General features: G+C 40.3%; 2 pseudogenes; both read left to right on the top strand.

The window, feature by feature from the left end:
• The first annotated feature begins 47142 nt into the window (after positions 1-47142).
• LOC136142069 (ferritin heavy chain pseudogene) lies at positions 47143-47943 on the top strand (annotated as a pseudogene).
• A 43590-nt stretch (positions 47944-91533) lies between these two features.
• Positions 91534-92078, top strand: LOC136142068 (ferritin heavy chain pseudogene; annotated as a pseudogene).
• The last annotated feature ends 196280 nt before the right edge of the window (positions 92079-288358 follow it).

Below are 288358 nucleotides of genomic sequence, written 5' to 3'. Positions count from 1 at the left end.
AGTGAAAACAACTGCACACATGCACACATTGAGTAAAAAACACTGCTGCCGTCCCCTAGTAAGACAGTAACGGGAATGACGTGACACTAAAATGACTTACAGATTCATTCCACATACGATATATTTCCTCTACACTGACCTTCCCTTTTTTGAAGACGGGAGGTTGTAATCATTGAGTTTTACGTACCTGCAGGTCCAACGTGCAGTGTTTATGCATTAGCTGAACACAACATGCCTCTGAATGTGAGCTATTCAGCCTTTGCCTGTTCTCTGTTCCCTTACTAACCTATCCTTTCACACTCAGTTGTATGTGTTCACTGCCAGGAATCAGACTAACCGTTGAACAGCTCCAAGTACAGAGGGTCTTCCCTACCATTCTGGCATCAGGAGACAGTAGTAGTTTACCTCAAGTAGTGAAAAGGACACATGGAACTGGAATAAAGAAGACATGAGTTCGAATCTCAGCTACACTCTGAAATAGCTGTATAAACATAGACAGGTTACTCAAATTCTCTGAGCTTCAGTTTTCACATCCGTAAATCAGGAATAATGATATTTGCCTCCCTGAACATTGAACAGAATGCTGTATATTAAATACCTCTCTATGCACCTAGTACTCGAAAAGAGCTGATTTACTTTCCCATCTTCTTTATGGTTAGATGATGTGACAGCAATCATTTTAATCACATGAAGTTGTATTTCAAGAGCATGACTTCACCAAAAATATATAGATTAAACTGCCATGTTATGTTGCTGTTTTAATGAATGGCACATTGAACATAAGAAGCAAATCACATCTTATAAATGGACAAAAGTTCAAATTATTTCTTGGATAACAAAAAGCTTCACCACCAAATACACAAATATTTTTCTTATGATCACTGTCATGTTTTTGTTCAGTTCTGAATACCCAGTTTCTCTGCAAGAAATTTACAAGTTGTCGTATTAATTGTTTAAAGAAGGGACATAATGCAATTGCTGATCAGAATACATAAGAATTGAAGATAAATTAATTGGGAAACTTGGGATCACTGTGAAAATGAACTTGTGTGGTAATGTCTTTCTGACTTTTAAGCAGGAAACTTTTGTCACGGATACTTTTTACTTATGGGCTAGTATTTGCTCTGGAAACAAAGTACTTGCCTGTAAAAAGAAACTACTTAATGACACAGAATTGTGTATGAAAATATCAGATTTAACAGACATGTGCTAGTTATCATGTTAGGGTTTTTTGGCAACATATGATATCTTATTTCTCATTTATCCTCACAAAAGTGAATGAAGCAAAAATTATTCCTATTTTACAAAAGAAGAGGCTGAATTCAGAGAAGCTAAGCTATTTGCTCACAGACGTTTAGTGAGTTTCTGGTAGTGCCAGAGTTTAACCCCAGAGATTCAAACCTCAAGCACAGCATCCTTTACATTCTACGACTACTGCTATGAAAATCAGAAATGCTGTACTGGGTCAGATCAGTGATTTATTCAGCTCTCAATGCCGGTGCTGCGAGTTACAGTATAACATGGAGGCCAGGGTAAAAAGCTGGAACTCCAGGACAGAGATCAGTCCCGGGATCAAAAGTCAGAAGGCATACCCGATTGAGCATTTGAGAAAAGTTAGTGAATTAAACCAGGCAAGCACACACATGTCTGAAAACACACAGGACAAAGCATGACAGGCCAGACCAAGCAAAGATATGGGAACTAGAAAGGCCTAAATCCTAGTGACTAAAGCAAATATGCAGGCATCTGGAAATTCACAGAAACCAAAGGGCCAGGCTCAGTATTTAGGAGAACAGATAGATGGTACCAATAAGAAGGCAGGTTCAAAACCAATGCAGCCCATTTCCTGGCTAGGTAACTTCTTATACACTTTAACCAGGACAATAGATAGCTCTTGAAAGAGCCTCTCTCTCTAATACTGATCTCAGAGAACAGTTTGAAAGTTTTAAAGCGTATTCTATCTTTCATATCTAATACCAATCAAACTCTTTTTTTTAATCTAAAAAACATAGGGTGAAAAAAAACAATCAAACATTTAGACTTCTATTGGTTGCATAAACACCACTTGAGGAAAGAATTAAAAAGCGCACATTTATAGGAAATTCTGAAGCAGTTTTGAAAAATCACAAAGCTTGCATTTATGCTCAGAGATGATTAGGCAAAAGGCATTTCAGGATGCTGGGAAAAATCGGCCCTTAACAAAAGGTACTTGTCTCTAAAGGGATAACAGCTAAAACGCCTTCAGCTCATTGTACTGAGAGCACAGACAATGACATCATAGAAACAGCATAAATCACAAAGCACTTACTGCTTAATGTCATCATATGGAAGCACGTTTTGCTGAGGTACATATAACGGATGGGAACACTTTCTCCTTAATTACATGTGTTACAGGGACAACACGCGCTATGAGAGATGCTGATCAGTGACTCTCAATGGAGCTCAATCTGCCCATTTCTCAGAGCCACGTCTTTGAAGTATACTTGATAAAATAAAAGTACCTTGTCTTTTGTCCATGTCATAATCAGAGATGCCTCGTACCCTCCCCTGATATAAAATATATGGCTAGGTTAGGTGGGGCAACCTAGCCAAATGCATTTATATCTCACAATTCACACTTCTTGGGTCTTTGTTTAGAATAGCACACCCTCAATGCCAACTCCTTACCCAGGCTTTCCTTCCACTAAGGCTTGGGCTCTGAGCATACTCACACTGCCTCTTCCACGTCCAAGTCAGCGTGGCTCTTGAGCTTACAACAAAAACAACAAGCGTAACAGCTACTAATTACTGAGCAGTTACTATATGTCAAGCATCGTGCTATGCGCTTTATCTCATAGAAATAAAGGCAGTGTTCTTGCTGCTGTCAGAGGCCAACCCCTCCATTTATGCTCTGGATTCTATCTCCTCCAGTTTTCTCTTCCTTGATCTCTCCTTCTCTAACAGATCACCTCTGCTGACAAATGAACATGTGCTAGAATTTTCGATATTTTAAAAAAGAGATCCTTCCTTGATGACACATCCAGCTATCATCCTCATTAGTCTATGCTTCTTCATAACCAAACTTCTCAAAAGGGTCAAATTCAATGGATATTTCTGCCCTCATTTTATACAGTTGACAATGCCCTCTTTCTTGAAACCTCCTTAAAAGGTAGGTTTCCTTCTTTTATTTTTGCCATACCTCTTCATCTCCTTTACTGGTTCTTCATTATCCATACCCCCAGAGACTGATCCTGGACCCCCTCATTCCTTCTCTTTCTAAATTCTCTCTCTTGGTTATGTCATCCAGTGTCATAATCTTAAAAATACAGTATATTGACTACTCTCAAAAGTATATCCCTGGTCCATAATTCTGTGAACCCCAGACTTGTAGAAAAACTGCTTAATTTGAAACTTTTATATTGATATTCCACAGGCACCTCCATTTACATCAAAAACTAAACTTTGCCATTCCCCAAACTTATGCCCAAGTCTACTCCTCTCCCGGTTTTCTCCATCTCAATAAATGGTACCACCACAGAACCAGTTGCTGAAGCTAGAGACCAAGGTATCATCCTTTATCTCAATCTCTACATCTATCATCTTTACTTATTTGTTTATTAGTACTAGTGTTAACAACACTTGTATCAATAATAAGAGGAGACAGCCCTTCTTGAACACCTAGTATGTGCCAGGCACTGTGCTAAGTGTTATAGCTGTATTAATTCATTTACTCCTCACACCAAGCTTTTGAGGTACGTACTATCATTATTCCCACTTTATAAATGAGAAGACTGGAGCCACGAGATGAAATAAGTTGCCTGAAGCCACACATCTGTTAAATGATAAAGCCTGGATTTGAATCCGAGGCATCCGGCTCCAGAATCCATCCTTTTAGCCACTACACTAGGCTGCCCTATTTCAGTTTGATGTACAATGTGCCTCTGTATTTATTAGATGTTTTGGATGGGCAGCTGCCCACTTGCTTAGGGAAAACAGCCATCAATGACAATCTCCCTGTGATTCAGTTAACCTTCGAAGATATACATTACTACGTATGTAGAAAGTTAAGCTCAAAAAGGTAAAGTAACTTGTTTAACAACATAAAGCTAGTAAGTGTTGGAGTCAGAACTTAATCCAACTCTTCATGAGTCCAGAGACCAAACATTTAACCACCAGGCTATACTCCACCTTGTTGAGTTTGCCACATGGACAGATGTAAACAGCCATCATCCATTTCCTCATCACCACATCACCGACAATCAAATCACAGCCAAGCTCTTATGGTACAAAGACAACTTTGCCTTAGGATCATAATGTCATTAGCAGCTATGGTCAGTTTTAAAGCCATATTTCTTTGTTAGCCATTCTGAGAGACATGACATCCTGGGAAAGAAGGAGTAGTAGAGAATAAGATGAAAAATGAAAACACTCTTTGTCTACAGGGCTGGCTGTGAGGCTTCCTTCATGTTCAAAGATGAGAGTATTGACCCACCATCAGTAGGGCAGAAACTCAGGAATTCTTTCTCTAATAGCAGACATGGAAAGCTAGTATACATCTAGTCACTTTTTTGGGGGTTCCTCTGAACAACTTCTGTAAAATAACCTCCAGGATAAAGAGCACTGACTGGAATAATGAACTAGAGTTACACTACAGTCCATGGGAAAATCAAATCCATAGCTCTGGCCAAAGTATGTTAGAGAAAAGTCATACAAGTTATATAATATCCTCAAAAAAACCTATTTTTTTCCAAGCTGGTCACATGTCAAAGCACAGAAAGAGTAAAAACATAGAGGGGCTCTAGGAGATTGGCTACAGGGAACCATTAAAATTTTATCTATAAACATGAAATCTGACTAGCATGGGATTAAATTCGAAGGGGTTTCCCAAAACAGAAATTCTGCCTCCAAAATGTATACATGCTGGACTTGACTCTATTTATTCTATTAATTGCTCAGGTAAAAACTTATATGATGTCAGTAGAAGGACAAAATGAAAAGCACAGGAACCAAAAACAATAGGGAAAATAGGAAAGGGGGAGGGAGGGAGGGAGGGAGGGAAGTGGCCCAGAATGAAACAGAAGGACATGAAGCAGAGGACAGAGGAGATATTAAACAATTAGCTTTGGCATTAGAAAGCTAAATGTAAAAACATTTACAAAATTGCTTACACGGACTTTATCTTATACTACATCTTAAGTCACAAAACTCTAGTGCAAACACACTGCATGTGCAAAGCAAGATGTATTCATATGCACTATAAATCATAATGAAATTCTTTTAAATAGCATGACTAGGCTCTTAACCTATCTGTTTCTGATAATATTTACATAACAGTTTTTACATCTTTAGAAGGGCATTGGCTCTCGTTCAGTGTTTCCTGGCCCATGTCTCCTATGTCATCTACAGACTTAGCACCCAAGTTTGTCCACATATGGTTCCTCGGTGCTTTGTAGATGGAAGGGCACCACAAGCCGAGGAATGCAGACCAGCCTCAAGAAGCTGGAAAAAGCAAAGACATAGATTTTCTCCTAGTGCCTCCAGAAAGGAATGCAGACCTATACACACCTTGTTTTATCCCAGTGAGACTCATTTTGGACTTCTGGCTTCAAGAACTGTAAGATAATAAATGGGTGTTTTTCTAAGCCACCACGTTTGTTGTAATTTATTACAACAGCCAAAGGAAACAAATACATTTCCTTTCCCATTTCTTTGATTTCTAAGCCCTTTCTCTTTCTCCATTACTAATCTCATGCAATTTTTTCAATGGGAATATCAGCACCTCAATCTCTTATCTTGGTTTACCAAGCACAGGCTGCCAAAACCAAGGAATGTCTTCATCTTCACACACAGCTCCTCTCTCAGCTCTTGCCATTTAGTTACAACAATCCAAAGACCTGATGGATTAATTTATAGCCTCAAATGACATCTGTCCCCTTCAGTTATACCATATTCCAACTTTCTCATGTTATTGTCCTCCTACATTATTGTCCTCTCTTCCTCCTGGGCTGCTTCAGAGGGTAAAAGAACAAAAAAGGGATACAACCACTCATGTTGGTTACGTGGCTTTCACTTGCCCTGATGTAGAGACAAAGCAAAGGCATACTTGTATAATGGAAACTGCCACACAAAGGGACAGAATTTGACATGAAGAAATGGATGTTTCATCTAAATCTATGCCTCCTTACTGGTGCACAAAGAGAAAGACAAATGAGGGAGGGTGACGATGGAAGAATTATTATCAAAACTTCTATTACCCTCTAACAATCAAAGAATGGCAGGTAGGAATCCAAAGGTGTTCCTCTATGTACAATAATATGACAGGTCTTACTAATTCAATCAAGTGCCATTGAATGGCTAAACTGTATGCCTGCTATTTTGCTCAGTTCTAAGGGTGACAGAAATTAAGTAGGATCATAGGCCCTTCCCTGTGGGAGTTTACAGTCCTATCCTGTTAGGGTAACAAAATCATCATCTATTAAAGAATTACAAACTATCCCAATGCAATATATTATCAAGAACTAAATCTTATGATTCTTATTCAGTGAAGTATACACTACAGAAAAAGGTGAGATCAATGAAGGCCAGAGTATGTGGAGAAAGCTTCTTAAATTGGTGTCCAGATGAGAAAGCCACCTTTTTGCCACTGACTTAATTTCTTCAGCATAAGCGCTCTTTGTGAATGAGGATGAAGATGAAGATATCTGTAAAGGTTCATTCCTAGGTCAGGGCTAGCCCATATGAGTCACTCTGCTTTCCCTGCTACTGAGAGCAGAGTCTTTACTCGTGGTACTCATTCTCAGAGAGACAGCTAGGATAATGGATTAAAAGATGGAAAAAAATGGAAAGAGGCAGTAGGTGAAAAAAAACCAGAGTCTCAATAAAGCAAAGCTAGAAAGACAGAGAAAGAAAAAAGTGGCATCCATCAGTCTTCAAAATGACAATTATAGGCTCCTCGTCAAAGCTCATAGCACTGAGGATAAGAGAGTCGTGAGAACTAAGCCTAACATCTCCCCAAATGCTGCTTCAGTGGCACAAAGACACAGCTCTAGTTGTTTTCCCGCTCTTGCTCTTGCCCACCAGGAGCTTAAGGACACCCTTGGAAGATGTATTCCAGATTGCTGGCAGCAGAACTCACTGACATTGGGCCCTGTTCTCCAAACCGTCAATACTATACCCAAGATAATAATAATGAAAGGAAGCTAAATCTGACTCTATCGTGACAGGACTGACAAAGTGACCATATTGTAAGTGGCAGCCTGTAATTCACAAAAGTCTGGGAAGTATACAACTCTGGCCCAAAGAACATGGCATACAGTAGACACTCAATATATGCTTGTCGAATGAATGCTCAAACGAGTGACTGTACAGTACAACATAAGCTCGAGAATATGGAGGCTTTCTAGTATAATACCGCTAGTAATATGAACTTGCTTTCAGTGAACGTGCATGGGACTCAGGACGCTGTGTCCCACAAAGGATATTCTTAGGCTTCCAGTTCTTGCCTATCTCTTCAGTCTCCACTGATACCATCCTCCCACTCGCTCACCAGGCTCCACTGACCTTCTTTCAAATCCCCAGATGTCTGCTGCTTTCTGCCATCTCAGGGCAGTTGCATATGCTTTTTTCTCTGTCCAGAATACAACCTCTTCTCCTCACCCCACCATCACTGACTAGCTCCTACTCATCCTTGAGGTCCGTGGATTTTTCAATCTCCTATTTGAACCAGTATATAGTTTATAATATTCATGTAATTAAGAAAAACAGTTGATGTCAGGAAAGGTCTGTAATAGCATGTCCTTAGTGTCACTGTCATAGCTGGAAGAATAAGCTGATCAGACTATGAGTCTTGCCCATTGTAATTAATTCTTAAATTTTGTGCCTGGTGTAGCCTAGTGACAAAGAAAGATACAACAAAGGTAAATTAAACAGAGTTGACAACGACTCATTCTCTTTGATTTTTATTCTACAGCCCAAGAATCAGTCCCATTCCTCCCTGCACATTCCCTCCTGCAGCACATTTCCCACCACCACACTATCAATCCCCTCTCTATATTCTGACCCCATTCAAAACTCAGAAAATGAACCTGCTGAAGTAATGGAAAAGTAACTGAAACCCCAGAAGAATGGGGCAATGAGTGTCATTTTCTTTCTATGCTCCAGTCTCTTCCAAGGCAAATGGACCTATGGGCCACCTACTATCAGAATCTATCCCAAGTACCCGCCCCGTCAACGTGCCTTCACAAAACAGAGTTTACCAGCTATAGCAGCATAAATGCTGACGCTTTTGTTAGGGCAGGAAAAAAACCCACTATCCTATTTGCTTTCATTCTCCACTAAGACTCCACTAGAAATTCGTTCCTTGGCAATACTCTCATTGTGGTTGTCGTGGGAAAGACAGCATGGCCTCCACGAACACCATGATGCACAGTGGTTTCTCTCTCTTTGCTGTGTGACAGGAAAGATCTATAGGTCAGCTGTTGTTTTTTGGTCCAAACCCAAGCATGATAATGAGGTGCTAATGTAGCATAAGTAAATCCCTATTTTATGTCATTAATAGAAATATAGACACTGACATATTGTAAACAGTAATAGTATAAGGGCCCGGTATGCAGACCACTAAGAAGGTCTCCTGGGGGTCTAGGAGCACAGGCTGAAAATTACTGAGTTTAGCATATTTTGTCATTCTATGTTCCTTCTTCAGAGGGTGCTATTTGAGGAGTGGTACGGTTGCCTCTTGAAATGAAGTTCAAAGCCCTTAGTTGCATTTCAAGTTTCTCAGTTGCCATTTGCATTGCCCTTCCTGCCATCATAATAAACTGTATTTTTTTCCTTCTCAAACTCATTAACCTATGTGAGATAAGAGACATTTCTTATTAGTGCAATTGCAGAACTGACAGAAAAGGGGGCCAGAAAGGCACCAAGATTCTATCTGGGCACATGGCTCGGGTTCCTGCCGCAAATGGCTTTCAGTCTCTCAGTTATCAGATCCTTCACTGCCTGTCTGCTCCTCCTTCAAGACTGTAACCAGAGAGAAGAGACCTTCTCTGAACTACTAGACGAGGTCATCATTCTTGCATTACCCCACCCCCACCATGGGACCCAGATACTGCTTTCTCCTGAGTTACTACTGATGATTCACTAGGACCCCATATTGCACACTAACAGACTTAGATGAAGGTCTATTAGCCTTTATTTCCAAAACTAACTGCTTCACCCATGCTCTCCATCCATTACTCTTAGCCACCTCCCAAACTCTGTTCCCTCAATAACCTGGTTCCTTTTTACTGGCTCTTCTGCCAATGCTTTTCAAACATGTGTCGCCCCTTGCCCTTGTCCCCCAAAACAAGAAGTGGGGAAAAAACACATTTGGTTTGATTCCTCTGCCATTTTAGAAATCAATTATTTTTCTCCTTCCATTCAATACCAAACTTGTGAAAATTTTTATCTCAACACCTCCATTTCCTCAGCAGCCCTCTGCTCCTTAATCTCCTATCTTCTGTCTTCCATGATCATCAAAACATGGCAATTATTCTCTCAAAGGTCATATATGACCGGCTCTTATCACTGTCTTTATTGTTGAACTCTGTAGTTTTCCCTGAGGTTGACCATCCTCACTTCTTGACTCGTCTCTTCCTTGTGTTTTGTTTGTTTTGCTAACTGTCCAATTCTGGTTTTCTTCTTCCTTTTCTAACCAGTTATTAAATCTCTCCCCACTGATTCTTTATCTCATCCATGCAGGTGGGTATTAACTAAAGTTCTGTCTTCAGTCCTCTGTTCTTTCTGCCTCTAGCATTTTCTTGCTGAGGGGTAGGAAAATCTGATATAAAGCCAGAGTGGCAAATTCAAGTGCTTACAAGGGCCAGACAGGTAACGTAGATAACTGAAGAAAAAGATGGATGGGTGTAAGATACAAATAGGGAGTATAGGATGCTGGGGGTAAACTATAGCATTAGCTTCTATTTCTAAGGGATAGATGCTATACAGCCCCAGCCAATGTGTGCCGGGTTGGCCAAATGTGTCACCCCTGCCAATTTTTCATCAGAAATCTGAAGTCTGGATCTTTCTGCTAATTCTCAAAATTTCCAAATGTTAGTCACTGATTCATTTTTGTTTAATGATGTAGATTGTAGCAGTTAGGATTGACTAGGTTATACTGTATTTACACATGACCCCAGATTCTCAGCTTACAGCAAAAGGCTGTTCCTTACCCACATTATAATCCCATCACAGGACAGTTGTATATCTGCTGCACATCGCGTTTAGTCTAGGACTCGGGCTGACACAGCTACTTCTATATTCTACTTCTATCTAGAAGATGTTTAGACAGTTTTCTATTTACTACTTACTTGGCTATCTCTCTCTCTCATTTTAATACCGATCAGAATTCATGGCGAGTGTCCATCCCACCATGTACGTACAACTTAGATTCTACATCTGTTCATTTAACACCTAATGCTTATAAATATTTCTCAGTGACCTCCTGCTTGGGTTCATCAATATTATATAAATTTTATCAATTATGAAATCAATATTCACATATACTCTTCTCACATTTTATAATGTGAATACTACATTGTTGTATCAATTATTTGTAAAAATAAGACCATTAAAAAAAGAATTACTTTTTAAAAGTATGATCTAGTTAGGTCAGCTACAAAATGGGATAAATTTCAAAATAACTGTGCTGAGAAAAAGGAGTCAGAGAGTTCTACTTGTATTAAAATTTTAATGAATTAATTATGACATTTACTTTCTTAAGCAAAACTTGAAATCGGTAGCCCAAATAATGTTTAGCCCCATTTAATAATGAAAGGGTTATCCCCCTTATTAGCATCGCATCAAGCCCCCAAAACAGACTGAAAACTATTTACCAAAATTATAGGTGAAACTTTAGTTATGCTCTTCCGTCATGCTTCCCAACTGAACATACTTAAAATTTTTACCATATTCATAAAAATTCACTGTGAAAGAGTCTTTACGTATCATATAACACAGGTGCAGAATAGCAGGGAGCTTCAAGTTCTTGGCAAATCTAGTGAGCAGAATAGGTCTGCGCGAGCAAAACTACACAGCACCATCAAATCCCCACACCTATCTATTCAAGCAAGATTAATCTTTGCATTTCATGAATAGCGATTTAAAACGCACTCATACATGTAAAATAAGAAATCAAGCAACTTCTTTACATTTCCAAAAGAACAGGAAAAATTCTCTGGGACAGGAAATTTGTAGCTAGAAAGATTTGCAGCACAGATTTGCAGCACACTTCTGTTTCCAGTAATGGAGGAATTTATCTGTAAATGGAAGCATGTGTATATACTTCACCCTCGTGAGAAGGGAACACAGCCATCAGGTTGTAGTATTCACCAACATCCTCACTGCAATCCACTACTCCCTTTTCACTCACTTCCGCACTTTCACTGAGGTTACTTAGTGTCTGAATTCCTGACTTGCTCCCTGTGACTACTCTCATCCACGTCCTTGATTTAAATATTCACAAAGACTATCCATTCAAATCCTGGCACTAGCTCCATTCGTCTGGTCCTCATCTCACTAGAGACACCAATCCCTACAGTCAGACTCTAGACTTTGTTCTGGGCAATAATTACACCAACTTCAAATCTCAATTTCAATTATTCCACCTTCCGATCCCTGCTTTTTACCTAGTTGATCACCCCTTTTCACATTCCCAAACCTCCAATCCTTCAATTCCAACACGTTTCCAATCCAGTGACCCTTACCACTCTTTCAGCATTAATCGTGCCTTGCTTTCAGTTCCTTACTTTCCCAGCTTAGACTCCACCGTCCTCTCCTTCCCTTCTTTGAGTCTACTTTTAATTAACTCCTTTGCCTCTCTCTCCCGCTCTTATATTCTTCTGAGAAAACCCCAGTCCTGGTTAAATCTTAATCTGTACTTGCATCCAAACAGTTAAATATGGCTAGAGAAAAACACATACCACACTGACTGCTTACGTATGGCATGAATCCTAAATGAGCCTTCAACACTAGCTGACAGTTCTGCCCCATTTCCCTCATCAATATATTTTCCCATTTTCCAATGATCACCTTATTTCTGTCATCAATTGTCCGACACCCTGTTTCCACTTCTCCTTCTCAAAGCATTGCTTTGTACTTAACGGATAAAATTAAAAAATTTAGAAGAGAACCGTCTTTTCCTCCCATCACCACATCTACCAGGCCAGTGACATCTGTACCCATATCCTCTATCCCCTCGGAGATAAAGGATGAACTCTTTCTTCTACTGAGGCAAAGCCTTTCCTTTGTGCACTGGATCCCAACACTTTGCCAAATTAAATATTTGTGAACACAGCCTGAAGTGGTTAGTGCACCACGGCTAGCAGGGAGGGAGTCCAGGAGAAGTCTGGAGCTGCTGAAGAGGCAAGAGACTTTTTCTTGCCTCTTTGTTTCCTGGTGCGCTAGGAGAGGGGATTAAGAGCGCTGCTTAAAAGAGCTCCAGAGACAGGCGCAATCCGCGGCTAAAAGCACGGACCCCAGAGACAGGCATGAGACGCTAAGGCTGCTGCTACCGCCACCAAGAAGCCTGTGTGCGAGCACAGGTCACTATCCACACCCCCTTTCCGGGGAGCCTGTGCAGCCCGCCACTGCCAGGGTCCCGGGATCCAGGGACAACTTACCCGGGAGAACGCACGGTGTGCCTCAGGCTGGTGCAACGTCACGCCAGCCTCTGCTGCCGCAGGCTCGCCCCGCATCCGTGCCCCTCCCTCCCCCCCGATCCCCCGAGTGAGCCAGAGCCCCTGAATCAGCGGCTCCTTTAACCCCGTCCTGCCTGAGTGAAGAACAGATGGCCTCAGGCGACCTACACGCAGAGGCAGGGCCAAATCCAAAGCTGAGCCCCTGGGAGCTGAGCAAACAAAGAAGAGAAAGGGAAATCTCTCACAGCAGCCTCAGAAGCAGAGGATTAAAGCTCCACAATCAGCTTGCTGTACCCTGCACCTGTGGAATACATGAATAGACAACGAATCATCCCAAATTGAGGAGGTGGACTTTGAGAGCAAGATTTATTATTTTTTCCCCTTCTCCACTTTTTCTGAGTGTGTATGTGTATGCGTCTGTGTGACATTTTGTCTGCATAGCTTTGCTTTCACCATTTGTCCTAGGGTGACAGTCAGTTTTGTTTTTTTTCAATTAAAAAAAAATATTTTTCTTAATAATTATTTTTTATTTTAATAACTTTACTTTATTTTATTTTATCCTTTCTTTCCTTCTTTCTTCCTCCTTCCTTTCTTCTTTCCTTTCTTCCTCCCTCCCTCCCTCCCTCCCTCCCTCCCTCTCTCTCTCTCTCTCTCTCTCTCTCTCTCTTCCTTTCTTTCTTCTTTTTCTCCCTTTTATTCTGAGCCGTGTAGATGAAAGGCTCTTGGTGTTGCAGCCAGGTGTCAGTGCTGTGCCTCTGAGGTGAGAGAGCCAACTTCAGAACGCTGGTCCACAAGAGACCTCCCAGCTCCACATAATATCAAACAGCGAAAATCTCCCAGAGATCTCCATCTCAACACCAGTACCCACCTGCATTCAATGACCAGCAAGCTACAGTGCTGGACACCCCATGCCAAACAACTAGCAAGAAAGGAACATAACCCCACCCATTAGCAGAGAGGCTGCCTAAAATCATAATAAGGCCACAGACACCCCAAAACACACCACCAGACGTGGACCTGCCCACCAGAAAGATCCAGCTTCATCCACCAGAACACAGGCACTAGTCCCCTCCACCAGGAAGCCTACACAACCCACTGAACCAACTTTAGCCACTGGGGACAGACACCAAAAACAACGGGAACTACGAACCTGCAGCCTGCAAAAAGGAGACCCCAAACACAGTAAGATAAGCAAAATGAGAAGACAGCAAAGCACATAGCAGATGAAGGAGCAAGATAAAAACCCACCAGACCTAACAAATGAAGAGGAAATAGGCAGTCTACCTGAAAAAGAATTCAGAATAATGAGAGTAAAGATGATCCAAAATCTTGGAAATAGAGAAAATACAAGAAACATTTAACAGGGACCTAGAAGAAGTAAAGATGAAACAAACAACGATGAACAACAGAATAAATGAACTTAAAAATACTCTAGAAGGGATCAATAGCAGAATAACTGAGGCAGAGAACGGATAAGTGACCTGGAAGATAAAATACTGGAAATAACTACTGCAGAGCAGAATAAAGAAAAAAAATGAAAAGAACTGAGGACAGTCTCAGAGACCTCTGTGACAACATTAAATGCACCAACATTCGAATTATAGGGGTTCCAGAAGAAGAGAAAATGAAAGGGACTGAGAAAATATTTGAACAGTTTATACTTGAAAACTTCTCTAATATGGGAATGTAAATAGTTAAGTCCAGGAAGCACAGAAAGTCCCATACAGGATAAATCCAAGGACAAACACGCAAAGACACATAGTAATCAAACTGTCAAAAATTAAATACAAAGAAAACATATTAAAAGCAGCAAGGGAAAAACAACAAATAACACACAAGGGAATCCCCATAAGGTTAACAGCTAATCTTTCAGCAAAAACTCTGCAAGCCAGAAGGGACTGGCAGGACATATTTAAAGTGATGAAGGAGAAAAACCTACAACCAAGATTACTCTACCCAGCAAGGATCTCATTCAGATTTGATGGAGAAATTAAAACATTTACAGACAAGCAAAAGCTGAGAGAGTTCAGCACCACCAAACCAGCTTTACAACAAATGCTAAAGGAACTTCTCTAGACAAGAAACACAAGACAAGGAAAAGACCTACAATAACAAACCCAAAATAATTAAGAAAATGGGAATAGGAACATACATATCGAGAATTACCTTAAATGTAAATGGATTAAATGCTCCAACCAAAAGACACAGACTGGTTGAATGGATACAAAATCATGACCCATATATATGCTCTCTACAAGAGCCCCACTTCAGACCTAGAGACACATACAGACTGAAAGTAAGGGGATGGAAAAAGATATTCCATGCAAATGGAAACCAAAAGAAAGCTGGAGTAGCAATTCTCATATCAGACCAAACAGACTTTAAAATAAAGACTATTAGAAGAGACAAAGAAGGACACTACATAATGATCAAGGCACCGATCCAAGAAGATATAACAATTGTAAATATTTATGCACCCAACATAGGAGCACCTCAATACATCAGGCAAATACTAACAGCCATAAAAGGGGACATCGATAGTAACACATTCATAGTAGGGGGCTTTAACACCCCACTTTCACCAATGGACAGATCATCCAAAATGAAAATAAATAAGGAAACACAAGCTTTAAATGATACATTAAACAAGATGGACTTATTTGATATTAATAGGACATTCCATCCAAAAACAACAGAATACATATTTTTCTCAAGTGCTCATGGAATATTCTCCAGAATAGATCATATCCTGGATCACAAATCAAGCCTTGGTAAGTTTAAGAAAACTGAAATTCTATAAAGTATCTTCTCCGACCACAACGCTATGAGACTAGATATCAATTACAGGAAAATATCTGTAAAAAACTTCAAACACATGCAGGCTAAACAATACACTACTTAATAACAAAGTGATCACTGAAGAAATCAAAGAGGAAATCAAAAACTACCTAGAAACAAATGACAATGGAGACACGACGACCCAAAACCTATGGGATGCAGCAAAAGCAGTTCTAAGAGAGAAGTTTATAGCAATGCAATCCTACCTTAAGAAACTGGAAACATCTTGAATAAACAACCTAAACTTGCACCTAAAGCAATCATAGAAAGAAGAACAAAAAAACCCCAATGTTAGCAGAAGGAAAGAAATCATAAAGATAAGATCAGAAATAAATGAAAAAGAAATGAAGGAAACGACAGCAAATATCAATAAAACTAAAAGCTGGTTCTTTGAGAAGATCAACAAAATTGATAAACCATTAGCCAGACTCATCAAGAAAAAAAGGGAGAAGACTCAAATCAATAGAATCAGAAATGAAAAAGGAGAAGTAACAACCGACACTGCAGAAATACAAAATATCGTGAGAGATTACTACAAGCAACTCTATGCCAATATACTGAACAACCTGGAAGAAATGGACAAATTCTTAGAAATGCACAACTTGCCAAGACTGAATCAGGACGAAATAGAAAATATGAACGAACCAATCACAATCACAAGCACTGAAATTGAAACTGTGATTAAAAATCTTCCAGGAAACAAAAGCCCAGGACCAGATGGCTTCACAGGTGAATTCTATCAAACATTTAGAGAAGAGCTAACACCTATCCTTCTCAAACTCTTCCAAATATAGCAGAGGGAGGAACACTCGCAAACTCCTTCCACGAGGCCACCGTCACCCTGACACCAAAACCAGACAAGGATGTCACAAAGAAAGAAAACTACAGGCCAATATCACTGATGAACATAGATGCAAAAATCCTCAACAAAATACTAGCAAACAGAATCCAACAGCACATTAAAAAGATCGTATACCATGATCAAGTGGGGTTTATTCAAGGAATGCAAGGATTCTTCAATATATGCAAATCAAGCAACATGATACACCATATTAACAAATTGAAGGAGAAAAACCATATGATCATCTCAATAGATGCAGACAAAGCTTTCGACAAAATTCAACACCCATTTATGAGAAAAACCCTGCAGAAAGTAGGCATAGAGGGACCTTTCCTCAACATAATAAAGGCCATATATGACAAACCCAAAACCAACATCATCCTCAATGGTGAAAAACTGAAAGCATTTCCACTAAGATCAGGAACAAGACAAGGTTGCCAACTCTCACCACTCTTATTCAACATAGTTTTGGAAGTTTTAGCCACAGCAATCAGAGAAGACAAGGAAATAAAAGGAATCCAAATCAGAAAAGAAGAAGTAAAGCTGTCACTGTTTGCAGATGACATAATACTATACACAGAGAATCCTAAAGATGCTACCAGAAAACTACTAGAGCTAACCAATGAATTTGGTAAAGTAGCAGGACACAAAATTAATGCACAGAAATCTCTGGCATTCCTATACACTAATGATGAAAAATCTGAAAGTGAAATCAAGAAAACACTCCCATTTACCATTGCAACAAAAAGAATAAAATATCTAGGAATAAACCTACCTAAGGAGACAAAAGACCTGTATGTAGGAAATTATAAGACACTAATGAAAGAAATTAAAGATGATACAAATAGATGGAGAGATATACCACGTTCTTGGATTGGAAGAATCAACATTGTGAAAATGACTCTACTACTCAAAGCAATCGACAGATTCAATGCAATCCCTATCAAACTACCACTGGCATTTTTCACAGAACTAGAACAAAAAATTTCACAATTCGTATGGAAACGCAAAAGACCCAAAATAGCCAAAGCAATGTTGAGAACGAAAAACGGAGCTGGAGGAATCAGGCTCGCTGACTTCAGAGTATACTACGAAGCTACAGTAATCAAGACAGTGTGGTACTGCCACAAAAACAGAAATATACATCAATGGAACAGGATAGAAAGCCCAGAGATAAACCCACAAACATATGGTCACCTTATCTTTGATAAAGGTGACAGGAATGTACAATGGAGAAAGGACAGCCTCTTCAATAAGTGGTACTGGGGAAAACTCAACAGGACCATGTAAAAGTACGACATTAAAACACTCCCTGACACCATACACAAAAATAAGTTCAAAATGGATTAAAACCCTAAATGTAATGCTAGAAACTCTCAAACTCTTAGATGAAAACAGAGGCAGAACACTCTATGACATACATCACAGCAAAATCCTTTTGGACCCACCTCCTAGCGAAATGGAAATAAAAACAAAAATAAACAAATGGCACCTAAACAAACTTCAAAGCTTTTGCTCAACAAAGGAAACCATAAATAAGACCAAAAGACAAAAATCAGAATGGGAGAAAATATTTGCAAATGAAGCAACTGACAAAGGATTAATCTCCAAAATTTATAAGCAGCTCATGCAGCTCAATATCAAAAAAACAAACAACCCAATCCAAAAATGGGCAGAAGACCTAAACAGACGTTTCATCAAAGAAGATATACAGATTGCCAAGAAACACATGAAAGAATGCTCAACATCATTAGTTATTAGAGAAATGCAAATCAAAATTACAATGAGATATCATCTCACACCGGTCAGAATGGCCATCATCAAAAAATCTACAGACAATAAATGTTGGAGAGGGTATGGAGAAAAGGGAACGCTCTTGCAATGCTGGTGGGAATGTGAACTGGTACAGCCACTATGGAGAACAGTATGGAGCTTCCTTAAAAAACTACAAATAGAACTACCATATGACCCAGCAATCCCACTACTGGGCATATACCCTGAGAAAACCATAATTCAAAAAGAGTCATGTACCACAATGTTCACTGCAGCTCTATTTACAATAGCCAGGAGACGGAACAACCTAAGTGTCCATCATCGTATGAATGGATAAACAAGATGAGGGACATATATACAATGGAATATTACTCAGCCATGAAAAGAAATGAAATTGAGCTATTTGTAATGAGGCGTTAGGCCTAGAGTTTGTCATACAGAATGAAGTAAGTCAGAAAGAGAAAGACAAATACCGTATGCTAACACATATATATGGAATATAAGAAAAAAAATGTCATGAAGAACCTTGGGGTAAGACAGTAATAAAGACACAGACCTACTAGAGAATGGACTTGAGGATATGGGAAGCGGGAAGGGTAAGCTGTGACAAAGCGAGAGAGAGGCATAGACATATATACACTACAAAACGTAAGGTAGATAGCTAGTGGGAAGCAGCTGCATAGCACAGGGAGATCAGCTCGGTTCTTTGTGACCGCCTGGAGGGGTGGGATATGGAGGGTGGCAGGGAGGGAGACGCAAGAGGGAAGAGATATGGGAATATATGTATATGTATAACTGATTCACATTGTTATAAAGCAGAAACCAACACACCATTGTAAAGCAATTATACTCCAATAAAGATGTAAAAAATAAGAAAGAAGCATTCAGATTTATTAAAACTAATTAATAATACAAAAAAAGAAGATGTGGCGCATATATACAATGGAATATTACTCAGCCATAAAAAGAAACGAAATCGAGTTATTTGTAGTGAGGTGGATGGACCTAGAGTCTGTCATACAGAATGAAGTAAGTCAGAAAGAGAAAAACAAATACCATATGCTAAAGCATTTATATGGAATCTAAAACAACGGTACTGATGAACGCAGTGGCAGGGCAGGAATAAAGATGGAGATGTAGAGAATGGACTTGACACAGCAGAGGAAGAGGAAGCTGGGATGAAGTGAGAGAATAGCATGGACATATATACACTACCAAATGTAAAATAGATGGCTAGTGGGAAGCTGCTGTATAGCACAGGGAGATTAGCTCGATGCTTTGTGACGACCTAGAGGGGTGGGATAGCGAGGGTGGGAGGGAGGGAGATGCAAGAGGGAGTGGATATGGGAACATATGTATATGTATAACTGATTCACTTTGTTACAAAGCAGAAACTAACACACCATTGTAAAGCAATTATACCCCAATAAAGATGTAAAAAAAAAAGTGAATCAGCTATATGTATACATATACTCTCATATCCCCCCCCTTGCGTCTCCCTCCCACCCTCCCTATCCCACCCATCTAGGTGTGAACCCTCAAATTTTATCTTCAGTGGTGAACTCCAGATCTGTATAATCAGTTTCCCATATGACACCTCTACTAGCATGTATAATAGGAATTTAAAATAAAGCATTACCTTCCACATATAAGCAATATCATATGACATTTGTCTTTCTGTTTGACTTACTTCTCTTAGTATCATAATCTCTAGCTCCATCCATGTTGCTGCAAATGACATTATTTCATTGTTTTTTATGGCAGAGTAATATTCCGTTGTGTGTGTGTGTGTGTGTGTGTGTGTGTGTGTGTGTGTGTGTATTCATTCCACATCTTCTTTACCACTTACATGTGAGATCTAAAATATGACACAAATTAACTTATTTACAAAACGAAGTAGATTCACAGGCATAGAAAGCAAATTTATGGCTACCAAAGGGGATAGGTGGGGGTAGGGATTAATTAGGAGTTAGGGATGAACAGATATACACTACTAAAAGTAAAAAATAGATAAACAACAAGGACCTACGGTATAGCACAGGCAAGTATATTCAAGATCTTGTAGTAACCTATAATGGAAAAGAACCTGAAAAAGAATATATGTATGTATAACTGAGTCTGTACTTTGCTGTACACCTGAAACTAACACAACATTGTAAATCAACTATACTTCAATGAAAGAAAGAAAGAAAGGGCGTTATCACAAGAACACATAAATTCCTACTTCTAAATTTGCTCTTCTTGCCATATTCCCCATTTTGGTAAATGGCATCACCGCTCGGCCAATTGCTCAGGCCAGCCTTGACTTCTCTAATTCCATGCTGAAGTTGGATATAACTTCACGATATATTCCCAAAGGGAGCGCTTCTCACCATCTCTACCCTTACTGCTCTTCTCTGAGCCACCGTATCTTGCCACACAATAGCAAGGGCCTCTTACCTTGCTTTCCGACTGCAATTCTTTTCACACTGTACAATATTTTCCACACAGTAAACCAGAGTCATCTTTTAAACATCAACATCAGGTCCCATTCCTCCCCAATTACAACGCTCAGAAGGCTCCATTACACTTGGAAGAAAATCTAAAGTCTCCATTGAGAATGAGAAATACCCCATTTCAGAGCTTTTTGAATTTGCTCTTCCTTCTGTCTGCAATGTTCTTTTCCTAGATGTTCATACGGTTCGCTTTATTCAGGTATCGCTCAAATGTCGCTTCTCTGGAGAGTCCTTCTCACACTACCACACCCCAATTATCACCGTCTATCACCCTCTACCACCTTCCCCTGCTTTACCTTTAAATGTATCTCTACGAGATGTGGTATGTATATCTATGTTGATGTCTGTATTTCCTCTCTTCTCTAGGCTTAACCATCTCTGAAAACAGAGACATTTTAAATTAGCCTCTAAGTTCTCACTACATAGAAAATGCAGAGCACAAAGTAGATGCTCAGTAACTATTTGCTGAATGAATTAATAGAGGAGACGCTTTTCTAAATGATAGGATTGATTAAGAGTCTACAATTTTTCCCTCACATTTTAACAATGAAAACCCGTTCTACCCTCATCTTCTTTTCCCATAATGTGAAACAATCCCTACCAGAAGTGGTCTCTTCCTCTTCAAAAGATCTCATTCGTTTTCCTTCTTTTTACTGATCAAATACAATTTATCAGAGTTTCTTGTATTATAATACATGCCTTTCTCAGAGTTTCCACTGCAGTCACATCCAAAACAAGGGCTATGTGTCATTTCCTTTGTATGTAAGGTTAATACTATATGTCCCAGTCAATGTGCTCATTATCTACTTTACCCCATTGGATTCTAACACAAATCACCCCCTCTTAAATAACAGGCCCTCAAATACTCAACTGCATGAATGAATGAGATTATCTCTGAAATAAATAAATCAGGTAAATCAAACTGTAGTGTGAAATGACTCCACGGGCAGTAGTTCATTAGAAGAGCTGTGATGTGCAAGACAGATAAGAAAGGACATTTAAGTCTCCCATTTAACCCAAAGTAGAATCAGTTATCTACAGTTTCCTCCATTTTAAAAGTGCATTCAAGAATATGCACAAGTCATAGAAATAGCAACACATTTATAGTCAGAAGACACACACTAGAATATCTTCTTTTCCATATTTTGGTTATGTGACCTTGTACTTCAAGAAGCATGTCTCCTCATCTATACAATGGAGGCTATATTAGCAAACTCAGACTTTGCTGAAAATTAAAGGATTACTTTATATAAGTGCCTAATACCACCACCATCACAGAACAGATACTCAGCATACATTTGGGAAAGAGGAGGGAGTAAGGAAGAAGGGTCCTAAAAAGGTACCCAGGAAAGAAGCCAAGAAGAAAAAAAAAAAACACTTTTTGAAGGTGTTTATCCAGGCTGATAGCCTTCAACTAAACCTCACTCAATCCTAGCTTTTGCTTAAGATGAAAATGTGCACTTGCAAAATAAGAGTCACTAATAAGGCCTCCTATCGCTTATCGGTGAAAATAAGAGTTTCCTTGGAGAAATTATATGGGTTCCTTCACTGCAGCAATTACCCACATTGGTATTAGCTGTCACACAGGTATAAACAGACGCAAACAGAATTTAGACTTCTTAACACCAGGGAGACTTCATAATCCATAGTTTTTAGAAGGAGAAGAAAGTAGGGAGAGCCTGATGTATAACTGTGTTAGTGTAGCTACTTAGTTTTCAAAATGCCCATTCACAATCTTTGGGGGGCTTTTTGTTTGCTTTCAGGTTTATAACACAGAGAAACCCCAAAGACTTATTATCTCCATTTTATAACTGAGAAAACTCCAGGTAACTGAATTATCTAAGGTCAAGTGTGAGGTCAAAGTCTTCTAGTTGTGTGTATTATTTCCACACTGACACTCAGCAGTATCATGGACAATGAAATACTCACCTTGAAACCTTGGACCCCAACCACTGAAAGTACAGGAAGATCATTCCCAGCACCAGGGCCTCTAGCAAAGGAAACATAAAGATGGACTTTCATTTTCTGGAACCAGTTGTACCCTGCTCTTCCATCTCGCCTGTTACAGCCACCACAGCTTTGTCAGTTGTGTGGCAGGAGCAGGGATAAATTAGATTCAACTCTGGAAGGATGCAAAAATCACAAACCCAGTAGAATTGGGTATCATGGCCAGCGATACCCATGTCATGCTCTCCTGACCTCTTCCCATTTAAGCAGAGGATAAGGATGTTGTTCTCTTTTCAATCTATCATTACAGCAACTAAAGAATCTTTAGTGTGTATGATAAAAACCAGGCCTTTAACTAAGGAAAATATTTATAGCACCATTTGTAATAGTTATAGCATACCCAACAAATCTTTGCACTGTGAGGAAGAATTGATAGCACATGGAAGGATTGAAAGATAATGAAATAGCTACTCTTAGAGTTCACTGGCTTACATAATGGGAAATCTGCTCAGCCATCCAGGGGGCTGTATGCTGGGCTCCTAAGCCAGGCGAGTCTGTGCACGGGGATCCAAGATTTTGCAGAGTCACTGTTTGGGTTCCTGGCTGGGCAAGCCTAGAGGCTGCGCTCTGCAGTTGGATGGGGCTGCTGGCTTGCGACCCTGCCTAAGCAGGATAGAGGACAAGTTCCAAGGCTGGGCCAGACTGCTGGCTGGGGACCCGATCTGGCTAGAGCTGCCCCTGTGCTCCCTGGCCAGATGAGATTACTGGCTCCACACCACAGGTAGATGGAACTGCAGGCTGTGCTCTCTGATTGGGTACCACTGCCGTCAGGTACACAGTCCATCACAATCTCCATGCTGGAAGCCGGAAGCCCTGTCCCTGCCCCCTTTATTTCAAGCTGATACCAGGTGGTTGAGCTCTCCCTTTTCTCCCAGTGTTCCTCGAGAAGGATGGATGTGGACCTCATGGGAAGCTTCCCAGAATGTTGTGGAACCCGGATGCTCACGCTGGGGTCTCTTTTCTCTACTGGAGAAACCTCTTGGTGCGGCTGCGTGCTGGCCTGCAGGAAGGGCTACGTGGTCAAAGTGAAGCTGCCTTGTGGTCCACAGGGGGGTGCTTCGGCCTCACTTCTGGCTCCTGGGATTTTTTTTTTTTTTTTCCCACAGAGGCCTTCTTGTCTGTGGAGAGTTGCTAGTTTGTATTTCCTTGAGGAACACTAAAGCCGGGAACCTCTGATTCCACCATCTTGCTGATTTCACACCCCTCTTCCCCAATCAGACCTTCTTTCTAGCATGTGGGGAAAGTAACTAACTTCTAAAAAGCACTCAACGGACTTCCTTGGTGGTTCAGTGGTTAAGACTCTACGCTTCCACTGCAGGGGATGCGGGTTCCATCACTGGTCAAGGAACTGAGATCCCACACGTGCCGTGTGGTGTGGCCAAAAAAAAAAAAAAGACAATAAAATTTAACAAACCCCTCAAATCTACTATACATTGCATATTTGCATTCTTTCCTTCATATCCTTAAATAAAAATGTATTCAGCTTTCTTAGCTATCATATTTTTCATCATACAGTACAGAATACTAGTACCAGTATTTAATGGATCTGGATTCAATAGACTACAGGTCTATACTCTTGAAGTAATTTTAAATAATATCTATTACTTTAATACTACACTAAAATAATTTAAAATAAAAGCATTAAAATTAAGATCTACCACTCTTTGCACCGTTATTATCATTACGCCCCAAGTAGAGAAAGCTCTGCAATAGAAAAAAATAGACATGATCTAATGTCCCTGACCTTAGGAAGTTTGCACTTTCCTTAGAATGAAAAGACAGATACACTTGAAATTAAACAGCAGCTCAGGGCTATAATATTACAAATGTCTAAAGGCTATATAAATATATATTTTTCATAAGCTACTTTTGGAAGATTAATTCCTCTTTCTCACACTCATCTTTATTTTGGATTTATTAATTCCAAAAGCTATTCATATTTTGGAACTGCATTACCTGCTAACCTTTCCACCAGAAATAACATAAAGCAGATTTCAGTGACTAGCTAAGAAAGAAAAAGAACCAAATATGAGGGAAGGAGAAAAGCATTATATTAGCCTTCCGGGATTTTAACAGAAGAGTCTAAAATATAAAAATTAAGGCGAGCTTTTTTTTTTATGTTGGGGGTAGGAGTTCATTAATTAATTTATTTATTTTTGCTGTGTTGGGTCTTCGTTTCTGTGCCAGGGCTTTCTCTAACTGTGGCAAGCGGGGGCCACACTTCATCGCGGTGCACGGACCTCTCACTATCGCGGCCTCTCTTGTTGCGGACCACGGGCTCCAGACGCGCAGGCACACTAGTTGTGGCTCACGGGACTAGTTGCTCCGCGGCCTGTGGGATCCTCCCAGACCACGGCTCGAACCCGTGTCCACTGCATTAGCAGGGAGATTCTCAACCACTGTGCCACCACAGAAGCCCCAAGGTGAGCTTTCATAGAGTGAGTAGACTACTTTCTCAGGGTCAGTCTAGTTCCTAAAATAATAGCTACTGTGGATTCACTGCAATCAATGAGCTGTGTCATATTAGCATCATCATAAATGCATCGTCTCATGTAACCTTCATAACATCTCATATCGTTAGTACCATTTTTCTGATGAGTAGATCACTATAGGCAAGTTCACATAGCTTGGAAGGCATGGAGTCAGGCTTCCAACGGACGACCATCTGGCACAAAACCCCACACCTTTCACCTCCTCCTAAGAAGGGAGTAAAGAATGCATATTGCACTCATTTCTGCACCTATGTACCTTAAGCAATGCAGCAGTATACTGAGAATATGGATCATGAATAATCTAAATTCGCAAGACTGAAGTGCTCATTGCATAGAACTTACTGAGAGATTACATTTAAATATCTTAGCTTACTTTTCAGTAGCTAGCCAAAATCTTCCTGAATCACTTCCTATTACAGATATGAAAAATGCAGAATAATCAGTAACCTTAGCTTTCCACTAGTGCTGACTTGATCCACGGCATCCAGTACAACATTTATATTTTTTTTAAAATTACAACTTCACAGAATGCACACACATACAAGCAGCTACGAGGCATGTTCCCATTAACGTCTACATTACCTAGCTAATATATATCCATACCACGATCCACGTGAAGGTCCAAATTTTAGCAACATTAACATTAGCAAGCAAAGGCTAATATGCACATACAAATGTATGCGTTCCATACACGCATACACATACTGCGGTTTTCTAACATGCTATTGAACCTACCACAAAACGGGAATTGAGATGTTATTTTGTAAAAAGAGTTCTAACATTATATTATTACCTGTTTTCTCTTGTTCATTTGACCCAACAGCACTCTTTTGCAAGAAGTGTCCCATAAAGACATTTACTATAATGCACTGCTTTAATTCAACATGGAATCTAACCAAACATGCTTAAAAGCCTGGCTAGGAAAATCAATACCATGGTTTATAGAACAGTGTCTCTGGAAAGACAGGAAGTGGACTCTTGGTTCTACATAAAATCTTCTTAATCCTATTTCCATTTCCCCCTCCTACATTTGTAACAACTGAATAAACTGATTATGTTTTTTCATCTTGTAGCTGTAGCCTCTGTAGACAAACGGATTAAAATACTTACATTGATGTGATCAATATATTTATCAATCAATAATGACCCAGGAAGTGATCTTCATAACTGGAGGAATTCTGCACCTTAATTGATTTATATGCTATTGTCTTTTCTCAAAACTTAGGGATTGTTGATGTGGAAAATTAAAAGAGAATTAAGGCAGAAGGGCCACATAGGGAAAATTGCTGTTCTCTACAGCGTAACTGAGGAATACACATGATTAAGGCAAAATGTGATGATTTGGGGGGAAGAAAAGCATGGATAATTGATAGAGAACTCGTGAAATAGGGAAGCAATTGTAAATAGATTACTATGGACATGGAACTGACATTTCCAGTTATTACTACTGTTGTCTTGTCCTTGACAGTTAAGATCTGAGGAATGTTCAGCAATGTTTCCATAGCTGCACGTATAAGAAAATAATATTCCTGCCAGCAGAAGCTGCTCTAGTACAGCTTTCCCCTTCTACTCCAGGCCACGGACTCTACCACACAGACACTCAAAGGCAAGAGTGTTATCCCTTAAAGTCCTGTCAGTAGTTCTCTTCACCTCAATTCCCAGTTCCAACAGCCTCTTCCCTTTTTAATGGGCTGCTTTGGCCTCACCTTCCTTCCCAAAGCCAGCAGTTACTCCACAACAACAGATCTGCATTGCACGTCCTGTAAAGGAATGCGAGGTTTTGTTTTGGCGTTCAGTCTCTCTTCCAAGAGATATATACACACGGATATTATTTCCATGTATACGTGTATACACATATATACATATATATACACATATATGTGTATATCTCATGTATATGGTATATATATACTCATATATATATATATATAAGATATGAGATATATATACACATACATTTACAAATTGTTAGCTTTACAGTTATAAAAGCATACTTTAAACCTACAGAGCTTTATACCTAGTTTTATGCTTCTGCATATTAAAGTAAAATTCTAACAACAATCTGTCACGACTGGGTGACTGATTTTTTTCCTTCTAAAGGAAACATAGTTTAAATACATATATCAACATCCACTCCCACTCACTGTTTTAATTTGGACAAATAATGAAACTAAAACTTTCAAAGGCTACTCAGTCTCTAATTCATGTTTTTGAGCCCCTACTATGTGAAATCTAGGCTCAAACAAGTTAAACAGTCTTTGTTCTAATCCTCATGGTCCAGCCAGACTTTCCAAACTACCTAGAAAGGAATCCAGTTCAGAGCGTCACTCTCTGCTATTTATAAGATGTGTGCTCAAGCATGTGACATACTCTGTAATTCACAATTTCTTTATCTGAAAAATACAGGAAATAATAATAAAAATTAACTCAGAAACTAACTGTAATGATAAGATAATATAGAGTGAACAGCACAGGGACAGATAACATTCATTTTAGATTGATATGTCACTTGAACTACCCCTCATTAAATGAGTTGTTTATACATATGCAGGCACATCTACTATATATATTTGGAGAGGATGATAAGCCACCAGCTGCTGCTGTATGGTCCACTTTCTTATGAATGCATCATTGAGCCACCCGCATTATTAATTTTTAAACAAGGGATTAACATGAAAGACTGAAGAGCACTTATCTCCAAAACAATGCAAATATGAAGAGTTTATAGAACAAGGTTTTGTGATAGTACCTATAAGAAATACCTGGCATAAAAAGGTACTCAATAGAAATATACTGAATGAATGTATAAGAGGTAATCACTGACACCGAGTAAGAACTTACTAATATCAGTTGTGGAACTATTAGTTATTTTATGTTTTTGAATGATGAAAGGAATTGAAAGTCAAAACAAAGACTTTTCACAGATTATGACACTAGAGTTTTTATTTGCTGACTCTGCATTTAATATGAATAATACCGTGATGGTTAATTTCACGTCTCAATTTGACTGGGCCATGGAGTGTCCTGATATTTGGTCAAACATTATTCTGCGTGTATCCGTAAAGGTGTTTTGGGATGAGATTAACATTTGACTTGGACAAGGATGACCACTTTCACCACTTTCATTCAACAAAGTACTGGGAGTCCTAGCCAGAGCAATCAGTCCAAAAAAAGATAAAAGGCAACCAAATCAGATTCCACCCTAAAACGGTTAGAACAAATAAACAAATTTAAAGTTGCAGGGTACAAAATGAATATACAAAAATCAGCTGCATATCTATACACTAACAACAAACGATCAGAAAGAGAAATTAAGAAAACAATCCGATTTATAACTGCAACAAAAATAATAACTACATAGGAATAAATTTAGCCAAGGAGGTGAATGTTCTTTACATTGAAAACTATAAAACACTGATGAAAGAAATTGCAGAAGACACAAACAAATGGACAGACAGTCTGTGCCCATGAACTGGAAAAGTTAATATTATTAAAATATTCATAATATCCAAAACACTCTACAGATTAAATGAAATCCCTATCAAAATCCCAATGGCATCTTTCCCAGATAGAGAAAAACAATCCTAAAACTTGTATGGAACCACAAAAGAACCCAACTAGCCAAAGAAATCTTGAGAAAGAAGAACAAAGCTGGAGATACCACACTCCCTGATTTCAAACTATATTACAAAGCTACAGTAATCAACACAATATGATACTGGCATAAAAACAGACAAATAGATCAATGGAACAGAAAATACAAAGACCAGGAAAAATCCCACACATATATGGTCAATTCATTTATGACAAAAGAGGCAAAACTATACAATAGGGAAAGGATAGTCACATCAATAAATGGTATTGGGAAACCCGGACAGCCACAGGCAAAAGAATGAACCTGGATCCTTACCTTACACACATACACAAAAATCAACTCCAGCTGGATTAAAAACTTGAACATAAGACCTAAAATCATAAAATTACTAGAAGAATATATAGGAGGTATGCTCCCTAACATCACTCTTGGTGATGATTTTTCAGATTTGACACCAACAGTAGAGTCAACAAAATATAAAATAAACAAGTGGAACTACATCAAACTAAAAAGCTTCTACACAGCAAAGGAAACCATCAACAAAATGAAAAGGCAACCTACAGAATGGGATAAGATATTTGCAAATAATTTATCAGATAAGGAGTTAATACCTAAAATACATAAAGAAATCATACAACTCAATAGCAAATACCCAAACAGCAATCTGATTTGAAAATGGGTAGAGGAAGTGAATAGACATTTTTTCAAAGAAGCCATCCAAATGGCCAACAGATACATGTAAAGATGTTCAACATCACTAATTATCAGGGAAATGCAAATCAAAACCACAAGGAGACATCACCTCACACCTGTTAAAATGTCTATCACCAAAAAGACAAGAAATAACAAGAAATGATGAGGATGTGGAGAAAAGGGAACCTTTGCGCACTGTTGGTTGGAATGTAATTTGGTTCAGCTGCTATGAAAAACAGTATGGAGGTTCCTGAAAAAATTACAAATAAAACTACCACATATTCATAGAAATACTACTGGGAACTACGAAGTACAATATGAACTACTACTGACATAAACAGAAATAACAGATTGGAATATAGCATTCCACTCCTGTGTATATATCCAAAGGAAATGAAATCACTCTCTCGAAAAGATATCTGAACCTTCATGTTCACTGCAGATTATTTACAACAGCCAAGACATGGAAACGACCCAAATGTTCATCGTTGGATGAATGGATAAAGAAAATGCTGTAATATATATGACAGAATATTATTCAGTCTTAAAAAAGAAGGAAATCCTGCAACTGCAACAGCATGGATGCACCTTGAGGCTGATATACTTAGGGAAATAAGTTAGAGGGAGACACATACTGCACGCTATCACGTATAAATGGTATCCAAAAAAAAAAATCACACATAAAGAGAAGAGATTGGTGGTTGCCAGTGGTGGGGATGGGCAGTGGGGGAAATGGGTGAAGGTGGTCAAAAGGTAAAACTGTCCAATTATAAGTTCCAGGAATGTAATGTACAGCAATGGTGACTATATAGTTAACAATACTGTATCGCATAGTTGAAAGTTGCTAAGAGAGCAGATCTTAAAAATTCTCATCACAAGAGAAAAAATGTTATAACTATGTGAGGTAATTAATGTTAACTAAATTTATTGTGGCAATCATTTCGTAATATATACATATATCAAATTATACACCTTGGACTAATACAATATGATATGCTAATTATAACTCAATAAAACTTGAAAAAGAATCTTGCTTTAAAAAATCTTCAGGGCTTCCCTGGTGGCGCAGTGGTTGAGAGTCCGCCTGCCGATGCAGGGGACCAGGGTTCGTGCCCCGGTCCGGGAGGATCCCACATGCCGCGGAGAGGCTGGGCCCGTGAGCCAGAGCCGCTGAGCCTGCGCATCCGGAGCCTGTGCTCCGCAACCGGAGAGGCCACAACAGTGACAGGCCCGCGTACCACAAGGGGAAAAAAAAAACAAAAAAACTTGAACTGGTAGACTGAGCAAAGCAGATTGCCCTCCTTAGTGTGGATAAGCTGAAGGCCTCAAAAGAACAAAAAGGCTGACCCTCCTTTGAGTAATAGGGAACGCCTCCTGTCTGACTGCCTTCGATCTCGGACATCAGTTTTTTTCTTGCCTTCAGACTTAAACTGACACATCAGCTCCTCTTGGTTCTCTTCCTACTCAGCCTCTCCTGCGTCTCCAGCTTGTTGACTGCAGATCTTGGGTCTTGTCAGCCTCCATAATTGCGTGAGCCAATTCTTATAATCAATCAATCAATCCTATTGGTTCTGTTTCTCTGCAGAACCCTGACTCATACAAATACTGACCACAGACATTTCATTTTAGGGTCCTATAATCACATGAAAAAAATACAATCTATCTGCTAAAAGGTTTCTCACTCTGTGTTTCTACTTAGTTTACATTCTTCGGTAAGGAAACACTGGATGAAAGGCTTTTGTTGACACATATGCATATTTCCTTTGTGGAAACTGGAGGTCCCAGTCCATGCTTGTTTGTTGATTTTCCCTTAGAAAAGTTAGTTTTTAAGTTTTAGGTTTCTCTTAGCTATAACATATATTGTACTGTTACCTACTTACCTAGGAAGTAATGCTGAGGTATAAAATATCTGAGAAACACCATCCATTATCACCCCTTAGTACGAATATAACCATTCAAGAGTATTATTTTAAAAATCTGTGGAGTAAAGTTGTAGGGATAATAAATATTCAATACATATTTGTTGAATGAAAGATAATTTGAGATCAATGGTATTTCCTACCACTGTGGCTCATTCCATACAACATAATTGAGGGGTTAAAAAAATGCTGGCTGAGTGGCAGTGAAAGGACAAATGAGGCTGGAGAGGATGAATACATCCACATGGTTAAGAGCTCTCTCTAAAACTGCATCCAAGCCTTTTGTTTTCTGACAGAAAAAGCAGAAGTCTGCACTTACCCCAGAGGAAGGAATTGGTAAGTCAGGTGAAAGGGGCTGTGATTCTAGGGCTGTGCTGAAAGATTCAGAGATGAGAGACAACAAAGGGAGCGAAGACCAAGTTCAAAGAGAGTGAAAGCTGGAGAGGTGGCAAGATTCTGAGACTTTGGAGGTGGTGCTCTGCCGTCAGACAAGTGTGAACGTGACCAGAAACAGAAAAAGAAAAGTGGAGATCACCGGAGTTAATAAGGTCCAGGAACCCAGTGAAGAGGCTACCAGAAGTGCCATTAGTGTGGGTGTTGAAGTCCCTGAGGAGAGCTAACTTCAAATAGAGCTCCGTGACAGTAAATATAACCAATGATACCACAAAAGAACTGTTTAAGGAAAGAATCACATTAGGGCACTATTCAAATAAGAAATCACGCAAGTAATTAACTCAAAACGCTTGCACTTACATTCGTGAATAACATTTGAAAAGATTAGGCCAGAAGCTCAGTGCAGTCTCCCTGCCTCACTTGTTGCAGGTGGGGGCTGGGTGCTGAAGCTCAGGCTGCAGCGGTCAGGCCCAGAGACAGGACTGGGGTTGGCTGTGCGGGGACAGCCTGAAGAGGCTGGACTGTGGCAACTGAGGGTGTACTCCGAAGAAGCCAGGGCCTGCCAGAGAGGCAAGGTGCCATTACTGGGGGGCACACGAGAAGAGGGGTGGGACCACTATAAGAGCTTCTTTCCCTGTGAGCACTCCCAGGCAACGAGACACCAACTACAGGAGCTCCCAGGGCAGGTGCGAGTCACCAACGCCACTGTGGGCTCCAGAAGTGGGCACAGGATACCACTACAAGACCCACAGGCAGGTGCCAAGCGCTGCTCCTGCTGTCCTGGGACAGCGCAGAGAGCAGCTGCCCCTAGAAGAGCCACAGGCAGGCGCCAAGCCCTACGCCTGATGTCCCCGGGGCGCATGGACTGCAGCCGACCCTAGGAGACCTGTGAGCAGGTGGCAAGCCCTGCCCCCGCCATCCTGGGAGCACGCAAGGGCTGCTGCACCTGCACACCCCATGCCAAGGGGATAACTGCCAGTACGCACGGAGGAAAGAGGCAGCAAGCATGCAAACTGAAAGCAGCCCCTCGATTCTGGAAAAGACGGCAGAGCAGAAGGACTTGAGCTCACCTCCTCTCATGCAAACACCACGACCACAGCTAACTGCTGAACAACCACTGACAAAAAGGACTGGAACCGATCAACAAAGATACCTTACATTCAGAGACAAAGAAGAAGCCACAACAAGACGGTAGGAGGGGCACTTTCCTGACATAATCAAATCCCATACCCACCAGGTGTGGGTGACCCACAAACGGGAAAATAATTATATCACAGATGTTCTCCCACAAGGGTGAGACTCCTGAGCCCCATGCCAGGCTCCCTAGCCTGAGGGCCTGGCATCGGGAGGAGGAACTCCCACAGCGTTTGCCTTCGAAGGCCAGCTGAGCTTGAGTGCAGGACTGGGGGAAACAGAGATACCACTCCAGAAGGGTGCACACAAGGTTTCATATGCACTAGGACCCAGCACAAGGCAGTAACTCCGTAACAGCCTGGGCTGGACATACCTATGAGTCTTGGAGGATCACCTAGGGAGGTGGGGGTCAGCTGTGGCTCACTTGGTGGGGGGACAAGGACACAGGTGGCAAAGGACCCACAGGATATTGACTGGTGTGAACTCTCACACAGATCACCGTGTTGGCATCAAGACCTGGCCCCACCCAACAGCCTACAGGCTCCAGTGCTGGAACGCCTCAGGCCAAACAACCAGCAGCACAGGAACACAACCCTGCCCATCAGCAGACAGGCTGCCTAAAGTTGTCCTCAGCTCACAGCCACCTCAAAACACACCCCTTGACACGGCCCTGCCCACCAGAGGGACAAGCTCCACCTACCAATGGGGAGGCACCAGTCCCCCCCAACCGGGAAGCCTGCACAAGCCTCAGGACCAACCTGACCCACCAGGGGGCAGACACCAGATGCAAGAGGAGCCCTGATCCTGCAGCCAGCAGAAAGGAGACCACGAATACAGAAAGTCGGACCAAATGAGACAGCAGAGAAACATGTGGAAGATGAAGGAACAAGATAAAAACCCACAATAGCAACTAAATGAAGTGGAGATAGGCGACCTACCTGAGAAAGAATTTAGAGTAATGACAGCAAACACGATGCAAGGTCTCGGCAAAAGAATGGAGGCACAGATGGAGAAGATAACGAGAGATGTTTAACAAAGAACTAGAAGATTTAAAGAACAAACCAACAGAGATGAAGAACACAATAACTAAAAAGGAAACCACATCAGAAGAAATCAGTAGCAGAATAATTGAGGCAGAAGAACGAATAAGTGAGCTTGAAGACAGAATGGTGGAAATCACTGCCATGGAACAGAATAAAGAAAACAGAATGAAGAGAAATGAGGACACTCTCAGAGACCTCTGGGACAACACTAAACGCACCAACGTTTCCATTACAGGGGTCCCAGAAGGAGGATAGAGAGACAAAGGGGCTGAGAAAATATTTGAAGAGAAGATAGCCCAAAACTTCCCTAACATGAGAAAGGAAACACTCACTCAAGCCCAGGAAGCGCAGGGAGTCCCGTGCAAGAAAAGCACAAGTAGGAGCATGCTGAGACACATGTTCATCAAACTGACAAAATATAAATACAAAGAAAAAATATTAAAAGCAACAAGAGAAGAGCAACAAATAACATACAAGGGGATCCCCATAAAGTTACCTGCTGATTTTTCAGCAGAAACCCTGCAGGCTAGAAAGGAGTGGCACAATACATTTAAAGTGATACAAGTGGGAAACCTACAGCCAAGAATACTCTACCCAGCAAGGCTCTCGTTCATACTCGACAGAGAAATCAAAAGCTTTACAGACAAGCAAATGCTAAGAGAATTCAGCACCACAAAACCAGCTTTACAAGAAATCCTAAAGGAACTTCTCTAGGAGGAGAAGAAAAGGCCACAAGTAGAATCAAGAAAATTACGAATGGCAAAGCTCACCGGTAAAGGCAAACATAAAGTAAAGGTAGGAAACCATCCACACACAAATGTGATATCAAAACCAGCAATCGTGAGAACAGGAGAGTACAAATGCAGGATATTGGAAATGCATTTGAAATTCAAAGACCGGCAACTTAAAACAACCTTATTTGTATATAGACTGCTATGTCAAAACCTCATGGTAACCACAAACTGAAAATCTGCAATAGATACAAACACAAAAAAGAATAAGGAACCCAAACACAACAGTAAAGTTAGTCATGCTTCAAAAGGATACATGCACCCCAATGTTCACTGGGGCAGTATTTACAACAGCCAAGACAGGGAAACAACCTAAATGTACATCAGCAGATGACTGGATAAGGAAGATGTGGTACATATATCTATGATGGAATACTACTCAGCCATTAAAAAGAATGAAATAATGCCACTTGCAGCAACATGGGTGACCCTGGGGATTATCATACGTCATACTTACTTCACAAGTGAAGTAAGTCAGACAGAGAAAGACAAATATCAGATGATATTGCTTACATGTGGAATCTAAAAAAAACGATACAAATGAACTTATGCATAAAGCAGAAACAGACTCACAGACCTAGAACACAAGCTTATTGTTACCAAAGGGGAAAGGTGGGGCTCACGGATAAACTTGGAGTTTGGCGGTCACATACATGCACACTAGTATATTTTAAAAACATAAGCAGCAAGGACCTACTGTATAGCACAGGGAACTCCACTCAATATTCTGCAATAACCTAAATGGGAAAAGAATTTGAAAAAGAATACGTGTCTGTACATGTATAACTGAATCATTTTGTTGTACACCTGAAACTAACACAACATTGTAAGTCAACTATACTCCAATAAAATTTTTTAAAATAAAAAAGAAATAAAAATAAAAAGTTAACACCAATATTTCCCAAACTCTTCCAAGAAAGCCAAAGAGAAGGGAACACTCTGAAACTCATTTGACGAGGCCAACATTACCCTAGTACCAAAGCCAGAAAAGGACACCACCAATAAAGAAAATTACAGGCCAATATACCTGATAAATATAGATTCAAAATTCTCAATAAAATACTATCAAACTCAACTCAGCAGCACATTAAAAAGACCACTCACCATGATCAAGTGGGATTTATCTTGAGATGCAGGGATGTTTCAACACACCCACATTAATCAGTGTGATACCTCACATTAATAGAATGAAAAATAAAAATCATATGATCCACTCAACAGATGCAGAAAAAGCATTTGATGAAATTCAACATCTGTTCATGAGTAAAAAAAAACTCTTAACACATTAGGTATTGAAAGAATTTACCTCAACTTAGTAACAATACATGACATGATCATAATGTTGACAAGCCAACAGCTAATATAATAATAAAGGTTGTAATGTTGAAAGCTTTCCTCTAAGATTAGAAATAAGACAAGGGTGTCCACTCTCACCACTTCTATTTAACATAGTACTGGATGGTTAAGCCAGAGCAATCAGGCAAGGAAAACAAATAAAATGCATCAGAATTTTAAAGGAAAAAGTAAAATTGTCTCTATTTGCAGAAGACATGATTTTATATCTAAAAAAATTCCTAAAGACTCCACCAAAAAACTTACCATCTAATCAATAAATTCCATAAAGTTGTACGATTCAAATTTAACATGCAAAAATCAGTAGCATTTCTATACACTATCAAAGAATTATGTGAAAATGAAGCAAAGAAAATGATCCCACTTACAATAGCATCAAAAACAATAAAATACTTAGGAAAAAATACAGCCAAGCAGGCAAAAGATCTCTACACTGAAAACTATGAGACAGTGGTGAACAAAATCAAAGATGACATAAATAAATGGAAAGAGACTCCTCGTTCATAGATTGGAAGGATTAATATTGTTAAAATTGCCATACTACCCAAAGCCATCCATAGATTTAATGCAATCCATACCAAGAGTCCAATGGCATTTTTTACAGAAATAGAAGCAACAATCCTAAAATGCAGATGGGCCCAAAAAGGACCCTGAATCGTCAAAGCAATCCTGAAAAAGAACAAACCAGGAGGTGTCACACTTCCTGACTTCAAGCTATGTTGTAAAGCTACTGTCTTCAAAACAGTACAGGGCTGGAATAAAAAGAGACACCTCAACCACTGAAACAGAATCAAGAACCCAGAAATAAACCCAAATATATATGGTCAAGTCATATTTGACAAGGGAGGCAACAACACTCAGTGGTGAAACGACGGTCTCGTCAATAAATGTGGCTGGGAAAAGTCGATCTTCACATGTAAAAGAATGAAATTAGACCCCTATCTTACACCACTCACAAAAATTAACTGGAAATAGATTAAATACTTTAACGTAAACCCAGAAAACACAAAGCTACCAGAAGTAAACATAGGATAAAAGCTCCTTAACATGGGTATTGGCAATGAATTTTTTGTACATGACACCTAAAGCGCAAGCAAAGAAAATTTAAAAAATAAATAAGTGGGATTACATCAAACTAAAAAGCTGCTTAGCAACAGAAACAACCAACAAAATGAAAAGACAACCTATGGAGTGGGAAAAACTACTTGCAAACCAAGTATCTGATATGGGGTTAATATCCAAAATATGTAAAGAACCCATACAACTCAATAGCAAACAAACAATCCAACTAAAAAACGGGCAAGGGACTGGAATAGACATTTTTCCAAAGAAGATACATGAATGACCAATAGGTACGTGAAGAGATGTTCAAGAGCACTAGGGCAATGCAAATCAAAACCACATGCGATACCACCTCACACCTGTTAGAATGGCTAGCATCAGAAAGACAAGAGATAATGAATGCCACCATGCATGTGGAGAAAAGGGAACCTTTATGCACTGATGGCGAAATTACGAATTGGTACAGCCACTATGGAAAACAGTACGGAGATTCCTCAAAAAAATTAAAAACCATATGATCCAGCAATTCCACTTCTGGAAAGACATCAGAAGGAAGTGAAAACACTATGTTGAAGAGATACCTATCCCTACCCCACGCCCCATGTTCAGAGCAGCATTATTTGCAATAGCAAAGACATGGAAACAACCTAAATGTTATCCTTTCATCTGTAGATGGAAAAAGACATGGGATACGTATATACAACGGAATATTATTCAGCCACAAAGAAGAAGGAAATCCTGCCATTTGTGGCAACATGAATAGTCCTTGAGGGCATTGTGCTAAGTGAAATCAGTCAGAGAAAGACAAATACTGTATCATCTTACCTGTAAATGGAATCAAAACAAAATAACTCACAGAGAAAGAGATTCGATTTGTGGTTACCAGAGGTGGGGCATGTGGGGAGAGGTAACTGGATGAAGACGGTCACAAAGTGAAAACTTCCAGCTTTAAGATAAATAAGTACTGGGGATGTAATATACAACATGATGAATATAATTAACACTGCTCTATAGTATACATGCAAGTTGTTAAGAGTAAATCCTAAGTGTTCTCATCACGAGGAAAAACATTTTTTTCCCCTTGTATCTATATGTGATGATTGATGCTAACTCATACTGGTAATCACTCCATGATCTATGTAAGTCAAACCATTGTGCTGTACATCTTAACCTTATCAGTGCTACATGTCAATTATATCTCAGTAAAACTGGAAGAAAAACCATATGGCAGACTTACACATTTGAAGGACACGCTTGCTCCCTCAGCCATTTTTGTAACCAATCCCTGCCCTAGAGGATATACAATAAGACAGGGCATCTTTATGTAAATAAAGTGTAAGCCCCGGACAGTTGGGTTTTGTTTTGTTTTGTTTTGTTTCTGTAATGCAAGTGCCTGACCTTAAGCTTTGGATTGCCTAGGCACCCACTTCAAAGACAGCTATCTTGAATAAACACACTGCCGGCTACAGGACTAGAGGAAGAGCCAGGCGGCCCGGCCCCAGAAGTTTCCTTTGTTTTGGAGATCTCTGGTCCACTTAGATAACTCACCATTTGATCACTTGTTTTTCCCTTCCCGAGTTTTAATTCCCACCCGTATGTTTTAAATTCGCCAACAAAGGGTGAACCTGTGAAACCCTAGGCACCCCATCCTAGACTCCAATAAACGCAGAATCCCAGGCCCACTACCTTTCTGCCGCAACCTCGCTGAGTGGCCCCAGGTGTACCATGTATCCTACAGGATTTGTGAGTAATAATCCTTGGCTTTCTTTTTTTTTTTTTTTTCAAAGTTCCCTGATGGTTGTTGCCATCATAAGTACCACAAGGGCGCGTCCAATCACAACACCGGCTCTGAAAGGGGAAATGTCTGTGAGGGCTCACCTCAGGCCCAGGTGAGTGCCCCTAGGCATTTCTAGCCAATAGATCACTATTGATAGGTTGAGACCAGCAGAAAACAATTGGCCTTGTTGGCAGGATTGCATGATTGCCTGTGCAGTTAATCAAGAGGAATACCCGTTAGCTGCGACTGGCTTACTAGCTGACCAGCCCAGGTGGGTAACACCACCTGGGAACGGAACACCACTTGCTAGAGGTCTCCCATGCCTCCCTTCCCCAGTGAGGCTCCAATTCCTAATAATATAGAACTGCCTGAGGATGTCCAGTCGGCCCAAGGAGCGCCCTCTGTGTTCACTGACCTACTAACATCTTCTATTCTGTTCCCACCTTGGAGGAATCCCAGGCTCCGTTTGCCTTCACTTTTTTTTTTTTTTTTTTTTTTTGTGGTACGCGGGCCTCTCACTGCTGTGGCCTCTCCCGTTGTGGAGCACAGGCTCCGGACGCGCAGGCTCAGTGGCCATGGCTCACGGGCCCAGCCGCTCCGTGGCATGTGGGATCTTCCCGGACTGGGTCACGAACCCGTGTCCCCTGCATTGGCAGGCGGACTCTCAACCACTGTGCCAGCAGGGAAGCCCTGCCTTCACTTTTGAAGGGGGCAGATTATACATTTACGAGCTCCCCAGTGGGATAGTGAAACGGCCCTGCAGCCATACATAACCTCTGCCACCAGGACTTAAGCACCTTACAGTTGGGAAGGGGCCGCTTTTGGCATTACGCTGATGACATTACGCTCAGGGGTGCCTCTGAGAAAGCAGTACGAGCAGACTCGCATCCCTTCGCACACCACCTGGACCTCAAGAGCCAAGGCCTGGCCTCATCTGTCTTATTTCTGGGCATCATCTAGTCCTCTAAGGGCTGAGAAATTTCCCCAGTGGCCAAACATCAATTACTCACCATTCAACCACCCACTACACTCAGACAAGCACAACACATATCAGGCCTTTTCACGTTCTGGAGGCAACACATCCCTCATCCCGCCCTATCGTACACGCAATCACACACGAGTCACCCACCTTCCACTGGGGCAAAGCCCGACAAGTGTGCTTTGCAAGATGCCCAGCACACAGTCCAGCAAGTCTTACCTTTAGTCCCCACTGGCTCCACATTCCATGTCAAGTGGCCTCCTGGAGTCTCGGGACCAAACAGGAGTCTACCTGGCTTCCTATGGGGTTGTGGACTAAGCACCTACCCCAGCGGCAGGCCCGTAGACTCCCCCTGGGCACCAGCTTTCGGCAGCCTGTCGGACTCTTTTAGGAACTGAGCCCCTAGCCAGCCCCCCCCGCCCCTGGTATCACTCTGAACACAAGTTCCTCAAGTGCCCTGGGTGAGAGATGCCTCTTAAGAGAAAAGCTCAGCACGGCCACTGATGCCTCCTTGGTAACAGGGAAATGGTACCTTCAGGGGAGGGCTAAACCTGATGTCAAAGGCCTTTCCAAATGGCAGGAGGATGTGGTTTCCCCCATGCTCAGCCCCTTGCCGGAGAGCCTCGAGAAGTGACAGCCCCCATCCCCACCCCACCCCGCTTTCTCCTCCTGTGGCTACTTGGGGAGCCCCTTGGGACCACCTGTCTGAAATGGACTGGGAGTCAGTGCTCTTCACCAAGGGCAGTGCCATCGCTGCATGCCATGCAGCTCGCTGGAGGGCTGCATCATCCACCCGGCCTCGGGCACCTTTCTAGTCGAGGAGGACACTCCTGGCTCAGCCCAACTGGCAGAACCTGTCGCTGTTCACCCAGCCCTTAAGGAGGCCACGAAAAGGGGCCTTTCACAGCCTCCCGGGCTGTTGCTAACAGCCTTGCAGTTGGGTCTGGCCAGTGGCTAAGGGACAATTTTCTCATACAAGGCAAGGCCATCTGGGGCTCCAAGATACACAAGGAACTAGGAGAATCCCCCATCCCTATCATCAATTCTCACGTTTGTGCTCACGCTAACCGCTCCACACCCGAGGCCATTGTTAGGAACACTGCGGTCAGACCCCCTCACTCAGCCCTCCACTCTCTGCCCTGTAGATGCCTCAGGGTACCAACCCTTCTCCCCAGCTTGCGAAATGGACCCGCACAACCTCAGGTCATCGGGGAATTCGTGCCTTAACAACTCGTGCTCATGCGAGGGGACGCCCCCCTCCTCAGCGGCAGCCAAGGTGGTGATAGATGAGCGTGTTCTCTGCACCCAAACCGAACAACGGGGACCCACTCCCCCGGGGAGACCGACCATACTCCCGCTCTGCTGGGGCTTCCAGATAACCCATCACCATCACTGATACTTAACACGAGGCTTCTCTTGGTGAACTCCACCCACAATTCCTCCTCAAAACAGGTAATCTCTTTCCTTACTACCTTCAATGCTGCTCCCTTCAGATCGCCAAACACTGCTGACTCTGACCAGGGCACCCACTTTACCTCTCAGGAGATTCAACAGTGGGCTCTCCCACCCAACATTCTTCCAAACCTCCATCTAGGATCCCGCCCCCGGGTGGCTGGCCTCATCAAGCATCTTAATGACCTCCTGAAAGAGACACTACTTAAATTATTTGCAAGCAAGTGGTTCTCAAAATGGATGGAACTCTTGCCGCAGGCCCTCATCTTGCTTAATTCTCACCCCCTGAGCCTTTATACCCCTCATACCAATTATTACACAATTATCACACACCCTCCAAAATGCCACTTCGGGTCATTTCTGGCAGTTCTCAAGCTTTCACACTCTAGCACGACGCCCTTTTAAGATTTGACCTCTGACTCCACTTCCCTATGCTGCTATGATTTTCTTTTCCATCATCTGACCATCTGCTTCCCTCTGATATAGCCTGATCGAGGGCAGAGAGTCCAATATGGTCCCCTCACCATTGAATGCCCCACAGGCCACAAGCCCACCAAGTCAGTGCGACATCATCTCTTTGGAAATCCTGCTAACGGTGACGACTCTCCAAAAGCAGCCACCTCCACACCGGCCGCTCTCACCAAATACAGTGGCTACAAGAGCTGGCTGATGAAACTGAACGCCCCGGCTAATTTAGAGGAAGTAGAAGTCATCGCCCCGGGACCAACCAGTGGCGCGCTTTGGGTGCCTGAAAGAGGGAAAGAACTCTGCTTGGTGGACGCAGGCCACATTTGGGGATGAGAACATGCCGAGCAAGCTACAAGTCGTGGCCTGACCCCACGCCAGGCAAGGCGACCCAGTACTTTCCCCCACCAAGCAACCGCGCTCAGCCATTAAGCAATACACAGATAGCTCATCCAGAAGGAACCTGACCCGAGCTCATTCGAACGTCAGTGCTCCATCTGCTGATGGCTATTCTTACTGCTTTGTACCGCCTGGGTGACAGGGTTACTGGTAGAGCCCTTGGGCCTAACCCTCACCCAGATAGAATGCTGTAAAAACACTGCTGCGGCCCACAGTAGCACCACAGGGTGGAAAAGCAGGGAATGCTGGCGAGCCCTGTTGGAAGGGCTCAGGCTAGTGTGCCACTGAGTCTGAGCGGCAAGGGGCTCGCATCCCTTTATAGGCAAGGGGCCCGCTGGAAGCAATGTCTAAACGACACTTGCCCAATTACAACATCAAACAGTGCTACAAGCTAACTGGCCCTATGACTGCTCGTCCATAAAACCCACCTGGGTGCAGGGACTGTGCTCCCAGGATTTGTCCACTGATGGCCCGCACGGGTTGAGCCCAGGAATGCCTAAGTAGCACCCATAAGATCTCCCGTAGCCTGGGATACAAATGTGCCCAGAATCTTTATGTGCTTGGATGAGCTCCTCCGGGAAGGAAAGGACAGCAACCCACTCTGTTGCTAAAGGTGCCCTTGATGACTCCAGAGACCTCTCAACCACTTGTTCCACTAGCAGCAGGCACCAGACGTGCAGCTCGGTCCTCGGGGAAGCCTCCAAGTTGTATCAGGCTAGCCTATGCCCAGCCCATGATCAATACCCCAACGGCACAGCCACATGGGAGGATGCACCCGCCCCTGGGTGGCCACCACTCCAGAGGACCTCACCCCTGACTGAGACAGACTCACTGCTGGAGACGATACCATTCCAGACAATACCGCCCCAGCCCAAGAGTTCACCACTGCAGATGCCCATGCGTCCTATACCAGAGATGACACCCCACGGCCGTGGCACCAGCTGGAGACCTAGCTGCTCACCCAGATGGCCCGACTTCCCAGTTTATATTGCGGAACGCTGCCATGGAGGCTAAGACTTTCCAGAAACACTGGAGTAAACGCATTGCCCCGGTGGCATCGGGGGATGACCTACTATGATATGATTTAGCAGAACTTGCTAGGTCCTTGCTGGCTGACCCTACCCTATACCGAGAGGCTCGCCAGACGGTGAGTTTGTCCTCCGCCGACAGCAGGACAGCACTGTATCATATTTCCCCACGGAAGCAGGCCACAATGTGCGCTCCAACCAGACGGCTCCCCGCCTACAAATGACTGAAGGTTGTTAACGTCCTCACCACTAACTCAGATGCTTCAGCATCACAGGGCGGATTCTACCCTAAGCAGCTGAGTTAGTATTTTTTTTAATTTTTTTTTTTATTGTAATGCAAGTGCCTGACCTTAAGCTTCGGATTGCCTAGGCACCCACATCAAAGACAGCTATCTTGAATAAACACACTGCCGCCTACAGGACTAGAGGAAGAGTCAGGCGGCCCCGCCCCAGAAGCTCCCTCTGTTTTGGAGATCTCTCTTCCACTGAGGGAACTGACCACCTGACCACCTGTTTTTCCCTTCTGGTATTTTAATTCCCGCTCATGTTTTAAATTCACCAATAAAGACTGAACCTGTGAAACCCTAGGCATCCCGTGCTAGACCCCAATAAAAGAAGCCCAGGCCTGCACACGCACTCTCTTTCTACCCATGACCTCGCTGTGTGGCTCCACGCATGCCATGTATCCTCCAGGACCAGTGAGTAATAAACCATGTTTTTTCTTCAAAGTTCTCTGATGGCTGTTACTGAAGTGTGTCTTGCAATCATAATAAGAACCGCAAGGTGGCGGGAGGTGGGGGTGGGGGTGGGGGAGGGCGGGTCCAATCACAATACTGGCTCCCAAAGGGGAAATGTCTGTGAGGGCTGCCTCAAGCAGTATGGCCCAGGTGAGTGCCCCAGGCATTTCTGGACGATAGCATCACTACTGAGAGGCTGAGCCCACCCCCAAGACTTCTGTTGTTTACCTTCCTCCTGGAGGGGTTCTTCCTCACCCCTCCTTGGGTCAGATGGATCCTTTGATACGCAGTCAGTAATCACAGGACCACACCTAGACTCCAACTCTCCACAAGAGAGTCACAGTCTCTGGCCACACGTGACAGAGGAATCATTTGAACTCCTTCTGCATGAAGAAGTACAACTGAGGTACTGGATTTTTGAACAACACGTGCTCAATCATAAAGTAACGGTCAGGAAAGCACGGAGGACCAGGGATGATCCCCATCGCTCTCTGCGCTCGTTTCTCCAAGAAATGGGTCTGAGTCCATTGCTGGCCACTAAGTGCAGAACATGGGTGGTTTTCGAACATATCAGCCCCACCTCTCCCCACAGATGAAAAACTCAGGTGTGAAGATCTACCGTCCACATTTGAGAAGTGTGGTTTAGTTACGCCAAAGAGGTACACAGAACCAGTAAGCAGTTTGGGGGGAGTTACGTGCATCAAACTGTGGAGAGAGGGAGACGGGTGGTGATCTTCACAAGACCTCACCAAGGACAGTCTGGTTGGGAAGAAGCATACACACGTGTCAATGGTTATGTGGAGAATCGACCAAGGGACAGGAGCTTGGGAGAGAGGTGCTAAATAATTCTCTAGAAAACTGAATTTACTCTACGTGGACAGGCAAGCCAAGTCTCTGTTCTAACCCTAGGATGAAATTTTGATTACCCCCATTGAAAGAGGATGAGAGATCACAAACTTCAGAGGAAATGTCACCTATCCATTAGACCAGCAGAATGTAAATCAAGAACAACCCAGCTGCAGGCATTGGCCAGGAGGCACATGACAGGAGTGATGCCCAACTTCAACGCCCTCGTCCCGGCCATGGTCAGGGGCTTGGCGGCCTGCTGAGGAAAAGTTTTGTTCCATCTCAAACTGTGGTCCTTCACAAATTTTCAAAAATTTACTTAAACTTCTTTCCTAGTAGAAGCTGAGCAAGAAGAGACTGTCCCGTATGGCTGCATACGGGAAACCTGGCCTTGCTGAAGGTTAGGACTGTGCCGAGAAGGGGGGCAGGCGGGTAACTGAGCTGCTACAGAAGCAGAACAGCTGTTTGTCTGCACCTCTTTGTTCTCTCATTATGGAAACCTGGGAGAGGCCTCAAGAAACCACATGACAGTGTCCTGTGTATACCCCACCTTATTGACTGAGGTCACCAGGGGTGTAGCTGAGAGTCAGATCTGACTTTACTCCAGGTTCCACATCATCTTGCTCAAGAAGTTTATATCGCAGACTTCAGTTTCCTCATGTGGGAGACGATAAAAACAATCCTCCCTCACAGAATCGCGCGGATTAGTGAGAAGGCAGGGAATCACCGGGTCTGTTGAGGACTCATCAAATCTTTCACTGGGAATGGCGCCCTCGTCCCCTTGGTGAGCCGGTGCTCACTGTGGCCAGGCTCCCGAACCCTGGTCTTCATAGAGAGCGCTGCCAGGCAACCCTGCCCCAGGGCCTCCCGAGGCTGCGTTTGGGAGCTGAAACCATTTTCCACCCCCACAGATGGCTCAAACTGGTTGTTCCAGGCCTTTCTGAGCCCACTGTTGTTGCTCCTTTCTCTCTCTCTACTCTTTTCCAAAGGCGAAGAACTGCTCAGGGAATGAGGTGCTCAGCGCCCGGCGTGCTGTGGGGTGAAGACGACACACACAGGTCTGGGACTCCCTCCAGCCTACAGCCCTCACACTCCAATCGGGAAGGCTAACTGGTACAATCCCTGGACCATCTCCCCAGCTCCGCTGCCAGGCTGGACCAGTAGCCTCCTCTTCGGGGGAGCTGCCCCACACAAACACATCCTCCGGTTATGTGGTTCCGGGGGTGCCCCCCGTTCCTAGGTGACCCACATCTCCCTCACGACAGCTGACTGGTTCAGGGGTCAGCCAGTCCCAGTCCCACCCCTTACGCCTCCTGTTGTCGGCTTAAGGCCGGCCACCTGAGGACCAGCCTGGGTTTGTTCCCCAGCACTGAGGGAAACGGAAAAACTTACTCCTTGTGCTTCATGGGTCTTTGAGGGATTTTTCATTCCACTCTCCATGAGGGAAAAAGGGAGCAGGACTGACACATATTATTGATGGATTTAGCAAAAGAAAGAACAGCATGATGATTCGGCTCTATCTAGACTTTTTAACTTTTGCATCTGCATTTCCACCAAGAGGAAATGCTATAAGCTTACAATGGCTTATAACCCGTAGTCAACCAGAACTTCCTTTGGGTAACGAGTCAGGGTAGGCTAACTGCTGTCACAAATATCACAAGTCTTGCTGGCCTAAGACAGTGCATTTTTATGTTTTGTTCTTACCAAGATCCAGTGCACAGTGGTGGTGCAGGCGATGGGGTGATAGTCTCCTTCTGTCATTCAAAGGCTCAGGAAGGGAACCCATATGAGAGCAGGTTTGAGATAACCGCAGACCCGCTCAGCAGAAGAGGAAGAAACAAAAGAGAATGACACAATCTATTACAGAAGAGATACACGAAAGTCTTCTAATGTCAGAAAATGCCAAGCTTTTGGCACTTGGGATGGTCCCTATCTTACCTACAAGCTCCACACCATGTACCCCAAATAGAAAAGACTCCCTAACTGACACACTGAGCCCCTCCATTCACAGGAGAAGACTGTCAGTGAAATGGGCGTCCCAACTCTAGATCAGATCCATGCCAGTTACCTTGGCTGATCACATGACTCCTTTACTCCCAAATACGAATGGACAAATGTTTGCCAGATACTTGAGGAAAGTGAAAGAGAAGATCATGATGAACAAAGAGAACTATTTCTGGAGAAGAAAACAACTATAATACAGGAAACGGAAGAGAACATTACCAAAACTTACAAATTCATATTCTCAGAATTTTAAGGAAGACAATGGATTTATAAAATGAGAACAGGGTGCTATAAGAGGGCACAATTGGAGAACAAGAGAAAGTCCTTGGAAACAGAAATATTTTTGCAAAGTTAAAAACGTAATAGATACCAGATGCGCAGGTCAGTCATCCTGCCTCACCCAGTCTGTGATGGAACGTGGCTGCAGCGTTCGAGCCCCGCCAACGCCACGCGACCTCTCCTGGTAACAAGACCGATTTCTCCTGGTAACAAGACCGCGAGCCCACCGCCTGAGTGCCATAACGAACGCCATTTCCGGTCCACCCCAGAGCGGCCGCCCTCTTCGCTCCGAGGCAGGCCCCGCGGCTTCACCTTCACGCCCGCCACGATGCCCTTGCCATCCCCCTTGCTGCCCGCGCCGCCCTCGCAGGTGTGCCAGAACTACCACCCCGACTGCGAGGCCGCCATCAACAGCCATTTCACCCTGGAGTTCCACGCCTCCTTCGTGTGCCTGGCCGCGGCCCTTTACCTCGACCGCGACGACGTGGCCTTGAAGCACTTCACCCGGTTCTTCCTGCGCCGCTCCCGCGAGCACAGCATGCGGGCACGGTGCCTGATGCGCCTGCAGAACCAGCGCGGGGGCCGCCTCGACTTCCAAGACATCAGGAGCCCAGTCAGTGTCAAGTGGAAAAGCGGCCTCAAGGCCATGAAGTGCACCTTGTTCCTGGAGAAGCTCATGAACGACAGCCTGCGCCGCCTGCACCAGCTGGCCATCGACAAGAGCGACCCCAACCTGCACCACTTCCTGGCAACTCACTACCCCAGCCAGCAGGTGGCGTTCGTCAGCGAGCTGGAGGGTCATGTCACCACCCTGAGCATGATGGGGGCCCCGGACGTCGACCTGGCAGGGTCCCTCTTTGACAAGCTCACCCTGGGCGACAGCGACAAGAACTGAGCGTGGACTGGACTTCCCCAGAGCCACGGGGTGACCAGAGCGCTCGTCACCGTGCCTACCATGCAGACGGCAATAGTGCCATTGCAGAAGAAGTTCACTTAAGTTTTTTTCTTCCAGCTTTGCCACTTCTTCCAATAAACTTATTTGGTTCCTAAAGAAATAAAGGTCTCTCCTTGGTTTCTGTGTGCAAATCGCTCACTTTTTAAAACAGGTATCCAGGAGGCTCTCCACCCACCCGTGCCCCACCCAGATGCCACTCAGGATCTCCACAGAGGGAGGGAGAAGGCATTCCATGGGGCCCTGGAAAGTGCAAAATCCATCTTCTCCTTATAAACAATGTGGGTATATGGCGGGTGGTGAGGTGAGGCGCTGCTGAATGCGGGTGCCTGCGAATAGCAGGAGTATAAAAACACGCTGTAAAAATCACAGTAGTGTGGCTTCTGGAGGAAGAATGAAGGGAATGGGGTGGGACAGGGATTAAAATAAAGGGTCCTTAAAACTTTACCTGAAAGCCTTGAGTTTACTAAAATATGTAAATGTTAGTGTCTGTTGATTCTGGGAAGCAAGATGGAGACCCCAGAAGCCAGCTTGTCAGGGTCCCTCTTTGACAAGCTCACCCTGAGCAACAGTGATAATGGTAACTGAGCCTCAGGCTGGCCTGCACACAAACACAGGGGTGACTCCCTAGTCACCATGCTGGACATGCATATTGCCCTGACAACACATGCAAATGTAGGTTTTTTTACTGTACTCTTTCTTCCATTAAGGTAACATGGTACCCCAAACCCCAAATTACTCAACAGAAGGACTGAAAAATATAAGGTCCAGGCTGAAGGTCAATTTGTGATACTGAATATCAAGTAGAATAAAGCTCTCTGAATGTTAAGCCAAGTTACTCTGACTCTGGCTGCTTTGAAGAATGTAGAGGATGAGGAGAGTTGAAGCTGAAAGGCCAGTTAAGAGATCATTGTAGCAGGCCCAGAGAGACAGTGGTGGCTTGAACTGCGTGTTGGTAGAGGAAATGAAGAGATGCAGACAAATTGCAGATGAACTCGATGAGTCCACAGGATCTGCTTTATGGACCAGAGGTGAGGAATGGGAAAGGACAAAAATAATCTAGGCTCAAGTTTGGATCTGAACACCCTGGCTGACGGTCGTGCTATTTATTAAGCTGGGGGTATTTGCAGGGGGACTCGAGGAGCTGGGAAGGCATGTCATGTATAATCTGAGGTGCCTATTAGATACCCAAGTGGAACTGTCATGCAGGTAGCCAGGAAAATGAATCTGGAGCTCGGGGGGGATGTCAGGTTTGGAAAGATACATATGGGACATATTAGCCTATATATACATAGATGGGTTGAGGTCATGGAGTAGATAAGCTCACCAGAAAGGAAGTAGAGAGATGATGGCACAGGCGGCCCCAAACCCAGAGCAGCCAACACTCAGAGGATGGGATGAGACACTGGAACACCTAGAGAGCTGCTGGTCCCGCTTGGACCATTGCCTCATTCCAGACTGTGGCCACCTGTGTCTGCTCAGAGTTTGTCTCAAAATCAGCCTGTTCTTAATCTCAGTGTGCTCTCTGGTTTCTCCTTTCTAGATGTGGAGAGGCGTTAGCCTATTACCTTGTCTTCTTGACTATAGGTAGAAAGACAATTATTTCCCAGTAAAAGGATTTCCCAAGGAAATGACAGACCTGCTTTTCTATGTTTGGTTTTTGGTTTTGTTTTCCGTTCCCCTTTCACAACTCTTCCCCTCTCTCAGTCCATTCTCTATTTGAGCAGATGAAATCTGTTCCCATGTAAACGCTAAGGGTGTCTAGGTCTGAGAAAAAATACTCAAAACATATAATTTCGGGGGGACCTTGAAGATGGCGGAAGAGTAAGACGCGGAGATCGACTTCCTCCCCACGGATACACCAGAAATACATCCACACGTGGAACAACTCCTACAGAACACCTACTGAAGGCTGGCAGAAGACCACAGACCTCCCAAAAGGCAAGAAACTCCCCACGTACCTGGGTAGGGCAAAAGAAAAAACAGAGACAAAAGAATAAGGACGGCACCTGCACCAGTGGGAGGGAGCTGGGAAGGAGGAAAAGTTTCCACACACTAGGAAGCCCCTCCGCGGGCGGAGACTGCGGGAGGCGGAGGGGGGAGTTTCGGGACCGCGGAGTAGTGCACAGCGACGGGTGCGGAGGGCAAAGCGGGGAGATTCCTGCACAGACGATCGGTGCCGACCGGCACTCACCAACCCGAGAGGCTTGTCTGCTCACCCGCCGGGGCGGGCGGGGCTGCGAGCTGAGGCTCGGGTTTCGGTTTTGGAGGGAGCTCAGGGAGAGGACTGGGGTTGGCGGCTTCAACATAGCCTGAAGGGGTTAGTGCACCACGACTAGCCGGGAGGGAGTTCGGGGAAAAGCCTGCACCTGCCGAAGAGGCAAGAGACTTTTTCTTCCCTCTTTCTTTCCTGGTGCGCGAGGAGAGGGGTTTAAGAGCGCTGCTTAAAGGAACTCCAGAGACGGGCGCGAGCCGCGGCTAAAAGCGCGAACCCCAGAGACGGGCGCGAGCCGCGGCTAAAAGTGCAAACCCCAGAGACGGGCGGGAGACGCTAAGGCTGCTGCTGCTGCTGCCGCCACCAAGGGGCCTGTGTGCGAACACAGGTCACTCTCCACACCCCTCTTCCGCGGAGCCTGTGCAGCCCTCCACTGCCAGGTTCCTGGGATCCAGGGACAACTTCCCCGGGACAACGCACGGCGCGCCTCAGGCTGGTGCAACGTCACGCCGGCCTCTGCCGCAACGTCACGCCGCCTCTGCCGCCGCAGGCCCGCCCCGCACGCAGTGCCCCTCCTTCCCCCATCCCTCAACCCCCGGCCTGAGTGAGCCGGAGCCCCCGAATCAGTGGCTCCTTTAACCCCGTCCTGTCTGAGCAAAAAACAGATGCCCTCCAGCGACCTACACGCAGAGGCAGGGCCAAATCCAAAGCTGAGCTCCTGTGAGCTGTGAGAACAAAGAAGAGAAAGGGAAATCTCTCCCAGCAGCCACAGAAGCAGCGGATTAAAGCTCCACAATCAACTTGATATACCCTGCATCTGTGGAATACCTGAATAGACAAGGAATGATCCCAAATTGAAGAGGTGGAATTTAGGAGCGAGATCTATGATTTTTTTTCCCTTTTCCTCTTTTTGTGAATGTGTACGTGTATGCTTCTGTGTGAGATCTTGTCTGTATACTCTTGCTTCCACCATTTGTCCTAGGGCTCTATCCGTGCATGGTTTTTAAAAAAATTTTTTTTCTTAATGATTAATTTCAATTGTAATAAATTTATTATACTTTACCTTCGTTCTTTCTTTCTTTCTTTCCTTCCTTCCTTCCCTCCTTTAGACAACGAATCACCCCAAATTGAGGAGGTGGTCTCTGAGAGCAAGATTTATGATTTTTACCCCCTTTACCTCTTTTGGTGAAAGTGTATGTGTATGCTTCTGTGTAAGATTTTCTCTGTATAGCTTTGCTTCCAACATTTGTCCTAAGGTTCTATCCGTCCCTTTTTTTTTCTAAATATTTTTTAATTCAATAACTATATTATACTTTATTTTATTTTTACTGTATCTTCTTTCTTTCTGTCTTTTTTCCTTCTTTCCCTCCTTCCTTCCTCCCTCCCTCCCTCCTTTCTTTCCTTCTTTGCTTCTTTCTTCCTTCCTTCCTTTCCTCCTTTCCCTCTTTCTTTCCTCATACTTCTACCAATTCTCTCTACTTTTTCTCCCTTTTATTCTGAGCTGTGTGGATGAAAGGCTCTTGGTGCTCCAGCCAGGAGTCAGGGCTCTGCCTCTGAGGTAGGAGAGCCAACTTCAGGACGCTGGTCAACAAGAGACCTCCCAGCTCCACATAATATTAAACGGCGGAAATCTCCCAGAGACCTCCATCTTAACACCAGCACCCAGCTTCACTCAACGACCAGCAAGCCACAGTGCTGGACAACCTATGCCAAACAACTAGCAAAACAGGAACACAACCCCACCCATTAGCAGAGAGGCTGCCTAAAATCAGAATAAGGCCACAGACACCCCAAAACACACCACCAGACGTGAACCTGCCCACTAGAGAGACAAGATCCAGCCTCATCCAGCACAACACAGGCGCTAGTCCCCTCCACCAGGAAGCCTACACAACCCACTGAAACAACCTTAGCCACTGGAGACAGACATCAAAAACAACGGGAACTACGAACGTGCAGCCTGCAAAAAGGAGACCCCAAACACAGAAAGATAAGCAAAATGAGAAGACAGAAAAACACACAGCAGATGAAGGAGCAAGATAAAAACCCACCAGACCTAACAAATGAAGAGGAAATAGGCAATCTACCTGAAAAAGAATTCAGAATAATGATAGTAAGGATGATCCGAAATCTCGGAAGTAGAATGGACAAAATGCAAGAAACAGTTAACAAGGACCTAGAAGACATAAAGATGAAACAAGCAACGATGAACAACGCAATAAATGAAATTAAAAGTACTCTAGATAGGATCAATAGCAGAATAACTGAGGCAGAAGAACGGATAAGTGACCTGGAAGATAAAGTAGTGGAAATAACTACTGCAGAGCAGAATAAAGAAAAAAGAATGAAAAGAACTGAGGACAGTCTCAGAGACCTCTGGGACAACATTAAATGCACCAACATTCGAATTATAGGGGTTCCAGAAGAAGAAGAAAGAAAGAAAGGGACTGAGAAAATATTTGAAGAGATTATAGTTGAAAACTTCCCTAATATGGGAAAGGAAATAGTTAATCAAGTCCAGGAAGCACAGAGAGTCCCATACAGGATAAATACAAGGAGAAATACGCCAAGACACATATTAATCAAACTGTCAAAAACTAAATACAAAGAAAGCATATTAAAAGCAGCAAGGGAAAAACAACAAATAACACACAAGGGAATCCCCATAAGGTTAACAGCTGATCTCTCAGCAGAAACCCTACAAGCCAGAAGGGAGTGGCAGGACATACTGAAAGTGATGAAGGAGAAAAACCTGCAACCAAGACTACTCTACCCAGTAAGGATCTCATTCAGATTTGATGGAGAAATTAAAATCTTTACAGACAAGCAAAAGCTGAGAGAGTTCAGTACCACCAAACCAGCTTTACAACAAATGCTAAAGGAACTTCTCTAGACAAGAAACACAAGAGAAGGAAACGACCTATAGTAACAAACCCAAAATAATATAGAAAATGGGAATAGGAACATACATATCGATAATTACCTTAAATGTAAATGGACTAAATGCTCCCACCAAAAGACACAGATTGGCTGAATGGATACAAAAGCAAGACCCTTATATATGCTGTCTACAAGAGACCCACTTCAGACCTAGAGACACATACAAACTGAAAGTAAGGGGATGGAAAAAGATATTCCATGCAAATGGAAACCAAAAGAAAGCTGGAGTAGCAATTCTCATATCAGACAAAATAGACTTTAAAATAAGGACTATTAAAAGGGACAAAAAGGACACTACATAATGATCAAGGGATCGATCCAAGAAGAAGATATAACAATTGTAAATATTTATGCACCCAACATAGGAGCACCTCAATACATAAGGCAAATACTAACAGCCATAAAAGGGGAGATCGACAGTAACACATTCATAGTAGGGGACTTTAACACCCCACTTTCACCCATGGACAGATCATCCAAAATGAAAATAAATAAGGAAACACAAGCTTTAAATGATACATTAAACAAGATGGACTTAATTGATATTTATAGGACACTCCATCCAAAAACAACAGAATACACATTTTTCTCAAGTGCTCATGGAACATTCTCCAGGATAGATCATATCTTGGGTCGCAAATCAAGCCTTGGTAAACTTAAGAAAACTGAAATTGTATCAAGTATCTTTTCTGACCACAACGCCATGAGACTACATATCAATTACAGGAAAAGATCTGTAAAAAATACAAATACATGGAGGCTAATCAATATACTACTTAATAATGAAGTGATCACTGAAGAAATCAAAGAGGAAATAAAAAAATACCTAGAAACAAATGACAATGGAGACACAACGACCCAAAACCTATGGGATGCAGCAAAAGCAGTTCTAAGGGGGAAGTTTATAGCAATACAAGCCCACCTTAAGAAGCAGGAAACATCTCGAATAAACAACCTAACCTTGCACCTCAAGCAATTAGAGAAAGAAGAAGAAAAAAACCCTAAAGCTAGCAGAAGGAAAGAAATCATAACAATCAGATCAGAAATAAATGAAAAAGAAATGAAGGAAACAATAGCAAAGATCAATAAAACTAAAAGCTGGTTCTTTGAGAAGATAAACAAAATAGATAAACCACTAGCCAGACTCATCAAGAAAAAAAGGGAGAAGACTCAAATCAATAGAATTAGAAATGAAAAAGGAGAAGTAACAACTGACACTGCAGAAATAAAAAAAATCATGAGAGATTACTACAAGCAACTCTATGCCAATAAAATGGACAATCTGGAAGAAAAGGACAAATTCTTAGAAATGCACAACCTGCCAAGACTGAATCAGGAAGAAATAGAAAATATGAACAGACCAATCACAAGCACTGAAATGGAAACTGTGATTAAAAATCTTCCAACAAACAAAAGCCCAGGACCAGATGGCTTCACAGGTGAATTCTATCAAACGTTTAGAGAAGAGCTAACACCTATCCTTCTCAAACTCTTCCAAAATATAGCAGAGGGAGGAACACTCCCAAATTCCTTCTACGAGGCCACCATCACCTTGATACCAAAACCAGACAAGGATGTCACAAAGAAAGAAAACTACAGGCCAATATCACTGATGAACATAGATGCAAAAATCCTCAACAAAATACTAGCAAACAGAATCCACCAGCACATTAAAAGGATCATACACCATGATCAAGTGGGGTTTATTCCTGCAATGCAAGGATTCTTCAATATACGCAAATCTATCAATGTGATAAACCATATTAACAAATTGAAGGAGAAAAACCATATGATCATCTCAATAGATGCAGAGAAAGCTTTCGACAAAATTCAACACCCATTTATGATAAAAACCCTCCAGAAAGTAGGCATAGAGGGAACTTTCCTCAACATAATAAGGGCCATATATCAGAAGCCCACAGCAAACATCATCCTCAATGGTGAAAAACTGAAAGCATTTCCACTAAGATCAGGAACAAGACAAGGTTGCCCACTCTCACCACTCTTATTCAACATAGTTTTGGAAGTTTTAGCCACAGCAATCAGAGAAGAAAAGGAAATAAAAGGAATCCAAATCGGAAAAGAAGAAGTAAAGCTGTCACTGTTTGCAGATGACATGATATTATACATAGAGAATCCTAAAGATGCTACCAGAAAACTACTAGAGCTAATCAATGAATTTGGTAAAGTAGCAGGATACAAAATTAATGCACAGAAATCTCTGGCATTCCTATATACTAATGATGAAAAATCTGAAAGTGAAATCAAGAAAGCACTCCCATTTACCACTGCAACAAAAAGAATAAAATATCTAGGAATAAACCTACCTAAGGAGACAAAAGACCTGTATGCAGAAAATTATAAGACACTGATGAAAGAAATTAAAGATGATACAAATAGATGGAGAGATATACCATGTTCTTGGATTGGAAGAATCAACATTGTGAAAATGACTCTACTACCCAAAGCAATCTACAGATTCAATGCAATCCCTATCAAACTACCACTGGCATTTTTCACAGAACTAGAACAAAAAATTTCGCAATTTGTATGGAAACACAAAAGACCCCGAATAGCCAAAGCAATCTTGAGAACGAAAAAAGGAGCTGGAGGAATCAGGCTCCCTGACTTCAGACTATATTACAAAGCAACAGTAATCAAGACAGTATGGTACTGGCACAAAAACAGAAAGATAGATCAGTGGAACAGGATAGAAAGCCCAGAGATAAACCCACGCACATATGGACACCTTATCTTTGATAAAGGAGGCAGGAATGTACAGTGGAGAAAGGACAGCCTCTTCAATAAATGGTGCTGGGAAAACTGGACAGGTACATGTAAAAGTATGAGATTAGATCACTCCCTAACACCATACACAAAAATAAGCTCAAAATGGATTAAAGACCTAAATGTAAGGCCAGAAACTATCAAGCTCTTAGAGGAAAACATAGGAAGAACACTCTATGACATAAATCACAGCAAGATCCTTTCTGACCCACCTCCTATAGTAATGGAAATAAAAACAAAAATAAACAAATGGGACCTAATGAAACTCCAAAGCTTTTGCACAGCAAAGGAAACCATAATCAAGACCAAAAGACAACCTTCAGAATGGGAGAAAACATTTGCAAATGAAGCAACTGACAAAGGATTAATCTCCAAAATTTACAAGCAGCTCATGCAGCTCAATAACAAAAAAACAAAAAACCCAATCCAAAAATGGGCAGAAGACCTAAATAGACATTTCTCCAAAGAAGATATACAGAATGCCAACAAACACATGAAAGAATGCTCAACATCATTAATCATTAGAGAAATGCAAATCAAAACTACAATGAGATATCATCTCACACCAGTCAGAATGGCCATCATCAAAAAATCTATAAACAATAAATGCTGGAGAGGGTGTGGAGAAAAGGGGACACTCTTGCACTGCTGGTGGGAATGTGAATTGGTTTAGCCACTATGGAGAACAGTATGGAGGTTCTTTAAAAAACTACAAATAGAATTACCATATGACCCAGCAATCCCACTACTGGGCATATACCCTGAGAAAACCATCATTCAAAAAGAGTCATGTACCAAAATGTTCATTGCAGCTCTATTTACAATAGCCCGGAGATGGAAACAACCTAAGCGCCCATCATCGGATGAATGGATAAAGAAGATGTGGCACATATACACAATGGAATATTACTCAGCCTTAAAAAGAAATGAAATTGAGCTATTTGTAATGAGATGGATAGACCTAGAGTCTGTCATACAGAGTGAAGTAAGTCAGAAAGAAAAAGACAAATACCGTATGCTAACACATATATATGGAATTTAAGGGGAAAAAAATGTCATGAAGAACCTAGGGGTAAGACAGGAATAAAGACGCAGACCTACTGGAGAATGGACTTGAGGATATGGGGAGGGGAAAGGGTGAGTTTTGACAGGGCGAGAGAGAGTCATGGACATATACACACTAACAAACGTAGTAAGGTAGATAGCTGGGGGGAAGCAGCCGCAAGGCACAGGGATATTAGTTCGGTGCTTTGCGACAGCCTGGAGGGGTGGGATGGGGAGAGTGGGAGGGAGGGAGACGCAAGAGGGAAGACATATGGGAACATATGTATATGTATAGCTGATTCACTTTGTTATAAAGCAGAAACTAACACACCATTGTAAAGCAATTATACCTCAATAAAGATGTTTAAAAAAAAAACATATCATTTCTTCTGTGTCGTGTATAGTTTACAAGGGTCACAGTTAGAAATTTTCAGACTTCGTATCCTATATTCAAAGACACATGAGTAGCTTCAGTCATTTTAGAGTTAACTAGATTGCTTTTAACATTTACTGAAATATGAACAAGTGTAGCTAAGGAGTAATTTCTTTCTACATTTCCCTCTAACTGTGCTTCAATACTTTCTTAAAAATGAGGATTATGGTCATTTGAGTTTAGTTTCCAGAAAATGGTGTTGAATGGTATTTCCCCCTCTACTCTTTTTAGTCAAACTTGTTTTTTTCACTCCTTCTCTGTCTGCTTTGAGGTCCCTGCTCTCTCTCTGATAGTCTCAATACATACCTACATATATATATATATACATATATACATATATATATGTGTGTATATATATACATATATATGTGTATAGATATAGATATATATATATAAACTGTTCTCCTCTAGATATGAGGAAGCACAGGCTGAGCAGCTGTTTATGAGTGTTTACAACTATAAATTGACTGAAGATCCTTCTTACTCTCCTGTTTTGGAGAAGCAGTTCGGTGTCTTGGATCCTTCACCACAGGGTGACTCGATTCAAATCCCAGTTTAGCCACGTACTAAATTGGGGGAACTTGGGCATGTTATTTCACTTCTCTGCGCCTCAGTTTCCTCATATGTAAAACAGGGATAATAAAAGTGTCAACCCCATTGGAGAAAATATTTGCAAATGATGAGACTGACAAGGGCTCAATATTCAAAATATACAAACAGCTCATACAAGTCAGTAACAAAAACAACAAACGACCCTATCAAAAAATGGGCAGAAGACATTTCTCCAAAGAAGACATACAGATGGCCAAGAAGCACATGAAAAGATGCTCAACATCACTAATTCTTAGAGAAATGCAAATCAAAAGTACAAGGAGGTCTCACCTCCCACCAGTTAGAATGGGCATCATCAGACAATCTACAAAGAACAAAGGCTGGAGAGGGTGTGGAGAAAAGGGAACACTCCTACACTGTTGGTGGGAATGTACATTGATGCAGCCACTGTGGAGAACAGTCTGGAGGTTTCTTAAAAAACAAAAAATAGAGCTACAGCACGATCCAGCAATCCCACTCCTGGGCATATATCTGTACAAAACTATAGTTCGTAAAGATACATGCACCCCAGTGTTCATAGCAGCACTATTTACAACAGCCAAGACATGGAAGCAAACCGAAGTGGCCATCGACAGATGAGTGGATCAAGAAGATGTGGTGTATGTATATATATATATATATATATATATATATATACAATGGCCTGTTACTCAGCCATAAAAAAGAATGAAATAATGCCAAGTGCAGCAACACGGATGGACCTAGAGATTATCGTACTAAGTGAAGTTAAGTCAGACAGAGAAAGACAAATGTCATATGATATCACTTATATATGGAACCTAAAGTATGCTACAAACGAACTTATTTACAAAACAAAAACAGACTCACAGACATAGAAAAGAAACTTATGGTTACCAAAGGTGAAGGGGGGAGGCAGTATAAATTAGGAGTTTGGGATTAGCAGATACAAGCTACCCTATACAAAACAGATAAACAACAACGTCCTCCTGTATAGCACAGGGAACTATATTCCATATCTTGTAATAAACAATAAGAAAAACGAATATATATGTATAACTGAATCACTCTGCTGTACACCAGAAACATACTGTAAATCAACTAAAATTTTTAAAAAGCATCCACCCCATTGGGTTGCTGAGATTAAATGAGTTAATATTTTCTAAATACTTACAACAGTGCCTGGCACATATAGTACATATATTTGTAAGCCGTCATTTATCATCATTACCATCATTATCATTCACTTACTTCTAAGTTCATTTGTGGTGTTTATGACTCGTTGATGAAAGGATTTCACATTTATACTTTGCCACTAGGGGACTCTCTTGCATCTCGACCACCTGTGTCGCTCTGCATATCAAGAAGGAGAAATCCTTCCTAGCTGCTTGGCTGCCAGTTGCCGCCAGGCTTCAGGGAGGGTAGATTGCTGTTTTCAGTGCCCCAAACTCAGGCCCAAGCCTGGAGGTGAGTTTTGCTGTGACAACCCTCTGTGCTAAGTCCCCATTTGTCTCAATCAGCCTCCCCTTTAAGTCGGCCCCTAGAACAATTGTTTTGCTTATTCTTCCCCGACCCAGGTTGCCTGAGCCTCCCTCCTCTTTCCATCCTGAACTACAGTCCACTCCTCAGAGGTGGGAAAGACTGAAAGGATGAAAAGCTAATCCTGATCCCACCCATCTTCTGGATGTTTGGACCCGAAAAGGAGAGGAATGGGTGGATTGGAAGGGGAGAATGGGCAACAGGGCTACTGATAACATAACAACGAAACTTTATGTCACCACGCACTTGATTTAGCACAGAGGTTCTCAAGGTTTGCTGCACCTTGGAGCCACCTGGGAGTTTTCAGAGCTCTCAATGGCCAGGCCACCCCCAGGACCAATGACATCAGTCTCGGGGCAGGACCAAGACATGCCAGGTATTGAAAGCCAGTGCAAGCACCTTGCTACTCAAAATGTGGTCCCTGGACCGGCAGGTCAGTGTCATCTGACAGCTCGTTAGAAATGCACGATCCCAAGCTCTACCGCAGACCTACCGAATCAGAATCTGCATTTTAACAAGACCCCAGGGGATGAATAATATGCACATTGAATTTTGCGCAGCATTCTTCAGCATCCTATTTGTTAAACGTGGCTGCACCTTGGAATCGCCTGGGACGCTGGAAAATAACACTGATGCCTCGATTTAACCAACTCACTCAGCCATACCCTCATGTAAGTACCGGACCAAGCACAACAAAAACATACCAAGCACAATAAAAACCCGAACAACAATGACTGAACCAACAATTATCGATCACACACACATATTTACATACCAGCTTTTGCGCAATGTGCTGTTTTGTCACAAACTGGTGCTTTTGGAGTACGGCTTGGCAAACTACAGTCTGCAAGCCAAATCTGGCCCCCAAGGGTTTTGATAAACAAAGTTTTACTGGAACACTGCCGCACCCAATCAATTACCCATTGTCTGTGGCTACATACGCACTAGCACTACAACTGCAGAGTCAGCCATGGCAACAAAGACCGTGTGGCCTGCAAAGCCTAACACGGTACAGGAAATCTTTGCCAAGCCATGTTTTACAGTAATTTGCCGCAAGCCCTGAAGTCATCTCAAGCCATCAAATATTTTAAACTTTTCACCTGTCTTTATGCAGCTCTTTGTCTTTTCCCGTTTCCTTCCATTTTTTGGTCGCTTTCAATGAATATTCTAGAATGGCTTGGATGTTTATAATATTTTATTCACATCCCTAACCCTCACACTCCCCAGAATTGTAGTTGTCACCTTCCAGACTGACATCTTTGCGAATTTCAGCAAGTCAACCTGTCAACTTTCTTTGTGTCTTCAGTTTCCTGGGCTCCACATGTGGCTTTGTTAATTAAGGGCCAGCAGTCATCTCTCTTCCGGGAGCATCAGAGAGGGACTAGCCATTTTGATTCTCCATAATCACATATTCATCACAGAAGCTGTTTAAAGTGTACTCATTTTTAAGTTACTGCAATCTATTCCAATCATTTTTCTTACTGTGAGGCATTCAAGTTTCATTAATATGCAAAGCGACTGCCTTGCCTGAGGAGGAATAGACTCCTTCCCTTTAATCTGTATTTTAATGTTTATTTTTTGGTAATATTACTTTTGGTTTACAACATGTTATATCTGATATTAACTATGCCACATGCAACGAGGAGATTTATTCTCCTTTTTTTTTTCTGTGCGCTAATTCACTGGGCATGATTTTTTTTTTTCTCCCCAAAGTTTAATTCTTCTATAAAGTTGATGGAGAAGTAAAAGTTCCACCTTAAAATATGTTTTAGAACCGTAACTCAAGAAATAAACCTAAAAGAAAAGATTCTAGGAGGGAGCATTCATGCAGCTTTTGAAATTTTTAGCCAAATGGCCCAATTAAAATAGCCAAGAATTTTTAGCCAAATTCTTTCAACAAATTATCCTGGATTCTTTGAAGTTTTCTGCGCTATGCTTGGCACTAGGAATATAATATGACTAGCGCACAGTTCCTGCTCACAAGCGTGGTGGAAAAGATGCACACACAGATAGATACCACCAATCTATCTGAGTAAGAGCTAAAAGAGGAGGCTTACAAGGTGCCGTGTGAGTGCAGGAGAGGAAAGGGTAGAGTCTAGATCTTACCTGGGTCGTAGGCAACATCCGCTGTGGAGGTAACACTGAGTCTTCAAAGAGGAACTGGAGTTCTACAAGTGGAGAAGAGTAGAAAGGGTATTTTAGCTATGTTCATTTACTGCAGAGGAGCCAACAGAGTGGGAAAGGTTACAAATTCAGGAGTGGACTGGGATACAGTTAATGAGAGAAGACCCAGAGGAGACAGGGGAGAGGCAGTGGATTTACGTGACACAGGAGGAGGGAGAGATTTTTCCCCTTTAAGGAACTCTACCAAAACTCCTCTCTCAAAAGTAATCACTGGCTTACTAATTCACATCACAAAAGTCTCTTTTCAGCACTTGCTCTGCTTGATCATCCCGCAGTTCTTAATAGTGGCCTTCTTTCTTACCTTCCTTGTCCTTTCGTGGTTTACCTAAGGTTTATCTGTAGAGAACTATATAAAGCTAACCATCCTCCTGCATTCTGCTGTTGGCCTCTTCAACCCTTGTTCAATATATATCTCCCCTCCAATTCAGCCACATCCATGGGCCAATCTTATTCTCTCTTTCTCTCTCTCTCTGCCCCCACTCCCAGACGCTTCCCTTGACTATGACACTTGCACAACCATCTGTGAAACATCTCCTTCTGGATGTTGCCAGAAAACTCAGATTCCCCAAGTCCCCAGATGAACTCACTGCCCCTTCACTAAACTCCCCCTAGATTTGACACACCTTCTGGGAGTGTCACAAGTAGAACATTTCAGAGTCGACCCTAGACTTCTGGTCTTACTCAGTCTGAACATCTCTTTCCTCTCCATTAGCTCTTCTCTTACCTGACACCCCCATCTTTTTCAGGCTCTAATCATCTAGGATCTAACAATTTCCATAATCTCTGTACTTGTCAGGGTTCTTGGTGGCAAACCACAAAATGGGACCCTGGCTAATCAAAACAGAAAAGGCATTTTGAGAAGGATGTCTGGTAGCCGATGGGGAAGGCCCTAGAACTTTGCTCAGAAAATGGGAAGCATCATATGGAGCAGAGCCTTGGTTTTTTTTTTCTTTTTTTTCGCATCTTTATTGCACTATAATTGCTTGACATTGTTGTGTTAATTGCAGCCGCATAACAAAGTGAACCAGCTATATGTACACATATATCCCCATATCCCCCCCCCCGTCTTTTTTTCTTTTTTAACATCTTTATTGGAGTATAATTGCTTTACAGTGGTGTGTTAGTGTCTGCTTTATAACAAAGGGAATCAGTTATACGTATACATATATCCCCATATCCCCTCCCTCTTGCGTCTCCCTCTGTGATGTTCTCAGGAGTGCCCTTGGCTAACTGGGATGGCCAATGATAGAGGCACAAGAGCCTGAACCCTTTGCCCTGTCTCTGCAGTGAGATTTGTGCTCCAGAATCTGCCTCGTGTCAAGCCAAGGTTAGATTTTGCCTAAGGTCACATCCTTTCTTGATTCCTTCTCCTGCCCTATTCGGCTTCCCTTACTTGTGTACAGTTTTCCCCTGAGTATACTCCTTCAATAAAGCCCTGTCTCGGGCTCTGTTTCCAGAAAACTCAACCTGAAATCCACCCTTAAACACAGGCAATACAACTCCTACTTCATTTCTTTCGATCACACTCACCACTCTGTATGGCAATTTTTTTATACACATGCACATTATACACATTCCTTAATAGGCTATAGAATCCTTCATGGCAGGGAATATGTGGGGTCTTTCCCTTCTCCTTAAGCACAAGTATACATGTAATAGGAACTTTAAAAAAAATGGTAAGCTGAACCTAACTGAAAATAAAGGCCAGATCACAGTGGTTTAAAAAATGCATAGAAGTGAGAGAGACGAGACAATAAATGTAGTGCTAGGCTATTCTTTCCAATGTCCTTTCTAAATGTCTTTCTAAATGTCGTTATTGGTGTACCTATTTTATCCCCCTACTACACTGTGGATGATAGAGCAAAAACAAGTTTTTAGTAATTAGTCTCTGGCCAAAAGGATTTCATAACAAGACATAAAGTTTATGCAATCTGGTTAATTTCCCAAAGGGGTCAGATTTATTCTTTCTTTTCTAGTTTCATTATTACCTACTCAGGAAGGGCTCAGGTTTAAAATTTTGTGACTTAGCAATTTGTTCCATTCGAATGTCTGAGAGTAAGCCTGAATGGCCAAGACGAAGGATTTCACCCACTGTGTTCGCATATTTCCAACCTATATTCCTTATCGCTCACCCGTTATGCACAATTACTTCATATTTGCCATATGATTCCAGTTTTATTACCATGTTGGCTCAAGGGTAGGAGTCTGTGTGTGATGGATGTGAGACAAAGTTTACTGAGCATTTACTATATATAGAATACTGTTTGATCAATTGTTGGGGGTTAGACGGTTGACAAGAAAGAATAGAAAGTGTCTCTATGCAGAAGGAGCTCACGCTAGCTAGAATCAGGGCATCCACAGCGTAGGATCACATACACAGGACCTCCATTAACCAGTTTCAAATTGGTTAATAATTCATGCTGAGCCTCTAAGATCCAAGAGGGTATAGCACAATGGGATGATAAGCAAGCACCATGTCAATGAAGAAAGAACGTTTTTTGGAGACAAATTTTCAAGTGTGCGGATGAACCACATTTTAAAAGACACTTTCTATATTTGCAAATGAAGCAACTGACAAAAGATTAATCTCCAAAATACACAAACAGCTCAATATCAAAAACACAAACAACCCAATCCAAAAATGGGTGGAAAACCTAAATAGACATTTCTCCAAAGAAGGCATAGAGGTTGTCAGCAAACACATGAAAAGATGCTCAACATCACTAATTAGAGAAATGCAAATCAAAACCACAATGAGGTATCACCTCACACCCGTCAGAATGGCCATCACCAAAAAATCTAAGAAACCATAAATGCTGGAGAGGGTGTAGAGAAAGGGGAACCCTCCTGCACTGCTGGTTGGAATGAAAATTGATACAGCCACTATGGAGAACAGTATGGAGGTTCCTTAAAAAACTAAAAATAGAACTACCGTATGACCCAGCAATGCCACTACTGGGCATATACCCTGAGAAAACCATAATTCAAAAAGAGTCATGTACCACAGTGTTCACTTCAGCACTATTTACAATAACCAGGACATGGAAGCAACCTAACTGTCCATCGACAGATGAATGGATAAAGAAGATGTGGCACATGTATACAATGGAATATTACTCATTCATAAAAAGGAACGAAATTGAGTTATTTGTAGTGAGGTGGACGGACCTAGAGTCTGTCATACAGAGTGAAGTAAGTCAGAAAGAGAAAAACAAATGCCACATGCTAAAGCATATATATGGAATCTAAAACAACGGTACTGATGAACGTAGTGGCAGGGCAGGAATAAAGATGCAGACGTAGAGAATGGACTTGAGGACACAGCAGAGGAAGGGGAAGCTGGGACGAAGTGAGAGAATAGCATGGACATATATACACTACCAAATGTAAAGTGGATGGCTAGTGGGAAGCTGCTGCGTAGCACAGGGAGATCAGTTCGGTGCTCTGTGACCCCCTAGACGGGTGGGATAGGGAGGGTGGGAGGGGGGCTCTAGAAGGAGGGGATATGGGGATATATGTATACACATAGCTGATTCACTCTGTTGTACAGCAGAAACTAACACAACATTGTAAAGCAATTATACTCCAATAAAGATGTGAAAAAATACATAACATAAAAATGGATTTATCTATGTCTAAAAAAAAAAAGTAAAATCAAATCAAAGACACTTTCTCAATATTCCTTTCTAGCCCATGCCCTCCTGCTCATTTTTACTCTAGAATTCTCAAGACATGATTCTGGACATGCCATAACCAAACACTGGGACAAACTGAGAGGGTGGTGATCAGTCTGGATTTCAGGCTGAGCTGCTGCCATTTGGTGAGAAGCCACTGGTCCAAGTTCTGACCCTCGTCTTCACAAATACATGGCTTGCTTTTTCTCAGTGAACCCAAATGTGAACAGTTCTACATGAGGGATCAGCAGGCTTTTTCTCTAAGGCGTAAATATTTTAGAATTTACAGACCTATGGTCTTAGTCACAGCTATTCAACTCTGTTAGTGTAGTGTGAAAGCCACAAAGAATATGTAAATGAATGGGTGTCGCTGCCGTCCCAATAAAACTTTATTTATAAAACCAGCTGGCTGGTCAGATTTGACACACAGGTTGTAGTTTGCCAATCCCTGTTCTAGAAGATTGACTTACACCAACAGTATTTCCAAGAGTCACTAATCAGCCAGATAAGACTCACATATGACCAGGACAGATTACCTCCCAAGAACGTCCTACCAGGAATTAGCCATTAATATAACTATACTACAAATCAAAAGGCTGCTTAGTAAGCAGTGGGTCAGGCAAATTTTCTTGGTTTTTGTTCTTCCAGAAGTGACCCTGAGAAAATGGTTTAAATGCCAAGTATTTACTTGGCAGCTAATCCCTGGAAATACCAGTAACAAGTAGAAAAGTAAAGCAGGGAAGGGAAGGAAGCCAGTAAAATTTGCATAGATGACAAGGATCACTAAGGGCAACTTCCTGATAGAACATGCCTCAGATTTATTCTACTCCTGAGGCAAGGGAGTGGGGATATTTATCCAGTAACTCCATCGGCCATTGGTTGAGGGTTGCTTCTGGGAGGGCAGAGGGCAGACAGGGCTCCAGTGTCCAGACAGAGGATTCAGGCCAAGAGTGGCAGGTGCTGGCAGCTGGAAGCTGGGCAGCATGGATGGACATGGGAAATGTCAAGGCGATATGAGTGGGGCATCAACAGCATCTGCTACTCCTTTTTTCTCCCAAGTGGTATTCATAATAAGGTCATATGAATTAATGAGTAAATTTTCCACTACAGGAATTTTTCTGAATAAGTGGAACTGGTCCTGTAGAAACCAACCAACCTTCCTCTCCATGGTGTTGGATGGGTACTAATACATATTTTAAACAGCTAACCTCTTTTCTGAAGTACGCCTCATGAGGCAACCATACTTCATGTAATCCTAACATGGAACATGTTAGAACTGTCATGATGATAGCTTACTTTTGTTGGCTTATATTTTGTTTAATGGTTTCCTTTTTGAGTATTAAGGAAACATGGAGCTTCATACAACTCAACAACAACAAGACAAACAACCCAATCCCAAAATGGGCAGAAGACCTAAGCAGACTTTTCTCCAAAGAAGACATACAGATGGCCAAGAGCCTCATGAAAAGCTGCTCAACATCACTAATTATTAGAGAAATGCAAATCAAAACTACAGTGAGGTACCACCTCACACCAGTCAGAATGGCCATCATTAAAAAGTCTACAAATAACAAATGCTGGAGGATGTGGAGAAAGGGCACCCTCCTACACTGTTGGTGGGAATGTAAGTTGGTGCAGCCACTATGGAGAACAGTATGGAGGTTCCTCAGAAAATCAAAAGTAGAATTACCACATGATCCAGCAATCCCACTCTTGGGCATATATAATCAAAACTATAATGAAAAAAGATACATGCACCCCTATGTTCATAGCAACACTATTCACAATAGCCAAGACATGGAAACAACCTAAATGTCCATCGGCAGATGAATGGATAAAGAAGATGTGGTACATATATACAATAGAATACTACTCAGCCATAAAAAAGAATGTAATAATGCCATTTGCAGCATCATGGATGCAACTAGAGATTATCATAGTAAGTGAAGTAAGTCAGGAAGAGAAAGACAAACACCATATGATATCACTTATATGTGGAATCTAAAGTAGGACACCAAGGAACCTAGCTATGAAACAGAAACAGAATCACGGATGTAGAAAACAGACTGGTGGTTGCCAAGGGGGAGGGGGTGGGGAGGGGATGGAGTGGGAGGCTGGGGTTAGCAGATGTAAGCTTTTATATATAGGATGGATAAACAACGAGGTCCTACTGCATAGCACAGAAAACTATATTCAATATCCTACAATAAACCATAATGGAAAAGAATGTAAAGAAAAAGAATATATGTGTGTGTATATATATATATAATGTATAGCTGAATCACTTTGGCTATACTGCAGAAATTAACACAACACCGTAAATCAACTATACTTCAATTTAAAAATATATATATAGGTATATATATAAAATAAAAAGGAAACATGGGGCTTGCTAACCAGAGGTGAGGGCAATACTTGTCCCGTTCTTGTTTGGCCTCTGTCTGGGGCAGTTCAGTACACTACGTGCTCTGTGCTGCCATGTTTATTGTAAGAGGAGACCAAAGGCTGGCCTATGGAAGAGGAGAAAGTAGACTAGCGGCGGAAGAAGAAAAGTGGGCAATGAGGCCAGGGGATGAAGACCGGAGAGGATCAGAAGCAGCGGGGTTTGGACAGAAGTAGGGCGAGCAATAATCACTGCAGCCTAGGGGAAAAGGAAGAGACAGAAACAGACCTTTTCTGACTCCTCCAATTGATTTGTTATCAGTAATAACAATAATGGCGGTGATGGGAGGATTGGACGGTATTCATTTTATAGATCCAGGATCTGTGCTTTTAGCTTCTCTCCGTTGCTCTTCACCAGAGACTGCATCTTCTTTCCTTTGCTTTGGCTGTTTGGCCTTGTAGTTCCGCCCAGAGGGACTGCTTCTGATCACCTGTAACCTATTCCAGGGGGGACCCAGGAGAAACTCCATGGTAACGGCTGAATGCAACGATAGGGAGGATCACGGCTATCTTCTTTGTCAAGTCACGTGAACCCTTGGGGGTTGACTAACCAGGCAGAGTTACTCTGGAGCAACTATGGAAAACGAAGAGTGTGTCTCTACTCTCTGGGTCCACACCCCGGGTTTTGGAACACAAGCCCATTAGAGAAGGAACTCCACAATTCTGGCATATTCAGGGCAAAAGAATGTTTAAGCTGTTCCGCTGACTTTGTGAACCACTGCCACCCTCCTTGGAAGCCAACCAACAGAGGTATAAGCTGAGCAGTTGAGAGCACAGGTTTGGGCATCACGCAGACCTAAGGTAGACTGTGTCTCAGCTACTCGGTTCTGTTGCGTGGTCTATTCCTCCAGGCATACATGTCAATACCTCATTGAGGATCCTGTGAAGAATCCACTCTCACAAGGGCGTCTGAGGGCAATGTAGACTTTCTTAAGATTCCACAGTGGAGATCAAGAAGGAATTTATATCATGCTACCCAAAGTAATCAACTTTAATATCTCTGACATTTATCTTCTCCCAAATCCCTTCTTAGCCTTCTTTGATACGATGATTTTCTCTCTGTCCTTCCTCCATACAATGCCCAGCGTCATTGGCTCCATTCTTGTCATCCTCACCCCTACTTATTTTCTCTTCCCTCTTGCTACGCAGAGTCCCCTCCAGATCTCTAGCTCGGCAACATAAAAAGTTCTCCAGTTAACAGGACCTTTTGAGAAGGCAAGTGGGATGACACGGTATTGGTTGCAAGAAGCAGAGGGAATTATTTCTTACGTCTCGCGTTTGTGTAAAGGACCTTTCCTTAACTGGTATTTCTTTCTGTGTTTCCTCTTCATCCCTTGAGAAAGAGACACATGGGAGCAACACAGCTAGCTTCTCTCTGCTCCCTTGTCCATTCCTCTCCAGGGATGAAAGAGTGACTTTTCTAATCAGAGACAGTAGGAAAAGGAACACAGTAGGTCTGTGTGGCAGCCCTGGAGGGGTGCCACTCAGATCCCCCTTCAAGAAAGAACTTGCCAGTGAGTTGCAACGAGTGAAGTTAGTTGACAGCCTCCAGATTTTGAAAGCCATGTTCTTCTTGGGCAGCCCCAACCAATGACTGAACGTAGCAGGAGTGCCAAGGCCTGGCATTTCAGCCCAAGGTGGTACCCCTTTAATAGACAGTGCTTGCTGTGGAGCTCCCCAATGGGTTGGCAGACGTTCTGTCAAATGTGCATTGAGATCCCAGGCTCTGCTGCCCAATTGTGCTTTCTCCTTCTCTTATCTTTCAAAACTTTACCTCTCAATAAAATTTTTGCACTCCTGTGTCTCAGAGTTGGCCTCTCAGAAGACCCAACTAACACAGTGTGGCTCTATAGCTTTACCCCTTCTCTGTCCATCTGTCTGTCTCTCTCTCTCTCTCTCCTCCGCCACCCCAAAGATTCGCCCTCTCTCACAAACTCCCTGTGGTAAGTTCCCCAGGAATGACTTCCCCCTGCAAGTGGGAGGCTGCATTCTCAGACATGCTGTCAGGAAGGGAGGCTCTGGGGGACTCATTATGGCCATATGTTCCGTTTCATTGTACAATTCAATCTTAGAGTGACAAAGCTGTTATTTTTCTCGCTTATCTATTTGATTCTTGTGTCTTATGTCTCAACTGGTTTTTGGCTCAAGAGGGAAACAAAGAGCTGATTTATTTATTCCCTTGACTGCAGCATGAATAGAAAAAAAAAAATTCTTACCTGTAATTTGGAATACTTGCCATTAACACAACATTGTAAATCAACTTACTTCAATTAAAAAATAATAATAGTAAAAAATGACAGTGGGCAATTGTGGGCCACATATGAAGTGTTGGTTTAGTTAATCCAAGTAACTAGTGGTTAATCTACTAAACAATTATTTGAGACCTATTATGTGTTCCAAACTGTTGAGAGGGGAGGGGGGAGTAAAATACTGTGCAGCCCTCACAAAGTACACTCTCGTTGGAAATAAGCATAAAGAAATAGTAATGCCTATTAGTTGAATTGACCAAGGAAAACTAGGTTGGGAGAAGGGGGTCAAACACCTTTCCCTAAAACTAGTTTTAGTCCAACAAGGAAAGGCAATCCAAATCTCTTCTTTACCTTGACAATATGCTATTGATCTTTCCCATTGAAAAAGGATGGAAAACCACCTCCATATATATACAGAAATGTCATCTATAAGTCAGAAGTACAGTATTGAAATCAAGGGTAACATAAAAGGCCATAAACAAGGCGAAAAGACAACTCACAGATAGGGAGAAAATATTTGCAAATGAAACAAACGACATGGGATTAATCTCCAAACTTCACAAACAGCCCATGCAGCTCAATATCAAAAAAAACAAACAACCTAATCGAAAAATGGGCAGAAGACCTAAATAGACATTTCTTCAAAGAAACATACAGATGGCCAAAAAGCACATGAAAAGATGCTCAACATCTCTACTTATTAGAGAAATGCAAATCAAAACTACAAGGAGGTATCACCTCACACCAGTCAGAATGGCCATCATCAAAAAGTGTACAAACAATAAATGCTGGAGAGAGTATGGAGAAGAGGGAACCCTCCTACACTGTTGGTGGGAATGTAAATTGGTACAACCATTATGGAGAACAGTATGGAGGTTCCTTAAAAAACTAAATAGAGAACTACCATATGATCCAGCAATCCCATTCTGGGCATACATCCAGAGAAAACCATAATTTGAAAGGATACATGCATCCCAATATTGACTGTAGCATTATTTACAATAGCTAAGACATGGAAGAAAGCTAAATGTCCACTGACAGAGGAATGGATAAAGAAGATGTGGTACATATGTACAATGGAATATTACTCAGCCATAAAAAAAGAATGAAATAATGCCATTTGCAGCAACATGGATGGACCTAGAGACTGTCATACTGAGTGAAGTAAGTCAGACAAAGACAAATATTATATGATACCGCTTATATGTGGAACCTAAAAAAAATAGTACAAATAACTTATTTACAAAAGAGAAATAGAGTCACAGATGTAGAAAACAAACCTATGGTTACCAGCAGGGAGGGATAAATTGAGAGACTGGGATTGACATATTCACACTACTATATATAGAATAGATAACTAATAAGCATCTACTGTATAGCACAGGGAACTCTATTCAACACTCTGTAATGACCTATACAGGAAAAGAATCTTTAAAAAAAAAGGATAGGGCTTCCCCAGTGGCACAGTGGTGGAGAGTCTGCCTGCCGATGCAGGGGACACGGGTTCATGCCCCGGTCCGGGAAGATCCCACATGCCGCGGAGCGGCTAGGCCCGTGAGCCACGGCCACTGAGCCTGCGTGTCCGGAGCCTGTGCTCCGCAACGGGAGAGGCCACAACAGTGAGAGGCCCGTGTACCACAAAAAAAAAAAAAAAAAAGGATATATGTGCAACTGATTCACTTTGCTGTACACCTGAAACTAACACAACATTGTGAATCAAATCAAATCAAATCAAGGAACATGTTCCATGGGAAAAAAACAACATACATTTCTCTTATAGTTCTGTAGGTCAGAAGTCTAACACAGGTCTCACTGGGCTAAAATTAAGGTGTAATCAGGACTTAATTCCTTCCGGAAGCTCCAGGGTAAAATCTGTTTCTTTGTCTTTTCCAGCTTCTAGAGGCTTCCAACATTCCTTGGCTTGTATCCATCTTCCTCAGTCTTCAAAGTTAGCAATGCCCATCTCTATCACTATTCTTCCATAGTTACATCTTCCTCTGACTATTGACTGGGAAAATCTCTCCTCTTTTACGAACCCATGTGAATAGATTTTTGCCCACCCACGTAATTCATGACAATCTCCCCATTTCAAAGCTCTTAATTTAATCACACAGACTAATTCCCTTTTGGCATGTAAAGTAATATATTCACAAATTCCAGGGATTAGGGTGTAAGTATCTTTGGGGGGACATTATTCTGCCTACCACATGCTACTTTTTTTTTCCTGTTTTAATTGAAATATAGTTGATATACAATATTACCTAAGTTGTAGGTGTACAATGTAGTGATTCCCAGTTTTTAAAGGTTATGCTCCATTTATAGTTGTTATAGAATATTGGTTACATTCCCTGTATATAACCAATATATCCCTGTAGCTTATTTTATATATAATAGGTTGTGCCTCTTTTTTTTTTTTTTTTTTTTTTGCGGTACGCAGGCCTCTCACTGTTGTGGCCTCTCCCTTTGCGGAGCACAGGCTCCTGACGCGCAGACTCAGCGGCCATGGCTCATGGGCCCAGCCGCTGTGCGGCATGTGGGATCTTCCCAGACCAGGGCACGAACCCATGTCCCCCGCATCAGCAGGCAGACTCTCAACCACTTGCGCCACCAGGGAAGCCCAGGTTGCGCCTGTTAATCCCCTACCCCTATATTGCCCCTCCTCCCTGCTCTCTCCCCAGTGGTAACCACTAATTTGTTCTCTATACACGAGTCTGTTTCTTGTTTTGTTATGTTCACTAGTTTGCTCTATTTTTTAGATTCCACATATAAGTGATACCATACAGTATTTGTCTTTCTCTGTCTGACTTATTTCACTTAGCATAATGCCCTCCAAGTCCATCCATGTTGTTGCAAATGGCAAAATTTCATTCTTTTTATGGCTGAGTAGTATTCCATTGTATATACATATACATATATATGTATGTGTATATATATATATATATATATATATATATATATTACATCTTCTTTATCCACTCATCTGTTGATGGGCACTTGGGTTGCTTCCATATCTTGGCTAATGTAAATAATGTTGCTATGAACATTGGGGTGCATGTATCTTTTCGAAGTAGTGTTTTTGTTTCTTTCCTATGTATACTCATAAGTGGAATTGCGAGGTCATATGGTAGCTCCATTTTTAGTGTTTTGAGGAACCTCCATACTGTTTTCCATAGTGGTTGCACCAATTTACATTGCCACCAGCAGTGCACGAGGGTTCCCTTTTCTCCACACCCTCTCCAACATTTGTTATTTCTGTGCTTTTTGACGACAGCCATTCTGACAGATGTGAGGTGATAGCTCATTGTGGTTTTGATTTGCATTTCCCTGATGATTAGCGATGTTGAGCATCTTTTCATGTGCCTGTCTACCATCTCCACTGCAAGTTACTTTATAAAAGAAACAGACTGTACATGTTCTATAAAATAAAAAAGAAATAAAGCCAAATAACTTGCACCTAGGAGGTACTTTTTTCTTTGTGTGTATAATACAGTGCCATGTTTCTCCTTGAAGTTTACTGGTTTTCATGGTAACTGAGTCTTAGAAACTACATAAAGGTAAAGTTTTCCTCTTTGACAAATTTTTATTAAACCATTTGCTAAGGTGAATTAGAACATGAAAATTGACTTTACCAGGCACCAATCTGCAATGGCTAATAGCCACTGTATGCATAACTGAGAGTAACGAAATTCTGGCTGCTGTTAGTATAACAGGTATGAAACTTGCATTTTGGGGGAGCTGCCTTAGGCAATTTTGCTGCAGTAAAGCTGTCTAGCAAGCAACCTCAAAATCTCATTCACAGGTCTACAGAATGACTTTTGCTGGCGTCAGCTGGTACCTGCTAGGTTTGGCTATGTATGGGTTGAGTTTAGTTGGGCTGGATTCATGTCTGTTCTACATGTCCCATTATTCTGCAATGTGCCCAGGACATGTTCTTCAAATGGTGGATGCAAGAAACATAAGAGGCCAAGCCCAACCATGCGGGGACATTTACATCTTTTGGTCAAATTTGGCAAACCTTATGTCTTCTCACATACTACTGTCCAAAAAAGTTGACTTGGGACACCCAAAATCAGGAAGCAAGGAAGTATTTACCACCACCAGTGAAGTCATGATTAGGACAGGGAGGGAAGAAAGAATTGTGAGTAAATAATACAACCTACCACAAGGAAAGAGAGTACAACAGAGTTCCTGGAGTGGCATGGAGAAGGTGAATGGTAAGAGCCCAATCTCACTCTATCTTGGGTCTCCAAACAGGTGGCCAACCTAGACTGACTTATGGTTTGGATGACTGCAATGAGTGACAGCAACAATAAAGTACTCACACTGGGCAATTATGCAATAAACACAGATGACAATTCAGACTTTAAAAGCCAACGACAGCTTTTGCTCATGCCTCAAATCTAGTTTGAACAAATCAAGTGATAAAAAAAAAAAAAAAAAAAAAAAAAAAAAAAGCATTTGAAAATGTGGGGTGTTGTTAGGCTTCCATCTAGCGGCCACCAAGAGCCACTGTTCAAGACGGACGATGAATAAAGCATGTTACAGGAAAAACAAAAGCGAAAACAAACCGTACATCTACTATGACTATGGCCGAAAAGTCAAATTTAACCTATGTTAAGGACAGAATATTTATAGGCTAGGAATTTGTTTCTCAAGGATTTCTTTCTTCTATGGTACACCTAGAACAGAGCCTCACATACAGAAATTAACAAGTAATTATTGATGAATTCAATTTTACCAGGTTCCTTTTCCCTTAAGGAGTATTAAGCCCCTTTTTCTGAATGCTTTCTTCATCTTATTATACTGCTGGGTGGTAGAAAAGAAGCCATCATTAACATGAAAATTTGCTTCCTTCAATATTGCCAAATCATGAAAGTAATATTATTTCATGACAAATGAGCTGCGTAGTCACTACTCTGAATTTCATCTCCATTGCACAGCCTGATCTTTGGCTGACACACTGTTCCTTTGATTAAAAAAATAACATTCCTGAGATATAATTACATACCATATGATTCCAAGAAAAAGTATAATTTTACTTCTTTCTTTCCTATTTGAATGCCTTTTATTTCTTTTTCTTGCCTAATATACCTGGCTAGAACCTCCACTACAATGTTGAATAGATGTGCTGAGAACAGACATTTTTGGCTTGTTCCAGACATTAGGGGAAAGACTTAGTTTTTTACCTTTAAGTATGATGTTAATTGTGGGGGATTAGGAAGTTTCCTTTTCTTCTTAGTTGGTTTTGGTTTTGGTTTGGTTTTGTTTATAAAAGTGTGGTGGATTTTGTTAAATTCTTTTCCTCCATCTATTGAGACGTTGTTTTTGTCCTTTATACTATTAATATGATGCACTGCATTGACTGATTTTCATATGGTGAAACGGCCTTGCATTCCTAGGATAATGCCCACTTGATCATGGTATGTAATCATTTTTATATGTTGCTAAATTCAGTTTGCTAGTGTTCTGTTCAGAATTTTTGCAGCAATGTTTATTAATGTTATTTGTCTGTGATTTTCTTTTCTTGTGATGGCTTTGTCTGGTTCGGGTTCTGACATTATGCCACTTTAATTCTTCCACTTTCCTTAGGTTGTTCTGTTGCTAAATAAATATGATTTTTTCATCTTTCCCCAAATCACTTCACTTTCTGGATCTCTAGTTACTCACTGAAGGAAAGAGGAAGAGTAAAACTGAGAATAAAGGAAAGAGAGAGTGAAACTAAAGGAATGAAAGGTGAACATAATCTCAGCTCTGATGGGCATATATGATAATATCTAAGCAATCTTGACTTGTTAACTTAAATTCTGTGTCCTTATCACAGACCTTAAAACTGTCAACTTGAACTCTCCAGAACTCCCTGGACTGTGACTCTAGCCTATATACACTCAGACACACAAACACACTCTCTCTCTCTGACATGCACCAAACCACCACTATGACCACCACCATCACTACCACTCCTCTTTTAAATTTACATTCTATGTCGAATTTGGCCTGGGGAGAAACCATTACATCACCTCTAGAAAGCAGCAGCACATGTCTATTCTTCTTCATTTTTTATATGAATATGTAGATCCTCCCCAGTGAGAGGGCCAGGGCAGAGCCTAAGTAAAATTATGCTGTTAGCTCTCTTCTTACTCTGAACACTTTGACACAGGTAAAATAACATTAAAAGAAACGTCAAGGAAAATCTAGAAAGGAGAAGTATCATTATTCAAGGGCAATCTTAGCATGAAGGTTGGATTTCCATTTTTTTCCCTAGGGGCAGGAAGTTAGAAAGATAACTGACAAGAAGGATATATGATTTTTGAATTGGCTCTTTCTGTCCAGTCACTTGCTTCCAGGCATACAGGTACATTTCATTCAAAGGACCAAGCCTTGGGTAGTCACCTCAATTTACCTTGGCCCAAAGCCTAAAAGGAACCCTCAGTCTGTCCTAGGTCTTTGATTCAGTATCTTTTGTCACCATACGGTAGAAAGAGTTCTCACTTAGACTTCTATTTGAAATGACCAGCTCAATCACAGACCCTAAATCTGGCCCACTGGCCTCTCCCTGGGGCCAATCCCCAATAATAGTAGACATGCTTCACCCTTGCTTTATTCAGAGTCCTCAACATCTTAGCTTTGTCCCAGGTTATAAAACACTTCCTGGCTTGCAACAAATTCTTCCTTCCCTCTGTTTGATTTAGATTTATTTTGTTCCTCATTCTTTCAGTTTCTTAAGGTTGGAAGTTAGATAATTTATTTGAGACTCCTTTTTCTTTTTAATATAGGCATTTAGGGCTATACGTTTCCATTAAGCACTGATTTAGCTCCATCTCACAAATGTTGATATGTTGTATTTTGCTTACATTCCATTCAAAATAATTTTAATGCCCCTTAATCTCTTCTTTGACCTTTGGATTGTTTAGAAGTGTACTTTACTATTAGTTTTCAAATATTTGGGGATTTATCAGACATCTTTCTGTTAATGATTTCTAGTTTAATTCCATCGTGGTCAGAGAACATATCTCACATGATTTGAATCTGTTAAAATTTATTGAGACCTGTTGTGTGGCCCAGAATACAGTCTGTCTTGGTAAATGCTCCACATGTACTCAAAAATAATATGCTTCTGAAGAATATGTTTCTAAAGATTCCTCTCTTATGTGTCTATGATTTTCTTAACATGAGTATTATTTCTTCTTTTTCTTCCTCTTTCTTCTCCTGATTATAACAAGTAATACGCCACTGATTGACTACAGAGAGAAAACTATGTGGGTTTTAAGCCATACAGATGCATTAACTTTTCAAAAAATAAGTATTTGTATTTTCAAAAAGTAAAAAGTGATAACTGACTCATAGTGGTGGACTAGACACAAAAACTACTATCTACACGTACACAAATGAGAAAGGATATAGTTAGCAAACCAGAGATTGTGAGGAACGCTTGGAAGATAAAAACAGGAGATGCTTTCACAATGATAAAACCAGAGAATTTTAAATACCTGCAGTAGGCTACTGGGAGATCAAGATGGCAGAGTAGGAGGAGGCTGAGCTCACCTCCCCCCATGAACAGATGAAAAATACATCTACATGTGGAGTAATTCTCACTCAAAACAAACTGGAGACTGGCAGAAAGGCTCTTCTACAATGAAGGCTGAAAGAAAGATACACACAGTCAGGAAGGAAGGGAAGAGAAGCAATAGGATTGGGACCTGTGCCCTTAGTAGTGAACACAGAACGGGGAGGATTACATGTGCTTGGAGGTCCTCCCTGGGGAGTGAGTGGTTCAAACCACATATTGGGCACCCCAGACCTAGGGTATGACACCAGGAAGATGAGTCCCCTTGGCTGGTTTGAAGACCTATAGTACTGGCAAGGGTGCTGTGAGAAACTTAGATTTCACTCATGTACACGTTTGCTTGCTGTCAAAACAAGGTGGAGGAAGCAGATTGAGACCGACTGGGACCCTGGCCAGTTCCCTGCGACCACCCCAGTGCATGCCCCGGTCCACACAAAGTGCCTGCTCTGGCCCATCTTGCTCCATGGTGCAGCGCCCCACTAGGGCAAAGGCTGCCATTGCTGAAGAGAGTGCACAGTTGTGGGGTATGGAGCTGGCTCAGAACCAGCACTACATCTCAGTGGGGAAAGGGCAGCCACTGCTGGCATACAGGAGGCAGCAGATCAGGAACAGCTGAAACTCAGACTGGTATGCTGGGACAACCCTAGCACAAGCCCAGCCCACACCAGGAACCCACTCTGGCCCCTCTTGATCCAGCACTGCTCCCTTCCAGGGCAAAAGTGCCGATGCTGGGAGAAAGGAGAGCATACACTTAGAGGGAACATAACTAGCTCAGAGCCGACTTTCTAGTCTTCTGCTCCAGCACCTTGGGACACAACCCCACCCCTAATAGGGTGGTGTTGGCCACTGAGCATGGCAGAAGCCCCACCTCATATGTGGCTCTGACTCAAGCTCCTCCATCTCCAGCCCCATTGCCCACCAAGGTGATAGTTGCCAGGAAACCCTCGGGGAAGATGTGACTTGTGCTCACTTCAGATTCAGCTCTGCCACCAAAGCTACTGGGCACACACAAACTGCACAGGGATACTCCCACACAACAATACTCCCTCAAGAATGGGATAGGTAACTGTTTCACTTAATTTCATAGAGACAAAATTAAACAAAATGAGAAGACAAAGGAATTTGTTTCATGCAAAAGAACAAGGAAAAAAACTCTGAAAAAAATATTGAAACAGAAAAATAATTTACCATATAAAGAGTTCAAAGAATTAGTAATGAAAATGCTAACTGAACTACAGAAAAGAATATATGAAAAAAAAGAATATATGAACACAGTGAGAATTTTAACAAGGAGCTAGAAAATATAAAAAGAACCAGTCAGAGCCAAAGCATACAATAAGTGAAATGAAAAAAAACAAAAAACAAAAAACAAAACTAGAAGGGATTAACAGCAGACAAGGTGATATAGAAGAATGCATAAGTAATCTGAAAGATGAAATAACGGAAACCACTTAATCAGAACAACAAAAAAAAAAGAGAACAATTGAAGGGACCTCTAGGACTACATCAAGTGTACTGACATTCTCATTACAGAGGTCCCAAAAGGAGAAGAGTAAAGAAAAGGGGGGGGTCAAAAATGAATTTGATAGAATTATGGATGAAAACTTCCCAGAACTGAAGAAGGAAACAGTTATCTAGGCATAGGAAGCACAGAGGGTCCCAAACAAGATGAAAGCAAAAAGACCTATACCAGGACACATCATAATTAAAATGGCAAAAGTTACACAGAAAGAATTCTAAAGTCAGCAAGAGAAAAACAGAGTCATATACAAAGGAACACCTATAATGCTATCAGCTGATCTTTCTGCAGAAACTCTGCAATCCAGAAGGGAGAGACATGATATATTTAAAGTGATGAAAGGGAAAAACCTACAACGTAACATACTCTACCCAGCAAGATTATCATTCAGAATTGAAAGAGAGATAAAGAACTTCCCAGAGAAGCAAAAACTAAAAGAATTAATCAATACTAAACCTACCCTAAAAGAAATGTTAAAGAGTCTCCACTAAGTAGATAATCAAAGGCTACAGCAAGAAGTAAGAATCTATAGAAAAGGAAAAAATCCCACTAGTAAAGGCAAATATATAGTAAAGGCTGCGGATCAACCACTTAAATATGCTAGTACAAATGTTAAAAGACAAAAAATTGAAAAATCAAATATAAATACAATAACCGTTAAGGTATAAATATGAAGATGTAAAATATGACATCAAAAACACAAAATGTAGGGGAGGGGAGTTAACATACTGTCGATCTTTTAGAATGTGTTTGAATTTAAATAACTACCAGTTTAAAACAAGTAGATATAGTTACAGGTCAACATATCTGAACCCCAGGGTGACCACAAATCAAAAACCTACAACATATACACAAAACCTAGAGCGAAAGGTACACAGCATGTCACTAAAGAAAACCACCCAACCACAAGGGAATAAACTAAAAGAAGAAAAGAACTGAGGATAACTATAAAAACAACCAGAAAACAAATAACAAAAGGGCAATAAGTACATACCTATCAAAAATCACTTTAAATATCAATGGACTTAAGGTTCCAATCAAAAGAAAAAGGGTGGATGACTGTATTAAAAAAAAACCAAAAAACAAGACCATCTATATGCTGCCTACAAGAGACTCATTTCAGAGCTAAAGACAAACACAGGCTTAAAGTGAAGGGATGGAAAAAGATTTTTCATGCAAATGGAAATGACAAGAAAGTGGAGGTAGTAATACTCATATCAGACAAAAGAGACTTTAAAACAAAGTCTATGACAAAGAAGGGCACTATATAATGATAAAGGGTCAATACTAGAAGAGGATATAACATTTGTTAATATATGTACCTATTATAGGAGCGCCTAAATATATAAAGCAAGTATTATCAGACATAAAGGGAGAAATTGACAATAATACGACAATAGTATGGAACATTAACACCCCACTTATATCAACGGACAGATCATCCAGACAAAAAATCAATAAGGAAACAGTAGTCTTAAATGACATATTAGAAGAGTTGGGCTTAGATATCTATAAGACATTCTACTCAAAAGCCGCAGAATATACATTCTTTTCAAGTATACATGAAACATTCTCCAGGATAGATCACATGCTAGGCCATAAAAAAAGCCTCAACAAATTTAAGGGAACAGAAATTATATCAAGCATTTTTCAGACCACAGTAGTATAAAACCAGAAATCAATTACAGGAAGAAAAATGGGAAAATACTAAAACACCAATGGGTTAATGAAGAAATCAAAGAGGACATCAGAAAATACCTCAAGACAATGACAATGGAAACACAACTTTCCAAAATCTATGGGATGAGGGGACTTCTTTGGCAGTCCAGTGGTTAAGACTCCATGCTTCCAATGCAGGGTGTGCGGGTTAGATCCCTGGTTGGGGAACTAAGATCTCACATGCTGCGCAGTGCATGCCCCCCCAAAATAACAACAACAAAAATCTATGGGATTTTTGCAACGAAAACAGTTCTACAAGAGAAGTTTATAGTGATAGAGGCGTACCTCAAGAAACAAGAAAAATCTCAAAGAAACAACCTAACCTACCATCTATAGGAATTAGAAAAATAAGAACACAGTCCATAGAAGGAAGGAAATAATAAATATCAGAAAGGAAATAGAGACTCAATACACAGTAGACAAGATCAATAAAACCTAGAGCTGTTTTTTTTAAAGATAAACAAAACTGATAAGTCTTTAGCCATGTTCCTCAAGAAAAAAAAGAGAGGACCCAAGTAAACAAAACAAGAAATGAAAGAGGAGAAATTATGACCGATACCACAAAGATACAAAAATCATAATACTATGAACAGTTATGTGCCAACAAATTGGGCAACCTAGAAGAAATGGATAAACTTGTATAAATACACAATTTTGCAAGACTGAATCAGAAAGAAATAAACAATGTGAACACACTGGTCACTAGTAGTAAACTTGAATTAGTAATGAGTGAACTATCAGAAAGGGAAAGCAAGAAAACAATTCCATTTAAAGTCACATCAAAAAATACACAGGAATAAACTTACCCAAGGAGGTGACAGACTTACACTCTGAAAACCATAAAAACACTGCTGAAGGAAACTGAAGATGATACAGAGAAATGGAAAAATATCCCATGTCCATGGATGGGAAGAATTAATAGTTAAAATGTCCATATCATCCAAAACAATCTACAGATTTAATGCCTTCCCTATCAAAATACCCATGACATTTTTCACAAAACTAGAACAAAAAATCCTAAAATTCATATGGAACCACAAAGACACTGAAGAGTGAAAGCAATCTTGAGAAAAAAAGAACAAAGCTGGAGCTGTCATGCTCCCTGACTTCAGACTATACTACAAAGCTACAGTATCAAAGCAGTAGCTAAAATAGGCACAAAAACAGACACATAGATCAATGGAACAGAATAGAGAGCCCAGAAATAAAGCTATGCACATTGTGGTAAATTAATCCAGAACAAAGGCGGCAAGAATATACAGTGGAAAAAAGACAGTCTCTTCAATAAGCGGTACTGGGAAAACTAGACAGCTACATGTAAAAGGATGAGATTAGAACATTTCCTCACTCCATATACAAAAACAAACTCAAAATGGATTAAAGACCTAAATGTAGGACCAGAAACCACAGAACTCATAGAAGAGAAAACACTACCTGACATAAATGGTAGCAGTATTTTGGACCTGTCTGCTAAGGCAAAGGAAACAAAAGAAAAAATAAACAAATGGGACCTAACTAAACTTAAAACTTTTGCACAGCAAAGGAAGCCATCAACAAAACAAAAAGACAACCAAATGAATGGGAGAAAATATTTTCAAATGATATGAGTGATAAGGGGTTAATATGCAAAATATGAAAACAGCTCATACAAGTCAAAATCCAAAAAAAACAAAGAAAAACACCCAAACAACCCAATTGAAAAGTGGGCAGAAGAAGTGAGTAGACATTTTCCCAGAGAGGACATACAGATGGCCACCAGGCACATGAAAAGATGCTCAACATAGCTAATCATTAGAGAAATGCAAATCAAAAACCCTTGAGAAATCACCTCATACCTGTCAGAATGGCAACCATCAAGAAGAGCACAAACAGGAAGTGTTGGCAAGGATGTGAAGAAAAGGAAACCCTATACACTGTTGGTAGGAATGTAAATTGGTGCAGCCACCATGGAGAACAGTATGGAGGTTTCTCAAAAAACTAAAAATACACCTAGCATATGACCCAGCAATTCTACTTCTGGGCATGTATCTGAAAAAACAAAAACACTAATTTGAAAAGATACATGTACCCCAATGTTTACAGCAGTATTATTTACAATAGCCAAGACATGGAAGCAACCTAAGTGTCCATCAACAGATGAATGGATAAAGATGTGGTGTACGTAATACTACAACGGAATACCACTCAGCTATAAAAAGATGAAATTTGCCATTTGCAACAACATGGATGGACCTGAAGCGTATTCTGCTTCATGAAATAAGTCAGACAGAGAAAGACAAATAATGTATGTTATCACTTATATTTTGAATCTAAAAGATAAAACAAATGATTGAATGTAACAAACAGAAACAGACTCACAGATATAAAGAACAAACTAGGGGTTAATAGGCTCCACTAGTAGGAAAGGGGAGATGGAAAGGAAGAGGGAAGAAGGAGAAAGAAAAGAATAGGGGCAGAGAGGGGGAAGATGGCGGAAGAGTAAGATGTGAAGATTACATGCCTCCCCATAGATACATCAGAAATACATCTACACGTGGAACAACTCCTACAGAACACCTACTGAACGCTGGAATACGACCTCAAACCTCCCCAAAGGCAAGAAACCTTACGTACCGATGTAGGGCAAAAGAAAAAAGAATAAACAGAGACAAAAGAATAGGGACGGGACCTGCACCAGTGGGAGGGAGCTGTGAAGGAGGAAAGGTTTCCACACACTAGGAAGCCCCTTCGTGGGCGGAGACAGGGGTGGCGGAGGAGGGAAGCTTCAGAGCCACGGAGGAGAGCACAGCAACAGGGGTGCAGAGGGCAAAGTGGAGAGATTCCCGCACAGAGGATCTGTGCCGACCAGCACTCACCAGCCCAAGAGGCTTGTCTGCTCACCCGCAGGGGTGCGCGGGGGCTGGGAGCTGAGGCTCGGGCTTCTGTAGGATCACAGGGAGAAGACTGGGGTTCGCGGCGTGAACACACCCTGAAGGGGGCTAGTGCCCCACAGCTAGCCGGGAGGGAGTCTGGGAAAAACTCTGGAGCTGCCGAAGAGGCAAGAGACTTTTTCTTGCCTCGTTGTTTCCTGGAGCGCGAGGAGAGGGGATTAAGAACGCTGCTTAAAGGAGCTCCAGAGACAGGCGCGAGCTGCGGCTAACAGAGCGGAGCCCAGAGATAGGCATGAGATGCTAAGGCTGCTGCTGCCGCCACCAAGAAACCTGTGTGCAAGCACAGGTCACTATCCACACCTCCCCTCCTGGGAGGCTGTACAGCCCGCCACTGCCAGGGTCCCGTCATCCAGAGACAACTTCCCCAGGAGAAGGCACGGCGCGCCTCAGGCTGGTGCAACCTTCTGCTGGTCTCTGCTGCCACAGGCTCGCCCGGCATCCGTGCCCTTCTCTCCCCCCGGCCGGAGTGAGCCAAAGCCCCCAAATAAGCGGCTCCTTTACCCGTCCTGCCTGAGCAAAGAACAGACGCCCTCCAGCGACCTACACGCAGAGGTGGGGCCAAATCCAAAGCTGAGCCCCGGGAGCTGTGCGAACAAAGAAGAGAAAGGGAAATATCTCCCAGCAACCTCAGGGGCACCGGATTAAACCTCCACAATCAACTTGATGTACCCTGCATCTGTGGAATACCTGAATAGACAACAAATCATCCCAAATTGAGGAGGTGGAGTTTGAGAGCAAGAGTTATTATTTTTTCCACTTTTCCTCTTTTTGTGAGTGTGTATGTGTATGCTTCTGTGTCAGACTTTCTCTGTATAGCTTTGCTTTCACCATTTGTCACAGGGTTCTGTCCATCCGTTTTTTGTTTTTTTTTTTACTTTTCAAAAAAACTTTTTTCTTAAGAATTATTTTTTATTTTAATAACTTTATTTTAGTTTATCTTACTTTATTTTCTTTTATTCTCTTTCTTTCTTTCCTTCTACTTTTTCTCCCTTTTATTCTGAGCTGTGTGGATGAAAGACTCTTGGTGCTCCAGGTAGGAGTCAGTGCTGTGCCTCTGAGATGGGAGAGCCAACTTCAGAACACTGGTCCACAAGAGACCTCCCAGCTCCACGCAATATCAAACGGGGAAAATCTCCCAGAGATCTCCATCTCAACACAAACACCCAACTTCACTCAACGACCAGCAAGCTACAGTGCTGGACACCCTATGCCAAACAACTAGCAACACAGGAACACAACCCCACCTATTAGCAGAGAGGCCACCAAAAATCACAATAAGGCCACAGACACCCCAAAACACACCACCAGATGTGGACCTGCCCACCAAAAAGACAAGATCCAGCCTCATCCACCAGAACACAGGCACTAGTCCCCTCCACCAGGAAGCCTACACAACCCACTGAACAAACCTTAGCCACTGGGGACAGACACCAAAAACAACGGGAACTATGAAACTGCAGCCTGCAAAAAGGAGACCCCGAACACAGTAAGGTAAGCAAAATGAGAAGACAGAAAAACACACAGCAGATGAAGGAGCAAGATAAAAACCCACCAGACCTAACAAATGAAGAGGAAATAGGCAGGCTACCTGAAAAAGAATTCAGAATAATGATAGTAAAGATGATCCAAAATCTTGGAAACAAAACAGAGAAATTGCAAGAAATATTTAACAAGGACCTAGAAGAACTAAACAGGAAACAAGCAATGATGAACAACACAATAAATGAAATTTAAAATACTCTAGAAGGGATCAATAGCAGAATAACTGAGGCAGAAGAACGGATAAGTGACCTGGAAGATAAAACAGTGGAAATAACTACTGCAGAGCAGAATAAAGAAAGAAGAATGAAAATAACTGAGGACAATCTCAGAGACCTCTGGGACAACATTAAATGCACCAACATTCAAATTATAGGGGTCCCAGAAGAAGAAGAGAAAAAGAAAGGGACTGAGAAAATATTTGAAGAGATTATAGTTGAAAATTTCCCGAATATGGGAAAGGAAATAGTTAATCAAGTCCAGGAAGCACAGGGAGTCCCATACAGGATAAATCCAAGGACAAACACGCCAAGACACATATTAATCAAACTGTCAAAAATTAAATACAAAGAAAACATATTAAAAGCAGCAAGGGAAAAACAACAAATAACACACAAGGGAATCCCCATAAGGTTAACAGCTGATCTCTCAGCAGAAACTCTGCAAGCCAGAAGGGAGTGGCAGGACATATTTAAAGTGATGAAGGAGAAAAACTTACAACGACGATCACTCTACCCAGCAAGGATCTCATTCAGATTTGATGGAGAAATTAAAACTGTTACAGACAAGCAAAAGCTGAGAGAGTTCAGCACCACCAAACCAGCTTTACAACAAATGCTAAAGGAACGTCTCTAGGCAAGAAACACAGGAGAAGGAAAAGACCTACAATAACAACCCCAAAACAATTAAGAAAATGGAAATAGGAACATACATATCAATAATTACCATAAATGTAAATGGATTAAATGCTCCCACCAAAAGACACACACTGGCTGAATGGATACAAAAACAAGACCCATATATATGCTGTCTACAAGAGACCCACTTCAGAACTAGGGACACATACAGACTGAAAGTGAGCAAATGGGAAAAGATATTCCATGCAGATGGAAACCAAAAGAACGCTGGAGTAGCAATTCTCATATCAGACAAAATAGATATTCAAATAAAGACTATTAGAAGAGACAAAGAAGGACACTACATAATGATCAAGGCACCGATCCAAGAAGAAGATATAACAATTGTAAATATTTATGCACCTGACATAGGAGCACCCCAATACATAAGGCAAATACTAACAGCGATAAAAGGGGAAATCGACAGTAATACGTTCATAGCAGGGGACTTTAACACCCCACTTTCACCAATGGACAGATCATCCAAAATGAAAATAAATAAGGAAATACAAGCTTTAAATGATACATTAAACAAGATGGACTTAATTGATATTAATAGGACATTGCATCCAAAAACAACAGAATACATATTTTTCTCAAGTGCACATGTAACTTTCTCCAGGATAGATCATATCTTGGGTCACAAATCAAGTCTTGGTAAATATAAGAAAATTGAAATTGTATTACGTATCTTTTCCGAACAGAACACTATGAGACTAGATATCAATTACAGGAAAAGATCTGTAAAACATACAAAAACACATGGAGGCTAAACAATACACTACTTAATAACGAAGTCATCACTGAAGAACTCAAAGAGGAAATCAAAAAATACCTAGAAACAAATGACAATGGAGACACGACGACCCAAAACCTATGGGATGCAGCAAAAGCAGTTCTAAGAGGGAAGTTTATAGCAATACAAGCCCACCTTAAGAAACAGGAAACATCTCGAATAAACAACCTAAACTTGTACCTAAAGCAATTAGAGAAAGAAGAAGAAAAAAACCCAAAGTTAGCAGAAGGAAAGAAATCATAAAGATCACATCAGAAATAAATGAAAAAGAAATTAAGGGAACGATAGCAAAGATCAATAAAAGTAAAAGCTGGTTCTTGGAGAAAATGAACAAAATTGATACACCATTAGCCAGACTCATCAAGGAAATAAGAAGACTCAAATCAATAGAATTAGAAATGAAAAAGGAGAAGTAACAACTGACACTGCAGAAGTACAAAAGATCATGAGAGATTACTACAAGCAACTCTATGCCAATAAAATGGACAACCTGGAAGAAATGGACAAATTCTTAGAAATGCACAACTCGCCAAGACTGAATCAGGAAGAAATAGAAAACATGGACAAACCAATTACAATCACAAGCACTGAAATTGAAACTGTGATTAAAAATCTTCCAACAAACAAAAGACCAGGACCAGATGGCTTCAAAGGTGAATTCTATCAAACATTTAGAGAAGAGCTAACACCTATCCTTCTCAAACTCTTCCAAATATAGCAGAGGGAGGAACACTCCCAAACACATTCTACGAGGCCACCGTCACCCTGACACCAAAACCAGACAAGGATGTCACAAAGAAAGAAAACTACAGGCCAATATCACTGATGAACATAGATGCAAAAATCCTCAACAAAATACTAGCAAACAGAATCCAACAGCACACTATAAAGATCATATACCATGATCAGGCGGGGTTTATTCCAGGAATGCAAGGATTCTTCAGTATACGCAAATCAATCAACGTGATACACCATATTAACCAAATTGAAGAACAATCATATGATCATCTCAGTAGATGCAGAGAAAGCTTTCGACAAAATTCAACACCCATTTATGATAAAACCCCTGCAGAAAGTAGGCATAGAGGGAACTTTCCTCAACATAATAAAGGTCATATATGACAAACCCACAGCCAACATCATCCTCAATGCTGAAAAACTGAAAGCATCTCCACTAAGATCAGGAACAAGACAAGGTTGCCCACTCTCACCCCTATTATTCAACATAGTTTTGGAAGTTTTAGCCACAGCAATCAGAGAAGAAAAGGAAATAAAAGGAATCCAAATCGGAAAAGAAGAAGTAAAGCTGTCACTGTTTGCAGATGACATGATACTATACACAGAGAATCCTAAAGATGCTACCAGAAAACTAGAGCTAATCAATGAATTTGATTATTCACAGAACTAGAACAAAAAATTTCACAGAACTAGAACAAAGAATTTCACAATTTGTATGGAAACACAAAAGACCCCAAAAGCCAAAGCAATCTTGAGAACGAAAAACGCAGCTAGAGGAATCAGGCTCCCTGACTTCAGACTATACTACAAAGCTACGGTAATCAAGGCAGTATGGTACTGGCACAAAACAGAAAGATAGATCAATGGAACAGGATAGAAAGCCCAGAGATAAACCCATGCACATATGGTCACCTTATCTTTGATAAAGGATGCAGGAATGTACAATGGAGAAAGGACAGCCTCTTCAATAAGTGGTGCTGGGAAAACTGGACAGGTACATGTAAAAGTATGAGATTAGAACACTCCCTGACACCATACACAAAAATAAGTTCAAAATAGATTAAAGACCTAAATGTAAGGCCAGAAACTATCAAACTCTTAGAGGAAAACAGAGGCAGAACACTCTATGACATACATCACAGCAAGATCCTTTTGGACCCACCTCCTAGAGAAATGGAAATAAAAACAAAAATAAACAAATGGGACCTAATGAAACTTCAAAGGTTTTGCACAGAAAAAGCAACCATAAACAAGACCAAAAGACAAACCTCAGTATGGGAGAAAATATTTGCAAATGAAGCAACTGACAAAGGATTAATCTCCAAAATTTACAAGCAGCTCATGCAGCTCAATAACAAAAAAACAACCCAATCCAAAAATGGGCCAAAGACCTAAATAGACATTTCTCCAAAGAAGACAGACAGATTGCCAACAAACACATGAAAGAATACTCAACATCATTAATCATTAGAGAAATGCAAATCAAAACTACAAAGAGATATCATCTCACACCGATCAGAATGGCCATCATCAAAAAAATCTAGAAACAATAAATGCTGGAGAGGGTGTGGAGAAAAGGGAACCCTATTGCACTGCTGGTGGGAATGTGAATTGGTTTAGCCACTATGGAGAACAGTCGTGAGCTTCCTTAAAAAAACTACAAATAGAACTACCATATAACCCAGCAATCCCACTACTGGGCATATACCCTGAGAAAACCATAATTCAAAAAGAGTCATGTACCAAAATGTTCATTGCAGCTCTATTTACAATAGCCAGGAGATGGAAGCAACCTAAGTGTCCATCGACAGATGAATGGATAAAGAAGATGTGGCACATGTATACAATGGAATATTACTCAGCCATAAAAAGAAACGAAATTGAATTATTTGCAGTGCGGTGGATGGACCTAGAGTCTGTCATACAGAGTGAAGTAAGTCAGAAAGAGAAAGTCACATACCGTATGCTAACACATATATATGGAATCTAATAAAAAAAAATGTCATGAAGAACCTAGGGGTAAGATGGGAATAAAGACACAGACCTACTAGAGAATGGACTTGAGGATATGGGGAGGGGGAAGGGTAAGCTGTGACAAAGTGAGAGAGCGGCATGGACATATATACACTACCAAATGTAAAATAGATAGCTAGTGGGAAGCAGCCTCATAGCACAGGGAGATCAGCTCGGTGCTTTGTGACCACCTAGAGGGGTGGGATAGGGAGGGTGGGAGGGAGGGAGACGCAAGAGGGAAGAGATATGGGCACATATGTATATATGTATAACTGATTTACTTTGTTATAAATCAGAAACTAACACACCATTGTAAAGCAATTATACTGCAATAAAGATGTAAAAAAAAAAAGAGTAGGGGCAAGATAGGGGTAGGGGATTAAGAGGTACAAACTACTATGTATAAAATAAATAAGCTACAAGGATATATTGTATAGCACAGGGAAGAGAGCCAATATTTTATAACAACTTTGAATGGAGTATAACCTATAAAAATATTAAATCACTATGTTGTACACCGGAAACTAATATAGTACTGTAAATCAACTATACTTCAAGTTTTAAAAATAAAGGAAAATAAAACAATATACCTGTAGTAGAAAGCCAAGCACATTCAAAGAAAGTTCAAGAACAGATTAAATGAAGTCAAAGCAGTGCAGAAGGTACTGAGTGGACTGTTAGATTAAAGAACTACTCTCTGAACAACAGTTCTGTTTGCCGCTACCATGCTCTGACTCTACGCCAATCTTTCTTACGTTGGACAAAGTTAAAGTGGCATTTGATCTGTGTTAATCTCCCAAAACTATACTCCAAAGACAGTGAATTACTTGTCCAGGAAGTGAACCCAAATTAGAGCAGACTTGAGACAACTGCAGACCCGCACAACAAAAGGGAAACAAAACAGAAGGACACATCTATCTGAAGAGAGATCCACTTAAGTCTTCCGACGTCAGAGAAATGCCATGCTTTGGGCATTTGGAAGGGTCCCTATACTACCTGAAAGTTTTATGCCATGTACTCCCAAAGGAGAAGACTGCTCCCTAATTGACATGCTCCACTCTCCCATACAGAGGAGATGCCTATTAATGAAATGGCCGTCCCAACTGTAGATCAGATCCATGCTAGTTACCTAGGCTAATCACATGAGTCCTTTACTCCCAAATATGAATGGACAAATGTTTGCCAGATATTTGAGGAAAGTGAAAGAGAGGATCACGATGAACAAACAGAACTATTTCTGGAGAAAAAATAAATATAATACAGGAAATGGAAAAGAATTTACCAAAAAAATCCAAATTCATATTCTCAGAATTTTAAGGAAGACAGTTGGTTTATAAAATGAGAACAGGGTGCTGTAAAAGGGAGCAATTAGAGAACAAGAGAAAGTCCTGGGAAAATAGAAATATTATTGCAAAATTTAAAGATTAATAGATGCCAGGTGCTCAGCGCAGTCGGCCTGCCTCACCCAGGCCTGGATGGAACCTGGGACACAGCTTTCACGCCCCGCCCTCCGTGCACATCCACCCTCCCAATCCCCCGCCCCCCGACCCCACCCCCCCGTAACGGAACCGGAACCTCCTTTCCCTCCTCCCAAACCCAGGTAATGGACCCGCCTTCCGATCCATCGCAGAGTGGCCGCCCTCTTCGACCACATGGGAGCGCTCTGAGGCACCTACCGCGGGCCCAGCGGCTTCGCCTTCACCTTGGCCTTCAGGCCCGACACGCTGCCCGTGCTATCCGCCATGCTGCCCGTGCCGCCCTCGCAGGTGCGCCAGAACTACCACCCCGACTGCGAGGCCGCCATCAACAGCCATTTCACCCTGGAGCTCCACGCCTCCTTCGTGTGCCTGGCCGCGGCCGTTTACCTCGACTGCGACGACGTGGCCTTGAAGCACTTCACCCGGTTTTTCCTGCACCGCTCCCACGAGCACAGCGGGCGGGCCCAGGGCCTGATGCGCCTGCAGAACCAGCGCGGGGGCCGCCTCAACTTCCAACACATCAGGAAGCCAGTCAGGGACAAGTGGAAGAGCGGCCTCAAGGCCATGAAGTGCGCCTTGTTCCTGGAGAAACTCGTGAATGCCTGCTCCACCTGTACCAGCTGGTCACCAACAAGAGCGACCCCCACCTGCACCACTTCCTGGAAACTCACTACCTCAGCCAGCAGGTGGCGTTCATCAGAGAGCTGGAGGGTCGTGTCACCACCCTGAGCATGATGGGGGCCCCGGACGTCGACCTGGCAGGGTACCTCTTTGACAAGCTCACCCTGGGCGACAGCGACAAGAACTGAGCCTGGACTGGACTTCCCCAGAGCCATGGGGTGACCAGAGCCCTGGTCACCATGCCTGCCATGCAGACGGCAATAGTGCCCTTGCAGAAGAAGTTCACTTAAGTTTTTTTCTTCCAGTTTTTAACGTTTCTTCCAATAAAGTTATTGGTTCATAAATAAATAAAGGTCTCTGGTTGATTCATGTGGGCAAATCTCTCACCTTTTAAATTTTAAAGCAGGCATCGAGGAGTCTCTGAACACACCCCGGCTTGGTCCACATGCAGCTCAGGATCACCACAGAGGGAGGGAGATGGTCTTCCTTGGGACCCTGGAAAACACAAAATCAATCTCACCCTTATAAACAAAATCAGTGTAGAGAGGTGGGGTGGGGTGGGTCTTCTAAGCCCTAGTCTATGTGGGTACCTGTGCGTGGTAAAATTATATATCAATATATAAAAAACCTTAGTATGGAATACAAAATACTGGTTGCCTCTTAGGAAGAAGTGAAGAATGGGATTGGACAGGAAATAAAATAAAGGGTGTCTTCAACTTTTCCTGAAAACTTTTAGTTCATTAAATTATGTGAACGTGAACATTTATCACTTCTGGGTAGCAGCCTGGGGTCCTGAACAGGTATGGCAGGGTCCCTTTATGACAATGTCACCCAGGACAACAGTGATAATGGTAACTGAGCCAGAGGCTGACTTTCCCATAGGCATGGGAGTGACTTCCTAGGTCACATGCTAGTCATGCAACTTGCCCTTAAAAAACATCCATATGTATATATACATACATATATATTTTCCCCCCTTCCATTGTATCCTTTCTTCCATTAAACTAACATAGTACCAAAAAAAGCTCAAATTACCTCATGAGGAGGGCTGAAAAATATGTGCTCACTGTGAAGGTCAAATTTTTGATACTGAATATAAAATAGAATAAAACTCCCTGAATGTTAAGCCAGTGATTCTGACTGCTTTGAGGAATGTAGGGGAGTGAGGGTGAGTTGAGGCTGGGAGACAAGTTAGGAGGCACTGTAGCAGGTCCAGAAAGAGAGTGGTGGCTTGAAATACAGTGGTCACTGAGGAAATGAAGAGACCTGCACACATTCCAAATGGATTTTGGACAAGGACACAAGATTTGCTTATGGGCAAGAGGTGAGGAATGGGAAATGAGGGAAAATAATCTACGTTCCAGTGTTTGGACTTGAACACGTGGGTTGAAGGTGTTGCTATAAATTCATCTGGGAACATTAGCAGCGATACAAAAACGATGGGGGAAAGCCTGTCATGTAAGTCTGAGATGCCTATTAGATATGCAAGTGGAAATGTCTTGCACGTAGCCAGAAAACTGAATGTGAATCTCAGGTTGAAATCAAGCACTACTCTGCGGGTCATTTCTGGGGATAGGACCCCGTAGGCCCCCCTCCCACCTCTTGTTTGTAGAAAAGCTTAGAGCAAATTGCATCAGAGAAGCGAGAATGTGCAGAAACAAATGAAAACAGTCAACTAAGACAAAATAAGAGCTTAGCCATAAAACAAAGTCAAGGACCTTCAGTTTCTTCTCCAGGGCTTTAGATAATATCCTGAGCCATATCCCTGAGTTGTTTTGCAGATACTAAAACCCAACCAGGTAGAAAAAGTTAACTACATGCTGACCACAAGAATGTATAACCCAGACCTGCTGAAACCATAAGGCTGATGATTGAGATTCCTGAAAACATCACCCTGTTACCTCACCATCAACCAATCAGAGACTTGAGCACAAGCTGATCATACACCCCGAGACCCTCTCCCTCACACTGTTGTTGTTAAAAACCCTCCCCGTAAAGCAGCTGGAGAGTTCGGGTCTTTTCAGCATGAGTGGCTGGTTCTCCTTGCTTGGCCTGTAATAAACAATGTACTTTCTTTCACCAAACCAATGCCAGTAGACTGGCTTCACTGTGCTTTGCGGGAGTGGACCAGAGTTTGGTTGAGTAACAAGGTGGAATATCAGGTTTGAAAATAAACATGGGGAGACATCATCCTTTTGATGGTGCTGGGGTCATAAGAGTGGATAAACTCACTAGCAAAAGCGTGGAGAGAGAATATGGCACAGGCAGCCCCACACCCAGGGCAGCTAACACTCAGAGGATGGGATGAGGCGTTGGAACATCCGGAGGGCTGCTGGCCCCACCTGGACCATTACCTCATTCCAGACTGTGGCCACCTGTGTCTGCTCAGAGCTTGTCTCAGAATAAGCCTGTTCCTAACTTCAGTGTGGCCTCTGGTTTCTCCTTTCTACATATGGAGAGGCATTAGCCTATTACCTTGTCTTGGCTATGGGTAGAAAGACATTATTTCCTAGTAAAAAGATTTCCCAAGGAAACAACAGACCTGCTTCTCTGCTATAGGGTTTCTTAACCTCAGTTTGCTTGGGTTCACATGCCAGTTTAGCCACTCATCTTAACTGTGGTTAAGGCATTTAATTTCTCTGTGCCTCAGTTTCCTTACATTTAAAATAAGGATAATAAAAGTGTCAACTCCACTGGGTTCCTGTTAAGATTAAACGAGTTAATGTTTGTGAATCTCTTGGAACATCACCTGGCACAGTAGAAGTACTTTATGTGTTAGCCGTCTATCTGGTCTTCACCATTACCATAAACATCACCATCTTTATCATCAGTCTCCAGTCACTTTTAAGTTCCATGTTGTACTTTATGCTTTGGGGGAAAAGACCGCATGTCTAGACTTTGCCATTGGAATTCTCTCTTGCATTTTGGCCAATCGTGTCACCTTGTGTATTGAGAAGGAATAAAAAATCCTTTGCCGCTTCTCTGGTTGTCAGGCTCAGCCAGGACTCAGGAAGGAAGATTTTTGCCTATGTTGCCCCAAGCCAAGCCCGGAAATGAGTTTTACTGTGACAAATTTCCGTGGTAATCCGCCCATTTTGTCTCAACCAACCTTCCTTGTAAAGAGCCCCCTAGACACGATTAGCTTATTCTCCAATCTGGCTTACCTGATCTTTCTCTTTCCATCTTGAACTACTTCTCATTCGTCAGAGATGGACAAGAGCAGGATAAAGGGCTCACTCTGATTCCCACCATATATATGGATGTTTGTCATGAAGAGTGTACAATAGGGCAAGAAACAGGCAAAAGGGACCATATTAGGGCTCCCAATAATACAAAAATTAAAATTTATAAAACATCATGCACTTTAGCACAAAGGTTCTTAGCTTTTTCTGCCGTTAAAGTCGCCTGTGGAGCTCTTAAAATTCTTGATGCACAGGCCACTTCCCAGACCAAGTACATCAGAGTCCCCTGGGGCAGGACCCTGATATCCCAGGCAGTGGAAGCCAGTGTGAGCACCTTGCTACCCAAAGTATAGTCTATGGATCAGAAGCCACTTGGCCACTTGTTAGAAAAGCAAAATCTGAAGCCCCATTCTCGACCTACTGAATCAGAATCTATATTTCAACAAGATTTCAGGTGACGAATATGCACTCTGAAGTGTTAAAAACATGGATTAACAACCTGGTACTCAAACATGGCTGCACTGTGGAATCACCTGGAGAGCTGGAAAATAATAATGATGCCTCGATTTACACAACTCATTCAGTCAGACCATCATGCAAGTCCTGGACCAATCACACTAAAAATTTACTTTAACTTCAACAATTATTGAATCAACAGTTGCTGATTACACATACATACAGACACACACACACACACACACACACACACACACACACAGGATTTTGTCCATTCCGCTATTTTATCACAAACTGGTTTGTTTTATAACATGAGTTGTCAAACTACAGCCCATGACCCAAATCCAGATTTTTGTATCTATATTCATAAGGGATATTGGTCGGTAGTATTGTTGGGATGCCTTTTTCTGAATCTGCTGTTAAGTATTACCTCAGGGAAATTGTTAGAACATGTTCCCTGTCGTATTTTTCAGAAAAGTGTGCAAAGAATAGGTATTAATTCTTCTTTAAATGCGTCATAGAGTTCACCTGTGACATCATTTGGGCCTGGGCTTTTGATTGTGGGAAGTTTTAAAATTACTATTTTAATCACTTCACCTAGTATAGGTCTATTCAGATATTCTAGTTCTTCTTGAGTCAGTTTCTGTAGTTTGTGTCTTCCTAGCGGTTTCTCCATTTCATCTAGGTGGCGTACCTAGCTCTGGGTCATAGTATTCCCTTATATGTAATTATCTAATGCAGATAAACTCCTGATTTTAATAATTTGTCTTCTCTTATTTCTTATTGTACAGTCTACCGAGAGGCTGCTGTTTGAGTTTATAAAGAACCTCCTTTGATTTTTTTTGATTATTTCTATTGCTTTTCTGTCTTACATTGCTTCTATTTCTGCTCTAATCTTTAATATTTCCTTACTTCTGCTTCCTTTGAGTGTAGTTGGCTGTCATCTTTTTTTTTTTTTAATTTGGAAGATGATGTAATGTGACATCTTCTTTCTTTTATATAAGCATTTACAGCTATACATTTTTCTTTAACCACTGCATTTACTACATCCCATACATTTTGGTATACTGTGTTTCTTTTTCATCCTTCTCAAAGTATTTTGTAATTTCCCATGTAATCTCTTCCTTGACCCATTGGTTATTTACAAGTTTGCGGTTTAATTTCCACATATTTGTGAATTTCCTTATTGATGCACATTTCATATGATTTCATTTCCTTATTGATACACATATTTGTGTATTCTCTTATTGATTTCTAATTTTGTTCCATTTTGCTCAAAAAATATTACTTGCAAGAGTGTAATCCTCTTAAACTTATTGAGGCTTGTCCTAATATATTGTATCAACTGTATCTTGGAGCGTATCTCATAGGTGCTTGGGTAGAATGAGTATTCATCTGTTGTTGGGTGCAGTGTTCAATACATATTCGTTAGGTCTAGTTGGTTTATAGTTTTAGTAAAGTCTTCTACTTCTTTGTTGCTTTTCTTCCTAGTTATTCTACTAGGGAAAGTGGGAATCGAAGACTCCAACCATTATTTCTGACTTAGCTATGTCATCCTTCTACTGTGTCAGTTTTTGTTTCATGCATCTGAGACTCTTTAGTTATGTGTATGTTTGTTTATAATGTTATCTCTTCCTGATGATTTGGGCCTTTTATCATTATAAATTGTTTCCTTTTGCACATAGTAATAGTTTTTGTCTTAAAATATATATTTTTTCCTGAAATGAGTATAGCTGCTCCCACTCTTTTGTTCAGTCTTTGCATGATATATCTTCCTTATTCTTTATATTTTCAGTTTGTATCTTTCAATATAATGTGTATCTCATGTCGACAGTATGTAATTGGCTCTCCTTTTTTATCCCTTGTGACAATATCTGTCTTTCGACTAGTGTTTATTTACTTTTAATATTATTATTGATATGGTTGATTTATGTCTGCCATATTGCTACAGGTTTTCTGTACATCTCATGTCTTTTTTGTTTCCCTGATCTTCCTCTACTCTATGTTTGTATGAAATAGATATTTCCCTATTTTACTTTTTTTTTTTTGCGGTACGCGGGCCTCTCACTGTTGTGGCCTCTCCTGTTGCGGAGCACAGGCTCCGGACGCACAGGCTCAGTGGCCATGGCTCACGGGCCCAGCTGCCCCACGGCATGTGGGATCTTCCCGGACTGGGGCACGAACCCGTGTCCCCTGCATCGGCAGGCAGACTCTCAACCACTGCACCACCAGAGAAGCCCCCTATTTTACCTTTTTAATTCATTTGTTGGTTTGCTTTCTTATGTTTTAGTTATTGTTTAGTGAGTGCTCTAGGGATTACAATGTGTATCTTACCACAACCTATGTTTCACCTTAATACTAATACCTTCCAGTAAAACCCGGAAACTTTCTTCCAGCTTCCCTCCACTCCTTACACCTTCTTTGTGCTGCTACTCTCATAGACATCTATATATGGTACAAATCCAACAACAAAATGCTTTAATTATTTTAATTATGAATTCTCTTTAAAAACAACTAAAAAGAGGAGAAAAATATTTCTACAGTGTTTTATATTTAATTAACTTTATCTGTGGTCTTTCTTTCTTTGTGTGTATTCTACTTACTGCCCAGTGTTATTTCCTTTCAAATGGGGTAACTCTTGTGAACTTTTTTAAAAGACAAGGTTCTGGACTTCCCTGGCGGCGCAGTGGTTAAGAATCCGCCTGCCAATGCAGGAGACAGGGGTTCGAGCCCTGCTCCGGGAAGATCCCACATGCCGCGGAGCAACTAAGCCCTAGCACCACAACTACTGAAGCTCGTGTGCCTAGAGCCCGTGCTCCACAACAAGAGAAGCCACCACAATGAGAAGCCCGTGCACCAAAACGAAGAGCAGCCCCGGCTCGCCGCAACTAGAGAAAGCCCGTGCGCAGCAACTAAGACCCAATGCAGCCAAAAATACATAAATAAATAAATAATATTTTTTTTAAAAAAAAGACAAGGTTCTTAGCAATGATTTCTGTCAGTCTTCATCTGGAATTGTTTTTACTTTGCCTTCAGTTTTAAATGATAATTTTGCTTACTAAAGTATTCTTGGTGGACAGGTTTTTCTTTCTTTTTTCCTTTCTGCCATTTGAATATCTCACAGCCTTCTGGCCTCCACTGTTTCTGTTGAGAAGACAGCTTAGGGTATATTGTGGCTCTCTTCTACGTCTCAAGTAATTTTTCCTTGCCGTTTTCAACATTTTCTCCTTGTCTCTGTTGGAAATTAAACTATGATGTATCCAGAGGTGGATCTCTGCGTTTTTCCTAACTAGATTTGGTTGATCAGCTTGGATGAGTGATGTTTATCAGCAGATTTGGGAAAATTTCATCCATTATTTCTTCAAATACTTTTTCTGCCCCTTTCTCTCTCTCCTCTTATTCTGGGACTCCAATTATGCATATGTTCACATGCTTGAGGATATTCTACTGGTCTCTGAATCTATGTTCATTTTTCATTCTTTATTTCTTTTTCTGTTCCTAAGATTATATGATCTCTAGTGATTTAACTTCAACTTCATTGATTTTTTTTCTTTGCCGGCTCAAATCTGCTGTGAAGACTCTGGTGAATGTTTTCATTTCAATTATTGTACTCGTGGAGCCCAAACTCTCAAGTTCGCTTCTTTTAAAATAACTGTATGACAATTTTTATCCTCTACTTGACAAATCATTTTATTCATACTGTCACTTTAATCTTTTTTTTTTTTTTTCTTGTGGTACGCGGACCTCTCACTGTTGTGGCCTCTCCCGTTGCGGAGCACAGGCTCCAGACGCACAGGCTCAGCGGCCATGGCTCACGGGCCCAGCCACTCCACAGCATGTGGGATCTTCCCGGACCAGGGCACGAACCCGTGTCCCCTGCATCGGCAGGCGGACTCTCAACCACTGCGCCACCAGGGAAACCTCATTTTAATCTTTAAATACGTTTCCCTTTAATTTTTTGGCATGTATTAATAAAAGCTGCTTTGACATCTTTGTCTTCTAGGTCTACTATCTAAGCCCTTTCAGGGAGTTTCTATTTACTGCTTTATTTCCTGTGTCTTTGTCAAAATGTCTTATCTATTTGCATATCTCACAATTTTTTCTAAAAAGTGAACATTTTAGATCCTGTACTGTAGCATCTACAACTTCTGCCTGGATTTCTTCTGTAGAGGCTGTCTCCCTTGTAGTGTGTGAATGCTGATGTATGCTCATTTCTTTATTCCTATCTTTATTTTCAAACCTGGCTACCTAGAGGTCACCCAAGTGTCAGTATACCTTAGTGGTCGGCTTTGATTGGTCAGATTTTGTGCTGAAACACCCTTAGTCAGCTGGTGCTGCCATAAGAAAATACCGTCGATCAGGTGGCTAAACAAAGCCACCGTTCTGGGGTTCTCACAGTTCTGGAGGCTGGTAGTTCCAAGATCAAGGTGCTGGCAAGGTAGGCCATTCTGAGGCTTTTCTCTAGGCTTGCAGATGGTGGTCCTTCTGCTATGTCCTCACATTGGGGAGAGGGAAAGTAAGGCTCTGGTGTTTATTCTTCTAAGGTCACTAAACCTATAGGATCAGGGCCCCACACTTACGATCTCATTTAACCTAACTGCCTCCATAAAGATCTTATCTCCAAATACAGTTACGTTGTGAGTTCCAGCTTCAACAAATGAATTTCGAGGGGACACAGACTTCTTGTCCATAATACAACCTGAGCCAAGAAGGAGTTCAGCCTTTCCTGATGGATGTATCTCATGAATTGGGGAAGGCACTCAAAGTTCAGGAAGTTTACCAGTCTGCCTTGGCTTTTACTTCCTGGGTATGCAAGGCCTCATGTTCAGCCAGCGACGGGTAGCTACCTGTGGCCTTGTCTGGTCCTTCCTGAGTGCACACAGCCTTCCAGAATGGCTGTGATATGTGGGAGCTTCTTAAGTGTAGGATAGCTGCCCTGTTGCCAGAAGTCTCTGTTAAATTTATGGCTGATTTTTCCCATTTTTAGTTCACACCAACCCAGACTGCACCCCCAGGGTAGCTGTGATGTAGCTCTTCCCAAAGGGTTTGGCACAGAGATATGTACTGTTCTCAGTAACAGCCCTCAGCATAGATTTTTCCACATGTAAATGAAATCAACCCTCTCCATCATCCAGGCCATTGTGCCTCATGCCTCCTATACCTTAGCGGAACTACTATACCAGTCCTGGGGCGGGGAGGCAGAATAGGAGCAGCTTAGGCTACGAATGCCACAAATTCTCACTGTTATTCTTGCATAAACATTCTTCGTTTGTTGTATGCTTCTTATCAACTTCCAGAGTACTGAAATGAGTATCTCCAGTTTGTCGTTACTTTTTTGGAAGAGAACTGGCCGACTACCACGCTCGTTCATTTGAGCTCATTCAGCCACGCTCAAAGTCTGTGTTCTAGATGGCTACCATGATAAGGGTGGAAGGGTGGAAACAGTCATTGTGGGTTGACCATTGTTACCACATGCAAGTGCATCTAGGTGATTCCAGTTGGGATACTTCCACTTTCTGTTCTCCATTTATGTATTTCAACATGTCCCTTGGAAAACAAATACTTTAACAAAATTTGTTGGAAAGTACAGACTAAAAAATGATCAGGAAATGTCTGTAATGTGCCTTTCTCAGTCTTAGAGTTTATAAGGTTAAGAAATCTTCTAAACCCTTTACATTAACAGGGATTAAATGCTGGTGGCATTATATTTATGTCTGTACACTAGAAATATTTGTTAGAGTTATGTAATTTAATTATAGCTTATATTTACTTGTATAGAAAAATAAAAAGAATTCCCCATAAGTGTGTGTGTATGGCCTTTTAATTGCATAGGCTATCTTGGGTGTGCATCTTGATTGTGTGCAATATCTCTATAGATCACGCAGAAGAACCTTCTTTTGCTGAAGGCGAATGGAATGGGGTTAGATATGTTAAAGCATCACACTATATACTACTCAGGTACTTTTAGAAAAAAATAATTAGTTCTTCCTTGATATAGATATGGCCACATTTATCTTAAGTCCTCGATGCTGTTTTGTTACCTCTTCTTTTCATACAGCTAAGGGTCTCGGGGTTTATATTAGGTCAACTGGAGTTTTATTTATTTTTAGTTAGGCAGACAAAGACTGATAGTCCACAGACTGGATTTTGATCTCATTGCTGCTGTCCAACAGCAGAACGCCTGGGGGCATCCTCTTACAGTAATGAGCACAAGTACTGGTATCATTATTGCTATATTTAAACACCCATGGTTGGCAGAAATGTGCTAAAGTCTGGATATAACATCGTTAATCATGTCGTTGTCCCTGCCCAGGGCAACTGCTACTGAAAGGACACACTCACATGATGAGGAAGACAGCAGATGTGGTGGTTGAGAGCTGAAAGTCACTTCATTGCTGACCTAGAGAAAGAGGTTTAGGGTGTTGGCTATATTTTCTAAAGAGCATTTAGCAGATTTCATCTTATAGGTTAACTTTCCACATGGTTCTTTATTATATTTTTTATGCTTATAATAATAGCTCTTTTTAGTTTTCTTCACAGGAGAAAAAAACAACTCAGTATTAAAAGGCAACTCAAGAGCTAATGAACTTCTTGAAGACATAAGACAGGGAATTATTGAGTGTGAATGCAAAGAAGACTGCACATTCGAAGAATCAAGACAAGTTTGAAAATAATGAAAAAAAAATAAGTAAATTTTCAATTTCTTTAAAATGTTTACAGATTTGCCTACCTTCATGGTGTATATTTGAAATCTGCATTCCCAAATTGTGTGCGTTGCTATCAGTTAAAAACTATCCTCTCAGAGGACTCTGAATGTGGCACCTAAGAATACTGTGTGGGTGACAGACCTAGGTTCACTTCCCCTGTGTGCTGGTCTGTCTTTGAGAGCTCCATTTCCATAGGACCCTGCTGAGCTGAGATCGATCATCTCAGCAAGGTGGAAGCATGTTTTACACAAGGCTTTGTTCAGGAAAGTTACAGATACCATCATGACCATACCATGCTTGACCACAGACAAAGTGCAGAGGAAGCTAATAGATAGTGACACTGTATTAAAACATTTTACTTCTCCTACAAAGGAAAAGGCATATCAGAACGCCCCTCCCCACTCTGAGAAGACACCTCTCCACCGCTCTTTACTCTAGACCAATTGCTGTTCAAGGTGAACAGGGATGGGAAAGCAGAAGGCACTGGTGCAAATTCTATGGAACTGCTCCACACTTGCAAATGACATTACCAGAGGCACCTTTATAGAAAGATCCATTCCTGTGCACCAACCACGAGAATAACACTATATACGAAACAAGTGATGTCAGATGTGCTAAAGATATTCAAATACATCTTGATTCTCACTCTCACACTGCTTCAGATGATTGTGTGCGTGTGTGTGTAGGTCAATGTGTGTGTGTGTGTGTGTGTGTGTGTGTGTATTTTAACATAACTGGCTTTGTCTTAAAGTAGCCATATTCCTAGACCAATCACGAGCTATGAAATCCTCTAAGTAGAATAAAGTGCTGTTCTTAGTCGTGACCTACATGCTATTTAGAACCTTCACTACCTATGCCAAATATCACAGACTGTTTGCAGTACAATTTTGCTCATGTTTTTAAAACATAAACAAAATCTGGTTGTTCATATTGTGTTTTCTTCAAGGAAAATATATTGCAGATATTCTAGAGTTTTCACAAAGCTAATGACTTTTCATCCTACTTTATCATTTTTGTTTAAAGGAAAGGAAATCCTCCTTTGAAATGCACTGGGCTGAAAGTACTTGATACCAGTGAACAATATTACTTTTAAGTTAAAAATTTTAAATGGACGTGTAAGAATACTACAAACAATGCCATTTTCTAGTACCTGCCAATTGCATTTTGTCACATTGGCTTTATTTTCTCTCCCCTGTAGGCGCGTGCGCGCGCGCGCGCGCGCACACACACACACACACACACACACACACGCACACACTGTTTCTATCATTTCAGAGAAAGTTGGATATACTGTGCCTCTCTACTCCTGAACACTTCACTGTGTATTTCCTAAAAAATAAAAAGTAAATAGTTTACTCACGCACTATTAATGATCAAAATCAGGAAATTTAACATTGATTAATATTATCTAATATCCCTATTTGAACTCAAGAATCATTCCAATAATGTCCTTTGGAGCATTTTTATTTCACTCCAAGATCTAATTCTGACATCAACTGACGAGCTCTCACAGTGAAGATCCATTTGCAGCTTCCAGTGCTGGCTGAATAAGCCGCAACTTTTCAGGCTTCTGTGAGTAGCTCCTGGAGAAGAAAAAGAAAGTTCTGGAGGACAGAGGAGGCACTGGAGTGGGAGAGAAGGAGGGGCACCTTGCAACCAAGGACAGTGTCACCAAACAAGGAAAGAAAATTAAGCCTGTCCCTCTCCCAACTCTTCACATCGCTCAAAAATTTAAGGAACTAAAATCCAAACCGAAACTCACGGGAAAACCCAGGTAAAGTGGAGTAGAACAGGCAGAAACGGGGGCACTCAGAGGTAAACTCAGGCACATTCCTCCTTGAGAGAGAAGTGGGGAAGGCAGACAGAACCCACAGCATCCTGGTGGGAGTTGGGGCGCTTTTGCTTGTGTCTTTTTTAACGCGGGTGTGGAAGGCGTTGCGTTTTCAACACAGCCACATGGTTCTCGCCTTAAATGATAACAATTACCCAAAATAGCATACGTGTTACTCCAGAGCCCGAGGAATGGCCACGGGAGGAGAGGGCGTGGGACATTGCACTGGGTTTGGCGACCGGGATTGGGGAGAGGTGAGGGGTGGAGATCAGGGAGTTGGCTGGAGCCCGAGGATCCGCGAAGGGCCAGGATGGAGGGGGCGGACTAGGGTGGGGGACACAGGAGAGGCGGGTAGAGGCAGTAGCTGTCCAGACAGCGGGGCGCGGGGCGGTCCGGGGCGGGAGGCAGGGGTCGCGGCGCGCCGGGCCCTCACCGCTGCAGAGTGTGGACTCGCAGTGCCAGATGTCCAAGCTGGCGGGTTTCCGGCAGGACTCCCACAGGGACAGGTAGTACTGGTGGTCGGCCGTGACCCAGGCCGGGCTCAGCACGGCCCCCAGGTCCAGACACAGTGCCAGGAAGATGCACACCAGCCCGACCAGCTTCAGCGGGGTCAGCACCGACACGCGCACCTCCTCCATGCCGCTGCCCGCCGAAGCCATGTCCCGGGTGCCGCAGCCGGCCCGCCCCGCCGGAGACTAGGATGCCAGGCGGGTCCGGAGAGCCGGGAGCCCGACCTCCCATGGAGGGAAGCAGCCGAGCCGCCACGCGCGGGGACTCACTCCCTCGGGAATCCGTGCGCTTTCCGCCGCGCCACGAAGGTGTATCTGCGGGGCGGCCGGCCGGGGACCGGGTCGTTCCCGCCGTGAACCTTCGCCGCCGACCCCGCGCAGCGTTCTGCCCGCGCTTGCTCCGCCCCGGCCCCACCCCGGCTGCTGGAGGCGTTGCCCACCGGGGAGGGTCTGCAGTTCTGCATCCTGACGGCTCAGGGTCCAGCTCTGGCTCCCGACTGGAGAGGCTCATGCCTGCCCCGCCCCTACCCCTTGCTCCTGGAAGTGGTCCCCGTCTCGTGTATCTCAAATGAGTGGATTTGTAAAACTACTTTGGCTTAGTTCACTTGGCATAATATTTTCAAGGCTCATCCAATTTGTAGCATGCATCACAATTTAATTTCTTTTTAAGGCTGAGAAATATTCCATTGAGTGTGTGATACACATATGTCACGTTTTGTTAAACCATTCACCTGTCAGTGGACATTTGGGCTGTTTCCACGTTTCGGCTCTTGTGAATCTTGCTGCTTCGAACACTGGTTTACAAGTATCTGATCAAATCCTGATTTTTACCTGCTTTGGGTATATACTCAGAAGTGTAAAGCTTCCATCATATGGAAATTCCGTTTCTAATGTTTTGAAATATTACACTGTTTTCCATAGCGATTACACCATTTTACTTTCACTCCAGCAAGGGTTCCTATTTCTCCACATCCTCACCTACACTTATTATCTTTTTTTTCCTCCCTCCCTCCCTCCCTCCCTAATGCATGGGAAGTGGTATCTGGTAGTTTAACATCCATTTCCCTTATGATTAGTGCTGTTGAACATTTTTTCATGTGCTCATTGGCCCTTTGTTTACCTTCTTTGGTGAAACGTCTATTCACCTTCTTCTCCCGTTTTTAACTTGGGTATTTTTGTTGATTTCGTTATTGTTGTTGTTGAGTTTTAGGTGTTCTGTATATATTCTGGATATGCATCACTTATTAGATATATGATTTGAAAATATTTTCTCCCATTCTATGGGTTGCCTTTTCACTCTCTTAATACTGTCCTTTGATGACGACAGCTTTAAATTTTGATGAAAAGCAATTTATCTACTTTTTCATTTGTTCCCAGAGCTTTCGGCATCTTATCCAAGAAATCATTGCCAAAGCTGCTTTCATGAAGCTTCCCCCTATATATTCTTCTGAGTTTTATAGTTTTAGCTCTTACATTTAGGTCTTTGAATCGTTTTGAGTTATTTTTTTATATGACGTACGGTATAGGTCCAGCTTCATTCTTTTGCACGTGAATATCCAGTTTTCTGAGCACTGTTTGTCGAAAAGATTGCTTTTCCCCAGAAAAATATAGTTTTGAATTACTAATCTTGACGACTTGCGAAGTCATGAGGAAGGGGTTCTACATAATAAAGAGGAAAGTCTTCACACCTTGCTTTTCTCATCAGAATCCACATCTGTCCTCTCTTCTCTGTCAGTGCCATCCCTTCCTCCACTCTCCATCTGCTCATTCAGTGGATTCCATCCCTAAGGCTCTAAATCCTTGCTACTCAAAGTAAGGTCCACAGACACCAGGAGTACTGGCACCCTTGGGGAGTTTGCTAGAAATGCGGAATCCCTGGCCGGACCCCAGACCAACTGAATCAGAATCTGTACTTTAATGGGATACGTAGTGATTCATGCACAAGGTAAAGTTTGAGAAGGACTGATCTACAGAATCTTCTCAGGTCTCTCCAGCTTCAACTTGTACTAAAAGAAGCCAATTCAAAGCAGTTGCTAACAGAATAAAAATTCACCATTTTGTACCCTACTCTTCAACACATTACCTGGTGACCAGGAGAAAGGTGTTTATTTCATGTCAACTTATCAGCACGCTCTACTGCCACTGACTTGGTCCAGTTGGAAATGGTGAGTCAGCTTTGTTTGTTTTATCTGGCATCAGTGTATTCTAGACTCAGTAGTTCTCAGCCACCTTGCTTTATTATGTTCCCACTTCTCAGAGCTGTTATTCTCATTGCAGCTCATGCATCTGGTGATGGGTAACTGATGGATAAAGATAAATAATGATCCCTTCCGAGGGCACTTCAAATACCCACCCTTAAGATTCTGAGCGAGGTTGGACTTCCAGAATGGTGGTGTACGGAATTTGGGGAAATCTTCTCCTTGGAGATATGTCTGTTGAGCTGGTGAAATTGGCATAGACACACATTTAAAGTCTTTCATGGATAACCATGCATCAAAGGGCATACAACAAAGAGAAAAGCATTTATTTAACAAAACCTATGAAAACTACGTAAGAATAGTGGGAAGCCATGGCATTCAAGCTAGAGACGGTACCCAGGCCCCAGCAGTTCTGCCTTGCATAAGAGCTGTTCCAGTAGACTCAGCACCTGAGGGCCGCTCCCATCTCCCCAATTTATTGGGTGGAAGAGCTATTCTGAATGGAATCTAGAGAACTGGACAAGGGAGAGAGAATTAGGATGAAAGACAGTTTGCTTTTGATAAAATTTATAAAGGTTCAATTTATATGAATAGTTGGTAGGTCATGTAAAAAATAAAAGAGGAATAAGCATTATTGATCATTAGAATTGACAGTTAAGACTGAAAGACAAGAGGATAACCCTTGTAGAGAGCAGTTTTTCGTGCCTGGCATAGAATCACAGTGATGAAGAGCAGAGTCTTTTTTTTTTTTTTAAACTATTGCCTTGGAGTACAAAAAGGGAAGCTGGAGTTTCTTATACCTCAGTATCTTTACTTGACAAGCTGTCACAAATTTTAATAAAGTAAGAAGGATAAAGTGAATCATGATCACATTCAGATATTTTCTCCCCTCAATATATTCTTTTTGGTGCCTACTGAAATAAATTTTTTAATGGTTTGAATGTTTTTACCAATTCACTGCCACTTTTGTTTCAGTCTTGGAACACTCATTTGGTCATATGTTTTAAGATTTAGTAATGTGCCTCCTAGGGGGCTACATCGTCTTCCATAAACTGAATTGACTGGCACCCCTAATACTAATGATTGTCCTGGAATATGTTTTTTTTTATTTTTTATATCGGAGACAAGCTTCATCTGAAGAGAAAGAAGCAAAATGCGCACACAGAAAAACCAAGCTTGGTTTCATTTACTGTTCCAGTTTCTGAGTTCACTGTAAAATATTGTATGAGAAAATAAATAGATAAAAGTTTTCCTTTAAAATACTTTATAAAATACTTTAAGTTATTCCATGCTTCTTAATTCTACATTCATTTATGATGTATTTTAAATTCCTAGTCTTTTCTAATTTCATTTATTTAATGTTTATTCCTAAGCCCCTCTATGAAACGGAGAGGGAGGGAGGGAGGAGGGAGGGAGAGGAAGAGGTAGAGGAAAACAACAGAAATTTTAAAAAGGCACTTTAAAATAAAGTATACATGATTACTTTTTCTTATTTAAAACTTGCTCTTTTTCTTGCTTTTTGTTTGTTTGTTTCTCTCATATATAGTCTCTCACCTGATCCACTTACAAACTGTTTTGGGAATAAGAAAGCAATGACTCACATTTTCTGAAAACACACACACACACACACACACACACACACACACACACCTCATTCAATCCATTTTTCCCTGACGTCAGGAATTTCTTTCTCTCCACCATGAGACTTAACCTTTCAGACTCCGCCATCTTTACCAAAAATCACATACTAGGTTCACATTTTGTAGAGCACGATCTCAATAATAAAACAAACAAACCTGTGTAATATGAGTACTATATTAACCAGGGTTGAGTGAAGACATCTGGCATGCAGGATTTTTTTAAACTTTAATTTGTTATAATCAGTTTTAAAATGTCATTTGTCTTGGCCAACTGCTGTGTGGTAAAAATAATCTTGTTTTACAGAAGGAGCCTTTCAATTTGCATTGATTAAAATAAGGACCTTAGACTTGTGTGGTCTAGAGAGAACCCTGTGTTCTGTAATATATGCAGAGGTCGTGAAATGCACTAGAAATGTGCATTTCCTCTCCCTTTTCCTCTACCACCCCCCAAGGAATCCCAAGAGATTTCCTCATCTAGGATAGCCCTTCCATGGGTAACTCCGCTCTCACTATTGTACAAGGAATTAACCGAAGTCCTGGGAGACTGAGAGATCGTAAGTGTCAGGCCGCCTGTGCTTTCTAGTTCAGATTTCTTTTGTACGGAAGAACTTTATATCGTATTTAATGTATCATGAGCTCATTTAACAAACCTATGTCTGTTCACCCAGTTCACCTAATGAACAAGTGCTCTCCACTGTCTCTGTACAGCAAGCCAGCTGATGCGATGGGCATACTCAAGACTCAGCACTGGTAGGCTGCTCTGTTGTAGGCCCTCGCCCACAGGGACATGAAAGTTTTCCAAGAATAACCTGTGTTTTTTATGAGATTCCTTATACTACTTGACATGTTCTGATAACTGTATAATTTAATTAATAGTTGAAAGCAATACAAACTATATAAGAGAGAGTAGCTAGTATGAAAACTAGGTTGTGTACTTTGGTGTGATTCCATAAAGGTGAGAAGAAACATCGTCAAAATAAATGTGGGAAGAGCAATGTTAAAACTTATAAATAATCTGAAAAAAATCTAGGTGGAGTCTAAATCCAGGTTGACTTCTTAGTATCTTGAGATTATTTTCTAATTAAAACTCATCAAACAGACAATCTGAACAGGCCTACATCTATTAAGGAAATAGAATCAATCATTAATCACCTTCCAAGACAGAATGTCCCAGGTCCAAATGGGTTCACTGATGAATTCTACCAATTTATTTGAGGACCAAATTATATCAATTCTACCACAATCTCTCCCGAAGTTAGAAGCTGAGGGGATACTTCCTAACTCATTCTATGAGGCCGGCATTATCCTAATGCCAGAATCAGACAAGGACATTACAAGAAAACAACAGATCGGGCTTCCCTGGTGGCGCAGTGGTTGAGAATCCGGCTGCCAATGCAGGGGACACGGATTCGAGCCCTGGTCTGGGAAGATCGCACGTGCTGTGGAGCAACTATGCCCGTGCACCACAACTACTGAGCCTGCGCTCTAGAGCCCGCGAGCCACAACTACTGAAGCCTGCGCACCTAGAGCCGGTGCTTTGCAACAAGAGAAGCCACCGCAATAAGTCCACACACCACAACGAAGAGTAGCCCCCGCTCGCCGCAACTAGAGAAAGCCCGTGTGCAGCAATGAAGACCCAACGTAGCCAAAAAGAAATTAAAAAAAGAACAAACGAGAAAACAACAGACCAACATCTCTCATAAGCATACATGCAAAAATCCTCAACAAATTTAGCAGATTGAATTCCACAGTATATTAAAAAATTACACATCAAAAAAAAAAAATTACACATCAAGACCAATTTGTTTTAGGCAGGCCCTTAAAGGGAGTTGTGTCCAAATCACTGTAAATATTGTAAATAATGTCCTCTACTCTAGAGAAACAGCTCCTCAGCAAAGTCCACCTCTTAAGCAAACCACCAACCCTAAAATAAATTTATTTCACAATCACATTTTTTATTATGAAAAACTGCACACTTATAAAAAGGCATATACCAGTTGAAACAATGACAATTAAAGGAGTGCTCATGTACCCGGCACCAAATTCAGAAGAGAGTATTATCAGTAGCTCAGAGTCCCCTGTCCGCTCCTCCCTGACCTCCCCTTCCTCTCTTCAGTCTAGAAGTACTCACGGTCCAAATGCATATTATTTATTCTCTTGCTTTTACCTTATATGTTGAACACATAAACAATTCGTTTTTCAATTTTGCCTCATTTAGTGGTACATGAATATAATCCTAGAGCATGTCTTTTTCTGTCACTCTTTTTTGAACTGCATAGTGACGCATGCAGCTGCTGTGCATTAATTTTTTCCTGTTGTATAATATCCCAGTGCATATTCCCCCAATGAATAAATTAGTCCATTCTCCCACATAAGGCCTTTTGGGCTGATTGCATTTTTTTGCCTTTAGGAGCGATGCTGCTCAGGACATTCTGTAAGCGTTGCTTAGTGCACGTGTATAAGCCTTACTTACTAAACAATGAACTGTGGGTCATCAACTATGCTCTTGTTTGTTTCAGTGGACATACCAAACTGTTCTCCAATTTAGACTTCTGCCGGCGCTATGTGCAATAGAGTTTGGGTTGCTTCATCCCTTCACTTGGTATTTTCCAAATGTTTAATTTTTACAGGTTTTTTTTTTAATATTTAGCCTCTATCCTGGCATACTGGGACTAGCAGACTGTCAGAACAGTGATGTTGTAACATCATCCTATTTCTATTTACTAAGCGGAGCTGTTATTTTGGTCTTATTCCACTTTTAGAGCATTACTTTCAACCTAGAAAGTGACAGCGAGTGATTCTGTGTGGAAATACCAAATTATCTGATGCTAGTACAGCCTGTTAAATTGAACAATCCTAGCTGAAGGGACCACTGCCAGAAGATAGCATAAATATACTACACGGGAGTGAGAATAACTAGTTAGAGACACTTTCCTGGTTAAGGATTATAGAGAGCAGAGGGCTTGAAAATTATAGTGCACAATCCAGTTTTAAAGTTTCTCTACCTCACTTATATTCGCACAGAGCACTTTTGTATTCTAAAGGCTGGATGTCTTACGTAACATTCAAATATGTTATTTTCATCTACATTAATACCTATAAGTAGAATTTTTAAAAGGTGAAAATGTGTTTCACTCTGGTCTGGAAAAAATAACATCTTTATTTCAGTTGATTTTTTTCCATATGAAATAACTATTTTACTGCCACTTTAATGTAAAGAAACATTCATAAATATGCTACTAACATTTAAGGGCTTTTCTATAATAATTTATTACAGAAATGTTTTTATCACATTCAAGAGCCATGCAAATAATCTTTGCAGTGCCTTTTTATACATGCTTTATAACAGGTCCACAGCACAGTATTGGAACCTGCTTCAAGCATGGAGAAGGTAAAAAAAAATTAAAAATTAAATTAAGACTCCTATGACTGACTTAGAATCCGTGTTCTCATTATTCAAGTTTCTTCAATCATTTAGAAATGTCACCTCAGTTTAAAATGCAACGTCCATTTCTTTTTCAGATTTGCCCTTGAGTAGGGAGAGAACAAATAAATCTACAGCACTCAACCTGGAGTGAGTGGCAGACAGAGAATTGTTAGCTGCAGTGGTAAGAAAAGTGCTAGCGCATTACCTGTCGCTGAAACCCAGAATGTTCTGGTACTAATTTTAGACAGATTTTTAATTAAGAGATGCAGTACGATCGAGTTTATGACAGATTTCTTTTCTGGTCAACGTTTCAATTTAATTTACTGATACTAAACCTTGCTTAGAAATGAATGTCACTTTTCATCAGAAAACTCGAAAATGCTGACCACATGTGGCAATTTCCTCCTCTTTAGATGGAAATTTAATCTCAGTTCTGCCATTGCAGATCCATGGACCCTAAGGACCACTTCCAGAAACTGTGATGAGGAGAGAACTGCCCCCTGGCCTCTCCTGGAGGTAAGGAGTCAGGCAATCGTGGCTCACTTGGGTGGGGTGGGGGGATTCCTTAGAGGTTGGATCCTCCTTAGCCACTGGTCACAAATGAGATTTAAGGATTTTAAGAATGTATTTTTATTGTAGATCCTCTTCTGCCTCCTGCCCTTCATCTGCATTTTTTTAGGGATAGTGGCTAAATTCGTGAACATGTACCACATTCAAATAAAACAGGAAAATACATTGGATACACAGATCTTCCTCAATTTATTATGGGGTTCCATCCCGGTAAACCCGTGATGAGTTGAATATATTGTAAGTAAAAATGTATGGAATACACCTAACTACCAAAATGAACATCATAGCTTAGTGTAGCTCTCCTTAAACACACCAGAACACCCACATGAGCCTACGGGTGGGGAAAGTCTTCTAACACAAAGCCCGTTTATAAGAAAGTGTTAAATATCTCATGATATTTACTGAACACTGAACTGAAGGTGAAAAACAGAATGGTTGTGTGGGTACAGCATGATTTAAGTGTATCGGTTGTTTGCCCTCGTGATGCCACGGCTGACTGGGAGCTGCTGGGGCCCAGCGTCACAAGAGAGGACCAGAGGGCAGATCTCTAGCCTGGGACAAGATCAAAATTCAAAATTTGAAGTACGGTTGGTTTCTACTGAATGTGTGTTGCTTTAGCACCATCTTAAAGTCAAAAAATCCTAAGTCAAACCATCATAAGTTGGGCACCGCCTATATGTTCAGGGAAAACAAACCAAAAAGTAAGGAAACTCCTACAGTGTTACAGTGAACACTGGTCCAAAATTTGACAAAAGCCATTTCGCATGTAAAAGACGTTTTGAACTCTATAGTTGTTGTGTTGTAAATAGGAGAGAGCTGTCCAGCCAATGTCTCCAGCCCTCATGCCTTCTCCCTTGGTTTTCTCCTTAACCTTCGTCTTTCTCTCTTCACCACACTCCTCCCTGCCTCTATCTCCTCTTCTCTCCCCTTTATCATACTTGCTGCTGCAGGATCCTTTTCCTCAACTTAAGTCTGTCCTTCCTTACATTAGCAAGTCTCATCCAGAACTCTCAGTACACATGTCTGTGGACATGCTACATGGTGTTGGATGAAAAGAGGAATCTATGATCAAATACATCTGAAAAATACAGAGATGAACCCAGTGAAGTGTTTCTCCACTTCCTATAACCTTTCTTATCCCCCAAACTCAGTGTGAATTTGCAAATTAGAAGTGCTTCCCAACTTATTTGTCCCATGACATTTTCTCAAGAGTTGCTTTCCTGTGTTTTGCATATGAGTTACTTTTCTTCGGGTGTGCAGCAATGTGATGGAACTACTGGCCATCCTTTACTCTTGATTTCCCTTGCAGAAGATTGACTAGCACAGTCAGTCACTGGAAAGCAATTTTTATCACCAAAAAACAGCTGCACTTTTCTCTTGATTAGCAGCCCTGCTACAAGTTTATCAGCAGAAATAGATCATCCATAAGCACGCGAATATTGTCTCTTCTGTGTTACTCTATTAGAACATAGATAACATATGTCACAGATCATCAACGTGGTGCTAGACAAACATTCTGACATCCCAGGTGGATAAATGATCAGTGAAGCTGTTCGTGCTGCCTCTTGTTTCTGTGATTTTCCTCTTTTGAGAACTGGACCTTCAGTTTTCCTCATTTCTGCATGAATCTTTGTGTCTTAGAGGATACACATTTGCCTGTGATCTGTGCAAAGAACGGCATCATGCCTATTATGTATCAGTATCACAAACAGATGACTCCTAATTTCTATACGTGTTCTGTGACCCACACAAAAAGCCATGTCTATCTGAAAAAATAAGTCAAAGGACATTCAATTGAACCAGATAATTGTGTTTGCTGCTTTAAATTATGTACTTTTATGTGATAAAAACTGGTACTCCAGTTTTGATTTTTTCCCCAGCTTCACTGAGATATAGTTGACATATAACATTGTACATGTTACCAAACATCACCTGTTGCAGATGCAAAACCAGTCTATTGACATTGGGTTGTGGTGAAGGATAGTACAGGGTTTATTTGCAAGGCAGCAAACAAGCAGAATAGGCACCTAAATCTCAAAAGACCTGAACTCCCCAATGGCTTTTAGGTAAGAGTTTTTAAAGGCAACTTAAGGGGTTAAGAGTTGCCAGGATACCTGATCAGCTCATGGACGTTCTTCTGATTGGTTGGTGGGAAGGTGGGAAGGTGATATTTCAGGATTCTCAATCATCAGCCTTCTGGTTCCAACCATTCTGGGGTCTGTGTGCTTGTGGTCAGCTTGTAGTCAACAACCTTTACCTGGTGGGGATCTTAGTTTCTGCAAAACTCAGGGATATGCATCAGCTTGTTATCTGTATCACCCGAGGAGGAACTAGGAGTCCTGTGACTCTCTCTTATGGTGGAAATGTTGTTTAAGCTATCATTACTTTTCTTGCTAGACTGCTTTTCCTTTCTTTTTTTTTTTTTTTTTTTTTTGGCATTCCCTCATTTCTCTAATTAGTAACTGTTTGAGTCTGCTCTTTGGAACCTGGGGAAGGCCTAGGAGACTAAAGCTTTTTCTACAAACAAGAAGCTGGAGACACAGAGGGGTTTCTACCCAGAAAGGCCCCACAGGGTCCTACTTGGTTTCATAAAGTTAAGGGGTACAACATGTTAATTTGATACACTTACATTTTGTAAGATGATTAATACCAAAGCATTAGCTAATAGCTCCATCCTGTCACATAATTGCCTTTTTTTGTGTGTGGTGAGAATATTTAAGATCTATTTTCCTAACTACTTTAAAGTATATAATACAACATTTCTAAGTATAATCACCATGTCATGAATTAGATCACCATGTTACCAAAGCAGGCTTGTTTGTCCGACACACAGCAAGCCAAATGCTGAGATGCCAAGGTTTGTAGCCCAGAAAGAGTTTATTCCCAAGGCAGGCAAGCAAGGAGACAGGAGAATAAGTCTCAGATGAACCTTCCTGAATTGAGGGGCTTCAACTATTTGTGGGATAAAGACAGGTGGTCTTAGGCATGGAAAAGGGGATTGGAGGTAGGGAAAAGGTGAGGTAATCGGTATTCTGTGCAGGCATATCTGGATTACATACTTCTTCATGATACGTGTTAAAAAATGGAGGCACTTAGCATGATCTGAGGGTGGAGTTTTCAGCCCTCAGATGTCACAAGTTTGTTCATCGGACACCTGCACAGGCCCAGTTTTGGGGTCAATGGTCCCAACCAGTCTTGGCCATCTTAAACTGGACAGGAGCTGACTCCAAGTTCCTGGAAAACAACTCAAGCCTCCATATTATTTTAGTGACCTGTAAGTCAGAGGCATTATCTCAGTGTCTATTAAGGTAATCAGAGAACACATCTGCATTTTTTGTAGAGCGGCCTGGATGCTGATGAGCCTCAAATTCGTTTGGGTTGTCTCTACCTGTGTAGTTTCAATGACGACAGCTCTCCTTGCCCCCTGGTTGAGGTCCAAAGAAGAGATACTTCGGCGGTCCTGGACATGAAATCGTACAAGTCTGATAACAGTTCCCCTTGTTTGGAGTTTGTCATAAGTACCTAACTGTTTAGTCAGAGGAGCCTGATGCCTGACCGCATTCAACAAGATGGGGAAGTGTCTGAAGTTTGGGTTCATTTCTTCACTGTGCTATCCTGCCCACCTGCTGGCACTTGGAGGATGCTGGAGACTCGGGGTTCGTTTCCTCTTTCAGTTTCCAAGCCCTACAGGTACTGTCAGTCTGGCAAGTGAGGCTAGTTTTCTGCTTCCTAAGCTGGGTGATCTTGTTGGAACAGAACTGTACGCTCCAACCAAAAAGAAAAGAAATCTGGTCAAGAAATCTGGTGATATATATTGCCTAGGCTATGGGAAGCTTGGAGGGTATACAATTAAAGAAAGGAAAAAACAACTAAAGCAGGCTTAATTAGTAAAGGGAGGGTTAAAGTAAAGTAAAGTAAAGGGTTCCAAACAGAAGGGTTTTTAATGAACTGTTCCCTGATCTGCTGTTCTGTAAGACACACTCAATCACTTCTGTTAAGGCGCCAGCTTCTGTTAACCCTATGGAGTATGTTATCATTCACAGCTTGTTCATCTTATAACTGGAAGCTTGTACCCTTTGACCAATATCATCCCAGTTCCCCCACCCTCCAATTTCAATTTAAAACAAGTTTAGGGAGCATATATATTCATGTTGGGAGCAGAATGATACAAAATTACTATAGTTCTTCCTCCTAAAGCTTAATGTACTTTGTTTGCTCAGAGGAAGAATGCATGGGGAAGCAGCATGATAGATGGAATGGTAACAGATTTGCGGTTCATACATATCAGGTGAAACTCTCCAGCAGGCCCACTCAGTAGCTGTATGGCTTTGAACAAGACAGTTAACACTTCTGAACCTCAGTTCTCCATCTGTAAAATGGGCTCAATAGTAACACTTTGTCAGGGTTAGAGATATTGTATATAAAATGCCCAACACATAGTAGGTTCTCAATAAATGATAGCTATTTTATTACTGTGAAATAAATTTCATATTTTATGAGAAGACAAGAAAAAACTTAAGCAAAATAAAATATCTTCTTTGCCCTTTGGCCTCTTCTCTCACCCCACTGTGCATTGTGTATCTGCATTATGCATCAACCAGACCTCCCCCACAGGCAGAAATAACTGTGCCTTGACTTCTAACGGTTGGAACAACTCTCAGAGCTTTCTGAGAGGCTATTCCCAGCTTATAATTCTCAAATGTGGCTCAAATAAAATTTTCCATTTCTTTCTTAGATTGACTGATTAACTTTTCATAGATAGTACCTACATCTATGTCTATTTAGCTTCTTATCTATCTATTCATTTATATAGAAAGAAAGAAAGAAAGAAAAAGAAAGAAAGGAAGGAAGAAAGGAAGGAAGGAAGGAAAGAAGGAAGGAAGGAAGGAAGGAAGGAGGGAGGGAGGGAGGGAGGAAAGGAAGGATGGGAGGGAGGGAGGGAGGGAGGGAGAGAGGGAGGAAGGAAGGAAGGGAGGAAGGAAGGAAGGAAGGAAAAAAGGAGTGAAAGAAATAGAAGCCTAAGTTGTGTTGACTTTATAAAGTGCACATCGGGGCTTCCCTGGTAGCGCAGTGGTTAAGAGTCCGCCTGCCGATGCAGCGGACACGGGTTCGTGCCCCGGTCCGGGAAGATCCCAAATGCCGCGGAGCGGCTGGGCCCGTGAGCCATGGCCACTGAGCCTGCGCGTCCGGAGCCTGTGCTCCGCAATGGGAGAGGCCACAACAGTGAGAGGCCTCCGTACCGCAAAAAAAAAAAGTGCACATGTGAGACTTGGGAGTGAAGTTTTATTTGGGGCAAAATGAGCACTGTAGCTTGGGAGACAGCGTTTCAAATAGAGAGTATCTGTATCAGAATTCCAGAACGGTGGCTTTGTTTAGCCACCTGGTTGATGGTATTTTCTTATGGCAGCGCCAGCCGACTAAGGGTGTTTCAGCACAAAATCTGACCAATCAAGGCTGACCACTAAGGTATACTGACACTTCGGTGACCTCTAGGTAGCCAGGTTTGAAAACAGGAATAAAGAAATGAGCATACATCAGCATTCACACACTACAAGGGAGACAGCCTCTACAGAAGAAATCCAGGCAGAAGTTACAGGATCTAAAATGTTCACATTTTAGAAAAAATTGTGAGATATGCAAATAGATAAGACATTTTGACAAAGACACAGGAAATAAAGCAGTAAATAGAAACTCCCTGAAAGGGCTTAGATAGTAGACCTAGAAGACAAAGATGTCAAAGCAGCTTTTATTAATACATGTCAAAAAATTAAAGGGAAACGTATTTAAAGATTAAAATTACAGTATGAATAAATGATTTGCCAAGTAGAGGATAAAAATTAAGTCATACAGTCATTTTAAAAGAAACAAACTTGAAATTTTGGGCTCCAAGAGTACAATAATTGAAATGAAAACATTCACCAGTCTTCACAGCAGATTTGAGCCGGCAAAGAAAAAAAAAATCAATGAGGTTGAAGTTAAATCACTAGAGATCATATAATCCTAGGAAGAGAAAAAGAAATAAACAATGAAAAATGAACATAGATTCAGAGACTAGTAGAACATCCTCAAGCACGTGAACATATGCATAATTGGAGTCCCAGAATAAGAGGAGAGAGAGAAAGGGGCAGAAAAAGTATCTGAAGAAATAATGGATGAAATTTTCCCAAATCTGCTGATAAACATCACTCATCCAAGTTGATCAACCAAATCCAGTTAGGAAAAATGCAGAGATCCCCCTCTGGATACATCATAGTTTAATTTCCAACACAGAGACAAGGAGAAAATATTGAAAACGGCAAGGAAAAATTACTTGAGACGTAGAAGAGAGCCACAATATACCCTAAGCTGTCTTCTCAACAGAAACAGTGGAGGCCAGAAGGCTGTGAGATATTCAAATGGCAGAAAGGAAAAAAGAAAGAAAAACCTGTCCACCAAGAATACTTTAGTAAGCAAAATTATCGTTTAAATATGAAGGCAAAATAAAAACAATTCCAGATGAATGAAGACTGACAGAAATCATTGCTAAGAACCTTGTCTTTTTTTTTTTTCCATCAAAGCCTGGGCAAGGCAGGATGACTTTGCCCTGAGCAGCTGGTATGTATTAAGTTTTTAATTTTACAATAGTTTTAATTTGCAAGAACTTTATCTTGTTCTCTGCTTGTTTCCTTCCATAGCAGCTTTTTCTTATTTCATAAATCCATTTTCTTCCCTTAAAATTTGAAGAATATGAATTTGAAAGTTTGATCACGTTCTCTTCTGTTTTCTGTATTATATCTGGGTGTTTTTTTCCCCCCAGAAATAGTTCACTTTGTTCATCATGATATTCTCTTTTACTTTCCTCAATGTCTGGCAAGCCTTTGTTCATTTAAACTTAGGAATAAAGGACTCATTTGATTAGCCTCAGTAATTAGCATGGAATGGCTCTAGAGTTGTGACGTCCAATTCACTTACAGTCTCCTCCTCTGTATAGGAGGGCAGAGTGTGTCAGTTATTCAGTGGTCTCCTTTGGGGGATACATGGCATAGAGCTTTCAGGTAGGCTAATGACCCTCACTGTTGTGAAAAGAAAGATGTAATTTCTCACATCAGAAGACAAATGTTTTTCCCTTCGAGGTAGCTGTGTCCTGATGTTTCCCTTCTGTGCAGGTCTACAGGTATCTTAAGCTCATTCACTGTCTTTGGAGTGCAGTTTTGGGAGATTAAAGGTGGTCAAATGGCACAGGTGATTATGCCCAATGTAAGTAGGGGTGGGGGAGGCTCACGGCTGGGCAGGATGAAGCATGTGCTGTTCACGGATTAGCTCTTTCATCTCACAGCTGACCTAGGATCCTCCATGGTGTTGCAATTTCACTTATTCCGATACAGAGTGTTTCTGAATGTGATGGGGTTTTCTGTTGCAGATGTTTCAAGTCCTTTGAATTAACCAATCTGAAAGCCTCTGCTTCTCCTGTCTTTTCAGAATTTCTGGTCTCGGGACTTCCCTGGGGGTCCAGTGGGTAAGACTCCATGCTCCCAATGCAGGTGGCCCGGGTTTGATCCCTGATTGGGAGCTAGATTCCCACATGCATGCACAACTAAGAGTTCACATGCCCCAACTCGGAATCCGCGTGCCACAGCTAAGAAGCCTGCGTGACACAACTAAAGATCCTGCGTGCTGCAATGAAGACCAGGCACAGCCAAAAACTAAATAATAAATTAATAAATAAAATATTTTTAAAAACACCAACCCATTAAAAAAATGAATTTCTGGTCTCCTTACCGCCACCTTTTCTAATGTGTGTCTCTAAATAATTTTTATTCACTACCAGGATTCAGTTTGTTTTTGTTTTTTACTATTTATAAATGAAAATAAGTAGTCTGAATGCGCAATACTTTTATGCAGTTTAAAAACCATGGAGTTCTCTCTGTAGGGAACTGTTAGGCAGCAGTATTTTTTTTTAATTTTTAAAAAATATTTTCTTGGCCAAGCTGCATGGCATGTGGGATCCTAGTTCCCCATCCAGGGATCGAACCCACGCCCCTTGCATTGGAAGCACAGAGTCTTAACCACTGGACTGCCAGGGAAGTCTGTAGGGAACTATTAGGTATTATTTGTTATAATTAGGTGGAGATAAAGGATAAAAAAGATGAAATCATACTAACCTTAAGAAAAATCATGACTTCAGAGTGTACTACAAAGCTATACTCATCAAAACAGCATGGTACTGGCACAAAAAAAGAAACAGAGGTCAATGGAACAGAATACAAAGTCCAGAGATAAACCCATGCACCAATGGTCACCTAATCTATGACAAAGGAGGAAAAAATATACAATGGAGAAAAGAGTCTCTTCAGTAAGTCATGCTGGGAAAACTGGACAGCTACATGGAAAAGAATGAAATTAGAACACTCCTTAACACCATACACAAAAATAAACTCTAAATGGATTAAAGACCTAAATGTAAGGCTGGACGCTCTAAAACTCTTAGAGGAAAACATAGGCAGAACACTCTTTGAAATAAATCACAGCTAAATCTTTTTTGATCCACCTCCTAGAGTAATGAAAATAAAAACAAAAATAAACAAATGGGATCTAATGAAACTTAAAAGCTTTTGCACAGCAAAGGAAACCATAAACAAGACGAAAAGACAACCCTCACAATGGGAGAAAATATTTGCAAATGAAGCAACCGACAAGGGATTAATCTCCAAAATATACAAACAGCTTGTGCAGGACCATATGGTCCAGCAATCCCACTCCTAGGTATATACCCAGAGAAAACCGTAATTCAAAAAGATACATGTACCCCAATGTTCATTGCAGCACTATTTACAATAGCCAGGACATGGAAACAACCTAAATGTCCATCAAAGGGAATGGATAAAGATGTGGCACATATATACAATGGAATACTACTCAGCCATAAAAAAGAACAAAACAATGTCATTTGCAGCAATGTGGATGGACCTAGAGATTGTCATACTGAGTTAAGTAAATCAGACAAAGAAAGACAAATATCATATGATATTGCTTATATGTGGAATCTAAAAAAATGGTACAAATGAACTTATTTACAAAACAGAAGTTGAGTCACAGATGTAGAAAACAAAGTTACGGTTACCAGGGCATAAGGCGGGGAAGAATAAATTGGGAGATTGGGATTGACATATACACACTACTATATATAAAACAGATAACTAATAAGGACCTACTGTATAGTACAGGGAACTCTACTCAATACTCTGTAGTGTCATATATGGGAAAAGAATCTAAAAAAAGAGTGGGTATATGTATATGTATAACTGATTCACTTGGCTGTACACCTGAAACTAACACAACAGTGTAAATAAACTATACTCCGATAAAATTTTTTTTTAAATGACGTAAAAAAAAAATGAAAAAAATCATAGCGTCAATGTGATGGATTTTTAGTAACATATTCCTTAATAGAACATTTTGTCAAGTGGACATAGAACATTGATCAAGACAGACCATATTCCAGGCAACAACACATCTCTATAAATATAAAATTATTCATATCATGAAAGGTATTTTCTCTGATCACAATGAAATTGGATTATAAATCATTAACATAAAAAATCTGAAAAACACTCAAATATTTGGAAGCTAATGATACATTACTAAACAACCATGGGTCAGAGAAGTGACCAAAGGGAAATTAGAATTTATTTGGAACTCAATGAAAACGAAAACATTATATCAACATTTGTAGGATATAGCTAAAGCAGTGCTTGCATGTTAATTTAAAGCATTAAATTTCTATATTAGAAAGGAAAAAAGTTTCAAATCCCTTATCTAACCCTCCACTTTTAAAAGTAGAAACAGACCAAAATACACCCAGTTAAGCGGAAGGAAGAATTTTTTAAACATATGATCAGAGAAGAGCATAAAAGAAAACATAACAAAAAAGAACCAATAGATGAAATCAATTAAATGAAAGCTGACTTTTTCAGAGTATTAAACAAACAAAAAGATAAATCTGTATGTAGACCAATCAGGAAAAACAGAGAGAACCAAATTACCAGTTTCAGGAATGGGAGAGAAGACATCACTACAGATCATATACTCAGTCAAAGGATAATGAGGCAAAGTAACTGTGATATTTTTACATAATAAGAAATACATATTTTGAATTTCATCCCCAGCTCCTAGCTAGAGGTCCTGAACCTAGTAATTTTCTAAATGATAAGAGCCACAGAAGCATCTTTGTTAAAATACTTGTCCCGTCTCCACCACCCACAACCTCCCTCCCTGTTCCTGAAACAGGTTTGGAGTGATAAAGGTGAAAGGAACATCTTTTGTTATTTATAACAACCCCCTTAACTACACCTGAGTTTTGGGAAGCCCCAAGTCATGGAATGTTGGTTGCCAGGGGTACCAATCAAGTAATTGTAAGGGTGGAACATTCAGCCCTTCCTCGTGACTGCCAGAGTGGGGAGGGGCTAGAGGTTGAGTTAACCACTAATGACCAATGATTTAATCAATCATAATTAGGCCTCTGTAAAAAAATCTAATGGAAGGGGTTCAGGCATCTTCCTGGTTGGTGAACACATGGGGGTGCTAGGAGCATGATGTAACTGTGAGCAGATAGGTTTGGGGGTCCCCGGAGAGAGAGAGAACCGGAAGGACTTTGACATAAGAGAAACTATTTTGGTCTAAGTCAGTTTGTGATCTAAGCCTGACCTCAGTGCTTGCCCTTGAACAGGTCTCAGTAATTAACGCGCTTAAGGGAACGAAGGAATACAGGAACAGAGAAAAGGTGGTCAAACAATAGTGCAGTGATAAAGCAGAGTCCTAGTTCCTCCTCAAGGGATATACAGAGTAATATATCTTTGAGTTCTGCAGGAACTAAGGCCCCCACCCAGGTGGAGGATAGAATGATGATGTTGACCCTCCTGACTTCAATCAATTAAAGCTTCGACTCCGTTGACCTTTGTCCCAATTCTCTGCTGAATTCTCCTCTGCTCAAGCCCCTTCATGAACATGCATGTATCCTTAGCTTAAAACTTCCCCAGTTTTGCTGTTCAGGGGGACACTGCTTTGGGAAAGGTCCCTGGTGTTCTCCTTACTTGCTGCAAGTAATAATAAATCCTTCCTTCTCCCTAGCTTTGGCTTGGTTTTGTCTGTTGTTTCAACACCCACCAAGAGGCAAACCGGATTTTCGGGTAACACAGCTAGAGAGTGCATGGAAGCTCTGTGCCACTTCCCCCTATACCTTGCCCTATGCTACTCTGATCCTGAGTTGTATCCTTCTATAACAAACGAGTAATCTAGTAAACTATTTTCCTGAGTTCTCTATGCAATTAGACAAAATTATCAAACCTGAGGAGGAGGTCACAGGAACTCCAGTTCCTACTGATCAGAGCACAGGTGACAGCCTAGACTTGCAACTGGTCCTTGAAGTATGTGTGTGGGGAGTGGGGTAGGGTGGAGGTGCCCATCTTGTAGGATTGAAACCTTAATATGTGGGATGTGTTCCAACTCGACAGTTTCGTGACTGACTTTTAGGACACCCAGGTGGTGTTTGAAAAGTTTGCGAATTAGTTGATGTGGGAAAAAAATCCCACACATTTGATGTTAGAAGTTGTAATATGAACAACCTTTATGCCAATAAATTCAAAACCGTAGGTGAAAATTAAACTGCAGGCTAATCTGATGTATAAACATAGATACAAATATCCTAAATAAATATTTTACAAAAACAAATCCACAGTAAAAATGCTGTGTGTGTGTGTTGTGTGTGTGTATATATATGTACCTATGTTCACTCAAGAAGAAATATATACCCTGAATAGCCCTTATCTATTAAATAAACTGAATTTTTAGTTATAATCTTCCCACAAAGAAAATCCAAGCCCACATAGCTTTGCTGATGAATTCTGCTAAACATTTAAATAAGAAATATGCAAATTAAAAAAAACTCTTCCAGGAAATTGAAGAGGAAAGAATATTTCCCGACATCTTATGAGGCAAGCATTAACTTGATACCAAAACCAGGCAAAAAATTGCAAGAAAACTACAGACCAGTACCCTTCATGAATGTAGGCACAAATATTCCTAACAAGTTGAAAATGGAATCCAATAATGTACAAAAGAATACTATATCATGGCCAAGTGGAGTTCATCCCGGGAATGCTATACTAGTTCATCATTAGAAAACCAATTGGTACAATTCATCATATTCACAGACTAAAAAAAGAAGAATCATAAAAGCACCTCACTAGATGCATAAAAAGCATTTGACAAATTCTGATAGCCATTCCTTATTTTTAAAAAATCTTAGCAAACTGGGAATTGGTGTGGGGAACTTTCTCAACCTGATATAGGGCTTCTATGGAAGATCTATACCTACCATCACACTTAGTGGTGGAAGACTGAATGATTTCCACCCAACAATCAGGAACAAGGCAAGGATATCCACTTTCACAAGTCGGAATCAACACTGAACTAGAGGTACTAGCTCATAAAATAAGAGAAGAAAAGAAAAGACACACAAATTGGAAATAAAGAAATAAAACTGTCTCTACTTGCAGAGAACATAATTGTCTACATAGAAAATCTTGAAGTGTGTACAAAGAAGCTACTGCAAGAAATAAATGAGTTTAGTAACATCTCAAGATATAAGGCCAATATACAAAAATCCATCTTATTTCTATATATTAGCAACATATAGTTGAAAAAGGAAAAAAATACCATTTAACATAGCACCCAAAAAAGCTCTATGAAATACTTAGGTATAAATCTTATAAAATGTGTGAAGACCTGTACACTGAAAACTACAAAACACTGACAAAAAAATCAAAGACTACCTAAACAACAGGAGTGATAAAGCGTGTTCATGGATTGTAATACTCAAAATCATTATGTCAATTTCCCCCAAAACTGATCTATATATTCAACACAATTCCAACAAAAGTCCAAGCAGGACTTATTGTAGAACTAGACAAGCTGACTACTAAACTAATATACAATGTCAACAAAACTAGAATATCTGAAAGAAATTTTTTTAAAATATCAACATTTGAAGACTCACACTGTCTGATTTCAAGCCTTACTATAGAACAAGTGTATTCAAAACAGTATGGTACTGAAAAAAATTTTTACACAGATGAATGGAACAGAAATATAGATGAATAGTACAGAAATGAACCCATATCTTTATGGTCAATTAAACTCTGACAAAGGCGAAAGGCCATTCAATAAGGAAAGACATTATTTTCAGCAAATAGTGTTTGAACAAGTCAACATTTATCTGCAAAAAATAAAAATAACTTAATTTCTTTCAGGACATAAAAAAAAACTCAGTGTGGATCATACAACTGCATGTAAAAATGAAACTATACAAGTTCTCAGGAAAATATAGGAGGCAATCTTTGAGACCTAGGGTGAGATAAAAATTTCTTAAGACACTGCACCAAAACATGATCCATAAAAGAAAAAAATGATAAATTGGATTTCATTAAAATTAATAACTTACGTTCTTAAAAAAATCACCATTTAGAGAATGAAAAGACAATGCACAGACTGGGAGAATATATTTACAAATCACATTATCTGATAATGAACTTGTATTTAGAACACATAAAAAACTCTCAATAATAAGGAAAAAAGGGAGAAAAACTCGGTGAAAGCTTTGAACACACATTTTACTGAAACAGGAGATATATGGATGACAAATAAGGATAAGAAAAGATGCTCAAAATCATTAGTCACTAGAGAATTTCACATTAAAATCACAATGAGCCATCACTATACAACTATTAGGATGTCTAAAATTGAGACACTGACAAGGATGCAGATCACCTGGAACCTTCATATAATGCCAAGGGGAGTGAAAAATGGGATGGCCACGTTGGCATATGGTTTGGCAGTTACCTATAAAGATCAACATACATTTACCATATGACTCAGCAGTTTTAGTCCTAGGTATTTATTCAAGCAGAATGAAAATGTATAGTCATACTAAAACCTCTTTGTGGGTGTTTATACCAGCTTGTACTTGTAAAAAGCAAATATCCTTCAACTGATGAATGGAAAAACAAACTACTATTTTATACCCATATCATGGAATTCTACTCAACAATAAAAAGGAATGAACTACTGACTCATGAAATAATGTGGATGAATCTCTACTGCATTATGTTAATGAACGAAGTCACATTCGAAAGGCTCCATTCTCTATGATTTCATTTAATGACATTCTGGAAAAGGCAAAACACTTATAGACACAGAAAATAGGTTAAGTTTTCTGGAGGTGGGGGGGAGTGATGAAACTATCCTATATCTTGATTGTGGTTGTAGTTAACACAACTGTATGTTTTTATCAAAACTCTCGAAACTGGATGTCAAAAAACTTGAATTTCGTTCTACATAAATTATACCTTAATTTTAAAAGTCAACTAGGGAATTCCCTGGCAGTCCAGTGGTTAGGAGTCAGAGCTCTCACTGCCGAGGGCCCTGAGCAGGGATCTACTAAAAATCCCACAAAGCCGCATGGTGTGGAATGAATGAATCAATCAATCAATCAATCAACCAATCAAGTAAATCATAGAGATAGAAGAGAAGAAACTAGGATTTTAGTCAGAGAAATACAATAGACATCAACAGGAACACACACATATACATACCTACACACACACACACACACACACACATAACCTAAGAGCATTTACAAAGAGTCAACTCAGTATCCATTCATGTACAGTAATATGAGTCACATCTACAGGTGCCCCAGGAAGATATTAAACCAATGACAAGTACTTCTTGTAACAAAAATCATACCATAACTGTGCTGAGAACTGTTGATAGTCTAGCTTAATTCTTCCCCAGTTTCTGTATAAAAGTGTCATGTGATATAGACTAAAAAGCCTAACATATTTCACATCAAAATATGGATAAAGAATACTTTCAGGATATATATTTTCCTTTCAAAGTAATACATGTTGACTCATTGAAAGTTAGTAACATATAAAAAGTATTAACTTCAGTTTTAGAAAAAAAGAAACAGTGGCTAATGCATATTTTCTATTTTAATGACTTTTGTGTAGTCTTTCTGGCCTTATCCTCACTGTAGGTGGGGAATGATATGGGAATTTGATGACTGACTTTCCTTTGGGGAAGCAGATTATACTATTTGTATGCTTATGTTTTGCCCTCCCTGTATAGAGAAAATGAATTAATATTTCCTCTGGACTGGGAAAAAATCTGTAGCGTAAAATAAAACCTGAAACAATTAAATCAATGGTGCCTGTAGCATTTTGTAAAATTCTGGAGTGGCACATGGGCTAAAAACAAATTAACCTAAAGGAAAATTCTGTATCATGTAAATTATTTTCATTTGCATGAGACTCTTGAATATACAGTACTGTTTATTGGAAATCTTTTTTTTTTTTATGGAGACTATGTAGAGCATTTTAGAGAACAGTCTTGTGCAAAGAACACATCAGAGACAAGGAGCTGCACACACCCTAAGGAGACTTAAGATTTGAAAAGTCCATTTGGTACCTCTAGAGAGATTTAGGATGAGGAGAGCTACTAAGGACCTACCTACACTTGGCAGGCACTGAGGTGTACACAAACTTCATCTCTTTTAAACTTCAGAACAGCAAATCTATAAAATGGCACCATGTGTACAATAAAACTGATAGGTATTAATGGTCCCATTTTACAAATAAAGAAACCAAGACCCAACCAGATAACTAAATGGCCTCAAGTCATATAGCCAGCGGCAGAACTAGGAAATGAATCCAAGTCTACCCGATGCAAACTTACTTTGTCACTAAAAGATACAATTTCTAAAGGGGGTGTCTAGTTATTAGAACTAAGAGGGTCTAGAAGAATAGCACTGTTCACTAGAAATATAATATTAGCCACAAGTGGAGGCCACATATGTAATTTTTATTTTTTTAATATCTACTTTACAAAAGGTAAAGAGAAATAGGTGAAATTAATTTTAATTATATATTTTATGTAACACAATATAACCAAAAAAATTAAAATTTCAACAAGTAGTTGATATAAAAAATTAACAAGATATTTTACATGCTCCTCTTTGAACTAAGTCTTTGAAATCCAATGTATATTTTACACTTACAGCACATTGTAGTTGGACTTGTCACTTTTCAAGGGCTCAATTGCCACATGTGACCAGTGCCTATCATATTGGACAGAACACTTCTAGGGGCCAGCATGGACCTGGGAGCACCTTCTAATTGGATTGGAGGAGAAAAGCTGACATGGGCACTGGCAAAGAAGAAGCTTGTATCAACTCCAAGAGACTACTTCCTGGTATATAATGAAATTGCATCTAAAATTTAATAGTGTTGATCACTGAGGTAGTGTCTTGATCTCTGTCACATAATGCTTAAAGATTAATTCTAGAGGTGGGAATTTCAGGCATGAATATTGCCAGTGAAAAGTGTTGTCTCCAAATTTAGGGCCTGCCTGTATGAGGCAATGTTATGAAATGAACCCCCGGGGCTTGGGAGCATCCCCGGGGTTCCTGAGACAGTGCTCATAATGAGATTGAGACACCGGGCAAAGGTCATGACTCTTGTTCTTCCTTTGACCCTCCATTCAGCAGCCTCTGAGCCACAGGCACAGTGGAAACGTCTAAATTAATAGAACCACAGGACAAGCATTTTAGAATAGAAAGTGATTCTATAGATCTTCAGTTCCAATGCCTCAGCCAGTCTAGAGACACATGTTCATCCAACTGTGTGAATACTTCCATTATTGGGGAAGACATTCTTGCCCAAGTCAGCTAATTCCATAGTTAGGCTGGTCTAATTCCTTTTTATATTGTCTCCGTATCTGTCTCCTAAAGCTGCCCCCTTTGGTCTCAATTCTGCCAAATGGAGCAAAAGAGAATCTCCCAGACTCATTTCAAAATTTTCAAAGCCTCATTTCAAAAATGATAAGAGCGCTCATATATCAGTGTCACTTTAGCGGCCCACACTATCTACTGCACTTCCCTTATTTATTCATATATGCATTAGAATAAGAACCTCAGAAGTACATACATTTTCCAAATGATGTTTGATCATTTCAGAATACCGTGGGAATTCTATGTCCATTGATCTGGATATGACACTTCCATTAATTTATAATAAGATTCCATTACTTTTTCCAGTGGGTCAGTTACAACTGTTAACTCATATCAAGGAGCAAACCCTCCTGGGTGTTTTTCACATTAATTGCCATCGTGCTGGGTCTCCTCCATCCAGTATATTAATCCATCTTTTGCACTTGAATGCAAGGCTCTTGTTTTCCCTAGTAGGTTTCACCTTCTTGCCTTCACCTCATCATTCTCTCCCAGTAGGTTCCTTAAAACCTCTGTTTCTATTATTTGAGGTCTAAGTCAACTGTCCTCTGCAGAAAAGAGTTAACATAGCAGGCCTGAGACTAGTATCCTTAGAAAGGTAACCAATTTGCAAACTTGGCCCTTGGCTGGTATGTAGGAGTTTCAGTTTCAGGGGATTTTTTGTTTTTCTTATCTGATATTAAGATTTTTTATAAGGTTATCATAGTTAAGACAGTGTGGTATTGGTGTTGGGACAGAATACTTAAGGCAAAAAAGGAATGACTATTCCATAGTACAGTAAATAACCAATATGATAATTGGTTATTCATATGCAAACAAAGGAATTGCCTCTCTATCTTGCTCCATATATAAACATAGATTCTATGTGGGTTAAAGACTGAATGTAAAAGGTAAAACTTTTAAACTTTTAGAAGAAAATATAGGAGGCTATCTTTATGAATGTGTAGTAGGAAAATAATTATGAAACGTGGTCCACAAAGCACATATCATAAAGAAAAAAATTGATAAATTCAACTATATTAAAATTAATAATGGCTGTTTATCAAAAGATACCTCAAAGATAGTGAACAGATAAGCTACAAATGAGAGAAGATATTTTCCACACATATCACCTAGAAAGGATTGTTTTACAGAATAAAGAATCTCAAAAAGCTGTATGATAAAAACATAAACAACCTGATAGAAAATTAGGCAGAAGAAAGGAACTGTAAGTATTTCTTAGGGAGATACTTTGAGACTTGAGTTCCTATAAGCTGGCTTCTCTGTCCTTTTGACATGGCTTTGAGTACTTATTAATGCTACAATTTGATGTTCCAAGCTCATTTGCACTTACCCTTTCTTAGCCCTAGAATCAGCCAAGGAACCCTGATTCCTTTCAGGGGAGAATAGTATTTGGGAACCAAGATCTGCATTCTAGGTGTAATTATTACTATTGTGGTGTCACTGTTCCCATTCTCCCTCTGTGGACAGACGGGAATATTTGCACATACACATATGCACATGTACACATTTATGTTTATTTCCATGCATTTCTACAATACTGAAGACTGTTAAGTTCACACCAACATCTCCAATTATAATCCATCACCACGTAGTTCAATCTCATTTTCTCCTCTGATCTCATTATCCTTAAAACATTTACTTATTTGATCAAGTACCTTAGGTGCACCAATCTCCCTCTGCAGGCACAACCACCTCCCTTACAGCAGTGACTTCCTTACCCCACTTGAACCCCAGGGCTGCTGCAGGTGGACACCACCACTTGGACTCCCTCTTCATCCGACCCAGTCCCAACACCCTGAGCCAGGCCACCCGTCATGCCTGGGCTCCCTGTTTACCCTGCTCAGGCCCCAGCACCCACTCCAGGCCTTCCTCCTATGCAGATGCTCATGTTACCTCACTCTGGGCCACCATGGCTTTCCCTATCCTGGTGCAAATGCCTGTCCTGCTTGTCTATACCTCACGGCTTTATGATTGAGTTATTCGGGAAAAGAAGGGAAGAGGAAGAGAAGAGCTACCTCTAGATCTTTATGGTTTCACTTTTTATAATTATCTCTTTAATACATGGAAATATTTTATGATTTAAAGAGGGAAAAGAGGTTTGGGGGGCAGTGAAGGGGATTAGGAGGTACAAACCTCCAGCTATAAAATAAATAAGTCACAGGGATGTAATGTACACATAGGGAATATTATTGACACACAGTAACATTTCAGTAACTTCGTATGTGAGTTATGGTAACTAGAATTACTGTGGTGATTATTTCATAATGTATAAAAATACCAAATTACTATGTTGTACACCTGAAACTTATATATTGTATGTCAAGCATAGCATAACTTAGTAAAAAAAGATAATTTTATTTATTTCAAACCATCATTTACTAAATAATTATTTAAATTCTCATATAAATATCTTTTGATTAGTATAATATACAATGTTGAAATAAAGGACAACTTTTATTGTTGAAGAAAGTCATAGACAACCCTAGGAGCAAGAAAGCTAATTTGTTCACAATTTCACCTACAACTGAAAGAAGAAAAATAAAGTTGAATTTTAACAAGGCTGAATTTCCCTTTTCGGAAGGCAGTATGTAAAGTCCAATTTGGAAAGTTTTAAAATTAAACAGAGAAAACTATTCACTAAAATGTGAAATTTCAGGATGAACAGATATAATCATGTCTGGACTCTGTGACTGTAATACATTAGTTCCTCACGAGGGGTTGTTCTCTACTATATTTTGGGGTGGCAAAATTCTGCCCCCCTTCACCATTAAATAATCAGCCCTTTCCATGTAGTTGCATATTATTTTGGGGATATTTTTGTATTCAAGGTGTTAAAATACATTAGACTTTTTGATGCCTGAATTGCCCCAAGTTTGTCCACTTGGAGCCCCTTCAAGCTGGTTCTTGGGTTTTAAATTTTTTTATTACATTTTGAAATAATTTCTAAATAAATTTTAGACTTGCAGAAAAGTTACAAAAGTTAGCAGAGAGTTTCTGTATATCCTTCACCAAACTTCTCCTAATGCTAACACCTTACATAACCATAATGCAAATTATCAAAACCAGAACATTAACAATGATACTATACAATTAACTAAACCACAGACCTTATTTGAATTTTGCTAATCTTCTCACTAATGTTATTTTTTAGTCTACTAGCCAAAACAGGTTCCCACATTGCCTTCAGTTGTCATGTCTCCTTATTTTGTGACAGTTCCTCAGTCATTCCTTGTGCTTCGTAACATAGACACTTTTAAAAATATATATTTATTTATTTGCCTGCGTTGGGTCCTATTTGCGGCATGTGGGATCTTCACTGCTGCACGCGGGATCTTCGTTGCCATTTGCGGGATCTTTAGTTGCAGCATGAGGGATTTTTCAGTTGCAGGATGTGAACTCTTAGTTGCGGTATGTGGGATCTAGTTCCCTGACCAGGGATCGAACCCAGGCTCCCTGCATTGGGAGCACGGAATCTTAGCCATTGGACCACCAGGGAAGTCCCTATAGACACTTTTAAAAAGTACTGGTCCGTTATCTTGTAGGATGTTCCTCAGTTTGAGTATGTCTGGTGTTTTCTTACAATTAGAGTGAGCTTATACATCTTTGGCAAGAATAACAAAGAAATAATTTGCCCTCAGTGCATCATATCATGGATTCATGATGTTGAAGTGTCTTAGAGGTGTTGTTAAACTTGATCACTTGTTTAGGTGGTGAAAGGGTTCAGAACAGGTCTCCCTAAAATATGCCACTTTGGCATGTGAATTATTTTGAGCTGCAGGCAATCTAGACCCTGTGAGCTCAAGATAAACTTTTACCTTTCCCTTAAAAAATTTAAATTGAGGGTCTTGCCATAATAACAGTTATTACTGGAAATAACTTCTTATGACCTATTTGTATGGCAGGACAAACATCTAATTACTACAAATATACTCTTCTTATCGTCCTCTGACTTACTATCCTCCCCTCTGAAACTCCATACCCTTAATCCCATTCCTTAACTCAGGATGGCACATATACCTCATTATACCTTTCTGCCTCTGAACCTCTCATGTATGTGGGGTATCTAGATGTACAAAATTAAATTAGATTTTCTCCTGTTAATCTGTCTCATGTCAATTTAACTCTTAGACAAGCCAGAAGAATCTAGTGGGTAGGAGAAAGTTTTCTTCCTCCCTGACAGTGGTGTCTGCTTGGATTTCTCCACTATAAAGTTACTGGTTTTCCTTTTGTAATTAACAAATGTCTTGTGGGCACAGCTTTTGAGACTACACAAATATCTTGTTTCTTTCCATACTTTCATCCACTAGTTTTAGCATCAACCAACAGTTCTTGCACACACTAGTTTTTTCTGTGGTGTTTGCCCAAAGGTGATTTTCCTATTTCCTTCATTCCTTCTTCACTTATTAACTGGAATTATTCTGTAAAGAACAGGTATACTTTCTCCCCAATTTATTTGTTAATTCATTTATTTAGTTAAATTATTTGACTACTATAATTATATTATATTCATATGAACTCTTTTGATCTTGGAGCATCTTGTGAGTCTAGTTTTCTGGAACTCTCACTTTGTGAAATAACACTAAAAATATGTTGACATCCACCAGGAATGGGCTAGCAATGTAACTAGAGACTTAAATTCTAACTACTTTTAAGCCTTTACTAAACATCATTACTTTTTGACTCTAAATGTACATTGGCATAAATAAATAATAGTCATTATTTTGCACCATCTGCATGGCATTGCAACATAAGTCACTAAAAATGCTGCTTAAAGGGAGTAATTAATTCCAGTTCTTCTGTTTGGTACCACATATGCTACAGACAACTACTTATAATTTTTTTTAATAATTAGTATTTGATAGTATTCCTGATAAACAGAAAAATAGCATACTTTCTTAATATAATGCTTTTATGATGACAAAATGTTTTTTCCAGGTAACTTTTAGATGTTGATATTTATAAATTCACTTAAATTGGTGTTTGAAGTGAAGATTATGTAGCCCAACTCGCCATGCAGCCATTGCTTCAAGCCATCCCTACTGAATTCCGCTATTAGCAGTCAATAATGTCTTAAATGCAAAGGGTCTGGGACAATAAAATGGTTTGATCAACACATATCTCTATTTTTCTATCATCTATCTATCTTTGAGAGTTTCTCTAATAACTGTGTTTTATAGGAAAGTTTAAGAATCTTATTTAAGAAATACAATAATACGTGATTTTGTCTGATACTCCAGTACGTGATTTTGCCTGCTTGTGTTCCAAATTTCTCATGTTCCCAAACTCTGTTACGTTTGCTTATCTATTGTATTTCTTCCATAAACCTAGGATGGTTTAAACTTTCCTTCTTTTCACGCTCCTTGGGTATAAGCCAGTGATGATGAAATTTAGACACATAGCTTAAGATTAGACACTATATAAATTAATTACAGCTTCTGACCTGAAAAAGCTTTAGGTATACCAGTTACCACTGTAATAGGGAGCCTGTGAAAAATATCATCAAAAGGGTGCAGCTGAGGTATTATAGTTTAATGGACAGAGAAGTGCTTTATGGAAACAGAGGCTTTGGACAGGATTAAAGAAGAGACAAGCTTTAGATACGTGGATATGGGGAGAAGCAGGGCATTCCAAGTAAGTGGATAATGTAAGCAATAGATTGGTGGGGTAGAAAGGAGGTAACAGACCAATGCTGAGGTGGAATCAAGATCGTATTTATATAGACACTGAGTAACAGAGAGATCCACACTAATATCTGAAGCAGAGAGAAACTGGTGACTGGACAATCACTTTTGGGTAAGAGTGAACTACCAACTATAACTTGAACTAGAAACAATGGAAACTGAAAGAAAAAATGACTGGACCAGCCTTGGAACTCCTAGAAATCTCATATCCTAATCACTGCTTGCAGCTGAGGGATGAGGAAAAGGAAAAGGTAGATGTAAAAGATGAATGATACTGGCGACCTGTGCAGCTGAGATAGGCATGGGAAACCACAGTATCATTCATAGGAGAGGAAGTTAAGACAAAAAGCTCACAGAGGGGCACGTGCTGGTGTGAAATACACCCGATATTAGCTCCTGACAGAAGCCTGGGACTTCACAATGCAACAGACTACACCCAGATTTTAAGAAGATAAACTAAGTTGGAGGCTACAGAGAGTTTGAGAGCTGAGTAATGTGGGTAAACATTTAATTAATTTGATTATACATAAAAACATCACAATATTATTGCATTATTAATAAAGGAGATGTATCTTGTTGACTCATGCATAGAAATACATACATAAGTACATATTAGCTTTAACAATGCAAGTCTTTTAAATGTTCTTGTTTTATTTCTATTCACAGTCTTTATCATCTAGAATCATGAAGAAAAAATGAAAGAGAAACTGAATGTTTGTTAGAAAAATTTCCAGTGTAGGTCAAGAAACTGGTTAGCCCATGGATGGACCTAGAGAATATTATGCTCAGTGAAATAAATCAGAGAAATAGTGTATGATATCACTTATATGTGGAATCTAAAAAATAAAACAAATGAATGTATATAGCAAAACAGAAACAGACTCACTGATAGAGAAAACAAACTAGTGGTTACCAGTAGGGAGAGGGAAGGGGGAAGGGGCACGACAGGGGTAGGGGATTAAGAGAAACAAACTACTAAGTATAAAATAAATAACAAGGGTGTATTGTACAGCACAGGGAATTATGGCCATTATTTCATAATAAATTTTAATGTAGTATCAATATAATATACACAAATATTGAATCACTATGCTATACACCTTAAACTAATACAATAAAAAAAGAAACTGGCTATTCATGGAATAAATGTCTACTGAACACTAATTATATCTGACACCAAAACAGTCATGGTGAAGACGTAAGTAAATGTAAGTTCATCTCTCTCTCTCTCTAGTGACTTATAATCTTGGTGAGCTCAAATAGTACTCTCATCTGGATCCTGATTAGAGTATTATATTTTCATTTGTTACATCACTATAGATTGTCTCATACTGGACCATAGGCTCCGTGAACTAAAATGTCTTCTACTTCATTTTAGCAGTAACAGACATTATTGACTATTTGTTCAAATTACTAATCACACACAGTGAGTCAACATATTCCCGTCCTGAAAATCACAGTCTTCAGATAGAATTTAAAAATAATAGGAGCTTGAAAGATATTACAGAGACCCTTTATAAAAACAGGTAAAAATATTACCATGTAGGAACTAACATAAACAGTAAGTTAAACTTAGTTGTTAATAGTCTGTCTCTGCCCTTTTTGGAGGAACTTTGTCAGAAATGGATTGACTTTAGTTCAGTAGCTGATATCAACACAAATGGATCCTTTTGTTTCAGGACTTAACATATATTGACAGTTATTTTCTAGAATGAGGTAGAAAATAATACATAAACATCAGCCATTAATTATTAACTTCAGCACTTCAGCAATCCCATACAATGTGCTAAAATTCATTAATAGGGCTATGTTTAAGGAGGGGGAGGGATAGAGAAAACAACCCCAAAATCAAGTAGGCAAGTGGCATAGCTTTCTAACCAACCAAATTATCATGACTTTCTTGAGTGTCTACTATGTAAAATATACTATGTGAGGTGCCAGATAACAAGAAACATAAGATGTAACGTACCCTGACCTCAAACAACTTCCAACCAAACTGGAAGTAAACCACTATCCCCTGCATATAAGAACACAACAAAACACACTCAGAGACTAAAAGAGAACCCTCTTATAACAGTGTTTTAACAAGTTATATGAAGAGTAATGCAAAGTCCTTAAAGTGCAATTGCCTGAAATAAGAAATGAAAATAACTACAGTTTATGTCTATTAAAGGCTAACAACCTGAAAGGTAGGCAGATGAGAAAACTGAGGCACAGAAAGATGAAGTAACTCGCCCAAGATTACACACCTGGAATCAATGGGACCCAAAACCAGTTCCAAGTCTTTCCATATGCCATGCTACTTTTCTTCTATGGACTGAATTGTGTCTGCACCAAATTTGTACGTTGAAGCATTAATCCCCAATATGACTATATTTGGAGATAGGGCTTTTAAGGAGATAAGTAAGGAAAAATAAGGTCACGAGGGTGGGGTCCTAATCCAATGGGACTGGATTACTTATGAGAAGAGGAAGAGACACCAGAGATTGCTCTCTCTCTCTGCACACACACACAGGAAAAACCACGTGAAGACCCAGTGAGAAGGCAGATATCTATAAGCCAGGAAGATAGGCCTCACCAGAAACAAACCCTGATGGCACCTTGATCTTGGACTTTCAGCCTCTAGAACTGTGAGAAAATAAATTTATGTCTAAGCCACGCAGTTTGTGGTATTTTACTACAGCAGCCCTAGCAGACTAATACACTCCCTGTAAAAGAAAAGACATGAATCCTTCCTTGCATTAACAATGGGGAAACACTTAGTGTTTTTACATAGTTCAGAACTCTTTTCTCTACCTTATTCCCAAGTTCTCCACCTGCACGCATGTGCACACGCACACACACCTTTCAATCAGTAGTTGACATTTAGTTAACTATGCAAATGTATGCCAGTGGCTAATTGTGGATTATCTCACTAAACCCAGAGGAGCTTCATACTTACACAGTACAGGCTCATTTATTTTAGGACGAAAAGAGAAGGACAAGAAGAGTCTGGGATGTACTGAAGAGCTCCCATAAGCCATTTAAAAATACTTAACTAATGTTCATTTAGAAATCTTATTTTAAGTTTCACACACATCATCAGTTTTTCAGCTAACTGCCTATGGCAACATTAATGCTTTAATAAACTAGGAAATAACTGATTTAATGTGTAGTACCATGTAGGTTGGCAACATTAATGCTTTAATAAACTAGGTAATAACTGATTTAATGTATAGTATCATGTAGGTTATTGCCATTATAAACCATACTTAACAGTTTAGAAAATCAATAACATATTAAACTAAGGTTAGTGCTTCTGGGAGAGTTCCTTGGCAAACAGTTGTTTTCTGACAGATTGTGACTGAGTCTTCTGCTTCTTGGAAGGTAGCACATGTTCTGCTGTCTTAGTAACTGTTAAGGGCTTTGTCTATGGAAAAATCACATACACACACAAACCCTGACACCAGTGAACCATGGAAGCACATCTCAAGTTCCGTCAGTGGAGCTGCTCTTTTCTAGATCTGAAGATGGGGGAGGAGACAGGGAAGGGGGGCGGCTAAAATCCAGACCTCATGCTTGTCTCCTTTGCTGTCTCCACACACAAACCCATTTACTGGCGTGGGGTAATTAAAGGGAAAGCAGGGAGTAGGGTGACACATTTGGCAGTGTTCTTTAAATGTGAGTTTGCTGTCCCCAGCTGTCAGGGGTCATGCTAATCTGGTGAAAGAACTCTCCATGCTGTGGCTATTTACTTAACGTCGCTGCTTCTAAACATTGTCTTGAAGCTGCCAGACAGAGAGAGAAATGCAGATTCATGGGAGACTTAGTGGCAGTGGTTCCCAGGGCAAGATCGTCTGTGTTCTGTCAGAATACATCCCCCTACCTGAGCTTCTGGAGAGTCAACTTAGAGAATAACTGGGAAGTATCTGTGAGGACAATAAATAGATGGCATCATGCTGACTAATCGTTCTGGAAAGAATGAGTTCGTAGCCTATATGTAAATGTGTGCTATTTTCATTGGAATCCCCATCGCCACACTCCAAGGCCCTTCATTAAGCATACCTCTATAGGTTTTATGCTTTATGCATAAAATCTCATTTTATGTTTACTTTTCCCTCTTCCCTACCACACGTTCTACAGCAAAGAGTTACTATTGGGTTGGCCAAAAAGTTCTTTTGGGTTTTCCACAACCTCTTACAGAATACCCAGACGAACTGTGGCCAACCCAGTAACATGAATGCATATCTTATTGGTGCAGCACAGGGGCAAAGCTCCAGTACATTATTTGTAAAAGGGCAAAAGAGTTACAGTGTAACGCAGAATGAAAAGCATGCAACTGGGAGGCAGGAAACCTGTGTTCCTCTTCTGAGCTTGTGATTAAACTACTGGGTGACCACGAGGAAATGACAACATCCCAGGATGTCAGGTTTCTCATAGATACCAGGGACCTGGCCGAGACCTCATCTAGGTCCCTTCTAGTGCAAGGTTATTCCAGTGATGACTGCACAGTTTCTATGTGCTAGTCACTACTCTGCGCATTTTCCCATCCCTTTGATGTTCACAACACCCTTGCGGGGTAGGTGTCATCATCCCATTTCATGACTGCAGATCCAGAGCCTGGAGAGAATAAGCAAAGTGCCAGAGACACAGCCTGCAAATGGCTTGGCCAGAACTCTGTGTTGTAATGACTACACTGCACTCTTCACATGGACCAAAATGCTATGAATGGACAAAGCTACTTTTTGTCATCAAAGCTCTTCCTCAAGGATCCTGGATTTAGGAGCTAATACCTGAGACAGGGGCAAATTATATCAATATATTGAGGTGTTTGAGTACTAGCTGATTATCAGCCACTTCCCTGAGCTCCCAGACGTCCTCTTTGTCATTGCCCTAGACATCCCCCCTCACTACCATATGATCCATTCAGCAACTAAGGTGGCACACCTGGAACTGCCTTCCAGGACCCTCTTCAGCATTAGGACCTGTCTCCATTCTGCTTGGACACTACACTGTAATACCGGTTGTGAAGAACTTTCAAAAGTATCCGTGAAATTACTATCATAGCCACCCTCCCTTCCTTTTACCTGCAGGCCGAGACAGAATGAAGTGACTTCTGGCCCAAGACATTTTTCAAAGCTCCTAGTTGAGGGTGAACGTTGATTTAGAGTTAAGGTTAGCTTGGCTGAGTTGCTCCACATCTGCTTCTCAAGTTCTTTGTCTGAGTTCTGTCCCCTATTACTGAGGTCCTGTTTGGGGATCTGGTTCCCGATTACCCCTACCTACCTCTGAGCTCCTATTAGGAGACTGTCTTCAGTTTGTCCTCTCTTATGTCTGGCCTTATCTTCAGTACATGCCTGATATTTCCTCCTCTTCTGATTACCAGGTTTCTAGATCTATTTCTTGCTTTCATTTGCCTTATGGCCTTACCTAACATATCCTCTGATCTTCAGTAGAATTCAGTCCCTCTCTGGTGGATTTGGCTGGTTTGAGGTCCTCAACTTCTGTTCTACCTGTGGCTATAGGCCACTGGGGAGTCGGTACCTGTAGAAGAATTTGTCCATGTGAGAGACTTTCCTTCTGCATGCAGTGTTTTCCTAGTCTTACTAATGTTATATCTACCCCTCCATGTTAAAAGGAAAGAAAGTATTTCTTTCTTTGTTGCTCTTTAAAAAAAAAAAAAATCCAATCTCTATCAGTCTCCATCATACCCTATATCTTACTTATTTATCTTGTTTATTTTATTTTATTTTTGGCCACGAGGCACGCAGGATCTCAGTTCCCCGACCAGGGATCAAACTCATGCCCCCTGCAGTGGAAGCAGAGTCTTAACCACTGGACTGCCAGGAAGTCCCTATCTTGTTTATTTTCTACCTGCATAGAAGGTAAGCTCTATTATGGTAGGATTTTGGTTTTGGATTTGTTCATTGATGTATCTCAAGCACTTGAAACAAGGTCTACCATAAGTAGGTCCTTGGAAAACATTTGTTAAATGAAATGGGTGAATGAATGAATTCACCCGTGTCTTGCTGTCTTTAACAACTGAGTTACAAAAGTTATCTCCTCATAGTTTTAAAACGAACTAAGAAGAAATAAATCATTGTACCAAAGTAGACAATAATTTGGCAATCAAGTTATGCCCTAGAATAGACAGCACTGTGCTTGGTCAGAAGAGTGGTGGAGAACTGGTCTGTTTGGGTAGATAAATTGTGTAAGCTGAGTCAGAGCAGGGGCTAAAGGCCAGAGTAGCAATTGTCCTATTTACTCAGCCAGCAAACCTCACAGAATTGGCCTGTAAATAACATACTCATCAGCTCCACAGACCTCTGCACAGATGGTTTCATTAGAGTTTGAGCTCTCATGCCCCTTTCTAGGAGGTTTATGTGGATGTTTTTTGGCATGCCTGCCTGATACGTGAAGCCCCTTTACCTTCAGGAAGATGTTCACCACACAGGCAATGGCAGACACAGTTCACGTTAATTCTGCCCACTGCCATGTCAGATGCTGACTGCTATGAAGACAGTTTCATAGAAAAAATTTTACTTTGTATTTCTAGAATTAGCTTTGAATTATTATCATTGTATTGATGACCTTAAACTACAACAGAAATTCTCAAAGTAAATAGGCTTAAGTAAAACGCAGGTGTATACTACCAGCCAAACTCATCAAAACCAATAACAAGCATTTACCATGATTCTTTTTTTTTTTTTTTTTTTCTTTTTTGCGGTACGCGGGCCTCTCACTGCTGTGGCCTCTCCCGTTGTGGAGCACAGGCTCCGGACACGCAGGCTCAGCAGACATGGCTCACGGGCCCAGCCGCTCCGTGGCACGTGGGATCCTCCCGGACAGGGGCATGAACCCGCGTCCCCTGCGTCGGCAGGTGGACCCTCAATCACTGCGCCACCAGGGAAGCCCTACCATGATTATTTCTGATATAAAGAAACACTGGTTCAATATTGTGAAAACCTGCATTTATAAATACTTTCTTTCCAGGATGCTGATCAATACCAATCAGCCCTGCCTCTCCTTCAGGAAACTGCTTCCCATAGCCTTTGCTTCTTTGACAGGCAGGTTTTATAACCTAAACTCATGTCCAGGCCATGGTGAGGCTGTCAGGAGAGGGCATCTGGCTGGAGACTCATTAATCCATGGACAGCCCTGTAGCTGTGTGGTTTGATAGGACAGTTATGCCAACCTGATTTTCTTTCTCAAGAATTTGAACACAGAGAGTCAGAAAATAATTTATCAATCAGAACTGGAGGCAGAAACTGAAGGGATGAAGTGAGAATGTAAAAAGCTAACATTTACCGAGTCCCTACTATGTGCCTGAGACTATCTAGCACATTACATGGGCTATCTTTTAAATCCCTGTAATAGCTCTATGACTCAGGCACTAGTCTTAATTTGCAGGCCCAGGGAAGGTAAATTACTTGATTATGCAGTAATTTGTGGGGTCATGATTGAAGCTGAGGTCGATGTGATTCCAGAGCCTCTTCCCTTTTTAATTTTTTAAAATTTATGTATTTATTTTTTGGCTGCGTTGGGTCTTCGTTGCTGCGTGTGGGCTTTCTCTAGTTGCGGTGAGCAGGGGCTACTCTTTGTTGCGGTGTGCGGGCTTTTCATTGCTGTGGCTCTCTTGCTGTGGAGCACGGGCTCTAGAAAGCAGGCTCAGTAGTTGTGGCGCACAGGCTTAGTTGCTCTGTGGCATGTGGGATCTTCCCAGACCAGGGATCGAACCCGTGTCCCCTGCATTAGCAGGTGGATACTTTTTTTTTTTAACATCTTTATTGGAGTATAATTGCTTTACAATGGTGTGTTAGTTTCTGCTTTATAACAAAGTGAATCAGCTATACACATACATATATCCCCATATCTCTTCCCTCTTGCGTCTCCCTCCCACCCTCCCTATCCCAACCCCTCTAGGTGGTCACAAAGCACCGAGCTGATCTCCCTGTGCTATGCGGCTGCTTCCCACTAGCTATCTATTCTACATTTGGTAGTATTTATAAGTCCATGCCACTCTCTCACTTCGTCCCAGCTTACCCTTCCCCCTCCCCGTGTCCTCAAGTCCATTCTCTACGTCTGGCAGGTGGATTCCTAACCACTGCATCACCAGGGAAGTCTCCCAGAGCCTCTTCTCTTAATCACTGCATGACACTGACTACAGAAGAGAGTGAATTTTGTAAAGGTCATGTTAAATTTAAGAGGGAAGAAAACCCATGAGCAAATAGAGAATACCAGTTGTCTGAGAAAAGAAAATAGAAATGGAATGGTCCGAAGAGAACCAAGAGTAGTTTGTGGAAAAACACATTTCCCAGGAGAAAAGAGAGAGGCTGGACTTAAGAATTACCTTGAGTTAGCACGGCATTCTGCTATATATTGCTTGAGAATTTCTCTGTCCTTTGCCAGAAAAAGAATGCCTTAAGAAGTTGTCTGTACTAATTAATACCATAAAAGTCTATTTTGGAGGGAGAACAAATATAATGATAACAAGTGTGCTGCAAGAGTCCAGTTCTTTCCTCCTGTGTCTACGCTCAGTTGCCAGCCTGTCTCTCTCAGGAAGACCGGCATGGAGGTGGACCCCAGGGAGCCAGGGCCAAGAGACCCGAAGCTCATTTCTTGTCGGGATGTCTCCTCGCTGGATGCGTTCTTGACAATGAGCAACACTGTAGCCCCAGTAAAGCCAGTTTCTCTTTCCTTTTATGCCAGAGGACTTCCTTCAGTGCCTCATTCTGATGACCCAAGCGCTTCCTAGAAGAACTAGCCTTTGAGATAATCCTGAGGCTACAGAAAAGCACAGGTCTGCACATAAGGAGGCCTGTACTCCCTGACCTAGCAAGGGAAGTGAACCACTTATGCACATATGCCGTGCACTTCCCAGTGCTCCTGGGGGTCACGGTACTGAGGATGTGTGCTTCCTCACAGTATAGTACCCAGGCAGGTCTCCTTTGTAATGACTGCCGCTGGGCCCCAGGATCTGAGGAACCCAGGAACTTCTTAGCTGAACTCCTGGCACCCATGAACATGAGACCCTCCTGTACTCATGGAATAAGATTCTCATCTCCTACACTGGAGTTGGCCCTAGGAATTTGTTTTCTTCATCTTTGGATCCCTTCACTTTGTTCTCTGCCTTCACTTTGCTCTTTTGACAAGCCTTGGTGAAGTTTTAAACCAATCATCTGGAGCACCTTAGAATCCTGTTCCTTTGAAAATTGTAAATGAAGAAATGTTCTATAAAGGAAAGACCAGATTGACCTGGTCAATCATTGAAAAGATCCTTTCCATTTTACAGGTCCCAGTAACCTCACATCAATTAAATGGCAATGCACTTAATTTTCAGGATGTGCTATGATAAATTAGGTATCTAAATGTCAGATGAAACCCAGGCTTTCTGGAATTTCCTAAGATGCAACCTGGGCGTGTGTGTATCTGGGGAAGATATGCATGTCGGCTTTTTATAGAGAAGGACAAAACTGCAAAGTTTTCCTCCATTATTTAGATTAAAATGGGTTGATCAACACAACTTCACTGTCCAATCCAACATAAGGCATTATTTTTAAGGTAATGAATACTTATGAGACTACAGGACACAGTTCAATTTTAAAATGTATATTATATAAGTAAAATTATGAAATGCAGAGTTGTAGAATTCGTTGAGTTGGTATCGGTAATCTTTTTTTTTTTTTTTACATCTTTATTGGAGTATAATTGCTTTACAATGGTGTGTTAGTTTCTGCTTTATAACAAAGTGAATCACTTATACATATACATATGTTCCCATATCTCCTCCCTCCTGCATCTCCCTCCTTTCCACCCTCCCTATCCCAACCCTCCAGGTGGTCACAAAGCACCGAGCTGATATCCCTGTGCTATTTACAACTTTGATTTCTAAATGTTAACCTTCACCTGATTTTAAATGTAATTTCTTTTTCTGCTTATTTATATGTGTAATTCTTGAGGTAACTTACTGTAAATCAAAAGCTACAAATTTCTAATTTAGTGTCTGGATTTACAGATCTCTGACTCTTCATTAACTTCTTGATTTATAAACAACGGATGGAAAGTCCCTGCAGTTAGATGCAAAAACTTGTGCAGGATTTATGCACTCTAAGAGCCCTGCTATAAATCACTGTCACGTTTACAAATATTCCCATTAGTTAGTGCTTTGGCTGTCTGATTTGAAACACCTTCTCTTTTTACTATTTAATTCTGATTTATCTTTTTAATATACAGCTCATTCTGATAATGTTACCATCAAGTGCTGATTTATAAGGGCACTGTAATAAATTTTATAACATAAATTTTAAAGGCTTTGAATTAGATACACCAGACTTTTGAAAGGTTTATGGCTGAAAAACAATTCTCAGAAGCATAAAGTAAATTTTACGTCCTACAAAACAAAACACAGAGTACTGGCCATAGGAATGTTTGTCTTTTCTTTCCATACTGTCTCCCCACCCCCTGCATTAAGACCTTCCTTTTTAAACAAGTGCCTACAGTTGTTGACTGGACCTTCTTCTTAGACTTCCAAGGGCAGAGAAGTATTAGTGTTTGACCTGAACAGATTGATGTGATTATCGTGTACTAAACCTCTTGTTGAATTTGGGGGGCCCTTCATGGTTTTATCTTGGTTCTCTCTTTCATCTGTGCTTTTCATCTGCTGGGGACACACTGAAGCACAATGGGGCTTAAATCCCTGATTGGGGAGCTCAGGTTTCTTGCTGGGCAGCCTGTTAACGACATATCGGTTGAAGTTATTTATTGTTTCCCTGGCTAAAGGCCGAGAGACTCACGTTTATCAGTTTTATTCTCCTTGCCTACTGGTGACTGAACTACAGCCCACTGTCAAAGAGACTTGCTCCTATAGGGGATTAGGGCAAGACGTGAGGGCATTGAGTAAGAATGAGCATTTTATAATGATCATATTCTGGAAGGCGTTATTCACAATAAAGGAAATGGGTAATTTTCCTCTTAATTCTCTCAAATCTATCAGATCTGTGTGGTTGACTTTGTTCATTAGGTTCATGTGCTTTTACCTTTGCACTTTTTTCCGTCAGGGTGGTATATTAGAGTCACATGGTGACTTTAACTACAAAGGTTTTATCTCACTGAACTGCCAAGAGCTGAAAGCTATTTAAACGGGCAATTAAAGGCACAGATGGGACCTCCCTGGTGGCGCAGGGGTTGAGCGTCCGCCTGCCGATGCAGGGGACGCGGGTTCGTGCCCTGGTCCAGGAGGATCCCACATGCCGCGGAGCGGCTGGGCCCGTGAGCCATGGCCGCTGGGCCTGCGCGTCCGGAGCCTGTGCTCCGGCAACGGGAGAGGCCACAGCAGTGAGAGGCCCGCGTACCGGGGGTGGGGGGGGAGGTACAGATGTTCTTTTGGATGAAGTGACAAATAGTAGACAGAAACTGTTACCCTGTACTCTCTACATAGCCCTGAGATTTGTAGGAACCTGAGAAATCATAGGTGACCAATTTGCTGTACAGCAGTTGGGACTGACCATAAAGCATTTTTTTCCCTGAAATACTTTTAACAACAAAATATTTAGAAAAAAAGTAGCCCATATACTTAAAGACCTCTTTTGGGAGTATTTTTGAGTACTGGGGTTGGAGTTGGGCACAGAAAGAAACTAACACAATATTCTGGCACTTCAGTACATGGTCTGTGTCCTCAAGGGCAAGTCAAAGTAGCAAGGAAGGATTCAAATCCGAAGTAGTTAATAAACAACACGAGATTTTTATGGGAAACTCCGAGGTTTCAGCTAGGTTTCCCTGCTGAGTACTGTATGAGCCACTGTAAGTCAAATCAGTTTTTCAGGGTCTTCGTTCCTCTACCTTAAATATAAAAGGCTTAATTAACAAGTATTCATTGAGCACTTATTATGTGGCAGCCATGTCAAAACTATTGGGGAACGGGTGATCATCGAAGCCACGGTACAACTTTACAGAATTAGAATACAGGAGAAGGCAACATCTTTATAACTAACAAGGGCAGATATATGCTAGATAAGTTTGAACAAACACTGTATAAGAGGAAGAAAATTCCTCGTGGCCCCTTTCAGCTGTGCAGTACTCCTGAGGCAAGAGATAGATGGGCCCCACGTTGAGGGGCTGGAATTTGTCCCCTGAGGACAGACACTTCAAGATAAAGATAATGGCAGAAGCAGAGAGGAGCTGAGCCCTGCCTGGGTAAAAAGATAAGGAGTCTACATATTTCTCATTCTTGAGATCAAGGAGACCTCCCAAACTACAAGTGTGGAAAGGTTCCTCAGGGGTCAGAAAAAGGAGAGGGTGCTAGTTCACAATATGTTCTGCCAATCTCCTAGAGACCCACACGCTGGAATCCATCTTGGCTAAAAGATGCTCATGCACATCCAGGAGGGCCCTGAGTCAGACCAAATATGGACACAGAGCCAGACAAAGCAAGATGATTGGCCAGAGGCAACCTGGAAGAACCACCCCCATATAAATGATTTAAACTACCCCAAAAGCGTGTGACTCCCTCTGAGCTCGCCCATGTATCTTTCCGCATGTACTTTGCTCCTAATAAACATTCTCTCTTCTTTACAAATTTCCATCTCTTTGCTGAAATTCTTTCTCCAAAGAGGACAAGAGCCAGGGCCCTGCTTCTAGCCACTAGAACCTGGTGGTCTAGTGGTTAGGATTTGGCACTCTTACCACTGCAGCCCGGGTTTGATTCCCAGTCAGGGAGTTGAGATCTCATTTCAAGCTGCCACAAACCGCAGCCACCCCAGATCACCAGTGGTTCTAGGTGTTGCTTGCAGATGCTGGAGGGGGCCACACAAACTTTATCCTCAAAGAATTCAAGTTTTGTCCTGAATGATGGCTCTCTGAAGGATCAGTTTAAGGGCTTGCTTTTGTTTTGCCCTCCATGGAACGTTCTCACAGCCAGACTGGCCTCCTAGTAGGCAATGATTAAAAGCATTTAATATACAAATATACTAGCCCTGGCCACCTGAGGCAAGAGATATAACAGATTAGAAAATACTTTGAGATTAAAAATGAAACCCACCATACCAAAACTTCGGGGCTACACTGAAAGTAAGGCTCAGTGTGAAATGTATAGCTATAAATGCCTACATTAAAAAAAGAATAAACATCTCAAAACAATAATGTAACTTGCCACCTTAAGAAACTAGAAAAAGAAGAAGGACCAAACTAAACCCAAAGGAAGCATAAGGAGGGGTGACAAAAATTATGGTGGAGATAAATGAAATAAGGAATAGAAAATAATAGAGAAAATCAACAAAGCCAAAAGTTGTTCTTTTGAACATATCAAAAGAAAAAGGACAAACCTTAGGTAGACAAATAAAAAAAAGAGAGAAAACTTGTATTTCTAATATCAGGAATTAAAGCAGGATATTACTCCTGACCTTACAGGAATAAAAAGTATTATAAAAGAATATTATGAGCTATTATATGCCAACAAATTATATAACCTGAATGGAAAGGACAAATTCCTATAAATACAAACTACTAGCCTGACTTATGAAGAAATAGAAAATCTGAAGAGACCCATAACAAGTGAAGAGATTTAACTTGAAGATTATAAGGTTTACAATGATAAGAAAACCCAGTACCATACAGCTTTACTGGTGAATTCTACTAGATATTTAAGATTTAAAACCAACTGTTCTCAAACTCTTCCAAAAAACAGAAGAGAAGGGAACACTTCCTAACTTATTCTTTAAGGCCAGTATAACTTGATACCAAACAGATAAAGATGTCACAAGAAAAGAAAACTACAGAAAAATATCGCTTATGTCTACAGATGTAAAAACACTCAACAAAATACTAGCAAACTGAATCCAGCAACATCTTAAAAGAATTATACACCTTGTTCAAATGCGATTTATCCCAGAAGTGCAAGAGCAGTTCTATCTATGAAAATCAATCAATATTATACATTGTATTAATAGAAGGAAGGAAAAATCCCCACATGATTATCTCAATGAATGCAGAAAAGCATTTAAGAAAATCCACCACTGTTTAATGATAAAAACACTCCACAAACAAGGAATAGAAGGGAACTTCCTCAACCTGACAAACTGTATTTGAAAAATCCACAGCTCACATCACACTTATGAAAGTCCCCCTAAAATCAGGAACAAGAAAAAGATGTCTTCTGTTGCCACTTCAATGTAACACTGTACTAGAAGCTCTATTCAAGGTGATTAGGAAAGAATAAGAAATAAAATGCATCCAGATTTGAAAGGAAGAAGTAAAACTTTATGTATTCACAGATGACATAATCCACAAAAACTATTACAGCTAATAAATAAGTTCAGCATAGTTGTAGGATTCAAGATCAATATACAAATATCAGCTGTATTTCTATATACTTGCAATGAACAACCCAAAAATGAAATTAAGAATTCCATTTTTAAAGGAATCAAGTAAAATAAAATACGTGGTAATAAATTTAACCAAGGAATTGCAGGAATTGTACACTGAAATTTACAAAGCATTGTTGCAAGAAATTAAAGAAGACCTAAATAAATGGAAAGGCATCCTGTGTTCATGTACTGGAAAATTTAATTTTCTTATGATGGCAGTACTCCCCAAATTGACCTACAGATTCAATACAATCACTATCATAATGCCAACTGTGTTTTTTGCAGAAATGGACAACCTGATCTGAAAATTCATGTGGAAATGCTATGAGCATAGAATAGCCAAAACAATCGTGAAGAAGAAAAACAAAGCTGGAGGACTGGTACTTTCAGTTCCAAAGCTTACTACAAAATGACTGTAATCAAAACAGTGTGGTACTGGCATAAGGATAGACATATAAATTAATGGAACAGAAGTGGGAATCTAGAAAAAAAAATCCTACATCTATGGTTAATTGGTTTTTGACAAAAGTGTCAAGACCATACATTAAGGAAAGAATACTCTTTTAAACAAATGGTTCTGGCACAACTGGATATCCACATGCAAAATAATAAATTTGGACTCCTATCTCACATGGCATACAAACATTATTGCAAAATGGGTCAAAGACCTAAATGTATACATTAGGTACATTTAGCTGCAAGTATAAAACTCTTAGAGGGGCTTCCCTGGTGGTGCAGTGGTTGAGAGTCCGCCTGCCAATGCAGGGGACACGGGTTCGTGCCCCGGTCCAGGAAGATCCCACATGCCGTGTGAGCGGCTAGGCCCGTGAGCCATGGCCACTGAGCCTGCACGTCTGGAGCCTGCGCTCCACAGTGGGAGAGGCCACAACAGCGAGAGGCCCGCGTACTGCAAAAAAAAAAAAAAAAAACTCTTAGAAAGAAATATAGGTAGAAATCTTTGCAGTCTTAGATTAGACAACAGGTCCTTAAATATGATACCAAAAGCACAAATGAACAAAGAAAAAAACAGTCAAATTGAACTTAATCAAAATTAAATATTTTATTCATCAAAAGGCTAAAAAAAGGTCAAAAGACAGCCCACAGAATGAGTGAAAATATTTGCAAGTTATATATCTGATAAGGGCCTAGAATCTAGGATACATAAAGATCTCCCAACACTCAGTGACAAAAAGATAAACAGTCCAATTGAAAAAATGGGCAAAAGGCATGAATATATATTTGTTCAAAGAATATATACAAATGGCCAATAAACACAGGCAAAGATGCTTGGCATCATTAATCATTAGGGAAATGTAAATCAAAACCACAATGGGGTACTAACTCACACCTATGACTACAATTTTAAAAAGACAGATAAGAAGTGTTGGTGACGAGACTCCCGGGAGGGGAGGTGTGGATAGTGAGCTGTGCTTGCACACAGGCTTCTTGGTGGCGGCAACAGCATTCTTAGCGTCTCATGCCCGTCTCTGCGATCCGCGCTGATAGCCACGGCTTGCACCCGTCTCTGGCGCTCTGAATCTCCTCTCCTCGCGCAGCCAGAAACAATGGTCTCTTGCCTCTTCGGCAGGTCCAGACGTTTTCCCGGACTCCCTCCCGGCTAGCTGTGGAGCACTAACCCCTTCAGGCTGTGTTCACGCCGCCAACCCCAGCCCTCCCTGCAATCCGACCGAAGCCCGAGCCTCAGCTCACAGTCCCCGCGCGTCCCGCGGGTGAGCAGACAAGCCTCTCGGGCTGGTGAGTGCCGGTCGGCACCGATCCTCTCTGTGCGGGAATCTCTCCACTTTGCCCTCCGCACCCCTGTTGCTGTGCTCTCCTCCGCGGCTCCGAAGCTTCACCCCTCCGCCACCCGCAGTCTCCGCCCGCGAAGGGGCTTCCTATAGTGAGTGGAAACCTTTCCTCCTTCACGGCTCCCTTTCATTGGTGCAGGTCCCGTCCCTGTTCTTTTGTCTCTGTTTATTCTTTTTTCTTTTGCCCTACCCAGGTACGTGGGGAGTTTCTTGCCTTTTGGGAGGTCTGAGGTCTTCTGCCAGCGTTCAGTAGGTGTTCTGTAGGAGTTGTTCCACGTGTAGATGTATTTCTGATGTATCTGTGGGGAGGAAGGTGATCTCCGCGTCTTACTCCTCCGCCATCTTGAAGATCCCCTCAAACTTATTTTAAAAATAAATTAGTCTTGGCTGTTCTTGGTGAAAATGGGGGTAATTTTAGAAAAAATATATATTTCACTGAATATTAAATTCTAGTTTTCTTAATTAAGGTCTGTGTTTACTAAGACTCATAGTTCCTTGTTGTTACGTTATACTGTTACAAAATTTAATTACATTGTCAGAAGGACACTCTTAAGTTTGTTCCTGAAGCCTAACTTCATAATCAATCTTTGGATAAAGATCAGATGCTCCATGATCTACAACCAGGAGATTAACACCAGGCTATGGTCATTAAAATTTAAAGAAACAATCAGACTACACTAAGGATAACCAGCGCTAGGAAACTGGGCTGGGCTCCTTGTGGACAATTCCAATATATCACTTCCCTGAAAGATAAGGATTGGTGCAGAACAGACTAAGTCAGATGACCAGGGATATATTAGGCTTCACCTAATAGAAGTTCTTGACTTAAATTCTTACTTATGACCTTAGTAATACTGCTAGCTATGTTATTTTCTACATTGCCTGTTTTACAAAATTGTTGTTTCTTACATTACCAAATGTGTGACTGAGCCTCTAATAAAATGATGATATATCGTTCCATATGAGATCAATGATTGTAATAGTGTAACTCTAGATATGAGAAGCAGCAGCAAGAGGGAATATTTTCCTGGACCATAAGAGACTAGTAAGGCAGGTGATCCAAAGACTTTTGGCTACTGTTAACAAGGCCTAGCTCAGTAACAGCACATTGAGTGGCCTGTCAACAAAATCTTCGCCAGAACTGGGAATGAGCATTCCTAGCACCACTGGACGAAATGACCCCCCAAACCATGGTCAAACTTATGACCATGAAGGGGCCCTGCCGATTGGAGACTGACACTTGCCATCTACCTCTACAAGGTAGAGCTATCTCAGAGGCTGTCTTTCCGGGCTCTAGTCCTCAGTAATGCCCCAAATAAAACATAATTCTCAACTTTTAGGTTGTGCATTTATTTTCAGTTGACAGGATCTCTTTATTTCTGTACCTCTTATGTACCTTCCTTGGGAATATGGGCTAGGTGGGACTGAAGTAATTCTGGGTCCTTGGACCAGCACCAATGTAACACCACTCCCTAACAGGACCTCAATCATTTGTTTCCCAAGACCGTTGACCAAAACCGCCCGCCTTGGCCAGGCACGATAATAACCATTTGCCTCAGTTGTCTCAAAACAGGAGGTCGCGATAAAGAATGCTGAAAACTAACCAGGAGAAGTTTGGAGGGGCCAGAAGGAGGGAGGAGACACCAGCCCGTTACTGACCCAGAAGAATTCAGGAGGGGCCAAAAGGAGGAGGGAGGAGACAGTATGTCCTGCCCTAACCTCCCAGAAACCCTCACACTGGCATCCATCTTGGCTGAGAGATGCGCACGCCACCAGGAAGGACCCTGAGTCAGACCAGATATGGGTCAAGCAAGACCAGAGACCAGGTTGTCCAGAGACAGAAAGCTAACATCACCACCATAAAACCTGAGACTGTGAGCCATGTGGCAGAGCAGTTCTCCTGGGTTCCCTTACCTTGCTGTTCTCTGCCCAGGCACCCCTTCTCAATAAAGTGTTTTGATTTGTCAGTACGTGTGTCTCCTTAGACAATTCATTTCCAAGCGTTAGACAAGAGCCCACTCTCAGGACCTGGAAGGGGTTCCCCTTCCTGCAATGGTACTGGCAACTAAAAACTGTCACCCACCATCTGGTTCTACAAGGATAAAGTCACTAGCTACTGTAGCTGCTGACCTTCAACACCCCCTGAAAGGAGTTCAGGGCAGAGATCAGGAATGAGGCACTCTGTGCTCTGAAAAAAACTGGCAGAACAGGCCTTCAGAAAGTTAGATATTTTCAGGAGAAGATTTTATGACCCCAATTTCTTGCATCATCTCATATCTAGAAAAGCACTAAAATCATCAACGGAGACATCTGCTCCTTGTGACTAGCTGCAACCTTCTCATGACCAGCATCAACCTTCTGCCAAAATGTGTGCTTGATTGCACATACTCCCCCTTCACTAAAATCTTATATATACTGACTTCCCGCCCTACCTCTTCAGAGCAGTTCCTCAGAGCTATATGAGAAGCTGTCTCCTGAGCGATAGTCCTCATTAGGCCCCAAATAAAACTTAACTCACAGCTCTCACATTGTGCATTTTTCTTCAGTTGATAGTACTGACAGGAATATTGATGAGGAATATCTTCTACTGGGCCAGAGAGGTTAGAGTAGAGGCCCTTATGAAGTTTCTATAAAGTATTCCATTTATATAAAAACTGTTTTTTGTATTATCTTCACAAATCACAGATATTAGTGATACTAAGGTAGTAAAACAGAGGGAGGAATAAAAATTTAAATGATTATCTGCAAAAGCAATGCATCTTAAAATGTATTTTATTATGTCTCAGTACTTTACAAACCAAATTACAAATGAATTCTAGAAATCAGGGAAGTCTGAGAAGATAAATATCAGACAAATCTCAAGCGTGTTTCAAAATCATTTTGCTGTAAGCGTAACAGCCTGATGTCCAGAGCAGGAAACAATACATTAATTCATCTCCCTCCTGCTGTGGGGCCTTTAGGGACTTTCCACCCCCTCACTTGTTCCCGTAAACCAATTCTTCTCCCTATCGTGCGCCACTCCTTCTCCCTATCGAAACCAATTCTTGGAGTTTTTCAGTTGACGGGGACTTTCCAGACAGCGGGTAATTTTCCAGTTGCCCGTAACAGGTATACGCCCTAACCGCCACAATGAACAAACAACTATAACGGCCAGAAGGTGGGACAAAAGTTCCTAAGCCAATGAATTCAAAAGTCACCACATTTACCCAATCATTGTGAGAATATACCTGCCCTATGAGTAAATAAACCCATAAAAAGTATGTGATTCCGCTTTTAGGGGTTCCCCATCGGCCTCCTGCGTGAGGTTCAGGGAACCCCGGTGCATCGGCTCCTAATAAACCTCTTGCGTGTTGCAACGGCTCTCGACTCTTGGCGGTTCTTGGGCGAGTTGGAATCCCTCGTAGACCGTTTGGGTCTAACACTGCAATTTTCCATTCTTCCCTTTTCACATGTCAAAGGCAGCCATAATGCCTGCATATTTCTCAAAGTAATTTTTTTTATTTTTTTGCATTTTCTAACCTTTACCATTGCATCTTTATCTTCCTTTTGGGCCTGTTTCCATTTCACAGAGACATCACGCTATCAAAATCTCCAGACAGGAAAGATGGGAGCTAGCCAGTTCTCCTCAAGCAATGCTAACAGAATATCCATCCCTTTTGTTAACCCTTTGGAAATGCCAAGCAGTGATTTACAACTCCTCGCCCCTGCAGGGCCTTTGTCAAGAAATCACCCAGATGGTGTGAGAGCAGTGCAGTGCAGGATGCAGGGCTCTGGGCAGCAGGAATGTCTTGCAGGCCTGGTGCCCTCAGGACAAGACTTGAACCATCCATGAAGAAAAGGATAAAGGGAAAAATAATGGAGCTCAAACTTGAAGCCTGTATCCTAGAGTCCTTGAGGGTGAAGCTGTGCAAAAGAACAGTATCCTGTATTTATGGGAAGTGATGTTTAATTGGAACTGAATAAATACTAAAACATATAGATGTATTTCAGAAACTAGAAATAGGCGTATAGTTATACACAGACATGAATATATATATTGCACATACTAAATAGAATACATCCATGTGTTCTTTCTTTTTTGGGTTGTTTTTCAAAATCCAACATACTTTAGAGCAGGGGATCAGCAATAAAGGGCCACATAGTAAATATTTTAGGCTTTGTGTGCTACACATAGTTACAATTACTCAGCTCTTTTGTTGTGGCTTTAAAGCAACCACAGACAATGTGTAAACAAACAGGCGTGGTTGTGTTCCCATGAAACTCTATTTATGGACACTGAAATTAGAATTTGATACAATTTTCACATGTCACAAAATATTATTCTTCCTTTTATTTTTTTTCAACTATGTAAACACGTAAAAACCACTGTTAACTCATACGCTGCTGTACAAAAATAGGTGGCAGGCTGAATTTGGCCCATAGGCCCTAGCTTACTGACCTTTGTTTTAGAAGATCAGGATCCATAGGATGAAATAAAATTTGATGCTATCTAAAAACTGGAAATATTTTAGATTTGTGGAACATCTAAACGCAATTCACCACTCCTACTGGAGATGACTATTTTGAAGTGTTAAAATAATCACTAGGTGGCTCTGTACTCTTGTTTCCTCTGTATTTGCGACAGCGTTTCACCCATCCTCTGCCAGGCGTTCAGCACTAGATGGCACCAACAGCTGACAATGTGGGGTTTTTTTTAATCTTTCGAAGTTAATACTGCTAAACATAGAAATTATTTATCTTCCCTGTACAGCAAGAAATACATGATCAATCTCTGTTTCTATTCCCAGAATGCTACATATTTACTTTACTGTCAGCTTTCAAAATGGGACTTATCTGTCATTGAATAATGACAGATTAAAATAATGCATTTGGCTAATAGAAGCTATATGGTTAGGAGCTACAGAAAATTAACCTGACACATTAAAGTAGTTCCCAAGTATCTACTTCTAAATTCTGTTTTGTAAAACATGTAGACATGAAATAATTTAGTAATGCAAAACTAAAGTTGACTTCACTGTTTTTGTATTTTCGGTGAAATGAAGCTATCATTTCTGAAATTCAAAGAAATGATATATTAACGTACCCTCAGTGAAGTAGAATCAATCCTACAGGTCACTGCTTGACTTTGTGGGTTAAAATTGCTTTCAAAATATTATTATTAGCACTGTTGCACTGGAGGCTTCTAAACTGATTAAGGTAGAGGCAGGATTGCATTTTTTTTTTTTTTATAAGAGCTTGCTAGCTTTCAAAATGCAAAGTTAGAAGTACAGGTCACTTTGAGTAGACCTGATTTTCCTAAATTGAAAGAGATTAAGTTCATTGTCGGTAACTTGTCACAAAGGCAAATTTTCAAAATTTACAAGTTAAAAGTGCTGGCATAATATATAAATAAATAAATCACTGGCATATTTAAAATTCAAATGTTTTTGAAATAGCTGGCTTTATTTATGACTTGCTCATTTTACCTTCTTTACCACCTTCTTAATTTAGATCTGCCTCAAGCTGGAAAAGAATAAATGAGGGAATCCAATTATGTCATTTTATTTTACTGCCAAATCCATACTGTAATTTCTTTTCCACATGCTGTTTTCCAAATGTCATGAGATTAGAAGGCTGTTTGTTTTTATTCAACTTTAAGTGGTTCTGTATATGTGAAATGAATTGCATTATGTGTGCGCATAACCGGTGCATCTCCAAGAGAAAGAATAGCTCATCATATCAACAGATTTAAAATCTAATAAAAATATTTTCAGTGAGATACAATTCATTGCAGCAGGGTTAAGCAAAGCATATGTAGTTATCTCTGCTTCTTCATTCCTTTTCATTTCCATATGAAAAATGAGTTTTGCTTTGATCTCTTTTTATTCATGTGTACATTAAATCAAGAAACTACATGATGGGGAGGGGAAGGGTGAGCTGTGACGGCGAGAGAGAGTCATGGACATATACACACTAACAAACGTAGTAAGGTAGATAGCTAGTGGGAAGCAGCGCATGGCACAGGGATATCGGCTCGGTGCTTTGTGACAGCCTGGAGGGGTGGGATGGGCAGGGTGGGAGGGAGGGAGACGCAAGAGGGAAGACATACGGGAACATATGTATATGTATAACTGATTCACTTTGTTATAAAGCAGAAACTAACACACCATTGTAAAGCAATTATACTCCAATAAAGATGTTAAAAAAAAAAAAGAAACTACATGACACATTCTGGAACTGATAGAATGCTGTTACCAACTCAAAACAATGTCTACTTATTGTCATAACTATGTACCAACAGAGAAATAAAGGTTACCCATTATCATCTACAAATTGGCACTTGCCATGGGCACTTGCCATCTACCTCCCTCTACAATGATTAAATCAGGTGCCACTGCAGCTGCTAACCCTCAACACCCCCTGAAAGGAATTCAGGGTGGAGATCAGGAATGAGGCACTCAGTGCTTTGAGCAAAACTGGCAGAACAGGTCTTCAGATAGTTAGATATTTTCAGGAGCTGATTTTATGAGCCCAATTCTTGCATGTCCTCATATCTAGAAAAGTACTAAATTCCTTCATGGTGACGTCTGCTTCTCATCACCATGTGCTTGATTGCATGTATTCTCCCTTCACCAAAATCATATATATTGACCTCCCCCCCACTACCTCTTTGGAGCAGTTTTTCAGAGCTACGTGAAATGCTGTCTCCAGGCTGCAGTCCTCATTTTGCCCCAAATAAAACTTAACTCGCAACTCTCACATTGTGCATTTTTTTTCAGTCGACACCACAGTTCTTGAAGTAGCACCTCTAATGATGCTAGTTTTGTTTGTTTGTTTGTTTTTTGGCCATGCCACTCGGCTTGCGGGATCTTAGTTCCCCAACCAGGGATTGAACCTGTGCCCCCTGTGGTGGAAGCTCAGAGTCTTAACAACTGGACCACCAGGGAAGTCCCAATGCTAGCTTTGTTTTGCATTGAACATAATTTCATTTCTCCTTATCTTTCTTTAACTAAACTATATTCATCTGAATAAAAAATCTGAACACATTATTTTGATTAGTCAGAATATTTTGTTCCACTAAGGAAACTAACTTTGCTCTTTCTAAGAGATTTTCAACTGACTTTTTGGGAGGAGTATATTAAAAACAAATCAAGGAAGGATGTCTGTGCTTTAAATTTCACTTTCTTAGTGAAAATCACATGTAAACTACATCTACACAGCATAAAGTTGGAAATGTAGTTGACAGTTATATAGACAATTGAGGTTTAAATGTTAAGTCTAAAAATAAAATTCAGATCTCAATGATTATCTAAACTATTTTCAAACAAGTTCCCTTAATATCATTAAACTTCTGTTGTTTAACCACATGCAACTGACAAACCAATCCTGTAAACCAATCCAACAGGCTTCTGTCTCCATCCTTACATGTGGTGTACTAAGCACAATGGTAGTAAAATAGCATAATCCTAAGGACAGCTGTCAGTATAAGTTTATGCTCCACTGTTGAATATTCCCTTTAGCTCTTAATAGTTTTGTCAGTTATCCTGAATTGTTTCATAAATGATATTATCTGCAAATACAGATTCCCGACTTTTTGAAAGTTCGTTTTTATGCCACTTCACTTTTACGAAAGGCCTACATTATTACCTGTTTTTGCTAACCAAAAGAAATCTGAAAAGGATTTTTGTTTTTACAAAAAAAGGTGAACAGTGAAAATGGTGTTCAGCATTTGTTTTACAGCCAGCTGTTAAAGAGGCAGCACGCACCCCAAGCAGAGAGTGGCCCCTCCAAGCTCCTTCCCTGGGAACTACACTCAGCTTCTCAGCATCAAGCCACCCTGGCTTTGAAATGTGTCTGTGAACATCTCTGATTTATCTCAATTTATTTTGTGCATCTGTCAGCAAGAAGCATCCTAAGGTAATTGCTTCTTCACGTTATGTCATTTTGGTTTACGAAAGGTTTCATAGGAACGCTCTACTTTCACATAGTGGGGGGAAATCTGTAATATTTATTTCCTCTTCTTTAACTTTTACATCCATGCTCTATTTTTTCTCTTGTTTTATTGTAATGGGGAGGATTTTTAGCACAATTTTTTTTATAAGAGATGATATTTTTATTCCTGCCTTTAAGGTAAAGTATTCGAGAACTTTTATTCCTGCCTTTAAGGTAAAGTATTCGAGAACTTTGCATCTTAAATTGTATATATTTGTTATAGGTGTCTGGTAGATACACTTATGAAAGTTAACTTTGCCAAAAATATTTATCTTTAATTGTTACTACATTTTATTCAATGGTATGACAATGAGTGTTAATGAAATATTTCTCTCATTTGTTATTTTAGTGAATTACTTTAATAAATTATCTAACATGGTACTATTCTTGCAATTTTGAGATTAGCCCTTCGTTTTCATGTAATTTTTATAAAAAACTGTTGATTGTGTTTTGCTGATAATTTATTCAGCTCTTAGTTTTGTTGATCTTTTCTATTGTTTTGCTGGTCTCTATTTATTTCTGCTCTGATCTTTGTTATTTCCCTCCTTCTGCTGACTTTGGGCTTAGTTTTAAAGTTCTCTTTCTATTCTAGTTCCTTGAAGTATAAAGTTAGGTTGTTTGAGATTTTTCTTTGTTCTTCAAGTAGGCATTTATTGCTATCAAATTCCCCCTTAAAACTGACTTTGCTACATCCTACACATTTTGGTAGTTGTGTTTTGATTTTCATTTGTTTCAGAATTAAAAAAAAATTTTTTCTTTTGAGTTATTTTTTGACTCATTCATTTCTCAGGACTGTGTTGTTAATTTCCACGTATCCATGAAATTTCCAGCTTTCCTTCTACTACCTGGAGCTGTTTACAGGTCTATTAGCTAAGAACATGGTCAGCACGTCAGCTGCCTGGGTGTGGGCCTGTCTTCTCAAAATGGCTCTCCTCATTCTTGGACTGCACTGGGTTTTCACAGCCTCTTACCTGGATCCCAAATCTCCCACAAAGGCACTTTTGTTCATGGACGCATGGCAAATTATTGCTGTTGAGGGAGGGATATTTGACCATCTTGCTAACATCACTCCTTTTCATTCTAAATTCTAAGCCCTCACAGACTTTTCTTACTTTTCACACTTCCTCTATCACCCTTCTTCCCAAACCAAGGAATTTTTTTTCTACTTATCATAATTTCTCATTAATAAATCTCTGAATACAAATTATACCTTATTCTCCTGATCTTAGATATTTGAAATTGAAAAGCCAAAATTTGATTATTTGTATGTCCCCCTCTCTTCATTTCTGCTGAGTCATGGACAATGGCTATTTGACTGAATAAGTGATAGTCAAAGGGCAGAAAGAGTGTAAATTTATTTAGTTCTTCCTTAATATCACCCTGTGATGATATTTCCTGGTGCTGACTGCACTTCCATTTCTTTTTCATGACCTGCTCTCCCCTTCACTCCTTCCTTCTGCCACAACCTGCAAAATCAGGCACTTTCGAGAATGAAAACACTTTTTGGTCTTTATTAAGATGAAGAACATGTACCACTTCATCACTGGGCATAAGAAACTGCAAAACGGAACTTTTAATATTATAAAGCTATTTAGAATACAGATGGCATAAATAATTTCATATGGTTTTCTAAAGATCTATGGAAAAATAATAACCCTGGAGAATCTGAACTGACAACCATGGGACAAAGACATGTGGGAATAACTTGTAACTATATACTTAATTGACCTTGAAGGAAAATGAGTCTCATATTTGGTACTGAATACAATTTAATAAAGATTCAAATATATTATTATCCAAACAAGTTACCTAGGCTATTTTAGGATATTATTAGAATCATATAATGTTTACGCTCTGAATTCTTTTGGCTGTCCTAACAATCACTATCCTGATTTAGAGCAAAAGTAATGGAAAGTAGTTAGATAAAATAAAGTGTACCATCCATCAGTATTTTTAGTAATTTATTTTCACACATCACTTTGAAATGTTATATCTGTAGTTAAGTGGGATAAAATGTATAATTTAAGTTGGCTTACTGAAATTATACAATTTCTTGTAGTTCTTGTAGGAAAAGATTATACTTAACTCTCTATAAAATTATTAGTATTGTAGAAAGTGTTACATCTCTAAATATTTATTACCTTTCAAATAATGCCAGATTGAACAAATTCCAAAGTATACCATTGTTTGTGAAGACAACAAATTGTGAAACAATTATTTAGTTACACACACACACACACAGACAATGTCAATGTGTTATGATTATTCTGACAAAAACAAATTTTGAATTCTTATACATTAACAAAGTACTGAATTTTAGATTTTGAGAGTTTTTCCAGTCAAATATTTTAAAAACACTTTAAATTATTTATATATTATTTATATACTTATTATATTTATACAACATATAATTACATATATCCACATATATATATCTTTAAAGATATACATATATATATATATATATATATCCTTAAATAACAATGTGGTGGTAGATTATGCAAAACTCCTTAAGTAACAATGTCTATAGATGGGGATGATAACATTGTAGCCCCATTTTACTAATGATAAAAAGGATGATTTTAGTTACAATTCAGTTTAAACGAAAAACATGATATTTACATTTGTGTTTTATTCTGCTTGAAAATATAATTTTTTTCATTTTTAACTGCTTACATTACATTATTAATCTTCATCATATACTGTAATTCTCATATATTCACATATGTGTATTTAGCTCACATTTCAGCTGTAATCAGAAAACTTAGCTGTCAAAACAAAACAGACTTTGATGGTTCCCACACTGTATTTAAAGGCATTAAGGTATTCAGACATTGGAACTCTTCCACAGCATGTTGGTAGCAGACAAGAATTTAAAACACGTCTTCTGAATCCTTTTCATATGCTTAATAATTTAGTAGTCCTAATGATCATATAAATATTATTTGCATCCCAGGCATAAAAAATAAAGACCAAACATGCTTCTGAGGCAAAAATACTATGAGCACATAAACAGCTGTTCTCTTTGACATTGCTCTTTGACGCTGGTATCAAAAATAGTATTTTCCAGGTCAACAAAGGGAGAAATAACTAAATGATGGAGTTACGTATCCTCTGTGACAAATAAACAAACACTCTGTAGAAATAAGCACTCTGCTCTACCATCCCACTTCTCCCCTACTCCCATCATTTCCTCTAGTGAGTTTAGATGTAGACTCCCTGGCAACGATATTTCAAGGCCTGTGACACTGCTAGTTAACTACAGGTTGAATACATTTCCAGGAAAAAATGCCCCCTTCCCTAACTCAGTTTCCCAGTATCTACCTTTGTGTTATTTACAACCTTGTGAAATCAGTAAGTTTTCTACATATGTTGTCACGTTGGTCAGAGCTAAGAGAATTGTTGTTTTAAAGAATGATTAATTCTATTTTTTCCAAGGGCATATGTCCTAAGAGCCTGTTCAGAATCCTTTAGAGCACTAAAAAGATAACACATATAAAAAGAAACACATTAGCTCACCTAAAAATAGAATTCAACTGAGATCCTATGTATAAGGGGAAATGGAAAGAGAAAAGTTTTAGAGGTTATAAGGTAAGAAATGATCACTGTTTAATATGAGAGAAAGCAAAAGTATTTTCTCAGACACAAGACATAAACCAGGCAGTCACTTGCCATGATTGGCAAAGATTTGGGGTGAAAATAGAGAACTCTAAAGGCACACAGGAACTGTGAATTACTGGAACTGCATCTCAGCTATTTATAAATACATTTCCATTTAGAAATGTGTTCACTGCAGTGATGACTCTCAGAATATAAGCCACGAAACATCTGGCAATGTTTAACACCACATCCTATCTGCCTCCATCTTGGGCTGTATTAAAAGAAGCAGTGCCCGATTCACAGGAAGGAAGAATCCCACTGTAATGATCAGAAACCACATCTCTGAATTCATTCTAGGTGTACCCCAAGGTAAGTTATACAGAATAATGACATAAGGAATTCTTTGATTTGACAGTATTCTTTGATTTCATTTTTTTAGTCAGTGTAAAGAAGATTTCAGGAACAGCAGTTACATTCTTCTAAAGAATCTTAGAACTCTTATGGAAAAAATAATTTGATTTAAATGCTTTTGTTTTACCAGAAAATAAAAAACATTTTAAAAACCCAATAACAAAAAACAAACAACCCAACCAAATAATGAGCAGAAGACCTAAACAGACATTTCTCCAAAGAAGACATACAGGTGGCCAATAGGCACATGAAAAGATGCTCAACATCACTAATTATTAGAGAAATGCAAATCAAAACTACAATGAGGTATCACCTCACACCGGTCAGAATGGCCATCATCAAAAAGGCTACAAATAATAAATGCTGGAGAGGATGTGGAGAAAGGGGACTCTCCTATACTGTTGGTGGGAATATAAATTGGTGCAGCCACTATGGAAAACAGTATGGAGGTTCCTCAAAAAGCTAAAAATAGAGTTGCCATATGATCCTGCAATCCTACTCTTGGGCATATATCTGGACAAAACAATAATTCAAAACGATACATGCACCCCTATGTTCATTGCAGCACTATTTACAATAGCTAAGACATGGAAACAACCTAAATATCCATTGACAGATGAGTGGATAAAGAAGATGTGGTACATATATACAGTGGAACACTACTCAGCCGTAAAAAAGAATGAAATAACGCCATCTGCAGCAACATGGATGGACCCAGAGATGATCGTACTAAGTGAAGTATGTCAGAAAAACAAAGACAAATACCATATGATATCACTTACATGTGGAATCTAAAATATGACACAAATGAACTTATCTACGAAACAGAAACAGACTCACAAACATAGAGAACAGGCTTGTAGTCGCCAAGGGGGAGGGGACATGGGGGAGGGATGCATTGGGAGTCTGGGATTAGTAGATGCAAGCTATTATATATAGAATAAACAACAAGGTTGTTCTGTATAGCATGGGGAACTATATTTAATAACCTGTGATAAAGCATAATGGAAAAATAATATGAAAAAGTGTATATATGTATAACTGAATCACTTCTCTATACAGTCGAAATTGACACAACATTGTAAATCAACTGTACATCAATAAAATAAATTTTAAAATATTTTAGCTTACTAGAAGTACGGTCCAGTGACACAATATACTTCCTATCTACATTACTAACTCTGGGATAGCATGGTAGATCATCAAGGCCCAATTTGCCTAAGGATTCTTGAATAAAATTTATGGGCGATTTTTTTTTAACATCTTTATTGGAGTATAATTGCTTTACAATGGTGTGTTAGTTTCTGTTTTATAACAAAGTGAATCAGTTATACATATACATATGTTCCCATATCTCTTTCCTCTTGTGTCTCCCTCCCTCCCACCCTCCCTAACCCACCCTTCTAGGTGGTCACAAAGCACTGAGCTGATCTCCCTGCGCTATGTGGCTGCTTCCCACTAGCTATCTACTTTACGTTTGGTAGTGTATATATGTCCATGCCTCTCTCTCGCTTTGTCACAGCTTACCCTTCCCCATCCCCATATCCTCAAGTCCATTCTCTACTAGGTCTGTGTCTTTATTCCCGTCTTACCCCTAGGTTCTTCATGACATTTTTCTTCTTACATTCCATATATATGTGTTAGCATATGGTATTTGTCTTTCTCTTTCTGACTTACTTCACTCTGTATGACAGACTCTAGGTCCATCCACCTCACTACAAATAACTCAATTTCGTTTCTTTGTATGGCTAAGTAATATTCCATTGGATATATGTGCCACATCTTCTTATGGGCGATTTTTAAAGTCCTCAGACACTAGAAATATAATGTTCCATAAAAGAGGGAAATTGCATAATGCCTGTCTTCTATGTAATGGAAAGAAAAAGTGCTCCTACTGATTCAGGGAACAATAAAGACATAAGTCCCTCTTCCCAACACAGAGTCAGGGCAGGAAGAGGAAAAGTAGGTGTGCAGGACATAGTACCACCATTCTGAGGAGCTTGCCAGCCAATCTCCTGAGAACTTCATTCATTCATTCTTTTAGCATCAACAAAGGGGAAGACACTGAAGATGAATCAGGAAGATAGTGGGCTAGAAACTTTGAGTACAAAGAATATGAAGTAGTTACTAGAGTTGAAATTTCTGGAATGATGGAGTAAAGAGCATGGCAACCCCCCTGCCTAGCAAAACTATTTATCCAGCAAAAATTACAAAACAAAAAAATCTTTTTATTAAAGAAGTCTCTAAATTTTCCTAACATCATACAGCATAGGAGAAACATTTATTAAAGAAAATCTATGGAATCATGGTAAGAATGGTGAGAGTCTGTGGTGTCGAACCTGCAACCTGGTCCATTACCCACCCATTCCCAGTTCTGTGTTACAGACATTCTACCAGGCATGTAAAACAAAGAACACGGCAGATCCCTCTCGCCCCACCCCCCAGTCTGTGGCTATATTTTCATCCCAGGAGGGTCAGACTGCTGGTTTTCCTCACTCCTCTCACTCCCAAAGTGCAGAACCTCTATTCTGAGTGGGCAGAAGAGAGGAATGGTCTTCCTTCTCATATCCAGTCTCCACTCACAAGGTGAAAGCTCTATCTCAGGTGCTACGGGCCAGGAATCCTGGCCCCAGATCAGTGATAGAGTGGAGGTTTCATGCCTGGAGGGACAAACTGAGAAGACCAGGCCTAATGTTTCAGTCCTCCAGGGCCCGTTCTTAGAATGAGGCTGTTGTACTGGAAAAGCGGGTCCTCACCATCAGCTCCAGTGCAGTGGCAAAGGGGTTCATCCAGGAGTAAAGGAAAGATTGATGGGACAAAACCCCCTCGGCTCTTCCTGAGAGGATGGATGGACATTATTTGGATCAGTGAGTAGAGAACACATGCCAGAGAGTGTTGCTGAGAACAATGGAGACCTTAGTGGACTAGAGATGTAGTTAAGATATAAACAAATTCGCAGAACAGCCAGAAGTTTAATAGCAAGGACCAGGGAATGACAGCACAATGAAAAGCCCTCCTAGGATCAAAGTCAGTCCTAGAGCTTGAGAAGGCTGTACATATGCATTATGTTGCATCCACTCAGAAGCAATCAGAGCAGGACGTGAGGGAGAGCCACACATAGACCCATTAATACAGGGCAGAAGTCTTACTGGCACAAGAGGCTTAAACAAAACCTCTGACAAAACACTGAATATCCAATGAGCTCCTTGAACCCAGGTGTGACTCCTAAGAAAGGCTTAAAGATATCACAATCATCGCTGGTAGTATGGCACACTGTATACATGCCTAAGGCTGCACTCTATCTAGAGTTATCAGAGATGAAAACTTCAAGCCACTAGTGCCCAGCTGAATGTGGTACAAAAAAAATGTAAATTCCCCGAACTCACACAGCAGCCTCTGAACCATACAAATATCCCACGGTAACGATTAAAAATCTAACTGGCTAAGCGTTCTTAAAACACAGCCTTTGACCAATAAGTGCTTTATGACAGCAAAAGGTAACTCCAGGTAGCCAGACTAAAACATAAAAACAAAGGGAAAAATAACTCAGAGCCTATACTCTGAGGGGGAAGTAGACTTTGCAGAAATAGCTGAGCCAAGTTACTAAACAAACAAATGAGAAAAAAAACAACCATGGTTACCTCTGGAGAGAGGTCAGTATCTAGAGTTGCTATAATAAATTATCTAAAATGTCCAGTTTTCAAAAAAAAATTATGACACATAAAAAGAAACAGGAAAGTGTGACTCACACATAGGGAAAAAAGCTGGCAATAGAAACTGTCTATAAAGGGTCCATGATGGTGGATTTATTAGATTAAAAACTTCAAAGCAGCTATATAAGTACGTTCAAAAACTAAAGGAACCCATACGTAAAGAATTAAAGGAAGGTATGATGATCGTGTTTCATTCAAAAAGGAATATAACTAAAGATACAGAAGTTATTAAAAAGAACAAATGGAAAATCTGAAGTTGAAACATATAATAATTGATATTAAAAATTCAGTAGAGGGTGTAACCGTAGTTCAAGCTGGCAGAAGAAAGAATCAATGAACTAAAAATATAGATTGATAGAGATTATGCAATCTAAAGAACAGAGAAAAAAGAATGAAGAAAAATAAACACAGCCAGAGAAATAGGAAACCGTTAATCACACAAATATACATATAACGGGAACCCTTGAAGGAAAGGAGATAAAATGACAGGAAAATATTTGAAACATAATAGCTGGGAATGAAACACTAATTTACAAATCCAAGAAGCTCAACGAAGTCCAAGCGCTATAATGCAAAGAGATCCCCACCCAGACACATTATATTCAAAAATGTTGAAAGCCAAAGAGAGCATTTTGAATGTAGCAAGAGGAAAAAAAAATCACTCATCACATTTAAGGGAACCCCATAAGATTAACAGATGACATCTTATCAGAAGTAATAGAGGTCAGTGATTTTAGCAAGATGGCAGAATAAGAGGACCCAATGCTCATCTCCCCGCACAAAAACAATAAAAACAGTGGCTAAACAACTGATAAAACTAGCTCTGAGAGAGTTCCAGAGTGAAAGAAGAAGGCTGCAAAAACCCCACAGAACACAAAAAAACTCAGGATCACCACATAGAAAGACATAGGAAAACATTTTTCCTGCATCATCTAATCCTCCATTCTGGCAGGACTCAGCATCAAGAGGAATTCCCTTAGCTGCAACCATGCTTCACATGGGTAAAAGAGAGCAAGAGGACTCTAGCGACCCTTGTCACCACTGCAGACACTTGCAGTTTTTGCCACTGCAGATCCCTGCAGTCTTCACTGACGCTGATACAAGTTGATGGTACAGCCTGTAGTCCATACTACCTCCCCCATTAAACTGATACCCCACATTAAAATGAAAGAGAAAAAACATGTGATCCTTTCCCTAGACACAGAAAAAGCATTTGACAAAGTTCAACGTGCATTCATGATTAAAACACTTAACAAAATAGGTATAGAAGGAGCTTACCTGAACACAATGAAGTCCCTATATGAAAAGCACACAGCTAGTATCATAATCAATGAGGGAAAACTCAAAGCCTTCCCTCTAAGACCTAGTACAAGACAAAGATGTCCACTCTGACCACTTCTATTCAACATAGTGCTAGAACATGCTAGAAGTCCTAGCAAGAGTAATTAGGCAAGAAGAAATAAAAGGCATCCAGATTGGAAAGAAAGAAGTAAAATGATCTCTGTCTGCTGATGACATGATCATATATGAAGAAAACCCTAAAGAATCAATCAAGAATGTTTTAGAACTAATGAATTCAGTAAAGGTACAGGAAACAAAAATCAATCATGCTTCTGTAAAGTAACAATGAACTACCTAACAAGGAAATAGGAAAACAATCCCATTCACAAGAGCAACAAAAAGAATAAAAGACATAGGAATAAACTTAACCAAAAATGTAAAAGATTTGCATACTTAAAATTATAAAACTTTGATGAAGGAAATTAAAGACACAGATAAATGGGACGACATCCTGTGTTCGTGGATTAGAACACTTAATATTGTTAAAATGTCCATACCACCCAAAGTGATCTACAGATTCAATGCTATCCCCATCAGAATCCTAATGGCATTTTTTTTTACAGAAACAGAAAAAACAATCCTAATATACATATGGAACCACAAAAGACCCCTAAAAGCTATTTTGAGCAAGAAAAACAAAGCTGGAGGCATCACACTTCCAGATTTCAAAATATTCAATATATTACAAAGCTACAGTATGATACTGGCATAAAGACACACATACAGACCACTGTAATAGAACAGAGAGCCTAAAAACAGATCCACGCATGTATTGTCAGCTGATCTTTGTCAAAAGAGCCAAGAACAAAGAATGAGAAAAGGATAGTTTCTTCAATAAATTATGTTGGGAAACTGTATGTTTCTATGTCATATGCATTAGAATGAATTTGAATGCTTATCTCATACCAAGTATAAAAATCAACTCAATATGAATTAAAGAATTAAAAGTAAGACCTGAAACTACAGTACACTATAAGAAAACAGACAGAAAAAACTTCTTGACATTTATCTGGGCAACGATTTTCTGGATATGACACCAAATGCACAAGCAAGAAAAACAAAAGTAAAATAAGTGGGACTACATCAAGCTAAAAAGATTCTGCACAGCAGGGAAGCAATCAACAGAGTGAAAAGGCAACCTACAGAATGGGAGAAAATATTAGCAGACCACGTCAGATAAGGGGTTAATATCTAAAATATATAAGGACCTCATACAATGCAAAAGCAAGAAAAATAAAATAACCTGAGTAAAAAACTGGGCAAATGATCTTAATAGACCTTTCTCAAAATAACACATAAAAAGGGCCAACAAGTACAGGCATATCTCAGAAATAATGTGGGTTCAGTTCCAGACTGAGGCAATAAAGCAATTTTTTTGGTTTTTCAGCGCATGTAAAAGTTATGTTTACCCTAAACTTTAGTCTATTGTGTGTGTAAAGCATTGTGTCTTAAAAACATGCATATCTTAATTAAGAAATACTATTGATAAAAAAAATGCTAACCATCATCTGAGCCTTCAGCAAGTCATCACCTTTTTACAACAGTAACATCAGAGACCACTGATCACAGATCACCATAACAAATATAATAATGAAAAAGTTTAAAATATTGCAAAAAATTAACAAAATGGGACACACAGACACAAAACGATCAAACACTGTTGGAAAAATGGCACTGATACACTTGGTCGATTCAGGGTTGCGATAAACCTTCAATTTGTAAAAAACACAGCATCTGTGAAGCGCAATAAAACAAGGTATGCCTGGATATGAAAAATTGCTCAACATCACTAATCATTAGGGAATTGCAAATCAAAACCACAATGAGATATCACCTCACAAACCTCACATTAAAAAGACAAAAGATATCAATATTGGTGAGGATGTGGAGAAAAGGGAACCCTTGTGCATTGTTGCTGGGAATGTAAATTGGTACAGCCATTATGGAAAACAGTATGGACGTTCCTCAAAAAATTAAAAATAGAACTAACTGTGATCCAGAAATCCCACTTCTGGGTACCTATCCGAAAGGAAATGAAATCAGTATCCTGAAGACATATAAGCATTCCTATGTACACTGCAGCATCATTCACAATAGCCAAGACAACAATCTAAGTGTACACTGACAGACTAGGGATAAAGAAAATGTGATACATACCACAAAGAAGAAGGAAATCCACCATTTACAACAACGTAGATGAAACCAGAATATGTTATGCTAAGTGAAATAAGCCAGACCTAAAAGACAAATACTCCATGATCTCACCTATATGTGGAATATAAAAAAGTCAAACTCATTAAAGCAGAGAGTGAAATGGTGGTAGTCAGAGGATGATGGGGGTAGGGGAAATGGGGAGATTTTGGTCAAAGGGTACAAAGTTTCATTTATGCAGGATGAATAAGTTCTGGATCTCTAATATACAGCACTGTAACTATAGTTAATAGTATGCTGTATACTTGAAATTTGTTGAGAGTATTCTCACCACAAAAAAACTATAACTATGTGAGGTTATGGATATGTTAATTAATGTCATTTTTGTAATCATTTCACAATATATACATATATCTAAACATCATATTATATAACTTACGTATATACAATTTTTATTTGTCAATTAAAACCTCGACAAAGCTAGAGAAAAAAGAAATAAGAGATGAAAAAGCAGCAAGATGACATATTCGAAGTGTAGAAATTTTTTGAGCACGAGCCACCCATCCTTGTTGCTTGGACCTGCAATAAACCCTTCTCTGCTCCAAACCCTGATGTCTGTTTGGCCTCACTGTGTGTTGGGCACACAAACTTGTGTTTGGTAACAAAATGAGTCATCACATCTATCGTAAATGGCACTGAGCCTGGTCCTTAGCAATCCTTAGCAAATGATACTTTTCTAACTATTTAGAAAAGTTTGGAAATCAAACTTCATAACCAAATAGTTTACAATCAAGAGCTTTATAACCAAGTAACTGATTTGGGACTACTTCGTTCCTCCTGGAAATCATGTGTAGAAAAAAGGAGAAATGAAAACCAAAAAACTTTAAATTGTATTTTCAGTGAAACTAGGAGATAGAGAAAACTCACAGACTCAGTTGCATATAGATTACATTGAAGGTGAAGACACACAGGAAGCTGGTGGCTGTGAGAGGACTGAGGGGCTGGACAGGGTGGGCAAAGAGCTTCAAAAGCTCTGGGATCTCAGCCGTCTCCAACCAATAGTTGCTTCCCAAATGAGGGCATCCTATCTGAGTGGGAAATATAGGGAGTATAACTGAGACTGAGAACCTCAAGAGCCCTGGGGAAGGAACAGAGAGACAAGGTCTAGAAAGAGTTCGGGAGCCCAGAGGTGGCAGACAACAGGACATGCCAGCAAGAAACAGCGTCTAAGGGTGTGTGATGGTGGGATAAAGGGCCATGGAGGGAACTAGGAAATCTAGGGCTGGCAGAAGTTCGCTCTTATCAGCCTGGGCTCAGAGAGTCAGAGCAGGGCTGGCTACAGAGTTGACCATATTGTAAGGCACTCACTGTAGTGACAGAGGAGGGAGGTGTGAGCTGTGAAGCTGGGAATGATATCATGGCACATCCCTGTATTCCTCACACCAGCTCCCTACTAGAAGTCCAGGAAAATCCATCTCATTTAAATGAAAGCAACAGGAAAGGAGGAAGCTCTGCCCACACACAAAGGTACTACAGAATAAAGCATGAATGAGAGGAACATTAATTCCTATAGATAATAGGAAAACTCACCTGAAAATGGTTTTGATGAAGCAGATAAAAATTATAATTTTACATTTCCACAAAAAATTTTTAAAAAGGAAAAAAATAAAATAGAAAACAAAAACAAATGCTTGCAAAAGCAATTATAGTTATGTGGGAATATCATGGAATACAAACGTAAGAACTCAAAGAAAAGCTGGCCAAAAAAAACAGGAAGTGATGGCCTGAAAATAGGAAATGAAATGTGAATCAACAGAATTCAGGAAACAAATTAAAAAAAAAATATTTTAAATGACGATGAAATTACAAGGAACACAAGAATAACCACTACAGAAAGCACAGTAAAGGATAGAGAAGAAATAAATGAAGAGCAAAGTTTATGGAAACTTAAGTAAAAAAAGAAATTTAAAAAATTAAAAGCAAGTCTCCCTGTAGAAACGGCTGATTATATACCTGAGGATGAAGATGTGGAATGTGAGCCTAGAACATCTGTTCATACTAGGAGATTATTAAATAATATTTGAATCATGTCACACCAACTAGAGAAGAATTATACCCTGCCAAAAATGGGACATTTAGGGCATGGATAATAAGTGCAAAGAATGAAAAACAAATACGTTTTAAAATATCTTTAAAGTCATTTGTACCTCTCCCTCCCTCTCCCTCTCTTTCTCTCCCTCTCTCTCTCTCACACACACACAGACACACACACACTCACACACCCCATCACACTCACTGGTCAACTTTGAGGGATGCATAGGAATGAATTCATTACTTAGAAAATAAATAAAAGGAAAGAATTAAGTATTTATCTTGCCATTCTAGAATTAACTGTAACTTCAGGTACTTCTTTATAGAACCACCCTAGCTAATAAATAAATGAAAAAAGAAAAACAGAATTAGAATATCATCAATTTGCAACCATTATTGAAATAATGGAGCAAGACAATGCCTATCAATGGCTGTTACTCTAACAAAGATAGCATCAGATATTCTGTGCCTTCTAATGAAAGTACACTATACCACTTACGAGGCAGTTTTGTTAAAAATGCAAATCAGAATATAATGAAAATTCTGTATCTAATCAACAATTTACATAAAATACAAGAGACGGGGAGCATGTTAAACTAAACTATAGGGATTCAATTAGTAAAATCCAGATTGTGTGAAACAGTATAGAAGAAACCATTCCGCTATTTTGTTGTTGTTTTTTGTGTTTTTTTTTCAAAACATAAATGGCAAGAAAATAAAGGAAAGAGAGGCATTTTATCAATAAAAAGAGTCAAGGGACATAACCTATTGCAATGTAAAGGCTTTATATGGAACATAATTCAAACTAACTATAACAAAACATGTACAAACTGGGGAAATTAAAATACTAACTAGATATTGGATGATATTAAGCTATACTTACTGCATAGAGGTGATAGTGATATTCCTGGGTTTTTTTTAACATCTTTATTGGAGTATAATTGCTTTACAATGGTGTGTTAGTTTCTGCTTTATAACAAAGTGAATCAGTTATACATATACATATGTTCCCATATGTCTTCCCTCTTGCGTCTCCCTCCCTCCCACTCTCCCTATCCCACCCCTCTAGGTGGTCACAAAGCACCAAGCTGATCTCCCTGTGTTATGCGGCTGCTTCCCCCTAGCTATCTACTTTACGTTTGGTAGTGTATATATGTCCATGCCACTCTCTTGCTTTGTTTTTAAAGAATGTTTTTCATTTAGAGATACATTCAGAAATATCTACAGATGGAATAATATGATGACTGGGACCTGCTTCAAAATAATTCAAAGGGTATGCTGGAAGATGGCTTGGATGTTTGCTAAGAAAGTGGGTAGGTATATGGATGAAACAATATAGATGTCCATTATTTTTTCTCTACCTTATTTTTACTCTTTCTCATAATAAAACATGAAAATATTTCTAAACTTACTAACTAATAAAAGGAATGCTCCTGAATGACATTTCTTTTAGGAATTTTACAGAAATTTTCTTTCGGTTAAGGAAATTCCCTTATCTTCTTAGTTTACTGTTTTTATCACAAAATGTGGTGAGCTTAGTAAAAACTTTTCTGCTTCTGTAGCGAAGTTACTATTTTCTTCTTTTAAGCCACTGATGTGGTTTTTGTGGATTTATGTCTTTTACATACTTTCCAAAGTTGAGCTATTCTTGATTCCCGAGAGAAACTTTATTCGAATCCAATGCAAAAACCCCTCACAAAACTATAGAAATTAGTCAGAAAAAAGTTTCAATATGTACATAATTTGACTCCTCAAGAAGTTCAAAACAATTCAACAAAACAAATATTCAAAACTATTATTCAAGAAAATGCTCCTGAAATAAAGGAAGATTTGAATATACATTTGAATACCAACTTCATGTACCTGATGAAAATGATCCAGAATAATAAATCTCAAGACATATCCTGGTAAAATCATTGAACTCTTGAAGGTATTTTTTTTAATATATATATTTTATTTATTTATTTTTATTTTATTTTGGCTGCACCAGGTCTTAGTTGTGCCATGCGGGATCTTCCTTGCGGCATGTGGGATCTTTAGTTGCAGCATGTGGACTTCTTAGTTGCGGCATGCAGGATCTTTTAGTTGTGGCATGTGGGCTTCTTAGTTGCGGCATGTGGACTCTTACTTGCGGCACGCATGTGGGATCTAGTTCCCCAACCAGGGATCGAACCCAGGCCCCTGCCTTGGGAGCATGGAGTCTTACCCAATGGACCACCAGGGAAGTTCCAAAATCACTGAACGTTTAAGATGAAGAAATAATTCTATGGCCATCCAGGTAAAATGCAAAGGTAAAGGAAACTGGGTTGGTATTAGATCTTTTTCAATAGCACCATTAAATAACAGAAGACATTGAAGTAAGACTACAAGATATTTCTTAAAAAAAGTTTGAAACAATGATTTTGTATCCAAGCAAGCTGTCCTTTAAGAGTTTAAAACATTCAGTAATAGAGGGGTGGAATAGGGAGGGTGGGAGGGAGGGAGATGCAAGAGGGAGAAGATATGGGGCCATATGTATATGTGTGACTGATTCACTTTGTTATAAAGCAGCGGCTGACACACCATTGTAAAGCAATTATACTCAAATAAAGATGTTAAAAAATAAATAAATTTAATAAATAAATAAAACATTCAGTAACCAGGGTGATATCATTTTCATGTGCCTTTCCTAGAGAATGAGCTTTAGTCAGCTAGTGATGATTAGGAAAACTTTTGGCAAAAAGACTGCAGATAAACATAAGTATATATTTAAGATAAAATAATGGCTTGAAACAGCATGTCAGAGTATGATTTAAATATTATATGTTCTGAAATTATATATATTACAAATAACAAAAAAAGAGATAGAAAGGAGGAGAAACACAGGAAGCGGAATAAGCTTACAGATGACCTCATGTGTATGAGCTGTAAATCAGATACAACATGAGGCTGATAAATCAAATAAGGTATACATAGCCTCAGGAGAATCACAGGATTCTACAATAGAACATCTGGCAGTTACTAATATATTAAAGGAATTAATTGTAGGCATTCACCAATGTGGTTTCTGAAAAATACAAATTTGAAGCAGTGATTTTTTTTTTTTTTTTTGCGGTACGCGGGCCTCTCACTGTTGTGGCCTCTCCCGTTGCGGAGCACAGGCTCCGGGCGCGCAGGCGCAACGGCCATGGTTCACGGGCCCAGCTGCTCCGTGGCATGTGGGATCCTCCCGGACTGGGGCGCGAACCCATGTCCCCTGCATCGGCAGGCGGACTCTCAACCACTGCGCCACCAGGGAAGCCCAGAAGCAGTGATTTTTAAGTAAAAAAAAAAAAAAAAAAAAAAAAAAATCACAGGTAAAAATCTGGACGATCATTTGCTAATATGGCTTTTCCACTACTTATGTGATTTTAGGTAAGGAACCTATTCTTCAGCTTTCAAGAAGTGATTCATTAGGCGAATGAAGGGGTGGATTTTTGCTCTCCTAGTCTGATTTGAAGGAAAAAGCAAATGTTTTCAACCAGTCAGCCCTGTGTTAAAATATTCTCTCTTCCACTTATTATCTATGACTTGGGAAAGTAGCTTAAAATGGCTGAGACTTATTCTTCACATGTACAATGGAAAGATGGGCATTATCTGCTAGCTGCCCACCTGGGATCTATTTTTTGCTCTTCTTTACTAACATAACAAGGATGTTGTCCAGGCAACGTGTTCAGCTAAAATACTTGTTTCTTCAGCCTCCCTTCCCATGAGAGATGCCCTTTCACACAGTTGTAGTCAATCACTATTATAAAATACTCTTCCCTTCATTACCTTATTTTCATACCAAAGAAAGATAAATTTTTTTTTTTTTTTTTTTTGCGGTACGCGGGCCTCTCACTGTTGTGGCCCCTCCCGTTGTGGAGCACAGGCTCCGGACGCGCAGGCTCAGCGGCCATGGCTCACGGGCCCAGCCACTCCGCGGCATGTGGGATCTTCCCAGACCGAGGCACGAACCCGTGTCCCCTGCATCGGCAGGCGGACTCTCAACCACTGCGCCACCAGGGAAGCCCAAAGATAAATTACTTTAAAGCAACATCTATTATCTTCTTTCTTGTTCTCTGAGCTTTGTCTGGAGCTTCATTGTTTGAGGACACGTTTACTAAGGTTTCCAAGTTGTTTTCCAAAATGCTGTAGCATCTGCAACAGAACGGGCTACACCTGAGTAATATTTATCTCGTTATTGCTGTTTAAATTGAAAGTGGCTTTTCACTCCCTCACGATTAGCCATATCCAAATAAATCTCAAAAAAAGGTCATCGAGCTTTCTAATCCAAAGAATCTTTTCACCTCCCCTGTTATTAGCATTAAACTTTCCTAAAAGGAAGGGGGATAGCAAGTTCCTTTAGAACACCTATTAATCACACCACCATGTCTGTGCCCTGGGAGGATGACCTCAATGCATTATATCAATTGGGTCCCTTTGAGTTCTGGCTTCTGGTTGGGTTTAGGCAAAGTGAGACACCAACAGGAGATCAGGATACACATTCTTTCAGGCTCCTGTCTCTTGGGTCAGGATTTTGTACGGTCTGCTTTCTTTTCCCAAGGACTTGAGTTTCTAACGGCGTGGCTCTCACCTCCAACTATCAGTTATCTTGGCGTTCCAGTGGGTGACTCCCCCTGCTTCTTCACACCTAGTTGCTACTTGTGATCCACTATTACAGCAATGGCAACCTTCACCAAACCCTATCAGTTCCGCTTAACTCTGCCTTTCACTCAACCTCAATTACCACTTTCTGAATGTGGCATTTACTTCAGGCCACAAAACTGACCTACACCGCCCTACATAACACAGTGCTTACCCATAATCAGCACTTAACAGATGCTTCTTGCTATTATTATTTTTATATGGACAATGTGGTTAATACATCTAAATTTGATTTTGTCCAATTTCAAGCCAGGGTGTTTTTCATCTCAGGGTATTTCCAGCACTGGAGAATTTCTAGTCATTACCAGTCTTTACAAAACTTCAGCTTAAGGAGTACAATGTGATGATTAGAGGGGCCAACACATATGGATGTATTTCCATAAGTTCAAAGCTTGGAACTGAAAAACAGTTTAAAAATCTCATCCATATGAACTCTAAGGGTCAATGTTTTTGTCATTTTTAAAGAACCTGTCAAAACTATTTTTGCTGAGAATATTTGTCTAGTTGGCTGAAGTCTGGAATTCTCTGCATTTTCATTTTATTAGTTTTAGGGACATATTTACTGTTATTTGGCTTTGAGTTTCTAAGACCTATGTCTGTATGCTTCTCCTTGTAATTATCACAGCACCCTCTTCCTCTTGTTATTTTCCATGTGCCTAATATTTACTGATAAGTTTCTGATCTCTTTGAAAGCAGGGATCATAAATTTTACATTTTATTTCATCCACAGTTCTTAGTGCAGTATTTGACCCATGGCAGGAGAGTGATATTTATTGAAATAATAATTAAGTGTAGAATATCACATTTATGGGATAAGACTGTGTGTGTGCAGGTGCGTCTATGAAATGTTCAGGCGATAATAAAAGATTAGGTGACTCAACAATAAAGTACTACACAGCGTGGTACAGAGTTCACTGAGAGAAGGTTTCATGGGAATTAGAATAGCCAAAGAGTCACTAAACCATCTAAGGAAATAAAAGCTTAACCTTGAGCTGCACCTTGAAGTTTGTAGGAGATCTGGCTAAGAGAAGAGGCAGGGACTGACATATAACTGCCTGAAAATGGTGGTTCCAGGTGAGTCATATGTAATGAAAAAAGTATGGAGACAAGTAGCAATGAATAGGGACTTCCCTGGTGGTCCAGTGGGTAAGACTCCGTGCTCCCAGTGCAGGGGGCCCGGGTCTGATCCCTGGTCAGGGAACTAGATCCCACATGCATACCACAAACAGAAGCCCACGTGCCTCAACGAAGATCCCGCATGCCGCAACTAAGACCTGGCGCAGCCTAAATAAATAATTTTTTTAAAAAATAGCAATGAATAAAAGATGTGGGACTGAAGAGGAGAGAGAGAGTCGAGTAAATGAACGTTGTTAGGGTTTGGAGAGTTCAAAGAGCCTCGGGAGTCTGGGCTTGGTCTCCTAAGGGACTGGAAACCACTGTAAGTGTGGGGGACAGGACGGCTGGGGTGTAGTTGTCTTGCCCCTTGATGGGAGGGGCTGCAGGGCTGGGAGGCCAGAGAGGACATAATAAACTTAAGATAATACAGGCTGCACGGTCTCTTTTTCCTTCGAGTCCAAATGAATCAGAAAGAAGTTCTTCGTGTCTGCCTTCTCATTATGGGCCCTGGGGCATAAACCAGGCTGTGGACCAGGTTTGGAGTCTAGAAACTCTGTGGGGAAGTGGAGACAGTTTGAACTAGCCTTCAGTCTCTACTACTTTGGAAACGCCTGTCTTCTTCTAAATCCCCACAATCCACAACTCTCTGTGGACAGAGACTTCTACAGAGAATCATCTTTTAACAAAAGAAAACCGTTCAGGGACTTCCCTGGTGGTCCAGTGGGTAAGACTCTGTGCTCCCAATGCAGGAGGCCCAGGTTCGATCCCTAGTCAGGGAACTAGATTCCGCATGCACGCTGCAACTAAGAGTCTGCATGCTGCAACTAAAGATCCCACATGCTGCAACTAAGGATCCTGCATGCTGCAACTAAAACCCAGTGCAGCCTAAATAAATAAATGAATATCAGTTACAATTGATAAAAAGAGGAAACCCTTTATTATTTTGAGAGAGGCACAGGGAGATTGTCTTTTGCCCAAATACATATCTCTACTTTATTTTAATCAAATGCACGAAATGTGGTGAGATAGTTGCACAGAGGAAAGTAGCAGTGTTAAAATCATGATTTTTTTTTCCCTCGATCAACCCCATCTTATGAGTAATGTGAGCCTGACTAAATGGCAAACACGTTCTCTTGCTCGAGAGGACCAAGAGCATCACACATCTTGAATAGGAGCACAAGTTGTAGAGCAAGATATGCCACGGTGAGGGTGGGTGACATTACGGAAATAGAAAGTAGCAGTTATCTGCGTGGGCTTGCCACCCTAGCAAGATGTGATTGCCCTTCTTTCTGTCCTGCCTACTCCCAGATTTTCACACAGTTTCCACTGCACTCGCCAAGCTCAACTCCTAAGTCAGGCCCAAGATGTTCTATTACTAAACTGTTTTCCGAACAACAGCATAACCACCTGCGTGCTGCAATGCTGCCTGTGCTGCTGTCTGGCTGATGGGAGCCAATAAACACCCCATGCACCTGTGTTTCCACAGTCGTGAGGCAGGAGAACGACAGTATTTCCTAGGGGAAGAGAATAAAGGCAGACGTGTCACCAATCCAGCTGTGAGTGAGGTTAAGTCCAGGAAAGGAGCCTTCTAGGGCCGCGCGGAGACTCATCTCTAAGGATCTCTGAGATCAGGAAGTCCCCTCATTCCAATTCGCAGCGATAATCTGGTGACAGAAGTTTCTCGCATTCAGGCAGTTGAGGGAACAGTCAGCCAGACGATATGGGAATGCTCGCAACGAGACACCTGCTGCCGAGATAACGCCCAGCTGTGATTTTTATTTCTCTCTGTTTGGATAACACGACTCGTTCTTACTGCCTTCACTGAGAGAGACTGCCAAAGAAACGGCCAGTTTGGAAGAACACACACTGAAAAATCAACATTCCCGACTCATCTTGAGATCATGGCAGCCAACAGGAACGTATTTCCAAAGAGCCAGAATAAAACAGCAGCAAGTCGAGGAGAGATGTGGTCTTGCCAGACTGTGGCATCATCTCACACAAACACACAGAACTGAGATGAGGGCGGGCATGAGACTTTCACCGCAATATTATGGATTTCTTGGAAATATCAAATGTCAAGCACAACCACTGCAGCCACCGATCTTTCAGTAACTTCCGTTTATTCCTATTTCCCTCCTCTGTTCATTTTCCACTTGCACAAAATAAAAAGATGCCAAATTGGTTTCATTTTTTAATCCTAATATTAGTCAATATATATGCCCCTCAGGAAATGGGTTTGGCTCATAAATGCAGGGTCTTGCTCATTTTTCCTCTTAATGTGGATGTGATTACTCAAAATGCAGTGTTCTTATTGTTATATTTCTGATAAAACTGTGATTATCACATAGTTGATTTTAGCAACAGAGTTTTCTACTTTTTTAATATTTCATTTCTGGGAAACCAAAGATTTTAGTAGACTGGATTCTGTGCAGAACTGAGGCAGAGACGGATGAAAAATTCAGGATTTGCAATGATAATTCACCTCATGAATTTCATCTACTTCTAAAGCCTATCCAATAGCAATAATGTAGAGGATTTCTCCACAAAAACATGGCTACTTACATTTTATCTCTAATATGAGCAAAATGGTACAGGAGCCTTAGCTTAGCATACCCTTTCACCATTTCTTTCTTTTTTTTTTTTTTTTTTGCATGAACCTCTCCGACTCCAACCCCACCACTATTCATGTTTCAAACGTATTTTCCTAGATTCGACATAACTTCTAATTGTTCAACATATGTCAACAATGTCATGCTTTCTACCATGGAAAGCCTTTTCCCTGATTTTTCCTACAGGAAAAAAATGGAAAAGAAAAAATAAAATTGTCATATCAACGTCATGCGATATTTGTCTTTCTCTGTCCAACTTACTTCACTTAGTATGATAATCTCTAGGTCCATCTATGTTGTTGCAAAAGGTATTATTTCATTATTTTCTGCCTTTTTTAAACGAAGTACCAGAAAATTTTAAACTACATACGAGGTTCATATTATATTTCTATTGGACAGTGCTAGTACAGACTATTAACTACAGTTGTTCTTCTAGGTAACTGCTTTGCAATGAGAAAGCCAGTTCATGTGAGATCAGGTGATTTTAAGGAGTTACTAGTGGGTAAATTCAAAGCCTTCTGTCAGCCCTGGTACTAGTTCCTTTTCAGCCTGTTTGCAACAGTAGAGATGAAGGATTTATTCAAAAATAATGTGTGGAGCACCTGCTGTTTGCAAAGTGCTGCATCAGGTACTGTGAAAAGACACTGTTATTTCATAGCCCAGATGCTCATGGAAGTTAAAATCTAGCAGAGGTGGTAAATAATTGCAGCAATAATTATTCAATTACAGTTGTGACGAGCTACAAAGGAAATGCACAGGATTATTGCATTTAGGGGTAGAGGGGTGACTGGATAAAAGGGCCAAGTATAATTTTCCAGGTAACGTGGTATTTAAGCAGCACGGTGTAGTGTGTTATATGTGTGTATATGGTAGTTAATGTTAGAGATGTGTATCTTGGATTCCAACCCTGTTCCTGCTATTTTTAAGCAGCATGTTCTTAGGAAACTTACTTATAAACTTTCAGAGTTTTCACTTTTCTCATCAATAAAACAGGGATAATTATATCTACCTTATAGGCCTAATGTAAGGGAAAAACGAGATACGATATGATAAACAACTCGCATGGTGTTTGGTACATTAGGCACTCATCAAAGTTAATGCCCACCTTTCATCTTTGCTTTCCATGCTTCTGGCTCTGTGCCTCGTTTCTTATTTTACAGTCTCCTTACCAACTATGATATCAGTCATCTTTTTGTTGATGAATCTTAAATCAACATCCTCAAGTTTGTTTCTAATTCAACCAACAAACCCAAAAGTCTGACAGACATAACCAGATAAAGGAACCATATTATACATGTATTTCGAAAAGTACAGGTTTGTTAGTGACCAATTATTTCAGCTTTTGTATATCTGAAAAAGTATTTTGTCTTTGTTTTTGAAAGATGTTTTTGCTGGCAACAGAATTTTAGGTTTACAGTCTTTCTTCCTCAGTGCTTTCTTCTCACTTTTATGGTTTCCAACATGATATGTGTTGTCATCCCTAAATTTATAACTTTACGTAACACGTCTTTTTTCCGTGGCTGCTTATAAGTCTTTCTCTTTATCACTGGTGTTGAGCAATTTGATTATGATGTATATTGGTGTAGCATAAGGATACCCTGAAGATATTGTGGGTTTGGTTTCAGACCACTGCAATAAAGCAACTATAACAATAAAGCGAGTCACACAAATTTTTTGGTTTCCCAGGGCATATAAAAGTTACATTTACATTATACTGCAGTGTATTAAGTATGAAATAGTATTATGTCTATTAAAATGTACATGACTTATTGCTAAGAAATGCTAACCATCATCTGAGCCTTCAGCAAGTCATAATCTTTTTACAACAGTAACATCAAAGGTCAATGATCACAGATCACCATGACAAATATAATAATAATGAAAAAGTTTAAAAAATTCCAAGAAGCTAATAGCTTTTACTAAGTTTGAATACAAAGTTTATCGTAACAACAAAATACTACTAAGATAACTACTACTGTTTCCAACCATGTCCCATACTCCCCCCTCCCCCTGAAAAAAAAAAATTTTTTTTTTTTTTCAGAGACAGGGGGATTGAATGAAAAAGAAAGTAATGTGTTCCAAATTTAAATTTTGGAATTTGGTATATGGCATTTTCTAACTTAGGAAGCCGCAATGTTCTTGGCCCATTGTGACATTGGCTAGCATTAACTGTAAGTTTCGTGCTTCCAAATCACTTGTTTTTGAGAATTTCTTGATACTCTTATAGCCTGCCTTCAATTTTGATCCTTTATTCTTTCTATTTGTCAGGTGCACAGGACTACCTGTTTTAAGCCTTGTGTCTTGTCACCAACTGTTCCTACTTGGTGGCCATGTACTTGGGGAAAAGGCCGCATGATCTTTCTGGCTCCACTCAATGCCTAAGGATACCCTGCTTCCTTTGCTTGCATCCCACAAACTATTTCCCTCATCCTATACACTGCAGCAAATCTCTCCTTAGTTGATGAGATTGTGTTTATCTCCCTGTAAACCCTACCTATACTGAATGGTCTGTCATTGTCTTTGCCTTTAAAATCCTTCCCCTTCCTCTCTTTGAACAATGATGGGGCTAAGTTATACCCAAAACTCACCCTACAAGCTATTTCCTCAGTACCTTGAAGAAAACACCAAACAAAAATACCATTTTAAAAGAGGTGTATTTTTTTTTCTTTTAGAATGTAAGCTCCTCGAGAGCAGGGACAAGGCTTTCTGTATGTTCTACTGTGCCTAGTACACTGTAAATGCTCAATAAATACTGATGATGGGGGGGGGGGGGAACTGCAAGAATTACCAAAATGTGACAGAGAGACATGAAGTGGGCAAATGCTGTTGGAAAAATGTTGCCAATAGACTTGCTTGACACAGCGTTACCACAAACCTTCAATTTGTAAAAACCATAATATCTACGAAGTGCAATAAAATGAGGTACACCTGTACTTTATGTTTCTTTTGCTTCAATTTTGTTGAGTTTCTTGGATCTATGAGTTTATCGTTTTCACCAAATTTGGAAAATTTTTGGTCATTTCAACAAAAGTAAGTAGCTTATGTAGAATTTCTTGTTTGATAAAAGGGATATTTCAAATCAAGTGGTGAAGCTGGTGGCAACACAAAGAGGTATTTTTTTTTACCTTTTAATTTATATGAGTTCCCCTTTTCTTCAATAAAATGGTATCATTTATGTAATTTAAATAAGAAAGAAAAACAAAAAAGACAGAAAACAAATACTCTGGAATTTGTCAACATAATACAGGCACACCTTGGAGACACTGTGGATTCAGTTCCAAACTACTGCAATAAAGCTAAAATTGCAATAAAGCTAGTCACAGAATTTGTTGGTTTCCCAGTGCATATAAGTTATGTTTACATTATACAGTACTCTATTAAGTTTGCAATAGCATTACATCTAAAAATACATACCTTAATTGAAAAACACTTTATTGCTAAAAAATGGAACCATCATCTGATAACACAGGATTGCCACAAATTTTCAATTTGTAAAAAACATAGTATCTGAAAGCACAATAAAGTGCAATAAAACGACGTATGCCTCTAAGTGAAAAGATGTTCATTATAGTGCATAATGTCTCATTTTTTGACACTCTCCTCAAGAAAAAAAAGTCGTATTTTTGTAGTTCAAGGAGTAAGTGCTCTTGGATAACTATTTTGTTTAATCTGGTATTTTGAGTTATGCACTTGTCTAAATTTACTTCTATATTGAATGTTGGAAACTTGTGGCCCACAAAATGTAAGTCATAATTGAATGCATTTTAGCCTAATTTGTCAGTGTGCTTTGCCCTCACTCTGCATTTTGTTTTCTCATGGCACAACTTTAAAATATTTATCATACAATTTCCAATCTTCGATATTCTTTTTAAGCTTCCTCAAATTCTTTTTGGAACAACATGTTGTATAAATATACAAATTAATACACAAAACTTGATTAAGTGTTTAGTTCTGTTAAATAGTATTATACATGGATACACCCTATCTATACCTGTCAAAGGGCCTAGAATATTCATGGCAAATGGTCAAGTTACACTCTTGCAAAATAGAACAATTTTTACTTTTTAACTAATTTCTTAAATTTCAACAAATCACTTCCCTTCATATTACAGAAACAATACACAAAGCAGGTGGGCATTATTGTCAATTTCACATTCTTTTACATGAATTACATTTCAGTGTCTCTGTTAAGAGACTTGAGATTTGTCCTAATCCATACATGATGATAGGGAAACATGCTAACTTCAGCAGGAATATTTTCACAAATCATCTCTAAGGGTTACTACCCCTATATATGTCCCAATGTTTCAACTATCTCTTCCTGATTAACAATCTGATCCATATTAAGTGGTGTAAAATAAGAACAACTTCTAATTAATATTTCTTTACAGTTCTAGGGGTTGACTAAGCTCAGCTTGGTGGATTTCACTTGGAGTCTCTCATTATGTTGCACTCGAACAATGCCTAGAGCTGGAACCACCTCTGAGCCTTCCTTACTCGCATGCCTGGTGATTGATGTTGACTGTTGGTTGGGACCTCAGCAGGGGCTAACAACAGAAACACCTATACATGGCCTCTCTATGTGGACTGGGCTTCCATGCACCGTATCAGCTTTGTTCCAAAGGCAAGTGTCCTAACAGAGCTGGTCAGAAGCCCTGCTGCCTTTTCTAAACTAGCCTCAGAAGTTATACACCATCACTCTAGCTGTGTTCTCTTTAGTAGCCACTGTTAACTAAGGCCAGTCCATATTTAAAAGGAGGCGAGGTGGGAAATTAGACTTCACCTCTTGGTGGGAAGAGTGTCAAATAATTTTCAGGTATGCTTTAAAACCAGACACTCATCTTGCCTCTGTGATATTGAGACTTACTAGTGTCAATTTGGGATGACTACCTTTCTCTTTCTAAGGGTTCCTCCATTCCTTACTAGGCTTCTTCAAAGTTTATGTCCTTCATAACTTCATCACTACACAGCATACAACATAATTACCTACAACTCCCTATCTGTTGTCATTGTGCTTTGTCCTAAGACAACATTGCTGCATTCTGTCTTAACTTTCTTGAGCTTCAGGGGACAATGGGCTGTGCCCAGATTAATAAGAGCTATCACTCTGTGTTGCTGATGGTAGGGCTTTGGTAGGGCTAAAAGACTCTCTGGATACATTAGTTTCTGGAATCAATTCAGATTTCTGGAAGTTTATCATTATTCTATTGCTTTTAGTCCATGAGGTGCTATTCTTGAAGGATGCACAAAGGCAAGAAGACTCACTGAAGACCATGTACAGTTATGCTAAGTGAACTAAGTTGATTTCAAATTTGATTTAATTGTCAATCTGTCTGGTTGAAGAGGTTCTGATCAAAGATCAACTTATTCATAGTATGGTTCCAAGGATCAAAAGGTTTGAGTGTCACTGTAGTCATGTGAGATCACTGGAGAGTCAACAGATTGACCTTTCTAACTACTGTCCCTTTATGACCAGGCTTCCAAGAAATTACTGTTTGGGATAGTACTCTCTGCTCTTTGAAATTTGAAACCTTGAAAACTTTCAACAATACAAATTTGTCATTAATAAATGCAAGACCGTAAATATTTCTACAGTTAGAAAAGTAATGAGATATACAATAAAGATTATTATCCTCCTATTTGTTAACCTTATTTGCAACCAGTTTACTGGTTATTTTCTAACCAGTAAACTACAAGTTTTAAATCAGGTTGACATCCTACCTGATTAAATTTGCTTTATGGGATTTAATTTGCTTTAATCAACATTAATAAAGAAAATTAAAAACACAAATAAGTGGAAAGGCATCTCATGTTCAAAGACTGAAGAATTAATAATGTTTAAATGTCCATACTAGCCAAAGTGATCTAAGATTCAACACAATCGCTATCAAAATCCCAATGGCATTCTTTTTTTTTTTTTTTTTTTTTATGCGTTACGCGGGCCTCTCACTGTCGTGGCCTCTCCCGTTGCGGAGGACAGGCTCCGGACGCGCAGGCTCAGCGGCCATGGCTCACGGGCCCAGCCACTCCACAGCATGTGGGATCTTCCCGGACCGGGGCACGAACCCGTGTCCCCTGCATCGGCAGGCGGACTCTCAACCACTGCGCCACCAGGGAAGCCCCCAATGGTATTCTTAACAGAAATAGAAAAGGCAATCCTAAAATTCATATTGAATCACCAAAGAGCTGAGACAGTCTTGAGCAAGAAGAACAAAGCTGGAGACATCACACTCCCTGATTTCAAAATATTTTACAAAGCTATATGGTACTGGCATAAAGACAGATACACAGACTAATAGACAATAAAGAGTCCAGAAATAAATCCATGCATCTATGGTCAACTGATCTTCAACAAGGGTACCATGAACACAAAATGGGGAAAAGATAGTGTCTTCAATAAATTGTGTTGAGAAAACAAGATATTCACATGCAGAAGAATGAAAGTAGACCCTTAATTCACTCCATATACAAAAATCAATTTAAAATGGATTAAAGAGTTAAACATAAGACGTGAAACTGTAATACTACTAGAAGAAAACATAGAGGAAAAGCTTCTTGACATTGATGGCCTAGGCAGTGATTTTTTGGATAAAACACCAAAAGCACAGGCAATACACACAAAAAATAGACAAGTCAAATTGCATTGAACTAAATTAAAAAGCTTCTGCACAGCCAAGGAAACAATTGAGTAAAAAGGTAACCTCCAGAATGGGAGAAAATATTAGCAGGTCATATATTGGATAAGGGGTTAAGAACCAAAATATAAAAGTAACTCAAACAACTCAATAACAATAAATAAATAAGTAAATAACTCTATTAAAAAATGGGCAAAGCACCTGAATAGATATTTCTCAAAAGAAGACATGCAAATGACCAACAGGTATAAGAAAAGGTGCTCAATTTTACTAATCATCAGGGAAGGGCAAATCAAAAACACAATGAGATACCACCTAACACCTGGTAGAATGACTATTATCAAAAAGACAAAAGATAACAAATGTTGGCCAGGATGTGGAGAAAAGGGAATCCTTTTACACAGTTGGTGGGAATGTAAATTGGTACAACCATTACAGAATACAGTATGGAGGTTCCTCAAAAAATTAAAGATAAAACCACCTTCTCAACCAGCAATCCCACTTCTGGGTATACATTTAAAGGAAATGAAATCGGTATCTCAAAGAGATATCTGCACTCCAATTTTCATTGCAGCATTATTCACAAAACCAAGATATAGAAGAAACCTAAATGAAAAGGGGTGAATCTAGAGGACATTATACTAAGTTAATAAACCAGACACAGAAAGACAAATACTGCATGATCTCATTTGTATGTAAAATATAAATAGTCAAACTCACAGAAACAGAATAAAATGGTGGTTGCCAGGGGCTGGAGGGAGAAATGGAGAGGTGATGGTCAAAGGGTACAAATTTTCAGTTATGCAAGATGACCAAGTTATGAAGATCTAATTTACAGCAATGTGACTAAAGTTAACAGTATGGTATTGTCTACTTGAAATTGTCTAAATGTTCTTATTACAAAACACAACACAAGAAAACAGTAACTATGTGAGGTAACAGATATGCTAATTAGCTTGATTGTGGTAGTTATTTCACTATATATGTACATCAAAACATCAAGTTGTGTACCTTAAATGTATACACTTTCGTCAATTAGATCTCAATAAAACTCGAAAAATTAACATGTTCAATTTGAAGCACAACTCAAATTCATTTGCCTAGCACAGCTATATGTAATTTCTAACAGAGGCGGAATCTCCCACTGTGTTAAACTTTGAAATATAGTTAAAGAGGATTAAAAAAATACTAGCACTTTATAGTCATTTGCAGGTGAAAATTGCCTTTGAAATAATTTATGAAGTGGGAAAAATGAGATTTTAATAATATGGAATATAAACCAGTTTCTGGTAACATTTGTACAACATTAAGGGATATTTAGTGTGTAAATATGTTTAATAGTATACTTTTGTGTTATGTTAGCATTTTCATTAAAAACCCTAGAGCATTTTAAATAGGCTTATTAAAATTTCCAGTTCTCTGCTCTGATTAGGGAAATGCTCACATCTTATACCTGGTATTTCCCTCATAGTTCTAGAATAGTTACACAGAGAATTATAGAGCAAGTGAATCAGACCGCTGATTGTGAAAACAGAATTATTCATTAGAATGACCATAGGCGAGGAATGTTGAATAAACCCAAAAATATACATACGAAACGTATATTATCACCATCTGTTTTGTTCTTTGACCCTAAAAGATAAATCAAGTCTCCAGGAATGGAAAGTCTTTGTACAATGCTGTCTCTCTCTGAGTCAGCAGTCAAATGCTCTTCTAGCAATGAAAAAAAATCAGAGGACTGCCACCTCCACCCCAAACACTCAGCTCCAATAGAACATGTTAACATACACGGTGTCAGAAACCCTAGTGCTCTTCCTGGTTGTGTTTTACTATCACAAATTGACACCACTATCACAATTTCTTTATCAATCACTTCTCCCTCAACTAACAAGTTAGTCTCTTGATGGCTTCCTTTGTAAACTATGATTAACTTAATTTTTCCTAGGCATCCATCTGTCTGAGGGGTGAGTGTTAACTGGTTACACAAGACTTAGGTAATATTCGTTCATTTTCTAAATTGGATTATGACACTAGGTGGCAGCCTTGCAAGACACGTTATTATCTTTAGAGACTATTTTCCAAATCTTAGGCTATGAAGCATCAGCCATACAAAGCCAATTTATAGTTATTCCTTATGCCACTCATGAATGATTTTAGGCTCTTAAGTTGACTTCTCAATGGTACAAGGAAAATAGAGCATAGGGGGAGTTTAGAGAAATACTGCCCTTTTCTGGCTAAGAAATGATGTAAAGAGGAAGAAAAGAAAGGAGAGAGGAAAAGAAGGAAGCAGTCACCAATTACCCAGTTTATAGCTGCAGATTACAGGAAGGAGGTACTTTTTAAAAAATTTAACTATAGTTGATTTACAATATTGTGTTAGTTTCAGGTGTATAGCTTCAGATTCTTTTCCATTATATGTTATTACAAGATACTGAACATAGTTTTCTGTGTTATACAGTAGGTCCTTGTTGTTTATTCTAAATATAGTAGCATGTATCTGTTGATCCCTTTCTCCTAATTTATCCCTCCCCCTCCCCTTTTCCCTTTGCTAACCCTAAGTTTGTTTTCTGTCTGCGAGTCTGTTCCCGTTTTGTAAATAAGTTGATCTGTATTATTTTTTAAGATTCCACATATAAGTGATATCATATGGTATTTGTCTTTCTCTTTCTGACTTCACTTAGTATGACAATCTCTAGGTGCATCCATGTTGCTGCAAATGGCAATATTTCATTCTTTTTTATGGCTGAGTAGTATTCCATTGTTTATATATACCATGTCTTCTTTATCCACTCATCTGTTGATGGACACTTAGGTTGCTTCTATATCTTAGCTACTGTGAATAGTACTGCTATGAACATTGAGGTGCATGTATTTTTTCGAACTAGAGCTTTCGTCTTTTCCAGATATATGCCCAGGAGTGGGACTGCTGGATCATATGGTAACTCTATTTTTAGCTTTTTAAGGAAGTTGTATACTGTTTTCCATAGTGGCTGTACCCATTTACATTCCCACTAACAGTGTAGGAGGGCTCCCTTTCCAGGAAGGCGGTACTTTTGATAAATAAGGATAACATTAATGACTGAGAAGGAGGATACTGCTTTTATTCTCCATTGAGGGATCTAGGAAAAGTCAGTTGTTGGGCTGTCCCTCTCCCAACAACCTTGAACAAGACCCTAAGAATTTGGCCCGATAATGAGATCTGACAGCGGGAAGCCCTGAAGTTTGCTTTTAATGAGCCAACCCCAATTCCCATATGGCACAGACTAAAATCTGAGTGGCTTGATAAGGGCGGGGGGGGGGGGGCACTGTAGCTGTCAAGCCAGCAGGTGTGAAGGGGCATCAGTTGCAATCAGTGACCTGCCACTGATGGAGACCAAGCTGAGGTTCACTTATTCTGACCAAGTTAAAAGAGACCAGATCATTAATTGAACCAATAAGAAATTTCTCCCACACTGTTAGCAAGGTTAACCACGCTCATGTTTACAAGGAACCTTGTCCCAGAGACCAGAGAAATAGAGAGCATCATATCTGAGGCCTCTGGATCTTTCTCATGTCAGGGAGATCCTTAAAACCCTTCTGTCCATCTATCCTGGCACCACCTGAGAGAGGGGAGCAAGGGGAAGGGAAGGCTCTCTGAAATATGAAATATTTCATTCAAAGTCTGATAATCTACACTTCTGAATGATGTTCCTCAATATTTTTGGATCACACTAATTTTATATCAGATTGAATACATAGCGATATTTTTTCTCCACTGACAAGCTGGTGGGGAAGGGGGCTCTTTGAATGATAAAATAAATTACGTTTTATTCTGAGCTACTTTACTCTGCCAGAAGAGTAGAGCACGTGTTCACCTAAGCTGCCCTCTATAGAAAGGGTTCCTCCTGCTTTCTTCCCTATCAAGTCAGTGAGAAAGAGAGAGAACATTATAGGATCCCTGTGCTTCTGACATACTTTGTGAGTCTGAGTTGATGTGCAAATGTCTACTCATCTTGAGATACAGGAAAAGATAAGAGGCTCTAAGCTCCACCTTTAAAATAAAAAATTAGTTTTTAATCAGAGTACAGTCTACTGAGCGTGAGAAGCTGTGCTTGGGGCTGTAAATGCAAGTGTTCAGTACAGGATGTCATCCTCAGGGTGAAGACTGTCCCCTCCTTTTGTTCCCTGTCCAGTCTCTCACACACTAAACCAGTTCTCCCCCACCGCTGAGTGCTTCCTCTCTGGCCGACACGTCTATCAGTCCATCAGCTCCTTTCTAGTCTCATTGTGCCTTCCTAGCTTGGACCCCATGAGTAGCTGTGTTAAAGATGAAAGCCCAAATTTTATGCCCTAAGTTGATGCCCTCCAGAGAGAGACCACCAGGGACACTTACAGTCAACAAAGTTAAGTTTATTGTTGCAACCAGGGAGACTGAATCACGGGAACAGTGGGACACTCCAATAAGGAGCTGGGGGATTATGCTAGGATTTGGGTTTATGGTAATTGATTGTAGGGAGGCTCCAAGAAAGTGTGTCTGTTCTGGAGTGCATGTTGTCAGAAAGCAGGAATAACTTGAGGATTGGGTCACTGTAATTACTTTCTAGGTGGCAAGGAGGAAAGGAGTGCGGCTAAGGTTGTTACTGGGGAAGAAGCGGCAATTACTTATATTAGCTGAAAGAGGGAGATGTTTGTTTATTTTTGTGCTTGCATGATTATGCAGTAGGTTTGTTCTTGTCCTGTTCAATCACAGTCATGGAGAATCCTTATCTGATGATGATATCCTGTGATTTTATCTTCAGCAGAGGAACATCATGGCTTAGCCAGAAAGAACTAGACCAACTAAGAGCTATCATCTCTCAGAGCTCTTATTTTCTTTCCAACAATGAAGCTTTTATGCTCTGAACCACCGGTTGGCCTTGCCACTTACCAACCTTTTGCTGTCAAGTTGATGTGAAGAAAATTATGATCATTTGCTTTGAAAATCCACTACAAATTAATGTTTCCTAACTCCAAGTGCCCCTTCACTGCTCCTTGACGATTAAAAAATACACTTCTTGTTGAATTTCTATTACAGTGACCATAGAAGCCATTTCAAACTCTTCATGCACTCCTCAGGGTATAATTTAATCACAGTATCTCTTACTCTTGATAAATGAATACATTTACAAACTACTGAAAGAATAAGACCATGTAATAAGAAAATCCTCTTTGTAATTACCTCCCTTCCTCATTGCCTGTAAATGTCTCTGTATTCTAGTTCTTCTTCTTCCTCTCTATAAAGAAGAATTCCCACAATCCTGTCAGATCTACTGGAGCTTCTAATTCTATGTCATCTAATTGCTCATGTGACGCTGTCTAATCAGTCGTTTCCTCTCTGTCCACCATCTTCTTTTTCTTCTTTTATTTTCATATACTTATTATGGGCTGAATATTTTTGTCCTGCCAAAATTCTTATGTTGAAGCCTAACCTCCAATGTTACTATCTGGAGATAGGGCCTTTTGCGGGAAGTAATTAAAGTTAAAATGAAGTCATAAAGGTATGGCCCTAATCTAATGGGATTTGTGTCCTTATAAGAGGGGGAGGAGAAACCCTTATAAGAGGGGGAGGAGAAACACCTCTCTCCACCATCTAAGATACAGCGACAAGGCAGGCTTCTGAAAATTGGGAAGAAAGATCTCAGCAGAACCCAACCATGATGGTATGCTGATCTTGAACTTCCAGCCTCTAAAACTTGAGAAAATAAATTTCTGCTGTTAAAGCCACCTAGTTTGTGTTATTTTGTTATGGCAGCCAGAATTAATACATACTATATACCAATCTCCCCTTATACACATATATTCTCATCTTTCTCCCCCAACTAGAAATTAGCTAACCTATTCTTCCTTGTGCTCTCGTTTCTTAACAGACTCATTTACTCTCCTTGCCTTTATTTATTTTCTTTTGAAAAATGAAAAAGAAATCAGAAAATTACAGAGAAAAATAGAACACCTGTGTTTTTACTGTCAGGAATTAATAAGTATTCATGTTATGTTAAAGATTTTTTTAATCAAAAAATTTACAAAAAAATTATCAAAGTGTAACTGACACTTTGTTGTCTCATGGACACTGCAAGAATTACCCAGGCTGAAGTCCAATATAATGTTATAAATACCAAAATAATAATATAAAAGCAATTAAGTTCTTCCCTGGAATTTCATTTTTTTTCTGTTATAATTACTTTGATCTTTAAGTCACTATAGTCTGAAATTCTGTTGCCTCCAGACGAGTTCTTTAAATCCTAATGCTTTTTCCTTCTCATAATCTCTCACAGTGGTACTATCTTTCTATGGAAAAGATCAATATCCAAACCCAAGCCTTATTTCATGCAGAAGCTAGTCCAATATTTTTCTTATTAGGCTCCAAGGTCTAATTCCAAATAATTTTAATGTGAAGTTCACATAACAAAATTAGCCATTTTAAATTGAACAACTCAATGTCATTTAGTGCATTCACAACGCTGTGCATCCACCACCTCTGTTTAGTTCCAAAACATTTTCATCACCCTAAAAGAAAACGAGGAACCACTAAACAGTTCTTTCCATTCCCCCTTCCTCCTAGACCCTGGAAACCACCAGTTTCTTTCTGTTTCAATGGATTTACCTATTCTGAATATTTCATATATATGGAACCATATAATATGTGATCTTTTCTTTCTGGCTTCTTTCACTTAGCATAACATTTTGGAGATTCACACATGTATCCATGTATCAGTGCTTCATTCCTTGGTATGGCTTAAAAATATATATATATATATATATATATATATATATATATATATATATATATATATATATATATATATATATCTCAGGGCTTCCCTGGCGGTCCAGTGGTTAAGACTCCGTGCTTCCACTGCAGGGGGCACGGGTTCAATCCCTGTCTGGGAACTAAGATCCTGTAAGCCGCGCAGTGCGATGTGTGTGTGTGTGTGTGTGTGTGTGTGTATCATAATTTATTTGCTCACCTATTAATGGATGGTTTCATTACAATGTGTCCCAGTGTATATCTTTCAATTTATCATATTTGGAGTTTGTTGAGCTTCTTGGATGGGTAGAGTCATAGCTTTCATCAAATTTGGAAAGTTATCGGCTATGATTTCTTCAAGTACTCTTTCTGCCATTTTCCTTCTCTCTTCTCCTTCTTGTACTCCCATAATATGTATTCTGGTATACCTGTTGATACTCCACAGGTCCCTTAGGCTCTGTTCATTTTTCTTAATTCTTTTTCTTTCTGTTCCTCAGACTGGATAATTTCAATTGTCCTATCAATTGCCAATTTTTTCTTCTGCTTTCTCGGATCTGCTGTTGAAACCCTCCAGTGAATTTTTCATTTTGGGTATTGTATTTTCAGCTTCAGAGTTTCTGTTTGTTTCCTTTTTATAATTTCTACCTCTTATTGATATTCTCTGTTCATACACTGGTTTCCTGATTTCATTTAACTCTTGTCCATGGTTTCCTTTAGCTCCTTGAGTATATTTAAGACAGCTGATTTAAAGCCTTTGTCTAGATTGGGAGTTTGGGATTGACATCTACACGCTGCTATTTTTAAAACAGATAACCAACAAGGACTTACTGTATAACACAGGGAACTCTGTTCAATACTCTGTAACAACCTAAATGGGAAAAGAATTTGAAAAAGAACAGATACACGTATATGTATAACTGAATCACTTTGCTGTACACGTGAAACTAATACAACATTGTTAATCAACTCTACTCCAATATAAAATAAAAATAAAATAAAGCCTTCGTCTAGTTTGTCCCATATCTGGGCTTCATCAGGGACAGTTTTTGGCAACTTCCTTTCTCCTGTGCATATGCCATCTTTTCCCATTTCTTTGTACACTGTGTACTTTTTTTCACTGGAAACTGGGTATTTCAAGTATTTTATACAGTAGCTCTGGAATGCAGATCCTCACTCTTCTCCAGCGTTTGCTGCTATTGATCGTTGTGGGCTGGAGCTGTCCATTTGTTTAGTGACTGCTCCAAACCATTTTTTCAAAGACTGAATTTTTTGTTATGTGTGGTAACTGAAGTCTCTGTCCTGTTATGAGTGGTCAGCCAGTGACCTAACAGAGATATCCGTAAGTTCCAGGAGCAAAAAAACAAAAACAAAAACGTCTCCTGGTCTTTGCATATTGGCTCTGAGTTGGGGTACTCCTTCAACTTTAAGCCAGGATGCCTACAACTCTGTTTCAGCCTGAACCTCCTCCCTGTGCCATCCACAAATCAGCCCAAGGTACAAAATCTGGGTTCCTCTTACGTTTTCACTGAGCATGTGTCTTGCCCTGGGCATGAGCTTAACACTACAGCTTCTTCAGTATATACAGTAGTCCAACCAAGGCCTTATTCCCCCAAGTATCTTCCTCCTGACTCCTCCTTCTCAGACTTTTGGGTCTATCTGCTATGTGCCCTTTTATCCTGCGCTCTAGGTTACTATGAATAGTGTATATCTTTAAATGATTTCAGTAGATGCTGCCACACAGAAAGTCCCTCCAGCTGAAGTTTAGCAAAACAAAGGTCCGCTTCTGTTCTGGTCTCTCAGTGAACCACCAGACAGGAAAAACATACAACTACAGTTTTTTGAGAATAAGGTCTGCATTGACACCAGAAAGCCACACCAGGATCATGGGCTGCCATCTCTATGGACTGCTGATGCCCAGGGGAATGGGAGATGATTGGCTAGTAAGTAAAATCACCATGACACTTTTTTTTGGTTAATATTTAGCAGCCTGTTTCTTCATTAAGCACTTACCTGGTAGCTGTATCTTTTTATATTACATTCAAGAGCTCCAACAAATTTGATACTCTCAATTTCTTGGACCTCAATGATTGCTTCAGTGGAAGGACTGATTCTCTGAGCCCCTACTTTGCCAATTTTTCTTCAACTCATTTTTTATATACCCAGATTGACCTTCCTGAAATACCTCAAAGAGAGTACCTCTTGTTTGTTAAAACAACAATCAGTTACTCTCTAAATGCGCCCATATTCTTTTAGGTGCCCATATTCATCAAATTTTATGAATTGCAAAAGAGAATTTCAAGCTGCTACTCTGGTGAAAGAACGCTAAAATCCAGCCAGACTCAAATACTCACCATTCTTCAATGATGCACTGTTTTTACTGTGTTAACTTCTGTTCCCATGTTTCTTATTTACCTTGTGTAGAATTCAATCTTAATTATTTCGTTATTAATATCTACCCATTCTTAAGGCTAGTTGGCTTCCTCCACCTTGGTGATTCACCTGCTTAGCCCAGGTCTTCTTAATTACAACTTGGTGTATGTCAGTTTGTGAGTCTGGTCACATACCATCATTCAGCAAAAGCAACACTAAGAGGAAATTTTATACCAATAAACATGTACATTTAAAAAGAAGAACTATCTCAAGTAAACAATTTAACTTTATACCTCAAGAAGCTACAAAGAGAAGAACAAACTAAACCCAAAGTTAGCAGAAAGAAGAAAATAATAAAAATTAGATAGAGGGCTTCCCTGGTGGCGCAGCGGTTGAGAGTCCGCCTGCTGATGCAGGGGACACGGGTTCGTGTCCCGGTCCGGAAAGATCCCACATGCCTCAGAGCGGCTGGGCCCGTGAGCCATGGCTGCTGAGCCTGCGCGTCTGGAGCCTGTGCTCCACAACAGGAGAGGCCACAACAGTGAGAGGCCCACATGCCGCAAAAAAAAAAAAAAAAAAAAAATTAGATAGAAATAAATGAATAGAGATAAGAAAAACAATACAAAAACTCAACAAAAACCAAGAGGTGGTTATTAGAAAAGATAAACAAAACTGATACAACTTCAGCTCAACTAACCAGCAAAAAAAAGAGAGACTCAAATAAATAAGAAATAAAAGAGGAGACATTATAACCATTGCCACAGACATACAAAAGATCATAAGAGACTACTACAAACAGCTATATACTTACAAATTGGATACATTAGGAAAAATGGGTAAGTCCCTAGAAAAATACAACCCTCTAAGACTGAATCATGAAGAAACAGAAAATCTGAACAGATCTATAATGAATAAGGAGATTGAATTAGTAATCAAAAAACCATCCAAGAAAGAAAATCCCCAAACCAGATGGCTTCATTAGTAAATTCGGCCAAATATTTAAAAAGAACACCGATACTAATCAAACAATTATAAAAAATCAAATAGGGAAAACACCTCCAAACTCATTTTATGAGGCCAGCATTATTCTGATACCAAAGACAGAAAAACACACTACAGGAAAAGAAAATTACAGGCCAATATCCCTAATGAACACTGATGAAAAATACCTCAACAAAATACTAGTAAACTGAATTTAACAGCACATCAAAAGGATCATACTCCATGATCAAGTGAGATTTATCCCTGGGATGCAAGGATGTTTCAATATATGCCAATCAATAAATGTGATGTGTACATCACATTAACAAAATATAGGATAAAAATCATAAAATCATATCAATACATGCAGAAAAATAATTTGACAAAATTCAACACCCTTTCATGATAAAAATTCTCAGCAAACTAGGTATAGATGGAATGTACCTCAACATAATAAAGGCCATATATGATAAGCCCACAGCTAACATCACGCTGAACAGTGAGAAGCTGAAAGCTTTCCCTCTAAGATCAGGAACAAGACAAAAATGTCCACTCTTGCTACTTCTATTCAACAAAGTACTGGACATCTCAGCAAAAGCAGTTAGACAAATAAAAGAAATAGCAGGCATTCAAATCAGAAAGAAAGAAGTAAAATTCTCTCTTTTTTCAGACAACATGATCCTATATGCACAATACCCTAAATACACACACACACACACACACACACACACACACACAACTGTTGGAACTAATAAACAGGTTCAGTAAAGTTGCAGCATACAAAATCAACATATAAAAATCACTGTGTTTTAGACACTAACAATCTAAAAAGGAAATTAAGAAAACAATCCCATTTACAATAGCATCAAAAAGAAAAATACTTAGGAATAAACTGACCAAAGAGGTGAAAGACTTATAAACTGAAAACTAAAAAAACATTAACAAAGAAAATTAAACGAGACACACAAAAGTGGAAAGACATCTTGTTTCATGGATGGGAAGGCTTAATATTGTTAAAATGTCCATACTAGTCAAAGTGATCTATAGAATCAACACTACTCCCAACAAAATCCCACTGGCATTTTTTACAGAAATAGAAAAAATACTCCTAAAATTCACATGGAACTACAAAAGACCCAGAATAGCCAAAGTGATCTGAAGAATGAACAAAGGTGGAAGTATCATACTCCCTAATTTAAAATATATTACAAACATAGTATTTAAAACAGCATGGTCCTGCATAAAGACAGATATAGAGACCACTGAACCACAAAAGACAGACCAGAAATAAATCCATGCATATACGGTCAACTCATCTTTGACAAGTGTGTCAAAGAACACACAATGAGGAAAAAATAGTCTCTTCAACAAATGTTGCTAGGAAAACTGGATATCCACATACAGAAGAATGAAATTTGACTCTTACTTTACATCATAAACAAAAATCAACTCAAAATGGATTACAGACTTATATGTAAAACATGATACTCCTAGAAGAAAATTTAGGGGAAAGCCTCTTGACATTAACCTAGGCAAAGATTTCTTGGATATGATACCAAAAACACAGGGAACAAAGCAAAAGTAGACAAGTGGGACAAAATCAAACTAAAAATCTCATGCACAGCAAAGTAAACAATCAATGGAGTAAAAAGGCAAGCTACAGAAAACATCTGCAAACCATGTATCTGATAAGGAGTTAATTTCCAAAATTTATAAGGAATTCTTACAACGCAATAGCAAAATAACTCAAATAATCTGATTAAAAACGGGCAAAGGACTTGAAAAGACATCTCTCCAAAGAAGTCGTATAAATGGCTAACATGTTCATGAATAGATGGTCAATATCATGAATTATCAGGAAAATGCAAATCAAAATTACAATGAGATATCACTTCACACCTTTTAGGGTGACTATTATTTAAAAAAAGATAGCAAGGTTGTGGACCCCAAATGTGACCTTTTTATCAGGTTCTGAGGAAATACCCCAGAATGAAACAAAACGGTGGTACTAAACTTGGAAAGCCTAACTATAGCCTTGATCATGTGTGGACCACCAATAATCCCTGGGACTACCACTGTGTGGGCCACATAGGAAGTTCACTGAAATTCCCACATTTTCCATGCTTTACTCTAGGAAGTAACCACAACTCTGGACATCTCACCAAAACCACCAGCATCATCACCAGAGGACTGCAAGAACCCCAACGTGCAGTCCTTCACAATCATCTGGCATTGCAAATGATCTGGCTTCCCCAGAGGGTACTTACACAGTGGTTGCAAGTAACTGTTCCCCAGAATCTCTGACATCTGTACCATCGCTTAGCATATTCAGATCACAAACTGGGAAATCACTGCACCACCACAGCTGCCCTCATACCACTGACCTGAGATACTTTTGAATCCATGGCCTGGAATCCATTGAAAGATTGCCTCCTAATGTAAAGTCTTGGTTTTAACCTCTTATCCATCTACTAATCTTTCTCTTTCTCTTTATTTTTAAATGCATTCACTTGATAAAATGCCTCATCAAAGAACCATCCAACAACTATCAGTCAGGCAACACACCCAACAAAGGGTATGAATGGTCCTCCAGGAAGAAAAACACCATGTGCACTCTGGACCTGAGGACTGTTTCACTCAGCCATCCCCTACTTATCTTTGAGTTGTCCAAGAACAATCTCTTTGATCAAATGTACCCCACATAACCTTAGGCTGGCTTGAATAAGACAGCTTGACCCTAAACTCTTTACATGAACTTCCTACACTATAACCTTTTTTCTCCATATTGGGCCCAGACCCCAGCCTCACGTGCCTAAGAAAGACAACATTCTCTGCCTCGACCGTCCTGTTAATGCAATGCTTGATGCAGTTCACTGGCTTTCTAGAACTCTCCTAGCAGTATTTAGCACCCTGCTTCCTCTTTCCATACCTACTGTCTCTGAATATAAAAGTTTTGCTTCTCTACTTCCATGAGATGTTTCTGACTCATGCACCACCAACTGAATCCTCACATAGGCTGGATGCTCTGACCACCCATCCACTTCCTACCTGATCCTTCCCCAGGATGACTGCTTCCTCCATTTATGCATGTCCTCCAAGTCTTCCCCTAGGTTGGAAGGCCCTAACCTTATGCACCTCACGCTGAGTCTTCCCCTAAGAGGAAGACTGCACCCACAGACATCAACTATGTCCTCCTCCAAGATCACTGCACACTCCATCCATCCACCACCCACCAAGTCCTGCCCTAGTCAAGATTCACGCTCTACACATGTACTTCCCATCAGGTCTTCCTCTAATCTGTCTGTATCCTCCACCTGTGCACTTTCTGCCAGGCTGTCTGCTAGGCTGGCTGGACCATCCACCCATTTACCTCTTGCCAAGACCATGTGTAGGCTGGATGCTTCCCACACACATGCACAGCCTGCTTCATCCTCCTTGGAAGGAATGTTCCTTCCACAGATGTACCTCCTACTGGATCCTCCCCTAGGCAGGATGCACAATCCCCTAATGAACATGCAGCAGGAGCCTCCTCTAGGCTGGCTACATTCTGCATTTATGCACTCTCTGCCATTTCCACATGTGAGCTGGATACAACATGCACCCATACATCTTTAGCCATGTCCTTCTAGAGTGGATGTTCCTTAGCACTAATGGACATCATGCCATGATTTCCCATGGGATAAATATTTCTTCCTCTGGAGTCCTAACTTAGGATGACTTCACCCTACATTCATGAACCAAATGATTAGCCCTGACCCCTAGGTTGGCTGCATCTTCCACCCATGCACTTCCTGCAAGCTTCTCACCTAGGCTGAATACTCCATCTACCTACACACCTTCTGTCACGTTCTTTCCTGGGCTGGCTACACTCTCCACCCATATTCTTCCTGCCATATATCCCAAAGTGGGCTGCAACATCCACCCCTGCAGTTTCTGACAGGTCCTCCCAAAGGCTGACTACATTCTGTACCCATGCAACTCATGCTGGGTCTTCCCCAGCCATATCCTCCCCAAGACTGGATGCTCACTCCACTCATGCCATCTCCTGGCTAGTCCTCCACTAGGCAGGCTGCTTTCTCCAGCCATGTACCTTCTGCCATGTCCTCCCCTGGGCTGGATGTTCCCTCCATCCATTCACTTCCTACAGGATCCTCCTATAGGCTTTCTGCACAATTCCCCCATCCAAGGTCTGCTGAGTCCTTCGCAAGACTGGATGCTCCTTCGACCAATCCACTTGCTGCCATTAACGCAACTAGACTAGCTGTAGCCTCCACCCATGCATTTCCTGCAGGACCTCCTCTGGGCTGGCTGCATTCAACACATATACACTTCCTGTCATATCCTCCCCTAGGCTGTATACCCTCTATCTCTGCATTTCAGCCAGGTCCTAGGATGACTGTACCATGCAGCTACACACCACCTTCCATATCCCCACCCACCAGGCTGGCTTCTCTCTCCACACAAACATCTTCTGCCAAGACCACCCTTAAGCTGGATGCTCCCTCTACACTTCCTGTTGGATCTTCCCCAAGGCAGGCCACAACCCACAAACACACACCTCCCTCCATTGACTCGACTAGGCTGGAAGCTAGCTTCATCCATGCACCCACTTAAGCTGGTTTCACTGTGCATTGAAGCATACCCTGACAAGTTCCCTCCAAGTCTTCTTGCACTTTCAACCTATTCATTTCAAAGTCCTTAGTCATTGGGGAAATGCAAATCAAAACCCAGTAAGACACCATTTCACACCCACTGGGATGGCTATAAGATAAAGAAAAGAAAAATAATAAAGTTTAAAATGGATATAGAGAATATAGAAATCTAATAACATTTTTTGGGATAATGTAAAATGGTGCAGCCGTTCTGGAAACAGTTTCGTGGTTCCTGAAGCAGTTAAAGATAGAATTACCGTATGACCCAGCATTTCTACTCCTGGATATATACCCAAAAGAACTGAAAACAGGTGTTCAAATAAAAACTCGTACATGTCTGTTCATAGCAGCACTATTCACAATAGCCAAAAGGTCCAAATGTCCAAACAACCCAAACGTCTGTCCACTGATGAATGGATAAACAAAATGTGGTACAGATACTCAATGGAATGTTATTCAGCCATTAAAAAGGAATGGAATACCGATTCATGCAACAACTTGGATGAACCTGAAAACGTGCTAAGTAAAAGGAGCTAGACACAAAAGGTGTGATTCCATTTACATGAAATATCCAGAATAAGTAAATCCATAGAGACAGAAATCAGATTAGTGGTTGCCAGGGCCTGAAGGAGGAAGGAATGAGGATTAACTTCTTAATTGGTATGGGTTTCATTTTGCAATGATGAATATGCTCTGTTATTAAACAGAGCTGATGATTTCACAGCATTGGGAATGCAAAAACATTCCCCCCAAATCCTAAAATTCAAATGGATGAGGAAAAAACATCAAGAGACACATTACCTGTATGGTATCAGTGTCTGTATGTGAGTTAAAAAAAAAAAAAAAAAAAGAAGCAATGGCACAGCATCTGACTAAGTTTATAATAGAGAATAGCAAACTACTCACTAGGTACTCACTGGAAAGAACAGCTGCAGTTGGGAGGGTTTTGGCTTTTCCATAGCAGGCAAGTGCAAGGAGTACACCTCAAGAAGGACCAAAGGTACTAGAGCAGAAGACCACCGTGAATGTTCAAAACTGATACCTCAGTGTTTCCTTCTAGGGCAAGACACCACGATTAGCAGAAGCTCTGGGGCTGGAAACAATTCAGGAGGAAATGGACAAGAGAGATGAAGGAAAGGAGAAGGTGCAAAATTGTGTTGTCCACTCATGCGGCCATTGAGCACTTGAAATGAGGCTAGTCAGACTTGAGATATGACGTAAGAGTAAAATATGTACCAGATTTCAATGATTCAGTACAAAAGAATGAAAAATAGCTCATTAATAATCTTTATATTGCTTCCACATGGAAAATATAATATTTGGGATAGACGGAGTTAAAAACATATTATTAAAGTTAATTTCACGCTTTTTTTTACAAAGAATTTTGACTACTAGAGAACTGTTAATTACATTGTGTGGCCAGTATTACATTGCCCATGGACAGCACTCTATTATTACTGACATCTGAGATGCCTGTTAGACCTCAAGTGGAAAAACCGATTACACAGCTGTATGAATGGAAGTACAAGGGAATGAGTAAAAATGAACATACATATTTGAAATTCATCAACTTAAAGTGACATTTAAAAACACGAGTCTAGATAGGACCCCCTAGGAAATGAATGCGTGTAGAAAAAAATGACCAAAACCTAAAGCCTTGGAAATTCTAACACACAGAAGTATGGAAAATGAGGAAGTTCCAGGAGAATACAAGGTGAACACCAAGAGGGAAATCTTTAAAGACCAAGAAAGAACATGTATCAAGGAAAAGGAGTGATCAACTGTATTAAATGCTGCCAAAAGGTCAAGTAAGATGATGTCTAAGATGTTTCCATTGGATTCTGCAGTGTGAAGGTCTGCTATGTGATGGTATTTGGTCCTTTCTTAAGGAGAGAGAATAGGTAGGTCTCAAGGTCAAAGGAAGGAAGAAGAGCTTGTGGCCAGCTGGAGCTATGTAGATTTTGGTGTGGAGGACCTGAGTTAAGGACACTGAATTCGTGTCCACACTCAGGCAGATCAAATGCCCAGGAGACCTATTAAAACCATAGGATGAAGTAGGATGGTTGGATCTTTGATTCCGCCTGTAATGCCGGCTCACTGAAGGAAGGAACCAGACCTAAGGCCTCAAGTACTGCTTTCCTCGGCCTCTCGTATATGAGGGGGTGTTCTGTGGTCAGGGCTACCTCCAGGAATAAAGTGTAGCTTCCTAGATATACATCCCTGGGTGTTTCTAACTCTCTGGAGCTGGGCTACAGAGCTAACGACACATACACACCCACCACTAACTTTTGCAGTGCCTATGACAAAAGTAAAATGGAGGCCACCAGCCCATGTCCTGGATCCCTTCTTCTCATGGCCGTTATGTCCTACACCATGCAGTGCTTCACACCTAACACTAAGAGCACCTCAACCCACACCTCCAAGCTTTGTCTACCCCTTGCTCCCACAAACAGTGACCACCTAGCCACCTTTTGTGCCCAAGATTGAGCATATCATAGGCCCAGCTCTTCTTTCCTTCGGAATGACTTTGAGAATAGGACCTTGCTGGCCCTGGAAGTATCCTTAGGGAATTAGGGTACCTGATATATTTTCTACAAAAGTAACAGGGTGTCAGGAGCCTCATCACCTTGTCCCTGTGGACTTTTAGCTCTGGCATGAAAAGCAGATAAGGAGAGCCTAATACGGGGCTCAGCACTATGACCCTTCTTGACCAGGTCAAATGCCAGTACTGGCCATATACCAGAAAAGTAAAAAAAAAAGAGAGGAGAACCTAGAGATTATCGTACTAAGTGAAGTAACTAAGAAAGCGAAAGACAAATAGCATATGATATCACTTATATGTGGAATCTAAAATATGACACTAATGAACTTATTTACGAAACAGAAACAGACTCACAGACTTTAAAAACAAACTTATGGTTACCAAAGGGGAAAGAGGGCAGGGGATACATTAGGAGTTTGGGATTGGCAGATACAAACAACTATATATAAAAGAGATAAACAACGAGGACCAACTGTATAGCACAGGAAACTATACTCAATATCTTGTAATAAGCCATGATGGAGAAGAATATGAAAAAGAATATATATCTATGTATAACTGAATCACTGCTGTACAGTAGAAACTAACATAACATTGTAAATCAACTATACTTCAATTTAAAAAAAACACTACTCAGAGTATATGTAAACCTGGCCACAAAAAAAAGAGAGAGAGAGAGAGGAGAAACATGGAAAGGAGGGAAAGGGAGTTCATTTTACTGTTCTTTTTTTCCACTCCACTCACTTCAATGTGGTTTCCTACCATGTTTCCACAACTTAAATTTTTGAAAAACAGCTTAGTCATATCACAGAAATGACGCTATGATCAAGGTGAAAAAACAACTGAATATATATCCTGTTCACAGCATGTTATATGCCCATCCAATTCTATACAAGTGTCTACACACACATACACAATCACACTCACATATCTGCTCACAAACTCAGTCACAACTATTTTTTTAAACGAGATTATCCATTAACATCCATTAATCTTAATATCCATTAATATTGAAGCTCAGGCAAAACGAATCATCATCACGGTACGACGGAAAAAATATTTTTTCGCTTAATATTTGACCATTTTAGCATGTCAGTCATTAACCTTGAATAGTTGCCCAGCCCCCTTCCTCCCCATCTTGTAGGCTTCAGAAGCCCCTGTTTCCTCCTCTAAAAACCAAGACCTTCCCCCCAGGTTTCTGACCTCTGTCTGCTGTTTCCTCCTTCTTGATTCTGAATCTTCCTCCCAGCCCTCCCTATTCCTATCTGGGTTATTCTCCTCTCTCATACACTTGATCATGCATTGCCTCTTCCTGACACTGGGTACCTCCATCACCCCTCCCTTTCTCTAGACACCTTGGGTTAAACTCTAGTTCTTCTTGTCCAAGTTGTAAATTACCTATGCTAAGAGGGTATGAACTGTCCAAATGGGAATTTTATGGTCATAACTCCATTTCAAATAAAGGCCATAAATGATGACCCTTTGTCCCTTCTAAAGAGTCAACTAGCATGCTACTTTCTTTTAAACCTCCAAATATGACATAAAATTAACAATTTTAGAGATCACAATAAAAAAATTACATTAAAAAATGAAACCAACACTTCAAGCTTTATTTATTTAAAAAAATCATTCTATGAAGAAATAATTGCCTATAATTTTTCAAAACTGACTGAAGATATCAAGCTGCAGGATTAAGAACCCCTACAGACCTCAAGCAAACAAGATAGATACAAAGAAAACCACGCCTGGAAACATCAGAGTAAAACTAGTGGGAAAAGTATTAAAATGTCAATGAAACACACACACACACACACACACACACACACACATCGCAAGATAAATGGTAATATACACTATTTTCATGGAAAAGAAGATTCATTATTACAATAATATAGACTTTGCAAAATAACCTATAAATTCAAAGCAATTTCAAATAAAACCCCAATGGGATATTTCATGCAACTTGACATATTAGTATGTATATGAAAAAGGAAAGGGTCATGAAATATGAATAGTATGAAAATATTCCTGAAAAAGAATGATGTGGGATATTTGCCCTACAACACAGAGGCTTTTTATAACAGTGTGGTATAAGTGCAAATAGAGACAAATGACCCAAGCTGTACAGAAAAGAGTCTAAACATAGATCCATGCATAAATTAAAACCTATTCCACTTCAGGGCTATGGTGCTAGATCATGGGAAAAGGAGGAAATTTTTATTTATTTATTATAGATTTATTTATTTTATTTATTTATTTTTGTCTGGGATGGGCCTTCATTGCTGCGCATGGGCTTTCTCTAGTCGCGGCACGCGGAGGCTACTCTTCGTTGCTTGTAGTTGTGGTGCGCGGGCTTCTCATTGCAGTGGCTTCTCTTGTGGAGCACGGGCTCCAGGCACGCGGGCTCAGTAGTTGTGGTGCACGGAAGCCCCCGAAAAGAAGGAAATTTTTAAATGCTACTGGACAATAGGTTATCCATATGGAAAAAAGGGAAAAAATGGGAATCTCTCCACTAAATTGTACACGGAAACAAATTTCAGGTAGATTATTCTGTGACAAGTAGGACTTAAAGCATATAGAAAAAAATAAGACTATCTTATATACATTGGGACTAGTAAAAGATTTCTTAGTTAAAATATAAAAAGCACGAACTATAAAAGATAGTCAAAGGGGCTTCCCTGGTGACGCAGTGGTTGAGAACCTGCCTGCTAATGCAGGGGACACGGGTTCAAGCCCTGGTCTGGGAGGATCCCACATGCCGCAGAGCAACTAGGCCCGTGAGCCACAACTACTGAGCCTGAGCGTCTGGAGCCTGTGCTCCGCAACAGGAGAGGCCGCAATAGTGAGAGGCCCGTGCACCGCGATGAAGAGTGGCCCCTGCTTGCCACAACTAGAGAAAGCCCTCGCACAGAAACGAAGACCCAACACAGCAAAAATAAATAAATAAATAAACTCCTACCTCCAACATCTGTTAAAAAAAAAAAAAAAAAAGATAGTCAAATTTAGCTGCATAATAATTTTTAAACTTTTAGTTATTAAAGGAGAGTATTGGGACTTCCCTGGTGGCACAGTGGTTAAGAATCTGCCTGCCAATGCAGGGGACACGGGTTCCAGCCCTGGTCCGGGAAGATCCCACATGCGGCGGAGCAACTAAGCCCGTGCACCACAACTATTGAACCTGCACTCTAGGGCCCACGATCCAAAACTACTTAGCCTGCGCGCCTAGAGCCCGTGCTCCGCAACAAGAAGCCACGGCAATGAGAAGCCCGCGCACCGCAACTACAAGCAGCCCCCCCTTGTGCAACTAGAGAAAGCCGGCGCGCAGCAACGAAGACCCAACGCAGCCAAAAATAAAATTAAAAAAATTTTAAAGAGAGTACTTATAAGGTTAAAGAACAAGACCAAACAGTGGAAGTATTTGCTCCACATGAACCAGAAAAAGGGTTATTCATAATGCACGCTTTTTCAAATAATGAGTATAAATAGGCATTTTACAGAAACATAAATGCCCAAAGACAAGAACAAAAGAAGTGTTTACTTTTACTTGTAATTATGGAAAAGCCAGAATGACATACCATTAAAGAAAATTTCGTTCTATAAAAGGCAAATTGGAAAAGGGAAATTTCAGCTCAGGAGCAGAGGCAGGCCATTTTCAGGGAGCAGGGGGCTGTTAATCGAGGGTTAACAGCAGATTAAGTGCTGACTGCTGGAGCCATGGGGAGGAGAGGCTTTTAAATTGCTCTGAATCTAGGTTAGAACTCTTGGAAACCTCACAGGTGAACACGAACAGGCAGCTCAATCACTGCAGTGGCTGGCTGGCTGTTCCACGTTTGCTTCTAGGAGGTTGCTTACAGAGGGTCACAGCACAGTAGGTGCGGGATAGGGGTGTGCCTGCTCTCCTAGAGAGGCAGGGCTCGGAGCATCAAGTTCAGGCAGCAAGAGGGGCCTAACTCTCGGAGGACTAGGCTTGGAGTCGAAGCTCAGGCAAAACAAATCATCATCACATTACGACGGACAGCTGAGCACAGAAAACCCCATGAGGGAGGAGAGGGGCTCAAAGCAAGAGACCTGAGGGAGGAGATGCTCTCAACACACTGCCCAGCAAAATGAAAGGAGAATGTGCCACGAGAGCAGAAGAGGCGGCACTAATGCAGATGGCATTACCACCAGGGCACAGGGGAAGAGCGGCCTTCCTCAGGTCAATCTAGGGGGGAAGCAGGACTCAGGCCAGCCGGCCCGGAGTGGAAAAGGGCAGCAGCGACGCACCGTTCTTACCTGTGTGGCGGCTCAGGAGGGTCGGGCCTGGTGTGGGGTTGCGGCTGGGAAGACCAGGGTCTGGCCGGGATGCTGGACTCCAGACAGAAGCCTTGAGAAAGGAGTCTGCTGCTGCGCTCAGACTTTGGAGTAAACGGCAGCAAAAGCTCAGACCTCTGAGTCCTGGAAGCTCTAGGAAACGGAAAGCACGTTGGAGGATTCCGTATCCCGGCAGGCTCTTCCTGGTGGAGCTGCTTTTGGGCCCGTGTTTACCCTAAACCACGGTCCGAGCTCGTCCATGAGGGAGCCAGTGCCCCGTGTGGGTCGTCCCGTGGCGGCCTCGCTCCAGCGTGCACGTTCTTGATTCTGGTCTTTCTGGGCCCACGTACCTCTGAGGTCTGAGCGAGAACCCGTGCAGCCTTGTAGATCAGCACCTTGGCAGTCCTAAGGGTATCAGTAGCGGCAGAAACGACCTCGTTCTTAGGCCCACTGGCCACCTCACCCTGCATGAAATCAGACTGCTGCTGCTTCTCTCCTCCTCGTCTGACCGGGCGGCCATAATGCCAGGTTCTCAGAAACAGAGGTACTCTGCTGCAAACGGCGGCTCAGGTAGAGCCAGGGTTAGTAGAACGAGGAAGATGGGCGGGCCCTGGTGGAATCTTCGCTTCTGATTGGTGAGCTGGATATCACATGACACTCATCTTCCCAGAGTCCAACCCAGATCCTTCTGGCAGCAAACAGGAGAGCGTGCACCACTGCTTTGGGGTCTGCCCTGGACTGGTCAGTAATATGAATTTCCTCAGTATTTAAACATAGCCCCTAAAAGTGTGTGACTGTGTGTAGGAGGGTGGGGTCTCTAGATAAACATTTTGAGTGACCCCCAAATCAGCGTGTCAGCATCACGCTGGTGGCTCAAACCGAAGAAATGACTTGAAAGAAATACCACACTGGTCAGAAAGAGATAATCCCCTAGCTAGGTCGTGCTCATGGAACTGGTCAGAACACTGGGTCCATGGATGACCCCAGACGGAACAGTCCTGGGACTCCTCCTGGCATCTGGATCACCCCACGCCGAACCGGTGTGGGTTTAAGAGTTGGAGCGTGGCTTTCTGAAAGGGGAGAAATGGGATGGGGCCCCACGCTGTTCTTGAAATGTTCAGCCCTGCTGCCTCGTGGTTCCCAGGCACCAGAGGGAGTTTTAGACAATTTCCCAGAAGACTGCTTTGGCCCACCTGGCTCCTTCAGGCAAAGACAAGGGTTGCCTGGAATTAAGAGTGGTACTGCCCTTAAATACACATCAACATTTGTATAGGCTACATAGTAATCTAGTGATGAGTGTATGCTATGTGTCTGACCTAGTCTTCATTCTTGGCCACCGATGTCTAGTTTCTGTTAATATAAATATGTTGTGATGCACAGACTTCAAGTTTAACATTTGGACATTTATTTTTAGTCATTATCACAAAAGGGTTGCATATTTAGTACCCCAAAAAGAAAAGCAAATGTAAGAAAACTTGAACGTAAATTTCCACACACCCATAGGTAACTACTGCAAATGTTTGATTATATGTTGGCAGAACAGCCATTCATTTATTTCGTAGTTTTTCTCTTGTTTTATAAAAGTAGAATTATTTATTCATACAAATTATTTTGTAACTTGTGATTTAGACCTAGAAAACCCACTTTCCATGTCAATTAATAAATTTACACAAGGCCATTCTGTAACTAGAAAATACTCCATTTACAGAAGAAACCTACATTTCTAAATATTCTTACATTGCCAACATTTGTGTTGTTTTTAACTTTTCACTCTCTAACACATCACTGAGACACACGCTTCTTGCTAAAATTTGCTCATAAGTTTGCCATTGTTATGCATAAATTCCCAGAAGTGGAAATTGTTGGTACATATGTAATTGTACCAACACATATGTACCAGGCACATATGTAATTCTTTGATAAAAATACTGGCAAGCTGATCTCCTGGAAGTCATTTTTATAACAATTTTGGCAAAATGGAATGGGATGTTTAATGGAATTCATGAACAACTGGAAACACAAAACAGAATGGAATGATATTTGGAGTGTTAAATAATATGGAATGTAAAGTGGATTTGAAATGTAGTATAGAAGGGGATGAAATGGAGACTGGTTGCAGAGGAAACTGGAATGAAATGAGGAATAGAATATGGACCTGAACAGGGTATGGAAAGGAAAACTGAATAGGATGGAAATTGAATGGAATATAATGGGAAAATGGAATGGAAAGGAGAATGGAAATAAATATCTAATGGCATGCAGAATAAAAAATATAATGTCATATGAGAAAAGGAATGAAATGGAATATAGAATAAAATACAATTTTAAAGAAAAAGAACGAGGGCTTCCCTGGTGGTGCAGTGGTTAAGAATCTGCCTGCCAATGCAGGGGACACGGGTTCGAGCCCTGGTCGGGGAAGATCCCACATGCCGTGGAGCGACTAAGCCCACGTACCTAGAGCCCGTGCTCTGCAACAAGAGAAGCCACCGTGATGCATGAAATAAATGGACTATGAAATATACACTGTAGACTTTTAAATAGATGAAATAGAAAAAATGGAATGGGATTTGGATTGAAATATAAAATACGTTTTGAAGGATGGAATAGAAATTGAATAAAAATGAAACAGAAGATGGAAAATGAAATACTGATGAATCAGAGGATGCATTAAAATGAAGAATAAATTAAAAGAATGTGTTTAAATCAGTTACTGCTCCATAATTTGGTGTTGTTAAACGACAATTATAGATTCTGTACATCTAGTATTCAGACAGAGCTTGTCTCTATTCCACTATATCTGGGGCCTCAGCTGGTAAAATTTGAATGGCTGTGAGGTCATGAGGGAAGAACAATCGGTGATGATGCCTAGACTTTGGCCAGAGAATCTGGGTGTATGATGGTACCACTTAACTGAAATAGGGAAAACTTGCTCAGTAGAGGAGCAGATCGGGAAGAATGGAAATTGGTGATTCTGTTCTGACCATGTTGACCACTACAGTCCGTGTGGTTGTGCTAGTCATTCAGAGGAGTAAACACCCCCAACTTATCTCATAACATTCCATTAACTCTAGAGGGCAACTTTCACCAGTTTCATGGATCCAGTAGTCCTCTAGGGTATCATTTCAGGTTACTCTCTGATATCTATCCCTTTACTCCTTTCTGGAATCTGTCTGGGCCTTAGTTATGACCCTTGACTTACTAAGATACCTCCATTTGTCCTTGCTCTCATTTAAAGATTTTATATATATATATATATATATATATATATATGTAAGGAGAAATATATATATAGAGAAAATATATATTTCTCCTTATATGTATATTTCTCCATACATATTTCTATATATATATATATATTTATATAAAAATTATAAAATTATCTTCACATATATAAAGACAATTTTATTTTTTAAATAAAAAATATATATATTTCTATATTTTTGTATATAAAGAGAAATTTTATATATATTTCTCCTTTATGAATATATATAATTGCACTAAATATATACTTTTATATACAATATATATAAACATAATTTCTCCATATATATATTTCTTTAGATGAGGGCAATATATGTATTTTTTTCTTTCACTAATTGATTTGGCTAACCTCTAAGATCTCAAACTTTCTTTGATACAAGACCCTCTCCTCTTTAACTCTTCTGGTGTATCTTTAATGCTGTCTTCTTTCTCTTCCCCAACTGCTCCTGTTTAAACAGTATATGCTTAAAGAAAAAGAAAATTCTGGAAGGAAGATTTTTTTCCTCTTCATACTTTATTTTCTGAATGTTTTCAATGAATATACATTACCCTTATATTCAAGAAAAAATACAGCTATTTACATTTTGAAAAAATATGAGTTTTAAGTGTTTTATTAGGTTTTAAGCTGTTGTAAGAAAGCAGACTCTCTCATGTACTACTAGATGGGGTTTTAAATTCATAACATTGACAGATGGAAATTTGACACTATATATTTAAAGTCATAAATATGAAATCCATTTGACACTATAATTCCTCTTCTAGACATTAATTCTGAAGGAATACTGATGTATACCCACAAAGTTGTATGCTCAAAGGTGATTATTATAGTGTCAATTTTTTTTTTTTTTTTTGTGGTACGCGGGCCTCTCACTGTTGTGGCCCCTCCCGTTGAGGAGCACAGGCTCCGGACGTGCAGGCTCAGCGGCCATGGCTCACGGGCCCAGCCGCTCCGCGGCATGTGGGATCTTCCGGACCGGGGCACGAACCCGCGTCTCCTGCATCGGCAGGCGGACTCTCAACCACTGCGCCACCAGGAAAGCCCGTGTCAATTATTTTTAAAAGTCTGAAATTATCTGATTTTCCAAGAGGACCCTGGATGTCCATAAAATAAACTTACGCAGCTTCCACATTGTTGTTTCTAAGAAGTTTTAATGACATAGGGAAAAAGCTATATTATACATGTAAAAAACATGATAACTGTACATACCGATCAATATTTATATCTATTTATCTATCTATGTATCTGTCTACCTACTTACCTATCTATCCATCCATCTATCTATCTTAATTTCCTTTGGTTTCTGTAAAAAAATTACCACAAGTTTGGTGACTTAATATAACAGAAATGTATTCTCTCAAAACCCTAGAGGCCAGACATACAAATTCAGTATCACTGGGACAAAATCAAGGTATGGGCAGGCCTGTAGTCCCTTTGGAGGCTCTAGGGGAAAATCTGTTCCTTGCCTCTTCCAGCTTCTAGTGGCTGCTGGCCTTCCTTAGCTCATTGCCATTATCACCTCAATCTCCACCTCTGTCTTCACATAATTCTTCTCTGTGTATTTGTATCAGATCTGTCTCTGCCTCTCTCTTATAAGAACATGTGGTTGCATTTAGGGCTTACCTGGATAATATAGAATAATCTCGTTACCTTAAGATCTGTAACTTAATCACATCTACAAAGTCCTTTTTAGCCATATAAGTTAACATTAACAGGTTCCATTGATTAGGACGTGAATATCTTTTGGTGAATCATTATTCGACCAACCATACTATCATCAATCTCTCAACCTACCTATCTTTATACCTACCTAGCTTTTCACATATATTAGGATCTCATTCCCTAAGGAGCAGTGGTTCTCAACCAGTTACATTTTGTCCCTGAGGAGACATTTGGCAATTCCTGGAGATATTTTTGGTTGTCCCACCTGGTGAGGGTGGAGGTGCTACAGGCATCTAGTGTGTAGAGAACAGAGATGCTGCTAAACCCCCTCAATGCACAGGATAACATCCTACATGGAATTATCTATCTGATCCATAACGTCAAGAGTGTCAAGGTTGACAAACCCTGATGGAGAAAATTTAGACAATTCAGAAAAGTTGATAACAAAATTTAAATCCCAAGCAATCGTGCCAGTGATTGATAACTATTGTTAAACACTTGATATGTCATCAGAGTGAAGTCACAGGAAGATGGCAGAGTAATCAAAAAATCTATCCCTCCACAAGCAATGGTTAAGTTGGCAAAACTATCAGTATCAATTTGTTTTTGAACTCTGGAATTTAATTTTAAAAACTTAGAACAACGAGAGAGTGCTTAATGAAAAAAGATTTCTAATTTTGGTAAGAGATCTCTGTGGTGATTTTGGTTACCTGCCTACCATCCCCATTCCCCAGCTAGGCAGTGGCTATGTGGATGGCAGTCTGTATTCCTGGTTCAGCTTGCTGGTGTCAGAGGGAGAAATACAGACATAGTTCTCAGAGTTGTGGTTGTGTATTTTGGCCTGTTTTGTGGTTCCCTGAGGAATCAGCTCAGAGATTTGTCTTTGCTTCACCAACCTTAGAACTGTTAGGGCTGGAGCAGCCTCCCAGGTGAGCATTTGTTGAAAGCATTTAAAAGCAAATAATACCTCTTACACAACTCAATATCTAAAGAACAACCAACCTGACTAAAAAATGGCAGAAGATCAGAATAGACATTTTTCCAAGGAAGACACCAGATGGCCAACAGGCACATGAAAAGATGCTCAACATCACTAATCATCAGGGAAATGCAATCAAAACCACAATGAGCTCTCCTCACACCTGTCAGAATGTCTATTATCAAAAAGACAAGTGTTGGCGAGGATGAGGAGAAAAGAGAACCCCTGTGCACTGTTGGTGGGAATGTTAATTGGTGCAGCCACTATAGAAAACAGTACAGAGGTTCCTCAAGAAACTAAAAATAGAACTACTATATGATCTAGCAATTCTATTCCTGGGGATATATTTGGAAAAGACGAAAACTCTAATTCGAAAAGATACATGCACCCCAGTGTTCATTGCAGCATTATTTACAATAACCAAGATATGGAAGCAACCTGAGTGTCCATCAACAGATGAATGGATAAAGAAGATGTGGTGTATATATATACAATGGAATACTCAGCCATAAAAAAGAATGAAATTTTGCCATTTGCAAGAACATGGATGGACCTGGAGGGTATGATGCTTAGTGAAGTAAGTCAGACAAAGACAAATACTGTAGGTTATCATTTATATATGGAATATAATAAAATAAAATTAATTAATATAACAAAACAGAAACAAACTCATAGATACAGAGAATAAACTAGTGGTTACCAGTGGAGAAAGGGGTATGGGGAGAGGCAAGATAGAGGAAGGGCATTAAGAGGGCCAAACTACTACATATAAAATAAATAAGATACAAGAATTTAATGTACAGCACAGGGAATATGACAAATATTTTATAATAACTTTAAATGGAGTATCATAAAAGTGTCAAATCATGATGTACACCTGAAACTAATATCACATTGTAAATCAACTATACTTCACTTAAAAAAGAATACTACCCACAAGCCCTTGAGGCAGAAGATGGTGGAAGGAGCATGGAGCGTGCTATGGATAGGTGACTTGCCCAGCCCTGAGGTAGGAAAGTCTCACTGCCAAGGAGACTGAGACTCCCAGAGCGGGCTGCTTGTGCTGATGCCTGCCACCTTGGTGTCTCTGTGTAAGAAGAGTCTCACGCAGAATAAAGAGGTTTCCGGGACCAAGTTGCTTGCCCTGACTGGGTCCCCTTTATCCTGTTCCTCTCCTGCCACACTCCCACCCCCACAGACCCCTGGGTCTCTAGGTAGGGAGGAGAGTCTTTGGCCCACAGGAACAAAGACTTCCTGCATCCGGCTGCATTTGTGACTTGGATTTTCACCATTCTGATAGGCGTGCTGTGGGTCCCAGTTCACTTTTAACTACAGGTTAGTCAGACAGCCTTCATTAAAGCAGAACTGTTACACAAATGAAATCAAACATAAATGAAAAGTAAAATCTGCCAAAGGGCAAGAGCAATGTTAAACATAGAATTTGGGGGTTTTAGGGCTTTTATAAGATCCCTTGAGGCTATTCACAGCCAAACCTCAAAGTTGGACCAAGAAGGAGCAAAGTCTGGGGTCTTAAAATTTCCTTTTTCCCCTTAGGGAGAAAAAGCCATGTACAACTTGTATTGGAAGGTGTTTAAAGCATCCTGGAACAAATTTGGGATTTTCTGTTGTTAAAATTCACAAGCAGAGCAGGAAGAAGGTTGCGTAAAACATTAAAGGTGGGAAAAGTCAATGCAAGTAGAATACCTAGGCAGAGCACTACGGATTGTGCATATTTGGTAATCCTGGTATCTTTTTGAAAGGAAACAAAAGCTATTATAAAAGCCCTTTTTCTTTACTATTAGAGCCTCAATCTGCCAACAATTCATTCAGATGAGGTTAATTCTTCTTTTATGCCTAAAGCATCCAAGTAGGGCATTCCTGTATTTTCACCATGTAAATCCCTGTGATATTAATCTGATCAACAGTTGGGTCTACGTTGGGGAGTAAATAGGTCAGTGGGAAATCTTGAGACAGTTATGGAGAATAACGTATTTGACTCACCTGACTGAAGGATACAGGTGATACTAATTTGGGGAAACAGGACTCTGTATTTCATCTTTCCTGTCTTTAAAGTAGATTGGGCTCCACAAAGAGAACCTTAAGTTCTGCTGTATAATTTCAAATCTTTTTTCTATCTTCTTTTTTTTATTTTGGCTGGTGAAACAGTCTCTGACTTTAAGGCTGCCTGAGTGTGAGTTCTAGTTTTACCTTTTAAAAATGCCACCCTGAATTCTGGAAAGACAGGTACAGCAGCCAAGATCTGCTTACATAATCATGGTTTTCCCTCCAGGAACCGCACTAAGTTCTCAGGGTAGAGAGTCAAGAAATATCCCTCCTGGCTTTGGCAGAGGGAGGGGAGACTAACCATCAGTAAACACTCCCATAACCTTCTCCATAACAAAGGCCTACTTTCCAGGATAAAATACTTCTCTAGAGCATAATTCTGAAATCTTATCCTGGCTGGAAGAGGGAATTCCTCCTCAATCCATCCCCTACAGTCTTCCTGGCCTCAGCTGTTGGGGCGAGGGAGGGAACTTTAAGAAAATGAATTGGGAATGTTGCAGTCTAAGTAGTAGGAAAGAGGCAAAAATGATATATCACTGGAGGAGGGACAGAAACCATTGTGAAGGCCACAGCACTGAATCACAGGCCCTGTAAAAGACTGACAGTTAATCAGAAGGTTATGGCATGCTTCCTGTCCTCCGTACCCTACCACCAAATCAGTGAGGCTCCAATGGGTAACAACTGAAAAAGCTGTAAGATACACTCACTCTGAGGAGCAGTGTACAGAGAAGCCCCAAAGCCAAGATGGGGAACCAAATTAAGGATATTAGAGGAATCTGATGCTCCTAGTACACAGTTATGATGAACATTTAAAACAGCCCACCTCTTAGCCAGATTAACACAACTCTTCACACTAAAAGACTCTTTACCTCAATTTTATTACTCAAACATCTATCTTTCAACAAAAAAAGACAAAGCATATCAAAATGCAAGAAAAAAAAAAACCCCACAGTCTGAAGAGACAAACCTCAGAACCATACTCATATATAGTACAGGTATTGGAATTAACAGACAATGAATTTAATATATCTATGAGTAATATGTTAAGGTCTTTAATGGGAAAAGCAAATAACATATAAGACCAAATGTGCCAAATGTGTAATGTAAGCAGAGAGGCAGAAACGCTAAGAATCAAAAAGAAATTCCAGAAGTCAAAACAGAAGCAGAAATGGGAAATGCCCTTGACTGGCTCATAGGAGATTCCACATATCTGAGCAAAAATGTGAGGATAAGTCAGTGAAAACTTCCCAAAGTGAAATGCAAAGAAAATAAATACTAAAAAAAAGTCAGAACAGAGTAACCAAGAACTGTGGGACAATAAAAGAACGCAACATACATGTAGTTAGAATACCAGAAGGAGAAAAAAGAGAAAATGGAGCAGAAGAAATATTTGAAGTAATAATTACTAAGAACTTTTCAAAATGAAGGACAGGTAACAAATCACAGATCTGGGAATCTCCGAGAACACTAAGCAAGATAAATATAGGACAAAAAAGCTACACCTAGACATATTCAATCTGCACATAAACAAAGACAATGAAAAATTTTGAAAGAAGCCAGGAAAAGAAAGTACCTTATTTATAGAGGAATAAGGATAAGAATTACAGTGGACTCCTTGTCAGAAAACATGTAAGCAAGAATAGAGGGGTATGAAATATTTAAAGCGATGAAAAGTGATGAATTTATCCTTCAAAAGTGAAGGAGAAATAAAGACTTTCTCAGAAAAGAAAAAAATGAGGGAAATCATTGCCAGTAGACCTGCCCTGCCAGTAATGTTAAAAGAATCAAATCTTTAGGTATAGGAAAAAATATATATATGTATATATCTTATATATTTATATATCAGATGTATATATCTCAGAAGATTTGATTTTCATTGAGCAAAACAAGCATCTCAGAATAAGTGAAGATAAAATATTTTCTTTTTCTTAATTGATTGACCTAAAATATAACTTTCTTTAAAGCATTAATAATAACAATGTATGGGGTGACTATATCATATAGGTAACTGAAACAAATAAATGCAAGGTTCCAAAGGAAAACAGGCAGGAACTGAGAATATTCTGCTATAACCTTATAGTGTTATGTGAAGGTAAACTTGGACTAATTAAAAATATGTGTATTTTAAATGCTAGAGCAAGCACTGAAATTTTTTAAAATAAATATAAATAATATGCTGAGAGAGGATATAAAATAGAATAAAATAAAATGCTCAGTTAACATCAGAGAAGGCAGATAATGATGAGGAAAAAAGAAACAAAGAGGAAATTTAATAAATAGAAATCAGGGACTTCCCTGGTGGTCCAGTGGTTAAGACTCCACACTTCCAATGCAGGGGGTGCGGGTTAGATTCCTGGTCGGGGGAAACTAGGATCCCACATGCTGTGCGACGCAGCCAAAAAATAAAAACAAACAAAAAAAGGAAATAAAAACAAATAGAAATCAGTAACACTGGTGGTAGATATAAATCCAACTATATAAATAATCACTTTATATGTGAATGGTCTAAACATCCCAACCAAAAGACAGATTGTCAGAGTGGATAGAAAAACTAGACCGACTATATATTGTCTAAAGGAAATTCAATTTAAATATAAAGACTCAAGGAGGTTAAATACAAAGAGATAAAGATACCATGCTAACATTAATCAAAAGAAAGCTGGAGTAAAAAAAAAAAAGAAAGCTGGAGGGCTTCCTTGGTGGCGTAGTGGTTGAGAGTCTGCCTGCCGATGCAGGAGACACGGGTTCGTGCCCTGGTCCGGGAAGATCCCACATGCCGCGGAGCGGCTGGGCCCGTGAGCCATGGCCGCTGAGCCTGCACGTCCGGAGCCTGTGCTCCACAGTGGGAGAGGCCACAACAGTGAGAGGCCTGTGTACCGCAAAAAAAAATAAAGAAAGCTGGAGTACTATATCAATGTCAGATAAGGCAAACTTCAGAACATGAGAAATTCTCAGGGATAAAATGAGGCATTATCAAATGATAAAGGAGTCAATTCATCAAGAAGACACAGAAATCCTTAACATATATATACCTAACAACAAAGTATCAAAATTCATGAGGCAATACTACAAAGCTACAGGAATCAAGACAGTATGGTGCTGTCACAAAAACAGAAATAGAGATCAGTGGAACAGGATAGAAAGCCCAGACATAAACCCACGCATATATGGTCACCTTATCTTTGATAAAGGAGGCAAGAATATACAATGGAGAAAAGACAGCCTCTTCAATAAGTGGTGCTGGGAAAACTGGACAGCTACATGTAAAATAATGACATTAGAACATTTCCTAACACCATACACAAAAATAAACTCAAAACTGATTAGACAGCTAAATGTAAGACTGGACCCCTGATCAGAGATTGTCTGCTGCCCACATTATTCCCACTCCTCCCAGCCATAGACCTTTTGTCTCTTAATTCCTCTGGAGGCTGAGCCTGCTCCCAGTGGAACAGACAGCCCAGAATCACCTGCCCTCCCCCTGATGGAATGTTCCAACTCCCTGCAGTCATCTCTTGACTGACCCCCATCATGGGATCCCTCTGATAGCAACAGCCCTAACTATGTAGAGTTCACATTGGACAGTGACTTTTAGACACGTGGTCATCCTCCATCAGCATCTTCATCACACTCAAGGCAGTTTTCAAATAGGCTGGTTAGTAGAGCATGATTTGGCACAGAACCTACCGGTTTCGATGATATAACTCTGAAGTTAGAAAGGGGTTTTTGAATTCACCTTGATATCTGCATTAGGATTTTAATCGAGTGTCTTATTTGAAACTGAACACATGTACCTATAAGTGAGAATACCTATGTGGTCAAAATCAAAGCCTCTTTTACAAATAGTTAATAAGGAAACACCATGGAAATCACTGTACAAGCAAACATCTAGAGAAGCTGAATTCCTAAAACTTCTGGAGTACTTCTAGAAGGTAGAAAATGGTTCCTTGGCAGTCACGCTAGCTTTGATTTAAAAAGAAAGAAAAATAATTCACCATCCTTCCAGTGCCTCTTATCTGTGTACTTTCCCCAGAGGAAAATGCTGGTTTTCAGGGTGTCTAATGGCATCTGTACAGGTGTTCCATCGTATTCAGTCAGGTGGTGTGTAGCAGGGACTCCCATGTTAAGATACTGACCACACACCAAAAGGAAGGAGAAAATTCTCAGCCTACTGAGATTACAGAAGCTATTGCAAAGGGTAGTGTAGAGAGGTGCTACTGAGTGAAGAAGGGTGAGCCTTTCCTGCAGATATTTTTCAGGTTCCTTTTGAAAATGAAATATCGTCCTGTATTGGAAAGCACCTATCACATTTTAGGCTTTTGAAAAAGCTGGTTAATTGCAAGATGAATTTGCACTTCTCAGAAACCTCTCCAAGAAACAAAGAGGGTTACCATACAAATTATATAAAACTTGCTCTGTATTGAGCACATATTATTTTAACAGTTTGTGGGAGAGACTGCAAATGTTCATCCATATCTTGGCTTCCTCTACCTCCTAGATTCCTGGAAATACTACATTGCCAAGTGCACTCATAGCTAGAAAAGATCGTGTGACTTAGCCCTTGCCACTGAAATAGAAGCGAAAGTAATATTTTTCAGTTCCAGGCTAAGACAGTTGAGAACCAGTTTGACACTTGCATGGTTTTTTGTCTATTTGGCAGCAAACATGGAGAGACTATCTTGAGATGGTGGAACTATAAAAGATGGAAGCAGCCTGGAACTCCACTTCAACTGAGAGCAGAAAGCCCCTGCCAAGCACATCCACTTTATGTGCAGAATGAATAAATGTTTGTTGTTTTAAGCCATTCAAATTTCAGATTAGGAGAAACTTTATCTTATGGATACAAAGCTACTCTTTCTGGTGTCAGATGTATTTAAATATTTCCATTACAAAGGTAACAGTACAAAAAGCCTTCTTCCAAAAGATAAAAAAATCTAACAAGACAGATAAATCACAATTCCACTCTTTACAAACGTTCCTCGAAAATTCAGCCCTTTTCCAGAGTTAACCACAATGAACAATCTGGTGTGTTAAAGCTGATTCTAGGCTTTTTTCATGTATAAGTATTTAATAAGCATATATTGTGATTTTTTTAACAGACATGGGTAGTGATGTATATAGTCTTCTCCCACTTGCCTTTGTTAATTAATAAATTAAATGATCAGCTAATAAAATGAAGTATTCTTCCACAGCAGGACATATATACCTATTTCACTTCTGTAACTGCTACCTGGAATTGCCATGTATGTGTGCCATAACATAACCATTCTTCCACTGATAGACACATAATTGTTTCCCACTTTATGCTATGATAAATAGAACTGAAATAAACATGTTTGAACATGAATTCTTTGGAAAATGTGCATGTTTTCTTAAAGACATAGCAGAGTGGAAACTGTATTAAAGTAGAAAATGTTGTAATTATTTTCAAGTTTTATAAATATTGCTAAAATTTCATTCTAAAAATACCATACCAATTCATATCTGCACCAATTATTATATGTGAATACCTTACATTCTCACAGACATTTTATTTTGTCATTTGTCATAGAGTTATTTTAATTTATATATCCCTGTTTATCCCTGTTCAATCAATAAATAGATTGAACAGAAAATTAACATGGCTAGGCTACAGTTCCTGTATATTCAATCAAACAATTAATGTAGGTGTTGCTGTGAAGGTACTGATGATGGTTAATACTGTGGTTTTAATTTTATGTGTCAATTTGGCCGGGCCATCGTGTCCAGAAATGGTCAAACATTATTCTTCATGTTTCTGTGAGTGTATGTTTGGGTGAGAGTAAAATTTAAATCAACAGGCTTTGAGCAAAGCATACTGCCATCCATAATGTGTGGGGGCCTCATCCAGTTGAAGGCCTGAATAGAACAAAAAAATGACCTCCCCCGAGCAAGAAGGAATTCTGCCAACAGACGGCCTTTGAGCTAGAATGGAAACATCAGCTTTTCCCTTAGTATCCAGGCTGGTGGCCCACCCTGAATATTTTAAACTTGCCAGCTTCCATAATCACAAGAGCCCCTCTTCCTCTCTTCCTCTCTCTCTTCCTCTGGCCGGCCTTCCTTCCTTCCTTCCTTTCTTTCTTTCATCTATCTATCTATCATCTATCTATCTATCTATCTATCTATCTATCTATCTATCTATGTATCTATATCTCCTAGTGGTTCTGCTTTTCGGGATAACCCTTACCTATACAGAACTTTACAGATGTAATTAAATCCCTAATTAGTTGACTTTAAGTAAGAGAAATTATCCTGGATAATCTGAGTGGGCCTGATTCATCAGTTGAAAGACCATAAAAGCAGGGTTGCGGGGATACATAACTAATTAAACATTTGAAATCAGTCAATGTAATCCACCATATTAACAGGCTAAAGAAGACAAATCACATGATCATATCAACAGATGCAGGAAAAGCATTTGAAAAAATTCAACACCCATCATGATAACAACTGTCAGAAAAACAGAAATACGGTGTAACTTCTTCAAGTTGATAGAGACCATCTACAAAAAAATCTATAGCTAACATTATACTTAATAGTGAAAGACTGCTTTCCCCCTAACACTGAGAACAAGACAGGGATGTCTGCTCTCACCATTCTTGATCAACATAGTGCTGGAAATCCTAGCCAGTGAAATAAGGAAAGAAAGGGCAATAAAAGGCATACAGATCAGAAAGAAGAAATAAAACCATACCTGTTTGCAGATGACATGATTGTCTATATACAAAATCCCAGGGAATCTACAAAAAAAGTAAAATGCCCCCTTGGGCTAAGAAGTGTGTTCAGCAAGGTCACAGGACACAAGGTAAACATATATAAAACAACTGCATTTCTATACACTAGCAATGAACAAGTGGACACCAATATTACAAATTTAATGCCATTTACAATCACTTAAAAATTAGATACTTAGATGTACCTTTAACAAAACATGTACAGGACTTGAATGGTTAAAACTATTGAGGCTGAAACTCTGAAAGAAATCAAGGAAAAGCTAAATAAATGGAGAGGCATGCCATGTTCATGAATTGGAAGACTCAACATAGTAAAGACGTCAATTCTTCCCCAACTGATATACTTACTGTAATTCCTATAAAAATCCAGCCAAGTTTATTGTAAAAGTTATAAGGAAATGTAAAGGAACTAGAGTAGCTAAAACGATTTTGAAAAAGAATAACATGGGAGGAATCTGTTTATCAGACTTTAAGACATTATATAGCCACAGTAACCAAGGTTGTGTGGTATTGGCAGAGGGATAGACAAATAGATCAACAGAATAGAGAACCAAGAAATAGACTCACCTAAGTAAGTGTGCCCAACTTATTTTTGTCATCTGCAAAAGCAATTCAGTATAGGAAATATAGCCTTTTCAACAAATGGTGCTGGAGCATTTGGACATCCATAGGCAAAAAAAAAAAAACTGACCTTGACTTAAGCCTAACATTATATACAAAAATTAACTCAAAATAAATCATGGACTTAAATTTGAAACTTAAAATGATACAACATTTAGAAAAAAAGGAAGGAACATTTCAGGATACAGGGTTAGGACAAGAGTGTTTAGACTTGACCCATAAAGCATGATCCATGAAAGGAAAAATTCATAAATTGGCTCACACCAAAATTAAAATCTTGTGTTCTGTAAAAGACCCTTTTAAGAAGATGAAAACACAATCTACATACTATAAGAAAATATTTGCAAACCATGTTATCTGAAAAAGAACTAATATCTAGACTATATAAAAACTCTTAAAACTCAACAAGAGAAAAACAATCCAACTAGAAAATGGGCCAAAGGCACGAACAGACATTTCACTGAAGAGGAAATGCAGATGTCAAATAAGTACATGAAAAGGTGTTCAAAATCATTAGCCATCAGAAAAATGCAAGTTAAAACCACGATGAGCTATCACTACACACCTACCAGAGTAACTAAAATAAAATAGAGTGACCAAATGCTGGTGAGGATGCAGAGAAACTGGATCACTCATACGTTGCTAATGGGAATGTAAATGGTACAGCTGCTTTCAGAAAGAATTTGGCAGTTTACTATAAAACTAAATATACAACTACCACACAACCTAGCAGTTACACTCTTGAGCACTTATTCCTGGGAAATGGAAATGTCCTTTCACACAAAAATCATGCATAATTATTTATAGGAGCTTTATTCATGATAATCAAAAACTAGAAAAAACGCAGATGTCCTTCAATGGATGAAAGGTTAAACCAACTATGGTATATCCCTTCTACAGAACACTACTAAGCGATAAATAGGAATGAACTACTGATACGTGCAACAACCCAAATGAATATACAGAGAATTATGCTGAGTATGATTCCATTTATTTAAATTTTTAAGATGATAACTTTATAAAGATGGAAAACATATTAGTGGTGGCCAGGCATTGAGAAGAGAATGTGGGTGGGAGGGGGGTGGTTGTGGCTGTAAAAGGAACAACATGAGGGATCTTTGTGGTGATGAAAAAGTTCTGTCCCTTGACTGTATCCATGTCAATATCCTGGTTGTTACTGTGGGTTTGCAAGATGCTGCTCTTCAGGGGAACTAGGTAAAGGGTATATGGCATCTCTCTGTATTATTTATTTATTTATTTATTTGGCCACACCACGCAGCATACAGGATCCTAGTTCCCTGACCAGGGATCGAACCCATGCCCCCTGCAGTGAAAGTGTGGGGTCCTAACCACTGGACCTTCAGGGAAGTCCCCTCTCTGTATTATTTCTACTTCTCTGGTTAAACCCTGACTGATGCACTGAGGAAAAACACTTAATAAACAAAGCAAAATGAAATAACAAGGCACTTAATTCGAGCTGCCTGTGTGAGGATGGTGAGGAGGAAACAACTTGGAGAGTTTGAGGTAGTCAGTGACTGTTGAAATAGTGTATGTGTGTGGGTGTCCATAATGATAATTTTGTCTGACTAAATTGAAGTTATTCCCCTTAAGTGACATTTAGAATAGAGACTAGAGGAAACTGGGGATAGAGAAGGAGGGAGAGTTGGTGGCGATTTGAGTTAGAAGTAGACATGAGGAAGGGGGTGATGGTTGAGGTCAATGTGAGCCACTTAAGGTTCTGTGGGCTGTGTAGGTGGAGATGTCCAGTGTGCCGTAGAAAACATGGGTCTGGTTATCAGAAGAGGAGCCCAGGCTGTAGATTAGGCTTAGCTGCATTAGTAGAGATCGTTTAAGGCCACAAATTTAGGTAAAATCAACTGTTGTATATATAGTAGCCCACATGCTATAGTATGTCATACTCTCTCCTGTAAACACAGTTGGAAACCCAAATTACACAGCTTATTAAAATTAAAAGCTTAAGAAATCCAGGAAGAACTTCAAAGGGGAAAGTACTCACCCAGAAACCCACCAATCAGAGAAACTTTTCCTATGTTTCCTTAAGCTTTCTTTTCTAAGCATATAACTGTGCCTTTGCATATGCCTGTGTATTTGTGGCTTATACATAAAGTTAACTACCCTGATTGTTCAATTTCACCTGTTCTACCTTGGGTGCCCTTTAGGACTCTACTCTTGACAGCCTTTGTCCAAGGTTGAGCTTCCACTCCGCACCAGTACCCAGGCACTTATCTGCTATCATTACTCTGTTTGTTTTAGTCAGCTAGTAGCTCTCCATTAACCCAAGTTTCTCTCCACATACAGAGCAGGGTGTTGAAAGCAACTCTGAGCACAGGTCTCTGAAGGCTGAGACTCCATGATGCACGCTGTATCTAACCGCCAGACAGTGGACATGAACATTTTTGACATGAGACTGCTTATTCCGGCTGAAGCTTTCTCCAAAAATCCAAACTATGAACATAAGGAAGGCCGAGCAGTCTGGGTAAAGTCGGGACTGCAAGCCCACAGCCCTTTCTTCCCCCTGGGGACAGTAGGCCCTGACACCCACAGAACTCTTGGCCGCTGCCTGAACACTGCTGGGAAAGCTTGGTTCTAGAAGACCCTGCCTCAGGCCTGGACTTCATCTAGGGTTGGCAGCCGTCCTGAACACACAGGACACATCCTCAATGTGATTTTGTCCTGCATTCTATATTGGCTTTGTCAGGACACCCTAAATGTCCTGTATTCAGCTTTTTCAATAAGTTACAAAAATTCAGCAGTTAGAGGTATTTTTCAACCACAGTAATTGGCGATTAAATCACTTAAGGCAACACTAGCTGAGAAGCATACATCCACAAATAAACATCTGGTCCCTTCTGCAGGTTTGGCTGAGGGATCAAAAGGGCGGGGGGGATTTAGAATTAAAGGAAATATTCACAAAAGAAAAAGCCTGTGTTTCTGGCCACCGTCCCAAGTTATGAACAGGTAACCACCATTAATTAGAATCAGCCCATAAATGAGTGCCTTTCTCCAGTAATAGGCTTCTGAAAGACAGCAAATCAATGACAGAGCCAGGCTTCTGAAAATTCAGCCAATCACACTTCTAGTCAGCAAGTCCACAGCAGCCTTACTCTAGTGGCCACAAGATCACCCTGAAAGTCTGTCAGTCCCTAAACGCTTCCGCTTCTGAATGATCACCAATCCTTGAATCCCCAAACTAACCAAAATCTTATATAGCATCGGCTCTGGATTGTTCTGGAAGACTGAACCTTGCAGGGACACTTCTCCCTTTAGGCAAGCAGGAAGTTCAACGTTTTGCATCAAATAACGAGTTCGGGACTTCCCTGGTGGTCCAGTGGTAAAGAATCGGCCTTCCAATGCAGGAGACGCAGGTTCGATCCCTGGTCAGGGAACTAAGATCCCACATGCCGCGGGGCAACTAAGCCCACGCTCCACAACTACTGAGCTCGCGAGCCTCAACTAGAGAGCCTGTGTGCCGCGCCACAACTGCAGAGCCCACTGTGCGCACTCTGAAGCCTGTGTGCCACAACTAGAGAAGAGAAAACCCACATGCCACAACTAGAGAGAAGCCTGCACACCGCAAAGAAAGCTCCCATATGCCTCAATGAAGATCCCGCATGCCACAACTAAGACCCGATGCAGCCAAAAATAAATAAATAAAATAATAAATAAATCTTAAAAAAAAATACCGAGTTCAATTTATTTATACTTCCTAAGTTCACAGCCCTTTCAACCAATCAACCCTTGTTTACTTGTGAGTGACAGACACACTAACATGGCCTTGAAATTTTCAAATTCAGTCTTTTCAATTTTTGCAATGGTTGCATTCATCTAGTTTTATCTGTGTATACTTGAACCTTGAAATGCCCAGACAAAAGTGTAAACATTGTGACGAATTTTATCAACAGTACACTTTTATTCAATGAGAAACAATTCCTTTCAAAGATATTTGTGCAGCATACAATTGTCCATTCAATATAGAAAATGGTGGAAAGTCGGTTATAGACCAGCAAATACTACAGCGCAGCACGAGAGATGTTATGATTTCCTCAGCCAGTACCAAAGACAGTAAAACAAATAAACAAACAAACAAAAAAACAACTCTTTAATTAAGAGAAATTCACATGAAGAAGATAAAATAGTCACAGTGGAAGTTGTAACGGTCTTCTACACTATATATGAAAGATATCAGTCTTTCAGCTCAAATGACTGTTTGAATATACTACTACCAGAATTATTTTCTGATTCCAAAACTGAAAGCAAATTTCAAAATGCCAGGGTGAAATCATAAAAAATGTAATAGCTCTATTTACTATTACAAAGATTATCAAAGATCAAAATGGTAAATCTAAATCATCCATGCTAAGATATCTAAACCTTTTTAGAGCATGGCCACAGATGCATGTGATGACAATGCAGGAAACGTTCTTTTCCTTGTCTTGTTTTTTTCCTTTTTCTTATGAAAAAGGTTATTGTGAGTAAAATCCCTTCCAGATGAAATTTCAGAAACAGATGATTTTTACAGAGACTCTACTTGAGTTTGGAGTGAATGAAAAAAAATGTACTGGTTTTTGTAGGGATTATACGAGTTTTGGTGGAGACTGTATATATCAATACTTGTATATAGGTGCAAAAAATTTATTCAAAGTTAAAGCAGAACATGAATGATTCTACAGAAAGTGTTGGCTGTACTTCTCATATTCTGCATAATTCTACTCAAACAGTATCTGATATCCTTTCTACTGACATTGAAATAACGGTCATAAAATTTTTCTCTTATTTCAGCATTTATACAATTTGAACATGGGAATTCCCTGGCGGTCCAGTGGTTAGGACTCTGCACTTTCACTGCCAAGGGCATGGGTTCGATCCCTGGTCACCTGGTTGGGGAATTAAGATCCCACAAGCAGTGAGGTATGACAAAGAAAAAACAAACAAAAAAACCTGAACATAATGACTAAATGATTTTAGTGATTTTATTAGCATCCAGTATTTTTCAATTCTTTCTCATTCAAAAATCCATTGGCTCTCTTTAACAAGTACAATTGAAGGCTCTTCAGTTTTTTTTTTGTTTGTTTGTTTTTTTAAACACTGAATCATACTTTAATCGTGAAGGAAAAAAAAACCCAAATTCTTTTTGACTTATTAAATTATCTACTGAGGGAAGCCTACTTATTTCTTGTTTTTGTTTTTTGCGGTACGTGGGCCTCTCACTGTTGTGGCCTCTCCCGTTGCGTAGTACAGGCTCCGAAGGCGCAGGCTCAGCGGCCATGGCTCACGGGCCCAGCCACTCCGCGGCATGTGGGATCTTCCCGGACCCGGGCATGAACCCGTGTCCCCTGCATCGGCAGGCGGACTCTCAACCACTGTGCCACCAGGGAAGGCCCCTACTTATTTCTTGCTCAGAGTTTTCACTATCTCATTTGCAAATGGATTTTACAAAGTGAAAGAAAAACAGGGTTACTGAAGTACTCCATTGCTTAAAGGAACTTGTTGAATATGTTAAATAATTGATGAAAAAGTTCATCTCTTTAAGTGTCAAGGCTTTTCATAAAAGGGACAACATTACCTACGAAGGGGAAAGAAATTCTGACTTGAAGTGGATAATTATTATGGCACTTGCCATGAGTATCTTTTGAAATGGATTTCATTGCTTGAAGAATCTGCTTCTTTCACTCGGATATTACTATATACACTTCCAGCATGGGAACAAGTGAAATCATACGTAGCACTAAAGAAAAAGGGGATTAAAAAATGATAACAATGTTCTGTTCTGTCAGTGGACAACAGCAAAAAATTTGTGGATCAACAGGTACAACACAATCCGAAAGAAAGGAAAAACAAGTTCTATTATGCTTATATCAAATTTGGAGAAAAATTCTCAAAATTGTTAACTTTATGTCAGTACATGTTCAGTATGTGAACTAAAAAAGCTGCCTGCCATGTCAGTAAACAAAGGCTGTTGCAGCCATCAGCCACTATAGCTGCCCTCGACAGTGAGCCCTAAGGGAACTCAGGATGAGAAAACACAGGATTCTGTCCCCAGATAGCTGAGGCGCATATCAAAGGAATGATTTCAATGAGCCCAGACTCTTGTATCTTCTCATACACAGAAAAGCGCTAAATTATTTAACTTGAGATGTCTGGTTTTCTTTCATTAACAGTAAGCTTTTAATGTTCCCACTACGGGTCTTTGTCGCAAACACTCCTATATATCTTGGCTCCCCTAGTCGCCTCTTCAGAGCAGTCTCTCAGAGTTATCTGAGATGCTGTGCTCTGGGCTTAAGTCCTCACTTTTGTCCACCAAATAAAACATAACTCTCAACCTTTAGGTTGTGCTCTTTTTTTCAGTCGACAAGTATACTGGCTGATAATGCTAACACTGAATTTATGTTCTCATTAATGATTCTTCAATGAACAAAAGAATGAAATAAGTTGGCAGCGACCAGTGTAGAAGCTATGCTACAATGTAAATAGACTGTAGCTGTCAGGAATTTTATAAGCAAATTTTGCAAAACAAGGAATTGTTAAAGAGAAGCAAATAATCAGGGAAATATAATTAAAGAAAGAGCTATATAATGTACATGTTCATTATTTCAGATAACCAAAAGACAATTTTTATACATATCTTCCAAGCAATATTTTTCTTTTATCTCTGTGTATATATACACACATGCAATTAAAAATTATTCAATTCAATTTTGAAAAAAGAAGACACAAAAGGGCACATCCAGTTCTGTTCTGTTTATAAACGTTCAGGCTAAATTAAACAGTATATTCTTTATGATTTCGTACATATGTCATAAAACTAAAAGGAAAAGCAAGGAGGAAATTCAAGACTCAGAAGGTAACTCTAGTGGAAAGAGAAGGGGATACAGTAAGCAATGAACTCACATAGGGTATCTGATGTATTGGTGGTCTCTTTTCTTACACATATGAGGTTCACACTCTTTTCCACCTTTTAATTATTCTTTAAACTATGCATATATACATCTTCCTATACAAATATATATCTCAATAAATATTTTTAAAATATTTCATTATAAAGTTATCTCATAAATTCCAGGAAGTCTAAGAAGGAGATTTTTGAAAATTATTCAACTTACTATTGATAATAAAATGTAAAACTGCAATACTTTGTAGACACAATCTCAAAACTTGGATTATTATCATACAGAAACTACTGACTGATATAAAACTACTGACTGGATTAATAAAGATGGGCTTTACAATGAAATATTGAATTTTAAAATAAAATCCTAAAGTTAGCTAGCATTCCTAGACACATTAACGTTTGCCCAGCTTTACCTCTATGGAAGTCCTGGTTTTCAGAAAATTATAATGAACTATATAACTCATTATTGCAATGTGCCAATCCAACAAAGTATCCATGTTGCTGCCATAATTCTCTTTTAGTTTCACCATCACATCTTTACTCCACGCAGAGATACATTTTATTTCAATGCCTATGTCAAATTGATAACTGGAAGTGATATGTCACTCTAAAATGAGGAAAGCTGTCCACAAGCAGTTGCTCGAGAAGCTAAAAATACATTTTCACAGCTGACGTGTTAATGGGGAAGTTAACTCTGCCAGCAACATGAAATGAGAAACTCAAGGCATTTTGAGCATTTGAGAGGCAGCTGATCTCCATTTCACTGGTATTTACCCTTGCTGCGCTGAGACCTCTGGCTGGGGACCAGCCTGCTACCTCTACTGTGACTGTAAGGCCCCCAGTCCATCTCTGTACTGAGGGCAGAGGACTGGAGGAACCAGCAGGGCTTTCAAGATACATCTTTCCTCCTACCTACCACGGAGAGAGAAAACAGCGCTTTTCTGTGAGGGGAAAGCCTGCTACTCTATGTATGAATGAGCTAGATGTTGTCAGTAAAGCCTTCGGAAAGAAGGAAGCCTAAAAATAATAACCAAATCACTTGGAAGATTTCCCAAGATATTAAAGCAGCATCCTCAGTTTCAAGACCACTGTCTCCACCGATTTCTCCTGAAGTTCACTAGGTCAGGGAGCTCTAGTGCCCGGAGGAGCCGGTCAGGGAGGAGGAATGTGGGGGGAAAGTGAGGAAATGGCTACAGGACTCGAAGATACGAAGATACTCGGGATAAGAGGCTCAGCCTTGCCTTCGAGTTACTACGGCTCTTTCTTCTTGGTCCTGAGTTATCCTTTTTGTCTATTTTCATTGATTGAATAATGGCATCCTTGCAAAAATTCACTCCACCCGTTGCTCTGTGATCACAGAAGGGCAGATGTATCGTAACTGGATCTTCATTCCTCTCTGAGGTGGAGCACACCACCGCTTTCAGAGTAAATGAAGAGGATATATTGAATTCAGAGCGAGAGTCTCCTATAAATGAGCACACCATAGTCTGGAGCACTGCCTAAGTGTAGATTGAGTGTAAATGGCCTTCGGTGGAGTATGTAAATAATTCATTAGGCAGGAAATGAGAATCGGCCATTTTACTATCAGAAACATAGTGAGACTCTTTTTTTCTTTATAAGAAAGCTTTTCATGACAGATGAGAATCAATCATCTGATCAAATGCCTTTTCGGCCTTTTGAAACAGCAGAGTGCTAATGCATTTTCCCTTCTTCCTCTTCATAAATGTGAATTCTTATTACACACAGTCTATTGGTAAAGAGAAACTATCAGTCTGGCTTCAGAGTGAGCAGGACACTCTCGAGAGTTATAGCAGTGCCCCACCCCTTCTCTGGCCTGATCTGCCTCAATTTAGTTCCCTCTTTCAATATCCTGAGGTTCTGTAGCCCAACACTTCTAGGGTAGGATTTATTTCACTGTAACAGAGGATAGATTTTTCAAAGGACCTGACCTATGAAATCTGTACTTGAGCAGCACCAATCTCCTCAATTCTTCTGACAGTTTTTCCAACCAATAAGCAGTAGTTTCCCTAAAGTTCTCTGAAATGAAGTCACACACACACACACACACACACACACCTGTAGATATTGTGGCGTAATAACATATTTCAAATTTAACTTAATTCCTGGAAGAGAATGTTTAATTGCTTAATAATAGGTTCTTATTCCTTTAAATTGAAGGGAGAAAAAGGTAAGAAACTAGAGAGAGAGAGAGAGTGAGAGAGAGAGATCAAGGTGGGGAAGACAGAGAGGTAGGGAGGGAGGGAAAGTGGAATTAGGAAAAGGTGATTTGAAAAAAATAAGTCTGAGAAAGGGGCAGCATGAAAGAATTTTCCTCTTTGGTCTGAAGAATCTATCATAGTGTTGCTGATGGTCTTGGATGAGATATTTCTGGGGAGATGGGGCTGGGAAAGTTCTGAGATGATAGCACTGCCTCTGTCTAGTCACCACCACACAACCCAGATGCATATGGTTCACAGGAGCCTCCTAGGAATTATATTACAACAAAAACGTAATGGTGTCTGTCTTTGGATTTTGTGATTTTTAACATTTTCTTTGTGCTGTTCTACACATTCCACAATGTGGAAACCATTCAAATATTAAATACTTTTAAAATGATCATTCAGACTCTTTTAGGTGTTATCATAGATCCAACTCTATGATCTATCCAACTCTTTGGGTCTAAGAGGGCCTCATCATTTAATGAGTTACTCCTCAGAATTATTAGAACCTTAAAAAGTAACACTGATTTTTTTATGATTATACAGACAACATTATTATGGAATTTAGATAAGCTACAAGCATAAAAACAGAATTAAAAGACATACCTAAAACCTCATCACTTCATTACTCACAGTTACTATTAATATTTTATGTATTTTAATCTTTTTTTAATATATAAAATTATTTACTTATTTTTGGCTGCATTGGGTCTTCGTTTCTGTGTGCGGGCTTTCTCTAGTTGCGGCGAGCGGGGACTACTCTTCATTGTGGTGCACGGGCTTCTCATTGCGGTGGCTTCTCTTTGTTGCAGAGCATGGGCTCTAGGCTCGCGGGCTCTAGAATGCAGGCTCATAGTTGTGGCACACGGGCTTAGTTGCTCTGCGGCATGTGGGATCTTCCTGGACTAGGAATTGAACCCGTGTCCCCTGCACTGGCAGGCAGATTCTTAACCACTGCACCACCAGGGAAGTCCCTGTATTTTAATCTTTTAATTACCCAAATACTACTACTGATGATGATAATAATGGCTAAGGGCTTTCTTTGTGCCAGATCAGTTTTAAGTATTAAATATATTAACTAATTTACCTTTCACCCAATTCCATGTATAGATATATCATTATCTCCATTTTGCAAGTGGGGATATGGACACTTTAAACAATTAGGTGACATGGCTAAGGTCCCAAAGTTAGAGATACAGCCAGAGTTTAACCACTCTAAACTGCCTTAATTGTGCGTGCGTGTGTGTGTGTGTGTGTGTGTGTGTTGGACATTTGACTTATGCATGCATCAAAACACAACTTGAGGCTTGTAGCTCACAGCTGTTTCAAAACCCAGTTAAGAGGGTGAGTGGGGGTAATCTTTCTTTGCTACTGGGTGAACATTTTGTTTATTCATATATCCATGGATGGACACTCTACCTCTTGGCTATTGTAAATAGTGCTGCTATTAACATGGGTATGTAAATCTCTTTGAGATCCTGCTTTCAATTTTTTCGAATGTATATCCAGAAATGTAATTGCTGGATCATAGGGCAATCTTAATTTTTTGAGCTGTTTTCCATACCTGCTGTATCATTACATTCCCACCAACTGTGCACAAGGGTTGCCATTTAACCACATCTTCACCAAAACCTGTTATTTGTTATTTACATATTTTTTTTAATGTTAATAGTAGCCATCCTAAGGTATGAGGCAATATCTGATTGTAGTCAGTTTAGTCTTTTGAGGGAGGCTTTCTCTCCTTCTGGGAACCTGACACTGCCATTAATCCTACAGTGTTTATAAGCGAATAGAAAATATAAACTATGTAAATTGTACTATCATTAGTGGCATGCAGATTTTAAGATAATCAGTAACAAATGCCACAAAGAGAGAACACATTAAATGCATTTAGAAATTTTTTGAAAGAGCATATTCAGAATCTCCTATCTATATACTCCCCACAATCTTCAAGGAATCATCCACAACCAGATATCCTCAATTCTCAAGCCCTGAGATGATCTTTACATTTTAATTTCTTTCCATCCAATGAATAGCCAATTGCTATATCTAGTCATCTTTCTTTGTGGCAACGATAGATCTCATGCCAAGCCCCTTGTCTAAGTCTTGACTCTGACTTTCTCTAAACCAAAGCATAGCAAGTCCTAAATTTTAAATCGTTTTCCATTTCAGATATACTGTACCTGCTCACAACAATTCAGGAGCACCCCAGGGTTAGATACAAATTTCTGACTAATCTTCAACATTTTCACCCAAAATTCAGTGTTATATGTGTCCTCGCTTTTGAATGATCACCCCAAATTTATGGGTACAATTCCCACATTATCCCCAGAAAACATCTTCATCCATTTATTTTAAGAATACAATTCTGTACTTAGAATTATAGAATCTAGAATCCTTTAGAAGGATTAATAGTAGTTTAGTCCAACCATTAATATTTTATAATTTTTCTATCAAGCTTGCCCTAATCAAGCTTCAATTTCTCCAACGAGTAGAATTTTCTCTGCCCACAGTCTGCTAACCAGAGCTTCCTGTAAAGGAAATGACCTCCGATGGTAGGAATAGGAGAAGGTAGGGCTTGCTGCATGCCAAACGGTGTGGCACTACTATTAGTTCTAATTCTTGAAGCTCTGTACCAGAAGGGAAAACTAAGCCAAAACTGAGGAATCAGGAGAATAGAAGTTTGGAGGTACAAAAAAAAAAATCAAGAATATATCTTGAAGAAGTTAAGCAGAAGCAGGGAAAAGGAGAAGGGGGAAACTCAGTAATGAGGAACTGAAGCAAATTATGTACAGTGTAAAAAACTTTAGTCCTATATACTGCCCCTGTGTGCTTCACAGACTGAGAGTGGGGATGTAAAGGGGTTGCCCTCTTGTCTGGGTCTTTTGTGAGGTGCTTTTTCAGATCTGCCCATCAAAAGGCTGCTGGAGGGTGTCTATAGGCTGTCACTCCATGAGACATTGCAGGAGACCTCAGGAGTCCAGAATGGCCTAAGCATCCCTTCCTGTGTCTCAGCAGCTCTTCACTAATGACTGAGGTGGGCGGGTTGTAAAGAGGAGCCGTGCTGAACAGCTATCTGTGAGGGATTAGAATTAAGGTCCATCATCTAAAAAACAGTACAAATGAACTTATTTACAAAATAGAAGCAGATTCACAGACATAGAAAACAAACATGGTTACCAAAGGGGAAGGTGGGGAGGGATAAATTGGGAGTATAGGACTAAAAGATGCACACTACCATCTACCAAACAGATAAACAACAAGGATTCTCTGTACATCACAGGGAACTATATTCAATATTTTATAATAAACTATAATGGAAAAGAATTGAAAACAATACAATAGATATATACATGTATATGCATAACCGAATCATTTTTCTGTACATCTGAAACTAACACAATATTGTAAATCACCTATACTTCAATTAAAGAAAAAACAGGAAGCCATCCAGACAGATTTTTCTTAACGATGTATTTATGGAAAAGATTTCTGATTTTTCTGATTTACAGATTTATCTATAAAATATCATTGCTTATTAAAATCAAAGTTCTTCATAAAAAAAGAATTAATGTCCATCAGGGCTTAACTGAAGGAAGGGAAACTAGCATGCAAAATAGAAAACCAGAAAGAGCCACCTCTTGTCTACAAAACTCAAAAGTAGGGAGCTGGGGCTTCCCCGGTGGCGCAGTGGTTGAGAGTCCACCTGCCAATGCAGGGGACACGGGTTCGTGCCCCTGTCTGGGAAGATCCCACATGCCGCGGGGCGGCTGGGCCCATGAGCCATGGCCGCTGAGCCTGTGCATCCGGAGCCTGTGCTACGCAACGGGAGAGGCCACAACAGTGAGAGGCCCGTGTACCGCAAAAAAAAAAAAAAAAGTAGGGAGCTGGAAGCTTGGCAAACCCTTGGCACGTCAGATGCAAGGTTTTGAGGAGTATGACTGCCAGATCTGGGTATGAAGCTAATATGTTACCAGCCTTGGTCAAGATCTAATTAAGATCAGAAGTTAGGGACTTCCCTGGTGGCCCAGTGGTAAAGAATCCACCTTACAATGCAGGGGACGCTAGTTCGATCCCTGGTTGGGGAACTAAGATCCCACATGCCGCGGGGCAACTAAGCCCATGTGCCTCCACTAGAGAGCCCGTGTACCGCAAACTACAGAGCCTACGCACCCTGGAGCCTGTGCACCACAACTAGAGAGAAGCCCACACGCTGCAACGAAAGATCCGCATGCCACAACAAAGATCCCAAGTACCGCAACTAAGACCAGATGCAGCCAAAAAAAAAAAGATCAGAAGTTAGATGTGGCTTGAGCCTACAGTATGAGTGACCTCAGTGTGTGCAGCTGAATGCAATTTTGTTAAGAGAGTGATGGATATTCACTAATTAAATTGAGGAGCACACAGTGAATAGAATGATTATCGGTCAATATTCATTGGTAAACCAAATGAATACTAGCAATGTAATCACAACGCAAACTCTCAATTTTTTTTGATGCCTTAAGAAATATGCCCTTAAAGGAACTTTTCATTCTTTTTTTTTCCTACTCTCATCTCACATTTTGTCTTTTGGCACGTCAAGCTTGAGGATACCAAGTGTTTGCCTTTGGAAAGAATTTGAGTGGCTTAAGCCAGATGGGAAATTGGACCATCTGCAGTTATCTCTGCATGCAATGTAAGTTTAAATACCGTAAGAGGGACTGGCTAACTGCCCAGATAACACCACTGATTCTCTAGATTTATTGGGTTTTTCCAAGAGCTTCACTTCACCATGGGAGTTTATTTTCAAGCAGAGTACTGTTCTGATATCCTTGGAAGAAGAAAAAAAAAATTAAAGGAATGGATGAAAGAATAAGACTTAAAAATGCAATATTTTATTGTTATCATATATCTCATACTAGGCTTTCAGCTCCTAAAATTATTCAAATTAGCAATAATGGGACCTCATGAGGACCAAACCTTCTAGAAAGATATGAACACTGTAACCTTGAATATATGTAGTATCCCTTTTTCTTATCTGATGTAATATTTTTTTCCATCTAAGAAGATTCCTTTTGCAAGGTTGTCTCAGGATTGTATCAGGGGAATTCCCCTTGGATGCTGTAGCGTAGTAAAGAAAATGTGTTTCCTCTACTTTCTCGCCTGGTGAGTTCTCAAGGGGTATATAAAATCAACAGCAACAAGCACAACAAAAAAGAAGTGTAATACCTCTAGAAGGGATGTCACCAATGGGACTACTTTTGCCAATTCACCTTTAGAAAAATTCTTGCACGGTGACCCACAGGCACTTTGTCTCTTGAAAGAGTCAGGTTTTGTGATTCTAATGCATTGACCAGGTTGGATTTTAAGAGATACTCTAAGCAGAAGTCCAAATAAAAGACTCACTCAAGGATTTGTGGACCGAGACCATAACTTTTTTTTTTTTAACTTTCTTGTTCTTTAGCTTTGCTGAATACTTAATACAGAGCTTGACACAGAGCAGTAGTTCAAAGATTAAGTGAACAAACTATTTTCTTATCTGTTCCTACCTCACTCCTAACTCCATATTTTTTATTTCTTTTGCCTAAACAACTCATTACTTTTCATTATATCATCATTTCTTTTTATTACTGTTTCTCCTGCTATATATGCTCCTAAACTTCCTGGGTGTCACATCAACTCTTCTCCATGTTTACTTTCATCTTTCCATTAGTGTTTGACACATTCATAACACTGCTAGGTAATTTCACCCTAGCCAGGTCCCAAATACTCCTTTCTGCATATGCTTACTAAAGGTTACCCCCTCCTAACATTTAAAGATTAAAGTATCGGGAACAACTTTATCTAGCTTCATAATTCCTAAAGAAGATTTAATTCTTATCGTTTAGGTTAGGGAAGAAATTCAGATTTATTTTCATATTGGGTTGGCCAAAAAGTGCCTTAGGTTTTTAAGTAAAAACAAAAGACACATTTTTCATTTTCACCAAGAACTTTATTGAACAACGTATTCACCCTTTTGTTCCACTACCTTCTGCCATTTTTCAGGCAACTTCATAATTCCATCTTCCCAAAATTTTTTACCTTTTTGAGCAAAGAATTGTTCCAGGTGCCTTTTACAGTCTTCCGGGAAACTGAAATTTTTTCCATTAAGAGAATCTTGTAAAGACCGAAATAAATGGAAGGTGCAATGTCTGGTGAATATGGCGGATGAATCAGAACCTCCCATCCAAGCTATAACCGTTTTTGCCTGGTCATCAAAGAAACGTGTGTTCTTGTGTCATCCTGAAGGAAGATTATGCGTTTTCTGTTGACTAATTCTAGACACTTTTCGTCAAGTGCTGCTTTCAGCTGGTCTAACTGGGAGCAGTACTTGCTGGATTTAATCGTTTGGTTTTCTGGAAGGAGCTCATCATAGAGGACTCCCTTCCAAACCCACCATACACACAACATCACTTTGGATGAAGACCGGCCTTTGGTGGGGTTGGTGGCGGTTCACTTCGCTTGCCCCACGATCTCTTCTGTTCCCCACTATTGTACAGTATCCACTTTTCATCACCAGCCACAATTGATTTTAAAAATGGAACGTTTTCATTACGCTTCACTAGAGAATCCCATGAGTAAATACGGGGTCAAGAAGGTTTTTTTCACTTATGTGGAACCCAAACATCAAAGCGATTCACAAAACCAAGCAGGTGCAAATGATTTTTAGCATTTGATCTGGATATTTTGAGTATGTCAGCTATCTCCTGCATGGTGTAACGCTTATTGCTCTCAATTAACGTCTCGATTTGATCGCTATCCACTTCAACTGGTCCACCCGACCGTGGAGCATCCTCCAGTGAGAAATCTCCAGCATGAAACTTTCGCAAACCACTTTTGACACATTCGATCAGTCACAGCACCTTCTCCATACACTGCACAAATCTTTTTTTTGCGTTTCAGTTGCATTTTTACCTTTCTTGAAATAATAAGGCATAATATGCCAAAAATGTTGCTTGTTTTCTTCCATCTTCAATATTAAAATGGCTACACAAAAATTCACCAATTTGATATGTCTTTCTTAAACACACACTGATATGACAGCTGTCACATACAATCTAACAAAATTGTTTTGAATGAAGTTAAAGACAACTAAGTGCTACTAGAGCCATCTTATGGAAAAAAACAGAATGAACCTTTTGGCTAACCCAATAAAATTCACTTTTTGCAATTACATAACTCCTCAACTAAAGCTAAGAACATATATGATTGAGGTCAGCTTTGAGACCCAGTGCCGTTTATTGGAACTGATTCATATGGTAGAACATGAAATGATAAATCAGCAAATGTTAATGGCCAACAATCTATGTCAGGGCATCCTTATTAATTTGCTGTTGTATTTCAGCCTAAATCCTGTACATGTGTGAGTGTGGGAGTCATGGTTTATGTTGATATGAGTTACAGAAATCACACATCAGATGAATTTTCTATTGACAATTTCCTCGATCTCAGGCAAGGTAAATTCAGGCACCTTTTCAGAAATGGTTGTATCTGGCTATGTGTTGCAAATAACGGATATAAGGGAAGGATCATAGCAACAGAAATGTGTACAGAACTACCTGTTCTCTGAGTTATTATATTTTGAGATGGGGGCATTTCAGTCAAACTTATCTTTCCTTTAAGATGGAATCATAAATTCAGGCTTCTTGGTCAGTACCATGTAAATACAGGTAACCTGGTATATGCTTCATTCTTTTCTAGTTTTTCTTAGAACTAATCAGTAACTTATCAGTAACATTCTAACATCCATTTCTTTATCCATACATGGGGCTATAGTATATACTACGTGTAACACAGCTAAGAAAATGACTATTGCTTTCATCAAAAATCAGTGGATTTTCTCCACAAAGACTCCATTTGTGGAAAGACTATTCATGTGGATGGTTTTGAATAGCTTGGTTTCATACGGTGCCTTCTTCACTTTTTACCTGCTATAAACATATACGATGGCAAAAAACCAATTTATTAGTGATTTAATTAAATAAAGGTGGATCAGGAATATTCTCAAATGTTAACATGCTCCATGGCTGACTCTACTCATTGGATGTAGTACTTTTAGCTTTGGGGCAAGTAAAAGCACAAAAAGCCAAATGCTGAATGAGAGAAGATGAGGGAAAGGAGTTGGAATGAGAAACTGAGGAACATCAAGAAGAATTATGTATCTGTTTGAGGAGGCCTATGGAGTGTCCCTGGATGACCCTATCCCTCTACTTCCATCCTTTGCCCACAGCTCACAGTGACCCAGGCAGCATGGCGTGTCTCTGTGTGCAGTACAGCAGCGGTGCTAGACTACTGTGTTCCTTCCCCACCCACACCCCATCCCAATCTATTTGGTTTTGGAACAATCATCTGATTCATTTGTGACCCTCTTATGGCCTCATTAGAGTCAGCATATATTTTGATTCTAGGCCAGACGGTACTGGAAATAGGTAGGAAGGGTCTCTCTACCCTTCTAAGCCATCTTCCTCTGTAGTCGACTGAGCACCCAGATGGTGAATTCCAGGAAGTAGACCAAGCACTTCTTGCTATCCCAAACCATTTATTTTAAATGACGAGCCTACTCATTGTTCAAACTGACAATCAATTCCAGTTTTATACCAATAAATAGTCTAAAGAGGTGACCATCTGTCACCACCATTTTCTGTAATAGTCTACGCTCATTTTAAGTTTCCAGAAAAGTATCAAGTTAAGTATAAACAAAGCAAAATACTCTAAATGACTAGCTCCTTTTCAAATTCTGGTGGTACACACGCCCCTCCCCTAAACACACACACACACACACACACACACACACACACGCACGCACACACACATGCACGCACACACTATCAGTACCGGAAGCTGGGTAAGCATATCAAGCATGTGAATGTGAGTGTGAGGGAGCCAGGGCACAAACAAACATAATCGTAATCAGTGACTAACGCTATGCAAGAATGCCTTCTCTAGACTTGAACTAGAGTGCATACTCCTTACATCAGTAGTGTCCGACCTTGACTGCCCATTAGAATCACTTGGAAAATAGTTAAAAATCCAGATGCTAAGGCCATGACCCAAACCATTAAATTAGAATCCCTGGATGTTGGGTCCAGTCATCAGAATTTTGTTTTTTTGTTGCTTTTGTTTGTTTGTTTGTTTTTGGCTGCACTTCGCAGCTAGTGGGATGTGGGATCTTAGTTCCCCAACCAGGGAATTGAACCCGGGCCCTTAGCAGTGTGAGCACAGAGTCCTAACCGCTAGACCGCCAGGGAATTCCCTCACCAGAGTTTTATAAACTCTGCAGGTGATTCCAATGTGCAGCCAAGTTTGAGAATCACTGCTTTATACAACAGTTTGCAACTAGAAAAGCCTTGTTGAGGACTATCCGTTCATAATCATCTATTCCAGTAGTTTGTGTTTCTATAATGGACATAGATATGAATAGATGTGACATAACACAGACCTCCAAAGCTGCAAACTCACTTTGATAAGATAGGAATTTGTGGCAGGTGTGATTCTCTCCTAAGTCAGATGTTTTAATAGGGGCTATGGTTCTAAGAGCACATGTCCTTTGTCCACAAACAGCTCTCAGAGCTAGGTGTTCTGATATGATGCATCTTTCCCGTGGTGCATATTAGCACGTGCAGTAAAAGTCCACAGAGGCAGGTGTCATTAGCAGGATGCCAGTGGAGTCAGGAGAAAAAATCAATGCGACTCACTCACTGCCAGCATTGGGAGTATTTGATATTTAATATTCACTAAAGTGCATGCATGCTGAAGGGCCATTTTCTATTGATTTTCACTCTGCAGTGAGGCGGTGGGAAGGCACAGCAGTCCTTTAAAGAGCTCTCACAAGCCCATCAGTGAGGTCTTCATGCTATTATAGTATTTAGTGTTGTAACTGGTTTTAGTCTTATATTCCCAAATTCTGATGGGGTTACACATGCTACTTATTACGGGAATATTAAATAAGAGTTCAGTTCTACTCCTCAAGAACCTTAGCACTTCTGGAAAATCTTTATTTCCCAAATTTATGCACTTCTGAAATCTGCATAACTTGAGATGAAGCACTGAATCATCCCAGGTGCTTACTCTGCCAAAGCAATTTCCCACTACTCTTTGCTCTTTATCCCTTATTTTTCATTTCTTTACCTCAGTGTTAGGAAATAAAGAAAGTAAAGGTGAGGAAGGAGATGGAATAGTATATTTCTTATTGACAACTCTCTTGAACACTTACCATATAAAACTTGGTTTAGCATCTAAAACACTGGTGGAGTTAGAATTTAATCAGTGCCCCATATCTCTAGAATTCATAAAAATCTCAAACTCTTACATTGCTTAGTTTTAAGGGTTATAGGCTTTATTTCAGACCTACTTCTCAGGGCATGACTCAGATTCTAAATACATCATGTATCAATTCAGCTTGGGGAACCATGATTTAACCAAATAAGTTTGAACTCATTTTTCTTCGAAACTAAATCCATTCTCAACATTAAAAGGAAAATGGGGACAAAGTTGTAAAAGGAACTCTTTGCGGAAACATTTACTGTTTCCATTGTAGAGGAATAAAGATGTTACAATTGGACTAGATCTCCAAAGTGTAAATAATCTTCATGAGCGCAGAAGAAATTTAGATTAAAATACATAATGTATTTCCCAAGTTTATGTTTCTGGGTCCAAAGCAGAAGTTCTTGGAAGATACACAGGTGGACTGATTCAATTACTTTTGTCAGAATTATTCAATGAATACCTGGTATTTTCCAAAAATTGACCCAGGTGTGAGGATACAATATGTGTTCTCAGTACATTTCCAATATAGAGAAGAAGAAACACAAATAAATACACTCAATTGGGACTGCAACGGCTTTGTGTATGAGGATGCTATGGGACCACAGCAAAGGCCATCCCAACGCTTTCCTGATGTACTCATCAATATCTTTGTTGAGAAAAATTATATTTGAGTTGATCTTTGAAATGTGAAGGAATACAAAGGAAAGAAAGGGAAAAGGAAACTCCAGGAAGAGGGAAAAGCACATATAACCTGCAAACAGTGCAGGGGACTTGACAGAGACTCAACTCTCAGAATGAAAACTGGGGAGTTGCCGGTGATGAGGCCCAAGGAATAAGCCTTGTAAGTAAGGCTAAGGAGTCTGAACTTCATTCATTTGGGAAATCACTGCAGGCTAAGGCATGATCAGTTTTTCCATTTGAAAAGATAAATCTGACATCAGTAGGAGAGCTGGAATGACCCAAGGAGGAAAGACATTAGGAGGCCAAGGCAATAGTCCAAATAAGAATCTGAATGTCTTCAGCTAAAAACAATGCTGCATTTAAAAACAGCATGTTCGGGACTTCCCCGGTGGTCCAGCGGTTGAGACTCTGCGCTTCCAATGCAGGGGGCCCGGGTTCGATCCCTGGTCAGGGAACTAGATCCTGCGTGCCGCAACTAAGAGCCATGCCACAACTAAAGATCTCACATGCCGCAATGAAGATCCCGCATGTGGCAATAAAGACCCTGTGTGCCGCAACTAAGACCTGGTGCACCAAAATAAATAGATAAATAAATATTAAAACAAACAAAACAGCATGTTGGGTGATGTCAGCAAGATGGCAGAGTAGGAATTCCCAGCCCTTGTCCTCCCTCAGAAAAAGATTTAACAATTACTGGGATTTCCCTGGTGGTCCAGTGGCTAGGACTCTGTGCTCCCAATGTAGGGGGCCCAGGTGAGATCTCTGGTCAGGGAACTAGATCCCACATGCCGCAACTAAGAGTTTGCATGCCGCAAATAAAAAGATCCCGCATGCTGCAACTAAAAAGATCCTGCATGTCACAACTAAAGATCCCACATGCCACAACTAAAAGATCTCACATGCCGCAACTAAAAAGATCCCGCATGCTGCAACAAAGATCCCACGTGCAGCAACTAAGACCCGGTGCAGCCAAATAAATAAATAAATTTTTTTTTAAAAAGTTAACAATTACCCACCAATGAAATAACTCTGGGAGAGTTCTGGAGTACAATGAAGAAGCTGCAGCAACCCAGGGAGCACAAAAACTGAGGATGTCCACGTAGGAAAGCATAGGAATCATTTTACCTATGTCATCCTATCTCACAGCCCAGCCCAGCTTGGGGCCAAGAAGTATCACACTGGCCACGACCTCCCCTCATGGAGAATAAAGAGACCAGGAGGGCGCTAGCACCCTTTCCCACCTAGGAACTCAGCAATGCTGTGGACACTTAGAGTTTTTATCATTCAAGACCCCCTCTCAGTCTTTGACGATGCTGACCCCAGGTGATGGAGATTGCCTGGATTCCACGCCACGGTGTCCTCCTCTGGCTGGAGATGCCAATCCTCCACTCCTTTTCCTGGTGCTGCTGCTGCTACACTCATACTAACACAACAGGCATGCAATTAACAGCAATACAATAATAGTGGGGGACTTCTATATCCCACTTACAATAATGGATGGAACATCAAGACTGAAAATCAATAAAGAACCAGCTGACTTGAACAAATTATAGACCAAACGAATGTGACAAACATACAGAATTTTCCACCCAACAGGAGAAGAATACACATTCTTCTCAAGTGCACACTGGACATTCTCCAGAATAGATCACATGTTAGATCACAAATGAAGTTTTTACAAATTCAAGAAGATTAAAATCATTCCAAGGATATTTTCTGGCCAAAATGGAATGAAATTAGAAAACAGCAATAATAAAGTGGAAAAAATTCACAAATATGTGGAAACTAAACAACTCACTCTTGAACAACCAATGGGTCAGAGAAGAAATCAAGAGAGAAATTAAAAAGTGAAAACACAACATACCAAAACTTATGGGATGCAGCAAAAGCAGTACTAAGAAGGAAGTCCATAACAATAAATGCCTACATTAATAAAGAAGAAAGATCTCAAATAACTTTACACCTCAAGGAACTGGAAAAAAAGAACAAACTAAACCCAAAGTTAGAAGAAAGAAAGAATCATAATAAATCAAATGGAGAGAGCAAAAATAAAATAGAGAATAAAAATAGAAAAAAATCAACAAAACTAAAGAGTTGACTTTTTTTGAAAAGTAAAATTGGAAAACCTTTAGCTAGAATAGTTAAGAAGATTCGAATAAATAAAATAAAAACATGAAAGAGGAGATGTTACCACAGATGTCTCAGAAATAAAAAGGATCATAAAGGATTATTATGAACAATTATATGCCAACAAATTGGATAACCTAGAAGAAATGCATAAATTCCTAGAGATATACAACCTACAAAAACTGAATAAAGAAGAAATGTAAAACTTGAATTGACCAATAACAAATAAGAAGACTGAGTCAATAATCAAAAACCCTATAATAAAGAAAAGCAGAGGACCAAAGAGCTTCATGGGTGAATTCTATCAAACATTCAAAGAAGAATTAATACTAATCCTTATTAAACTCTTTAAAGAAACAGAAGAAGAGTGAATACTAATAAACTCATTTGATGAAGTCAGCACCACCCCAATACCAAAATGAGACAAAGACACTGCAAGGAAAGAAAACTATAGACCAATATCTATGATAAACATAGATGCAAAAATCCGTAATAAAATACTAGCAAACTGAATTCCACAATACGTTAGAAGGATCATTTACCATGATTTAGTGGGGTTTATCCCTGGGATGCAAGGAAGGTTGAACATCCACAAATCAATCAATGTGATACACCACATTAACAAAATGAAAAAAAAAACAAAACAAAACACATGATCATCTCAATAGATTCATAAGAAACATTTGACAAAAATCAACATCCATTCATGATTAAAACTCTCAACAAAGTAGGTATAGAAGGAACTTACCTCAAAAGAATAAAGGTCATGAAAAGCCCACATCTAACATCATAATCAGTGGGGAAAAACTGAAAGATTCCCCCTATGATCTTGATAAGGCAAGAATGGATACTCTTACCATGTCTATTCAGCACAGTATTGGAAGTCCTAGCCAGAACAATTAAGACAAGGAAGAAATGTAAGGCACCCAAATTGGAAAGGAAGAAGTAAAAGTATCTCTGTATAAAGATGGCATGATCATATATGCAGAAAACCCTAAAGACTCAACAAAAAACTGCTAGAACTAATAAACTAATTCAGTAAAATTGCATGTCACAAAATCATCAAACAAAAGTCACTTGTTTTTCTATACACTAACAGCAAAATATCCAAAAAAGGAATAAAGAAAACAATACCATTCACAATAACATCAAAAACAGTAAACTACTTGTGAAAAAATTTAACCAAGGAGGTGAAAGATCTATACACTAAAAACCATAAGACAGGGCTTCCCTGGTGGCGCAGTGGTTGAGAGTCCGCCTGCCGATGCAGGGGACACGGGTTCGTGCCCCGGTCCGGGAAGATCCCACATGCTGCGGAGCGGCTGGGCCCATGAGCCATGGCCCCTGAGCCTGCGCGTCTGGAGCCTGTGCTCCGCAACAGGAGAGGCCACAACAGTGAGAGGCCTGCGTACCGCAAAAAAAAAAAAAACAACAAAAACCATAAGACAGTGATGAAAGAAATTGAAGAAGAAACAAATAAATGGGAAAACATCTCATGCTCATGGATTGGAATAGTTAATATTGTTAAAATGTCCATACTACCTAAAGCCATCTATTAAATTCAATGTAATCCATATAAAAATTCCAAAGGCATTTTTCATAGAAATAGAAGAAACAATCCTAAAATTCATATGGAACCACAAAAGACACTGAATAGCCAGTGGTCCTGAGAAAGAACAAAAAGTTGGAGACATCACACTTCCTGATTTCAAACTATATTGCAAAGCCTAGCAGTCAAAACAGTATGGCACTGGCATAAAAACAGACACATAGACCAATGGAACAAAGAATAAAATCAATCAGTCCATACATCTATGTTCAGTCGATCTTCAACAGGAGTCAAGAACACAAAATGTTATGGGGGAAAACTGGATATCCACATGCAGAAGAAAGAATTCAGACCATTTTCTCATACCATATACAACAATCAACTCAAAATGGATTGAAGACTTAAATGTAGACCTGAATCAGTAAAACTATTAGAGGAAAAGATGGGAAAAAGTTCTTGACATTGGCCTGGGATATGATTTTTTTGGATATGACACCAAAAGCATGGGCAACAAAACCAAAAAAGAGACAAATGGGATTGCATCAAACTAAAAATCTTCTGCACAGCAAAGGAAAAATTCCACAGAATGGAAAGGCAACCTATGGAATTAGAGAAAATATTTGTAAATCCTACATCTGATAAGAGATTAATATCCAAAGTATGTAAGGAATTCATGAAACTCAATAGCAAGAAAATAAATAACCTTATTTTAAAAAGTACAAAGGACCTGAAAAGACATTTCTTTATTAATGACATACTAATGGCCAACAGGTATATGAAAAGGTGCTCAACTTAACAAATTATCAGGGAAATGTAAACCAAAACCACAATGATATATTACCTCACATCTCTTAGAATGACTATTATCAAAAAGACAAAAGATAACAAGTGTTGATGAAGATGTAGAGAAAGGAGATCCCTTGTTGGTGAGAATGTAAATTGGTACAGCCATTATGGAAAATAGCATGGCAGTTCCTCAAATAATTTAAACATAGAACTACCATATGATCCAGCAATTCCACTTCTGGGTATATATTCAAAGGAATTGAAATCCGTATCTTGATGACACCTCTGTCAGACCCCTGACCCCAGGAACTGTAAGATAATAACTTTTGAGTTGTTTTAAGCCACTAAAATGATGGTAATTAGTTACAGCTGAAATAAGAAGATAATACATGTGCCATCGCTGGATCCTAGATTTGACTCTTACCTGAGATCAAGGCATCTCTACCCAACACCTGCTCAGAGTCAGAGTTTAATCACAAGAAAGGGATAAAGAGAGATATCTGTTGGACAGGCAGCCATAGTATCTCCTACAGAAACCTTCCAATAGCACTTATCATATATTATAAATTCATCTTTTCACATAACTGCCTCTTCCCTTAAACTATGAACTCCTCATAAACATGAACCAGGACATATTCATTTTGATATTCATATTGGCTATTGTGGGAAATGGCCTACTGTAGGTTTCAATAATTTTAAAATTAATGGATAGTAGAATGAATACATAATTATCAAAGTCACCATTTTGATAAACACTGGGCTAGAAAAATGGGTAAATACAGTGGTCCAAAGTAAAAAATAAGCTTCTGTCAGTTATAGGTTTTCACTACTGTAGAGATATTAGAGTGCTTTTTTGTGTGGGTCTGTCACTCCTGGGCCCAATGCTTCCCATAGTCAATTGTATTATTTTTGATGATTTTTACAAGTGGACTTCTGAAATGACCCTTTATTTTACAAAGTTTAGCTGTCTTTAAGAGGAACCACAACTCAGTTTTAAACAACAAAAATGTCATTCTTCACAGTATCATCAAAATTTCATGAATATTTTATAAAATTGAGTCATGAGCACTGCAATTTTCTCTTCAAATGCTGTGAGACTGAGATACTGGAAGTCGTAATAGACTATTAAAAGTTTTGGCTTCATGTTTGAAGATCACCTAAAAGTTTACACCTTCCAAAAACTCTCAAGCAATTAATTATTCATCAAAATGTAAAACAGGTTTTTGCATGCAAAAATGGTTTATGAATGCAAAAAGTTTTCAAATAATATATTCTTTACTTATCCTCAAAGAAACTAAACATATTAAGAATAAATCTTGCCTTTCTTCTTTGTTTTAGTTATAACCAAGGTAAATGTATAGTGTAGGTGTTATTCTGTATACACAATACCAAATTTACACTTTAGATGATCCATTTGTCAGAGAAAAAAACCTAAGATTTAGTAATGTAGTAACTTTCAATAGTTGGTTCTCTTAAAATAATTACTCAGTGAAATAAAGAATGAAATTAGAAAAGTTAGTGACTATTTTAGCACTATTTGATTTAAACTCATATTTCATTCTGGTATTGCAGGTATACCTCTCTGTTTTTCCTTTACAGCTAGTGAATATATGGTCTTAGAACACTTTAAATAATTCATGATTATTAGACCAGGAACCAACTATTTCAATTAAACCCAATGGTTTAACAAACCTCTCAAGAACTTAGTATCGGGAATCACAGTGCTACTAGGGGAGCTTTCTATTTTCCAATTAGATAGAGAATAGTGGGGCCATATGTTGAAATGAAAAATTATACCATCCGTATAGTTTAAGAAGTTTTAAGGTATTAGTGATAAAGGATCTTGGTAAAAGAAAGCAGAGTAACCTCTTCCCAAAATTTTGTCACCCAAAAGAGATAAAAGACAACAAAGGCCAATATCAAGGGCAATGAATGCAAGTGTCAGAATCAAAATCTCTGTTAGAACTAGAGTCTGAACAGCACTGAGGAGTTTGACTAGAATTCCATAGCCAGTGGGCATAGAGAAATTGTTGGATTGTCATCATTAGGAAGGATTAAAGTGTTCAGCCGCCAGATACTGGAACAACTGGATCTCGATAGAGGGGAAACAAACAGGTTTAACTGTGCCCATCAAAGTAGGCAGATATAGAGAAGGAAGCCATGCACCATGGGGTTGGCCTGGGAGTCCCAGTTTTCAACCCTGTCCAGTTTTGTGTCACTCAGTTTAGAGAAATGATTGTGGTAGTACAGCTGCCAGAGGTGGTGCCCTGGTACTAATTCACACAGATCTGGTTTTCCAGCAGTATTTGAAGAACAACATTTTCAATGTGATTTTGAGAGCCAAAAGCAACCCCAAATCACCACAGTTATGTATCTATATCTATATCTATCTATCTATCTATATATTTGTTTCAAATGGCTCTTTCTCAAGTATAGAAAAGTAAAATAATGTTAAGGAATGAGGCAGTTTTGTAGCATTCTGATGCCTTAAGCAAAAGTAGCCCTTTAGAATGATGGTTCTATTAAGCAGAATTACTCAGAATAGATCACTGAGAGTTGGAAAGAGAAAGTAAGAACATTTGGGTGAACACAGGAAAAGAATATTTTGAAGAGTGAAACTCTTCCTTAGTGGTAGAATCACTGGCTATGTGGAAACTACCATGGGATCACCACCCCAGTTCTCTGCCACAGTTTTATTGGTAACTTAAAGTAATGAAATACATATCAAATCTACAAAAATTCTTGTGGCCTTCAGCAATCCCTTTATTACTTTTGTGTCTCAGTTTCCCCAAATGGAGACAAAGGGCTAGAATCCAGTGATCTGTAACATCCATCAGTCTTAAACATTGTGAGCATCCTTTTTCATACTGCCCTCCCCCTTTCTGTCTTTTGTGCTCAAATCCATCTTTCTTATTCCCTCTACTCCAGTCTTGATAAATCTCCCTGCTGTTTCTTGTCACCCCTAATCTGAAGGAAACAGCTCTAGAGACTATTAGTCAGAATTACTACATGGTCATCACCAATACCAGACAAGCAGCCTTCATCAGGGAGAGAAGGGCTGAACAAGCATGAAAGCAACAGTCATTGGACTGGAATGAATGAGCAAGAAACACTGGGTATTGCACTGGATTGCCTCCGTATTCCTTTCTTTATATGCTTTTCTTTCCTGATTCTTTTTCTTTCTCATCTGAGAGTTATAGGAATGTTTTGCCCAAACTATACAGGAATGGCTAATTGTAACAGCTTCCTGTTTTTTCCACCTTACCTCCTAGCTTGGAGGGTGAACACTAATTAATTTCCAATACACTGATTAGCTGGCTACACAGTGTGCCAGTTACCCCCAACCTCTGTGTTGTCTATAGAGCCTACTGCTTAAATACGTACTAAAATGTGTGTGTGTCCACAAATATATATATGCTTTTTTTTCTTTGTTTCAGCTTTAAGGAGAAGCTAAAGTTTTCCTGCTAGTGTGAAAAAAATAATAAATGATGGATCATGATATTTAATGGGTTTTTTTGTTTGTTTGTTTGTTTTGTTTTGTTTTGTTTTTGGCCATGCTGCATGGCTTGCAGAATCTTAGTTCCCCTACTAGGGACTGAATCTGGCCCTTGGCAGTGAAAGCACGGAGTCCTAACCACTGGACTGCCAGGGAATTCCCTAATGGCATTTAAATAGAGGAATCACTTATACTGGAGAGAGCTAAATGTAGACGATCCTAAACTTAGTGTGAATACTGTTGTTGTTCTTCCTTTTATGAAAGAAAAAAAATCCTCAATATGCTCTGTTGTTATTGAAATGAGCCCAAACATCAACTGTGGTCATTTTCAGGAGCTCCACATTAGTCATTCTATTTAATGCCAGATATTTAGTGCAGATTAGAGAAAGATGACAAGAGGAAAAATATAGCTTTTTGTTTAATGAAAATGAGTTTGAAAGACAACCTATGAAATGGGAGAAAATATTTGCCGACAGGGCTTAATTTCCAAAATATACAAACAGCTCATACAGTTTAATATACATATAAAAAAAAAAACACAACCCAATCAAAAAACGGGCAGAAGATCTAAATAGACATTTCTCCAAAGAAGCCATACAGATGGTCAAAAGGCACATGAAAAGATGCTCAACATAGCTAATTATTAGAGAAATGCAAATCAAAACTACAATGAGGTATCACCTCACACCTGTCAGAATGGCCATCATTAAAAAGTCTACAAATAATAAATGCTGGAGAGGTGTGGAGAAAAGGGAACCCTCCTACACTGTTGGTGGGAATGTAAACTGGTGCAGCCACTATGGAAAACAGTATGGAGTTTCCTTAAAAAAACTAAAAATAGAGTTACCATATGATCCAGCAATCTCAATCCTGGGCATATATCTGGAGAAAACTCTAATTCAAAAAGATGCATGCACCCCAATGTTTGTAGCAGCACTATTTACAAGAGACAAAACATGGAAGCAACCTAAGTGTCCATCAACAGATGAATGGATAAAGAAGCTGTGGTATATAGAGACAATGGAATATTACTTGGCCATAAAAAAGAATGAAATAATGCCATTTGCAGCAACATGCATGGCCCTAGAGATTATCATACTAAGTGAAGTCAGAGAAGGTATCATATGATATTGCTTATATTTGGAATCTAAAAAAATGATACAAATGAACTTATTTACAAAACAGAAGTTGGCTCACAGACATAGAAAACAAACTTATGGTTACCAAAGGGGAAAAGGGGGAGATAAATTAGGATTATGGGGTACATTACAACTATAAATAAAATAGATAACCAACAAGGACCTACTCTATAGAACAGGGAACTATACTCAATATCTTGTGATAACCCATAATGGAAAAGAATCTAGAAAAGAATATATGTGTGTGTGTGTGTGTGTGTGTGTGTGTGTGTGTGTGTGTGTGTGTGTAACTGAATCACTTTGCTGTACACCTGAAACTAACACAACATTATAAATCAACTATATTGGTGCTGGGTTCTAAATGTCCTAACTACCTTTACCTTTTGCCACTCATGAGGTATTAAGGGCTCAGTTGTCTTGTTAAGGGCCTCCAATGAAATGCAACTTACGCATTAAGTAAGAAATTGTCAGGAAAATGGTCACTTAAGCCCGTGGTCTTCCCTGTTAGTTCCACATTTTCAAATTACTGCATTCTGATGCCTTACAGTACTTTACCATTTAGAAGTCATCTGTGACAAAAGCTAGAGTTAACTCCCAGACTCTGCCACTATCAATAAATCTGTTGTTTTCATGGATTAATAAAAGGAAAATAAAAAGATTAGCAAAAAAAGAAAGTGGAAAATATGCGTTCACTCATTCATTGAGCAAACATTGCTAGATACTTCCATGTTCCATACAACTTCCTAGGGCCAGAGAGGAAATATGGTACATAGCTCCTATTCTGAAGGAACTTACAATATGTAAGTCGACAGAAGACAAATGTATGAAAATGGGAGAAAGAACCAGTCAAGGAAGAACACAGTGCATTCATGTATTATGGGCACAATATTTGTAGTGGCCCAGTCTTGACAGTTAACATTCATTCTTGTCACAAACAAATCTGAGGGGTTTAACACAATAATGGTTTAATTCTCATTCATACAAAGTCTGGTCATGTGGTTCTTCTGCAAAGATGATGGAAGCCTGTGTAGCTACATCCTAAACAAATGGTGTCAAGACTGCCATTACACCATCCATTTGGCAGCAAGTGTGAAGAGTGAACATGAATCACACCCACTTTTAAATGCCTCGATCCAGAAATAGCATACTACTGCCACCTGCTTTTCATTTGCAAAAACTTGTTATATGATTCCAAATAGATTCCAGGAGTCTGGGGAACACAGTTTTAGCAGCGTGCCTAAGAAGAGGGTATAGTTTTGGTGAGTATCTAGTCAGTTTCTACTAACCTACACTTCTGGTCATCATATGTCTCTTTCATTTCTTCCCCACATAGAAAACAGTCTCCCTTTCAGGGAGATACTTCAAGGTCCCTCTCATTGCTCCATTCATATGCACATGTTCTAAGCACTTTCTGCAGTTTTGAGTGAAATAAATCTTCCCTTTGATATCCTCATAAATTCTCCCCACTCTTCGAAACCCTTTATATCTCTTAAACATAAGGAGATTCTTTTAGTTTTCTTTTCTATTCGGATGAATCTATTCCTAATTTATGAACCCCTCGCCTCTCTAATCCAGTCTTTCTTTCTCCTGCTTTGAAAAGTGATTCTTTAAATACCTAAGAGTCTAGGATCTTATGAAAATTTGCAGTTGAGAAATGACCTTTCTTGTTGGTAAGGTAAATTATTACAGCTTCATGTACTTCTATTTACTGCTTAAGGGTTTTGCACGATCTTTCTAATTACAAACTGGAACTAAGTATATTTGAAGACTGTTGTGTTGGGGATTGATGTGGGAGCTTTATTGGCAGAGAATATTCCCAGGTGAAAAGAGAAGACAAATATCTCTAATCCCATGTTCCTTGGGCTTCACTTAATAGTACCAAGAAATTTCTCAATGACCTGCAAACCTTCCTTTTCTTAACAACTCTGTCATTTTTCCCTTTATTGCTCTTCTTATTTTTCTATATTAATTCCCTTTCTATTCTTTTTCCTTTTTTTATCTTGATCTTATATTTGAGCCAGGGATACCCATATCTTGTCCAAATTTCCTAGGAGAGAATCTAGATGTTCTGGAACAGGAAGCTAATATAATCTGGCATGGGGGACTCTTTAGGAAAAAGCATATAACATTATCATAACCAGTCAGAGCCTCGGAAGCAGCCTGCTCAAGTTAAGGGCCCTGAAGATTTAGCTTCATTAGTTTAATGGTAAATCTGCTTACCACAGTCCATCTCAGATCCGTTTTTCTTTCACATTCATTTCTTATTATATATTCACTAGAGGCTATATTAACAGAGTTTCTGCTACATTTATTCAGCATCGCATTTTTACTTATTACGAAACAGCTCCTTCTACAAAGAAACAGCAGTGGACTTCTCAGAAACTCTCAGAGATTTAGTTCTTAATGTAAATCTGCCTATGAATAAAATTGGAGCTAGACGGGATTCTGAACTAGACAGGCAATGCAAATTTTCCTTTGAAGGAGAGGGAGTTGAAGTTAGAGAAGCATAGATGGAGAGAGTTGACATACAGTTTTGTATTACTTATTGTGAAAAAGAATATTTAAATGCAAAGGGAATTTTGGAAGTAGTTGACAATAGTCAACTTTTTCTTTTGATCTTCAATTTCCTATTCCTATTGCTAAAGAAACACCGTGAACTGATAGAAAGTCTTCGGGCTTTAGAATTAAATAGACCTCAAAGCAAACCCTGGGTCTGACACTTACGAGCTATGAGATTATAACATCTCTGATGCACTGCTGCATCGAGTATGAATGTAGAGGAGAATATCCAGTTTGTTGTTAGGATTTCTTATAATATTTGTGGGTATGTGTGCTTACTAAGTGATACTAAATGAATCAAAGCCATCATGTAATTACTATCATTAAGCAATCAATATATGTGTATGTATATATACATATATATGATGTTAGGTATATAACATATACATATAATTGATGATACAGTAGGCATTTAAGAAACATTAGATAAAGGTTTATAGATATTCATATTTAAGGCAGAACAATAAGTCTGTTATTTAAATGATTTTTCTCTGTAATTGATTCTCTGAAGATTTTTTCATAAGAATTTTGCTTTATTATCATTGTAGTAATAACTTCATAAATTAACAAATGTGTCTTTCACTTCTTGAATTTCACAGCTTGAATCAGACTGCCACACCCCATCACTTGCCCCTCTCTCAAAGTTGCATGCCAGCAAATTTAAACTTATGTCCTTATTACACATTTGTTTTAGGAGAAATAGTCATCCAAGTGCCAACTGCATTTCCATTGTCATAAGCATTATTCTATTTAAAGTTATGAACCATCTTGAGTTCTGAGTCATAAGCAGAAACTGAGTTAGGCTGAGATTGAAAGGTAATTTAGTGGAATCCTATGTAGAGCTCACAGAATTGACAGCACCAGTACTGGAAAAGAAACAAAAATCTAGGTAACTCCTGAGGAATTAGCTGGAAAACCTGCATCAGAAATCCTGTATCGCTAGTAGTCTAGTCCAGTATTTTTCACACTTCAGGTAAGGGCTTATAACGAGATAGGAAGTCAATTTGTGAGTCCTGACCAGAATTTTAAAATGGAATGAAATGAAATGGAATAGAACGGAATGGAATAGAATAGAATAGAAAAGAACAGAATAGGATAGAATAGAATAGAAACAGGAACAGTACATTACATGAAAAATTGTAATGAACAGTCCACATCCTTGATGATTCACTAAAGATTCAATATACCAAGAGAGGTCCAATTAGACAAACCTAAGTCATGATCTTGCTCTATAACATTTTCCAAAATTCATTTCATTCTACTGCAATAAACAATGAGCCCTGAATAAAGTCCAATACTACATTAAGAGGGCCCCAAAACATTGGGCTTCTGAACCAACATAACTTACCTATGCTTGGCACGAAACACACACACTGTTGGTCTGTATCCCTCATGATTAATTCTGCTATTGGAAGTTTAAAAATTTCAGCATGTATATCTGGCTGGGAAAATAACAAAAGTTCTCACTCTCAATCTCTCTTTTATTCCTTTTGCCCTATGCACAAATACTTGGAAAGTCCAAATACTTAGAAAGCTCAGCTTGTTTTGATATAGGCATTAACTAGGACTAAATGGTTTTCTTCTTCGGTCATTTAATCCTTGTGTTAGCACAGACTGCTTGGCTAAAAGCTAAGCTGATGTGGGCCAGGGTGAGGTCAACATGAAGCTCTGTTGTCTATGCTTACTGAGGCTTGTCGCACCTGAGCCACTTAAAAACCTACAAAGATCTAAAAAAAAAGAGTGGATATATGTACATATATGTATAACTGATTCACTTTGCAGTACAGCAGAAACTAACAAACATTGTAAATCAACTATACTCCAAAAAAATTAAAAAAAAAAAACCCACCAAGGTGAAAAATCACATGACTTATGAAAGCCTTGAAACCTGACACCCCCTGCCCAGGTTGTGTCAGAAGCATGGATCTTTTCTTCCCCAAAATATCAGTTCAAGATTTCCAGCCAACGTAGCCAAGATGTTGGGGTATTACGTTGCTGATGAATAGCACACTTATTCCTTTCACCCAAGTTAGAAACTAATCTAGTGACAGGCAAAGGAAACTAACAGAGAAAAAAAATCAAAGTAATTGTTTTATTACTGATAAGGCTGAAGGAAAGATTCAACTCCTAACAACAGAAAAATATACAAAGTATAAATTAACTTTAACAAATAGTGCATAAAAATTGAATGGATAAAATTACCAAATATTTTTAAGGTTCTAAGAGTTTAATAACTTGAATTATATATCACATTCTAGAAAAGACACCATATTGTGATATGTGATATCAGCTATCCCTCAATTAATCTATACTTTTAAGACAGTTCCAGTAAAAATCCCATTGGTTTCTTTTTTCCATGAAACTTAATGAATAGCATTTTAAAGTTATTTGAAAAAGCAAGAGACTAATAATAATGAAGACAACATTAGGGAAAAAAGAACAATGACAGAGAATCGTGCTTTCAATTATTACAACATATCACAAAAATTCATTGTGGTTAAGAAAGTAACGTTTTGGCAAAAGGACAGAAAATCAGACAACAAAGAATACAGAGTACAGAAAGATACACAGAAATAAACAGGATCTGTACGTGTGACAGAGATAGAATAATCAGTGGAACATGGGTTACTTATTTATCTGTATGAAATTAATTACCCAAATGAATAAAATTAAATTAGAATCATTACACCTTACCCATAAAGCAGTTACAGGCAGATTAAAACATGAATTTTTTTAAAAAAATCTAAAGAAGTACAGCACTGGACATGTATTTGAGACTTTAAGTTAGGGAAGGATTTCTTAATCAAGGCAAAATACGTACAATTTATCAAAGAAGTCGATTTAAAATTTGACTACCTTGATATTATACATGTCATAACAATAACCACAATAATCAAAAGGATAAAAGCTGGATCACTTCTCTTGGATCACTTTTCCCAAGCTGTGGCCCACATTTCCCTCTCTGAGCTACAAACAAATTTTGGAGAGATGCCAATGGTAGACAGGAGCCACAGAAGGAATCCTTAGGGCAACTTAACTGTTTGAGAAGCACAATGGAATTGAATGCTATCCAAAGCACTCCCTTCTGTCTCCAGAAGGATTATTCAATTACTACTGGAAGATTCCTACATTTCTCCTGGCAAATCTACACACCTTGGATAGTTTCTTATCACTAATAACTACTGTATACTGATAATTTCTTATCAGTCTTAACTACTGCCCTTCTTTCTCAATTCCATGGATCCAAAGTGAGTTTTATGAAAAATTTTCTTCTTCTAAAAATGACACATTAAGTTGGATATTTAAGTACAGTGAAAAGGTAGGGTTTCAAAAAACCAATAACCCCTATGTTTAATGCTCGTAGCAATGTTTTTGTCTTTTCTCTCAGAATGGTCACCTGTGTTAACCATTTCCCAGATGCTTCACCACTTGGCTGTATCCTAGTTCAACTCCCATGCGTTTGGAAGGTTCATTGGAGTCACCTAAAATTTCTCCCATGGCAGCCATTGACAAATTGGTCAGGAAGCATACACTGATGCTCTGATCATTGGGATAAAAAAATGAAATCAATTTTGTGCTAAATTCGAACTTTCAAGAAATACTCTTCTAATCACATTATAGTAGAAAGAAGAAACCAGACAGCTCTTCATTTAGGTTCTAAAAGATTTAGTTCATTTTAATATGAATAAAAGGAACTCCCTTCATAGACATACATTACAATATAATCAATCCTTTACGTCATTCAATCCAGGAGAGAGTGGTAGGAAATTGGACCCTAAGGCAGTTTTCTTTTACCGTTGATGGCTGGATGATAGAGCAAACTACCTTGCAACTCTCAAAAATGATATATTAATTAACAGGTTATACACAACAACACAAAGACATGATGCTTTTCAAAGGAATGAAACAGGACATAAGAAAGCTGGAATATCCTCCCTCCCATGCACCCTCACACCTGCATTGAGCAATCTCCATTTGGGTGGTATGTGCAGTTTTAATAAGTAATGAAAGGAATAATGAAGCTTTCAATCCAGAGCATAAGAATAGCACCCATAGGGATTCAGAAGGGCCAAAGATAGCCCTGAGGCTGTGCATTATTCAATGGATCTGACTCTGTGATTACACACATGCAGTCACACTGCCTGTTACAGTTATAAAGGCTGACAGTCCTTAAGGTTAACCCACTGCATCCCCCAAACTTATTCTCCTTTCCTCCTTGAGCACCACCCCCCAGGTAAATATGTTTAAAAGTTTAGAGTTTCCAGTTGCCGCAATTGATTTGGCTTGCCTTTTTTCAAATTATTTTAACTTTGGCACATTTAATGTAGCACAGCCGTGTGGTGAGAGAGACAGCTGGCCAAAGAGAGGGCTCCATGGTGAACACCGTGCTTCTTCCCAATGTCAGGTCCACAACCTTGAACTCAAGGCAGCCCCTCCATTCCCAGAGCAGAAGGAGAAGCAGCCAGGAATGGTGAACCTTTCTGCATGTCATTCTGCTAATGTCCTGCAGCTCAGCCTACAGGGATCGCCTCCAGGTGTAAGAGGATAATTCAGTGTTCACAGCCCGTTGATTTCCTGGCCACAGCTGCAGAAATGTCAACAAGGTGCCGACCATAGCAGGGGTTGCTGTGTGATCCATTCTCTTTTCTGCTGAAACTCAGTTTGTCAGGGCTGCCAGATAGTCCAGGACGATGTTTTGTCACTATGGCCTGGGCTGGATTTGGGTCATCGACTTGGCTCCCACATTAGTTACCTAATGTTCTAGAGTGTAACCACTGTGCATATTTATATCGGTCTGTATCTTGGACAAATTACGACGTTTGGAGATTTCAGGCCTCTGCTTTCAGAGTGTTCAATGATATATATTACAAGATACATGACAGGCTCTGAGCAGGACGGCAGGAGAACTGGTTTTCCAGGAACTACCTCAGTGGTGTCTGTCAGGTCCCATCACACGCTGGGAAGCAGATCGTCCATTGGGGATGAAATGCTTTATGACACTGTGACTGCAAATCACATCACACCATCTCGAAGGCATACGCGCAGTTCCCCAGGGGGCCCTGCAGAGCAGCGCTACAGCCCTTACTGACTCGGGAGGGGACTGCACAGCCTGCATCAGTGTCATCCCGGCTCCCCCCCCAGGGGTCCAGGGGCAGGACCCGGGCCAGTCAGAGCGGGTAGGTAGGCGCCTCCCAGGGACTCCAACGAGTGCATGGGGCGGGGCTCCTGCCGGCTGCCTGTTTCCATATCCAGCCCAGTCTCCCCGTTGTACTAATGTTGAGGGGCTCCTATTTGCCTCAGAAGTGTCCCCTGTTAGACCCCAGCAGCCATGCTTCAGGGCTCCTCCTCTTTGCGCTGTCACACCCCCTCCCAAGTTACACATGGCCCCGGGGGTCCACGCTGCTCCCATTCGCCTCGTTCACACCTTCAGTGGTTGCGCAGCTTCTACCTCCCGGGACAGGTCCACCATGGCCCTGAGGGGTCGCCCTCATCCTCTGGGACCTGGTCGCACCGGGTCTGGACCCATCACTGCGATGAGTCTGGTTGTGCTCATCCTCGGCCCCGTCTCCCCTCTGGCCAAGCACAGTGACTGGGGGAGGCTCTTCCGCTTTGCTCTGCTCGCACTCCCTGTCCACTCACACAGGCGCACTGAGGACGAGCGGCTGCCCCTCCTGGCAACTCTCCTTTCCCTTTGCGTCAGATTCTCCCCTAACCTGTTCACAGCCCGACCAGTTACGGAGTGCGGCGACTCTCCTCCTTGCGCTTTCACACGCCCCGTCTGTGCGCTCCAAGGTGACGCCGCCGCGAGGACGGCCCTTTGCTGCTCAGCACCCGCCGTGCACTTCCCCCGCTGCACCGACCATGCCTTCCTCTACCCGGTTCACATCACCCGCCCAGGGACCACGCTGCAGGCTGCTGCGCACCCACGGGTTCCGCCCCGCTCGCATCCTGTGCAGCGTAACCACCGTGCTGGTGCTGCGGGGTTCCTCCTCGTGGCCCCGTTCACATAACCCCGCCACGTTACATGGTTTGCCCTGTTCACGGAGCCTGTCACCTTCCGCCTCGGCACGAAGGGTGTGAGGATTCTCCTGTTTCGTCTGTTCACGTCCCCATGGAGGGAGGGAGGAACTCCCCCTCTTTGCCCTTCTCACCTCCCACGTCAGTCCCATCTGTGCACGGACAGACCAGGGATCACCCTCTTTCCCCATTCGCTTTTCTCGTCCAGTTGTCCCAGTGCACCAACTGTGTGGGGCTCTTTCTATTTGCCTTGTTCACATCCGTGCCCACGGACATCATGGTACTCACGGGTGGTACCTCATCCTCTTTGTCCTGGTCACATCCTCTGGCCACTGAAGCTATTATAGTTATGGTGCTGGGCTACTCTTCTTTGCACAGAATACCCTGGTCAGTTATGCCAGTGACAGCAGCATATGGTTGAGGCAGGGCTCCATCTCTTTACCCCACCTGAATACTCTGCTCAGTGACATCACCACACTGATGCTGCAGGAGTGCATCACATCACCTAATCATATCCCCGGTCCAACTATCCTTCTACACTGATGGTGGGGGTTTGCTCTGCTGCCCCTTTAATATTCTTGGCCAAGTCACACCACTGGTTACTGCTCAGGGCTCTTCCTCTATGCCTTGATCACATCTCTGTGCCCTGGGCCCGTTCCCCCTCTGCTCTAGTGAGACATGGTGCTGGGTCCTTCTCTTTGCCGAGTTCACAGCGCCTGTACACTTGCAACACTCTCTGGTGCTACAGGCCCTATTCACTTTGCCCCAATCACATACCCTGTCCATTTACAACACTGCACTAATGCAGTGATCCAGAGCTCTTCCTCGTGACCCCGTTAGCATGCCCTGCACTGTATTTTGTATTGATGAGAAAGGGAGGTTAATTCTCCTTGTGCCCTTCACATCCCTTGTCATTTATACCACCACACTGATGATGCTGGGTTTTCTTTACCATGATCCTGTTCCCTGTTCAGAGTCACCACCACATTGATGGTATGAGCATGTGTCTCACTTCCTGTACACCTCTTCCATCCGGGAACTGACGGTGTAGGTGTCCCCCTTGCCGTACCCACAATGTTTGGGGCTTCCCATCTCTGCCCCTTTCAGAAAGCTCCTCAAGCTGCACCACTGCACTGATTGACTGGGGATCCTCCTCTATTCCCGATCACCCCACTGCTCTGATAGAGTAGGGTTCTTCCTCTTTGCCTGTCCACATCCCTTGGCCAGTTACTCCACCGCACTGATGGTGCATGGATCCTACTGACTGTCCTGGTCACTTCTCCTCCTGCCCAGCTGCACTAGTTCTCTAAAGGTTCAGGGAAGCACCTCTTTGCAGTTTCACATCACCTGTCCGGTTACATCACTGCATCTGGTTTACCCCACTCACTTACATGTCTTGTCTGGAGACCCACTGCATTTATGGGACAGTACTTCTACTACTTGCCACATTCATATCCTCTGTCCAGCTGCTCTAATGAATTGATGATGGAAGCCCCTTTTCCTTTCCCCTTTTTGCATCCCCTGGCCAAGTACATCACTACAGTGATGTGGGGGGCGGGGGCTCGTCTTCACTGCCTTGCTCATATCGACTGTTCAATTTCTCTTTGCCTTGTTCACAATCTGCCATTAACGCACTGATGGTGCACGGGTCCTCCTTGTTAGCCTGGTCAAGTAGCCTTCCTAGTTACTCCCCTGGCCTGAAAGGATGGGCCTTCTCTTTCCCCGCCCACATCGTTTGTCCATTTCTGGCATTCTACTCCTGGGACAGGGCTCCTCCGACTCCTGGGACAGGGCTCCTCCTCTTTGCCTTGTTCACATCCCCTCTCCCTTACAACACTGTGCACATTGGACAGAGCTCCGTTCTTTGCTCTGTTCATATACTCTAATTACACCAGTGCACTGATTGTGCAAGATCCATTTTTTCCCAATCACATCTTCTACCAAGATACCCCAGGGCACTGATAGCACATGACTCCTCCTTTTTGTAATGTTCATATGTATTCCCTTCTTTCTTACTCCACTGCACCCATAGTGCAGGTATCCTCATTCATATTCACTGCCAGGATAAACCAATGAATTGATGGACGGCCAGTCGTCCTCCTGGCCCTGTGCACATAACTCCACCACACTGACAGTGAAGGGTTCCTCTTTGCCCCCTTCACATTGCCCACCCAGTTCCTCCACTCCAGTGATACACTGGGCTTCCTCTCTGCCCTATAAAGAAATGACCAGGTGCACTCTGCATGTCATTAATAACCTCAATAATGGTATAAAAAAAAAAAAAAAAAAAAAAGGGACAGTGCCTTGATGGACAGAACGACTGCACTGAGATGGAGATCATCTAGAGTTAGGTATAATCTACACCCTAATTTGTCTGCCTTTAGCTATGGCCAGACAGGGCTATTAACAGGACAGATGGTAGGAACCACGACGTCAGCTTTAAAAAGATCTGAAGTAATGGGCCTCTGTCCAGCCGGACCTTGTTGTAACTTATCCTGAGACGTACTGACAATCTTAATGGGAGGTGGAAAGTCCACAGGTTCCCACCAAGCAAGTCCCACAGCAAGTGCTACCGATTTTGACTTGTTCCACTTTAAGAGATTTCCCAAAATGGTGTGCCCATGCCTATGACTAGATGGACCGGAGACAGGGGCAACTAGCACTGGGAATTTAGTTAATTTGATAGATCTGATCATAACATTGAGCAGGACCTATATGCCCTGAATGGGGCAACATAATACGCCCTGGATTTTAACTGAGTTACCACAGTTTTTGAAAAGGGAGGAGTTACCCAGAATAACTGTGACCTGTGCCCCAGTATCTAAAAGGGCCAGAAAAGGTTGGTTACTTTGTGGGATCCAATGGACCATAAGAGTAGTTTATGTGTGATTATCCCCAGGCAGTGGGACAAGCTCCAGGGAGCTGCCGTCATCCTAGGGAAGGTGATTAGGTGACTGCTACTGTCAAAGGGCAGGGCAGGGCATGGGGCATTAGGGCCCCTAGAACTAGGAACTGACACTGCCTCCCTCTGGCTGCGTGGGACTTCCCCTAACCAACAAAGGGAACTCCCTCCTGTATGAGTTCCAAAGATATCTAGCAGGTTTTTTAATTGTTGGATTTCATAGATGGATTAGCCCCAATTTTTTTCATGAGGGATACCCCTGTCTCCAAGTTGCCAACAGATAGGTTTGTCAGGATGATAGCTGAGAGCCTCGAGGTGTCTCCGCAGAAGCTGACTGTGGATTACGAAAAGGTCCTAAATTAAGAGATGCCTCCTTTCTTAGAAAAGGGAACCCACCTACACTGTTGGTGGGCATGTACATTGGTGTAGCCACTGTGGAAAACAGTAGGGAGGTTCCTCGAGAAACTAAAAATAGAGTTGCCATATGATCCAGCCATCCTACTCCTGGGCATATAACCAGACAAAACTACAATTCGAAAAGACACATGCAGCCCTATGTTCACAGCAGTACTATTCACAATAGCCAAGACATGGAAGCAACATAAATGTCCATCAACAGATGAATGGATAAAGCAGATGTGGTACATATACACAATGGAATATTACTCAGCCATAAAAAAGAATGAAAGAATGCCATTTGCAGCAACATGGATGGACCTAGAGATTGTCACACTAAGTGAAGTACGTCAGAAAGAGAGACAAATACCATATGATAACACTTATATGTGGAATCTGAAATATAACACAAATGAACCTGTCTATGAAAGAAAACCAGACAAAGAGAGAACAGACTTGTGGTTGCCAAGGAGGGAAGAGGTGTGGGCGAGGGATGAAGTGGGAGTTTGGGATTAGCAGATGCAAACTGTTATATATAGAATGGATAAACAACAAGGTCCTACTGTGTAGCACAGGGAACTATATTCAATATCCTGTGATAAACCACAATGGAAAAGAATATGAAAAAAAGAATGTCTATATGTGTATAACTGAGTCACTTTGCTGTACAGCAGAAATTGGCACAACATTGTAAATCAACTATACTTCAACTAAAAAACCATAATGGAAAAGAATACGAAAAAGAATGTATACGTATGTTTAACTGAATCACTTTGCTGTACAGCAGAAATTGGCACAACATTGTAAATCAACTATACTTCAATAAAATAAATTTTAAAAAAAGAAGAGAAATGCCTCCTCCTTTTCAGAGTTTGAGTGTTTGAAATGGCTGCCCAGCTATGAGGTCTTGGTGAACTACCATTACCCACTGATCCCCAAGGAGAGATTTATCTGGGGGTCCCTGAGGGAGACAGTCAGGAAGTAGAGGTCGCCGCCCAGAGGGAGAAAAGACCTAGAGGGTCCAGCCAGCGCTGGCTCTGATAAACTAAAACCTGTTAATTGTTGTGTGAGTTGTTCTCAAGTCAACTGGGATAGCTATTCCCTCTAGGGTCTCCTGGACTGTGTGGGCTGAGCCATAAGAGAAACAAAGGCAGGTTTATAATTTGGTGGGAGGGGAGGGGCCTTGGAAAAGTTCCATGGACTGTGGGTCAAGGAGGGCAGACTCTGGGTTTGAAATGGCTTTATGATCTGCAGGGTCAGGGTTTTCTACAAAATAATAAACTGGCCCAACTGCCAATTTTGTGTAATAATGCTTTGGCCTCCTGTACTATTTGCCATTTATCACTGGCCTTAGCAGTGATGGTGGCTATGCTAGGGTAAGCCCATTCCCAGGCCATAAAAACCCACTGTAATAATAGAAGGGGCTTGCTCCACATAGCGATTTTCTAGGGGCTCTTCTGATCTGGCTGATCAGTGGCACTTTCATCTGTTTGACAGGTGTGCTGAGTACAGGTGCGAGTCTAGCCAGAGTGGACAGAGGATCCCTGAGTACAGTATGTATTTAGGGGTCTCAGGCTATTCCCACTGACTGCCTCATTTCTTAGACCATGAGCCCGAGTGTGCAGCGTATAGTAAAGACCCTTACAAACCATGATGTGCCCTTTTCCTGAACGCTCTGTACGAAGTCCCTTAAGATGGTTTGTATTTCTAGTCTTATGAAACTTCAACTCTCCATCACAATTTCTTGCTCACTCCCAACAGTTTTTACCAGTTGGGTGTTTACCAGAAATACCTGCAGCAGTGGTTTGGTGTCGGCCTCCCGTTCTAAGGCATCCCAGCTGACCTCCACAGTGTTGGGGTCCGCCTGCAAGAGGGCAATTGTGGCACTGCCTGATCTGTTCCTATGCTTTGTTTCTAAAACCAGTTCTCAGAGTGCTGATACGCTACGGCACTGACAGCACTCCAGAGTGTTCTCGTGGTATTTCACAAGTAGTAATCAAATCGAGCACATCAGCAGGAGTTTCTGGAGGTGCCAGGACAAGATGTTCCATACGCTTCTGGTTTTTTTCATTCACTATTGTGCCAAAGGCCTCTAAGGATACAAACTCTTAGAATCCACAGGGTCTGGGGACAAAGTACAATAACAGCAAAGCAGACAATAGCAGAGGAGTTTGGGAGCGACACGGCAATGTTTGCAGGGAGCCATGGTCTCAGGGGAAAGAACGGACCACATCACTGGTCACCAGGTCCTTTCAGTGTAAGGATATCTAGTTAGGCAGTTCCCTGCTACCCACAGAGATAGGCCCGTGGGCCTCACATGTATGAGGAAGGGAGGTGGTTTTAGCTGAGTAGCCTCTACGGCCTTCTGCACTAGTGAAGGTTTGGTGGATCAGATTCACTTGTTCCAGGAGAGCGGTAACCACTTCTTATTCCTTTGGGAGGACTTCCACATAGTACGATAGCTAATTGCCCTAGACTCTCCTAGGGACCGTGCCCAGATTAGCTGCATCATAAAGACTTAAGGGAACCCTCTTACACTGTTGGTGGGAATGTAAGTTGGTGCAGCCACTATAGAAAACAGAATAGAGCTTCCTCAAAACACTAAAAATAGAGTAGCCATATGATCCAGCAATCCCACTCCTGTACACATATTTGTACAAAACTATAATTCAAAAAGATACATGCACCCCCTATGTTCATAGCAGCACTATTCACAATTGCCAAAACATGGAAATAACCTACGTGTCCACTGACAGAGGAATGGATAAAGAAGATGTGGTACATATATATAATGGAATACTACTCAGTCATAAAAAAGAATGAAATAATGCCATTTGCAGCAACATGGACACAACTAGAGATTACCATACTAAGTGATGTAAGTCAGAAAGAGGAAGACAAATACCACATGATATCAATTACATGTGAATCTAAAATATAACACAAATGAACTTATCTATGAAACAGAAACTGACTCACAGACATAGAGAACAGACTTGTGGTTGCCAAGGGGAAGGGGGATGGATGGATTGGGAGTTTGGGGTTAGCAGATGCAAACTATTATATAGAATGGATAAACAATAAGGTCCTACTGTACAGCACAGGGAACTATATTCAATATCCTGGGATAAACCATAATGGAAAAGAATATATAAAAAAAGAATGTTTATATGTATATAACTGAATCACTTTGCTGTACAGCGGAAATTAACACAACATTGTAAATCAACTATACTTCAATAAAAAAATAAATAAATAAAAACTCCTTTAAAAGACTTAAGGAACCAACTGGAGACCACTCTGCCCAGACCACAGCACTCTGAGCTAGACAGCTGCTCGGGGAGGACTCAGCTTTTTGGGCTCTGCTACAACATAGACTGGAGAACCACAGCAAAACCAGACAAACATAACACAACGCAATGGCCACTGAAGCACAAGCTGGCCCCAGCCACCAGTGCCTTCCCACATAGTATTTGCTGTCTAATGAATTCAGTTAGTAAACCCAGAGGCCAGGTCACCCCTGTCACCACTACCCTGCTCTCTGCACCAACCGTTTTAAAATACACTCAAGATTTGTTTTAATCGCATTTGGTAAACTATGGACATGAAGACAGCTGCCTTTCAAAGAACAGTTGATTACAAAGGGTTGCCCAGTGGACAGGAGGCCCAACATGCCACACAGGGCCACATGAGGTCATGTGCAGGGAGAAGCAGAGAGAGAGAAAGAGGAACTGGGGCTTTTATCACTACAGTAGTCAGAAGTAGCTCTACTGGGCTACTGGGCCAGAAGCAAAACAGGCTGAAGCTTGTTGTTGAAGGTTTGTAATAAGATTCCTTCATGCTCATGAAAACGCTGGGATGGTGGAGATGTAAACAACCTTGGGCCACTGGCACAGCCCAATGATTCCAAGATGTCAAATCATCAATTAGAGAATACCAAAAAGAGTTAGTAAGTAAGTTATCACAGCCTGCTACACATGAACCTCCTGCTGAGTAAGCCCCTGGGCTGCATGCTCCTACCAGCCACACATTTCCTATCAGGAACCCCCCGCCAGCTTCTCTGTACTCTCCACCCTTATATCTCTTGCTGACTGCTCCCTGAGGCTGGCTGAATCCTTCGCTTACACAGTCTTACATGATCCTCCCCTAGAATGGCTATTTCACCCATGCACCTCCCATCCACTCCTCCCATAGACTAGATGCTCCACCTTTCCATGCATCTCCCTTCTGTGTCTTTCCCCTGGGTTGGTGTTCCATCCACTGCTTAGGTCCTACCAAGTCTTCCCCATTACAGTACTCCTTCCTCTCAGGCCTTAGCCAAGGGTATCTATCTACACCCTTCACTCAAGAACGTCTTGGAGGATCATCTCCTAGGTTGGCTACATCGCCCGCTACTACACTTATTGTTGCACACTTCACCAGGCTGCTTTCCCTCTACTCACTCATAGCCTAGAAGTCCTCCTGGAGGCTAGATGCTCCCTCCACTCATGCATAGCTTTCTAGGTCCTACCACAGGATGGATATTTCCGTCACTCATGAAACTCCTGCCAAATCTTCCTCTAGGCTGGTTTCTCCCTCTTCCCATTTACCTTCTAATCCATCAGCTTACAGAATGGCTGCACCTTCCACACATGCACCGTTCTCCAATAGCTCCCCTAGAGTGGCTGCAGCCTCCACTCAGGAACTTCCTGGTGAGTCCTCACCTATGCTGCCTGCTTCAAGCACCCATGCGCCTCCTGCTAGATTCTCAACTAGGCTTACTACATCTCCTCTGCCAAGACCTTTATTCACATAAAAAGTTATTGATTTTTAAATGTTAACAGATAACTAATTTTCTTTAAAAACATTTGTGTAGGACTAGCAAACCCATCTGTGGTCCAAATTAGATATGCAAGCTGCCACTCTGAAACTAGTCAGAATGGCCATCATCAAAAATTCTACAAGCGATAGATGCTAGAGAAGATGTGGAGAAAAGGGAAACTTCCTACACTGTTGGTGGGAATGTAAATTGGTACAAGCATTATGGAGAACAGAAAACTGAATACAGAACTACCATATGATCCAGCAATCCCACTCCTGGGCATATTTCCAGAAAAATCCATAATTCAAAAAGAAACATGCACCTCAGTGTTCATTGCAGTGTTATTTACAATAGCCAAGACATGGAAGCAGCCTAAATGTCCATCGACAGAGGAGTGGAAAAAGATGTGGTACACATATACAATGGAATATTAGCCATAAAAAAGAATGAAATAATGCCATTTGTAGCAACATGGATGGACCTAGAGATTGTCATACTGAGTGAAGTCAGAGAAAGACAAATATATGATATTGCTTCTATGTGGAATCTAAAACCAAATGGTACAAATGAACTTACTTACAAAACAGAAATAGAGTCATAGATGTATAAAACAATCCTATGGTTAGCAGCAGAGAAAGGCGGCAGAGAAACTGGGAGATGGTATTGACATATATACACTACTATATATAAAGTAGATAACTAAGAACCTACTGTATAGCACAGGGAACTCTATTCAATACTCTGTAATGACCTATATGGGAACAGAATCTAAAAAAGAGTGGATATGTGTATATGTATAACTGACTTGCCTTGCTCTACATCTGAAACTAATACAACACTGTAAATCAACTATACCCCTCAAAAAAATTAATTAAAAAGGATAACTGTAAAATAGATCGCTAGTGGGAAGCAGCCGCATAGCACAGGGAGATCACCTCGGTGCTTTGTGACCACCTAGAGGGGTGGGATAGGGAGGGTGGGAGGGAGGGAGACACAAGAGGGGGGAGATATGGGAACATATGTATATGTATAACTGATTCACTTTGTTATAAAGCAGAAACTAACACACCATTGGAAAGCAATTATACTCCAATTTAAAAAAAAGATAACGAATAAGGAACTACTGAATAGCACAGGGAACTCGACTCAATACTCTGTAGTGACCTATATAGGAAAAGAATCTAAAAAAAAGTGGATATATGTATATGTATAACTGATTCACTCTGCAGTACCCCTGAAACTAACACAACATTGTAAATCAACTATATTCCAATAAAAAAAAAAATAAAGAGTCATAGCCACATGACTGCAGGACCTGTCAGACTCGGGGACCAGGGGAGCCTGGGCCTTCAAAACACCTCTCTTCTCAGAGGTTGTCTTCAGTGGGAGGCCAGCCTAGGTCCCAGGCCTCGCGTTCATGCCAACAGCAAACCGACGTTACTCTCCAAGATCTTTCCAGGCTCGACTCGTGGGCTCACGTCGTCCCACACGTGATGTTTTCCCGTGTGTTGACCTGTGTCTGGTGTCTGACCCTGGCCTGCCCTGACACTGCTTTTGATCACAGACCTCGTTTGGCAGCCACACCCTCCCCAGCCTCTGTCCCTACTCACTCCGGTTTTAGTTTTCCCACTCCCAACAGGGCACTGGTTGTTACTGGTGTTCTCTCTGCAGGGCTCGCGTTAGAATAAATCCTTCTTCACCATCCCCCTTCCCACCTCTTCAAAATGTACAAAAAGCCTAAACCTGGTTGCCTCATGCTTTCCCAGGGGCAGTAGTTCTCACCCTCTGCCTGCCTTCCTCCCCTGCGTGGACGATTCCCTGTCCCGTGTAGGAGGGGATTTGGCAGGGGGTGCAGTTAGACTGATGACGTGCTGGCCGGGGGGGCATGTCTCCTGTTAAAGCCACAGGCACAGCTGAAGCACGATTCTTAAAGGGATGGTGGTATAGCTCTGCCTGATTCTCCCATGTCCAGGTGACTCTGCAGAAGGTTTGCCAACATGAGGTCAGTAAAGCTCAACCTCCAAACTCGGACACCAAACAGAGAGTGTAAAAGAGCTCAGGAAGTCTGGCTCCCTGCAGGTGTCCCGGGGACCACTACTGCTGACTACAGCATGGACTGTAAGGGGACCCCCAAGCACACAGACCTGCTAATCTGATGTGGTTTACCCACCTACTATGACTTCTCTGGCCCTTAATGAATTCCTCTGGTGTGAATTCTGGTCAGGCATCCAGAAGACTATGCTTTGTGCTAAAACAAGCCACGGCCATAAGCCAAAAAAACAGCTTTTCCTAATCAGACGCTATTTAACCAACATGGCAGGATTTGAGTATCATGATTGATTCCCTGGCACCACCCACCCTGGAGGCAACTCCCTGTTGGCTGAAGGTCACTGGAAGATGAGGAACCATGCCCTGGACACCAAGAGGCTCCACTTCAGGGACAGGGTGGCACTGTTGGTGCCATGATGTGACCAGCTGAAGGTGACTCTCCACCTGCAGTCGCTGGGGAGAGGCCTGCTGGCCACTCACGTGAGCAGAAGAGCAAGAGGGGGGTTTGGTGGAGGCCAGGAGGCCTTCACGGCTCCTCTAACGAATCACAAATTTGTGCGGTGGACATCTTGGCAATGAGGCTTCTGTAAATATTTGGCTGAATGAGCACCAGGTGTCAAGAAAAGTGTCTTGGATTAAACAAGCACCTACTCCACTGAGCTCTAAGCACACCTGACACTGTTACTCTAGATAATGCTGTGAAGTTGGCAAAGGCTCAGTCAGCTCCAAGCTTTATTAGATGGTACAAGGAAGCAGAGACGGTGAGTCACCGGGCAAAGGGGAGCAGACAGGGCGAGGGCTGTCTGGTTCCCGGATGCAGCCCTGGCTTCCCCCCTGCACGGGAGGCACTCTCACTCTCGTCTCCCCACGAGCTTCGAGCTTTGGCAGGCCGGGGTTTTCACAGCCAGAGGCCCAAGCATCCAGCAGTCACGGGAGAACCAGGCCTGGCGGCACCTTGGGGAAACCTGTCTGAGCATCTGGTACACGGGGAGGGAGACACAGGCAGCCATCTGTTAAGGGCGTGCCCTGTGCCAGGCTCTGTGTTAAGCCGTGGTTTACAGGCACACGGTGACTTCGTCTTCGGGAAAATCCCAAGATGGAGGAACGCTGATTATCCCCGTTTTACAGGTGAGGAAGCTGCTGCCCACAGGAAATAGATGAATGTGCAAGATCATGTAGCCAGAAAGTGGGGAACTGGGATGGTGAACCCAGGTCCACTGATGCCACAGTTCAAGCCAGCTGCACAGCCTCTGATCAGTCCTTTATGACAGGCCAAGAGGCAGCAGAGGGTGGCCCTTCAGCATATGATGCACAGGAGAAAATGCCGGATGTTGACACTGCTAGGAGAGCAATTAGTATACATCACTTGACATGACAATTTTTGTTAAACTTAGCACATGAGAGTGTTTATAAGAACTGTGTGTGCTTTCGAGTCCATCACTTGGGACAGAATTTATTTATTTATTGAATTTTAGAATTTTATTTTTTTATACAGCAGGTTCTTATTAGTTATCCATTTTATACATATTACTGTATATATGTCAATCCCAGTCTCCCAATTCATCCCACCACCTCCCCACCGGCCACTTTCCCCCCCTTGGTGTCCATATATTTGTTTTCTACATCTGTGCCTCTATTTCTGCCCTGCAAACTGGCTCATCTGTACCATTTTTCTAGGTTCCACATACATGCGTTAATATATGACGATATTTTCTTTTCTTTCTGACTTACTTCACTCCGTATGACAGTCTCTAGATCCATCCATGTCTCTACAAATGACCCAATTTTGTTCCTTTCTATGGTTGAGTAATATTCCATTGTATATATGAACCACATCTTCTTTATCCATTTGTCTGTCAATGGGCATTTAGGTTGCTTCCATGACCTGGCTATTGGAAACAGTGCTGCAATGAACACTGGGGTGCACGTGTCTTTTTGAATTATGGTTTTCTCTGGGTATATGCTCAGTAGTGGGACTGCTGGGTCATATGGTAATTCTATTTTTAGTTTTTTAAGGAACCTCCATACTGTTCTCCATAGTGGCTGTACCAATTCACATTCCCACCAGCAGTGCAGGAGGGTTCCCTTTTCTCCACACCCTCTCCAGCATTTGTTGTTTGTACATTTTCTGATGACGCCCATTCTAACTGGTGTGAGGTGATACCTCATTGTACTTTTGATGTGCATTTTGCTAATAATTAGTGATGTTGAGCAGCTTTTCATGTGCTTCTTGGCCATCTGTATGTCTTCTTTGGAGAAATGTCTATTTAGGTCTTCTGCCCATTTTTGGACTGGGTTGTCTGCTTTTTTAATATTGAGCTGCATGAACTGTTTATATATTTTGGAGATTAATCCTTTATCCGTTGATTCATTTGCAAATATTTTCTCCCATTCTGAGGGTTGTCTTTTGGTCTTGTTTGTAGTTTCCTTTCCTTTGCAAAAGCTTTTAAGTTTCATTCGGTCCCATTTGTTTATTTCTGTTTTTATTTCCATTACTCTAGGAGGTGGATCAAAAAAGATCTTGCCATGATTTATGTCAGAGAGTGTTCTTCCTATGTTTTCCTCTAAGAGTTTAAAGCAAGTCTATGCCAATAAAATGGACAACCTGGAAGAAATGGACAAATTCACAGAAAGGTATAACCTTCTAAGACTGAACGAGGAAGAAACAAAATATGAACAGACGAATCACAAGTAATGAAATTGAAACTGTGATTAAAAATCTTCCAACAAACAAAAGTCCAGGACCAGATGGCTTCACAGGTGAATTCTACCAAACATTTATAGAGAAGAGCTAACAACCAACCTTCTCAAACTCTTCCAAAAAGTTGCAGAGGAAGGAACACTCCCAAACTCATTCTATGAGGCCACCATCACCCTGATACCAAAAACAGACAGATACTACTAAAAAAGAAAATTACAGACCAATATCACTGATGAATATAGATGCAAAAATCCTCAACAAAATACTAGAAAACAGAGAAGCTTCAAGGTGAAGGAGGAGTAGGACATGGAGATCACCTTCCTCCCCACAGATACACCAGAAATACATCTACACGTGGAACAACTCCTACAGAACACCCACTGAACGCTGGCAGAAGACCTCAGACCTCCCAAAAGGCAAGAAACTACCACGTACCTGGGTAGGGCAAAAGAAAAAAGAATAAACAGAGACAAAAGAATAGGGACGGGACCTGCACCAGTGGGAGGGAGCCGTGAAGGAGGAAAGTTTTCCACACACTAGGAAGCCCCTTCGCAGGCGGAGACTGCGGGTGGCAGAGAGGGGAATTTTCGGTGCCGGAGCCGCGGAGGAGAGCACAGCAACGGGTGTGGAGGGCAAAGCGGAGAGATTCCTGCACAGAGGATCGATGCCGACCAGCACTCACCAGCCCGAAAGGCTTGTCTGCTCACCTGCTGGGGCGGGCGGGGGGGGGGGGGGGGCTGGGAGCTGAGTCTCGGGCTTCAGAGGTCACATCCCAGGGAAAGAACTGGGGTTGGCTGCGTGAAAACAGCCTGAAGGGGGCTAGTGAGCCACAGCTAGCCGGGAGGGAGTCCGGGAAAAAGCCTGGAGCTGCCGAAGAGGCAAGAGACTTTTTCTTCCCTCTTTGTTTCCTTGTGCGCGAGGAGAGGGGATTAAGAGCGCTGCTTAAAGGAGCTCCAGAGACGGGCACGAGCCACGGCTACCAGCGCGGACCCCAGAGACGGGCATGAGACGCTAAGGCTGCTGCTGCCACCACCAAGAAGCTTGTGTGCGAGCACAGGTCACTCTCCACACCTCCCCTCCCGGGAGCCTGTGCAGCCCGCCACGGCCAGGGTCCCGGGATCCAGGGACAACTTACCCGGGAGAACGCACGGCGCGCCTCAGGCTGGTGCAACGTCATGCCGGCCTCTGCCGCCGCAGGCTCGCCCTGCATCCGTGCCCCTCCCTCCACCCGGCCTGAGTGAGCCAGAGTCCCCGAATCAGCGGCTCCTTTAGCCCCGTCCTGTCTGGGCGAACAACAGATGCCCTCAGGCGACCTACACACAGAGGCGGGGCCAAATCCAAAGTTGAACCCCGGGAGCTGTGCTAACAAAGAAGAGAAAGGGAAATCTCTCCCAGCAGCCTCAGGAGCATCCACAATCAACTTGATGAGCCCTGCATCTGAGGAATACCTGAAGAGACAACGAATCATCCCAAATTGAGGAGGTAGACTTTGGGAGCAACAATATATATATATATAATTTTCCCTTTTGTTCTTTTTGTGAGTATGTGTATGCTTCTGTGTGTGATTTTGTCTGTATAGCTTTCCTTTTACCATTTGTCCTAGGATGCTGTCTTTTTTTTTTTTTTTTTAGCGCTTTTTATCACTGGTGGATTTGTTTTTTGGTTTGGTTCCTTTTCTCTGTTTTTTTTTATAACTTAAAGAGTTTTTTTAGTATTTTTTTTATTTTAATAACTTTATTATATTTATTTTATTTTATCTTCTTTCATTCTTTCTTTCTTTTTCTCTCTTTTATTCTGAGCTGTGTGGATGACAGGATCTTGGTTCTCCAGCCAGGCATCAGGGCTGTGCCCCTCAAGTGGCAGAGCCAAGTTGAGGACATTAGTCCACAAGAGAGCTCCCAGCTCCATGTAATATAAAACGGCGAAAATCTCCCAGAGATCTCCATCTCAACGCCAAGACCCAGCTCCACTAAATGACAGCAAGCTCCAGTGGTGGACACCCTTCGCCAAACAACTAGCAAGACAGGAACACAACCCCACCCATTAGCAGAGAGGCTGCCTAAAATCATAATAGGGCCACAGACACCCCAAAACACACCACCAGACGTGGACCTGCCCACCAGAAAGACAAGATCCAGCCCCATCCACCAGAACACAGGCACTAGTCCCCTCTACCAGGAAGCCTACACAACCCACTGAACCAACCTTAGCCACTGGGGGCAGACACCAAAAAACAACGGGAACTATGAACCTGCAGCCCGTGAAAAGGAGACCATAAACACAGTAATCTAAGAAAAATGAGAAGACAGAGAAACACACAGCAAAGGAAGGAGCTAGGTAAAAACCCACCAGACCTAACAAATGAAGAGGAAGTAGGCAGTCTAGCTGAGAAAGAATCCAGAATAATGATAGTAAACATGATCCAAAATCTTGGAAATAGAATGGAGAAAATACAAGAAACATTTAAAAAGGACCTAGAAGAACTAAAGAACAAACAAACGATGAAAAACACAATAAATGAAATCAAAAATTCTCTAGAAGGGATCAATAGCAGAATAACTGAGGCAGAAGAACGGATAAGTGACCTGGAAGATAAAATAGTGGAAATAGCTACTGCAGAACAGAATAAAGAAAAAAGAATGAAAAGAATTGAGGACAGTCTCAGAGACCTCTGGGAGAACATTAAATGCACCAACATTCGAATTATAGGGGTTCCAGACGAAGAAGAGTAAAAGAAAGGGACTGATAAAATATTTGAAGAGACTATAGTTGAAAACATCCCTAATATGAGAAAGGAAATAGTTAATCAAGTCCAGGAAGCACAGGGAGTCCCATACAGGATAAATCCAAGGAGAAACATGCCAAGACACATATTAATCAAACTGTCAGCACCAACGACATGGCCCCAGGTCTCTCCTTTCTTCTACCACCTAACCTTGCTTTGAGGAATGTGCCCAACATCCGACATCTGGTAGTTATCCCTCAGTATGGATTGAAGTTTACTGAAGCTTTTCCTGGGACACAGTCTCCTGTACCTCGGAGATGGAATGAAAAGCTTGGCCTGAGGTTTCAGCTGTTTTGAACAGGAAAAATGCTCCTGGAGAAAGAAACCTTTCATCCCAGCCTGTGATAAAGCCCAAGAATTTTAGGTCTCTACCAAGGAACACTCAAATACATGTTCTGTGATGTCCTCCTGAAAATTAATTGCAGCTTCAGGAAAGTGAAACAGTCTTATGCAGATCCTGGAAGATATCAACTCCTAGGGCTAGTGCAGCATCTTATTCACCTTGGCATCTACCACTGCATGGAGCACAGCACCTATCACCTAGTAGAAGTCCGATCTTGTCTTCTTGTCTTCTTCTCCCCCACTTCTTTCACAGTGCCAATATTCATCAGTGGACGAAGGACAAACCACCACTCTGCCTAATTAAGTGTCATTTGGCAATCTTAGTCATCCGAGATTATACCAAAAGCATGAAAATATCTGTGTAAACCACTGAATGAGTGGATAAAGTTATTGGAAAAAAGATAAAGGTGTTAAGACTTGGAAAGAAGGACCAGATCTTCTGAACAAAAAGTCAGCTCCTGGATTAATCAGGATTGTCTGGGTTTTACTGTGGTAATAAACAGCCTCCAAATGTTGGTGGCTTAATCCAAAAAAAGTTTATTTCTTGCTGATGTACAACGTGGGCCTGTGGAGGACTCGGCTCCACCAAGTCATTTAGGAATCTAGGGTACTGGGCCCTCTGTCATCTCAACACATGCTTCCAAGCTCACTTCTACAGAGGAGGAGAGAGCTGGAGGGTCTTCTGACAATAAAATGCTTTGGCCTGGAAGAGACATACAGTACCTCTGCTTACAGCAACAGACCAGTCACATGTCCTATCCAACCGCAAAGGAGCCGAGCCGTGTAGCCTCCATACTCCTGAGAGGAGAGGACCCCTGACTCTTTGTGACCCTAGTAGTGTCCAGCACAGTGCTCAGGGTCAGCAAGTTTGAAATGAAGACCACAGAAGATCCCAAATGTCTGGCTGCTGTGCCTGAAGGACAAGTGTACAACAAATAGCCAGGCTATGTTCTGCACCAACAGACTTCAGTCCTAGTCCCTCTGGTTGCTGCTTCACAAGTGCATGTCTCTGGCTACACAAACTCCTCACCACCTCAGGCAACCTCTTGCACAGATCCTTGTACGTGAAGATAACAATTTATTTTTTTAAAGCTTATTTTTATTTTTTTAGACATCTTTGTTGGGGTGTGGTTGCTTTACAATGGTGTGTTGGTTTCTGCTGTATGGCAGGGTGAATCAGCTATACATATACATATGTCCCCATGTCCCCTCCCTCTTGCGTCTCCCTCCCACCCTCCCTATCCCACCCCTCTAGGTGGACACAAAGCACCGAGCTGATCTCCCTGTGCTATGCAAGAAGGCAGCATTTTTAATAAACCCATGTGTGTCCTTTTATCCAAAAAAAAAAAAAAAAACTGTCAAAAATTTAGAAATCATAAAGATCACAAAGAAATCATAAAGAGCAGATCAGAAATCAATGAAAAAGAAATGAAGGAAAATATAGCAAAGATCAACAAAACTAAAAGCTGGTTCTTTGAGAAGATAAACAAAATTGATAGACCATTAGCCAGACTCATCAAGAAAACAAGGGAGAAGACTCAAATCAATAGAATTAGAAATGAAAAAGGAGAAGTAACAGCTGACACTGCAGAAATACAAAGGATCATGAGAGATTGCAACAAGCAACTATATGCCCATAAAATGGACAACCTGGAAGAAATGGACAAATTCTTAGAAATGCACAACCTTCCAAGACTGAACCAGGAAGAAAGTGAAAATATGAACAGACCAATCACAAGCACTGAAATTGAAACTGTGAATAAAAATCTTCCAAAAAACAAAAGCCCAGGACCAGATGGCTTCACAGGCGAATTTTATCAAACATTTAGAGAAGAGCTAACACCTATCTTTCTCAAACTCTTCCAAAATATAGCAGAGGGAGAAACACTGCCAAACTCATTACATATCACCTCCTTCCAGATCCTTCACACATCACCTCCGTACAGAACTCACGCACCACTGGCCACGTCCTACCTATTCTGCCTGCACCCTCCGACGCACCTGCATCAGAATACTCTTCTAGCCTGCAAGCTTTCTCCATCTATTCAACTCCATAAGCTAGCTCCAGGTTTTCCCTAGGCTAGCCACATGATTCACTCATGCACTTCCTGTGGCTTTCCTTACGCTAGATATAAACTCCCTGACTGCACCTGACGCCAGGTTCTCCACCAGGCTAGCTGCTCCCCTCTCCCATGAGCTACATTCTGGTCTACCACTTGGCTGGATGCTCACTCCACCCATAAACCACCTACTTGTCCTGCCATAGGATGAATATCCCCCCCACCCCCACCCAGGCACCTTTGGCCAAGCTCTCATCTAGTCTGAATATTCACTTGTGCCAGATCTTGCTGGTTTCTGACAGAGGCTGGCTGCAACCTCTAATGCTGCGTATTCTACCCGGTCTTACCACAGCCTGGCTACACTTTTAACTCATGCACCTTCTGGCACAATTTCCCCTACACTAGCTGAAACCTCATCCATGCATCTCATGCTGGAGGCATTCTACACCCCTGCTCTGCCTGCAATCTTCTTCTATTTCAATTTTCACTAACAATACCACCAAGCAGGATGAATTGAGAAGCACATTCTCTGAACTAGAACAAGGTAGATGTTCCCAAAGATGGTATGAACCTAATTCCAGGCTTCCAGGCTACAGTGGCCAGCAGAACATGACACTTTTCCCCACCACAAGAGAACCAAACCATGAACCAATCATAGTCCTCTCCCTTCTTTCATCTACTCCCTCTTCTGCTTTATTCAAGGACTTTACCTCCCAACTCATGAAACTCAGAAGAAAATAGCAGGAAACTAAAGGTGACTATTTGCATACAAATACGTTTGGTTGCCTGAGAAACAAATGTGAACAAGGGCAGATATAAGAAAAGCTCTGAATGTAGTGCATGCTACAGAGGATAATATTTCATATATTTTCATATATTTCAAAAAAGAAGTGCATCTGAATTACTTGCTAATTTGTGAGAACCTGAAAATTCCCACTTCTGGATATTCCATATTGATCCAGGTGTCATACAACTCAACCTGACTTTTAGATTTAGTCCTCAGAAAGCTCACATGATTAATGTCAATATTCAGTTCACTTTGACCCAGGTCCAGGCTATGGAAACCTGTCTGAACACTAATGAGAGAGATGTTGGAGGAGGAAAGCTTAGAGTTCTAAAGCTCAAATAAGCATAGATTATAATGGAAAGGTTGTAGTAAAAATAAAAGTTACGCCTGGAAAGAGTTGGCCAAACTGTTAAAAGCATGCAACATATATAAGTTAAATCATTTTCATACATTGAGTATTTCAAAATTAAAAGCAGAAATAAGATCATGTAAAATGCCTGAGTTTACTTTTTTGAATTTTTATGTACTTGAAAAATAGAATAAAATTGTCCTCATTATAAATCTCTTGACTTTGTATTACAAGATACTGTAGGAATCTGTTTATCTTAACCCAAACACATATGGAAATTTTAAACTACATTATATTGTAAGCAAAAAGAGTACTAGCTACAAGTCGTATACTTGCTTAGTTGTACATGTGAATTGAGTCAAATCTGCATCAGCTCCAGGCTTGGTTATGCAAGAAGGTGCCAGTTGTTATTGCAGATCTCCAGTGGGAGTGCCTCCCTTCCTAATCTATGTGAATAATGCTGCCTGCAGTGCAAATACATTCCCATATAAATGAAGAAATCAAGTTCCTGGGGACTTCAAAAAAGAAATCAGGAGCAGAAAAATGAGAAGGTGGCAGCCTAAATTCAAGAATTTGATTGACAAGAAAGAGAATTTCTGGACAAGGATTACAGTTCTAAAGAGATGGAACAATTTCCAAATGCCATAGATCTGCCCATTATCTTGACATCTTTCTTATAACTAGCCATTTCTAGAAATTGGGTCAAACCACATACACAGTAAAATGCCATAATATGAAATATACAGCTCAACATAATGTTTTTGAGATTCACTCTTATTATTACCGAGAATTGCAAAAAACAAAAACCCTCTTGGTACATAACTCAATTTAAACCCCTGCACTAAGAGAATTACCCAAACTCTAGCATGGCTTCTAAGAGCTTAAGGCCATGTCCCTAGGATGACTCCAGTCTCCCTTAAAATGCCTGCCTGAGAAAGCTCAAGACTGTCAGGAGAATTTACTGTTTGTTTCAGCTAAAACCTGGTAATAGGCAGATAGGCTCATAACCCTCCCCCCCACCCCCCCTTAGAGCAATTACTTTAGAAAGCTTGCAATTATAAATCCTTTCTCTGCTCCTTTGAGATATAAATCTTCCAACACCTAGAACTGTCTCCTCAATGACTTGAGAGCCATTTCTTTGAAATGCACACATTCAAGGAGATGAATTTTAATCCTGGTCTCAGTCTCCATGGGAGGGTAAGGCCCTAACTTTAGTGGGTACCTTGCTCCAATTTGTACCATTGGCTCTTTTCATAAAGGTATGAGAAGTTTGTTTCTCCTCTGGATGAGCCCCAATTAGTAAACCCTGATGGCCTCGTCGTACGGACCAAATCCCCCCTTAATGCCCTCAGTGCCTTTTCTTTAGCACACCCCAGCCTTTAAAGTCTCCTGCCTTTTGTTTTCGTGGAGTTAAATTCAGGTGACACTGTGTTCTCTCTCCTATTGCAATAGTTATTATTGAATAAAATTTGTCTTCACTGCTTTAACTAGTGCCTCTCTTTGTTCATCTTTCACCTGAGAATATTCGTACTTTCTATTCCCTTTTAAAGGGACAGCTCGTCCTATGATTTCTCCATGGCTCATTCCATCATTCCTTTAAAATTTCTACTCAAAGACCACTGTTTCAATAAGACTTTTCTTGCCTGCTCAATTTAGATTATCCTGTCCCATCCCCAACTAGACAGTGTTTTTCACATTATCCTTTTTTTTTTTTTTTTTTGCATGCACGCATGCATCATTCTCTGGAATTAGCTTGCCCATTCCTTTGCTAACTTGTTTCTTTTCTGTCTCTTTCCACTAGAATATAAACTTCATGAAACAAAGGCCCTTGTCTGTCTCTATCACTATTTTATTCTCAGTGCCTGGATATCATAGCAAGTTGCTGAATAAATGAAGTATGTAGACTTGAATGGGGAATCATTATCACTTAAGTCTAAAACCAATTTATGTTTGATTTAAAAATCACTTTCCATTATTCTGCTGATTTAATATGATTATTTCTCTTCTCATATCTCAAAATGTGTTAGCTAAATCTCAAATCAGGAAAAGAAGGAAAAATGATCCATGGGTCTACATTCCTATGAAATAATCAGAAGATCTAAAAAACAAACAATAAGATATGGAGAGCACAGAGAAGGGGAAAGAGAGAGAACCCGCTGAAAATTTTTATCTTTTCATTTGCCATCAATAGGTGACATGAAAAGTTTTGCCAAATGATAATGTCATGAGTTAAGATCTACTGTGCTAGAAAGAAATGAAGCCTGCTATTGAAATTAAGGGTATTTGACTAGAGCAGAAGTATTCTTCCTAATTTTTGTCTACAGCTTTGAAAAATTAATAAGTTTATTAAAGCAAGGTGTGGTATAATAAAGAATATATCTGGTATTCATTTTCTACCACCCCATCCCTGCTGTTCCTGGCACAGAACTTGAAAAAAACCCTTGAAATTTCCTGAGTGATAGGACTGTCTTTGTGATCCTAATGAGGTGACTCACGGTGGGCCCCTAGGTAGCTTTAGGATGGGGGCTGATCACCAGAAAGACCAACCACCATGTGAGTAGACTGTTGGAACTCTGGGCCAGTCCAACCTCCAGGGAAGGTAGTGGGCTACAGATTGAGTTCAATCATGTAGCTAATGATTTAATCAATCAGGCCTCAGTAATGAAACCTCAATAAAAACTCTGCAGTTGAAAGCTAAGTGGAACTTCTTGGCTCGTGAACACACTGATGTGCAGGGTGGGGGGTGAAGAGCCCTTACTCCATAGGGAGAGGGTATGGAAATTCTGCATTCTAGACCCTATCAAACCATGTCCTATATATACCCTTTATAATAAAACTATGACCATTAAAATAGAGCTTTCAGCAAGCTCTGTGAGCTGTTCTAGTGAATTATCGAACCTGACCAGGTCACGTGAATCCTCAGATTTATAGCTCGCTGCTCAGAAATGGGGTGGTCCCTGAGAATTGTTTGCTGGTGTTTGGATTAAGAACAATCTTATGGAGGACTGAACCCTTAAACCTGTGGAGTCTAATGCTAACTCCAGGTAGCTAGTGTCAGAGCTGCATTGCAGTGTATCTGCTTAGGGTAGAAATAGAGCACAAAGGTTTTAGTTTTCTCTTAGACGTATAAGATGAAAAAGTCTATATTATCAGACATAATTTATGTAAATGATTCCCATTCAGCTTTAGAGACACCAAAAGTCTAGCAAGTGGTGACTTTCTTCTAAGATTCAGAATTCAGGGTACTTTTTAAGTAGTAAAAAGTACCCTGCCAGCTAGACTCGAACCCTGGCCTAAATAGGGACCAAAGTAAATAGCAGAAGGGTTTTCACTGCTATGTAGAAACATGGCACTTCTCTAATTTTAATTTTTAAAAAATGTACAGAAAATATGATCCAGGTGATTTCTATCTCATAAAGCTTTTGGGTGTTGCCATTAAATTGTATGGCAAATACTCATGAAACAAGCTAAGGACTGGAAAACATCCATAAAGAGGGCTCACTGTGTGCAAGTTGGGCTTTATGGGACATAATCAACTCTTGGTTATTGCTCTGTGCTCCAATATTAGCTCCCCCAAAGCCACAGAATCTCGCTGAGTGCTATATCTGTAGACCTCTTAGGAGCTGGCCTGGACACATTCAGTAGATTCAGCAGACAAGCACTTCTTATTTCATCTTAGCCAAGTCCCATCCAGAGTTAAACGGGGATTCAGTTCCTTAAGAAAAATTATTTCTGTTGTGAGAGTCACTCACTGTTTTTGCTTTTGTTTTTGAATTTAGTAGATTGGATCAATGGATTGGTTGAAACAATGGGCTAGAATTATCAATTTAAAAAGACAACAGCATTTCAGGAAAAGCAACTGACTGTTATAGAATTCATCTTGAACACAATTGGGAAGTGTACATTTAGAATTCAGTCCTTCCTGTATTTGCTTTCATTGCTATCTCTTCTCAACTCTGAGGTTTAGAGATCTGAGTCTCCCAACACCCTCCTAGGAGAATTTATGCTCGGAACCCACAATTTTTCTCATCATCCTCTTCACCTATCCATACTCTTGTTGAATTTGTGACTATTTCTCACTAACTGTTTGAGAAAAAAACCTTCCTGATGTACTAAATGACAAGAAAGTGCTTATTATATATCAGAAAAGACTTTCAAACTAATAGCCACATTTTGGGATAGGGGAGAGATAGGAGGGACTTTGTGAGATTGTATCCTTCAAGTCAGAATTTCTCAAACAATAGCATGCAACAGAATCACCACCTGGTTTACAGCACAGATTCCTGGGTCCCACCCCTAGAGTTTCTGATCCAGTAGGTCTGGGATGGGCTTGAGATTTGCATTTCTAGTTGAGACTGATGCTGCTGATCCAGGGACCATGCCTTGAGAACCACTGCTTTAAATTAACCTGGCTCATTGCTTCATTTGTCTAGGCATACAAACGCCAGTGTAAGCAATACTCCAGCATTTTCTATCCAAACTTTCTAGCCAAAATTTGGGATTTTATACCCCCTTCATTGTAATAGTCTCAAGCTGCTATTGGGACAAGAGTATTAGGTTGGGTTAAGATCTGTATTTGGTGTCTGCTCAGCTACTCACCGGCAGTACTGTCATGAAAATTTTCTTTTAAATCTCTGAGCCTCTCTTCTGTATTGTAACAAGCAGAAAATAAATCGAGGCACTCAACTTCATTGTGGGGTTCAAAACATAAAACACATGCGAAGATGATGGGTAAATTATCAAGTGCCCTACAAATGGTATACAGTTGGCCCTCTGTATCCATGGATTCAGAAACCGTGGGATAGAGGGCTAACTGTACTACACCAGTTTATATAAGGGACTTGAGCATCAGTGGATTTCGGTCTCTTCAGGGGTCCTGGAACCAATTCCCACAGATACTGAGGGATGACTACAATTGTTCTAAAGTAAGTGGTTGCCCAAGTTAGCTATCAGAATGAAAAGGCACTCTACCAGGTGCTGGGCATGTATCACTGAACAAAACAGGAAAAAAAAAAAATCCCTGTCCTCACAACAGTTTACTTTCTACTGGGTTTATAATCTGGATTTAAATCCAATCCCCAAATCTTTATTTTATATGGAAGAATGAAATGTGCTTATTCTCAGGAGGAATAAATTCTAATTAAGTCAAAATTTCTCAAAGATTTTTCTCAGAAAATCTCCATCAGAATCTCTTAACATGCTTGTCCAAAGATTAATGGGCTCCACAGCAGGCCCACTCAATTAAACTCTAGAGGGTGGGGCACAGTAACTTGAACATTCTTAGCATGAATGTCCCCTAACCTTTCAGAGGATCTGTCAAACTAAAGGGATTACATTCAAATAGCGCAGGAGATTCAGTTCTTTTGTTCAAGCTAAAGTTTGAGATCTGCTGTGCAAACCAAAGAGATAAGCTCACATGGTGGAGTTTCAGGCACCACCAGCTGCAGCGATGTTTCCTAAACTTCCTGATAAAATCACCCAGAGGCACATGTTAATACTGGAGTTTCCCAGACTCATTTCACACAGGTTCGGATCTAGTGGGTGTGGGATGGGCCCACAGGTGATTCTTGGGTTAACAGTAAAGTTTAGCAAATACAGCACTTCAGGATAAAAGAGCAAATCAGGGACATTTTGAAACATTCCATGCTCAGGTAAAACTATCCAGGAGTGATGTATTAGGCCCTCTTATTTTTCCATTTTAGTGATGTTTTTTCCTAACATGAATTTGCCCCTTTGACCTCTGTGTTTTCTCTCTCTGCTGGGCATCTATTTAAATTGCAGCTATGTGAGCCCTGGGTACGAAGGATCAAGATTTCATCATAAGAGTCTTCATTAGATCTTCATGGGTGGAGACTAATCTTATCAACCCAGTACCCACCTAGGGCCTCTCCCCAGTAGGTGATCAATATATATTTACTCAATACTAGCCTGGCTAATAGTATTCTGAGGGGTTAGAAGGTGTTTGGCTCTAATTTAGACCACATCTTGCAATCCTCCTCTGACCCTGCAGTCAATTGTTTACCCTTCAGTGAATGAAGCACCAAGCATCAGTTCCTTTGCAGATCACCCTGGAACACCTCTTGATTCTCCCTGATGTCTCCTCTGCTCCCCCCACTCAACAGACAAGTACAGAGTAGAGCAGGTGGGCTGACAAATGGAGATCAGAGCTCTACTTGAAAGAGATCGTGCCTTTTAATCTGGGGGGCTGTTGATGTCAAGCTGGTTATGACGCCATTGTAATAACATTTTGGTATTAACTAAAAGTGTGCTGTTTGAAGCAAATACATTTATTTTGAAATTTCTGATACTTAAAAAAGTCAATAACCACCTCCTTTCCTCTTTATCAGTAGGGCAAACTGAGGTTTGATATTATACACGTGAGATAAATTTGGGGAAAAGATATAGGGTAAAAGACCAATACATCTAGCAAGTTCAGAAGAAGGAAACACAAAAGCAATGTGTGTTGAAGATACCGTTTATGAAAATTTCTCATGGTTTTTGTGAGCAGAAACCATGATTGAGCATACTGAAGGAAGATGCAGCTCAGATAAGGTAGGAAAGTTTGACAGGTGGGGACAGAACCTCTAAGGTAGTCAGTCCCATGAGAGAATTCAAGCTCTTACACGGAGAGACTATGTGATCTTCAGCAAGTCACCAGTGCCTCAAACATTAACAAAATGTTTATATATACATGTAAATATTTGTGAGAATAAATGGCAATCCATCTTCCCTCCCCTTTAACTGAAAGAGTATCAGAGATGAATATTTGGAAAAGGAATAATACAGAACAGATATGAATTGCAAACTTTCCCCACTTAGTTCTTTTGGCTGGCAATTAAAACGATATAAGGCAGATTAACAGGAGAAAATCAGATTTATTACATGCACACAGAGAATCCACATAAGCATGAAGAATTCCAAAGACAGCAAGGCCAGATAAGGTATATATATTATTCTGGACTAAGAGAAGGAGGTAGAGGTCTGAGATCTCAAAAGGAAGCAAGCTAATTCACAGGAAGATAAAAAGAGTGAATGTTTGGTAAACAAATGTTTGCTGGGCATCCAAAGACAACAGGACACAGAGAGGACACTTATCAAACGGGCTTTGCTATGC

This window comes from Phocoena phocoena, chromosome X, assembly GCF_963924675.1.
Source record: "Phocoena phocoena chromosome X, mPhoPho1.1, whole genome shotgun sequence".
Taxonomy (NCBI): domain Eukaryota; kingdom Metazoa; phylum Chordata; class Mammalia; order Artiodactyla; family Phocoenidae; genus Phocoena; species Phocoena phocoena.
This window is presented reverse-complemented; position numbering and strand designations above follow the sequence as displayed.